At 38.5% G+C, this 264,302-nt stretch overlaps 3 protein-coding genes, 1 long non-coding RNA gene and 1 pseudogene across 9 annotated transcripts; 3 read left to right on the top strand and 2 right to left on the bottom strand.

Annotated features, from left to right (window-relative positions):
• Positions 1 to 30,424: 30,424 nt before the first annotated feature.
• ALPK1 (alpha kinase 1) lies at positions 30,425 to 173,397 on the bottom strand. Of its 3 annotated transcripts, none has more exons than XM_030313240.1 (15): positions 173,318 to 173,397; positions 129,591 to 129,628; positions 100,348 to 100,579; positions 95,181 to 95,335; positions 64,340 to 64,538; positions 55,213 to 55,272; positions 53,442 to 53,528; positions 52,060 to 52,136; positions 50,851 to 50,946; positions 48,452 to 48,556; positions 45,401 to 47,516; positions 42,892 to 43,045; positions 38,620 to 38,782; positions 37,213 to 37,399; positions 30,425 to 31,250 (listed from the first exon to the last, which is right to left on the bottom strand). In XM_030313240.1, exons 3-15 carry the CDS (start codon positions 100,466 to 100,468, stop codon positions 31,201 to 31,203), a joined length of 3,570 nt encoding a protein of 1,189 aa, XP_030169100.1. In that variant the 5' UTR covers positions 100,469 to 100,579; positions 129,591 to 129,628; positions 173,318 to 173,397; the 3' UTR covers positions 30,425 to 31,200. The 3 variants fall into 3 exon arrangements, with proteins under 3 accessions (XP_030169100.1, XP_030169097.1, XP_030169101.1); XM_030313237.1 differs by lacking the exon at positions 30,425 to 31,250 and adding an exon at positions 33,888 to 34,445; XM_030313241.1 differs by lacking the exons at positions 30,425 to 31,250; positions 55,213 to 55,272; positions 64,340 to 64,538; ... (2 more) ...; positions 129,591 to 129,628; positions 173,318 to 173,397 and adding exons at positions 33,888 to 34,445; positions 54,060 to 55,156.
• A 701-nt stretch (positions 173,398 to 174,098) lies between these two features.
• TIFA (TRAF interacting protein with forkhead associated domain) lies at positions 174,099 to 182,471 on the top strand. Of its 3 annotated transcripts, none has more exons than XM_030313246.1 (2): positions 174,099 to 174,164; positions 181,244 to 182,471. In XM_030313246.1, exon 2 carries the CDS (start codon positions 181,268 to 181,270, stop codon positions 181,823 to 181,825), a length of 558 nt encoding a protein of 185 aa, XP_030169106.1. In that variant the 5' UTR covers positions 174,099 to 174,164; positions 181,244 to 181,267; the 3' UTR covers positions 181,826 to 182,471. The 3 variants fall into 3 exon arrangements, with proteins under 3 accessions (XP_030169106.1, XP_030169105.1, XP_030169107.1); XM_030313245.1 differs by lacking the exon at positions 174,099 to 174,164 and adding an exon at positions 174,489 to 174,595 and having other exon boundaries at positions 181,244 to 181,946; XM_030313247.1 differs by lacking the exon at positions 174,099 to 174,164 and adding an exon at positions 176,499 to 177,017.
• On the top strand, positions 178,853 to 187,506 carry LOC115512316. Its single transcript, XR_003968363.1, has 3 exons — positions 178,853 to 179,200; positions 185,131 to 185,132; positions 187,496 to 187,506. It is a non-coding gene; the product is annotated as an uncharacterized LOC115512316 (long non-coding RNA).
• AP1AR (adaptor related protein complex 1 associated regulatory protein) lies at positions 185,115 to 225,214 on the bottom strand. Of its 2 annotated transcripts, XM_030313243.1 has the most exons (10): positions 224,783 to 225,212; positions 201,455 to 201,503; positions 199,625 to 199,651; positions 196,850 to 196,875; positions 194,110 to 194,206; positions 192,817 to 192,915; positions 190,503 to 190,561; positions 189,774 to 189,847; positions 188,396 to 188,524; positions 185,115 to 186,981 (listed from the first exon to the last, which is right to left on the bottom strand). In XM_030313243.1, the coding sequence occupies exons 1-10, from the start codon at positions 224,863 to 224,865 to the stop codon at positions 186,716 to 186,718; spliced, it is 909 nt and encodes a 302-aa protein (XP_030169103.1). In that variant the 5' UTR covers positions 224,866 to 225,212; the 3' UTR covers positions 185,115 to 186,715. The 2 variants fall into 2 exon arrangements, with proteins under 2 accessions (XP_030169103.1, XP_030169104.1); XM_030313244.1 differs by lacking the exon at positions 192,817 to 192,915 and having other exon boundaries at positions 224,783 to 225,214.
• A 33,108-nt stretch (positions 225,215 to 258,322) lies between these two features.
• Positions 258,323 to 260,586, top strand: LOC115512317 (annotated as a pseudogene).
• Positions 260,587 to 264,302: the final 3,716 nt, after the last annotated feature.

Raw genomic sequence — 264,302 nt, forward strand, 5'->3', positions numbered from 1 at the left:
CTCCCACAACTCCTCCAGTAACCCTCTGTTTGTTCAGCATATTTAAGAGTCTCTTATGTTTTGCCCCCTCCCTGTTTTTATATTATTTTTGCTTCCCTTCCCTTGTGTTCATCTGTTCTGTGTCATAAAGTCCTCATATGAGTGAAGTCATATGATTTTTCTCTTTCTCTGACTGACTAATTTCGCTTAGCATAATACCCTCTAGTTCCATCCACGTAGTTGCAAATGTCAAGATTTCATTCTTTTTGATTGCCGAGTAATACTCCATTGTATATATATATATTTGTATATATATACATACATTTGTATATATATACATATATACCACATCTTCTTTATCCATTCATCCATTGATGGACATTTGGGCTCTTTCCATACTTTGGCTATTGTTGAAGGTGCTGCTATGAACATTGGGGTGATGTGCTCCTTGGAACAGCATCCCTGTATCCCTTGGATAAATCCCTAGTAGTGCAATTTCTGGGTCATAGGGTAGTTCTATTTTTAACTTTTTGAGGAACCTCCATACTGTTTTCCAGAGTGGCTGTACCAGTTTGCATTCCCACCAGCAGTGCAAAAGAGATCTCAGATTTATTTTTAAAAGAGCCATATTGATTTCTAAAAATGGATGGAGAAACCAAATTTTAAGTTGCCTTTAATAAATGGGTCTTCAAAAATGGAAACTGGAGGTTTGAGGAAGACAATTGAAAAGTCCCTCAAGCTAGGCTATTATTTCACACTGACACGTAAGACTTGCCATGCACCTTGAATCCGATCTTTTTTTTTTTTTTTTTTTTTTTTCCATTCAACACTTGGCACTGAACAGAAGCCAATCATTTTAGGTGGGGAAGAAAAGCAAACCTTTAAAAAAGATTTCTGTCTTTTAAGCTGCGTCCAGGCAGAGGATGACTATGTCTTTTATTCAGGGACTCATATTCCTTCATCTGCCTCCTTTATTTCTCATCTTTAAAGGCGTCTCTTGATTTGGACATCATGGATCTATAAACACATCACATAAGTAATTTAAAATTGTTCTTCTTGGGGGGAAAACAGATTAAGTCTCAGGTCCTCATGAATAGCTCTGCTCTCTCCATTTTAATAAAGAAGAGTTGGACCAGTGCTGATGGCATATTTACCTTCATGAGTTAAAAAAGAAAAAGAAAAGAAAAAAAAAAGAAAGAAAGAAAAAAAAAAGTTAATTACTGCTCCGAGCAAGTTAGTCTGGCTGTCCTGAGCTGTCTTTTATTAGCTGTCCCCTTCATTAATTTCCCTCACTGGATTTGCTGCTAATAGCTGCCTGGTCCCAGTCAGCTCAAAGCCGCATCTGTGCCATTGAGCAGAAAAGTAGGAGCCTGGCCAAAGGGGGGTAGAGATGGGGTGAGGGAGACGCTATTTACAAATCAACTCTTATTAACATGACGGTCTGGTTTGCTGAAGAAGGGAGAGGGTGGGCCTCAGCGCAGAGAGTTGTAGAACAGAGAGAGGTAGTGAAATCTGAAGTAACCAGCCCCAAGCAGGTCAGTTACGGTTTTTACTTCACTCCTATGAACTAGTGTTCACCTAGCATCAACTTAGAATAATACTTTGTTTCCAAAGGTTAGATGAAGTCCTCTACTCTGTCACTGAACTTCATGAAAAGTAACAAAAGTATCCATCTTTTCCTAAGGAGGTTTGATTTTCCCTTCATGATGCAGAGACTTGGAGAGCTCCAAGTCAATAAATGACCTTTATAAACTTGTAGCTTATTTTTAGGTACTGATTCAGTTAGACAATATATGAAATACATCTATGATTTTTTGTACTCTTGTTCCAGTTACATTGTACCCTTACTTTGGAAACGCCCACCCATCGTTATTTTTCTTACGTGAATCACCAACAAGTAACTCGTTTACATTGTCTTCCCTCATTAGAATGCAAATGCCAGGAGGACCCGTGTTTGTGCGTGCCTACGTGCATGCGCGTGCTTTGTTAGGTGCTATCTCCATCACCTATAGCAGTGCCTCCCACACGGTAGGAGCTCAATAAATATTTGTTGTGTTAATGTTGATGACGAAATTTTTTTTAGTGTTTATTTATATTTGAGAGAGAGAGAAAGTGAGCACGGGTGAAGAGCGGGGGGAGGGGGGGCAGAGGATCTGAAGTGGGCTCTGGCTGACAGTAGAGATCCCAACGTGGGGCTCAAACTCAAGACCTGCGAGATAATGACCTAAACCGAGTGGGATGCTTAACTGACTGAGCCATGCAGGCGCTCCATGAAGTAATTTTTTATAGACAAAGAATAGTCAGTTCTAAGTTCCTATTTATCTATATACTCAATTAAGACACATCTCAATGTCCCTTCCCCCCATTGATTCCTTGATAAGAAGAAAGTTGTTCAAATGTTAACATTTCACCCAACCTCTGTCATAGATGTGGTCATAAGTGGGTCTGCCTAAATTCTAGTTTTTCTTCTTTACACAATAGTTCATCTTTTCAAGCTGCATCTGGAATCTTCCAGAGCTAAGAAAAGCATACTTACAATAATATTGTGAAGTAGTGAATGAGGTGGGAGTTAGGGGCTCAGATATATTCTATATAAACACAATTGTTTGAAGACATTAAGAGTCCATAGCAATGCCTTTCTACCTGCATTTTAATATACTTGAGTTTCCATTCACATTGCTATCACAACAAAATAAAGTTAAATTTGAGGGGTGCTTGGGCAGCTCAGTTGGTTAAGCATCTGACTCCTGATTTTGACTCAGGTCATGTTTTCACAGTTTTGGGATTGAGCCTCCCCCTTCCCCATGGCGGGCTCCATGTTTGGTGTGGAGCAGGCTTGGGATTCTCTCTCTCCATCTTTCTTTGCCCTCCCCCCACCTTGTGCTCTCGCTTTCTTTCTCTTAAATAAAATAAATAATTTTAATATTGTGAGTATTACATGCTTGGTTTGGGAATCAATCAGCTTGAGTTCAAATCCCACTTCTAATGTATATTGTCTTTGCGGTCTTAAGCACCTTAATTTTGAGCTTAGTTTCCTATTTCTTTTTAAAAACATTTTTTTAATGTTGATTTATTTTCGAGAGAGATACACACAGAGTGCCAGCGAGGGAGGGAGAGAGAGAGAGGGAGACACAGAATCCGAAGCAGGCTCCAGGCTTGGAACTGTCAACACAGAGCCTGATGCGAGGCTCAACCCACAAACTGAGAGATCATGCCCTAAGCCAAAGGTGGACGCTCAACCGACGGAGCCACCCAGGTGCCCCTAGTTCCCTATTTCTAATAGTTAAATGAGCTAATGCATGTCATGTGTTTGGCACATAGTAGGTCCTAATAAATGATTGCTATTCCACTATTTTCTTGAAAATTATGAGTACCAAATGTACATGGTATTTTAAGTATAAAATTATACAGGCTTTAGAATTTTAGTTGTTTCAAAAATTACATCAGGTTTATGAAAATATCAAAGAAAAATGTATACATTAAAATCTTGGATTGCAAGTAACTTGTTCTGCTAGTGTTCCTCGAGACAGGCAAGCATTTCTAATAAATTTTAACTTGATACATGAGTGACATCTTCCAGGAGTAGTATGTGACACCAAACACCACATGATCACAACTGAGCCAATGATTCTCTCTCTCTCTCTCTCTCTCTCACTGCTGGGTTGTGGTGATGGTCTCCATGCTCAGATTCCCGGTCTCAGGCCACAGTGTTTGGCAGAAATCAGTGGTTTTTCAGAACATTGGTAGGTGCCCACAACGGGCACTAGTGTATTTTTTGTCACTTCAAAGCACTATAGACAGTCCTTTGCTTTTCCATACAAGAGTAAGCATAGGAATGCTTTGCCTCATTCTAGGTCAGGCTGCCTGCAGATATAGACCCTTTCCTCTGCTGCCTAATTGCCAGTTACATTAAATACAGTCGATGACAAGAGGTTAGTCAATATCTGTGCGAGTGTATACAATGGCCCCCATGCAGAGAAAGGTTGAAAAGAAAGGCAGTGGTGAGAAGGAGATGGAGGTTAAGTTGGAAATTAAGAAGGAAATCATCAAGAATATGAATAAGGTACGGAAGTGGCCGAAATTGCAAAATTTTATAAGAAGTCTACATCTGCCTCTCATCTGCAGAGGAGAAGAAGAAAAAGGCGGAGGAACCCTTCACTTCAAATGAGATTAGGGAGATGTGTAGAATGTGGGGAACAGTGCAAAGTCTTGTAGAAAAAAATGTACTACCAGAATAAAGCTGTAGCAGTGTGAACAACGAATCTTTTAACAATGTCATATTTCGGTGAAATCCTCAGAAGGAGGCAAAAGCAAGTGTTATTGGATAGGTTCCTTGTTAAAGCTGCAGGAAAAGAAAAAGATTCCATGGAGCCAAAAGATGCAGTGATTCCATTAGTGACAGTGAAAGTTGTCCTGTACAATAAACCTCTCTCTTGTCTCCCTCACACCAGACACGAAGGTTTTCAAAGTAAGCACAGGTTAATTTGTTTACTTTTCTTTATATTTTGTATTGTCTTTGTTATTTTGTATTATATTCCAGTACTGTAATAATTTTATATGAATATTTTTGGGTTGTGGAAAGAATCATCTGAGTTTCCATGATTTCTTATGGGGAAATTCGCTTTGATATACAAGTGCTTTGGATTACAAGCATGTTTCCTGAACAAATTATGTTTGCAAACCAAGGTTTTACTGTAGTAGTAACAATTTAGAATAATTGTAACTACCACTGACTTTATATTGAGGTAATTTACAGTTAATAACTACAATGAATATAATTCTTTGGAGAGGTGAAATAAAATACTTCATCCTTTGATAATATATTATGGGACAAGATAGGAGTCTATATAATGTGGTTCTGGACGAATTGTTTCAAAAATCAAAAAGCATATACTGTTAGAACCAGAAATTCCATTTTTAGGAAGTTATCCTACAGGAACTCTCCCATTGTCCCTCTGTTCTTCACACACACACACACACACACACACACACAAATATTTATGATAGTGTTGCTAATAAAGTAAAAAAGTTTGGAAGCAATTTAAATGTTCATCAGTAGGGAATAAGTTACCTCATGCCTGGCACATTCATGTGCTGGAAGAGTATACATCATCACAAAAGAATGGAGTATTGCTAGGTGAACTGACTTGCTCGGATAATCACAAGCTCATCTCCCACTACTAACACCAGTAACATGTTCTCCAGGAAACACTGACGGTTTCATTATCTACAAACCTGGCTGATTGCCAGAATCACTTGTGTTATATTTTATATTTATATGTGTTATGTTTTATAAATTCCCAGCCCTTTCCTCAGACTTATGGGATGACTTTTTTGAAGCAAGAACCCAGAATCTGTATGGTTTTTAAAAAACTGAAATGATTTTGAGGCAACCAGTTTGGCATCAGTCTGGGATGGACATTCAGGAACTGTGAAATAAGACAATAAAGACACATATGAAGGGCTATTCCCAGATGGCTTTAGTGGAACTACAGGTATGCAATTTGGGAGGGCTCTTTTGCAAGAAAGTTGTATTAAGTTATGGTAATGCTTCCCATTTACATTATTCCTGGGAAAGTCTACCTTGGGATAAACTGGGAAGGGGTAAATTGCCCGCAATATCTTAGTAGATGAAAATACCAGGTTGTAGAATATTATGTGTGGAATCATCCAATCTTTATTTTTTTAAAGAGAACTTTTATTCACATGTATTCCATGGCATTCTAGCTAAGAGTACAGAATAGAGGCTGGACAAACAACAAAGCGAACATAGCCCAGGGGCCCTCTGCCATCCAGAAAACTAGAACAGCTTCTAAATCGCCATATAATCCCCCAGTTAAGGGAAACCACTAGAACACACTAGACCCTTAGCATTTGGGGATTTAGTATTTCCAGTTCCATCATCTGTGAATGACTCCAAGGGTTGAAGACATGTTTTTGAAACCTAAGTGCTGTAAGGCTGGAGTGTGGACAAATCACCAAGCTGATGAAGAACAGACCCACTGTCAACATGGACTTGTTATTTTCTACCTGTCTTCACATGTCAGGAGACCACATTGTCACTATATCCACGCACCTGAGAATTCACAAAGAACTAGATGATATGCTGCCCATGAATGTCACGAGCAACTGGAAATCAATTGGTTCCAGTTGGTCATGATCTCACGGTTTGTGCATTTGGACTCTGTGCTGACAGCTCAGAGCCTGGAGCCTGCTTTGGATTCTGTTTCCCTCTCTGCCCCTCCTTCGCTTGTGCGTGTTCTCTCTCTCTCTCCTCCCACCTCAAAAAAAAACCTTTTCAGATGATAAACACACTCCCATGATAATATCCTCTCTATGTGGATCCACTTGTTGTGGTCGCAAAGACCTTGACCCTATGTCAAGCATACGCTCAAGGGACATTACATACACCTTAACAAAGGGAAGACACACAAGTGGAATAAGTGTCTAGAAAGCAATGACAGAGAACTAAACTTAAAAAAATTCCAAGTTACTTTCAACAGCAGTTTCCAGAACAAGGCAATGTTTCTAATTACATTCTGTGCTTTTTCGTATCAACTCCAGACTACCACACCCTTTCCCAAAACTGTCAGGGACACACATACACATTCATGTCCTGCACTTTGGATCTGCCTATCAGGCAATTTTAGCCAGCCATTTCTCCAGGTCCTGGTTATCAGTGGAGCCAGTGTCCCTTCTTTCCACCCTCGGGCACTGCACTCCAGGAACTCTGGTTTGAGGGGCAACTGTGAGAATTCAAATTCTTTGCCTTTCTTTCCCTGCGGGGGGGGGGGGGGGACAGGGGGAGGGGTGGGGGAGAGGTGGTGGGCAGTGCAGGGAACTGTCCGGTGTGCTGGGGGCAGCGGGAACAGTAACTCAGTAGTGTTGAGTTCTTTCTTAAGCTGCGGCTGAATTAGCTTTGTGGATTTTGTCATTGTAATGTCTCGCTTAATGCAGGCATGGGATCATCCAATCTTAATAAAAATAGCCACATATTTTTATCTATATCCACTTGTTCACATGAACATAGGAAAACATATGAAAGAATATACACCAAATAGTAACAGTAGCCATTGGGGAGTGGGATTGCATTGGTGGGGTAAAGGAGGCCCGGATCCTTTGTACTATATACAATAGGGTATACAATCTTGTGAGGTTATATCACCCAGGTAATTAAAAAGAACCAATAAACACATGAAATATAGTCAAGACAAGCCTCCTAAGCTTCTGTCAGCACATATATTTGGTCCTTGCGAGATTGGGGTATAACTCTCTCTTTTTTTGTTTTTATTTACTTTGAGAGAGAAAGAGCATGTGAGGGAGGAGAGGGGCAGAGAGAGAGAATCCCAAGCAGGCTCTGCACTACCAGTGTGAGCTGGGTATGGGGCTTGAACTCACAAACTGTGAGATAATGACCTGAGACAAAATCAAGAGTTGGACACTTAACTGACTGAGCCACCCAGAAACCTGGGGTTTGACTCTCTTCTTTAAGCCAGACTTACTTTGCTTTGACAATTAATAAAGGGACAGCAATTTCAGGACACCCCGAGACCTGGAGACCAGTCAAGGGATAATCTTGCTGCCCCTTTATTTCCTGCTTTAAAATATTCAAATTAATCCAATCAGTTTTAGCCTCTTCCTTGAGAAATTTCTTTCTTTCTCATCTATCTAAGCAAATCTAGACTCTCCAGTAGGGTTTGCTCTTAACCTGGCATCTGCTTCAAAGTCACCTTAAAGTCATCCAAATGCTTTTGCTCCAGCAAATAGGATTGGCAATGAGAACATCTAGTCCAAACTTCATTGCCTCATTTGAGTCAAGGTGAATGGACAGGTAACTCTCTCTCTTCTTTGGCAGTCACATTAAGCTGTAAGTTGGTATAGTTTTTGGAGAAGAATTACTCAAAGGAACTCGACAAATATTACATTCCATTTGTTGCCATGTTGTGAATTATTTTTCTTTCTGAGGAATATGCACAGTGATCATGGTGGGATTATCCTGAAAATAGTTTACAATGTGTTATTTCATTTTTTTATGAAAAAAGGGAAAAAGTCATTACACATATTTTGAATATTAAGGGGACTTTAGGCCTATGAAGGGTTATTTGACAAAAGTTCTTCCAGGATAAGGTGAACACATATTCAAAACATCTGTTGTGCACAAGGCTTCTGATCTGATGATGATTTGAGAATAAAGCAGGTACATGTGTTGGAAGAAGGCTCTAACAATGGGTTTCTGCTGGGACAACAGGTAGAGGGGAGAGTGAGAATTCCTACAAGCTGAAAAAAGTTCTAAAGTTTTATCTCTCAAAAAATTCGATGTCTAACAAAAGACCCTTTTGCCTATACTGTACTGATGGTTAAAGTTTTGATAATCAAAAGGAGTATATTGAGAGAAAACGCACAGCATTTGTAATGAGAAGGTTGGGTTTGGGTTTGAGTTCTTTGTGTAATTCTGAATAAGTTCTTTAGCCTTTCTGAACTCTTGGTTCTACACCTGTAAGCTATATTTCCTATCACAAGGTGTTTAGACTATTTGCAGTTTTTCTCTAGTTGATACAAAGCTGTCATAAATAATAGCACTGTAGCTGAACTATGCACTCACATTAATTTTCTTACACTGAAGAGTGCACAGGAATAAGACACCATGTGTCTTTATATTCACATCGAAGTTTCTTTTCAATATATCATAAGATTAAAAGGAACAGATTACAATAATGTGTGCAAAATTGTCACACACTAGGTATAATAATATCTAAATTTCATCATGTGCTTACCACGTGTGAAGGCCATTGCTAAGTCTTTTACGTAGATAGTTGTGTAAAAAATCTCACAGTAGGCACTATTGTTATTCCTGCTTTATAGACGAAGACATTCAAACTTTATATATTCATAGTAATCTGTTTGGATTATGAATGTTTAAAAATTTATAATTTTTGTTTATTCGACATTTTCTATTTTTCAACATTGAACCCATATTACTTTTTAAACGTAAAACCTATATTGTAACCACTTTTAAGTACAATTAGCAGCATTAAAAGATTCACAATATTGTGCGACCATCACCATTATCCACTTGCAGAACTTGCCCATCATCCCAAACAGAAACTCAGTACCCACTAAACAACAGTTAAACTCTCACCCTTTTAAATTTTTAAAACATAACCAGAAAGACAGAACCTCTGTTTCCTTACAGGCTGATAGAGGAAGTACTTTGTACCAGATGAACCATAACAGAACATGGCTACATAGAACTCTCTGTATCAGCTCTATAGCCATTAAAGTGATTGAATGTGCATCTCACAACTTTCTCGCAAAAACAAACAAACAACAAAAGAAAATTCCAGGCACAGTTTTTACTCATGAGTTCTTTCAAACATTTAAGGAAGAAATAATCTCAAATCTACACAAACATATCCAGAAAATAAAAGAGATTGGGATACTTCTCAACTCATTCTGTGAGACCAGGATTGCCCTGATAATAAAACCAGACAAAGACATTACAATAAAAGAAACTTATTTCTATTAGATAATTAGTTTTTAAAATGTATTTTATTAAATACATAATTAAGTAAAGAAAATAAATGACAAATACCCCTGATGGATATTGACACAAAACAGCTTTACAAAATTTTAGTAAATTGAATCTAACTATATATATATATATATATATATATATATATATATAAAATACCTCAAGACCAAATAGGGTTTGTCCCAAGATTGCAAAGTTGGTTTGACATTTCAATATTCATCAATGTTATTCACCATATAAAGAAACTAAAAAAGAAAATCCTCACGACCATTAATAGATGCAGAAAAAGCATTTGACAAAATTCAACATCAATTCATCAGAAATGTTTCCAGAAAACTAGGAACAGAAAGAAATTATGTTGGCAACCCAATAAAGGACCTCAACAAAAACCCTACAGTAATTATAGTTAGTGATAAAAGGCTGAATGTTTTCCTTTTAAGATTGGAACAAAGCAGGGATATTTACTCTCACCACTTCTATTCACTATCAAACTGGAATTCCTAGTTAGTGCTAATGGCAAGAAATAGAAATTCAAGGCATAATGATTAGAAGGAAAGAAGTAAAATACCACTATACACTGTTGGCATGTTACCTCTCTACACAAAAGCTACTAGAACTAAGAGAATTTAGTAAGATCAGAGGACATAAGCACATTCTACAGAAGTCAGTTATATTTCTTTTTTATATTTTATATTTCCTTTTTTATCTTTATTTTACTTATTTTATATTGATAGTAATCTGTACACCCAATGTGGGGTTTGAACTCACGGCCCAAAGATCAAGAGTCTCATGCTCCACTGACTGAGCCAGACGTACGCCCCTCCTTTTCTCTTCTTGTGGTGAGAACACGAGCTTTACTCTTAGCAAATTTCAAATATACATATTGTATGATTAAGTATAGTCGCTATGCTGTATATTAGATCCTTAGAACTTATTTATCTTATAACTTCTACCCTTTTGCCAGCATTACCAACATTTCCACACTTCTTCTATCCCTCAGCTCCTGGAAAACACTATTTTACACTCTGGTTTTATGAGATTAACCTTCCCCCCCACCCCCCACATAAGTGATAACCATACAGCACTTATCTTTGCCTGGTTTATTTTACTTAATGCCCTCCAGTTTCATCCATGTTGTCCCAAACAGATGGGCTACATCAAACTAAAAACAAAAGGAAAAAAAAAAAAACAAAACAAAATTAAAAGGTAACCCATGGAATGGGAGAAAATATTTGCATACCATATATCCAATAAAAGGTTAACATCCAAAATATATAAGGGATTCATACAACTCAGTAGCAAAAAGATTCTCATTTTTTATGACTGAACAATACTGAATTTTCTGTCTATTATCTTCTTTATCCCTTCATCAGTAGATGGGCATTTAGGTGGTTTCCATATCTTAGCTATTGTGAATAATGCTGCAATGAACATGGGGGTGCAGATATCTCTTCAAGATACTGGTTTCTTTTTTTTTTATTTTTTTTTTCAACGTTTATTTATTTTTGGGACAGAGAGAGACAGAACATGAACGGGCGAGGGGCAGAGAGAGAGGGAGACACAGAATCGGAAACAGGCTCCAGGCTCTGAGCCATCAGCCCAGAGCCTGACGCGGGGCTCGAACTCACGGACCGCGAGATCGTGACCTGTCTGAAGTCGGACGCTTAACCGACTGCGCCACCCAGGCGCCCCAAGATACTGGTTTCATTTCCTTTGCATATACACCCAAAAATGGGATTGCTTGATTATATAGCAATTCCAATTTAAGTTTTTTGAGGAACTTCTATATTTTTTCTATAATGGCTGTACCAATTTACATTCCTATCAACAGTGTACAAGGGTTCCCTTTTCTTCATATCCTCACTAACACTTGATAATCTCTTTTTGATCCTAGCCCTCCTAAGGTGTGTGAAATGATATCTTATTTTGGTTTGATTTGCATTTCTCTGATGATTAGTAATGTTGAACATCTTTTCATATACCTATTAGCCATTTGTATATCTTCTCTGGAAAAATGTCTAGTTCTGCCCATTTAAAAATAGTATTATTCTTTATTTATTTGCTTGTTTTTTGCTACTGAGTTGTATGAATCCCTTATATATTTTGGATGTTAACCTTTTATTGGATATATGGTATGCAAATATTTTCTCCCATTCCGTAGTTTACCTTTTAATTTTGTTGATTTTTTTCCTTTCCTTTTTAGTTTGATGTAGCCCACTTGTTTATTTTTGCTTTTGTTACCTGTGTTTTTGGTTTCCTATCCAAAAAAAAAATCATTGCCAAGACCAGTTTCAAGGAACTTTTACTATATGTTTGTTTCTAGGAGTTTTATAGTTTCAGGTCTTATATTTAAGGCTTTTAAGATCCATTTCAAGTTAATTTGGGGAAGTAGAATAAGATAGAGGTCCAGTTTCATTCTTTTGTATGTGAATATCCAGTTTTTCCAAAACCATTAATTGAATAGACTATCCTACCTCCATGTGTGTTCTTGGTACTACTGTTAAAGATTGGTTGATTGTATTTTATTTCTGGGCTCTCTATTCTGTTCTAGTGGTCTACGTATTTGTTTTTATGGTACTAACATAAAATCATAAAATGGTAACATACCCTAGATTACTATGGTTATGTGATATAGTTTGAAATCAGGAAATGTGATGCCTCCAACTTTGTTCTTCTTTTCCAGATTGTTATAGGTACTTGGGGTCTTTTGGGGTTCCATAAATTTTTTAGGATTTTTTTCCTATTTTTATGAAAAATGCCATTGGAATTTTAATAGGGATTGCGTTGAATCTATAGGTTACTTGGGGTAATATGGACATTTTAACAATACAAATTCTTTCAATCCAAGAATGCAAGATATCTTTCCATTTATTTGAGCTTTTGATTTTTTTCATCAACGTCTTATGGTTTTCAGTGTACAGATTTTTTTACCTCCTTAGACTTATTCTTAAGTATTTTATTTTTTGATGCTATTTTAAATGAGATTATTTTCTTAATTTCTCTTTCAAATAGCTCGTATTTCTGCCGAACTTTTTATTTCATTCCTGTGTTGTTTTACTGAGTTTATTGTATTATCTATCTGTGTTGTATCTATCTGAGTTGTACTCATTGCGCTTCCTAAAATAATCATCTCATTGAATTCTTTGTCAGGCAATTCATAGATCCCATTTCTCTGGGGCCAGTTGCTAGAAAATTATTGTGTTTCTTTGGTGGTGTTGTGTTTCCTTGATTTTTCATGTTCCTTGAAGTCTCACATTGCTGTTTTTATTTTTAAAGAAGTGGTTACCTCCTTTAGGAAAACGACTGGCTTTTGGAGAGAGATACCGTCACGTATTAGTACAGCTAGGGATTCTGAGGCTGTTTCAGATCTCCTCTATGGGTGTGCCACTCCATACGTTTTGTTCCCTCCTAGGGACAAATTACTAAAATTGTATGCCTTCTCTTAGTCTTGCAAAACTGGGTTTTGGGTGCTGAGAATCTCCCATTTTTCCCTGGGACGGTGCCCTGAAATGCATGCAAGTGTACTCCTAATCTCGCACAGAGTTAGTCTGGCTTTCTGTGCTTGCTTGCTAGTCAGCTGCAAAGTCTCCTCACTGTCCACGGAAGCTGGCCATGCAGGGAGAGAAGAGTGTGGATGATGCATGAGAAACATTAGAGATGGATGTGGGGCAATTGGGGCCCACGTTTGGGGCATCCACGGTTTTTTGTGAGTAGGCTTCCTAATGGAGTTTGTGGATTGGTTAGTAGCAGAACTATGAAGCAGTTAGTAAGATCGTTTTGATGAGTTCAGAGCCCTGGCCGCTTATACTCTTAACTTCTTCCAATTCCTGAGGCTTGCAGATCACCTCAGTAATCTGGGTGAGGTAAGAAAGAAATGGGTCTCTTGGGCAGCATCCTGCATGGCTAGGGAAGGCAGGAACTCCGTTACCTATTCTCAGTTTTCCCTGTGGGAGGAATCACATCTGCAGAGGTGTCTCCTGGCACTGAGCCAGCCTGCCTTGGGGGACGAGTGTTGAGGGCAAAGTGAAACTGTTCCTCTTACCTTCTTCAATGCATCTATTCTTGGATTATTCTGCTCTAATTGTATGCAACTTCTCTGCTGGACTCCCAGACTCCCATGAATGGACTCTTGTCTATGGGTGACCGCCAAAATTGATGTATTATGGAGGGATGAAGGTAGAAAATGTTTACTCTGCCATCTTGCTGATGGCATTTGAAGTATCCTCCATGAACTATTAAAGAACAATTGAAGTTGACATAAGACAATAACACTATGTGCAATACCATAAAAAATATAAACGACTCAAAGACAAATATAACAAAATATAGGCAAGATGTGCATGCTGAAAGCTAGAAAACTAAATGTTTTATGGGAAACATTAAAGAAGAGTTAAATAGAAAGATGTGTGGTACTCATGGATCAGAAGATTTGATATTGCTACGATGTCAATTCTCCCCTATTTGTGATCAGCCTGCAGATACAAAATTTGGATGTAGAGACTGATGATGCCACACATTCACCAAGAGTGTGAAGAGACTATCACTCATATAATAAAACTTTCTGGGGGGAACAAGTCAGGCTTCCAAACGTGTCTAAAATGGCTTAAAAGAATGGGCTTAAAGTTATGTGGTGTTTAGAGGGAGGGGCTCGTTAAAAATCCTTTTAAGGGGTGCCTGGGTGGCTCAGTCGGTTAAGCGTCCGACTTTTGGTTGTGGCTCCCGTCATGATCTCACCGTTCATGGGTTCAAGCCCCGTATTGGGCTCTGCTCTGGCAGTGCAGAGCCTGCTTGGGATTCTGTCTCCCTATCTCTCTGCCCCTCCCCCTCTCACCCTCTGTCTCTTTCCAAATAAATAAATAAATTAAAAATAAAATAAAATAAAACCCCTTTTTTTTTAAAGTTGGAATTGGCATACTTTTAACTTCTTGCTGGTGCCAAAAGAGAAAGCACCTGGGCTTTCTGGTTGCCTTCTCTGGATGGGAGGCAGAAAGGTAAGAGAGTGGTGGGGCTTCAAAGTGGTCAAGTAACAGCTCAGAACCTGGAGCCTGCTTGGGATTCTGTGTCTCCTTCTCTCTCTACCCCTCCCCTGCTCATGCTCTCTCTCTCAAAAATAAATAAACATTTAAAAAAAGAAAAGGAAATCATCCTTTACATATACATTTATATTTATTTATTTCTTCTTAATTAATTAATTGATTATAAACATTTCTTCCACTCTTTGGTTTTTGTAGATTCAGCTTTCTGTCTGTATCATACTCTGCATGAGGAAATTCCTTTAACATTTCTTGCAGCGGTTTTGCTTGTGAGGAAATCCTTCAGCTATTGTTTATTTGGAAGTATCTGTCTTCATTTTTAAAAGAGATTTTTGTTGGGTATAGAATTCTGTTTAACTGTTTTCCCCCCGTACCTCAAATATATTTCTCCATTGTCTTCTGACTTGTATAGTTTCTGGCCAAAAATCTACTATAATTCTCACCTTTGTTTTTCTTTATGTAACACCCTCTCCATCCCACCCTACTCACACTTACTATCTGCTTTCAAGACTTTATCTTTTTTTTTAAGTTTATTTATTTATTTTGAGAGCGAGAGAGCAGGGGAGGGGCAGAGAGAGAGGAAGAGAGAATCCCAAGCAGGCTCTGCACTGTCAGCACAGAACCCAACGGGGGGTTCAAACCCACAAACCATGAGATCATGACCTGAGCTAAAACCAAGAGTTAGATGCTCAGCTGACTGAGCCTCCCTGGTGGCTCAAGGTTTTATCTTTATCTTTGGTTTTAGCCATTCTACTACAAGGTGTCTCGGTGTGACTTCTTTTGGTATTTATACTTTGGGGGATTCTCTGGGTGTCTGGATCTGTAGAGTTTTGTCTTTTATTAATTTTGGAAGTTTCTCAGAACTTATCTCTGCAATATTTCTTCTGCCACATTCTCTACTACTTCTTTTTCTGGAAATCTAATTACATGTATATTATTAGTTCTTTTGATATTGCAGCACAGCTTTTGGTAACCCTCTCTCTCTTTCTCTCTCTTTCTTTAACTCTTTTTACTCTTTGCATTTCAGTTTATATAATATATACTGATCGAACTTCAAATTTATTTTTTTTTTTTTTTTTTTTTTTTTGCTTAGTCTGCTGATAAACCCATCTAGGGAATTCTTCATCTCTGATAATGTGTTTCTCTTTTTCTTTACGTAAAACTTCCATTTGACTTCAAAAAATTATAGTTTCTATGCCTCTGCTGAAATTTCCTATCTGTTCCCATACGTGCTATCAACCCTTGTTGTTAAATTTTTAAAATACTAATCATAGCAATTAAAAAAATCTTCGATACTTTCAACATCTGGGTCATCCTTAATGACTACTTCTATTGATTGCTTTATACATTAACAATAGATTGTGTTTTATGCTTTTTAATATTGCATACCATTTCAACGAAGTCTTGATATCATTTATCGAAGAGTAAAGGGAGCTGAGGGAAATAATATTTAACTCTGAAAATAGACATGCCTCTTTTGTGAGGCTGTCATGTCAGAAGTTGAGTTAGTCTGGTCAGAAGCTCAGCTGGTTTTGGGTTTCGTTGTTACTCTCATTTTCTTCATTGCAGAGGTGGCTCCTGCACTTTGTGCCTGGAGCTGGGCGGGCCTGGGCTCCTGGAGGACCGTGGGTTTTCATTTTTTGTTCTTACTGCTCTTGCCCCATTTTCAGCGTCCTGTACTCCCTGCGTGCCTGTTTCTCTTTCCATGTGCTTCATCCTCCTTCTACCGTGAGCTAACATTTCTTGTTACTATGCACTAGTGTTGCAGGATTTTTTACCTCCATGCCCGGGGTTCGTTGTCTCCCCACTTTGAAGAATGGAGAGGTGGACACAAAACAAAATGAGCAGCAGGCAGAAGTTTAGTAGAGTATAAGATCAGAAGGGAAGAATAGTATGAAAGCTGTCTTTACAGAGAGGGGGTATTTGAAAGTGAATGCCTCGGCTATATGCAAGGGACTTTGCTCTATAGGATTTTGGTCAGGCCCCTCTCTTTCCCCCTTGTTCCTCCTCAGGTTTTACCCCTATTGGCCAGATAAGTCGAAGTGCCTAGTCATTCCTTTTTGATTGGCTCGTTTCCATTGTATGAGGGGTGGTCTATGGCCATATTGTTCCTTGTGGGTCATATATCTTATGGTCTACTTATTTTTAGCCAGGTCTTTTGTCAAATTCCTGAGGGAAACCTGAGGGGGATAGGCAATATCTGTCACATTCTTAAGAGGAATTTACACCTGAAGGAGTTTGCTTGAGGATGTTTCCAGAGGAAATATTTTAAAATATGTGTTTTTCACCACCCAGGGACCTTTAAGCCCTAGCCTCTCTCTTTCTGTCTACTGAATCTTATCTTTCCCTGTCATACTAGGCTTATGGTACGAAAGAAGGAATCTTTATTTTTCTGGGATTTTAGTCTTTGGCAGACTCCCTGTGCCTGATTGTCAGGAATAGGATTTTATCAGCATTTCTTACCCCTCTTGCCAAGGCCTGCTGAATTCTTACTTGTAGGTAATGGATAGAAAAGAGTTTCTTGTGTATTCCTGGAAGTAGTACACCCATCCTCACACCAGGGCAGGATCCTGAGTCCAAGAGTTTTCCTGCTTTTGTGTAGAAGCATAGGACCTTTGCTTCTATTCATTCCCTAGAAGCAATAGGTTTGCCCCTTCCTCCAGTAGGTTCAGCCTTTTTGCTTTTTATGAGAGAACGAACCAGGTTGCTGGGTGGGTTTTCACACTTTTGCCACAGTGACAGCCAAAAATTTCCTATATGTCTACACCACTGATCACCTCCTGCATGCCCGCTCTGACTCTAGCTTTTCTCATGAGACTCCAGTGGAAAAGAACTTGTGGATTAGGGCAAAGTCCTCTTGTCTTCAACTCCCAGCCATTCCACACTGATACTCTAGTCCATACTTGTCCTTTAAGACTTTATCAAACTTTTAATTTTTTCCTTACTGACTTATATAGTGGTCATGTATTTCTTTTCTGTTTTGCCAAAGGTAAAGGAGTTTGTGTTTCCTGTCTCTCCTTGGAAGGGCTTGCAATTATTTGGGATTTAACTTGTTTGATTGGCTTGTAGCCTCAGCTCTCATATGGGCTCAAGAAAAGTTTGTAGATTTTCTAGCTTTGTTTGGTTGCTAAGGTGGGAACTGTGTTTCTCTTCTGATTTTCTACCTCCTAAGTAGAAGCAAACTCTAGAAATCTAAGCTTAAAGACAGAAAGAAGTCAATCAGTGACTTTACATGAAACTACTTCCTTATCATCTCATGTGGACCCAAATTAATTATCTTTAAAGAGTGTCTGTTCTTTGCAACTGAAAATTTTAAACAATGTCATGACATCCAGCATCTCAAAATCAGGAGAACCAAACTCACATTGTGTGGTATGCAGGATTTTAGAGACAGACTCCCAAGTTTCTCATACCTTGGCTATTCAAGCCCTTATCTAGGTACTGCTCTAAAGAGATTTCACAGATATAAAATCCCAAGGCAGCTAACTTTAAGATCTGAAGATTTTCAAGGTGAGCGTGACTCAATCAGGTGACTCTTTTTCAAATAGAAAGTTTTCTGCAGCTGGTAGCAGGAGAAGTTGGAGAGATTTGAAGCATGAGAAGGATTTCAGTGTACTTTTGTGGGCTTTGAAGGTGGAGGGGGCCCTGTGCAAGGACTGGAGAGTGGCCACAAGTAGCTGAGTGCAATCCTTAGCTAACAGGCAACAAGGAAATGGGATCTCATTTCTACAGCTGCATGGAACAGAATTCTGGCAATAACAGGCATGAGATGGGAAGAGGGACTTAATCTCCAGATGAGAACTTACCTAGCTGACACATTGATGTTAACCTTGTGAGATCCTGAGTGGAGCTCCTAGCTACACCATTCTGTATTTCTGACCTATAGAGCTGTAAGATAACAAATTGCCTTGTTTTAAGATGCTAAATTTGTGGTAATTTGTTACATAGCAAAAGAAAACTATCACATGTTGATTTCAGGGGAACGGAATCCTTAGAAGCTGTGCAGTCCTGCAGCCCTGATCATAAATGACTGTGTGACCCTATATTAAACGACCCTATATTACCAGAATAAGAGGCTTTTGGAAAGACAGGTTTTCATAATCAGGATGGAAGATTCATGATGTTGAATGGGCTTACAGCAGAGACTGAATCATAGCAAACATGCAGGAAATACCATGAAACCATATGTGGATGACTGGGGAGGTAACTATGCAGAAAGCAGATTCTATCAGTAAACGAGAACTAGAGCAACTGGCCTTCATCTAGAAACTAGCCTTAGCTCTGGAGGAAAGCAAAGCTAAAGTACATAACGGTGGTTCTGCTTTGGTTTAGAGAACGAAAATATGGTGAATAAATAATGATGATGAAACAAGAGCAACCATTTATGGAATATTTACTCTGCGACAAACTCCGTTGTAATAACTTTATGTATGCTTTTTCTAATTCTTAAAATCTTTCAGCTTGATACTATTCATCTTTTAACCCTTGGGTGTAGGTAATGAAGAATGATCCTGAGATTAACCAGGAAAAAACCAGGAAACAATGGTAGCATCTTGGGACAGAAAATTTAAGTGCCTGTTGTAGTTTTATAATGTGCCCTTAATCTCAGTAATGCTTATCTCCTCTGGCTAAAGAAGGAAGTGAATTCTTTAATTCTTAAAACTGAAAAATACCCTTCTTTTTTATTATTTATTTATTTATTTATTTTTTATTTATTTTTATTTTTAAAAAATTTTTTTAACATTTATTTATTTTTGAGACAGAGAGAGACAGAGCATGAGTAGGGGAGGGACAGAGAGAAGGAGACACAGAATCTGAAACAGGCTCCAGGCTCTGAGCTGTCAGCACAGAGCCTGACGCGGGGCTCGAACTCACAGACGGCGAGATCATGACCTGAGCTAAAGTCGGACGCTTAACCGACTGAGCCACGCAGGCGCCCCTCTTTTTCACTTTTTAAGTTTTTATTCATTTATTTCGAGAGAGAGAGAGAAAGCATGAGTTGGGGAGGGGCACAGAGGGAGAGAGTATCCCAAGCAGGCTCTACACCGCCAGCACGGAGCCCAACCTGGAGCTTGAACCCACGAACTAGAGGATCATGACCTGAGCCAGAGTAGTTCATGCAACCGACTGAGCCACCCAGGCGCCCAGAAAAATACCCTTCTTAATGCACTTAAAAGCACTTGGTGTCTGAGCCAGCACCAATAAATTAGGCCTTCTTTATTTCTAAAGCAATTCATGCTTTATTGAAAGCATATCGTATAATACATATAATGTGAGTTTATAGCAACATTTATTGATCACCATTTGTTTTTTAAGAACGTAGGGCTCCCAATGTAGGGCTTGAACTCATGAGCCTGAGATCAAGAGTCACATGTTCTACTGACTGAGCCAGTCAGGTTCCCCTATTGATCATCTTTTTTTTTTTTTTTTTTTTTTTAACATTTACTTATTATTGAGGGACAGAGAGACACAGAGTGTGAGCAGGGGAGGGGCAGAGAGAGGGGGAGACACAGAATCCGAAGCAGTCTCCAGTTCTGAGCTGTCAGCACAGAGCCCGACACAGGGCTTGAACTCGCAAACTGCAAGATCATGACCTGAGCGGAAGTCGGTTGCCCAACTGACTGAACCACCCAGGCGCCCCCTTTTTTTTTTAATGTTTATTTTTGAGAGAGAGAGAGAGAGCATGAGCAGGGGAGGAGCAGAGAGAGAGGGAGACACAGGATTCAAAGCAGGCTCCAGGCTCTGGACTATCAACACAGAGCCCAATGCGGGGCTCGAATTCACGGACTGCGAGATCATGACCTGATCCGAAGTCGGGCACCAACTGACTGAGCCACCCAGGCGCCCCTCCCCTATTGATCATCTTAAAAAATTAGATCACTAACACGTTTTGTCCGCACAGTTGTAGAATACACCTAGAGATAATTACACCTTACCATTAGAGTCCAAGAACAAATCATAATAAATTCTCCAGAGTTATCAAATTTGCAGATATACAAAATAATAATAAAAATCAACATTAATAAAAGGAGCCATTGTCTTTTACCAAGTTTAATTTGTATACCGCAAATTTCGATTTTCTTAATTAAATAAGTAACTAAAATCAAAATCATAGATAATAAGAGGGGACTGAATCTCCCTAAATGATGGAGCACTCAAGCATTTTTACTTTTGCATGCAGACAAAAAATCCAAAAACAAATAACAAATAAACAAACAAAAAAAACCCCTGTCCACCCAAGAGCTAATCCATTTTCCACGCTCATTATCATTCAGATGAGTCTTTTGTAAGACAAAGATGTCGGCATAGCTTTTTCAGTGTCTGAGAACGCCTTTCTTATTTGGATTGTACAAATAAAGAGGACCCTCTGGATCTAATTAAGAGATTTTTCACCTGCCATCATTCATTCATTCAGTTCACAAACATCTATGGAACACGTGCTATGTGCACAGCACAATGTTAAATACTGTATTACACTAAGAGATATGCCACAATGGGCCAATCATAAAACTACAGTCTTAATTAATCTTGTGATTTTTAATGATTTACTTCTTTCATTCAACAAGGCCTTATTAACAACCAAGTGCTAGGCTAAGCCTTGAGGCTGACGAAATGAACTTGGTCCCTGCTTTCACGTGCTCATAATCTGATGGGGGAGGCAGATACATAAACAAGAAGTTACTGTGCAGCTGAGGTCCCACCATAGTGGTTTGTGATGGTGTAATGGAGCCTGTGTGTGTGTGTGTGTGTGTGTGTGTGTGTATTACTGGAGGGAAGTAGGAGAAGAAGGGCCAGGGAAGGGCTCCCTGAAGAAGTGACAAGACCAGGGTCTTGACTGACAAGAATTTCCAAGGGGAGGGAGGGGAAGATCTCCCAGGCACAGGAAAGGGCCTTGGGAAACATTTGTGGGAGGGCAGGTCACACGTGGGGAGCTGCAGCCAGGTGAGGCTGGAGGCTGTAGGATAATCTGGAAATGAGGTTGGAGAGAGATCAAATGAGAGGATCATGTTTGGGGATTATTTAGGTTGAATCATATGAACTTGCCAATATAAATTATTTAGGCTTAAAACAGCAATTTGATATGGTTTAAATGATATCTCAAGATGACATAATGATGAATGAGCATCAGTAAATAACTACCTGAACTCTGATTCTATTGTTGGTGGTGCTGTTATTTGCACTTCTCACTCCCCAGTCTGATCAGAAAGGGCTCGTCCCTAGGACCAAGACTGTTCTGGTGTCTGAGGGAGATTCTGAGGTTACATGGAAGGAAGTGGTCTTGGCCGCCAAAGTCAGTGAGAGTGGGACTGGGAAAATGAATTCTGCAGGACTGTACTGGAGAAAGAGCGCGCGTAATAATGGCGATAAAACCCTATTCCTTACCGAACACCAACGTGTGCTGGCTACTGTGCTAAGTCCTTCACATGCGTTATCTCTTATCCTCACAACAGCACCCCTAGGAGTGTCCTTTTATACCTATTTGACATACTGGAACTCTAAGGCTCTGAGAGACTGGGTGCCACCTTCCTAGCACTCAGCAGAGCTAGGGTGCCTTCCTGTGATTTCACTCACCTTACCCTTCGGGGGGGCCTCGCGAGAGTGACCGCACGTAGAACCAGAAGGGACTGAGCACCAGTTAATGTTTATGTATTGCCCAGAAGAGCGACGATGAGAATACGGGTGTAGCCACATGAATAACTTCGGTGTCAGAAGTCCATACTTTTTAATTTGAATTATTTTGGCCCCAGGGAGGTAGAAAGGGGCAGAGGGGAAGCAGCAAGAGATGAGGATGCGGGTGTATAGGGTGTATTTTGGTGATATGGGAAGAAAAGGGAGGCAGGCTGTTCTTTCCTCTCTAACCTCCCTGGCAAGCCACCAGCTGGCTCTATAACGTAACTCTTTGTTTACCGTGGCAAGAACAAAGCACATTCTGCTTAGTGAAGTCCTTCCTGACAACAGCTACATAACAGGGGGAGAAAACTGTGTGGACATCATTTGATGAAACCATTTCCCTCGATTTATTGCCCTAATAAATGTGCATAGAAAGGAATAGGTTGTCAGGAAAATGCAAGACCAAAACTTGAAACATGTTACTAAAGGAGTGTTCTCAGCTGGGAAATTGGAAAGTCAGATGTCATTTCCATCACTTTGGGATGGCCATCCAGTTGAGACTCTGTGGTTCCCTGTGGCCTTGTCATCTCTAAGCCACCCAGCACACTACAATGCACAGTGGGACCAATGCCTCAGGGGGCCCTTGCGACCCATGAGTACAGCATCTCATCTATTATCCAAGTGGCCTATTCGAGAAACCATCTTTTGGGTGTGTCTTTTCATTTGTTTCTTCTGTCCCACATACTGAGAGTGATGACAAGGGTCATTTCTAGTTAATGTTGTGGACAGTGCACTCAAAGTGACCTTTCCAACTGTGAAGCAGCCATTCATAGTCTGGATTTTTAAACAGTTTTCTCAAAAAAAAAAAAAAAAAGAAAGAAAGAAAGAAAAAAAAAGTGACTGTATTTTCTTAAAGTTCACGTGTTTGGATTGAGACTTAGGTGCCTGTCTGAAGCTTATCTCTTTTCATAAGAAACATATGATTTTGTGAGAGTTTGAAAGAGAAAATCACTGTAGGGTTATTTTGCAGGGGCAGAAGAGAAGCCATTTTCAGCGGAGTGAATATATAATTAATTCTCCCAATGGAAAACACTACAATAAATATGCAAACTTCTGAGTAGGGTCCTTCTCTCTTCTAGAAATTCCATGAACCAGCTATACCAAACTATAAAATGCTTTCTGAAAACAATATTTTCTTGATAACTTGAACTTCAAAATTTATAAAACATTAACTTTCCTAAGTACCTTTTCTAGTTCATTTTTTTTTTTTTTTTTAAGCACTCGAGATATACTCTGGTTGATAGATGTTCTGAGCATGGTAGTTTGGGCACGTTTTTCAAACACCGTCAAGGCAGTAGAATAGTTGACATATACCAAATGACCAAGCACTTAATTCATCTTGATCTGTATTTTAATTTAATTTTTAAGTTACTGATGACAAACCCTGGCATTCTCCTGACGTTCAGAGTGATTTGGAATTTTTTGTCTCCCAGTCAGCACATGCTGTGTAGCCATTGAACAACAAAATTGTTGTCAGCCTATGTAGGATGAATCTGTTTTTTAAAAAAATGTTTGTGTGTGTGTGTTTGTGTGTATGAGAGAGAGAGAGAGAGAGAGAGAATGTGCTAGTTGGGGGGGGGGCAGAGAGAGAGAGAGAGAGAGAGAGACAGAGGATCCAAAACAGGCTCTGCACAGCACAGAGCCCAACGTGGGGCTTGAATTCACAAATCGCCAGATCATGACCTGAGCCGAAGTCAGATGTTCAACCAACTGAGCCACCCAGGTGCCCCTATGTCGGATGAATCTTAAACAATACTCCTCTTTTTGGTTGTTTGCATTTCCCCCTCGTTTCTGGTAACCAAGAGTTGAGTATAAAAAAAAAAAAAAAAAAAGCTAGTGCTTGGCAATGCAGTTTCAGAGATGTCAAGTTTAATTCACTTTTATATGTGATCACACTGTCTCCAGATACTTAGGAATATTTTTTGTTTGTTGAGTGTATGTCCTTCTTCAGCTCAGACAATGCAGAGGCTGTGTTGCTGGGATGGAGGGACAAAAAGAGATGGGGGGGTGGGGGGAAGGGGATGAGTTTAGATCTGTTTTGCAGTAGGTTGCCATGCTGGATTGTAAAGCTTGCTCTAGTATCCAGCTCAATCTCTGGTCATCTTCCTTGGTGCCTGTTGAAAGTCCTAGGACTTGAATATTAAAAAAATTTTTTTTTCAGTGTTTATTTTTGAGAGAGAGAGGAAGAGAGACAGCATGAGTGGGGGGGGGGGGCGCAGACAGAGGGAGACACAGAATCTGAAACAGGCTCCAGGCTCTGAGCTATCAGCACAGAGCCCAACACGGGGCTTGAACTCATGAATTCGCAAGATCATGACCTGAGCTGAAGTCAGACGCTTAACCAACTGAGCCACTCAGGTGCCCCTTAGGACTTTGATATTTTAAACTGCCTTTGCCAGAACAATTTATGGCTTTGAATCCTTGCACAAGGCATGTTTTAAAGGCTCTTGGGCTCCATTGCTCTTAACCTTTATTTATACCCATTGAGGGTTCTTGCTAACTTGCCTATGGTGGGGCAAAGAGGACAGCCACCCAGATGGATGCCCGTGTGCCGATCTGGCCTGGCCTGGCTCCTGCACAAATATGCCCTGCAGGCTGGGGAAGGATACAGCTGGCCAGAGGCTCCTGTCCCTCATCTACCATCCTCTCTGATGCAGGTGGCTCAGTGACTGCTGTCCAGCCCAAGGGAACGCTGCACACGACCCAGGTGCTCAGCTCAGAGAGAATGTTCCCCATTGAAAACACATTTGGGAACACGGCCCCTCAAAGCCAGTCGCTGTGGGTCCTTCTGTTATTTGGAAAAGACCATGTCAAATGTCTAACAAAAGTGTTTAAACAGTCCTTCTCCTTTCTGGTGATTTGTGTAGAAAAAGAAGGTTAAATCTGGTGTCTGTCCTTGGCAGAGAAAACTTACATATTCCAATGCTCTCATGTATTCTTACAGAACACTTACATACCATATAGCTGGTTATGGATGCACAATGTTTGAAAATTTAGTTAAAAGTAACAAAAGAGGGCATTCTCTGATTCTAAATCCCTTTGATTAGAAAAATGGTCTGTATTTTAAGAAAGCATTTGGCAACAACAATGCTTCCTAAAATCCATCAGAACCTGAAAGAAAACACAGGTCTTTTCTCTTTAACCTGTGTCATTTACGATGTAAGGTCTAAATGGCAAAACACATATTAAACTTTAAAATTATTTTAAGTTAAAAAAATTTAATTAGAAAGAAATGGACTCTTCATACATTAATTTTTATTAATACACTTATTTAATCTAAAATTAAATAAACCTTTGATACTTATCTTTGTCTTCTCCCTTTTGAAAATCACTTTTTAAAAACAAATCTAACAGTTACGCATTCAATTATTTCAAAAATACTATTTCTGTTATATGGTAAATATCTGCCTGGGCTTGGTAAATGAAGGCAGTCCATTGTGAGCTCATTTCTGTATGAGATTCATCTAAAATTTTATTACTGTGTGGGTCACACAATGGAATAACAGTGTTAATAACTTGATTCTGTAGCTGCAACCTTCTCTTATGAAGCAAACTGCCTCAGGGCCAGCGGCTGCTCATTTATTTCACTATATTTAAATCAATTGCGGAGGCAGTCAGACAATAAATTGTGTGTGCTCTCTGGTCATAAAATTGGCATCTCAAACTGCAAAGGCTTCTACAAAGATTTAACAGCTCCCCCTTTCGGGACAGATTCTTCTTTGTACCATCATGTGCAGGGAAGGTGTGGAGATGTAAATAACATTCTTTTTCTGTCTTCTTGTTAAATTCTGTTTTACCATCGTATAGTTGGGTCCAACTTTTCAGCCTCCGTAAAGCTCCCACTTATTGCTTGAGGCGAATTCTTTTGTCTGGGCAGCGGAACAAGATAACCGACTTAATCTTCCTAGTAACACGTGAGTCGCCATGTATCATTTTAATCTGCAAAACACTAGGGCTGAGTAGTGTCACATGCTGATTTTACTTTTCTATGAGAAAGTGACTCCCTGGTTCAATGATGGATTGCTTGTTCTCTTTAAACAACAGTCAAGATGGTGAATGCCCTGGGGTGATAGACAGAGTGTGCAATGGGAATGGGGGCAAATCTGATGGGCCGGTTCAAGTTCACCTGACAAAGCTGGAGCAGTCTGCAAGCAGCATTCGAGAAAGGATTATTCACACTGGCATTATGGTTTTGAATGCATTTTTCTCCTTGTGCAGCTGCGAAGCTCCCTCACACTGAAGGTTTATACACCATAATAAAGAGATTTATTTTTTTTTTTCTCTCACTCTTGCTTCTTACACTTTACACCTAGTTTCCACTGAACCGTTCAGGCAGAGGACATCTGTATAAGCAAACCATACAGAACAAACATCCTCTCCAGACAATAGCAGTGCTAAAAGACAGTAACAAAAGCCTGATATTTCTGATGTCTGAAGGGACAAAAATTACATCTCCTGAAGTTGAACACAACTCCTGAAACTTAGCATTTTATATATTGTCATGTGATGCTACACACAAAAGATTAAACTGAAAGGTAATTATTTATTCAGAGTTAGCAACATGATAATGGAAGTTTTCTAGAATTGACTTGAAAATATCCCAGTATCCGTTTTGCTGTGGGCAATAAGCATTAAAGAATAGGAGTGGGGGAAGATATTAGAAAAGTTTAAACATAAGGAAGCAAAATAACTTTCTTTATAAATTAGAAGTACAACTGAGGAAATTCTATTTGTCTTTCTTTCCTTCCAATTTTCCATCCTTGTCCATCCGCTTATCTATCCTCATCCTACCTCGTTGTAGAATGGTTTCCTGAAGTCTGGAGAGCTCAGACATTCTTCTGTAATTAGGACATAAATCCTTATTGCCTCTTGCCTTATGTAGCAAGAAGTAGTTAGCTAATAAGCAGTTATTGGGTATATAAAATGCATAGAATTAGCATTTGCTTATTCATTTAATTTACTTATTCATTCAATTATTTAAACAGAAATGAACTGTTTAAGCACCAACTATTAAGCAGACGCTAACATAGGCAAATGCTGTGGTACAACGGGGCACAGGGCTCCGTTTAGGCTGGTCAGATAGTATACCCTCCAAGCCAGCCTCTAATGATCCCTGATCCCTGCCTCCTGGTATTCATGTGCTTTTGGTCTCTCCCACATGGTATCACAGTTGGTCTGTGTGACTAATAGAATATAGAAGTGATGGCATGTCACTTCTGAGACTACATTATAAAAGACTTGTGACTTCTGTCTCTCTCTCCTTTGGATTTTTCACTGTGATTGAAGCCAGCTGCCATGTTGTGATATGGACTGGCCCAGGTGATGAGGAACCGAGGCCTCTGACCAACAGCTAGCAAGGAAGAGGCCTCCTGACCACAGTCACATGAGAGAGCTTGGAAGTAGATCTTTTGGTCCCAGTCAAGCCTTCAGATGACTGAAGTCCCAGCTGATATTGTGACGGCAACCTTAGGGAGACTCTGAGTCAGCACTATCCAGCAAAGCCACTCCCCAATTTCTGATCTGTGGAAACTTCAAGAGAATAGCCTTTTATAATCTTTTGTATATAATACCTTTGTCATTCAAAGCCTCTGAGTTTTGGGTTAATTTGCCATGCAGCAATAGAGGAATAATATAGCCAATAATTATAATCCAGCTATAGTGTAGATAATATGACATAAATGTATATTAGCTTCCATGATAACTGTGCAGTGATAGGTGCACAATTATTGTGGTAGATCAAAGGAGGGGTACTTAGGTTGTAGAGAAAAAAAAGAATGGGAATAAAGGATATCAAGGAGGATTTTTTTGAGTTTACTTATTTATTTTCAGAGAGAGAAAGAGAGTGCATGTGCCAGCATGAGTGGGGGAGGGGCAGAGAGAGAGAGGGAAAGAGAGAGTCTCAAGCAGGTTCTGCCCTGTCAGTGCAGAGCCTGATGTGGGGCTCCATCCCATAAACCCTGAGATCATGACCTGAGCTGAAATCAAAAGTTGGACGTGTAACTGACTGAGCCACCCAGGCACCTCTCAAGGGGGAGTTTTTGAAAGAAGTGTTGGTTGAGGTGAGTCTTCAAAGATGGGAAGACATAGGGGTGACTGTCCTTGTAGGCATAAGCATGAAAACAGTCACCAAGTGACAAAAAAGACTGTAGTGGGGTGGGCAGAGGCAGGGTGCCTTTGGACTGAAACCATTAACAGTTCAGTGTTTCTACAGAGAAGACTACAAGACTAGGAGGAGTGTTGGGCTAAAAGAGAAAGCCCTATATCCTCATCTGATAATGTGGACTTTCTACTAAAAAAGAGAACCATTCGAATTTCATATTAAATACATTTTTTGGCTTAAGTAGTACCTGCTTAATCCAAAAATTATGGAAAATACAGATGACAGAGAAGAAAATATAAGTCCACTGCCAGAAATTCACTAGCCAGGGAAAACTACAATAACCAACCCATACATTTGTATATTTTTCTATTTACATATACATACATACTGATATTGGGAGCAATACTATAAATTCTGCTTTATAGATTGCTAGTTTTTACTTTAAAGTTTATATACAATTAAATATTTTTGAAAACATAAAAATTTCAATGGATGAGTAACATTTAGCCATGTGGATGCATTATAATATATAATACTATTCCCCTACTCTTTAACTTTTAAATTATTTCATTTTTTACTATCATGAGTAAAGATATGATAGACACATTTGTATTTGTTCACATTTCTGTTCTTTCCTCATTAGAGATTCATGGAGGTACTAGTGGGTCCAAGAATGGACAACATATGTTGTCAAATTCCTTTCCATAAAGGCTGCTGTAATCCATATTCCCGTTGTCAGAGTTTCTTCCAACCTTTCCAGAATTGAGTATGAACTTTTAACATATTTGCAATTTGATAAGTGAAAGTAGTATTTCCTTTTTGTGAATCCTCTGTTCACATCCTTTCTCTTTTTCCCCTTATTTGCGTTTCATAGTAGGAGTTAAAGCAAGTTAATGACATAGGAAGATTTGTATTTAAGAGAGACCACCAGTATCTCGGAGGACGATGTGGGGCAACACTGGAGTCTGAGATCATGCAGATCTCAAAGTACTGGTCATAGAGATAGAGAAAGAACTGTATTCGAGAAGAGCTAGACTGAAGAATGCAATATAGGGGCACCTCTGTGGCTCAGTCAGTTAAGCAATTGACTGTTGATTTCAGCTCAGGTCATGATCTCATGGTTTGTGAGATCAAGCCCCACCTTGAGCTTCTCATCGACAGCGTGGAGCCTGCTTAGGATTCTCTCTCTCTCTCTCTCTCTCTCTCTGCCCTTCCCCCACTCACTCACACATGCTCTCTCTCTCTCAAAATAAATAAACTTAAAAAAAATAAGAAGGACGTGATCAATTGTGTCAAATGCTGCTTATAGATAAGAAGAGTACTATGAATGAAATTATTGGCTAGTAAACTTGAGGTGAGCAGATATAGTTGAGTACTAGATGATAGACCTTCTCCATGTTTCCTCCAAATCTTATGTTCTTTCTTTTGCTTTTTCCAACCCTTTATCTTTCTTCTGCATGTTGGCTAGTTTCTTCACATTTACCTTGCATTTCAATAATTCTTTCTTGAATTATGCCTAGTTTGTTGTTTAACCTTTCTATTAAATCATAAATATCAATGACTGTATTTTTCATTTTCTCTAAAGTCAATCTGGCTCTTTTTAAACCCTTCTGGTCTTTATTGTATTTATACAAACCTTAAAAATATTTTAAAAAGTCCCTTTATTATTACTTTTATATGAACATAAATGTATAACAACATTTAATAAAAGTAAATGTGTAACAACATTAAAGGGAATGATAACCAACACTTTCTAGGTAGTGATTGCCTCTGGGCAGAAGAGGAGGTGTAGATTAGGGAAAGGTCTACTGGAGGCTTCAACATTAGTATTACATTTAATTTCTTAAGCCAGATGTTGGATATATTGGTGTTGGTGTAAATATATAACAATTTAAAGAGATTCTTAAAATGTAATTTTCTGCAAATTCCCCTCAGTAGTACAATTTGTACTTAAAAGAAAAAGTTTATTTATTTTGAGAGAAAGAAAAAGCACAAGCATAGAGGAGGGGCAGAGGGAGAGAGGGAGAGAGAGAGAGAGAGAGAGAGAGAGAGAGAGAGAGAATCCCAAGCAGATTCTGCAGTGTCAGAATAGAGCCTGACAGGGGGCTTCATCCTGTGAACCTTGAAATCATGACCTGAGCCAAAACTAAGAGTCTGACACTTAGCTGACTGAGTCCCCCCAGGAACCCCTATTTCTGCTCTTTTTGATATAGAAATATGCATTATGTCACAACCTTCCCTCCACTCAAATCCCTCATGTTGTTAGCCTCATCTCATTCAACAGATAGCCTAGACTTTTGACTTCACAAAGGAAAGGGTGATCTGATACGTGCTTTTCATCAACTTCCTTCTTTATCACCTCAAATTTCCAATTTCTTCATCCATTTGTGTTACCTGTTTTTCTTTTGTGTTGGTAGAGATACTCACATTTTCTTTGTAAATGTAAAAACCTGATCTTTATTCCTGATCTCTTCTTCTACAACAAGGGTTAACAAACCTTTCCTGTAAAGGCCCAGGTAATAAATATTTTTGATTTTGTAGGACACACAGTCTTTGACGCAACTCCTCAGCTCTGCCATTGTAACACAAGTTCAGCCACAGATAATATGTAACTGAATGAGTGTAGCTCTGTTCCAATAAAACTTGGAATGGTGGCAGGATTTGACCCAAGGGGCCATAGTTTGCTGATCTCTGTTCTACAATATCCAGAGGGTCATTCTGTCAATCAATGGCTTGTTTTAGCTGTCACCAATCTCTTCGTTATCCTCAGGCCCTCAATACATATTCTATTTCTTCTTGATTTTTCTGCAGGACTTCACACTGTTGAACACTCTTTCTTATATTCTTTCTTGATTAGCTTGTTTGACAAATCACAGTTTTCATCTCTACCAACCCATTCTTTGGTTTATCCTTGGTATTTCTTCCTTTTTATCACCTTCCAATGAAAAAAAAATGACATTTAAAAAATATATGCAAAATGAGAAAGGCTAATATAATGAATACTCATGTACCTGTATCCCTGCTTCAACATTACCAAAAAAGAACCAAGCTTTTTTCACTTCCACCTTCACTTTTTTTTTGGCTTTAGTATTGTTTTAAGATACCACTTCACTAATTTTATCTAACACTTAGTAAACATTAAAAATCCCTTATTGTCTCCAAAGTGTTATTATATCATTGATTTATTGTCCCGCTTTTAGTGATACAGTTGATTGAGGTGTAACAGCCTGATTCCTCCATTGTAAAGTTCTTCTATCAGTGATCTATCAGTGATTATTTCCCAGGTCTATTATTTCATTAAGGGGTGTATGGTGATTTCCTTTTGTTTTTTTTCTTTTTTTTTAGAGAGAGAGAGAGAGAGAGAGAGAGAGAGAGACCGTGGATGGGGGATGGGCAGAGGGCTAGAAAGAGAAAGAATCTTAAGCAGGCTCCACGCTCAGTGCAGAGTCTAATGCGGGGCTTGATTCCATGACTACAGGATCATGACCTGTGCTGAAATCAAGAGTCAGATGCTCAACAGACTGAGCCACTCAGGCACCCCCATGATATTGCTGTTTTTTAAAACAAAATTAGGGGAGCTTAGATGGCTCTTAGTTTTGGCTCAGATCATGATCTAATGGTTGGTGGGATTGAGCCCTGAGTCAGACTCTGCCTGCTTGGGATTCTCTCTCTCCCTCTCTCTCTGCCCCTCCTCTGCTAGTGTGCATTCTCTCTCTAAAAATAAATAATTAAACTTAAAAAAAAGTTAAAAAAAAACCCTTTATCAGATCCAGAAAGCTTTCCTTTGTGCTTAGTTTGCAAAGAGATTTTTACCATGAGTTGATTTTCAATAAATAACCTTTTTTTTTTGCATCTTTTGAGACTATGATTTTCCCTCTTTATTTTTTAAAAAAATTTTAATGTTTATTTCTTTTTGAGAGAGAGAGAGGTGGGGGGAGGGGCAGACACACACACACACACACACACACACACACACAGGATCCAAAACAGGCTCCAGGCTCTGAGCTGTCAGCACAGAGCCCGACGCAGGGCTTGAACTCATGTAGCACTGTAGCACGAGATCATGACCTGAGCTGAAGTTGGACACTTAACCGACTGAGCCACCCAGGTACCCCTCCCTCTTTATCCGTGAATAGGATGAGGTTTTTCCCATTTCTTTAATAAACTTGTGTTGGTTTGGGTTGTTTAGGAGGCAGATGCCAAAAAAGGATTAGACATATATGATATTTATTGGGAGAAATGACTGTAAAGGCTCAGCAGTGGGAACAAGAGTACACAGGTCTGACATCTGTGAAAGGAGAAGGCAGACAAAGGAGGGTTCGGCAGGAAGAGTCTTAGAGGACAGCAGTGTTAAGAAGTTTTTGATCAGGCCAGTGGGAAGACTTCATGTGCAGTTACCTGTTTAAAGTGTCCTGGCCTTGCTGAGTCAGTGGCTGAGAGCACACTGGGGAGCGTGACTTCACCATGAACTCAGCAGTGGACCCAGTGGAGTGGAAGCTGGATTCCCAGTCAACCACACTCCCACAGCAGCAGATCTGAACTGTTCTCACTTGCCCTGACGCAGTTGTGAACAGATGTGTGCAGTAACCCCTGAGAAAGCTCTATCAAGCATCCAGAAACTTCACATATGTAAGTCTGAGTCACATCACCAGGTAAACACTAAGACTTGCGGAAGTAATACTAAAGAATGAGGGAAATTTAGAATGAATTGTGGAGGAGGGAAAGGGTGAAAACTAGTTGCAGCCCCAAAGCCTAACTTCAGGAAAGGAACATCTCACCAATATCCATTTTCTAAGTTTTTTTTAGCAAGATCCTGGATGAGCTGCCCCCCCCCCCACACCTGTGTGAAGAAGCAGATCTGTGTGCTGTAAGGAGTGGACTGTTGTGGCTGTTAAAATGCACTATTCTTCATTCACACCTTTCACAAATGTAAATGCACTAGAAGAAAATATGGTGGGGGAGGGCCCTGGGTGGCTCACTTGGTTGAGCCTCTGACTCTTGATTTTGACTTAGGTCATGATCTCAGGGTTGTGAGATTGAGCCCTGCATCTGGCTCAGCAGAGCCTGCTTGGGATTCTCTCTCTCTGCCCTTCTCCCCTACTCTCATGTGCTCTTTCTCTCTCTCTCAAAAAAAAAAAAAAATATATATATATATATATATATATATAAATATAAGTATATATAAATATATATATAAGTATATATATAAGTGTATATATATAAGGGTATAAGTATATATAAGTATATATATAAATATAAATATAAATATAAGTGTGTGTATATATATATATATAGTGGGATTAAAATAAACCCATGGTCAGGAGGATCTACATATGACATGCAACCTAGGAGCCATAAAATAAAAGATTAATGAATTCAACTGTATTAAACAAATTCTGCATGGAAGAAAAAGTTTCATATGAAGTCAAATGTCAGATAACAAAGAGAAAAAAAACTGTAACTTCTATCACAATGTCCTGAATTCTTTAATATGTACAGAGAACTCCTAAATATTGCAATAAGAAAAACACTCATGGTATCAGCATTGATAGTGACAAAAAACTCCAAAATCTCAATGGCTTAAACACAAAAGTTTATTTCTCATCTGTTTTGTGTCCATGATGGGTCACTTGGGGGCCTTTCCCGTGTTGCCCTCATTGTAGTACTTACGCCGCTACGCAGCTGTCTCCTGACATATTCTTGGTAATTGTGGCAGAAGTAACTCCATAGCAAGTCACACTGGCAATTAAGTATGGGTCTGAAATGGATAGGCACTAATTCCTCTCACAAGTCATTGGCCAGAAGTAGTCCCACAGGCCTGCCTAAGTCTGAGGGGACCAGGCTTCACTATACTGTGTGTGCCTGGGGGAAGAGGAAGACCCAGCTCCCGTGAGTGGCACCAAGCCCATCCCATTACCACGCCAGATAGTCTATGACTTATTTGGTTTCTCAGCTGAAGGTCTTGTCAAAGAAAGACGATGGCATATTTCATTACATTTCAAATGCTGGTGATTAAAGAAGTAAAAAATTCCCTTCTTTCCAAAATTGGTAGTGACATCGTTCTGATCAAGAGAGTGAATCTGGGGATCTGTCAGATAGATAAGCCCTTTTCCATTACTAGTCACCCAACCTACAAGAGAAATAAATATGTATGAGAATTAAATCCTCTACAAATGTCAGTAATGTGTTTCAGAGAAATAAAATGTATATGCTTAAAGAGATATTTTAAAAACCTGGTCATAATGGTTTACTTTTAATAAATTTCTGCTAAGGGATTTGGTATTGCATACTCCAATAATTGGTTTAAAAAGGGAAACTAAATGCTGAGTAATTAAATTTGTCAGCTATGACATACCTAGATCACCAATTTTCAAGGAATTAGAGAGCAGTAAAATGCACTTAGTTTAATTACTAAGATCACAATATATTGAATATTTATTTCATGATGCATACGTTTATTTAGTGCCTAACTCATTAATTCATATATTCATCTGTTCATTTAACAAATACTTATTGAGTATACATGCTGTACAAGACACTGTTTTGAGTACTGGGGATTTAGCAATGAACGAGTGAGTCAAAAATTCCTACACTTGGGGTGCCTGGGTGGCTCAGTTTGGTGAGTGGCTGACTCTTGATTTTGGCTCAGGTCATGATCCCAGGGTTGTGTGATGGAGCCCTGAGTCAGGCTTCGCACTGAGTGTGGAGCCTCCTTAAGATTCTGTCTCTCAGGGCCCCCGGGTGTGTCAGTCGGTCGGTCCCTCGGTCGGTAGGTCGGTAGGTTAAGGGTCAGACTTCAGCTCAGGTCATGATCTCCCTGCTCATGAATTCAAGCCCCACATAGAGCTCTGTGCTGACAGCTCGGAGCCTGGAGCCTGCTTTGGATTCTGTGTCTCCCTCTCTCTCTGCCCCTCCCCTGCTCATGCTCTGTCTGTCTCTCTCTCAAAAATAAATAAACATTAAAAAAATTTTAAGATTCTCTCTCTCTCTCTCCCTTCCCCACTCATGCACATGCACTCTCTTTCTCTCTCTCAAAAAAAAAAAAAAAAAAACCAATAAAAAATATCCCTACACTCATTGAGCTAATATTCTGGTGAAGTGGGACAGATTAAGAAGCAATATAAGGGGGCGCCTGGGTGGCTCAGTCGGTTGAGCGTCCGACTTTGGCTCAGGTCATGATCTCACAGTTCATGAGTTCGAGCCTCACGTCGGGCTCTGTGCTGACAGCTCAGAGCCTGGAGCCTGTTTCAGATTCTGTGTCTCCCTCTCTCTCTCTGACCCTCCCCCGTTCATGCTCTGTCTTTCTCTATCTCAAAAAAAGTAAATAAATGTTAAAAAAAAATTTTTTTAAGAAGCAATATAAGTACGTAAAATATATAATATGGCAGAGAGTGATGATAAATGCTACAGAAGGGGAGTAGACAAAATCTTGGGGAATGGTCATAGAATCATTATTAAAAACAATTATAATAAACCTCATTTATCATTTAAATGAAGTGAAGAGTATTGGCTCTTATATCAGTATAATAGTTCTGATAAATAAAATACTAGATGAACTGAAACAAAATTAAAATATAAATGCAGAAAATTTTTAAAAAGTCAGATTTTTGTACACACAACTTTCTGTTCCATAATGATCACCATTTATGAAACCCAATATCACACTTGTAATAAGGGTAAAGGGCTGAAGAAATGAAAGAGTGGAAAGATTTTCACATATTAAAACATGCAATATTAAAAAACCTACATCACTCAAATACACTTAAGTGAAATTTTAAAAAGCTGTTGTGGATTTGCTCTAGAATTAAGCTCAACAGAATGTGAGGCAGATCTTCTCACTGATTATGTATTACTCTAGACACTTGTAGAACCTTTACACATTTTTTTTTCAGACAGCACTTGCTACATATAGTAAAATCAATTTATTAAATTTATTTATTTATTTTTAAGTTTATTTCTTTTGAGAGAGAGAGAGAGAGAGAGAGAACAAGTGGGGAAGGGACAGAGAGAGAAGGAGAGGGAGAGAATTCCAAGCAGGCTCTGCACGATCAGCACAGAGCCCGATATAGGGCTTGAACTCACGAACCATGAGATCCCGACCTGAGCCGAAATCAAGAGTCAGATGCTCTTTATCCACAGGATACAGGTGTGCTGTTTTGAAGGGACACATGCACCCCCATGTTTATGGCAGCACTATCAACAATAGCCAAAGTATGGAATGAGCCCAAATATCCATGGATGGATGAATGGATAAAGAAGATGTGGTATGTGTGTGTGTATATACACACACCACCACCCCCCCCACACACATACACATTGGAATATTACTCGGCAATCAAAAAGAATGAAATCTTGCCATTTGCAACTATGTGGATGGAACTGGAGGGTATTATGCTAAGTGAAATTAGTCAATCAGAGAAAGGCAAAAATCATATGACTTCACTCATATGAGGACTTTAAGAGACAAAACAGATGAACATAAGGGAAGGGAAACAAAAAGAATATAAAAACATGGAGGGGGACAAGACAGAGGAGACTCATAAATATGGAGAACAAACTGAGGGTTACTGGAGGGGTTGTGGGAGGGGGGATGGGCTAAATGGGTAAGGGGCACTAAGGAACCTACTCCTGAAATCATTGTTGCACTAAATGATAACTAATTTGGATGTAAATTTTAAAAAATAAAAAAATAAAATTAAAAAAACTAAGAAAAAAAGTCAGATGCTCAACCGACTGAGCCACCCAGGCACCCCATAAAATCGATTAATTTAATTACACATGGTAGTCTAGGCACTGAACAATCTATTAAATAATGACTGGAAGAGCTAGTTACAAGATCTCATATTTACATATGAATAACACTAAAAGTAAAAAAAATAATCCCCAATTTCACATACCTTGTAAATCGACCACAACATCTCTATGATTAGAAAACTCGTAGGAAAAATGGCCGTATGCCAAGCCATAGTCTGTAGCTTTGTATTCTGTTTTAACCACTTTCGCATTATTTGATAATTTTACAAATTCTCCCAGGATATAAGGTTCCACACTTATACATCCCTTTATTGTCTTGCCTTCCAAAATCTGAAAAATAGAAATGGGAGACAATATACCACAATGGCTAGGAAGGCTGCAGGCTCTGGGGTCCAGCAGACCTCACTTTGAACCCAGGCTTTGCCACTTAGGAGCTTTGTTATAGATTTTGGTTTGCCCGCTTGTAAATCAGGTATTATAATAATAGCCCCTATAGGAGTGTTAAAAGAATTATATGAGAAAAATGCATGTAGGGTGGTTAACATATTATGTGATATATAAGAGAACCTAAAATTATTATTATTCTTTAAAATGCTCACATAAAAATGAGGCCATGATGGGACCTACCCCAGGGAGTTAGCCCGTTAGGATATGTGGATAGATCATGTGCTGGGACACGGGACTGGAATGTCAGCTAAGCATTTGTGTGTATCATCTATTTTTCAGAGTTGTTTCAAAGGTTAATGTGTTAAATGTCTGGCATAGTGCTTGACATAAAGAAAGTGAAAAATGGATGATAGCTGTTATTAGTGGTAATAGAATATGGGTCTAAAAATGTCTCTGGCCAAAGTAAAACAAAATCCTTTAGGTGTGAATGAGCTAAGGATTCGATATAGTTGGGGAGGCAGAATATTCTTGATCCAAATAAGAGAAAAGTCAGTGGAGGCGGATTGTTGCCTATCTATATTTAAAGAGATATCCTAGTGAAAACACATTGGTCTCGATGGCCCCAGAAGGTAGAGCTGTAATTCACAGGTAGAATTCAGAGGAAGACAGATTTGGGCTAAATCTAAGAGCTTTCTAACAACTAGAATTATTTGAAAGTGAAAAGGTAATAATTATTTGTCCTTACTAAAGGTATTTAAGCTATGACTTAGTAATCACTTGGTCACAAGGGGTGGGGTCCAACAGATGTGAAACAGGGAATGAATGCATTGTGCTGAGGGAATAATTTGTACTACATATGATCTTCAGGGTCCTTCTTCTCTCGTTGAAAGTACAGACAGTACACAAAGAAAGGATACTACAAATGCCAACTTGACCATGTATGCAGACCAGATACCAAAATTAACAGCGTGATTTGGGAGATCCAAGATCCAAATTGTATATTCAGGGTAGAGAGGGTCTTAGTTCTGACATGTCTAAGTGGATAAAGCAGACGAAGTAGATGAAGGAGTCTGGTAACTGAGTTTACTGGATTTTACCAGAAATCTCACCTGACATATATTTATAGGCCTGTTTAAGCAAACCCTTACTCCCTTTAATCTCACCAGTAATACTGTGGACGGGATATAGAATATCTGTGTTGGGATCTTTTGTTCATAAAGCCTCTTGTTAAATTCTGTCACGTAGTGCTGTGCGGTCATTTGCCGTTCCACATCAGCGAAGTGGTGCCAGAGCCCCTTCTGCTCCTTATATTCTTTCCCAACATACCTACGACCAGAGGAAAAAAATACAAAAAGAAATGCAAAAGTGATCCTACCATAGAGTAAGACAGCAAAGACCAAAGAAGATACACAAAACTGCTTGAAAGATGTTACTCTTTCTCTACCTTAGTCAATATTATCTTGAATTCTCCTATGACTCAAATAATCTTGTGAGAGCCTCCTGAACAACAGAACATAATTCATGCTAGCTGACTGTGATGGTTAATTCTATGTGCCACCTTCACTTGGACATAAGGTGCCCAGATATTTGATCAACCGTTATTATGGGTGTTTTTGTGAGGTTGTTTGGGGACGAATTTCACATTTGAATCAACGGACTGAGTAAAGCAGATTGCTCCCCCTAATGTGGATAGGCCCAATCCAATCAGCTGAAGGACCAAATAGCAAAAGACTGACCTTCTCCCAAGATAGACATTCCTCTTGCCAAACTGTCTTTGAGCTGGACATGGGTCTTTCCTGCCTTTGGACTTGAAGGGAAACATCGGCTCTTCCTGGGTCTTCCACCTGTTGGCCTTGGCAACTACACCATTCGTTGTCCTGGGTCTCCACTTTGCCAACTACACATTTTGAGATTTTCCTGCCTCTATAATCATGCAAGCCAATTTCTGACAATAACTCTCGTCTATATATGTTTGCATCTTCTTGGCTCTGTTTTTCTGAAGAACCCTGTCTGATACACTGCTCCAGGATAATACTGATTATAGAGGAAATCTCCCCTTAACGAATCAGCTTGCCAGGCTTCCTTGGTAAGCCAAGGGAGCCAGGATGGGCACCAGAAAGTGCAGACTCTGCAACCAGATCTTTTACTACCTGCAGCGTGGTCTTAAACAGGCTAACTAAACAATCTGAAGCCTTCCTCTACCCCTTCCCCTTGAGAGTCCTTCATCTCTACAAATATTTGTTTGCATCATCACCTATTATGCATATAGCATTGTGCTAGTCAGACCTGAGTGTTTCAAAGAAAGTATGAAATATGTATATTTCAAGGACTTATGCATACTTGGAGACAAAATAAATGAGGCAGTAAATGATTAAGTGTTGAAAGGAGCAAGAAGTAACTATCACACTTTACTGTGGTTTATATTTGCTATACATTGGTGTGAATTCATGAGTAATTCACATGCGTCCAGAGCGACCTCCAAAAATCGAAGGGAACTGTTAGAGTTACAGGCCTCAACTAGAGAAAACTCTCTCCAGAAGTTTCTGCCAATAAGGTAATGAAATCCACGTTGGCTGCAGTTTTGGCCATTCAGCCTCCTGGGGATCCGAAAAGAAACCTGACAGGGGTGGCTGCAGAGGAGGAACCCACATGGCATCAGAAAGCAGGCTGCAGGGGACCAGCTGTCCTAACAGAGGTATTCCGTCAGTGCTGTGAGCATTTCTGCTATGGACGGACCTCTGGGCTGCAAGAACTTTGAACCCGTTTGGAACTTTGAGCAAACCTTGGTACAGGATCATTTCCCAAGCATTCTGTCAGAGGACCTCCAGTGCTAGGCACAGGATCAGCAATCTGGGAATGTAGACCCATTCTTTCTGGCATCTCATGCCATTTTGCTGGGGTCATTTTTCTTCAGTAAAGATTTGTTAGTAGTAAACTCTTTTTTCTTTGACTGCTTTTTAAGATTGTTTCTTTGTCCTTGGTGTTCTGAAGTTTGACTACAATGTGGCTAGAAGTGGACTTACGATTGTCTCCCTTCCTCCCTTCCTTCCTTCCTCCCCTCCTCTCTTCTAGTTTCTTCCCTCATTCCTTTTCTATCCTGCTTAGGATTCATTGTGATTCCTGTATTTGAAGATTAACGGGTTTTGGCAATTCTGGAAAATCATCAGATATTATCTATTCAAATAGATATTTGCTTTGTTATCTTTTTCTGATCAGACATATATTGGACCCTCTCACTCCATCTTCCATGTTTCTTATTCTCTTTTATTTCCCATCTCAGATCCTCCTATGATGCATCCTGGTGTATTAGCTTCTTAGGGCTGCTGCAACCAAGTGCCATAGATTGGGTGCCTTATACAACAGAAATAGATTCTCTCACAGTTCTGGAGCCTAGAAGTCCAAGATCAAGCTATCAGCAGGGTCACGTTCCCTCTGAAGGCACTAGGGAAGAATGTTTTCCGGTCCTCTCTCCTGGCTTCTGGTGGTTCCTGCCTTATGGCAACAATAACTACAATTTCATATGCATTCTCCTTGTGTGCATCTCTCTCTCTTGTTTTTTAATGTTTATTTATTTTTGAGAGATAGAGAGACAGAGTGTGAGTAGGAAGGGGCAAAGAAAGAGAGAGACACAGAATTGGAAGCAGGGTCCAGGCCCTGAGCTGTCAGCACAGAGCCCGACGTGGGGCTCCAACTTACCAACCGCAAAATCATGACCTGAGCCGAAGTTGAATGCTTACCTGACTGAGCCATCCAGGCACCCCCACGTGCATGTCTCTCTTTAAATTTCTTTTTTAGAGCGGTGCCTGGGTCCCCTCTGTCCCCCTCTCTCTCTGCCCCTCGTGTGTGCAGGTACATGCACATTCTCTCTTTCTCAAAAATAAATGAACATTAAAAAAATAAATTTCTTTTTTATAAGGATACCAATCACAGTGGACGAAGGGCCCACTCTACTCCAGTACAACCTCATCTTAACTAATTAATCTGCAATGACTCTATTTCAGTAAGATCCTAGTCTGAGTACAAGGGGTTAGGGCTTCAACGTATGAATCTGAGGCTGAGGGCACACAGCCGTTAAAAAGTCATTCAACCCATAACACACGGCTCCATCATTGGATGCAAGTTTCTTAACATCTCTGCACCTCAGTTCCCTCATCTGTAAAATGGGGATAATAATATTAACCTCATAGGGTTTTGTGATGATTGATTAGATTAGTATAAAAATGACTTAAAATGAGGCTTGGCAAGTATATACTTGGTAAATATATTTATTGTTTCTACTATTATTATCATCAACAACCTTTTCAAGAAATGTACTTCCACTTTTTAAGAATCACCCAATTTCTCTCTCTCTTACTTCCTCTCTTCCTACTTATTTCTTAAATTATTTGGATTTGGATAAAGAGCAGGGTTCACCTTAAAATTCTTGGCTGATAGGTCTTTTCCAATACACAGATGATGTAAAAGTAGGCCTCAGACTCCATGGGGAAAAATAGTAACATGGTTACAAATTTTTCAAGTAAGTTTTTGCTTAAAGTTGTTGTCAAGAACTAAGGCCAAATTAAAAATTTTCCAGGTGTTTACCTCAATGGGGTGAGTATTTTTTTAAGAAAACTTTTTCCTTGGGGCACCTGGGTGGCTCGGTCGGTTGAGCGGCCGACTTCAGCTCAGGTCATGATCTCGCGGTCCGTGAGTTCGAGCCCTGCGTCGGGTTCTGTGCTGACAGGTCAGAGCCTGGAGCCTGTTTCAGATTCTGTGTCTCCCTCTCTCTGACCCTCCCCCGTTCATGCTCTGTCTCTCTCTGTCTCAAAAATAAATAAACTTTAAGAAAAAAAAAAAAGAAAACTTTTTCCTTGAGGATGTATCCATTCCTGAATCCTTGCTCTATATGGATGGATGGTATCTAAACTCACTCCCTTCCATGTGTAATTTTTATCACTAGCTGCCGTCTCATCCTACCCCACTCAAAACTTGTACAGAGTGTCCTAGGGGCTCGGTATACATTTATATCCCTGGATATGCTTCGTATCTGTAGGCTCAAAGGATTTTCCTACCTTTTTTGCAGGCTCATTTATTACTTATAAGTGGGGCTTTTGTAGTTTAACTAGATTTTTTTGTCAGCATTTGTTAGTGGGAGCGCTTAAGGCTCTCTGTCCTGCCACATGGTCAGAAACTCCATTTTCTTATCTGTACGATGGGGATAATAATGTTTCCCTGATAGGTTTGACATCATGTATGTCTATGTAAAATGGCTGACATAATGGTGGTCAATGTGTGGTAACTGCTATTAATTAATTAATGAGTTGGAGGAAGGAGTAGACATCTGAAATATGTATTTTGGCCAAATTTTTCAGCTCTTTCAAAATTTCATAAATGATTAAGAGAAAGGCATAATTAGCCCATTTTACATTAGTGGTATAGATGTTTTAAAGAAATACCTCCCCAGAGTTTCTTCTTGATGAAGATGATGAACCCAGAAAGCGTTTCTTTGTCTGCCTTTCTTCTTCACATTCAGGTAGTTCCCCAAATACACAACAGTTTCCTGGGCTGTCCATAATTCTGATTTTTTAGAATATTTTAATAAAAGAGCATCTGGAAAAAAGGTAAGAAAAAATGGATGTTATTTGTATTTTAAAGTTTATTTTAATTTTTTAATTTTTATTTTTTTATGTTTATTTTTATTTTTGAGAGACAGAAACAGAGCATGAGCAGGGGAGGGGCATAGAGAGAGAGGGAGACACAGAACCCGAAGTAGACTCCAGGTTCTGAGCTGTCAGCACAAAGCCCAACATGGGGCTTGAACCCATGAACCGTGAGATCATGACCTGAGCTGAATTCGGACACTTAACTGACTGAGCTACCCATTTATTTTATTTTGAGAGAGAGAAAGAGAGAGAGAGACTGCACACACACAAGGGTGGGGGGCAGAGAGAGAGGGAGACAGAACTGAAGCAGTCTCCAGGCTCCAACCTGTCAGCACAGAGCCTGACGTGGGGCTTGAACTCATGAACCAGATCATAATGTGAGTGGAAGTCAGACGCTTAACCAACTGAGCCACCCAAGCGCCCCTGGATGTTATTTTCAAAGGGATGTTACAATTCATGAATAAATTTGAAGTGACACAGATCCTAATCCAGCTTGTCTGAAATCATTAGCTTCTTTAGACATTTTCTCAAATTTTAGCCTTCTCTATGAATACTACTAAAAAGTTAGTGAAGTACAATAAAGAAGTAAAGCTTTGCAAATATAATGAAGATTCACAAAACCTTTCTCTTGTGATGGAGAGGGATTAAGGCTAGAATTTCTGTATGAAAGCAGTGGAGGGGCACCTGGGTGGCTCATTCGATTGAGCATTCCACTCTTGATTTTGGCTCAGGTCATGATCTTATGGTTCATGGGACTGAGCCCTGTACCAGTCTCTTCACTGGCAGTGTGGAGCCTACTTGGGATTCTTTCTCTCTCTCCCCTGCTCCTTCTAAAAAAAAAAAAAATATATATATATATATATATATATATATATGTATGTGTGTGTGTATATATATATATACACATATATATATATACACACACACATATATGAGATACATATATATACACATATATATACATATATATACACATATACATATATATACATATACATATATATATACACATACACATATATATGTACACATACATATACATATGTACACATACATATACACATACATATATATACACATACATATATATACATATATATGTACATATATATATACACACACACATACACACATACATATACGAGAAAGCAGTGAAAAATAAAGGGCTTTTTAAACAGTAAAATGCCAGAGTTCATATTGGAACAGTGATACATGTTTGCATCTTCTAATTATCTGGGGGGCCCAGATAATGGAGGCTACTACCTGTGCCAGACCACATAGATAGAAATAAATGAAACAATTATACCTCAGAGATTCCTGGAAACTCCAGAAATCATGGTTACATATTAAAGTGCACCTTAATTTTCTCTGAGTTGTTTTGTTTAAGCTGGGAAAGTCCAGGAATTACTTGAGAAAATACAGCTACTGTACGAAGATGCTACTCAATTGAAAAAGGAAAAGATAGGAAGGAAAAGTAAAAACTGTCTCCACCAGAAGGAAAGGAGGAACAGTGCTAGCAAGAAAGCATTTCTTTGAGGGGGAAAGACATGAGCCCTAAGGAAGAAATGCAACATTTTGGGATCCAAGTTAAGATAAAGTGAACAAGGACCTTCTGCATCCAGGTCATGTTAATGGATGAATGAACAGAAGACTCAGGAGAAAAAGTACTTAAAATAAGATAAACTCATGGGTCTGGGGTTGGGGAGGGAGATGACTGGAGGCTGGGGAAGATAGTGACGAGGGCTGGGCAACTCAATCAGAGAAGCTGGGGTTGGAAACAGAAGGTGGGCCTCTTGCACACATACATAGGAAGGCTAAGTGAATTGAGGGAAGAAGAAAGGAGGAAATGTACAACTTGTTTTGTTTTTCCAACTTTGGGCTTCCTCTCTTTTTCTTATCTGTACACTGGGGATGATAATGTTTCCCTAATGGGTATGAGATCATGTACATATGGCTTTTCACCTGTAAACTGGCACATAACAATAAAGCAGTTACTTAACTCTAAGGAATGTGATTCGGAACCTTCAGAGTCCCTAAATAGGGAATAGAAAATAGGGAAACCCTATTACAGTGGAACGTTTTGCCCTTTTTTGTAACAACCTGAACTGTCTTTTTAGTCTGAATTCAAGGCAGCAGGCAAAACACGGGAATACCCTGAAGCAAAGGTTATTGACATTGGCTTTATACAAAGCCACTGGAGGGCTCTTAAAAAATACTCATGCCTGGATCCAAACCCCAGAGCTATTCGATCAGAATCATAGATACTTCCTGAGGCTGTACCTACTGGAAAGGTTGTACTTACTGTATGCTTGGTGCAGTTGATTGGGCTTAAAAACTCCTGTATTCTCCAGTCTCTGTAGGAGCCAATCATGTCTCACCCCTGCCAAAAGTTTTTCAAAGTCATCAGGGAGCAGGGTTCGAGCCTCTAGGATCTCTTGCCTTGTCATTCCCGGCAATGAAACAAAAGAACTTCCACTGGAATTCAGAAAGGACTGCGGGTTTTCCCCCTCAGAAGAACCGCTGGAAAATGCTGGTGATTTCAACCACCCTGCCGAGGACGAGGTGGAGTTCTGGCTGCAGTTTAGCATGTTTCCTAGTTTGTTTCCCTCCTCCGTGGTAGTGCAGTCCTTGCTAAAATCAGAGGAGGGAATGTTACTGCTTACAGAGGAGTTGGGGGTTTCAGGCCATTGACCACACGACTGTCTCAGAGCACATAGGCTGTAAGAGCCACGTCTGCTTGTGGGGTGAATATCTGTGCTCTCGAGCCATTGGCCCTCCTCATCCACTGTGGAGGCATCAGGGTCGATGCCCTGCTCTTTGACTGAGCCACTGCTCTTTCCTGAGTCAGGATTTTGAACAGGCCAATGAAGAGTGGAAAAGCTACGTGCTGTCCTGGAACGTTGGCCCAGGGGATCCTCCATGACTATGTCAGAGTCTAAGGGCATATCCTCTTCTTTTTCTGCTGTTTCTCCTTCCGGGTCAACCCAGGCGGAACTTTCTTTAAATGTAAGGCCTGTGCCTCTTTTGATTTCCTCTCCATGCCTGTCTTCGGCATCATAGTTGATTTCTGGAAATTCATCAATTAGTTCAAAGGTTTCTTCTTCTTGGACCAAAGGGTATGTGGCCGTGTTCTTGGGCCAACCAGCATCAAAAGAGGACAAAGAAGCAGAACCAAACGAGGGTCTGGAATGAGCAGAAGTATTTCTGGATCCCCTATTTCTGGCTTTCTGCACATCTTCTGGAATTCCTTCTAACAGCCCCGCCCCAGACGCTGAGAACATGCCTGTTGTGTTATGAGGATGGGAGGTTTTCAAGGGCACGTGGCTGTGTCGTTGACTTTGCAAAGACTCTAAATTGTCATCCTTGGACATTTGGAGAGAGAGACCGTGAAGCTCTGAAGATAGTGGATGTACAGGTCTGGTTTCCTCATTGATGTCTTCAGACGGGGCAGCGGAACACTCAGTATCCACAAGGTGCACTTCTTTGCAAGGCTCTTTTCTGGTTGACCTATCGTCCACATAATTCACTTCCTCCCAGCTGGTAGAAGAGCTAACCACCGATAATTTGCTCCAAGAACTGGAGCACTGGCTGTCACTCAGAGACTTGTTCAAAACAGCTCCTTCACCATGGCTGTGATCTGATGACTCAACCTCAGTTCCCCCATCTTGATCCAAGGAGACTCGAAAGGCATCAGAACGGGTCCAGTTTTTCCTTGCTATCCTCCTGAGTTTCTCCTGACCATTCTTAGCCTTGTGGGAGGAAGATATTACGGTGCTTTTTTGAAAATGTGGTTTGTCTTCAGTGGTACACACAGTATCTATGTTTTTTGTCTCTGTTTCTAGAGTAGTGATACAGACTCCCGTTTTCATATCTTTCTGTTTATCTTTGTTGTTCCCACAAGAGCCCTCAAAAACTTCACACACTGAAGTGTGGTGCTGTGAATAGGTTTCAAGGATTTTTTGGAAATCTACTTGTCCATGCAAGATGGGTTTATCCAACCCGTGCTTGAAACTCTCTGGAACATAAGACTTGTCATCTAAGTTTGAGAAGCTTTGAATTTGTAAATGATCTTTTACCTGGGTGATAACTGACATGATCTCCTGAGAGAGAATTTCTCTCTCCTGACTTTCAGAGGAAGTACTGAAACTGTACAGCTTTCCCATAGCTTCATGACAGAGCTGACTTGCTGTACGGACCACCTCTGTCTCCCCATACAGTCTTTGGTGCACAGTGGTGAGGCCAAAAGCAGCTTTGAGAAGACTGTGAAGCTCTTGTTTTCCACTAACTCGTTCATCATATCTCTTGGTGAGGAGGCCAATTTCAAAGGCCTCTTTGGCTTCACACAGATATGAATTTTTCATTTCCACAGGACAGTCATTAGAGCTAGTATAGGACAACAAGCACGTGCCACGGATATTCTGAGGAAAATACCAAGCACATAATCAGACACTGAAATAGAAACTGGAAGTGAATCAGGAAACACTTCATTCCTGGAGGACAGTGATTAGAAATATTATAGGAAAATAAACACGTGGCACAGATATTCTAAGAAAAATACACAATCACATATTGAGTCAAGGACCTAAAGTCTCTTTGGTGAATCAGGGAAAGGGACTGGGATGGATGTGATTGGCTGGCATGAAGGTGTAAGAGATTAGTTTTAACTACCATCTTACTATAGGCCTGATACTTTTTTTAAAAAGTTTATTTATTTTTTTAGTAATCTCTGCACCCAAAGTGGGGTTCGAACTCATGACTCTGAGATCGAGAGTCACATACTCTTCTGACTGAGCCAGCCCAGGTCTGATACTTTTTGATCAAAGATGATAAACTTGTTGTTGTTGTTGTTACTGCTGTTGTTAGTTTCAGCAAACAGTCTATACATGGGACAGGGACACAGTAAGTTTCTCTATGCAAAAGAGAAATAAGACTGCTATATATAAACACATCATTTATTTAACAATAATCAAAACAACAGAGTAGTGGCTTCCAAACCCCTCTGTGCACCTGGGCAGTATTTCAGAATAAAAGATTTCCGAGTACTAATCCCAGACATTTGCATTTAGTGGGTCTAGGGTGGATCAGGAATGTGCATTTTGAGAAGACTCCTTGTGTGATTCTGCTGTGCTTGGGAACCATTGGCCTCAGGCAGACAACATCAGACCCGCAGGCTGAATTAATTTAGCTTCCACCAGGATGTCACTACCCTGACTGATAAAACCTTTCCATACATGAGGTCTGATTACAATTCTCTAATGAAGTGCACAAAGCCTACTTTAGGTTAGCCCTTTTCCTCTCACTGGTAGCTTCCATCACTGGGGAGAGGTAGAGTGTGGGGCTGTACCCTGCTTACCACAGCCGTGAGCACGAAGAGGGGTGTGTAGGGACTGAAGGCAGCTGCCAGTTTGCAGGCTTCTGCAGCTGAGAGCAAATGGTGGTCAAACTCCTTCAGCAAACCCTGTGAGAAAACAGGCCAAGTGTTGTGTTGACAATTATTTATCCATTAGCAAAAGTCAGGCTATGAAATTCCTTTACTTTTCTTTCAGGATTCTGAGGGACACCCTGCCCTTTACCACAACAACACCCGAACAGTGCCAAGAAAGAGTTAAGCGTCTCAAAGGACCCTAGGGAATTGAGTGTCCTATCCCCCAACACCCATACACAGTCCATCCCCCTCCCTCCCCAGAGTGGGCCTAACGTGTGCAAAATAATTCACACAAGTTTCTCTGCAGGATCATGCAACTCTTTGTTCACAGAAATCCCCCACATTTTGCAGCCAAATTAGCTGCTGATTTCTGCACTGTTCTTGGCAAAGAGCCTTTTAATGTATGATTTCACAGCAATTAAGATTCATTCATTCATCCTAGAAATATGCATTGAGAACCTCCATGTGCCAGGCACTGTTCTAAACAGGAAGGAGATAGCAGACAGTTGAGCCTGCAGTAAATAAGCTTGCTTCCTATTGAGCGGAGGGGATCAGTCAATACGCAAAATGAGTAAAATGCATATTATCTGACACGGTGACAAATAGTCAAGAGAAAAATAAAGCAGGAAAAGGTCAAGGAGCTCCACGGTGGGGAGGCAGTTAGCAATTTTTTAAAAATTTTCTCTTTCTTTCTTCCTTTCTTCCTCTTCCTTCCTTCTGTCCATCCTTCCTTCCTTTCTTTTTTAAGGTAAGCTCTATATCTAACGTGGGGCTTGAACTCATGACCCTGAGTTCAAGAGTCACATGCTCTACCGACTGAGCCAACCAGGTGCCCTGGCAGTTTACAGTTTTAAACAGTCATCAGAGACAACTGAACTAGAGATATAACCCTTTTCTTGTGTTGGTCTGACAGCACAAGCAACATTTTGTTAAAACTCAGATTGTTAGCAGCAAGCTGCAAGCCTTCTTACGCCACACTCATTACTATTAAGTACGGTTACTATTGTCACTTTAGTATTTAACAAAAAATGCCAATCTTTGTGATACTATTAAAAATCTCAATATCGGGGTGCCAGGTGGCTCATTCTGTTAGGCATCTGACTCTTGATTTTAGCTCCAGTCATGATCTCACCATTTGTGAGTTTGAGCCCCGCATTGGGCTCTGTCCTGCCAGCGTGGAGCCTACTTGGGATTCTCCCTCTCTCCCTCTCTCTGCCCCTCCCCCATTTGTGCTGTATCTCTCTCAAAATAAATAAACTTAAAAAAATAATTTCAGTATCAGTGCAGTGCAGGAGAGCAGCTCAATGTCTATGTTGATGTTCCAAACTGGACAGAGACCTGAGTTCTGCTCCTAGTTTCCTTCCTACCTAGTGTGCAAACTATAGAGGTCACTTAATTTGTCTAGACCTCAGTTTATTTTTCTCTAAAATCGGAATGATATATTTTGCTCTACCTACTTCATAGGGTTTTGTGGAGCTCATATACATATATACATGTGTGTATATATATATATATATATATATGTATATATACACACACACACACACACACATACACTCACATACTTTTTGAATTATAAAGGAATATATAAAAATTAGTAATCATTATTTAAATTTTTTTAAATGTTTGCTTTTTGAGAGAGAGAGAGAGAGCGTGAGTGTTGGGGGGGGTGGGGGGGAGGAGCAGAGAGAGGGAGACACAGAATCTGAAGCAAGCTCCAGGCTCTGCTCTATCAGCACAGAGCCCAACGCAGGGCTCAAACCCACAAACTGTGAATTCATAACCTGAGCTGAAGTTGGACGCTTAACCCACTGAGCCACCCAGGCGCCCCAGTAACCCTCATTATTAAGAATAAGAATCTAGACAAGTGACAGATGCTCTGATTTGAACAGAGGGTAATTAAAGTTTTATAATTGTTATCCCTTTACTTTATCACTGAGATGGGCCAAGTGTGGAAACTGAATTGTGTGATAATCTGAATTAGAGGTCACTTAATTTGTCCGGACCTCAGTTTATTTTTCTGATTTCTTTCTGAAAGAAATTAGTGGGGTTCAAAGCATTTATCACTTTGATGATATTTATTCATTCTTTTACTTGTCATTTTTAATTTTTTTAGTACCCTCTGTATGTGTGGTACTGTGCTAGGTGCTAAGATAATCAAGCCAAATAGGACACCATAGAAATTGTCCCCAGGACTGTTCATGTTACTTGAAGAGGGGAGACACTGTGCTCCCTGACTCCCAGAAAGAGAATGAGATTGATAAACCAAGCACCAAGAACGTTGGCAGTTTTGTAGGTGATGCCATTCTGGACCAAGTGATAATTACCAAGTTAATTTGTGGATTGTTTTTAAACTTCTCATAATCATTTTTGCTCATGGAAACGAAGATGTCTGCCAGTATACCTAGTGATGTGGAAATACCCTGTAAGAAAAATACAAACAGAACACAGATTAGGAATTCAAGGTCCATTACTGGTCTCATCTCAAGGCCTGAAGGCCATGACTAGTCCTCCATATGAAATATTGTTGCTGCTGTTGCTGCTTCTGCTTCTCCTCTCTTCCCCCTCCTCCTGCTCCTCTCCCTCCTCCTCCCCTTTCCCCTCCTCCTCCTTCTTGTTATTCTGACAGCGGAAATACTTCTAAACTGGATGCCACAGGCTTGAAAGATCATCAGATCCTGAGTGTAAACACAGCTATTTCTTAGTTGGGCTTTACTGGACTGTCAACACTAACTTCTTCATACTGCTAGAGGCTTAAAGGATTGGCCCAAGCATGCGTCCTCGCATCCCATTCTGTCTGTGTGGGAAAAGGGTTGTAGGCGGTGGCATTGCTGATACAGGTGATAACACCGTGCTCCAGTTAACGAGGAGAATACTCTTACAGAGGTACAGAGAATGAAAACATTAAGTAGGGAAGCAAATGGTGCCTCTCAAATTTTTTGGATTGGAGTCTGCTCACTCAACGGAGGGAAAATGATTTTACATATAAGCAGCTTGGTTATCTCAACTTTGCTGTGAAATCAGGCAAAGGCTAAATATATAATAAAAGAAATGGATAAGTGAATAATAGAAATAAAAATATAAATAGATTTGGCTCAGTCGGTTGAGCGTCCGACTTCGGCTTGGGTCATGATCTCACTCTCCGTGAGTTTGAGCCCCGCTTCGGGCTCTGTGCTGACAGCTCAGAGCCTGGAGCCCGCTTCAGATTCTGTTTCTCTATCTCTCTGCCCCTCCCCCACTCTGCTCTGTCTCCCTCTGTCTCAAAAATAAATAAAAACATTTAAAAAAATTAAAAAAAAAGATAGTTAGAAATAAACGTGAAAACACTACATACATGCCAGGAGTCTGGCTGTGAATGGGGATGGAGCAAGACACAAGAGGAAATTACCAAGTGTTCGTGGTCCTATGCCCATGTAGAATCAATAAAAATAGGACCAATAAAATTGATAAACAATACATTGCATTATGCCACAAGGAGATAATCATCCAAAGACAAATGTAGGATAGGAGAGGAAAAAAAGCACTAGATAAACCACCTTTCTATCTGGCTGAGGAAGGGTCAAATACCCTATGATTGAGGCCCATATTACCTCTGCTGCTTCGTACCACATCCCTGAAAAAAAAAGGGAGAGAGATGAGACAAACTGCTAGTATCTGTGCATTGTGCTAGAAAATACTTTTGAAAACTAATACAGAAAGAAGATTCACTGGCTCCCGTTAGGAAAATTTAGGGCTGGATTAGATTGAGAGCAATCAGCAAATGCCAATCTGCTGGAAAAACAGCAACATATTTTTCCAGCTGATTTAATACGGATAATGCTTCCCTTTCACAGGAAAACAGTAAAAAATATTACATATCATATATAATACTACATTAACATAAAAATAATTAAATACAGTATTTACAAGAATAATTACCATTCTATGCTAACATTTTCAAACACCTTAGTTTGCATTTTATTTAATTAAGTAATTTATTTGAGCACCTACAGCTCCTTTTTATTTTTCCTTTTTGTTGTTTTTTAAAGTCTTCTACGTTCAGGTGAGCAAAGGGCTTGGGGACAGTCTAAGAAGCCCACAGGGCCCCCAGCGGCTCCCCAGTAGTTCCCTCTTCCCTCCAGCTAACAGCATAGCCGCTGCCCTGTGTCCCTCCTCAGGACCCCTCCTTAGAACCTCTGATGTCCAGGTTGCCCTGTCTGTGGGGACAGTGCCAGAGACCCTTTCGTGGGCTGTTGGCAAGCCACTCAGGCTTGATGGACCATAAACAACAGGGTAGGGCCATGCATTTTAAAGCACAACTAGCATTCTACGCATTTCAGGTGTACTTGCCTCGTGGCCCATCTGAACCTGAGGTCTAACAGTTCTGAGCCTATTACCGCAGAGCTCTTGGTAATTGCTGGCCGTATTATCTTTTTTCCTTGTTTGTTTTCCCTCCTTTTAACCATCCTTTGGGAGCTTTAAGGGCATTTTTTTTAAGGTATACCCTTAACATTAAAAGAGAGAAAAAAAAATAAAGCACAACTAGCATTCTATAAATTTTGCCTTACAACCTGAGGAATGCCCTCTGAGGAGTGAATGGGTAAGGTGTCAGGGTGGTTTAGAATAAGGTGTCCCTCTTATCACATAGAGTCCTGTAGAACTGAAAGTCAGATGCCAGAATTATTACCAAGAATCCTACGGTTAATACCACAGTGTACAACTGTACATTTCTTTAACACAATTCAACAGAAAATATTTTGTTTTATTAATGTTCATAACACTCCTGGGATCCCAAATGTCATTTTCTTTTCGATGAGGAAACTAAGAAAAGTGAGGATTAGCAATTTGAACCAGATACAATGAGAAAATTCCACAGTAATATCTCGTAGCCAGACTTTGTAAATGAGCCCTGAGAGCAGCGAATGTTTGATGACCGTACCTAGCTTTTGCAGAATTTGCCCTCTGATCTGTATGCAGACTGACTGCACCAGGATCTTGTCACTTTCGTTTCGGTACAGCCAGGTACCTACAACAAAAGAGGGAAAAAAGAAAAGTAGTTTCAGCTCCTAGTTATCAAGTAAAGAGCCTGGTAAAACGAAACTAATTTCACCGAAGCCTTCATGAGCACATGTGATACAGGTTTGAGAGACGATCTCTTCTCTACATTGAGAAAGGTCCAAACTCCTTGCTATAACATACAAGCCTTCACAGAACTTGTATGTGAATACCGAGAATCCTAGTTCTCACTTGAACTCCTGTCTGGTCTCCAAGTCTCCCAACTGACTGTGCTCTGCCATGGCATGGTTCCTGAGGAGACCAGCTCCTTCTACTTCAGGTCTCAGCCTCAATGCTATTGCCTCCAAGCCCCCCAGATTGATTTACCATAGTACTACCCCACTGTCTTGTGGTTGCCTAATGGAGGGTGGGATCCTTCCTATCCACCCAAAATTTAGTTTGTAGGTTGAGACTGATGGTTGTGCGTGCTCACACACACACACACACACACACACACACACACATACACACACCCCAAGATATGAAAAGATTTAGTACTCACATAATGAGTCTTTCTGAGGAGAGGAGACAGGCACCCAAGCTGGTTCATTTGACTTGTGTGAAGAGAGTGGTGAGTGGCTTTGGTTTTTATTGTGATTAGGGTGTGGGCTGGGGTAAAGTCTCCCACAAGCTATGCCTGGTTTACTGCTGAGTAGGTTTAAAACAAACCAAAAGACAACCCTCCCCCCCTGCCCCAGCCTGTCCAGTTGTGGAACAAAGTGGGTCGCAGAAGGCTGGGGTCTGAAAACTGTCAGTGGGCAAACACCAAAAACAGAGTCAAACTCATTACTATACCCCCTTGATTCTCTATCACATCACCCTTTCTGTTTTCTCCCCAGCTTTTAATCTGTGTGTGTGTGTGTGTGTGTGTGTGTGTCTGCATATGTGGTGTAGAAGATGGAAGTGTGTATATCATAGGTTAGTGATGGTGGACACAAATGATGGGTATGTGGTCAATATCGATATTCCAAACCGCCTCTCCACTGGAATGTCTACAAGTTTCAAGGTGCTTGGGACCTTATATCCAAGCAGACTGAGCTTAAAAGTCTACTGGAGGTTGTGTTCAACTTACTGGGAAACTTGTTGTCTTTAACGCCCAGAATTTCAGACAAGATATCTGAAGGAATAAATGATTTGTTGCCCAACTATTAGTACTTGCTTCCTTTCATGTATGCTTAAATATTGAAAGAAATCCATTTCAAAATAAGTTTTTCTGAAAGTACATACATAGCAAAATCAAATTTACTTTCCAAACCATTTAAATACATAAAGCCATAAATATATTTTTCTCAACTTACAGACTTTATCTCCATTTACAATTCTCCTAAAGGCTGCTACTGAGCCCCTCCTGAGGCCCACAGAGTTACCTGCTTTAACAGCATATTGTCCTTAGATAGTACACTCTACAATAAGCCCAGAAGTTTAGGAGCTTTGGTTGTTCTGTTTTGCTTTCATTTTTAATTACAGAAAATGAAGACACAGAGAAATAAGCTCCTTGACCAAAGCCACTTCATTCACTAACGGCAAAGTCAGTCCTAGCTAGTTCTGGAGACATCTGGTCTACAGCAACTATTAGGTCATTCAGGTGCTTGTAAACTAGAACTCCAGAAGGGACTGCAGGTGAAGGTCGTTGTGAAGATAGGAAAGCACCTTACCTGTTGCTCCGTTGTTGCTTATTAGACTGCTCAGGATATATTCTGCTTTTAAAAGTTTCCCTGAAAAGAAGCAACCAAATGCCACACAATTAGTACCTGAACATGTGCCTTCAATACTACTAGTAGTTTAAGCTCTAAGGTTAACACACTGTTACCTCTCTTGGAAACATTCTATTTAAAAAAAATTTTTTTTTCAACGTTTATTTATTTTTGGGACAGAGAGAGACAGAGCATGAACGGGGGAGGGGCAGAGAGAGAGGGAGACACAGAATCGGAAACAGGCTCCAGGCTCTGAGCCATCAGCCCAGAGCCCGACGCGGGGCTCGAACTCCCGGACCGCGAGATCGTGACCTGGCTGAAGTCGGACGCTTAACCGACTGCGCCACCCAGGCGCCCCGAAAACATTCTATTTTAAAATTTAACAGCAATAACGACATCATATACCAAAGTGAAGAGAAAGATGACATTTCCAGGAATCGGTGAGATGGGAAGTTGCACAGTATCTGAAATGGCAATTAGATTTACACACACACAAGCACACACACACACATTCATATAGAATGAGGCTTGAAAAGTAAAGATAAACCATTGTAAAACATTGTGTCTTCTTTCTGTGAACAAGACTATTGAAAAGGAAGGAAGGAAGGAAGGAAGGAAGGAAGGAAGGAAGGAGGGAAGGAAGGAAATAAAGACGGAAGGAAGGAAAGAAGGGGAAAACCACTTTCTGAAATCATGAGTTAGGTCCTGATTAAAATTTATTCATTCCAATGTTTGGAAAGAGAGCAATAACTTGAAATACCTATGTAAATAAATTTTACCAAAGGTATCTTTCTTCTTAAAAGTTATATTTTCTAATTAGGTTTTGCTGATATATAAGGATGGGTAGTTTTAAAACATATTGATTTGTATTCGCCACATTTGCTGAATGTCTTAATTCTAATAATCTGTGTATTTCTTGAAGTTTTCTATGTGGGCAATCACACTGTGCACAAATCCTGCTAATCGTGTTTATTCATTTCTAATCTTTATACCTCTTATTTCTTTTTCTGTTTTCATTGCATTGGGAGGACTTCCAGTTTACGATCAAACAGAAGTGATAACAAGATGCATTTTTTTCTTGACTTGATTTTAAAAGGAATATTCCTAATTTTCCATCAGTAGTTTTGCCAAAGGTTTCCAGTTGCTTCCTTTTTATCAGGTTAAGAGGTTCCCTCTTGTGCAGCCATCAGCTTATTGCCTTTCAGCTTCAAATTCATCCTTTATTGCCTGCTTTGCAATAATGGGAATGGACCTTGTAAGTATTTCTCCTTTGCCAGCTTTGTCATTAGATGGTGTGGAGAGAGGGGGCTCCTGGGTGGCTCAGTCGGTTAAGCGTCCGGCTTCGGCTCAGGTCATGATCTCACAGTTTGTGAGTTCGAGCCCTGCGTCGGGCTCTGTGCTGACAGCTCAGAGCCTGGAGCCCACTTCTGATTCTGTGTCTCCCTCTCTGCCCCTCCCCTGCTCACACTCTGTCTGTCTGTCTGTCTCTCTCTCAAAAATAAATAAACGTTAAAAAAAATAAAAGATGGCATGGAGAGACACTGCAAGGGGAAGATGCTTCTCTTCCTCATGTAGTGTGCCATTCTTGCCAGGCTTCTGACGTGCATACAGCTTCTCCAATGCCTGCCTCCTGCAGCGATCCTGGCTTCTCCTGTGCCTTCTTCCTACAACACAGGTGGCTTCTCCAGCACCTGGCTCCTCAAAGGTCAGCGGCACCCAGCAGCCAGCAGGTTCCTGCAGCATCCTCTCAGGTGACTTCACAGTGGAGTGAGTGCTGCCTGCCAGTGAGGCACGGCTCCATGAATGTTTCCCCCTGGTGTTCCATAAGAGCTGCTTTGTGGTGGCACCTCTCTGTGGATGGCGTCCCTCGGCACCCCAGAGGGTGGATTTCCAGTGAGTTCTGCTGGCATGGAAACTCCTTGACCTCTCTACCATCCAGTGAGTCATGGCGGTGCCTTCTCCAACAAGGTCTTGATCACGGCCCTGGTGTGACTGGCTGTGCGCTTGTGAACTTTTTCTCATATGCTTTCAGTATAAGGGATAGTGGCTGCTCCTTATAACTGCTTATCCTGTATTCTTCAGAGTCTTCTTTACTATTTACTAGCCAATCCCTCATTAATCTCCTGATATAGTTAATAACTCTTTTATACTGAACTTTCCTTTTTCAAATTATTGTGTTGTTTCTGACTCCTGACTGGAAGCTGACCAATAACATCTCTAACTCTAGTTTGTATTTTCAATCTAAATGGGTTAACATTTTATAAAACACTTCTCACATCAATTTAGGTGAACACATAGTTTTCTTGTTTATTCTGTCCATTAGGTGAATTGAATGAGTCAATTATTATTATTATCATTTGTAGTAAGCCCTACACCCAATGTGGGGCTTGAACTCATGACCCCAAGATCAAGAGTCACATGCTTTACCAACTGAGCCAGCCAGGCAACCCTGAATGAATCAATTTTTATTTTTTTTTTAAAGAAATTTTTTGTTTATGTATTTTTGAGAGAGAGAGAAAGAGAATGAGTAGGAGAGGGGAAGAGAAAGAGGGAGACACGGAATCCAAAGCAGGCTCCAGGCTGTGAGTTGTGAGCACAGAGTCCAAGGTGGGGTTTGAACTCACAGACTGCGAGATCCCAATGAGCTGAAGTATGATGCTTAACCAACTGAGCCACCCAGGAGCCCGTGAATGGATCAACTTTTAAACATTAACCATCCTTATGTTTCTGGAATAAACAGATAATAGCCTTCCTTTACTGTAATGTATTATTATTAATTTAATACAATACTGGTCAATTTGATATTATTTTAAGATTTTTGCACCTGATAAATTATGTAAATGATACTACCATATAATTTCCTTTTATTTTGCTTTTAGTTAGTTTGACCTATGCATTTACCAATTCTTTCTTTACCATTGCTTTTTGAATCTCCTACTCAATCTGTATAGATTCAACTTCCTCCTTAACAACACACGTTCTTTAATGTGTGTGTGCATGAGAGAGATGTCTTGAGAATAATAATTATTTTTAGTCTTTGTCTGAAAATGTGAATTTTGTCCTCACTTTTGAATGATGATTTTTGCTGAGTATAAAATTCTAGGCTGAAAAGCTATTTCCTCTCAAAAAAAATTTTTTTTTGGTAGATTTCATTGCTTTCTGGACTCTTATTCCTGATAAGATGCTTTTTTCAGTCTAAATATAGTTCCCATATAAATAATCTGTCTTTTCTTGTTTCCTTTAAGATTTCCTCATTGTTTGATTTTCTGTAGTTTTGTGTCTGGGTGATTTTTTATTAAAAATTTTTTTTGCTCAAGGTTGGGTCCACCTTTTCTGCTCAAAGACACATTTTTTCCTTCGATTCCAGTCAATTCTCCCAGAAGTCCCATTATGTTTTTTACATTCTATTTCTCCAAGTTTTTAAAATGCCGCTTTCATATTTGCATCCACCTAACTCTATATGCTTCATTCTCAGGATTTTCCTTAAATATAACACCCAGGTACATCATTTTCTCTCCCACCGTTTGACCTGCTGCAGGAACACATTTGAGGTAGGTCAGTTAGGGGGATGGAACACCTGAGAAACTGGCCTAGGAAATTGATCTTTACTGGGTGGTTGTTACCACTCACCGGGAGCAGGTGGGCGCATATTTAGAGTCTTTGGATAGTCCTTTGCTGGTCAAGTGAGGTTCGGGGAACAGCAGCATCAGTGTTGTCTGGGGGCTGGTTGGAAACGCAGACTCTGAGACCTTGACACAGACCTACTCAATCAGGATGTGCATTTTCAGGAAGCTCTCCAGGTGCCTCATCAAAGTTTAGGAAGCACCGCCATTTGTGAGTTTTTATCATTGGTCTGAGATGAGATTAAGTGAAAAATGGAGAGTGAACATTTAGAAATTTTTTTTTTTATCTTTTGCCAAAGTAATGTTGTGACTCTTCAACCTAATAATAAATACTTTGGACTTAAAGTTTTAGGTCTCTTTTTTTTTTTCCTTTCATTTTTCTAATAATCTATTTTATTGAATTCACCTCAGTTTAAGCAGCTTGTTTGGCAGGTGGTGTCCTTATCAGCACTTGAAATTCGGAAAAGCATCACCACCAACTGGGAGAGCTGCTGGGTTTTTGGCTCTTTCTAGCCATCACTGTATGGTTGCACTCTTGTAGCCTGTAGCTATAAAAAAAGAAACTTATATGCTGTGCCTGCCTTGTAGGCAATTTCCTACCAATTACTAAACTTTCTGACAACCACACTGATTTTTAATTTTAATTGCTGTATTTTTTTTCCTGAAAGCTCTCTTAAGTTCTTTTTAAAAACAGTGAATCATTTTCTTTTCCTGTTGTGTTCTTTTTATTATTATTTTTTTGTTTATTTACTTTTTGAGAGAGAGTATGAGAGAGAGAGAGAGAGAGAGAGAGAGAGAGGGAGAGAGGCAGAGTGAGAGTGGGCTAGGTGCAGAGAGAAAGGGAGACACAGAATCTGAAGCAAGCTCCAGGCTCTGAGCTGTCAGCACAGAGCCTGACACAGGGCTCGAACCCATTAACCATGAGATCATGACCTGAGCCGAAGTCAGACACTTAACTGACTGAGCCACCCAGGCACCCCTGTGTTCTATTCTTTAAACATATGATTTTTTAAAGTCATATGAGTCTTGGGGCACAGGGGTGACTTGGTTAAGCATCCAACTCTTGATTTGGGCTCAGATCACGATCTCATGGTTTGTGTGTTCAAGCCTGATCCACGTTGGGCCATGCTGCCAGCACAGAGCCTGCTTGGAATTCTTTCACCCTTTCTGCCACTCCCCCACTCACACACTCTATCTCAAGATGGATAGAGAAATAAATAAATAAATACATACATACATAAATAAACTTAAAAAAAAAAAAGAAAGCCATACGAGGGGCTTTGGGCTCTGTGCTGACAGCTCAGAGCCTGGAGCCTGCTTCAAATTTTGTGTCTCCCTCTCTCTCTGCCCCTCCCCTGCTTGTGCTCTCTCTCCAAAATAAATAAATAAATAAACATTAAAAAAAAAAAAAAGCCATATGAGTCTTTTAAGTTGTTCTACTTTTATATTTTGTTCTGGAGTGCCACGTTTCCTGTGTATGGTACACAATGTTCTTCTCTCCCATGTTTCATTTCCTTCGTTGCTTATACAGTTTAATCCGAGGGCATCTTCAGCAAGTAATATTCTCCTGTGGAATTCCTACGCTCCTGGACTGTGGATGTTTCTCTAGAGCATAGTTTTGTACTTGATATTCTGCTGGGCCCCCAAAATGTAAGTACTAAACTGTTTTTTTCTGTTAATTACTTGGGGGGATTCCCTCTCTTATGGGTAGGGTAAATTGAGACTCCATACTCATGTTTGGCACACTCACGTCTTGGGGTTTTCATTTGTTTGGGGAGATTTTTTTTGGCATCTACCCAGAGCTTGGGCAGAGAGCAAGCTTCCTTGCCACTTCCGTGGGAGAGCTGGTGGAGCTGTTCAGTCCCCACACAGAGCTGTGCACACCTTTAAGAATTCCAGCTTTATGTAAATGTTTCACTCCTCACATAGGCCCAAGGTGCTGTCTCTTGTCCTTGCATGAGGATTAAAATGACAGTCCCTTCCCTTAGGACCACATCCAAGTGTGAACCCCTCCAGCTATAATGTCATGAGCAGTAGTCTACTGTTATAACTTTGAACACTTTCTGTATTTCCAGCGCTTAAAAAAAAAAATTATTCACAATATTTATGTAATGGGAGAAGATTCTATGCTTGCTTACTGCTCCATGTTGATGGAACTGGAAATTTTAACCTTTATCTCTAATTATGGCTTAAAAGGTTTGGCCTCCTAATTTTAGGCAAGGGTGAGCTGAGCAGGCTCACGATGCCATCCATTGCCTCTGAAACCCCGCATGTTGAAATGCCCCCAACCTTGGAATGTGTTTTGGGTGGATATCAGGAAGGGTAACAGTAGGGCTGTGCCGTCCCCTCATATTACCTTTATTCCTCTTCCTTACTCCTTATAATATCATATAGGCATCTTACTCTTCTGACCCAAGAGTCCCAGGTGCTGAGGATGGAGACCCCTTTCCATGGCACCTTCTTTACCAGGACACCACCCCTGCTCTAAGTCTCTCTCTCTCTTTAAGACATCTGGTGTAGGGCGAGGCTCAAGAGTTGTTTGAGGGCAGAAATTCACAAATACAGTAAAACCTTGGATTGCATATAACTTGCTCTGCGAGTGTTCCCCAAGACAAACAAACATTTCTAATAAAATTTAACTTGATAAATGAGCAATGTCTTGCAATACAAGTAGAATGTCACATTATCACAACTGAGCCAATGGTTCTTCTCTCTCTCTGCGGAACTGTGGGTGATCTTCTCCTATGGTCGGATGCTGGGTCTCAGACCGCAGTGTTTGGCAGAAATCAGTGATTTTTTAGAACGTTGGAAGGTGCCCACACCTGGCGATAGTGTATTATTTGTCACTTCAAAGCACCTATGGACAGTCCTTTGCTTTTCCATACAAGAGTAAGCTTAGGAATGCTTTGCTTCATTCTAGGTCAGGCTGCCTGCAGATACAGACTCTTTCCTCTGCTGCCTTATTGCCAGTTACATTAAATACAGTATATGACAAGAGTTTATTAATGCTGTGCTGTAGTCAACATCCATGTGAGCATATACAATGGCTCCCATGCAGAAAAAGTTTGAAAAGAAAGGTGGTAAGAAGAAGGAGATGATTATGGTGGAAGTTGAGAAGGAAATCATGGAGAAGGTCAAATGAGGTATGCGAGTGGCCAAAACTTCAAATTTTATAAGAAGTCTGTGTCTTGTCTCATCTGCAGAGGAGGAGGAAAAAAAGGCAGAGGAATCCCTCACCTCAAATGAGATTAGGGAGATGTGTAAAATATGGAAAGCAGTGCAAAATTTTACAGAAAAGCACCACCCGAATAAGGCTGTAGCCATGTGAACGATGAATCTGTTTAACAACAATGGGATGTCACATTTCAGCGAAATCCTCAAAAGGAGGCAAAAGCAAGTGTCCTTGGATAGGTTCCTTATTAAAGTTGCATGAAAAGAAAAAGATTCCATGGAGCCACTAGATAGCAGTGATTCTGTTACTGATAGTGAAAGTCATCCTACACAGTAACCCTCCTCTAGTCTCCCTCACATCAGCCATGAAGGTTTTCAAAGTAAGTACAGGTTAATTTGTTTTTCTTTATATTTTGTATTTTCTTTACTATTTTGTATTCTATTCCAGTATTGTAATCATTTTTATATGAATATGTTTGGGTTGGGGAACGAATCATCTGAGTTTCCATTATTTCTTATGGGGTAGTTCGCTTGGATATACAAGTGCTTTGGATTACAAGCATATTTCCAGAACAAATTATGCTCACAAACCAAGGTTTTACTGTCTTCACTTAACCAAGGCTGTGTTTGTGTTCTTGTGGCTCTTTTGGTAGCTTCTTTGAGGAAAAGACAACCCAACTGTTGGGGAGTAAGATCTAGGATTTTATCTAAGGTGTACGATATGTGAACAGAGGAGCATACTGCTCATGACGATATCTAGGCTTAGTTGTTATCATAGTTGGAAGCCTGAGAGAAACAACAAAATGAACCAGCGAAAAGTTCAGTTTGGCTGTGTAAAGCAAAGCTATCAACAGGCCTGCTTACCACTTGACCTCAATTTCTATGTCCCACCATAGCAATTCCGTATACCAGAAACGAGGTCACATTAACTCTTCCAAGTTCCAACTGAGAAGAACCAATATGGAAGTCTGCCTGTGCACGCCCAGCCTTCATCATTCTGTCCTCCCCGCAGAGTGCTACACACACACATCATCGCCATCTGATGCCATCAGAAGGAACATTAGTTGCTAGGTTTTCCTCATCCCCCAAACATTATAAACTCAAAACACTGTAAAATGTCCAAGATCAGGGATTTTGGAAGGAAGGAAGTTTTCCTAAGTTCCACTCCGTCCCTGCAGTTACTCTAGAAGAGTATCCAACATGGACACAATTTACGCACAGCTGCAAGAACTTGAAAGTGAATGAACTTGGGCTTTTGAAAAGTTAACCTCCACAAGCCCATTTCTCTCATGTCCTTTTATCTCTGTGCCTCTCTGCATCCAACAATTGTCCCATTTAGTATAGTCAGTACAGTTCCTTTTCAAAGGAAGTGAAGTAAAGATATTTTAACTCCTTGCAGGCCAGGCTTATTAAAAACAGCAACAATAGCTAAAATCAGTTTTAAAAAGGGAGTGAAGTAAAGATATTTTAACTCCTTGCAGGCCAGGCTTATTAAAAACAGCAACAATAGCTAAAATCAATTTAAAAAACTGAGCCAGTCCGGGAAGGGCAACTTGCTTTCTACTTCTGTCCTTTATTCTTTCACTCTTAGAAGTGAGAATAGCAGGCTACACAGTTCTAAACCTCATGGTTATCAGTAACTTAAATAATTCAAAAATGCTATAGAAGTAAACTTCACTGTAATGCATAGCAGGTCTCTTTCCCCTCCAATCCCCCTCTACATTACATCCTAAGTTAGAATGTCAGCCTCATTTTTCATTTCATTCAAAGTGACAGAAGGAAAAAAAAAAAAAGATACTTTAAGGCCTAATCAGGTACTGTACCGGTGTTCCCAGGGATGGAAAAAACCCTCAAATTACTTCAGTGGGTTTGTCAGCTCTATTGTTAGCATAGTCAAGTGGCCCTGCAGAAAGGAGACAGGAGAACTAAGAGAAAATAGTAGAATTTTAATCTGCTTTTTAAAGGCTCTTGGTCAGAAGTATAGCAATTCAGATACCCCTGTTTGAAAGCAGCAGGACAGATTTGTTAGAAGACAAAAGCTCCAATTAGTATTTTCCACACCCTTTCACAATTTTCTCTACCGCTTTTGGCTCTGAAACCCTTTATGCCAGGGCCTTTGTGCTGGCAAGAGGCGGGTGGAAGGGCATCGCGGGCCGGGGGCGGGGAGAGCCCGCAGCTTGAAAAGATGGCCCGCGGGCCCGGGTGCCCGCCGCACTCCCCCGCGGAAGTCAAGTAGCCCCGGAGGGAAGGCGAGCCCGCGGCTGGACGCCCCGGGCCGGCGGGAGGAGGCCTACCTGCGTTGACAGAGAGTCGGGCTTGGCGAATGACCACCTGCGGGGCAATTGGCGTTCCGGGCTGCAACTTGTGGAGCCTTTTGGCGACCTGCAGGAGCTTGCCCGACACGTCGAGCCCGTACAGGAACCGGTCGCTTAAGAACACAATGGCAGCAGCCGTGGCGCAGTCGCGGGCGAGGATGGAGGCTTTCAAGGACGCCTGGAGGGACATCCACGGGACGTCATGAACCAGACAGAAGCCGCGCCCGGCGCAAAAAGAAGGCAGCCGTGACACCAAGCTTAATCTCTAGGTGTTTTTGTTGAAACAAGAGAAAGCAAACCTAGAACTAGGGGAGCCGAACTAAAAGAAAAAAAATAATTTTTTTGGAAATGGAATAATGGAAAAAAGGAAAAATCCAATTCAACTGGGACAGAAAATATTTCTTTCATTTCCCCCACTACGGTTCTAAAATTATACAAGTGCTAAATGCATATTTCCTGTTATTAGAAAATTCAAACACAAGGTAAAAATGAAAAGTGCCCTTTAGTTAGTCGACTCTTTACATTAGTTTTTACCCTCCTTGCCCCCAAGCTCATTCTCATTCTTCCTCATAATGGTGTCAGAGCGATCCTTCTAGAAACTTCTACCCTTTTATGTGTGTTTAGGCATTAATTGATTCCTTGTCTTGCCTTGCTTTCCCCCCCCCCCCTCTTCTCCCTCCTTTTCTCTCTCATAAATGAGATTACACTACACGTATTGTTATGCTAGCTGGTTCTTTCAGTCATGGTAACATCTAGAAGAGGGTTCCACATCAATTCACCACACTCTGCTTCATTTAATGCCTACATTGTAATTAAGAGGAAATACAAAATTTTAGGTAACATTTTAAACATTTGATTTATATGTAGTTAACGAATACAACAAGAAAAAGAAGAAAACAGGCAGGAAATGAAAGTGTAACATAAAGAATGAGATAAATGAGGCAGAATTATGGGAAACATCATCTTTTGGTCTTGTGAGGTGTTACATTAAAGACACTCAAAGCCTTGTAGCTACTAGCATAAATGAGTTTCCCACCCAGCAGTACTTTCTCCGTTTACTAAACTAAATCAAGCTGTGTTTTCTGAGCATGTGAACTCACATATAAAGCCCTGAAAGCCTTGCTTATTTTCCTAGCACGATGTTACTACATGAAGCACTGCTACATAATCTGAAGTACTAACATTTCTTGGATAAAAACTAGGTACTGGGCACAGTGCGAAGTGCATGCCATGTACTAATTCACTCACTCTTTACAACAATCCTAACAGGCAGGAAACCTGAGACTCACAGGGGTTAAGTAACATGCCCAAGGTCGCATGACCTCTGACTAAGAGGGAGGATTTGAACACAGGAAGTCCAGGTCCAAATCCCACATGCTCAAGTCCCATGTTGCACTGACTTTATTTTAAGAAAACAGGAGTTGAACATCAATTATCTGATACTTGCAGTGATGCCATACATACCAAATATGTAATCAATGTTGTTAGAGTTGTGGTCTGAAGCATGATTTACTTTAACAAATTTAAATTTTTTAAAAATGTTTATTTATTCTTAAGGGAGAGAGAGACAGAGTGTAAGTGGGGGAGGGGCAGAGAGAGAGGGAGACACAGAATCCAAAGCAGGCTCCAGGCTCTGAGCTGTCAGCACAGAGCCTGACACGGGCGTGAACTCACCAGCCATGGGATCATGACCTGAGCCGATACCGACTGAGCCACCCAGGCACCCCTACTTTAACAAATTTAAGGTAAGAGAGGATACATTCAAACTGGGAGAGAATAATCTCTGCTTTTCAAAATCTGCTTGGAACAGTGCTTTCAGAGTTGTAATTTGATACTTGTGTATCTGTGAGTAACACTGTTCTAAACTTTTATATCTGGCCCATTCCAGAATTCTATCTATGGTGCTTACTCATGTGATTTGGCTTTCGGCATATATGGTTTTGTGTGCTTATCTATAGCATATAGAAAATAACATTTGTATTTATAGGTATTCATCCATCAGGTAAAGCCTACCAATAACCAGTACAATAAGCCCTCTATTTTCTTACTGATGCTCTCAACTCATTAAAGCTTTTAAGCTATCGCTGTGTTTATGAAGTCTGGAAAGTGATAATTTGCATTTATATTTATCCTTTTGTTAAAATTGATCACTGCTCTCATTGTGGTATTGATGCCATATTTTAGGGGGGACGATGTCTTCTTTTGATGTTTTTTTTTTCCACGTGAAGGGAGCTTACTTACTGTAGCACACCTGGCCTCTTTCTTTACCCACTCTGCCCCAGGGGAGGTGGAATGACTAATCTGGTAAATTTGGGAAGAAGAAACTGGGCATGTCTGGTTTACCTCCTCTCTCTCTCTCTCTCTCTCTTTTGTTTCCTTGGGAACAGGTGTCTAAGGGAAACAGGATTCTCTGCTCTTTCATACCATAAGTCTAATCTAGAAAGCCACCCTTTATGTGGTGTTCTGCTTGCCTCAGTAATTTCTGTGATTGAATGAAGATGTCTACATAATTTAGGGGTTCAGCTAGCAGACCCCTTGTACTCTAATATGAAGCTATATCTTTCTTTCTTTTTTTTTTTAAGTTTATTTGTTTATTTTGAGAGAGATAGCCCGAGTCGGGGAGGGGCAGAGAGATGGGGTGGGGGTGGGGTGAGAGAGAAAGAGAAAGAGAGAGAGAGAGAGAGAGAGAGAGAGAGAGGAAGAGAGAGAATCCCAAGCAGGCTCTGTGCTGGCAGCACATGGGGCTCAAACTCACAAAACCATGAGATCGTGACCTGTGCCGAAACCAAGAGTCAGAGGCTTAACTGACTGAGCCACCCAGGTGCCCCTGAGGCTATGTCTTTCAATTTAGTCTTTATCAGAATTAAAAGTAATGTTTAACCTGATTCTGCCTACCTTTTTTTTTTTTTTTTCTCTCAGCTTGCTCAGAATCCGGAGGGAAGGAATCCTGGATCCTCTCAAAGATCCCAACATTAATTATTGCCTGATATATCATAACCCTTTCTGAGGAAAACTGCTTTGCCCAGGGTCCCTGCCTTTGAAATAGCTATGCATTTTGCTACTTGCCCTTGACTCCATTTCCCCACCCACGCACCAGCTCAAAGTTAACCCAAGAGTACCTGGCCCCACGACTCTGTGGCCTGGCTTGAAAAAATGAACTTTCAAATCTGAACTAAGAAATATAGAAGGGTAGAAAGAAGCAGAAAATAGAATATAGCTAAGTCATATTTATGGGCAATGGCAGAGTGAAGATTGAAGAATGATGGCTCTGAATCCAAATTTACCTTTTCATGAGGGCCATTTTTAGAGTTACGGGACTCCTTTATTGTTCCATTATGTTTTCATAATAATGTACACCCCATTTTGTGAATATGTTTGAGTGAACCTCTGTTCTTTTCAACAAAAAAAAAAAAAAAAAAAAAAAACCCGAACTAAAACTGCAATGCTCAAAACTTCTATTGAGAATTGTCAAGTAAATCATCAATCTGAAAAACACAAATCTTGAAGCAAGAACAAGTCAGCCATTTGACATGCAGAAACCGTAAATCAAATGGAAAGGAAAATGTATGGTGTTATGTATGCCTTACTCTCTTCAGTAAGGCCTGTCCCTGATCAAGAGTCCTTCCTATGCGAGGTGTACGTGATACAGTCCGTGAGTTTGCAACCTCAGCTGTTCCCTGCACAACTGGCAGCCTGTTCCACTTCCAGGCTTCCTTACAGGTCTGCTTGGAAAGTGCAGCACTCTTCCTGCAACCCTGCTCATGACTATGTATCCTGCAGGGTACTCAGCAAGCTACAGTGGGTTCCCTCTCTTTGACGTTGCACTTCGGTGTATGCTCAATGTTTAGTTCTGTTCTCCCTTCTCGTAGGTGCCCCACTTCAGCGTTAGGGTGATTGTTTACCTACATGGGATGCAATGTTTAGTGACAGGCTATTTTCCAAGGGTGATTCTCAATCCTTACCTCTCTGATAAAAATGGTTTCCATCATTGTAGCACCATCCAGTTTATGAAAAACATTCACGTGCATTAGCCCAGTTAAACTTAGAGTAACTATAAAATCTAAGTAAGGTAAGGAAACTGAAGTTGAGAGGTTAAGTGACTTTCCAAATTTATAAAGTCAGAGGGTCAGGGTCAGGCAAGAACCCAAATCTGCATCTTTAAAAATATTTTTTTTTATTGTGGTAAACAATATGTAACATGAGATTTACCATCTTCATCATTTTTAAGTGTACAGTTCATTAGTGTTAATCCACATTGTTGTGGAATAGATCTCCAGAACTTTTCCATCTTGTGAATATGAAAGTCTATACTGATTAAACAACTCCTCTTCCCGGTAACAACCCAGTCCCTATAACCACCATTTTACTTTTTTTTTTTTTAAGTTTATTCACTTTTGAGAGAGAGAGGCAGGCAGAGGAGGGGCAGAGAAAGGGGGACAGATGATCTGAATCAAGGTCCATGCTGACAGCAGGGAGCCTGATGCGGGGCTTAAACTCACGAACCTGTCAGATCATGACCTGAACCAAAGTCAGAAGTTCAACTGACTGAGCCACCCAGGTTCCGCTTACTTTCTATATCTATGAATTTGATTATTCTAGGTACTTCAAATAATTGGAATCATACAGTATTTGTCCTTTAGTGGCTGGCTGGCTTCATTTAGCATAATGTCCTCAAGGTTCATCCATGTTATAGTATGTGACAAGATTTCCTTCCTTTTAAGGAAGAATTTTTCCACTGTATATATGTACCAGACCTTGTTTATCCATTCATCTGTTGATGGACATTTGGGTTGCTTCAAACTGTTGGCTATTGTGAACAGTGCTGCTAATGACATGGGCATACACATATCTCTTCAAAACCATGCTTTCAATTACTGTGGCTATATATCCAGGAGTGGGATTTATGGGTCATATGGTAACTCTATTTTTAATTTTTTGAGAAAGCTCCAGGCTGGGTTTCCTTAGAGATTCCACCATCTTACAATCCCACCAACAGTGAACAGAGTTCCAATTTCTCCATATCCTTGGCCAACACTTGAGGAATTCAAATGTCTAAAATGTCAGTTTTTCTTCTGTTTTCTCCTTATAGTCTGATCAAGGTGATTTTGCTCAGTGCTTGATCTGGGCATAGGATACTGGGTCTTTGGAGCTAGGGCTACACTCATCACTCACTGAACCCAAACAGTAGCTCTAAGGAAACCATATCCTTTATTATGATGAGAAAATTCTAAGGGGGGGGGGGAGGAGGGACAAAAAAAACCCACAACAATTGAAAAGAGTGTTTTTGTTATGTATTTAAAAAAAGAAAGAAAAGAAACTTTATGGGAGATGGCCTTCACTGTCACTGTTTTGAAATTCTCTAGTTAAAGTTGGTGCCATGAGAGCAAATGATGATTTGGTGATTAGCTAGAAATTATTCCAGCTGGACATTCTTCACACTGAGCTGCAAAGACACTTTGCAATTCCAGTAGTAACTTCTGTGAGGTGGTCTTCCTGTGTTGGAAAGATGGAGTTTCTAGGAGTCTGGGTAGGTCAAGGTGGCCAGAGTTCACAGAGAAAGGAGCACAAAGCAAGAAGTCCAGAGATCTGAAAAGGTCCTTCAAGTTTTCAGGAGACCTCATTCATGGAAAGGCACCACACCAAGCTGGAGAAAGAACTACCTAAAAGGACTAGAGGAAACAGTCCCCAGGCTTCATGTAGGTCTTATATTTCCACCAATCAGAAATGAAAACCTTGTTGTCCACAGGGCATGGAGTATTCAGAAGGGCATCACTTCAATAGTGAGTTAAAATTAGAGTAAAGTGGCTCTTGGTCTACTCTGAAAGTTTAGAAGCAAGCTTGAAAAAGAGCAATTTCCTAACTTGACTGAGTCCCAAAACAAACCTCGAAAATATTTACAGGCGGGACGCCTGGGTGGCTCAGCGGGTCAAGTGTCCAACTCTTGATTTTGGCTCAGGTCATGATCTCAGGGTTCCTGAGTTTGAGCCCCACACCAGGCTCTGCACTGACCACATGGAGCCTGCTTAGAATTCTCTCTCCCCCACCCTCTGTCCCTCCCCTGATTGTGTGTGTGCTCTCTCTCTCTCTTTCCCTCCCTGTCAAAGCAAATAAATAAAACTTAAAAAATTAAGAAAAAAAGTGTTTATGGACTTGCAAAATACCCACCATCCAATGTGGTAAAATTTACAATGTCTGGCATCCAGCCAAAAATTGCCAGGCATGAAAAAAAAGCCCAAACTGCAAAGAAAAATCAATCAATAGAAACCGACCTCAAAATGACAGTTACTATAACTGTATTTCGTAAGTTTCAGAAGGTAGAGTAAAAATTAGGTAGAGTTAAAAATATACAAGGGAGATGTGAAAGTTGATCCAAATCAAACTTCTAGAGATTAAAAAATATATAATGTCTGAAATGAAACCACAGATATCTGAATTTGTTTCTTAGCTGGCATTTATTTGTCAATGGCAAATTACTTAACCTCTCGGAGTCTCAAAGACTTCATCTGTGAAATGTGGATAATGTTTATTTTCAGTGCTGTATCAGGATTAGAGGAAATGTGAGTCAAATGCTCAGCACAGGGCCTGGCACATGGTGGGTGCTTAATAAATGACAGGGAATACTGTGTGTGTGTGGGGGGGGGGGGATAGGAAAAAGAAGTCAGTTCATGCACTCCTTTTCTCCTTATGGCAAAATAACAAGAAAAGACAGGCTCTGAAAATAACCGTCAGCAGAACTTTCAATAGAGTGAAAAGGAAATAATCGATCATGTGTATAACATCTATAAGGCTCATCTCAGAATACGACTAAGCCTCTAATTTCTTTTAATCTCTTTCTTCTCTTCGCCAACTCTAAGGAGGGATGTTGCTAGAAACTGAGAAAAAAAAAAAAAGGAAAATGAGCACGCTTTATGGCAGTTGGTGAAGGAAAGCGGGTTCCTGAAAGGGAGCCTTCCCAGCACGTGCGAGTTGCTTTTGGCTGTCGCCAATGGAGGAATCCCTCCCCAAGCACCTGTAAACTGATGCTGCAAACACCCCATTCTGCATCCCGCATGAACACGCCATATATTTGAGCAGAGAACATTGCCTAATCTATTTTTCCCCCTTCTACTCTTAATAGATTGGAGCACAAAAGCCTGAGAGAGGGTGACCTGCCAGACAAAGGCCCTTTGAGTTCCTTGGAAAAGTAGACTTGGAGGAGGATGGAAGGAATCCAAGTGGCCCTATTATTTCCACTTGCACTAATTAGACATTTTTCTGTCAGCTATTGAGCACTGCTGAGAGGCCAAACTCACTGAATTCATTTCTAAAGTGTTTACAGAAGTTTGCATCTGTTTGTGTCTCTTCAGGAGGAAAATAAGCACTTCAATAGCATTGTGGAAAATCTAAACGAAGCATCCTATTCTGGAGGACCTGGCATCCCCACAGCTGCATAATTTAACTCCGTTTGGGGCTGAGCTTCTCGCATCTCTCTCCAAAACCTAACGATGCAAAATGCAGAGAAGTCAACTCAGGAGAATCTTTTCTTTCTTGCCATTGTCTTTTCTCTCCCTCTTTTGAAACCTCAGCATGCTGTGCACTACATACAGATTTAGGTGGGTATCATTCTTGTCGCCCCTCTCTCGCATTTCTACCAGCACTCTGAGAAATTAATACCCACTTTCATTTGCTGCCAAGTGAAGGGATAGTAAATTCCTCAGCGGCAACGCCGAATACATCACCATCCTGGGAATCTCCCCCAAATGTACGCCCCGGGAGCACTCTGACTTCAGGAGGAGGGTAATGAAAGGAGGCCAGAGTGTGTGGCAAGGAAGGACACTAAAAGAGAAAGTTTCCCTACATGGTAAAATGTGCCTGGGTTATGCACAATTAGATTAACATGAAAGAGAGTCCCTCCCCCACCCCCACTCCCCAAAAAAGAAAGAAAAAGAAAACAACACAAAAACCCTAACCCACTGCCTACATGGGCAGTGCCTTTGAAATGCATATTGGTCTACATGGAATTTGATTCAGGGTTCTTTTGTTTGGGTTTGTAGGCCTATGACTGACCTGCCATCACAGAGCACTCAAAAATATGATCTTTTTAGACAATTTCACAGTAGCAGAATTTTAGTTGTTGGAATCAACATAGGATAACTCAAGGAAAAAAAAAAAGGAACAGGAATTCTATTCCTTTATATTTCTTCAGAGCCTGACTTAAGGGCTGTCAGATTGTTCAAATAGCCACCAACTTGTGTTTTTCTTGTTGAGTGATCATGTTCAAATAAAAATATGTGGATGTAGATAAGAGAGTGCTGGATTTCTAGAGACAGGCTTACAAATGAGTGTGTGCGTGTGTGCGTGCGTGTGTGCAACAGCCCCACAGTTGTTTTTTCACATCTGTTTTCAGAATGGAAAATATGGGGTTCTAATTGAGTTTATGGCACAAAGGGAACTTCACGGCTAGAAAGCTGAGTCAGGTGGTAAAGGAATTAAACTCCACAATGAGATTTCAATACACAGATGATTGAAAAAATGCTAAAGAGCCTTTTCTAAGGGCTTTTGCTGAACAGCAGCAAGGAAAAGTGTGTGCCGTTTTCATGGTTCCTTGCATTAGTGCTAGCCCCTCCCGGCGCTGAGCATCAAGTTTGGGTCCCAACTATGGGTTCAAAGCCATGATGCGTTTGCAGCAATGACAATGGCAGCTGTTCTCTAGGGGGGCTGGGTGAGGGGACTCAGAACTGAAGCCATCTGGCATTGCAATTGGCAGGAATAGTGGAAAGGGAAATTATTGCTGCATAGCAAATTGGGAGATTGGAAAAAGGCAGGGGAAAGTGGGGGAAGATGTCCTGAGGTGAGGAATTAGCAGAATAAACAAATGAAAAATGATGATGCCTGCATAGTTATACATCAATAAGGAAAGCAGAGTAAGAGTAGAACCTGTCCAATTGGACTACTCAAGGTCAACGGAGGACCAAGCATGTCATGCTCTAAATTTGTCCACCCGCTGAAATGTGAGGAAAAGAACCGAACTTTCCTAAGGTTTATGCCCAAGGCTAGTTAACATTTCACTGATCTTCTTTCATTTTACCAGTAGAACATGCAAGTCCTTTTTGGAAAATAGTTGCATATCTTTTTCTCTATATACCTAAAGACAGCATTTGCAATCATCTCTCCCTGCTTTTCATCCTCTCTCCCTCATATCTACCATAGATGGAGTTGGCTGTCTTTTAGAAGAAAAAGAAAGCAGTTTCAAAACAGATGACCACTTGCCCAGGATCCTAGTGAATCTCATGGTCCCTGAGAACCAGGGACCTGCATGCCTTAGTCTCTTCCAGGTTATGATGGCCACTATCACTCCAGTCACCACTGGTCATTTCAAAATCCACATCGATGATTCACTTAGCACACTGATCTCTCTTGCCACAGCCTCTTTATCTCCAGTGATCTTGCTCTACACCAAGCCTTAGTCCCTATGACTATGATACTCATGACTCCCATGGTCAGTCATAGCCTAGAACTTAAAATTTTGATAACAGCCCAGTTGGAATCTCAACTTAACCATCTGATTCTCTGATCTTTATCTACTATTCTAACTGCCTTTCTCAGTAGCTCAACTCCAACAATTCTGCAACCCTTCAGGGACATCCACACAATCCACTGACCCCTACTATTGTTGTGTAACCAATCCCCTCATGTTCTCGCTTGACTCTTTAAATTCCTGAGGTGCATTGGGGCACCTGGGTGGCTCAATCATTTAAGCCACCAACTTTGGCTCAGGTCGTGATCTCACAGTTTGCGAGTTCAAGCCCTGCATCGGGCTCTGTGGTGACAGCTCAAAGCCTGGAGCCTGCTTCAGATTTTGTGTCTCCCTCTTTCTCTGCCCCTCCCCTGTTTGCACTCTCTCTCTCTCTCTCTAAAATAAATAATAAACATTAAAAAAATTTAAATTCCCACAGTGCATCCAAGTAATGACTTAAAAAAAACCCATTCTTGATGCCTTTGTCACTTTCTGCTTCTGTCACATAAATCTGGCAATTCCAACTATATTTATTGTTAAGGAAAAATGTTGGCCTCACACTAAAATCACTTAAGGGAGGGGCTCCTGAGTAGCTCAGTCGGTTGAGCCTTCGACTTCGGCTCAGGTCATGATCTTGGGATTCGTGAGTTTGGTCCCCACATCAGGCTTACTGCTGTTAGTGTGGAGCTCCCTCTCTCTCTGCCCCTCTCCTCTTGCACTCTCTCTCAAAAACAAAATCTCTTAGGGGAACTTTAAAAAGTTCAGATGTCTAGATGGCACCCCAGACCAGTTAAATTGAACTCTCTGGGAATTGTATGCAGGCATTGATTTCTTTTAATATCCCCAGGTGATTCAATGTGCAGGCAGAGCTGCGAATCCCTGGGGTAGCCTGACTGTTAGCCACTTTCCTCATCCCTCAATTCCTTCTGCTAAAGGTGGAATGAGTTATCTGATGGGAGGGGGCATACCTGGCTCAGACCTTTCCTCTCCCCTTTCTTCAAAACTTCCTCCCTGTTCGGGGTGCCTGGGTGGCTCAGTCGGTTGAATGTTTGAGTGTCTGACTTCAGCTCAGGTCATGAACTCGTGGTTCGTGAGTTCAAGCCCCACATCAGGCTCTGTGCACAGAGCCTGGAGCCTCGTTCAGATTCAATGTCACCCTCTCTCTCTCTGTTCCTCCCCTACTTGTACTCTCTCTCTCTCTCAAAAATAAATAAAGATTAAAACAAAATTTTAAAAAAAGGGGGGAGGGCGCCTGGGTGGCTCAGTCAGTCGGGCGTCTGACTTCGGCTCAGGTCATGATCCCACAGCTTGTGAGTTCAAGCCCCGTGTTGGGCTCTGTGCTGACAGCTCAGAGCCTGGAGCCTGCTTCAGATTCTATGCCTCCCTCTCTCTGTGTCCCTCCCCTCTCTGTCTCTCTGCCTTTGTCAAAAATAAATAAAGATTAAAAAAAAATTAAAAAAAAATCTTCTCCCTGTTCTACAATAAGGGAAGGAACTTGCCAGCAACAAAATCAGTTTGGGGTAGAGAATTTACCAACACACTTGTCTGAATACCTAAAGCTACATTCTCCTATCCATTTTAGAATAATGAAGGCTGCTCTTTTGTATCTATCTTTCAGTTGGCTCTGAACACAGGAGGTGACAATGAGTGTTATTTGTTGCTACTTACAGTCCCCAAATTATATCTACTTTTCTGCCTAACCTGAGCTTCTACCCAAGTAATTGCATGTGGCTGGAGAAAAACACACAACCATGACACTTTGAATTTATGACCTTAACATGAAGTTGGCCCTCAGCACATCCTGACAGTCCAGCTACACTCACACCTTCTGCTCTCTTCTCAAGGTGCCACGCTTTCTGTGGACAACCTGGCTTCTTCTTTCACTGAGAAAACAGTCAATGAGAAGAGACCTTTCTTATTGTCTTACCCGGATTTATCAACCCTCTTGCAGTGGAACCCATGTTTCTGCCTACTGTCCCTTTGCCACGGTTAAGGCCAACCTCCCATTTATATACTCAGTTCTATCCCTCCCTCTTTGCTCTAGGACACGATTCCTGTAAACACCCTTTTTCTCTTCCACATCATTAATTTCCTCGTCTCTACCGGATCATTCTCATCAGCATACAGACATAGTGTCTTCCATCTTAAAAAATTTTCCCTTAATCATATGTCTTTGTACATCTTTGTCTTAGTTCAGGCTGCTATAACATAAAATGCCATAAACTGGGTGGTATAAACCTTGTTTTAAACATCAGACATTTATTTCTCACAATTCTGGGGAAGTCAAAGAGCAAGGCGCCAGCAGATTCAGTGTCTGGTAAGACCCTACTTCCTAGTTCACAGACGCCATGTTTTTCCTGTGTCTCCCTGGGGCCTCTTTCATAAGGGCATGAATCCCATTCATAAGGGCTCTGCCTTCATGGCTTAGTCACCTCTCATAGGCCTCACCTCATAAAAACTTCACCTTGAGGGTTAGGAATTCAACATATGAATTTGGGGTAGGTGAGGGGATACAAGTACTCAGTCCACGGCAATCTCTCCCCAGCTCCTCTGCCATGGTCTCTGTCTCTGTTTACAGTCAATCTCAAGAGTTGTCTAAACTCACTGTCTTTACTTCCTCATTTCTCATTATTTCTTAAAGCTGTATCTTTCATCCCCAACACTCCACTGAACCCATCCTTTTCAAGGTTGCCAACAGCCTCCAAATCCAACGACCATTTATTAATCTTCATTCAAACGCCTAGAAGCATTTGGTTGAGTCAGTTAATCCCTCCTTTTTATTCAAGTGACTTCTGGCATTTCGTTCTCCTGGTTTTCATTCTACTTCAATTGCTTCTTTTCTTCACTCTACTTTGCTGGAGTATCCTTCTCCAGCCTCTGAATGTTGAATGCCCTAAAAGTTCTAAAGCTGCTTCTCTTCTCTAGCTGCACTCACTTAGACTCTCCCATAGCCTCAAATATCATTTCTGTTGGTGAATCCCAAATTTGAATACCATCCTTGGTCTCTTTCCTGAAATGCAGCCTTGTATATGAGATTGCCTAGATAACAGCCAACTTGTCAATTAGGTATATCAAACTTAACATATTTATTTTCTTTTTTAATTTTTTAATGTTTATTTATTTATTTATTTTGAGAGAGAGAGAGAGCGAACAGGGGAGGAGTAGAGAGAGAGAAGGAGAGAGAGAATCCCAGGAGAGAGAGGGAGAGAGAGAATCCCAAGCAGGCTCCACACTCAGCACAGAGCCCAACATGGGGCTCTATTCTACAACCTTAATATCATGACCTGAGCCGAAATCAAGAGCCAGACACTTAACCAACTAGGCAACCCATGCACCCCTATTTTATTTCTTAAGTAGGCCCCACACCTAATGTGGGGCTCAAACTCATGACCCTCAGATCAACAGTTGCATGTTCTACCAACTGAGCCAGCTAGGTTCCCCTCAAACTTAACATATTTAAAACAGAGCTTTTTATTTTCTATACTTGCTTGCTTCTCTCTTGGTGTCTCTATCTCAGTAAAACAAATCATCCATTCATTTGTTTAGGACAAAATTTTAGAGCTTTGACTCCAAGTTTGTGACTCTTCTCCTTCTCTTTTCCAATATATCAGCAAATCCTATTGGCTCTACCTTTATGTACAAATGTCTACAATATTTATTATTGATACCAATGTCATGGTTACATGTAATGACAAAGAAATGTCAGAGAAGCCTGAGAAATTAGAATTCTTATTCCTTCTTTTTTAACTATGAAAATATCTCTAAAATCATAGCAAAACTATTTTCTTGGAGAGTGCTTAACCTGGAAATAAACGAAATGAAAAGAAAAATCAAAAGTCTATATTAGTTGATGTGACACTTGACTGTGGACAGAACTCAACTGATTTGGGGCCCATGAGCTTAATCTCAAAAATGAAGGGGAACTCATTATTGCAATACACTCCATTTATAGGGGAAAATTTTGCACGTGAAGCTTTATAATGTAGCAAATGATTCTTGGCATATGATTTACTGAGAATTTATTCATTCACCCAACAAAATATTTAAGATATAAGATGTATCTTATAGGCATTGGATATACAATACTAACAAAGACAGACATGGTGTTATCTGATCTTCAAACATTTTGAAGATGAAATTTCCCAGCTCAGTGTATTGGGTGGTTTTTAGAAAATACAGAAGAGATGAATGTCAGAGTTAAAAACAAAAATTTGGGCTGCCTGGGTGGCTCAGTCGGTTAAGCGTCTGACTTCAGCTCAGGTCACGATCTCACGGTCCGTGAGTTCGAGCCCCGCGTCGGGCTCTGGGCTGATGGCTCAGAGCCTGGAGCCTGCTTCCGATTCTGTGTCTCCCTCTCTCTCTGCCCCTCCCCAGTTCATGCTCTGTCTCTCTCTGTCCCCAAAATAAATAAACGTTAAAAAAAATTAAAAACAAAACAAAAAATTAATATTTAGGGGTGACTGGGTGGCTCCGTCAGTTAAGCATCTGACATTAGCTCAGGTCATGATCTCAGAATTCATGAGTTCGATTCCCATGTTGGGCTCTGTGCTGACAGTTCAGGGGCTGGAGCCTGCTTTGGATTCTGTGTCTCCCTCTCGCTCTCTCTGACCCTCCCCCATTCACTCTCTCTCTCTCTGTCTCTCTCCCTCTCTCTCAAAAATAAACATTAACTGGGGCGCCTGGGTGGCGCAGTCGGTTAAGCGTCCGACTTCAGCCAGGTCACGATCTCGCGGTCCGTGAGTTCGAGCCCCGCGTCAGGCTCTGGGCTGATGGCTCAGAGCCTGGAGCCTGTTTCCGATTCTGTGTCTCCCTCTCTCTCTGCCCCTCCCCCATTCATGCTCTGTCTCTCTCTGTCCCAAAAATAAATAAACGTTGAAAAAAAAAAAAAAATTTAAAAAAAAAAAATAAACATTAACAAATTAAAAAAAATTAATATTTAGACCAAACATTTAGCATTATAATCTGAGTCAACACATTGAGTTCAAGTCCAAAAATAGGTCCCCAGAAGAAGAGCTATTTGATGAAGAAGATGCATTCTTCTCCCTTGTCCTAACCACCATGGTTCCTGAGGAGATGTCTCCCTTCTCAAAGAGTACCAAGTCAGGTCAAAAGCAAAAGTTCTTATCTAACATGGAACTGGAAGACCTTTGTAACTGATGTTCTTTTGTTTCCTGGGAACCGTGTTCACCTCATGTGGATATTACTCCTCTTAACAGCTAATGGGTTCCGTGAGTGGTAATAGCAAAGGAGTCTCAGGTTTTGCCCTTAAGGCACTCCAGGGAAGAATCCAGAATATCGGTTCATCACCGCTTATGATTCTTCTATCTCAGTGGCTGTCATCAATGGTTGCAGAGGAAGAGGCCAGCTTGACAATCAGTTTTGTAGTCTGGGGTTCTTCCACAGGTACATTATTTTCTCTCCTTTTTTTTTTTTTTTTTTTTTTTTAATAGTGGTAGTGTGTGACTGCTGGTACTGGGAGAGGGACTCATGAAGAAGTTCAACTGTCAGATTCACTAACATACTGTTTGGAATGTTAAGTTCTTTGCATTGTCTGAAAGGTTGCCTATATACATTAATAGATAAATCTGAAAAAATTTCAGTCACTTTTGATATCTTGATAGCAAAATTCAGCTAGAGTCTTGATTACTCTATTTGATCTTAGCTTCTGTCTTTTTTTAAAAAAAAATTTTTTTTTCAACGTTTATTTATTTTTGGGACAGAGAGAGACAGAGCATGAATGGGGGAGGGGCAGAGAGAGAGGGAGACACAGAATCGGAAACAGGCTCCAGGCTCCGAGCCATCAGCCCAGAGCCTGACGCGGGGCTCGAACTCACGGACCGCGAGATCGTGACCTGGCTGAAGTCGGACGCTTAACCGACTGCGCCACCCAGGCGCCCCAACTTCTGTCTTTTTTTTAAAAAATTACATTTCATTTATTTTTTTGTGGAGGTAGTATATTCACATAGTTCAAAATGCACTTGGGGATATAGTGAAAAGTCCGACACCCTGGGCCCAGGCTCCTTCCTCCCCTCTGAGAAGGTGATTGACATTATCTATTTCATATATGTCCTTCCAGAGAATTTTTTTGAATGATAATTTAGTTTCTTAACAGCTAAGTGGTATTTTTAAAAATATAAATTAATACTAAAGGTAATACTGTAATGTCAAAAGGTTTAAAAATTCATAAAATATTTTATATTTGCTTCCTTTTATGTTGTGACTTTTATTCTTGTGACTTATTCATTCCGTAACTGAAAGCCTATATCTCCCTCTCTCCTTCACCCATTTTTCCCATCCCCACACTCCTCTTCCCCTCTGGCAACCAACTGTTCTCTGTATTTATAGGTGTGATTCTGCCTTTTTTTGGTTTATTTTTTCTTAAAGATTCTACATATGAGTAAAACCATATGATATTTATCTTTCTCAGTTAGCATTACACCCTCTAGGCCCATCTAAGTTGTTGCAAATAGCACAACCTCATCCTTTTTATGGCTGAATAATATTCCATTATATATAAATATAAATAAACACATACACACACACACACACACACACACCCTGCATCTTCTTTATCCATTGGTCTATTGACAGACATTTAGGTTGCTTCCATATCTCGGGTATTGTAAATAATGCTGCAATAAACATAGGGGTGCAAATATCTTTTTGAATTAGTGTTTTAATTTCTTTGGATAAATACTCAGTAGTTGAATTATTCGATCACATGGTATTTCTATTTTTAACTTTTTGAGAAACTTCCATACTGTGGTTGTACCAATTTACATTCCCACCAACAGTGTGAGAGTTCCTTTTTTCTGCATATCCTTGCCAACACTTGTTATTTCTTGTCTTTTTTATTTTAGCCATTCTGACAAATGTAAGTGGATATCTCATTATGGTTTTGGTTTGCATTTCCATGATGATTAGTGATGTTGAGAATATTTTCATGTGTCTATTGGCTGTTAGTATATCTTCTTTGGAAAAAAATGTCTATTCAGGTCCCCTGCCCATTTATTTTTCCATTTTTAATCAGACTACTTTTTCTTCTGGTGTTGCACTGTATAAGTTCTTTGTATATTTTGTATATTAACCCTTGCAAATATCTTTTCTCATTGAGTAGGTTGTCTTTATGTTTTGTTGATGGTTTCCTTTGCTGTGCAAAATCTTTTCATTTTGATGTAGTCTCAATTGTTTATGTTTGCTTTTGTTTCTCTTGAGTTTCTGTCTTGCCTCATAACTATAAAAATCTCATATCTGGCCCTAAGCCATGTCCTTTTGTCAATTAGCTTATAGTATAATAATAGCTACCATTTATTGAATGCTAGGCACAATTCTAAACATTCCATGTTATCCACTCACTTAATCCTCCAAACAATCTATGAAGTAGGTACTGTTATTACTATCATTGTAGATGCTGTTTACATAGGTTGCCCATGATGACAAAGCTAATAAGGGGCAGCTCTTGGATTCAAACCCACGCAGTCTAGCTAGCAAGTCAGCTTCCTTACCCCCTACCTATACTGTCTTAATTTTATCAAGATTGTCATTGTCATTGTTACCAAAAACATATGCTAGAAGAGTAGCGGTGTATAGCACAAAAAGAACAGTTTGGACCTCATTTCCCTTAGGGCTTTCTACTGGTTCTTAAACTATTAATTATCAGTGAAAGGATTAAGAGTTTACTTGTCCTGTTGTAATTTTAACAGCTATGCATACTTAGAGAAACAAATGGACTCACCTGTCACTTTAGAGTCCTATAGTCCAAGGGAATCACATTCACATAAGCACAGCAGAAATAAATGTCCAATCAGTATGGGTTAGCCTTGCTTTAATAAAACCTCATTAAGGAAAAAAATCTCAGATTACTATACTAGGAAATGTCAACCTAAGGAATGGTTATGCATTACACGAGGTAGTCTTCATGATTCACTATAATATTCTTAAATAATGAACGTCTATAATCTATTTAAAATATGATTCAATTACAGAAAATGTTATTAATGACAAATAAGATACTTAAAAAGGGGAGTAAAATAGTGGTACTTCAACCAGGTTGTACATTAGAATCAATAGTGATGTTTTATTAATACAAGTTCTTGGGTCTCAATAGAGATCTAAATCAGGATCTCCAGGTTAGAGGTGCCTGGGTGGCTCAGTTGGTTAAGCGTCCGACTTCAGCTCAGCTCATGATCTCACGGTTTGTGAGTTTGAGCCCTGCATTGGGCTCTGCGCTCACAGCTCAGAGCCTGGAGCCTGCTTTGGATTCTCTCTCTCTCTCTCTCTCTCTCTCTCCCCCCCTCTCTCTGCCCCTCCCCTGCTCAGGCTCCGTCTCTCTCTCTCTCAAAAATAAATAAACATTAAAAAAAATAAAGAATCTCCTGTTATATTTTAAAGAAGCTGCCCTTCTTTCCATCCCCCAACCCAAACTCACCCAGATAATCTTGATTCAGTCAGCTCATTAAACAATGTTTGTAATCTCTGGCATAAGCCATTAAAGTCTTAAACGGGTATAAGTAAGGTGCATTTTAAGCATATTAGGCAAAGATATGGCCTTATACAAAGAGTGAAGGGAAGCTGTCCACAGTCTTATGCTCAAAGTAATAAAATGAGAGAGCTATTGAGAAAGAATGTTAAGAGTATGACCTCTAAGCAAGCCCTTTTAAGGTTCTACCTGACAATGATTCCCGAAAGCCCAGAGATTTCTAATTCTTATACAGTGCCAGTGGGAGTAATTTAAGCCTACTATGATGTTTTCAATGTCCATGAAAGAAACATATTTTGCTTCTAGTCTTTAATGGTGAATAAATATACAAAGTTCCATGACTGAGTTGGTAATACTTCCAAAATGTGACAGATTGTACACATATAGAGAAAAAGGAGCCAACTTGTTGAGGCTATTCTCATGAGGAAGCTAGTCATAGCAGTTGCTACAGGGAGACACTGCAGGACAGTGCAAAAAAAAGGGGGCTTTGATTGTACTGAGGCACTACCCCTTTGGGGTAACTTTTTTTAACTTTTTAGTTTCAACTTCTTATATATTAAGATAATAATACTGTACAGATTACTGAGAAAATTAAAGAGAACATATGTAAAATGCTCCATAATAGATGCTCAGTAAATAGGAACTCATTATTTTGAGAGTGGATTGGGAGTAGATCTGTGGAATCACTGTCTCAGTTCTCCCATCCAAGTACTAACCAGCCCCGACACTGCTTAGCTTCCGAGATCAGATGAGATCAGGCACGTTCAGGGTGGTATGGCCGTACACAGTCTCTCTGTTCTCAAAACAGAAAGACAATTCAAAAAGACTCCTCTGAAGTTTACCAGTAAGAAAGAAATTAAGCTTTACTGACATTTTAAAAAGTAGATGGACACCAGCTCCTTACTTTGCCTGTGTGTCAGATGGCTACTTAGTACAGATGTTACCTGAGGAAGCCCTCATCTTGGAGGGGCCAACAATGAGAACTCTGAACTCAATTTTCAGTTGCTTGTATTGCAGTTTCTACATATCTGGTTAAGTAGATTGACAGATGATAGTATTATAAATCATGGCTGCTTTGAAATAACTCATAATAAGAGGGAGAAAGACTATAAACATCTCAAGACAAAGTTCTTTAAAGAATTGTCAACTTTACAGGGTTTAGATTTTTTATAAACAGACAAGTTCTCCAAAATTTCCTTTCCTGTGATAAGTGGCTGACAACAGTATGCTATCCAAAAGGTATTTTGAAAATGTTTTTCAGATCATGAGGGCTGGAAATGTTTTCATCATTGTGATCTTCATACCAAATAAAGCATCACGTAAAGATAACTCACACAAATGGGAAATTTTTAACCTGTTTAACAATCTTCTGCATGAAGAGCTTTTACATCCTTCGTGAAAAAAAAATAGTATCTTCTGATTAACTTGCAAAATGTGGAAATTTGCAGCTGAATTTCAGCACATGATGTTTCAGGATTCATGGATGGATTGAAATATGGGTAGTATGGATTAGCTGACCTCTTTTATTTGGATCTGCTTATGTTGGAAGCATAAGGTTTTTCAACTATGACAGCCATTAAAAAAACTAAGTGTTAAAAAAACCCTATCCTACCCATATCTTCAAGGCACAGTGCTAAGATGTTCAACATAACATCTAATTAAACATATTCGATTATAATTTTAAATTGAACAAGAAGTTCTCATGCCAATAATGTAATTTAAAAAATTATTCTAAAGTGGTCATTTAATCTTTGTGTTGTTCTTAAGTATCCATTCTATAGAAATATATATACATATGCATAGTACGTGCATATAACTTATTAAATGAAAAATTAAACGGGGACGCCTGGGTGGCTCAGTCGGTTAAGAGTCCGACTTCGGCTCAGGTCATGATCTCACGGTTCGTGGGTTCCAGCCCCGCGTTGGCCTCTGTGCTGAAAGCTCGGAGCCTGGAGCCTGTTTCGGGTTCTGTATCTCCCTCTCTCTCTGCCCCTCCCCCGCTCACACTCTGTCTCTGTCAAAAATATATAAACATTAAAAAATATATAAAAAAAGAAAGAAAAATTACATGTATATCAGGGTGCCTGCTAAAATGTTTTTCCTGATGGGGTGGGCAACAACAACAACAACAATCAAAGGCAACTGATGCAGAATATATTCATCAGCGGGATAACGTAAGTTTTTCTTCGGTGCTGTACCAATATAGCCTAAAAAAGAAAGGGCTAATCCCAAATATCTGCGAAATTTGTTGAGCTTAAAAATTTTTGGTGTCTGCCCTTGAGAGTGAGGCAAGTTGGTTTAATAAGCTGGGTAGATGATTTCACATCATGATAGGATGATGGCAGGCAGAGGGAGGCGGCACGTGGGGAGGTCTGGATTATATCTCAGCCTAGCCACACTCGGTAATATAGTTTAGGAGAGTCTCTTGAGCTCCCTGAACCAATCACCTCATCTGCAAAATGGGCATAATCAAATCTACTTTTGAGGGTTTTTCTCAAGATTGTATGTTGTGAACATATCAGATTGAATCCTATGAAACTGCCACGGTTTGATGTTTGTTGACATACAAAGACGATATTTTCATATTGTTTGAGCTAATAGAATCCGTGTCAGATATAGGGAGATGTATTTTTAGAGATGATATTTGTAAGCTCCTTAGTTTTTTCACCTATAAGATTTAGGAGGTGATGTTATTCTTACTTGCTGACAGGACTGAATAAACACCCTCCTAGGATTTATCCTTTTCTGAAGGTCACTGCTTTCTTCTGTCTGCCCGGGGACTGCAACGTGTTAATTTCCTGCATTTTGAACTTGGCTCCTCTGTCTGCTCATCTTATTCGGATCAACTCTTCCAAGACTTGGCTCAGCCTTGGGGTTTCATTATGGGGAGACATGAAGCTCATGCCATAGGGTTAGCCCTCATCAAAGGGATAACTCGCATGCCCGATTCTGTGGCAGCTGAAGTTTCGTTGGTAGAATTTTAAAAACAAGTCATCGTTTTAATTTAAAACTTGAAAGTACAGTATTAAAAGGGGCGGTTTTTGGCACAGTTTTAGAGCAGGGTTTAAATCCTTGGTGATTTTAATCAGACTCTATCTTAAAGTCTGAAACTTCATAGGCCTTGGGGCTAATATTTGTCTTTTAAGGACTCCATTCTCTGGGTGCCTAATTTTCACTTATTGAATGAAATTTATTTTTGATGAATCTGAACATTTTGTCTGGTTGCTTTTCCAAAGAAGAACTATGAGGTTCAGCAGATGAAGCTAAGGTTTTAAGTGTTGATAATAGGAAATTATAAAATTTCTGTCTTAATTAATTCTGCTCTGAGTAAAAAAGTCCCATGATGTTAGCAGAGGGAGCTCAAGGCAGATTATAGGGCAGCAGAAGGGATAGGAAGGCGGCAAGGAAAGGCTGGTCCAGTTCTACCACAGGCCCGTGTGAAGTATGGGGGTGTGCAGATTCAGGGAGATTCAGGGACCTGGGTGTCATATCCTGTGGCTCTTGCTGATGGGGTCTGTGACTTACGGTGAGCCACCTCTTTCTCTCTCTGGGTTTAAGTTCCCCACTGACCAAATGATGAGCTTGAAAGAAATGATCTCTAAATTTCCCTCCAGCTTCAATGTTCTATCATTTGATAAAGAAAGAACTTGTATTGGGGCGCCTGGGTGGCTCAGTAGGTTGAACGGTTGACTCTTGATTTCAGCTCAGGTCAAGATCTCATGGTTGGTTGTGAGATCCAGCCCTGCTTTGGGCCCCATGTCGAGCCTGCTTAAGATTTTCTCTCTCCCTCTCCCCCTGCCCCTTCTGCACTCACACATGTACTCTCTTGAAAAAAAAAAAGAAAGAAAGAAATTGTATTCATGCATACCAATTATGTAGATATATACACATATATTTTCCATATGTGTGTATGTGTGGGTACACAGCTGTGTGCTAAAATAATCTCCAAAAACATAACAGGAGAAGAATGATACTTAGCTTATGGCAGGCCATTAAATGGGAAGAGAAGATTCAGAAATAAGAACGTTGCAATTTCAAATCCTTCCTTTATCGGCAAAAGATGCTTTGTCCGAGTCACTTAATTAATCACCTTAGCTTGTTCATTGTTAAGATAGAAGCAATTCCGTATCTGTACTTGGTGTGAGAGAAGTGGTGCAGCATAACCTTACTACCCTTACTTAAGTTTTTCTGAACATTTGACCTGATCTGGATTTAACCGACTGAGCCACCCAGGCGCCCTTGACCTGATCTGGATCTAAAGGGGACTGATCAACAGATACTCTTCTCTCTCTCTCTCCTGCCTTTTTCATAATGGTAAGAGATGTTTATGGTGAAGAATAAAAAAATGTATAAAGAATAAAAGTCAAGTAAATAAAAGTAAAATCCCACCACTTTCATGGAAATGCTCATCCAAATTTATGTAGATTTTGTTGTTCAGGATTAGTATTAGGTTCTTTTGTAAGATGTACAGTTTAAAAGAGTTCTTGTTTTCAAATTAACTGAGATTTCCCCCAGAGATTTAAGCCAGAAGAAGTAGCGGATTGCCATCTTAGAAAGATGGTTTTGGTTGCAGTGTAGAGTAAAGCTGGTGGGTCATGGTGATAATGAGTACTACCTGCCAATCTATTTCTGTGTCTTCCCCTCCTGAGCACATGGTAGAATGGTGTTTTCCAGCCTTCTTGATGTCAGTTGTGACTGCATCGCTTACTGTGACCTATGGTCATTTCTGTATGCATGTATGTAGAGCCACTGTGCAATTCATCATTTCCTTTTCCTCCTGCCATGGCAACTAGCAATATTCTAAATGGTAGGTATTCCATCAAGCTGGGTCCCTGAGGGGAGTGACATGAAGCAGAGCTCTCTTTCCCCCCTCAGATGGACATATAGAGACATGAAAAATCAAACCTTTATTGCTTTAAGTTTTGGCATTGCTTTTTCTGCAGCCTAACCTTACTATTCTTGTTTATACAGGGGACATGACTAGAGGTAGGGGAAGGGTTGGATATAATCTGGGAAGGAGGCGTCATGGTCTGAACCAGCACAGTTGCAGTAGGGTTGGAGAAAGGAAGATGTATTTGAGAGATATTTATGAGGAAACGGTGGGACTTGATAATTAATACGACATGAGGGTTGATGGGAAGATAGAATTAAAGATGATTCCTAGGTCTTGACTTGGGTAACTGGGAGGTTCATGATACCATTTACTGATATTGTGATCACTGGAGGAAGAGACAATGGGGTGGACGGAGCGAGCAAAAGTGGGGAGATGATGAGCCAGTTTGGGCCCTAGGGGACTTGAGATATATGGGACATCCAAATAGAGATGGTTAGTGGACTGTTGACTGCTCGATAGCCCCGAAACTGAATGAAATAGAAAGAGTGATTGGCTTTTTCCAATCTGTTTTCTCCAGCCACGTTTAAGGATGAAATAATATAGTAAATACCCTACCCTACTTTTTTTTTTCTTTTAGAAACCATTTTTTTTGAAATGTCCTTTTGAACAAATTCTGTTCTTGATTGTGGACTGTGGTATATTTTGCCTTCTTCTCTATAGAGGCATAGGACCACATACTAAGAATCTTGAGGTCATTTGAGAGTTTTTTTATTGCATTATCTTCCACATGTACATTAGCCAGCTTTCCTTTAGTGTATTAGTTTCCGGTGGCCGCCATAACAAAGCACCACAAACTGTGTGGTTTAAAGCAACGAAGATGTATTGTTTCAAAGTTCTCAAGGCTAGAAGTCCAAAATCAGGTTGTCAGCAGGACACACTCTCTCTAAGGTTGCACGCCTCTCTCTCGGCTTCTGGTGTTGCCAGAAGCCCTGGGCATTCCTTGGCCGATGGCTGCAAAACCCAACCTCTGCTGCTGTCCTCACATGGCATTCTCTCTGTATCTCTGTGTCTTCCCATGGCCTTCCTCTTCTAAGGACACTAGTCAGATTGGACTGAGGGCTCACTCTACTGCAGTATAACCTCATCTTAACTAATTACATCTGCAATGGCCCTATTTTCAAATAAAATCATACTTGGAGGCACTGAGGGTTAGGACTTCAATGCGTCTGGTGGGGGACAAATCAACCTATATCACTTGATAAGACTGTGATAACCCGAAAATTTCAGTACCTTTAACAACAAAGTTACTTGGTTGTTGTTCATATTTAGAATTGGCTGCAGTTTGGCTCTAACTCTGAGACTCTGCTCCATGTATTTTGCCCTTTTCAGAAGCCAGGCTGAGGGAGTAGCCATGATCCTGTTCATGAGGCAAAGGAAGACTTCCAGTGGTAGAACTACACAATGGCTTATAAAGCTTCTGCTTGGAACTGGCATATGTTACTTCTAATCACATTTCATTGGCTAAGACAGGTCATATGGCCGAGCCTGTAAGAATTAGAAGAATATGTATCGAGCACCTGCCACATATTAAGTGATCGATAAATGGGAGGAACTGTTCCAACCAGCAGGGCTTTTGACAAAGGTTGGTTGACCCATCTCCTCATTCTGGTGGTTTTTCCAGGACGTAAACTAGGTCTTCCACTTCCTTTGCCTTTCTTTCAGTGTTCAATATATCAAATGTGTGGCACATGTTAATACTCAATAAAGTTTTCCTGAGTAAATGAATGAATATGCAGCTTGCATTCATTTTGCCTTTTGCATCTTAATGAAAAAGATCTCCACTGGGTGCCTGGGTGGCGCAGTCGGTTAAGCGTCTGACTTCAGCCAGGTCACGATCTCGCGGTCCGTGAGTTCGAGCCCCGCGTCAGGCTCTGGGCTGATGGCTCAGAGCCTGGAGCCTGTTTCCGATTCTGTGTCTCCCTCTCTCTCTGCCCCTCCCCCCATTCATGCTCTGTCTCTCTCTGTCCCAAAAAAATAAATAAACGTTGAAAAAAAAATTTAAAAAAAAAAGAAAAAGATCTCCACTATTAAAACCCCAAGGCACATAGTTGAAGATGAAACTTCATTTGAAAAAATCACTTGCTGAAAGAATCATAATCCAAAAATTACCTATTACTGCTTTTGAATTCTCTATTTTTTTAAAAATATTTTTTAAACATTGATTCATTTTTGAGAGACAGAGAGAGACAGGGCATGAGCAGGGGAGGAGCAGAGAGAGAGAGGAGACACAGAACCCAAAGCAGGCTCCAGGCTCTGGGCTGTCAGCACAGAGCCTGATGTGGGGCTCGAACCCATGAACTGTGAGATCATGACCTGAATCATGATCTAAGCCAAGAATTCTCTATTATTAATATGAAAACTGACACCTGAAATAAATGTTTTAAAATTAGTTTTAAGAACTTCTTAAACCCAGAGCTTATTCATGGAGAAGAATTTTATTGCTTCCAGGGATAGCATCTCACCTTACCTAGTCCTCACACAATGTATCTTTCTTGAACTTGACTTTTCATTTCCTAATACATTTATAGTCATCTTTTGCTAAATACTATTCCTGTCCTCTCTGCTCTTAGGTTAATCACACTAGCCATTTTAAAAACCTTTCCCCATAATATTGTAATGAACAACTCTTATCTTTACTCATTTTCATTTATGTTTTAATTTTTTTATATATTTTCTAAATGCTTATTTATTTTTGTGATAAAGAACGCCAGCAGGGGAGTGGCAGAGAGAGAGGGTGACAGGATCCAAAGTGGGCTCTGTGCTGACAGCAGCTTACCTGATGCAGGGCTAGAATTCATGAACTGTGAGATCATGACCTGAGCTGAAGTCAGATGCTCAACCAACTGAACCACTCAGGAGCTCCTATTTATGTTTTAATTTTTGACCTCTTAGTACTTTAAGTAGTTTAAAAATAACAATATCAGGGTGCCTGGGTGGCTCAGTTGGTTAAGCAGTCGACTTCGGCTCAGGTCATGATCTCGCGGTCCGTGAGTTCGAGCCCCACGTCGGGCTCTGTGCTGACTGCTCAGAGCCTGGAGCCTGTTTCAGATTCTGTGTCTCCCTCTCTCTCTGACCATCCCCCGTTCATGCTCTGTCTCTCTCTGTCTCAAAAATAAATAAACGTTAAAAAAAATTAAAAAAAAACAATAACAAGTTAAAGGCAACAAGATTATCTGCAGACATATAAATATTCTGGAAGTTAAATCTATCAAACTTTGTTCATCCACAAAGCTTTTTCACCCAAGATCACATAAGAAAACAACTACTTATTTATGTAGTCTCTCTTCAAATTACTGGTAGCACAGATATTTCCAAAAAAATTGTGGAATAAAAGTTATCATATTATCCATTTTCATGGTTATACAGTTAAAGAGAAAATGGGGAAAAAATCCTCATTTTGAGACTGCTTTATCTCCTTGCACCTTACTCTAGCCAACCTCTAAAAATTACCCCATATCTCTTTGCAGAGACACCCCACTAAACTTAAGTTCCCTTTCTCCACAGAAACAGGGCTGAGGAGAGGCCAGATCCTTGCCAAGATCAGGATGCCCAAATCTGCAGGAAGGCTCCAAAGCAGGGCCTGGCCAGCAACTTCTCTCAGCCCGGCAACCCAGCCTGCTCTCAACTGCGACAGACATGCGAATCCAAACATGTCCTTAATCTCCTTTTTAAAAGTTTTGTTTTCATATTTTCTTTATTTGTGCAGAAAGCATCCTTTTTAGAAGTGTAAAAGTTACTGGAAAAGTTACAAAAGGTGGCATCTACACAGAGGCCGGTGCCTTCATTCCCTGGCATCTCAGAAGCAAGGAGAGTTTTACTAGTAAGAACGCTACTGTGCCCGCCCAAAACCAAGCTAAACAGAAGCTAATGGTAAATGCCTTCAATACTTTTTGGAAAAAAAAAAAATCCATCAAAGGTTTTGCTGAATGATATTTATAAGGGCCTTACTGTTCTCTTTCAAAAACTGAAATGCCCTTCTCCGACACTTGAAAAAAATTGCTTGTGCTTTTCATCTTTTCCTCTTAGAGTGTAAACATTGTTTTGAGTGAAAAGAGCTGAAGGAGCGCTCACTTTCCCTTGAAATTTTATTTTTAAATAAGAGAGGGAGAAAATCCTTTTTCTGACTAATACTAATAATACAGGTCAAAGTGTCAGGCGATATACAATTAAATGGAAAACAAAAAAGGTTCCCCCTCTTTTTCCCACAGCACAATGGCACTGGAATATAAATTACCAATGGAGATGAAATAATACTTCAAAGCCTGTAGGGCAGGGCAGTGCAGTGTTTACAAAGTATTTTCTATGGCATGATGAGACATTAAAGATGATGGTAACCCATGGACTTGAGGGTGTTATTGAATAGTCTAAAACTAGCATGAGGTAGGATTTTAGGTCCCTATAGCCTGTGACCCCGTGATAGGCTTTGTTTCACAAGGGCAGCTGCAGTTATCAACAGATGTTTCAGCAATAAATAATTGGTATCATCTCGGAAAAGACCCATCTACCTGGGGAGAGGGCATAATACCAAAAACACTGCCCAGCTATTACAGCCACATTAATCTCCCATCTCTCCAGGTTTCTTGGGGAGCGTGCTGCAGGTGTTTTTTCTGGGAGAGAGCGAACAAACTCTCTCAAGTCAGAGAGCTTTGTGTGGAGTGTAAAGGAGGTTGGCCCCTGCCATAAATTTCTGTCTGTGGCCACACACCAAAGGAGAAAAGGTTGGGGGTGGGGAAGGAGGAGGCGGGGTGGGGGGGAGCATGTGGGGAGGGAGGAAATGGGAGAGGCTGTGGAGAACAGAAAGCAAAGCATAAAACACATATAATTTTTCTTGATTAAGTTTAGCCTAAGAGAGTAACATTATAAATGACCCTTAATTTCACTAACTCAGGCACTCAACATAATTCTGTGCTTAACTTTGATATGTTATTTGTGGAATTAACTTAAATTAAATTAAACTTAACAGTGGCTAGACTCTAAGTGTAATGCTAATTTTAAAAAATGGAGGGGAAACTTTTTATGGGAAGGATTCATTGCAAGGCAAAGAAAATCATGGCAAGTTTAGATTTGTGGAAAAAAGCATAAGAAGACATAACTCGGCTGAACAGAAAACTCAGCAGCCTTTAACCAATTTTTTATGTAAAGAAGAGAATCTCGTAATGAATTGATTATTAAAACATGGCCAGCCCGCTTCAGTAAAGAATAATATTGAAACCAACAGATAATGGGACAAAAACAAATCATGGAATTCACTCGGGATACTTTTGGCAAGCTAAGATATCGAAAGTAGCATGAGTTCACAGAGTGCTATAGTGCTCTATATTTACAAAACAGAGTGGTTTAGTAATTGTGCACTTGGGGTCTGACACAATAGGAAAGCATCCTAAGAGTCTTTAGGAGGTGTGGTTACTTAATTTATAGCTTGCTGGGGAAGCGAAAGAAAATGATGCTCAGAGTTCAAAAAGCTCCCAGGTTAAATACATCAGGGACTAAAGAAGCCTAATGGACTGATTCTCAGAGCTGCCACTAGTGATCTCGTGAGCCGGACACAAATGTCTTAAATTCTGTATGTCTCTATTTTCCCAACTGTGACATCCGTGCAGTATGTAGAGGGAAAGTAGAAAGAATAAATACAGTCTAACAACTATGAACAGCTTGTCTGCCAACTCACATTAGCCCCCAAATGCAGCAAGACCCAGTTTTTAAAATACCATCTTGAGTTTTTCATCTAGAGTCACTAACAGCTTTGCATGCGGTGAGGGGGATCTGGTGATTGCGGGATGCACCAAGAGGAGTAAAACCCTGGTTGTCGTGGTGTGATGTGTCTCCTTCTCTCAGCCTATGTTTGGAATTCAGAGGAACTTTCTAAGCCCCAAAGGTCAAAGAAGAGGTCCTGTCCTCACCTTCCTTGGAAGCCTTGAACGTTCTATGCCACCAGCGGCCGAATCACACAAGGCTTTCCAAGCAGGTGAAGCAACTATGGCTTTTCAGGAACTGGCCCAAGTTTAAACAAGTTCCTGGAATTAATGGGAAGGAGATTGCTTTTACGGTTGGTCTCCTGGAAACTTCACATTGGAGTCTCCTTTTACCCCTTACCTTGTTCCTTCTCCCCTCACATCCCTGGTCAGGCTCTCTGACTTTCCTCCTCTTTTCTTTAGAACGTTGGTTCTCAAGCTCTAGCATGCGTGAGAATCTTCTGGAGGGCTTGTCTATGCTTATTGCCAGGCCCAGAGTTTTCGACTTGGTAAGTCTTGGGTGGGGCCCAAGAATCTGAATATCCCACAAGTTTCTAGTGCTGCTGCTGTGAGGTCTCATTTTACGTATCACTTCTCCAGAGCTGCCCTGTGCCATAAAACCGTAGGCCTAGCACCATGTGGCTATTTATATAAAAAATGATTTTTAAACATTAAATAACACGAAAAAGTTCAGTTCTCATGCTTGCCACATTTCAAGTGCTGGAGAGCCAAAGTGGCCAGGGCCTAACGCACTGGGCAGCAGAGCTATGGAACATTTCCTGCGTCGCAGGAAGTTCTACTGGATAGCCTACATCTTGCTTGAGAGTAAACAAGGCTTGGGGATTCTACCTGTGCTTTCAAGTTCCTCACATGGGGCTTTCTGAACGAGAATCGGTAGCTAGATGGAGGAAGGGGTAGCTCCACCACTCACCGGTCTATTCCCCTGGGCACGTTAATCTCCCTGCACCTTAATTCCCTCATCTGTAAAATGGGGATGATAATGGTGGTAATTACAGGAGGGCCATTTTGAGAAGTAAAGGAGATGATATATGTGTGAGCACTTTGTAAAATCTGCAGTGATACGCAAACCATAGTTATTATTCCATTCCCCTTTTCCACATATACCAAGCCTGGTCATTTAAAATCGCTGGTTCACCACTGCATTCTTTCCAAATACCCACTTTCCTTTTCCTGCAGTCTCCAGTCTGCTTAACCTCAGTCTGTTTGTTCATATTTTTGGCGGGGGTAGGTCATGGGAAAAGTGGGGGTTTGCTATTTATACTAAGTCTCCAAAGATGCCATTATATGTACATAGATCAGGGAACCTTTCCCAGATTTCTGTTTCGGTAGGCAAACACAATACCTGTACACTTGTTTTGGGGGTGACCCCAAAACACATTCTCATGTAAACTGATGCAATAAAAATGTTAGGATATTATCGTTGCTTGTAATGCCTGGTGTCCAGACAAACATATATTTTTACATGAGAAAAAATACATATAAGCTAATAGACTCTCTTCCTTGACAATCATCTGAGAGAATGTAAGTAAAAAAACAATGCTATTAAAAAGAACAATGACACTCTGTGTAGCATCCCTAGAACCTAAGGCTGAAATCTGAGCTCAGATCTGAGTTCATGTGCTGTTCCTGAGGTCCTCTTCTATCCAAGGAAGAGATAGCAGTTTGATCAATTTCCAAGAAGTGATTTGAGGAATAAGCAGGTCAATGACTTTGATTTAATGCTTCCTGAACAGCCCGCATTGTGAGGAGACAAGGGAATGAGGAGGATCCCAGGTTTGGGAAGGGACATGGTGGACAGCATGTCATATTGATGAAATAATGGTGAATGATTTTTTTTTCAAGCTACTCAACCCTTAAAAAGGAGCATTTCAAAATAAAAATGCTAAGAGACATGGCAGAACCAAAACCAGTGCTTCTGGACTACCAGGGATATAATAAACATTTCAGGATGACAGTTTTCTCAATAGACCCACTGACCACTCTTCTTCACTTTTACTTGCTTTGGCTTCCAACAGAAGGTCTTACAGGCAGGCAACGCTTTCTAAAAGCTATTTCCCCCACATTAGTCAATCTGGCAGAGCTGACCATAAGGGTAGGGGCTGTCTTATGCTTCAAAGAAATTTAATCTATTAGACCACTTAGAGGCTAAATGCCTCACTTCAGGGTGTCAGAGGAACAGGTGGTGTGGCTCTTCCTACCAGTAACTGCTGCAACCCGGCGCCAATCACATCCTGCAGGTTTGTTTTGTCCTCTGGGCTCACAGCTTGTTTGTACTGCCACTTTTCAGGCACGAAGGGCCACTTCATTTCCTTTGCCTCCTGGATCAGGGTCCTTAATTCACTGGGGAGTGAAGCTGAAAAGGTCAGAGTTCAGGTAAGGAAATTGCAGTCAAAGAAAAGGCTGTTGAGTTACCAATGTTATGATGAAGCACCTCCGTGGCAAAAAAAAATTTTCCTACCTCTTGCTGGCTGGTCTGAGCTGGTGGTTCTGACTCAAAGAATAATAGCGCAAAGCTATCTGTCAGGGGTGGCCCTGGTCTACTTTGCCCTTCAGGTAAATTGGGGTAGTCAGGCATTAAGAAAGGTTTTTAGCAGGAAGTAAAGCACTTCAGTGACTATCTTTGCATGAAGAATCAGAGAAAGGAATGAAGGAAATATTATTTTCCCTGTAAAATGAGAAAGGGACTGAGATGGAATGACATCTGGGGTTTGTGGCAGCTGGGTAATGCAGAGAGTCAATTTGTACAACCTCTTTTTACCTCTCCAAGACCTCGCCTCACCTCATACTTTCACTATGGACTACATCTGAATATTGACGATGGCTACCAAAAAATGAAATTTGAAATGGTATCGACTTATTGTGAGACGGCTTTGTATTACATTAGTAGACATATTCGATCTCTTCCTGGGCACCAAACCTCATTATAAGAGGTCCACAATATCCTGTCCAAACTTGGAAAACCCAAAAAGTTCTGGAAACTAGAAGGTTTTTTTCTTAAGTTTGGCACCCAAACCAGACTTGAACCGACTAGAGGGTACTTATGGTCTTGTTTATCTTACTTAGTGAGAATCCAAAAGTTTTGTTGTAAAAATTATGTTTGACTATAGGTGCTGTCCAGCTTCCACCGGAGTATGAATGTAGTAGATGGTACATGTTCCATACTACCTTCCTAACTTGAAAAATTCTGAATTCTGAAGCACATGTGAACCCCAAATGGTCTGAATAAGGGATTATGGACCTGATTATATGACTGCCAGCTATAAATCTCTATCTTACAGACATTTCATACTCAAAAATATCTAAAACTGAACTCACTGTCTTTTTTCTAAATCTGTTTCTTTATTTTGATGAATGCTACCGCCATTCACTGAGTCACCAAGTCTGAAACTTAAAAGTCAGTCTAGATTCTTTGCTCTCTCTTCCTTCTTGAATCTAACTGGCTATTGAAATCTGTAGATCCTAAAAAATCCATTTCCTTCTTTTCATTATCAGTAATTCTTGCCTGAACCCCTGCTTCCTATCTTGCCTCATCCACTCCAACTTCCACACTGTTGATCCCCATTTTGCTTAAAAAAAAAAAAAAAAAAAAAGATGGAGCAGGCCATTGCCCTGCATACAGTTCTTTAATGACTTTGTATACTCTGTCCTCATTTTTGCATTGCCTTCTCCCAGTCCTTTCATGATCAAGTTCAGGCCCACTGGCTTTAGCACTCAGTGCAAACTTGGGTACTTCTCATCAGCCTGCCATGAGATGTCCATCCCACAGAATTGAGATGTCCCTCCTGAGTGCTCCCAGGTCCCCAAATGCAGATGCCCTTTCAGTGTTCATCCCACTGCTCTGAAACTATACTGTCCTCTCATTGGACTGTGAGCTCCCTGAAGACAGACATCGTGTGTTATCGCTGTTGTAATTCACACCCTGATGGTTAAAAGGATTTGTCTTATATCTACATAAGACATGCTAAATAGGACCAAAGTGATATGACAGAGAGAGTAAAACACAAAAAGAAGAGAAGGAAGAAAACCTAACTCTGCCTTGGTCCATGATGCCTTTCTGTGTCCTTGCCAAGTGGGCAAATGTATGGATGACTGCTGGTGAGGAGACACTGCTTGGCATTGAGAGGGTATCAGATGGGCCACACCAGTGAGTAATCCATACTGACTATTGAGGATGATTTATAAATATTACACTGAAATCATTGCTTCCTGATTCATCAACCCAGAACTACGGAGCACTGACTGTGTGATAGCACTCCTCTAAAGAAAGCAGAGCCATGGCATTAGGGACCTATGTGGTCATAATCTGCTGGAAAGCTTGGCCCTCTGATTGCCAGAAATGCTCCAGTATGTATGTAAAGAAAGTTTCTTTTTTTTTTTTTTTTTTAATTTTTTTTTTCAACGTTTTTTATTTTATTTTTTTGGGACAGAGAGAGACAGAGCATGAACGGGGGAGGGGCAGAGAGAGAGGGAGACACAGAATCGGAAACAGGCTCCAGGCTCCGAGCCATCAGCCCAGAGCCTGACGCGGGGCTCGAACCCACGGACCGCGAGATCGTGACCTGGCTGAAGTCAGACGCTTAACCGACTGCGCCACCCAGGCGCCCCGTAAAGAAAGTTTCTTAAATGATATTTCTAAATAGTTGGGAACAGGATGACTATTCAGTCCTGTTCACTTAGGACAGTTCTCTGTGGTCCTCCTGTACTTATTAATAGTGCTCCTTCTTGTTCTCAAGTGTCCCAGTTTGACCAATAAATTTGGACACTCTGCCCACGAGTATCAAGCTCTGGAGTCAAATGAGTAGTCAAATGACAACAAGAATCTGATATCTGGATTCAAAGAATTTCACCTTATATTGGCACTGAATGGTCTCAATATTTTCAATTTTTTTCATGATGATGGAGAAAATCTGATTCTGTACAACTCATTTTGCCTCCTCCACACTACCCTTTCCTTACAGATCATGCCAGAACATGGATAGTCCAGTGTGGCACACTGAAATAAATGATGCTTCTGAAATACATTTATTTTTTGAGAGAGGGAGGGAAGCAAACGATAAGAGACTCTTAAATACAGAGAACAAACTGAGGGTGATGGGAGGATGGGAAGAGGGGAAATATGGGTGATGGGCATTGAGGAGGGCACTTGTTGGGATGAGCACTGGGTGTTATATGTAAGTGATGAACCATGGGAATCTACCCCAAAAACCAAGAGCATACTTTACACACTGTATGTTAGCCAATTTGATAGTAAATTATATTATATAAAATATACCATATGATGTAATAAAATATACCATATACATATGGTATATATATACACATATATACGTATATATGTGTATATATATATGCATATATATGTATATATATACATATATATGCGTGTGTGTGTGTGTGTGTGTGTGTATATATATGTGTATATATATATATATATATATATATATATCTGTTTAGATTTCAGTTCCTTCTCTATTTCTGAGGAAGTTGCTAGAAGTAGTCACCCATGTTGGCAAGGACAATTTCTGAGGGAAGAGAACAGGGTTGTGAAGAGGAGGGAAAGAACAAAAACCACAGTAATCATGTTTAGAGTTCTCTGGCTTGCCCTGTCACCATAAGTTGCCCTGTACTAATACCTTTCTCTTGGAGCACATGTGAGTGACCACTTAAGTCACTAGTATGGCTCAGAAACCACCTGCTAAGGGAGGGACTCTGCACTCACACTGCATTCAGTTGTACTGATGGTGCTTGGGGTGGATCACGAAGCCTGCCTCCATGCGGATGGGTTAATGCTGAGATTATCAATGGCTCAGCACAAATTTCCTCCCGCACTGGCTTATCAGATTCAGCCAACCCCAGCAGTCAGCCCCTGACGGAGCAGTATCCTCTTCTGCCTCTCTGATCACTTACTTCCCCAAGCAGCGTACCTGAAGGGCCGCTGCTAATCGAATGATTTTGTAGCCCTGATTTGCCTTATCTGGAACTAAACTGATTATTTCTCCTCTTCTGTGGCACTTGGGAAGAAAAGAGAAGAAAATGCTACCCAAGTTGGGGCTCTGAGTTTTCACTAGGGAGAACACAAAGCTTGAAGGAATTTGGGCTAAAGAGACAAAGGATGCCATGTAGTAAAAGGACAAGAGAAAAACTTCAGTAGAGAGAACACAATACGCTGGCCCTGAGGGAACGAGAACCAGCCCTGCAGTGTGTTCTGGAGGCGCCAAGTACCCGCCGTTCCCTGACGAGGGGCTAAAACCTGCCAGGGTGTGCCCAGGCTGATGGGCACGTATAACTAGCAAGCAAAATCACGCAGTGGTGTATCTGGCTAATAAAGAAGGAAAACACATAAACTAAGGTGTTGTGAAACAATGGGACATGGGGCATTTTACTTTGAAAGGGGCACAAATAATGGATTACAAAAATTTAAGACGCCTCTAGGTACCTGAAGTGCCTCTGTGTGTGTGTGCCAGTATACAAGAATGTGGGAGAGACTCCTCCAGAACCTTTCCCATTACATAATCATCCACAACAAAAGAAATGGGGAGTGTGCATTTTATGTAATCTTATCTCTGCAAGGAATAGCCAGTCACTAAAAATACAAAAAAAACCAAAAAAATTAAAAGCACATAAAAGGGATACACTTATAGAAACGCAGGAAAAATTATTCAAATGCTGAAAGGAAAGAAAATTCCCTCTCCAAAACTGGCTATGGAAGAAATAAATGTTTTAACTTTCTAGACTTTGTGATCAAAACTTCTCAAACAATGACTCATCTAAAACTATGAATGGCATAAACTATGAAATGAGCAAAAGGCCAAATTCTTAAACCCTGATAATGATGCAATCAGTATTCATCGGTATGAAAGGATTTATTTTACAAATGGCATGTGAATGCAGCATGAGAAATGTATTGATAATAAAAAAAAAGAAAGATTGGACCAATGAGATGACATATTTATGGAAACCGTAGAAGCCTATGGAAACTGATGAGGCACAAAAGCTTAGTTTGAAAAAAGTATATGCCACCATTCAGAAGTTGCTTCAATTTTTTAATAATTGAAATTTACGAGCACCAGCCTACTTGCACCCTTTGTTCTTCTTGAACTAAACTGTTTTCTTGTAGCCTCATGTTTACTGAAGCCTAAAATTAGAACTGACAGCAATTCACTGCAACAAAGTGGGCTTCCTCCCCTGCCCGTCCGCCTGTAGCCCATGTCCCATTCATGCCCTAGAAATCCACTCATCTCTCGGTGGTCATCTGCCAAGAGAAGAAAAATAGGGCAGAGATGAAAACATGTCGTTCAGGCAGGGGAGTTGAGAGCAAACCTGCTGGCTTCTCCCTCCCCCCAGCGCCTCTCCTCAGGACCTCACCTCTGCACTGCTGGTCCTTGCTCTTGTCCTCCTCCGACACATCTGACGCCTCCAACAAGAGCCGGTCCAGCACTTGCTTGCACTCTTGCAGTAGTGTAGCTACGGCTTTTTGATTATTCATGATGATTACTCTTCCTCAACGATGAGTCAAGTGTCCCTGGGTCTATGGTGATCAATTACCCAGAAGAAGACATCGATTCTCAATAAAAGAGCCCCTTCAAGGCGAAGGTACCTGGTGAACAAAAGCGAGAGAAAGATGATTAACTGAAGCATCATCAATTATCTGTAAGACTCAAGCAGGGAGGGATAATAGGGCAAACACATGAAAATACATGACAGCCCTGGAGGACTTTATTAGGGGAGTGTGTGAAATTACTGCAGGGCCTGGTCTAGATGGGCAGCACCTCGAAGGCGTCAGAGAGCAGAAGGGAGAGGGTCTTGGTGCAGACCTTGGTTACCCGCAGTGATGTCAGTGGAATCCCATGAAGCCAAATGAAATGAATATACTCTGTGATTTATGTATCTTCTGCATACTTCCCATCAGTGCCTCTGGATCCCAGTGGCACCGCACTTTCTGTCTCTCTGGAAGTCTACAGGAAGCATCTGGCTAACAGTTCTAATATTCAGATACAAGCACATGGTGATATGAAGTTTACCATTCTCATAACCCACTACTGATTTCCCCTGTGAAGTATTCTTCATGGTATTTAGCATCATATAATTTGGACCAAGATAGGCAATGACAGATGCCAAATTTAAAGCTCTTCACCGCTAGGCGTATTGCCAAATAAAATAGAGAAATGATATCCCAGAAAGCCCAATTTCCTAGATCTAGTGTATGGATGAATTTTTGGATGACAGATTGCATATGTAAATATGAATATACTATAATGATCTATTGCAGTCAAGGTAATTTCACGAACAAAATAAATTACTAACAGTACAAAAGTACCTGGCAAATAAATACCATAAAATTACTGAATTAACACATCTTTATTATCTTACAGATCATAAACAAATAAATAAATAAGAATACTATCTTATTATCTATAAATCTTCCCTTTATTAAGGAATGTACACTGTAAACAAAACAAACTTCCTTTGTTTACAATGAACAAATGAAACAAAGAAACTCTTCCTGAGTTTGCCAGAATAGAGTGGAGCTGCTATAGGGCTTAGACATTCTTATAGAGCACATAGAATTAAAAAAAATTTTTTTTAATCTTTATTTATTTTTGAGAGAGAGACAGAGTGTGAGCAGGGGAGGAGCAGAGAAAGAGGGAGACACAGAATCTGAAGTAGGCTCCAGGCTCCCAGCTGTGAGCACAGAGCCCAACACGGGGCTCGAACTCACAAACCCCGAGATCATGACCTGAGCCCAAGTGGGACGCTTAACCGACTGAGACACCCAGGCGCCCCTAGGGCACATAGAATTTTATTACTAAAGCAAGAGAGTCTGAAAGGGAAGGAAGTAACAAATGTATGGATGGCTCATGTAGCTTCATCTCCTGGCTTATACATGCAGGGAAGTAATCATTAAAAATATTAAAGTCATGAATTATTGCGTAGGTGTTGGGATAAAAAGTCTCATTTTAAGAAGCTACTCTTGAATTTTAAATAGTAAGAAAATATTTTTCTTTCTTTCTTTTTTTTCCCTTAACGGGAACAGAAAATGAAAGATGAACTAACTGTGTAATATAAACTTTTCACTTTTTCATTCTAACCTGGCTGGTATACTTTATATACTTTGGGTTTGAAAACACACACACGTTCTTTAGACAGAAAACTGCCAAAGCAAAGTTTCAGGATGTTACAGGCTTGTTTCCTTAAAATAATGGTGTATTGTTGGTGAAGAACACAAGTACAGTACTTGGATACAAAATTCCTGTTTCTTGAAAGAGAATTCACAGAAGTGAGATTGTGATGAATTAGTTACTGGATGCATTTAAGCATAAGTAAAATTAAATCTCTCTTCTGTTTAAGATGTTTCAGAAAGTATTCCTGCCTGGATTGGGTTGTGGTACTAAATGGTTTCCAATGTCCCTTTTAGCTCAAGTATTTTTAAGTGAATGTTGTGTGGTAAGAGCTGGCCATTAGCTTGCCTTTCTACGAAAGGAACCAAGAAGTAAGGGCTGGTCAGAGAGCTAATTAGTGGAATAGCACGAGCAAGAAGCCATGTAGCAATGGAATGGCCCACCATTCCTGAAAAAGGGAGCTGTGCTCTAATGGAGGGTTAGCATGGAGATTGAGAAATGCAGTTGGTAATTGAGAAACTTAACAAACCTTGCTTGAAATTAACTGAAGGTGAGTAGGACACACTCTTCTTTCTTCAGAATGAAAGGAAGAAGGGGGTTCTCTTTTTAGGATCTTTTTTAGGACCTCATATAGAAAGAGGAGTATAATAAGAAAATATGAAGAACTCATGCACAAAGAAATAATCCTGTACTGTGATGTAATGTTAATAGCATACCATTCCTTTGTCTAAAGGCTTAGAATAATGTTTTGTTGCTGCCATATCATCCTCTTAAGGTAGGAGGTAGTCTTTTGTTATACTGACAAATTAAAATAAACTTTAATTGCTCTGTTTCTATAAATGTTTAAACAGAAAGAGCATGTAGTAATGAATAGTGGACTTGGATATAGGAAAACTGTTACACATAATAGTGTTCAACAGATATTTGTGACTAATTCCACTTCATTCTCTATCGTCAACTATTTGTGAGACCTCTGAGGTTCACTGTGGAGACTCATTTTTCTTATCTCTATTTTAAGGAGGTTAAGTGGGAACAATTGCTAATATCTTTCGAGGTCTTAAATTACATACTCAGCAGATTGTCTATTTTGCCTAAGAATATCTGATACTTATTTATTGCATAATTCTTGGCTCTTTTGAGAACACTTAGGTATAATATTCTTATGCATACTTTTCTCTGTGGTTTAGAAATGTTGGCTTGAATCTTAGAGGTTGATTACTAAATAAATATAACTCTGCTTTTGTTCCCTCACTTGAAACCCTAATGTCTACAGGATCATAAATCTCTTCCTTTTGTCTAAGTGCTGTGAAAGAGAGATAAGAAATGTGGTTCTGTGAGGGCAAACAACAGGACTTGTCCTAATAATTTGGGTGAAACTAGAGCAGGTTAATGGGAGATTCTTTGAGGATATGATGCTTGAATTAAACTCTGTAAGAAGAACGGGGCTTAATGAAATTAAAATGGTAGGGAACAGCCGTAATGCAGATAGAAATATAGAGGAAATGAAAGAAGGCCAAATTAGTTTAACTAGAGATAAAAGGAGAAAGTTGATGAGGTGAGTTTGGAGAAGTAGGTAGGGGCTGTTCAGGGCCCTGTGTGCCAGGTAAGGAATCTTGTGTTTAACCCAAGAGTCATAGGAAACTACTGGTAGCAGGAGGAACATGACCAGATTTGCATTTGGAAAAGTTCATTCTGTTTTGGCTATAGGGTGTTTTGGGGGCAGAGAGGAAAAAGGTGATTGCAGGTAGATTAGTTAGGCATTTATTGTAATAATCTAGATGAGAAATATCAGAACTTTGGGCCAGAGTCATAGAGACAGAAAGTTGGACAAATTTGAGGGCTGTTTAGGGAATAAATGCAGTGTTGCTGTTGGATAGATATGGTCTTAAAATGAGTCCCAAGATTGTGGCTCACCATAGCTCAAAGTTGAATGGACAGTTACCATACTCTGAGACAGGGAACATAAAAGAGACCTAGGAAAAGGCATAAATGCATCTTATATTTTATATTTCTAGCAATAAAGATAGAAAGATAAGTCATACTGTCCAGAATAAACAATTGGATTCTAACCAAGAAAGCATTTCTAAGAAAAGAAGATTTCCAGGATAATTAATGTTTAGTACTTGGGACTTCCCAAAATATATTGAAAATATTCTTTATACTTTTTGAAAGTTATAGCATTTTCTCATTTCCCTGCAGAATTCAGGAGAGACAATAGGAAGAAAATACTGTAACATGAGAAACACTTTGGAATCCAACCATCTGTCCAGACTTGTATGGTTCATTGTTAAGCATAACAGAGGCTGGAGCCTAGAAAATTTTCCTTCAGGCAATGATCCTGCTGGAAATTTTGGTCAGCTTCCTTTATAAAAGAATCATTTTCAATTTCAACACATATCAATTTTTGCTCCCTGAACTGTGGCATTCTGTGAGCTGTACCTATTCCTAAATTGAATAATGTTAATTTCCCCATATTTTTTGTAATCTAAGAATTATTTTTTCTATTTTGACATCCCCTATATACATTTTTTCAAAAAATTAAATAGAAAGAGGCCATCAAGAGCAAGAGAACATACAAACAGATACTTCCCGGATAATATTAGATATCCAACAAAGTTAGAATCTATGGCACACATGCACGCACATAGCCAAATGGTCATGTGTTCATATATTCCATGTTTGGAATTTTGATATTTGTGTATTTTATTTCTGTTGGTGACCTAGAATACAGCTGAGTGGATGAGTTGTGAGATAATTGAGAAATCAGCCATCATTAAGAGAAGGCAAATCAGTGTATTATTCAAAACCCCATTTCTTTTGGCATTTGTGAGTCTTTTTCTTGGACAATTAGTACTCCTTTGGGGGTAAATCAAAGAAAATAAAAGAATTCCAAAGGCATTCCATGGTCTACTAGCTGCCACTTCTGTAATAATCCACCAGCCAGCTAGTCATAATCCTTAAGCCAAATGATGTGGGGAAGCATAAAGAAGTAGAGGCATAAAGAAGCCTACACTGTCAAGGAGTTATAATATAATTATGGGAATAAGACATAAGTACATTAAAATATTAAACAGGATTATAGTCCAAAGTCTCAGTTTAAAATATCTTTGTTGGAATTCAATTAATGTTTGGTTAGACTCACAAGCGAACATACAGAGCTCATTTGATTCACATATAAATGAATAATTATACTCAAATTACTTTTTCATCTACATTCAAAATCGTTTATCATATTGTTCTATTCTGGTATCTAACGAAGAACAACAAGAATACATTTCTCTGATCAGTCACCAGCAATGACAATGCAGCTTTTTCCACCTTTTCACCTTCCCCTGAGCAACCCCACACACAAATTCTGTCCATAGTGCCTCTGGTACTGGTCCGTGCAAGTGGGGACACAAAAGTAGAAAGAGAACTGATTGGAGAGTAAGACAACTGTAGGGCTTGGATAGATATTTTTGGATAACAGCCATTGTTAGCATTTTAAAACTGAATAAAAAGAGAAGGAGAAGGCAACTTCTAAGTCACCAAAACCCAAAAGGGTAGACTTCTATTCTAGTGGTATGGAAGACTATACATTCTGAACAACATTCCCACTAAAAACAAGTAAAAATGCTGCAAACGCCCTTTATCACATCTACAATGTATCAGTAAAAATGACAAGAAAAGGGGGTGCCTGGGTGGCTCAGTTGGTTAAGCGTCCGACTTCGGCTCAGGTCATGATCTCACAGTTCATGAGTTCGAGCCCCGCGTCGGGCTCTGTGCTGACAGCTCAGAGCCTGGAGCCTGCTTCACATTCTGTGTCTCCCTCTCTCTCTGCCCCTTCCCTGCTCATGCTGTGTCTCTCTCTGTCTCAAAAATAAATAAACATTAAAAAAAAATGATAAGAAAGGAAGGACTACTCAGAAAACAAACCAAGAAAAAGCTGGAACCCAGAAGGTTAGCCAGTACAGAAGTTAGCTTTTGCCTTGAGTGTATTTGCAAACACTGTAAGCTGAAACTTTGGTTTTCACGATCTTGGAGTGTGGGAAGATAGGAAATAAAACCGAAGGTCTACCCAAATTGGAATGTATAAGAAGACACTGTTCCCTTGCATAAAACTGATGTCCCAGTAAAGGTTGATCCTTTAGTGTAAGGGCAAGCTAAAAGTGAATCCTCATCCTCTCCTGCCACCTCTCAGGAAATTTGCCTGTGGCAAAACATGCTGCCTCTTGAGGGAGACCAGATTTTTTTCTCTTGAGAATTTCCACAGATCTACAAAACTTCTGGCTAATAATTACTTTAAAACAAGTTATTTAAAAATGATCCTAAAGCTTCAGGAGAACATACCTTGTAAAGTCCACTTATAACATAATGACATCCCGACCCAGGCAACATGCAGAGCTCATGTGAATTTTTTAATTAACTGTTTATTGGAAACATGTCAAATACCAAATCGTTTTTTAATTCATTCTTTAGCTTTTATACGATGTTTTTCAAGATCACATGTGTTTATTGAAAACATGTCAAATACCTAATCATTTTTTTTCATTCATTCCTTAGCTTTTTATATGATATTTTTCAACATCATGAGAGATAAATAATATTCTAACCCTGTGCTTGTTATTTAAAATAGCTACAGCATGGTGCCTGGGTGGCTTGTTGTTTAAGCATCTGACTCAGGTCATGATTATCATGGTTCATGAGTTCGAGTCTGACAATGGGTGAGTGAGCCCCGTATCATATGAGCATGAGCCTTGCTTCAGGTGAACATGAGCTCTGCCTCTCTCTCTCTCTCTCTCTCTCTCTCTCTGACCCTCGTGGGATTCTTTCTCTTTTTCTCTCTGCCTCTCGATCACTTGTGCCCTCAATCTCTCTCTCTCTCTCAAAAAAAAAAAAAAAATGGCTAGAGCAAATAAAAGGTAGTTTTACATACGCGAATTTCATGAAAAAAAAAAAAAAAAAAGAAAGGTCCTAGGTTGGTGGTTTTCTCAGGCAACTGGTGGAATGAAACATAATCTTCTCTAAAGGAATCTGACTTCAAACTAGGCTTCAAAGAATCTCCACCTATAAAATACCAAGAAATATGAGTCCCTGGCCAACTCACAAAATGCATGAGGTAAAAGGAAACAATGGATGAAAGAAGAAACAACAGATAGTAAAATCAGACCCACAAAGAATTTAGTTAATGGAATTATCAGATACAGACTACAAAATATACATGCTTAAAGATGTGAAAGAATATATTGAGTATATGAGTTAAGAACAGGAAACTATACAAAGGTATAGGCAGATTGAAAAAGAATCAAATAGAATTTCTATAAATGAAAAAATAATAGTTAAAAAATTTTTAAATCTATGAATTAAATAGATTTAGTCAAATATTAGTTCTGGCTGAAGATAGAATTTTTAAACTGTTGATAAATCAGAACATATCTAAACTGCAACAACAACAAAAAAGGCAGAGAGAGAAAATACAAAAGAGAGGTTCAGAAACAGGGAAAATTGATGGAAAAGCTCTAACATATGCCTCATAAGAATCCTTGATGGGAAGAAGAGGGAGAAGCAAAAGAAATGTTTGGACAGATAATGACTAAGAACTTTAAGAACAGGAGAAAGACATTAATTAAAATACCCATAATATTCAAGCAGATTAAATAAATAAATAAAAATCCATATTTAGAAATATCATAGCAAAACTAGGGAATACCAAGGGCACAGAGAAGATCTTTAAAGTCACTGGAGAGAAAACACAGCACCTTCAAAGAAACAACAGTGGATTTATAGCTACCTACCTAAAAGCAACAATGGAAACTAGAAGACAGTGAAAGGATATCTTCAATATATTGGGGGGAAACCTTGAAAAATAAAAATATTTAAAAATAAACATCAACAGATTCTTACTAAAGAAATCCCTAAAGTACATAGTTTACATAGAAGGAAAGTGATCACAGATGAAGGGCCTGAGACTGAAGGGAAAATAATAAACAAAAATAGTGGTGAAATGTTGGCTAAATATAAATACTGATTGTATAAAGCTACAACAATAACAATGTCTTATGAGATTAAGAAATAGGAAAAAAAACACATATAAATACAAACAACATATATATGAGGAGGAGAGTGATTGATGTCAAAGTGTTTTTAGATCTTGGAATTGACAGGAGGTAGGGAGATTTTAACTTTAGACTGTGATAAAAACTTCTAAGATAATCTTTTAAAAATAAAACATGTAAGTTTCAAACTGGTAGAAGGTAAAACATGAAAAGAAACAAAACAATCCAAAGGAAGGCAAGAAAAGAAAAGGGGAAAAAAAACAAGGAAAAGTCAGTATAAATTTAAGATACAAAATATGATGACAGAAATAAATTTAACTATATCAGTATTTCCAATAAATATAAATGAACTAAATGCTATAGTTAAAAGATAAAGGTAGAGTTGATTTTAAAAATAGTCACATGGATTTACTTAAAGCATAAGAATAAGGAAAGTTTAAAGGTAATAAGAAAAAGATATATTAGAAAAATACTAACTAAAAGAAAGTTAGTATATTGGGGCGCCTGGATGGCTCAGTTGGTTGAGTTTCCGACTCTTGATGTTGGCTTAGGTCATAATCCCAAGGTCACAGGATCTAGCCCAGCATTAGGTTCTGCCCTGAGCATAGAGCCTGCTTAAGCTTCTCTCTCTCTTCTTTCCTCTGCCTCTCTCCCCTACTAGCGTGCTCTCTTTAAAATTAAAAAATTGGGGCCCTTGGGTGGCTCAGTTGGTTAAGCGTTTGACTTGGGCTCAGGTCATGATCTCACTGTTTGTGAATTCAAGCCCCACACTGGGCTTGCACTTGACAGTGCAGAGCCTGCTTGGGGTTTTCTCTCTCTCTCTCTCCCTCTCTCTCTGCCCCTCCCCTACCTATGCTTTCTCTCTCTCTCAAAATAAATGAATAAACTTTAAAAAAATAAAAATAAAATTTAAAAGTTAAAAAAATTATAAAAATTATAAAAATAAATAAATAAAAGAAAGTATATTAATATCAGGCAAAACAGACTTTAAGGCAAAAAGCATTAATAAAGATAAAAAAGCTACTTTACAATGATACATGGTTCAGTTCACCAGGAAGGTATACCAATTCTAAATGTACATGCATCTAGGAGTATAGCTTTTAATATATATGAAACAAAAAGTGAAAGAACAATAGGGGCACCTGGGTGGCTCAGTCGGTTAAATGTCCAACTTCAGCTCAGGCCATGGATCTCATGGTTCTTGGGTTCGAGCCCTGCATTGGGCTCTGTGCTGACAGCTCACAGCTAGGAGCCTGCTTCGGATTCTGTGTCTCGCTACCTCTCTCTCAGCCCCTCCCCTGCTACCACTCTGTCTCTCTCTCTCAAAAAAATAAACATTAAAAAAAATTTTTTAAAAGGTTGCTTAATGTTTCTAAAAAAAAAAAAGAACCATAAAGAAAAATATGCAAATACATAATCATAGTGGGAAAATTTAACACACCTCTTTTAGAAACTAATACATTAAGCAGACAAAAAAAAAAGTGGTAATGATATCACTGATTTGATCAACACAATTAACAAACTTGATTGAATAGATATTTATGAAACAACATATCAATGGCAGTCTATACATTACTTTCAAGCATGCCTGGAAGGAACATTTGTAAGAATTTAAGGTTTACTGTGCTATGAGACAAATCTCAACAAATCAGAAAACAGATTAATGTTTTGAATATGACATTGTATGACTGAAAGGCAATTAAGGTAATCAATAACAAAAAGATTACTAGAAAAATATTCAAATAGATGGAAATTAAGAAATACAGTTCTAAATAATTTGCAGGTCAAAGAAGGAATCATTATGAAAATTAGAGAGTATTACAATGGAATGATAAATACTGCATGTCAAAATATGTGGAATTCGGGGCGCCTGGGTGGCGCAGTCGGTTAAGCGTCCGACTTCAGCCAGGTCACGATCTCGCGGTCCGGGAGTTCGAGCCCCGCGTCAGGCTCTGGGCTGATGGCTCAGAGCCTGGAGCCTGTTTCTGATTCTGTGTCTCCCTCTCTCTCTGCCCCTCCCCCGTTCATGCTCTGTCTCTCTCTGTCCCAAAAATAAATAAACGTTGAAAAAAAAAATATGTGGAATTCAAAGTGGAACATAAAAGGAAATTAATAGCCAAAATACTTACAATAGAAATAAAGAATGAGGGAAATTTAATGAGTTAAACTTAAATAACCAAAAGTAAGGAAATGAATAGAAAAAATAAATGGTAGAAAAAGTGAAATAAAAAAAAGAATAGAAATTAATGGAATGAAACAGAAATTAATGGAAAAAACAAATATTCCATAGGAAGCTCAATAAAATAAAGTTCTTTCAAAAGACCACCGAAATTGACAAACTGCTGGTAAAAGCGATCAAGAGATAGAGAACAAACAAATAAAAGTAGGACTAAAAATCTTAGGAGGGGACATTAACAGATACTACAGAGATTTTTAAAAAGCTAACAAGTGAATAATGAAATATTATATACCAATACATTTGAAAACAATAAAATGGCAATTCATATAAAAGCATAACTTACTTAAAAGAAACCAAGGAGAAACAGAAAACCTGTACGGTCCCATAATCTTAAAGAAATGTAATCAGTAGTTGAAAAACCTTCCTACAAAGAAAACACCAGGAACATACAGTTTTACCAGTAAAATTTTATCAAACATCCAACAAGCCAATAAATTCAGTCTTATGCAAAATATCCTTAACTCTACAAGTAGCTAAAAACATGTAACAATAAAAATACACCATTTACAATGGCATAAAATATGTAAAGTATAATTAAAACTTATATGTGTGTATATATGAAGTAACCTATGAATAATTCTAATAATAACTATGTAAGACTTTTGGAAAGAAATTATAAAACTTACTTCATTGAAAGACATTAATGAAAATCTAAATACATGAGGAAATATTCTATGGTAGTGGCCTGGAAAGCACAATATTATTAAGATAGCAATTTTTCCCAAATTTATTTCCATCTTTATGCAATTCCAATAAAAATTGCTACAGCTGAACATGTGTTTGTGTGCCAACCTGACCAGATGATTCTAAAATTTATGTGAAAGGATGAAGTTCAAGAATAATCAAGATACTTCTAATGAAAAATAACAAGGGAGGAGCGGGGAGTATCATAACAGATGTCAATAATTAATAATAAAATCATATTAAATCATGCAAAAAATTACTGGCACTAGGATAGGCAAATTGCCTTTCTAAATATAGTTCTGCAAGAGACACATGTATATATGGGAATTTGGTTTAATACACTAGCTCAATACATGACCTTGAGCTAATTGGTTATTTTTTTAATCAATACTAGTTAAAGACTTAGATGTGAAAGACAAAAGTATGCAACTTTTAGAGGAGAATATCTAAGACAGAATATCCTTTTGACCATTGGTTGGGGAAGAATTTCTCAAACACTTATAAAAAGAGCAAATCACAAAAGATTGATATTTAATTAGTGAGAGATGAACTTCTGATTAGTAAAATGACACCATAAAGAAAGTGAAAAGACAAGTCATAAACTGGGAGAAAGTATTTGCAATGTATGTAACTGTCAAAGGATTTCTATTGAGAATATACAAAGAATTCCTATAAATCCTTGAGAAAAGGACCAATCTCATAGTAGAAAAAGAATGAACAAGAGTTGAACAGACACTTCACACAAGAGAAAATATTAATGGCCAATGAACACGTGAAATGTGTCCAAGCTCATTGGTAATCAGGAAATACAAATTCAAACCATGACCATTCACAACTTTTTGATTAGAAAAAATTTAAGTTGGATAACAGTTGTCAAGAATAGTCACTGTTACTTCCATTCACTATTGTTGGAAACTGGAAACTGTAGTTTGACATTACACAGTAAAGTAAAAAAAAAATGCACCTAGTGGGTGCACTATGACCCAGTGTCCACTCTTAGATATTCTAGTTTGGAGAAAATCTTGGGACCTGTGTCTAGGAAATATGAGCATGTTCACAGTGACACAGTTTGTAATAGCAAACAAAAGGAACAATCCATTACCCATCAAGAGGAGAATGGATTAAAAAACCGAAGTGTAGAGGTGCCTGGGTGGCTCAGTTGGTTAAGTGTCTGACCCCTGATTTTGGCTCAGGTCATGGTCTCATGGTTCATGGCTTCAAGCCCTGCATCAAGCTCTGCGCTGACAGCATGGGGCCTGCTTGGGATTGTCTCTCTCCCCCTCCCTCACTTTCTCTCTCTCCCTCTCTCTCAAAATAAACTTAAAAAAAAAATAAGTTAATTAAAAACTGAAGTGTAGTCATACACTGGGATAGAATAAGCAAGTAAGTGAATGAATTACAGTTACATATAGCAATATGGATGAATCTTAGAAATATAAAAAAGCACGTCACAGACGAATATGTGCATAAAAATGTTTATAGCTAAACAATATATTATTATAGGATACAAATATATATGGTAATATTACAAAGAAAAGTAAGGGAATGATAAACTAAAAATTAACAACAGTGGATTTATTGAGGGGAGAGTGAAGAAGATGAGGGGGAAGCATATGAACACAGGAAATGTCAAAGAAAGTGGTACGTTTTTTACTCAGACTATTTGATTTATGAGCATTCATCATGTTCTCGGTATACTACACCTATTTTATAATTTTGTTAAGTTTACTTTGAGAGAGAAAGAAAAAGCGTGAGTGGGGGAGGGGTGGAGAGAGAGAGAGAGAGAGAGAGAGAGAGAGAGAGAATCCCAAGCAGGATCCACACTGTCAGTTCAGAGCCTGATGAAAGGTTTGAACCCACAAACCGTGAGATCATAACCTAAACCAAAGTCCGACGCTTAACCAACTGAATCACCCAAGTGCCCCTATTTTATAGTTTTTTGATACCTATTTGACATTTAATGAAAAAATTAAAAAGCGGAAAATAGAAACTCAAGCCTAGGAGTATTGCACAGGTAATAAATATCATTTCCTGCCCTTAGGATTGGAGTCAGTGATTCCATTGAGAGAGAAAGAACCTTTCAGAGTAGGAAGGGGCACTTGCACTGGGACTTTTCAAGGAGGTAGGATCTGAAATAGTTGGGGAGAGAAGTGAGGAAAAGAAATCTAGTTGGGGAGTGGCATGACAAGAGACTCCAAGGAGGAGATCCTCATCTTGTATTAAGGATCCATGAGTTAGCAGTGACTAGTGAAATAATAAGACAGGCAGTTTGAACCATTAATTTCACAAACACTAGATGGCCAAGAAATTCAATTCACCTTTTCTTTCCATTTACAAAGAAAATGAAGGAGTGTATGTAATTAAAAAAAGAAAAGATTTTCGGGAATTCTATAAATGAAAGAGTTTTTTCCTGTGGCTCTTTTATATCAAGACTTCCAGCCTAAAGGCCACACCTTGTTAGAACAGGAGACTGGAGACCAAAGTTGTCCCTTCTCTCAAAGTTGTCTCTGTCTCTCTTGCCCTTGTGCCCCACCCTCTTCAGTTGCTGACTGCTGAATGTGTTTATCCAACTTGACTGCACAGGAAAGTGCAATGAGAGTGTTCCGGGTCATGAATGGGTTACCTGTTGGCCTCAGGAAGAAAGAGGAGGGGAAAAAAAAGGTCATCATCGTGGGGGTTGTTGCTCACACTCTGCAGCTACAGTTACCCACTCCATCAGCCATGGTGACATCCGATGAATTAGAAGCCCGGCCCCCATGGCTAGAAGAGTAACATCTCAGGTCAAGGTGAGCCAAACCTGCCATCTGGTCTGGCTCAAGGATCCTGTACTTCCAAGTGGTGCTTCCAGGAAGAGTTTTCTTTGTAGTTTTGCACCCGAAATAAGAGAAGAGCTGCCACATTTACTAACTCCATACGTCCCCAAATCCAGAGCTTCCATGACACTGGGGGCATTCACAGAGCAAGAAAAAATTATTTTACAAACTTTGAAGGGCCTTCAAAGTGACAACTATACTCTAGGAGGCAGATATTGCCCACCCAAACTCTAGGTGACGTATCAGAAGGAGGAGGAGGTTGAGTAACTTGCCCAAAGTCCCAAGCAATGATCAGGATAGGAATTCTGGACAAGTAGGATAGGAATATAACAAGTTTTAAGGACTTGTCCTTCAAACACACCTTCTCATTAAATGGATACCAGAGTTCCAGAGAAAAACACAGCAAGAATAACTTCACTGGAAGAGAAATCTTTAAAAGAAAAAATGGAGCTGACTTGACCATTAATGTAGTCTGTGTTTTGTTGATGAGGCAACTGAGATGCTCTGTGTGACAGACCCAGAATGGCAAACCTGCTGGATGTCCCCGGGGTGGACTAGGAGGAAAGGCCAGGCGATGGTGCCGTATGCAAATGGAAATGGCATGACGTATACTATGATATAAAATTGCCAGGGCTATGAAACATTACAGACTTTTGATGAGGCCAGCTGATGTGGGGATTAAAGTTATTTTTGCAACAAAATATTTCAAATTTGTATTTGTAATTCTCACAGCCAGGAGAGTTGTTTTGATGTAGATTCGGATTGAGATAGCCTACGAAAGAACACTGTGTCTTGGAGGAAAGGGATGAGGGGGCTCTGAAATTATAGAAGCAGAAAAATGAAGAGAGTAAAATGAGGAATTGCCCTTTCAGTGTCTAAGCCATCACTGGGTAGCCAAGCACTTTGCAGTCAGGGTTCTCAGCTTTAAATTTCAGTACTGCTGCTTGTTAGCTGAGCCGCCTGAGATAAATCATGTCTCAGTTTCCTTGTCTGTAAAAAAGAGTAATCATAGAACCAATCTCACAGAGTTTTATAAGGATCGATTGGATTATATTATGATATTAGATAACTATAATAATGTAAATATAATATATTATATATAGAACACAAGGAACATTGCCTAGCATATGCAATAAGTGCTCCATAGTGGTCAGTTATTGTTATTAATAAAATTTTCAAGAAATAAAATTTCATTTTTTAAAGGGTCACCTAATTTCTCTTCACCTTATTTGGATTTGATTTCCTTATTGACTTAATTAGCATTTATGTTCTTAAGAGAGAAAATTGCTTGGTGATGCAAAGTTTTCAGATTCTTGATATGTTGCTATTTTCCCCAGTATAAAGTCCTGTAGTAATGGGACTATTCCCTAAATAGTTCTCCAGATTCACATTCATTAATGAATAAAAATATGTTAGAGAATTGAAATATTATAACCAGTTAGATATTTTCAGGAAGAAAAATGTGAGTTTTACTTGCTTAAAGAAAAGCCCTTAAAACCCAGCCAACTTGGTTTAATCAGCCTTTGCCTCCAGTACTCAGCCTTTCCCCTATCTGAGGTGGCAGGAAAGTGAGCCCTGACGTGGCTAAGGGAAAGAACGTCTATCGGATTACAGATCAGACAGAAACACCCCCAACCCCACATCTTCTTCTTCACTCTGAGATACACACAAAGCTCTTTATTTATTTTTTACTTAAAATGTCAAAGGCGCCAGGGGGTGGGCTTCTGGATTGGGGTTTGGCAGACCACACTCCCAGGCCGACATAATAAAAGTCCACCATGTGGCCATGTGATTCACACAGCGTGTGCATGTCACCAGCAGCCGATGGGTCTTGGCAGGGAGCCTCCTACTGGCCTGGGAACAAATACGACTTGAATTTTCTCTAGTGGCAAGAGACTGTTGAGGGAGAACCGCCGGGATATCCACACACTTGGATATCCACACACTTGGAGGGCACAAAGGCAAAAATATCGCTCGATGAGGCAAATATTCACACACCAAACTAATTGAACATAGTGACAACCACGTACAGCCCCGGGGTGAGGGGCCCTATAGGAGAGTTTACAGCAGGATTTTACCACTCCTGTGTGGTCTTAAGGTGGGGGGAAAGGTGTCTATAAAGAAAAGGTAGCACGTTTAATTTTTTGTTTACTTACTTGTTGACAGCTTATATGCATCCTAAGGTATATACAAGTGCACAGAGTCCTTAACGGGAGTCATTTTAGGAGCCAGAAAGACTCTATTAGAAAACCAAACCTGCTTCTGCTCTCTCTGTAACCTATAGAGAGCTTCCAGGCCCTCCTTTCATCAGGCTGACTTGGAAAATGAGTACAGTTTTACAATTTCAGGATTCTTCACTTTCAGTAAGAGTTGTTACTGGATAAAATGTTGCTCCGTCACAGAGCAAATGTGCTCAGAACATCAATCACCTGATTTGGGGATATAATTTTATTGCTTTTGAACTACTCCACTCACTTTCTTTGGTAGCTCCTCAAGCAGAAGAACTCACATTTTCTCTTTCCCCTAATGAGAAGGATGGAGATCTGAGACTTAGTGTTAATTCTATTCTTTGCTTTTAGCTAATGAAGGAATATTTGCCAGTGTAGAACAGAAAATTTTTTTAAAATAAGTAAATCAAAGTAAGCAACTGAAATACATTAGTTTTTATACAATCTTTTCCTGGCAAAAATTAATGATCTGTTTCTTACTATTTCCTTAAGGTTTAGCTTTGATAGCTAACTTACAGGCTTAAAATATAAAATAATATGTACTGCATTTGCAAACTTCTGAATGGTAGTTAAGCATATGTTGAGTATCCATTATATATTGTACTTGATACTTCTAAAGGTTGCCAAGAAACAGAATAGACAACCCTCAAAGACAGCCTCATTGGGAAAGTAAAATAAGTACATAATTTAGCTTATGAAAAAAACTCCAAAGCAATATTCTGACCCACCAGGATGAGATTACTTACGTTTAGACAAGTTGGAGGCAAAGACATTCATATTAAAACTGGACAAAGGAAATCGGAGAATTAGCTTACTTTTATAAGATTACAGTGAGGAAGATAGCTAGTAATATGGCCCCCATTTGAAGATAAAGTCAGAAATTCAGTGGTTGTCCAAGTTCAAATGGCAACTCACTGGGATTATCTGCAGGTGTTAGACACAGGCTTTTAAACATACAATCCACTGTGGTTTTATGTGAGACAACTCTGTGTCCCTGGATTTTGTGGGAAAGAAACTAATAAACACACTGAAAAACAGAATGCATTACTTTGGTAGAATATTGATTCTGTGACAGAAATGTATACTCCAGGCTGTTCAAAGAAGTAACTCTTGGGTTGATTGTCAAATTTTAAAGCACTGAAATAACAATGGCTGTGTTTTTCCTGGGGAAAAAGTATCCTAATTTTGACCTTACTCAAGCTGTAATATAATTCCAGAGGGACCAATGAAGGGGAAGGAAAGAACTGATGAGGTCTAAGTGGTGATTGCATTTATAGATTAATCCTGACAGGGAGCAAATACATCTCCTCCCAGGAGGCCCCAGTATAGTCAACTAAGAAGTGGGGCCATTATTTATGAACACAGTAGATTTTTCCCATTACAATAAACATTTTAATTACTTTAAGTGAAACATTCTTTTTAGTGGTAGTAGGCTTAAAAATTAAGTATGTTGTCATTTTCTTGTCGTTTCAGCTATGTATGCAATCCTCTCTTATTCTTTACATTGTTTCACATAGCAATTTGTCTTGCCAGAAAATCAGAATGGGAAAATGGTATACATTTATAAAAAAGCATTTCACTTACCAAAACCCCACATGGGGAAAGAATGGGACAAATGAGAGGTCGGCAACATGGCCCCAGAGCAATTTCATTTCCATCCGTTTTATATAGTGGCTTTCCATGCATAATTTCATTTGAAGCTAATAAGTTTGGAAAACACTTACCCAAATGAATCAATGAAGGTAGGTAGGAGTAGAATAATGATACAATTTTTATTTTCCAATAAAATGACAAATTTTCATTCTAGGAAGATACTACCACATATCACAAAACACACCGACCACATAAATCAACATTAAAAGTTGTTACAAAAGGGTATTCATGAAACTCTTGTGTTGTGGGAGCAAAATAACTAATTTGTAACATGAAAGCCAAATAATCCACCAAATAATAATCTTTCAAATAATAGAGGGGGGCCTTCCATTTTCTCACTAATAATATTAAGTTGCAATAAATGATATTAAGGAATTAGTGTTAATTTTTAAGGTGAGATAATAGTACTGTGCTTTTCAAAAAGGAGTTCATTTAAGAAAGGAAAAAAAGAAAAGAAAGAGTTCATATATTTTAGGGAAACACTCTGAAATATTTATACATGAAATTGCACGCAGTTTGAAATTTGGTTCAAAAATCATCTGGGACATGGAGGCGGGGAGAAAGTAAGGGTATAAATTAGGCAAGATTGGCTACAGATTGTTAGACGTTGAGACTGAATAAAATATATCAGATTTCTTATATTGCCCCCTCTAATTTTGTACGTTTGAAATTGTGTATAATGAAAAATTTTTAAAGATTCTGTTTTAAAGACTGTAAGCAAAAAAGAAATGATAAACTCTGAGAAGCGGTAAAAAACTATTTTGAAATTATTTTAAATCTGCCTAGTACAAAGTTTGGATAGCCAACAAAACTGTGCTTTGCCCTCGTGAATGTGAGCCCTACTCTCTAAAGTGAAGCCACTGCTTCATCTGATTCTGTAATTAAGTCCAGACTATGACTATGTGTATTTGAAGTGTCTGCTTAATGAGTTACCAACAACACATAATTTTAATTACGGCCCATTCCACCTCCATCCTCATCATATAATCTGGGCTTTTTTGCTGCACTTCCCTTTTAACAGTACGTGCTTAGAAAGCACAAGGCAATTTGAATATTATCCTAACAAAGATATAAACAAAAAGTTAAATGTGTGCAAAAATAATCATACCAATATTTCAAAGCCATTAGCATGGGTAAATGAGCACTGTCTACAAAAACAAGAGAAGCACGCCCCCTATTAACACTGTCTTGGGAAATCACAGGCTAGGACTGAATGAGTAGAGAAGCCAAGCCTGCTTTTAACAAAACTATGTAACACACTTCTATTATTCTACTTTCTACAGGATTCAAAAGTTAAACAACTCAAAACAAAAATTGCAAACTGGAAAGAAAATCTCCAACTTCATGTCTGTTTAACCTTTTTAAAAAATATGAAAAAGTAATCTGATGATTTGAATGCTTAGAGTTTTTAAACCAAGTTAACTAACAGTTTTAGTCTACAGTTTGCTGTCACAGACACTGCCAAAAGGCAGGATGGAGAAGGAAATTATCACAGGTTGAATATTTTCTATCTTAGGTCCTATGCAAGATACTTAAGACACAAAACCTTATAATATAGGCTTTATTATCCCCACTTTAGGGATGAGAAAGTTGAGGTCATGGAGGTTAAAGTAACTTGCCCATGGTCATATACTTCATAAAAAGCATATTCAGGCTTTCCAGAAGATTTTGACCTGATGGGTGTTTTTTAAAACTATTTGCCTTCCAGCTTACTGATACCGTCCTGAATATTTGAAAATGTATGGAAAGATAGGATGAATGGAAGTCCTTTTAAGCACTCGTAGGCTCCCAATAATTTTATAAATACATAAGTATGTATCACGTATGTACTCTTCCACTTTACTGATGAATCAATTTCTACCCAGCCTGGTCCAAAGAAAGTTAATCGAATGCCATAATTTCCTCTAAACATACGAGAAAGAGACAACTGAAAAGTCAGAGACTAATTCAACTGGTCACCACTACTATTTTCACATTGGAAAGACAATTGCTTACAACTGAATTCTCCCTAGACTTCAGGCCAGAACACGCTCTCCTGTCACACTCTATCTTCTGCAAGTGCAGGGGAGTTTTGTCTCATAGCAGATAATTAAAGACATGGCAGTGCCACTTGCTAGGATTTCTCTCTCTTTTACATCTTATAAAAGAAGAAACTTTAGTTTAAAGATTAGATTTTTTTTTTTCCTTTTTCTAAAGCTGGGTATACCAACTGGCATCGGCTGTATTAAAATCAGGAGAAACCTCAATCAAAAAGCCCCTCTCGGAAGGCAGGCTTTCTTGTTAATATGCACCAACATGAAAGGCTTTCTTTTCATCCTATACAACTACAGTGTGTGTAAATTGCAGGGGGCTCATTGGCATAAATCTCGGCTGCGACCTCTGAGGTAAACTGGATTTACATTACTTTCTGACAAGAATTAAATGAAGGCCTTGTGGATATATGAACAGCCTTCTAGGCTGCAACAGATGGGCATGAATGTGCTCCCTAGGAAAACTATCAGTGACATCTGTGTCCTCCAAATTCTGGTGGTCTCAGCCAATTAACAGGGGGGGAAGAAAAGGTGGGGGTTGGGAGGCCACTGCACAGCCCCCAGCCAAAACCGAGGCAGAAGTGTTTGTGTTTGGAGATGGGATCAGGCTGGCCCTGGCCCGGCAGCAGTGAGGTTAGCACTTTATTGTTATCATTCAAATGGAGAATGTGGCTTACAAGCTATTTGTATACCACAGTGAGGATAATATGATTTTTCTCATTTGACCAGAGGAGATGGCCCTCTCTTGCAGCTGATATCATATTTCAGCACAATCTCTTTGAAACGGGTGTTTACTTTTGTCTCCTCGGAGGCAGGCTGGTGGTGTTGCTGCCTGCCAGTTTCTGTGGTGCATTCACGTGTTACAGAGCAGGTGAACTCTAAGACAAAACAGAGATCTTTCTCCAAAACAAAACATTCTTGCTCAAAAAGTACTTCTTTCCTCCTCCAAAGTGGCACTTACTGATTTCACAAGGAAGTTAAAATAAGGTTTCCTGGTTAAAACGAAGTCAAGACAAATCACATCAGAGGTCTATAATGAAGGGGTGGAAGGTTCCTTGAAAAGACAGCACAATGAACCATGAACCCACTGTCTGAATTTATCAGATTTTGGCATGTCAGCACCCCTGCGTCTGACACACGGGCAGAAGGAAACCTGGATCAGCCCCCTTCGCATTATTGTTTCCTACTCTCTCTTCCCATTTTCTTGGACTCTGTGGAACAAGGGCCCAGGACTGGGGAGCTGAAGGATGGGAGGAAGAAGAAAGCTAACATTTACTTGTTCAGTACCAGGAGATATTCCAGATCCTACGTCTTCTAGGACCTACCATTAACAACATAAGCTTTGCATCCAAGTACTCAAGTCTGGGTCTACCACTTACTGAATATGAGATAATGGCCAACTTACATAACTTCTCTGCACCTCAGTTTCTTTCTGTAAAATCGAGTTAATAATAGTATCCACCTCTTGATAAGGATGAAATAACTAACACATGGAAAATGCTTCTGACATTTTGTTTTGAGGGCTGTTTTTAATCCTGACTTTATGGACAGGAGTATTAAGGGCCTAAAGATAGAGTCCCAAACCTCTAAGTGAGTTTTTCAGAATGAAAGACATGTTCTACTGGTCTTTGGAAATTCAGAAAACTGACTTTTTAAAAGAAACAATTTTTATTGCCTTTAGGAACCTAAGGTCATGCTTTTAAATTACATATTTCTTTTAATGTGTAAGATTTTAAAATGATGCTTCGCTAAAATGAAATAATTATCAAAACCATCTGGATATCTCTAAATTTTAAAATAGCCTGACAAAAGGCTAATAAAATAACACATTGAGACAAAAAAAAAGAAAAAAGAAATGAAGCCATTTGTTTTAACCCCCTTTTTCCAGCTGCAGAAGTGGGAGTGGCTTGCTCTGTCCTAAATTGAAGTTATTATAGGTGAAGCATTAGAAGACAATGGTTAATCGTGATAGTTTAGATGTAAACTATTTACTTCTTTGTCCTAGGTGTTGTTTAAAACACAATAATTCCGCATAACATCTGTTTAGAACAACAACAACAACAGCAAAAGGAAGGTGAAAAGGCTAAGTAGACCTTCTAAATAAGAGAACCTAGTATGGAAGCTGTAAATGCTCATCTTGCTCGGCTTTTCAAGTAAATTTTCACATATGGATTCATCATCTCTTATTTTCTGCTCTCGGTGGCAGTCTAATGATCCAATTTTAAGAATTTTGGCAAGCTGAGCCTCAGTACAATGTAATATTGCTTCTAGAGGAAGCCAAATTATTGGTCCTCAAAGAAGTCACTTGCTCTTTCTCTATTACTCTTACACAGGCTTTTGAAACTCAAGTAGTCAATGGTGAGAATGAAAACAATTGCAGGCATAATTTTTACACAAATTGCGGGGTTTTTGCTTTACTAGGTTATAATATCAAATATAACTTTGTCTTATCCTGTTGGTACTGATATCTTTATGTTGAGTGATAAACAGCAGAGGGGCCTTTGTCTGCATGGGGATTCAGAAGAGAATCGACACTAAACAAAAGCACCTGTTGTTTCATTCTTGTAATGGCCTTAGAAGTGACCAGTTGGCTGCATTTTCCCCACACTCCTCCTTAGGCTTTTCCCAACACTACCATCTCACACATCATTACTGGACGTAAAAGGAGAATAATTGAGGAGAAGATCAATAAATTTAAAAGCTCTTTAAGGAAAGACATAATGAATTTGGTACAGCACATATTTTTAGATCAAAGATGCCTTTGAAGTGACAAAACCCTAATCCATAAACTACTGAAGCACTTCCTTTCTCTCCCAAACTGCTTGTTGTCAAATAAAATGGAAGTTAAGGAAATTATCTTTATCTGAAAATGGCCAAAAGAAGCCATCACCTAATGACAGCCTTGTCACAAGCGACAATTGGGGAAATTGTCAGGAAGGCAAGGCCTAACAAGCAGAGGAGTGGGCTTGCTGTTTGCACTAATCTGGCCATGCAGCCCTCACACACAATCCCAGTCAGCTTGCTGTGTGAAACAGCTAAGGCTTTGTCAGAGGTAGCAGGGCCTGGAAAGAGTACTCTTTCATGAATATGTATTACCATTCCTCCTCAGTGTCTACAGAGACAAACCCTTCAAAAACTGAGGTATAAAATACACACACACACACATACACACACACACCACTGACCAACAAAATGCAGAGAACCTAAACTACTCGGTTGAGCATAGTGAAAATGCTAGTAACTAATGAAAGATCACACAAGCACCCGGTTCCATGTGCTTCCTGGGATCTTTATTTCCCAGCAATTGAGAAGAAATTCTTTAAGGGCTTTTTAATCTTTGGGAACCATGTGTGTGGAGTCCAAGATGCTATACACAGTTACATGGATTGCCAGTCACATACCTCATATAATGAATTCACCTTCCCAATGTCAGATGTGTTCTAAAACTCTAATACGTGAAAATGGCCTTAATTTAATTAAGTACATATGTAGCTTTAAGAGATGAATCAAATCTCATACTGGCTTCCTAGTAGTAAAAGAACTAGATGGAAAATTATGATAGAGACACAGTATTTTTCATTATTGAACAGAAGGACATGATGTAGAAAAAAAAAGGAAAAATTACAAATAAAAATTTTAAGGTGAAATGGGGGGAAACCTTGTGAAGCCCTTTGTAGACTTAATATAGTGTTTAAAAATAGTGTTGAAAACAGTGTTTAAAAAATCCATATTATGCATATATCCTTTTCTACAAATATGGATTATTTCACATCCATCTCTGGGCACAGATCTATCAAGATATTTTTGAATGACTTTGCTTTCCCCACTGACTTTAAAATTTAATTTAGTTTAAATATAAATATACATGTGTATATATATTTAAATTCACTTTTTACAGATGCAGATACATAGGGCAGAAACATATTAGGGTTGTTTCTTTTCTACTTTTTCTTCTGACATGATAAAGTTTGGTTTCCCACTGTGCAAGAGACAAAGCTCAGTTTTGAGGGGTTTCGATATTACGCAATGTTTGCCATAGACATTTACATTTCATTAGCATATTCCACTCTACATGAAATCCAGCTTTGAATGCTCCCAGCCGCGAAAGCTAATCCTCTTTAAAGAGCTACAGGCTATATTACATGTGGCCACAGCAGCGGCCGTGCCATCGCTGCATCACTTTGAAGAAGATGAACAGAGTTCTCTTGTACGTCTGTCTTGTACCCAGCCTCATAAACCACTGCTTTCTGTGCTGTGAAATCCTTCTGTTTTCATCAAGGACAATTATGAAGAGGCTGAAATCCAAGTTACCACTCTGAAAGCTGGACTGCACTTGAAGAGGAGATATTATGCTGATTTCACTTTCTCCTAAGTGTCTATCCACAATCTTTTCAACTAAGATTAAAATGAACTATATCCACGTATTTTTGGGTCCTTTGATTAGGATCAAATGCTAACCACATCTTCTGTCTAGGGAATCTGATCCTGGATAATCAGGGGAAAGAGACCTGGTGATGTCACAGGTTTTTTTCCTTTACCTTATTTTTACAGAAAAACATTCAGATGTTGCAGGATAACATTTAGATGCAGTAATTTGTAGGTAGCTCTTACAGACAAAGATGATTCAGCTGATGATACCCAACTAAAGAGCAGACAGATAATCCAGTACCCAATTTCAATAAAATATAATAAACAATAAAAATTGTACAACATTGCAGAAAATGTATGTAATTTTTTATTTAAAACAAAGGAAAACAAGTAAAGTCCATTGTTCTATTGATGATATTCCCTTACTAACGCTAGGATTTTTTTTAAAGGAAAGCTCTATGCTATAAATGAAACTGATTTTGTTTTCCTTATTTTATGATAATTAGTTATAAAAATATAATTGGTTTATAAATTGTAATTTTAAAAATAATGTTTTGTAAAAATTGCCATTGAAGATGTTTACTATGCTGCTTAGAGTTATTTTTACTTAAAGTCCCACATAATAAATTCTTCTATGGTTAAAGCAGGAGACATTCTGATTTTCATACAAAATGGACACATTTCTTTTTATTAGATTGTTAGGATCTAAACCTTATCTTATTGTTCCTTTTTGCCTTTACTCCCAGGAAACTCAGAGCCAGATTTGGTAATTAGTTCATGGGTGTCCTTTACTTAGATACTCTTATACCATTCTTCAACCCAGATCCTTCATTTTTTGGTCCACATTATTTGCCCTAAGTTTAATAGTTCTAGACACATCTATGTGTCTCATTATAGGTAATTTCAAATAATTTTGAATATGTGTACAAGTTAAAATACATTTCACAATAGTATTATTTATTTATTTTGGCCATTTTCTTTATAAGCATATGCTAGAAAGGCTTTATGGCAAATGGAAAGAACTCAGGGTTTGGAGTTAAGTAGGCCTGGATTTGTCATATACCTACTATGTGGCAGGTATTATCTGCCAGTTATTCTGAGGTGACTAAGCTATGAGACAGGTGACCAATTATTTATCTTGCTGTGAGCCACTTGGGCACTTTCAGACACTAAAAAGAAACTTTGCTATGAGTTGTCATGCTGTATTCTCTTCAATCCTGGCACCAAAGTCTCATTTATAATTAGTATCATTCTCTACTTAATTTTATATCCCAATCATTTCCAAAGTAAAACATACTCTGAAAGATTTTATTTCCATCATCTAGACCTTAGCAAATGTCCTTCCTAGGTAGTGTGTCTCCTCCATGTTTGTAGCACTTTAAAAGTTACTAAAGCATCTCTGTCATGTGATTCTTATTCCTTCTTCTACCTCCTCCTGATTGTTTATTATCACCTTCTTCCCACACTTCTAATTTAAACAAGGTAGGGAAATAAGTACAGGGTTAGGTACATTTAAAGTTGTTTATGATATTTTACTCAAAACAACTGTCTCCTCTGCCCTAGCCCCCCTAAGTATAATTATACTTAAGAATAAAAATTAATATAAAATAGTTCATTAATCAAAATGATTTTATAAATGCACCCTTCATCTCTTATCCAAAATAAATATATATTTAAGTGTGCATTACTGTTGAACATTTATAAAGATGAATAATGTAGTAGGATCAAAAGAAACTTCACAAACCCTCAAAAGGAAAAACTCTTTGACAATGCATAACAGTTCTAATTATTAACAACAACAAAAAGAATTGTAATCGGCCTGCTTGGAAATTCCAATAGCACTTACAAGTCATCTTACTGTGTTTTTCCAAAACATTTCCAGACATAAGGATGCAACCAAAATTATACCTGGAAAAAATTCATAGTTTGATAACTTTTTATAATAAAAATGAAGAAGTATAAACTGCTTTCATATTGAGGAAATGGAAAGGGAGTAACAGACTAAGTCATAGGGAAGTAGGAGGAGTGAATAAACATAAAAAATTTAAAAACAGTGATTTATGAAATAGCAGATACATCAAAATGGTAGCTATTTGAAAATACCAATTAATTGGCTTTCAGAAAAATGCAATGGAAAAAAAGAAGAGAGAATCATTTCAGAATGGGAAAAGTGGTATAAACACCATTATGATTAAGATTTTAGAAGTATAAGAGACTATCATGTACAAATCCATCTAAAAAATGTAAATATTTGGGGTGCCTGGGTGGCTCAGTCGAGTAAGCATCTGACTTCAGCTCAGGTCATGATCTCACAGTTCATGAGTTTGAGCCCCACACAGGGCTCTGTGCTGATCGCTTGGAGCCTGGAGCCTGCTTCAGATTCTGTCACTGTCTCTCTGCCCCTCCCCTGTTTATGCTCGCTCACGCTCTCTCTCTCGAATACAAAATAAAAATTTTTTTAAAATGTGAATATTTGCTTATAGTGTATATTTTCTAGGACAATTTTGATACACCATTAAAAGTGAAGAAAAAGGAGTGCTGGGTGGCTTTGTCGGTTAAGTATCTGACTTCGGCTCAGCTCATGATCTCAGGTCTCAGTTCAAGCCTCACATTGGGCTCTGTGCTGACAGTTTGGAGCCTGGAGCCCGCTTTGAATTCTGTGTCTCCCTCTCTCTGCCCCTCCACGACTCGCATGCGTGCACTCTCTCTCTCTCTCAAAAATAAACATTAAATTTTTTTTTAAGTGAAGAAAAATCTAAGATATAATTAATACTAAGAATGGGTAAAAAAATATCTATTATTTAAGAAAAGTGCCAGTTTCAGATGATGTCATAGTCAATTTTGATTAATTCTTTTAGAAATATGTATATTATTTCTAGGAAATTTTTATTATTACAGAGGGTAGAAAAATATGAAAGACATTCTCAGTTCATTTTATAAGACTGACATAACACTATAACTAATACCTGACCAAGACAATGAAGAAAAAATAACTAGAGTAGACATAGTTTTTTCCCACCGATATCTCCAAAATATAAATTGCCAAGTATAAAATTAATAAGAAGTGGATTCAGGCTATTAGTGGAAAGAAAATTTTACTGAGGTAATAGACAAACAGCAAAGAACCAAATAATATTTTAATGGTATGATTCTCTCCAAAATCATCTACACCTTTTTTTTTTTTAAATTTTTTTTTCCAACGTTTATTTATTTTTGGGACAGAGAGAGACAGAGCATGAACGGGGGAGGGGCAGAGAGAGAGGGAGACACAGAATCGGAAACAGGCTCCAGGCTCTGAGCCATCAGCCCAGAGCCGGACGCGGGGCTCGAACTCACGGACTGCGAGATCGTGACCTGGCTGAAGTCGGACGCTTAACCGACTGCGCCACCCAGGCGCCCCCATCTACACCTTTAATAAACTTAATTAAAAAATACCAACAGGATAAATTTAGACCTGGTAAATATTTAACAACCACTTCTCTAGGAGGGAAAAAAAAGTACTGGTTTGTAGCATTTGCCAACTTCTGTGGTGTAAATATTCCTACCATGGGTGATTTCAAGCTATCACTGTGGGATCACCGAAAATAGCGTTGGGAAGAGATGTGCAGTATCACACCATTATGTAATGTGTCCATGATGCAAATGTAGTAGACATAGGAAATCTCAACACCATAGATAGTCAAATGCTGCAAAATAAGTAAGAAATAAGATCTGTGTTTGTCTTTAAGTAACTTATTAGCTTTAAGTTATATATTTAATTTTTAGTGATGGTTGTGTTTGACAAATGGCTCACAAAATTCCTGAAAATTTAATAATTGGTTCTCATAAGGCCCAGTAGGAGACAACTCCAGGAGACTACTGAGAGAGTCATGAAGAGTTTCTAATAGAAGAGGGAAAAAAATCTAGAAAAAAGTAGAGCTTGAAGAAGATTACCAGGATGGCAGAGAGTTTTTGCTTCTTTTCAAGTTTTATAAATTCCATTCCAAATATTTTAAATGATCCCAATCCTATCTTAGCTGTCATTATTTCACTAGCAATACAGCTGGCATAAGGAAACACAGGTGGCTGCTTTTTCCTCATAAAATTATATTCACTATTGTCAAGAAGGCAGAAAATAACAGAAGTTGGCAAGGATGTGGAGTTTGTATACTGTGTTAGTGGAAATATAAAATGTATAGCCACTTTGGAAAAACAGTGTGACAGTTTCTTAGAAAGTGAATCAGCTATTTACCATAAAAACCCCAAAATTCCACTCCTAGGTATTTATCCAAAAGACATGAAAACACATGTCCACCCAAAGACTTGCCCACAAATGTTCACAGCAGCATCATTCATAATAGCCCCAAAGTAGAAACAACCCAATGTCCATCAGCTGGTGAATGGATAAAGAAAATGTAATATCTATTAAATGAAATATTTGGCAATAACAAGGAACTTGCTACAACATGGATGAATCTCAAAAAGATGCTAGGTGAAAGAAGCCAGACACAAAAGACCAAGTATTTTGTGATTTAAGTTCTTAGAAATTTTAAGAAAAGGCAAATCCAAAGAGATAGAAAGTAGATTTAATAGGGTGGGAATGAGGGTTGGGATGAGAAGAATAGTTAAATGTAAATGAGCATAAGGGACAGTATTTGGGTGATTAAAATGTGCTAACACTGGATTCTGATATTTGCACAACTTGGTAAATTTATTTTTAAAAATTCAATTGTACACTTAAAATTATTATGTTTTATTAGTATAAAAATTATATCTCAATAAAGATGTAATAAATTTAGCTAAATTTCATTCATTTATTTTTGGGTATCCCTATTTACAAAGGATACTCACTCAGGGAGAATAAGTAACTTGCTTGCAGTTAAAGCTTTTTATTTTTTTACACATTCGAATTTATACCTCTAAATGTAGTTTCTGTCTGCCTGCCCTCCCCTGGCTCAATATTGAAAGACATCTATCTGAATCTCATCTTACTCTCTGTGTCAGTGAATCTACTTTAATTAATCTACTTTCATCTACTCTAATTCCTTTACTATCCTTACTGTATGTGGCTGTTCATTTGATTATTTTTCTGCTGGGGAAACTATACCTAAAAGGAAAAAGGGAAAGCCTAGACTTTTGATTCATTCACCTATTTACTCAGTCTTTCATTTAGACAGTAAGCAAATATTTATTGAGCACCTACTATGTGTCTGACACTATTCTAGGCATTAGGGATACAGCAGTAAACAAAATAAACCTTAATAGTTTTGAAAGACAGACTCAAGTCAAGGGCCTAGATTTGTTGGTTGGTTGTTTTTGTTTTTATTTATTTTTCCAAAATGCAAAGGCACATGAAAAATTCATAGCAAAGGACTATAAACAATAAACATTTTCCTTACCCATTCAGGTTAGATAAAAATCCTAAAAGCTCATGCGATGAATCAAAGATGTTCGACTTACCCTCTATGAAATCTTCCTCAGAAGAAGTCCAAGAAAACCTGAAATTGTTAGAGAAGAACCTTTGTTACTGGAATCTGCTGGGACTTAATTAGTTCATGCTTCCCCTTATCCAGATGAAATAGCATAATAAGATTGAAATTACATTAAGTCATTGAAAAATACAAAATTATATTTTTACCTCTTGATTATGTGGGTTTAATATGTTATATCCACTATGCAGGTCTCCCAAAGTTGAAATTCTGAGACTCATCTCATACTGATATTAGTCCCTGTCCTGCCTCAACTAGAAACCCAATGAGTTCATTTGTTTCTATTCAAGATGGCACCAGTTTCCACTCCTGTTAAAAGCATTCAATATGCCAGGAGGCCAGGACCCCAAACATCCCAATCACCACAAAGGTATTAGTATCCACCTTTTGAAGAATGAAAAGAAACTTAACCATCTGGCTTATCTTTTCCTTTCAGACAAGACTACATCTCAGTGATTAGAGTCACAACAATAAACCACCAAAAGCAAATGGCCTTTTTTTTTCTGATTCTTACTATCACTACTATGAAGCCTTCCCCATCTCCTCCTGGAATGTTACAGGACTGGCAAAAAGAAATGCAAAGATCTTCATCCAGTCTGCTTCCCTGGTTCTATCAGGAACTGTATACAAGCAACAAAGATTTATAAAACAAATTATCCCAAGAATTTTTTTCATCCAACTTATAGCAGAGTAATCAGATTCAAGGGAGCCTGTAGCACAAGGATCTGGGTAACTTAGAAAAGCCTCAGAATTATCTGGTTTAAAATAAAAGAAATATTCACCCTTATCCTGACTTTCCACTCTGAGATATATATTTCCTGCTAATATTCTAAAATTTCTATATATCCACAACCAAACTGATCACTTTTTTTTCTTTTAATTTTTTTTTTTAACGTTTATTTATTTTTGAGACAGAGAGAGACAGAGCATGAACAGGGGAGGGTCGGAGAGAGAGGGAAACACAGAACCCGAAACAGACTCCAGGCTCTGAGCTGTCAGCACAGAGCCCGACGCGGGGCTCGAACTCACGGACCATGAGATCATGACCTGAGCCGAAGTCTGACGCTTAACCGACTGAGCCACCCAGGCGCCCCTAAACTGATCACTTTCTAAAACTTTATATATTCAAAGCTTATGCTACCTGAATAACTGTTTAAATACTTACTAGTTTTGACAATGGTCTTAACAAGGGGAAACAGTGTTTCCCCTCGGGACTGTGGCATGCAGCTAAAGCAGCGCTTAGAGGGAAATTCGTTCCATATCCTAATTGTGGTGTTGGTTATTACACAGATCTATACATGTGTTAAAATTATAAAATAAAGACCAAACAAATGGTCAATTTTACTGTGTATCAAGTTAAAGAAATAAAATAAATAAAAATAAAGCCAATATATGCTGTTTACCCAGAAAAGGAAAGAAGGAAGGAAGGTAGGAAGGAGGGAAGGAAGGAAGGAAGGAAGGAAGGAAGGAAGGAAATAAAAAAGAAAGAAAAGAAAAAGAAGAAGAAAAAAAAACAATCAAGGGGCTTCAATGTCTTACTTCTTGGAACTTTAGGGCTGAGGTATCTAAATATCAGGAGAGTCAGACCAGATCATACCCAGAGAAGAGAGCTTATATATCAAAAGAGTTGTATGACTTTTTTCTAATTTATACAGCAGAAGCCAGGGGAATATTTGTGAAAATGAATTCTAAAATGCTAGACTAAGGAGGAAAAAAGGAACATAGCTCCTTTGGGTCAAAATTATTAACATGACTACAATTACCAGAGATTCTGGGTTCTTTGTGCTAGTTCCAGTATGTGGGATTGGTTATTACAATTAGGTCAGAAAGTAGCAAATACATAAGACACCTTGGTAAGACACTTATCTGATTGAAGATAAGAGATGAATTCTATGAAAGTTCAGAGATCTACTAATTCACTGATTTTTCTGGGAGTCTAGAGATCTGTGATATATAAAGGTATCCCCTCCAAGTTAAAGACAATTTGCTTCACCTTGTATCCAGTTCCATAGAGAAAGAGGCATACACATATGGTGGGCTTTTAGTATGAGAGAAGCAAAATAATGTTACGTTGGTGTTGTTCCTTCTTACTTATTGAATAAACCATAAGGCTCTATATTTAAGGAAGCCCCAAAGCAAAAGAATATTCTTCAGCCAGTTCAGTTTAAAGAAAAAGCCACGCTTGCTACTTAGATCTTGTGATCCAAGAAATCTAATGTGCACAAAGTGTCTGCAACAAACCATTGAGCCTCTGAAACTCCCTAATAAGAGAATCATAGTATAGCCCCATAACTGAGAGCAAAGCCCTACGTCTTTGACAAATAACTACTTTCATTGAGAAACAGCTCTTGATTTTTGCTGTTAGGTCCTAACAGAGACTGAATATCTGGCCCTAGGAAATGGACTCTTTGTTAGACCTGAGCTGCCTTCCAAATTAAGCGCTATTTGATTGACCTGTTCTCAAATTTGGATGTACAAAGCAGCTCTCCATCCTCAACTTGAAGTTGCATATACAAGATCAGACTTGAGCAAGTTCTAAAGGCACAAGGAAGTTTCATGAGAAAATGGCTCCAACTCTCATGGCACTTAATCCTGCTCAAATGCCACCACTCCTATACCCACTCATATAGCCTCATGGGATTTCCTGTAGGCAGGGAAGAAAAGATTCAAGACTGATTCACTAATCATTGCACATGTAATATACTGGCACCAGCCATAAATAAGTTGATCCCAGAGCTCTTCTCACTGTTGGTCATGAGGGACAAGTAGGAAGATAAATCTTCAAACTAAGAACTTGGATAAGTCAATCAAATTGCACAATTGACCTAGAAATAAAGATTCTTTTTTTTTTTTTAATTTTTTTTTTTAATTTTTTTTTTCAACGTTTATTTATTTTTGGGACAGAGAGAGACAGAGCATGAACAGGGGAGGGGCAGAGAGAGAGGGAGACACAGAATCGGAAACAGGCTCCAGGCTCCGAGCCATCAGCCCAGAGCCTGACGCGGGGCTCGAACTCACGGACCACGAGATCGTGACCTGGCTGAAGTCGGACGCTTAACCGACTGCGCCACCCAGGCGCCCCAAGATTCTTATAGTGAAGATTTATACATAGAACCTGAAGGTTTGGCTTGATGAGAAGTTAAAAGGAACAATATTGGATTCTAAGAAGGTTTAGGGTAGAGGTGCACTCATGGGGGTCTTAAAATAGGTTGATGGTATGAGAATGCTTGTGCCTCATGTTAAAGCTCATCAGTGGGCTCTCTCTGCAGAGAAGACCCTCCAGAATCAGGTGGGCAAGAAGACCAGGACTGCACATGTCAGCTGTCTTCTTTCCCCAGCATCACCAGGATTACTCAGTAGGTTCAGGAACAGAGTGGCCATAGTGACAGAGGCGGAGGTTATTCATGAGTTCAACCTCACAAGGCAGATCTGGCTACTGCCACTATTGAATGCCTAAGCAGCAGCAGAGACTTCTGCATTCGGTTCAATACGTGAGCCATGTAGATAGCATGACCAGCCTCCTATTGACTGATTATACTGAACCCTTTTCATTATGGACTTGGTAGCAATTTTTCTCAATAAAATGGATATTTGTTCTGGATAGAGATTTGACTTCCCTGCTATGTTTCTATTAGCAATATATTCTGTGGACTTCCTGAAGGCTTAATTCACCAACAGTAATCCACATAACATTGCTTCTGGTCAGGATGTTATAGGTAATTTCCCACAGGACTCACTGGTCTTACCATAGCCCAGGAGCAGCTGGCTTTTTATAGCAAAGCAATAGTCTATTGAAGACTAAGTTACAGAGCCAGCTGGAGGATATCTTATGAGGTAGGGGTACTGGTCTAGTGAAAATGGTATATGTTCCAAATCAATAACCAATATATGGTGTTGTTTCACCCAAGGGCAGATTACAGGGGCTCAGAAACTATAGGGAAGAAGAGTCTTCCTCCTGTTTACTGAAAGTGTAGTAAGGAACTTACAAATGTAGTCTCATAACTAGTTGCAAACATGGGGACTGTGGTCAATATTTGTATTTCCTTGCTTGAGCGGCAGGTGTGTATGTTCATACACATTCCCCCTCTCTGTCATCTATTATTTTACATAGGGTATGTTGGTGGTGGTTACCTTTAAGTTTAGTCAATGAATAAGATGTATGTAGCTGATGAAAAACTTATTAAATGTCTTCTTCCTCTTATTTAAGTGTCCATGCAGTAAACTCTTTCTAGAATTAAGTTCCAAGAATAACTCTCCATTTCCAGATGAATTTACAAACTCCCCTTTACTGGCTGATGAGAATGTATGATCTAGCATGTTTCCCTTTTGAACTGGTTGTCAGGAAGCTCAGGGCTTCCTATAAGCTCCATTGTAATGATTCTCTCACCTCAGGTTTCCAGGCCATTGCTTTCTTCCTTTCTTCTAAATGGTTTCTGCTTTAACTTTTCCTACCCTGTTTTATGTACACTTTAATAGTGCATGTCACTTTGATTCCTTTTTACATGTACCTAAGTAAATATATAAGTAAATAAATAAACCCTGCCTTTAACAAAGCAGTTCATGACTTCCCTTAACAGCAGCTCGGGCACACAATGGCTTACTCATTCAACCAGCATTTATTGAGTGTTCACCATGTGTAGACATGACAGTCCTATACTTTCCATCACTAGGCATGGTCCTCATGTCTTTGGCCATCCCTATTATTTCATGTCAGATGTCCCATTGTCAACTCTATGAGTAAAACTTTGGGGTAATGTGTAGCTCCTCTTATTTGAACTGTCTTTCAGAGTCTGTTTCTGATTGTTCCTCGTTCCTACCTTCTAGTGTATGGCTTTTACCAGTGGGTATCTTTAAATCTAAATCTACAATTTCTGAACATTCTGATAACTTCTCTACCTACCATATCTTAGAGTAACTGCAACTTTTTAGAAGCTTTTGGAAGATACCTGAAAACCAGAACTGCCCCATCCTGAAAGTTAGGGACTTTCTTCATTTTGAAATGAATGAAGACACGGAGTCAGTGGAATTGGTTAAGGGCAATGCTGTAACCTGGACACAAAACTTGTAATCTCTGAAGAGATGTTCTCTACAGGAAATGGGGAACTAGCACATTAGTTTATAAGTCAACCTCTCAAGAATTTGGTTAGTAAAAATAAATGTATTTGGCTGGACACAATCCACTGCTGTTCTCTCTTTTTCTATACTTTTGGAATGAAATTTGTCTAATATAGGCACAATTCCTTATAGGTGGTTAGCTTATCTTCCTCTTTTTGTTTTTCCTAAATTGATACTTCCTCCTTGCTGCCTTCTCTTGTTCTTCCAAAGCACATATATTATTGTTTAATCCACTCAACATTTTCATAAGTAACTACCATGTGCCAGATACAATCTGTTTAAGGATAAACAGATAAATATAGTATAGTTTCTGGACTCCATAAGTACATGGTTGTGGGGAGGCCAATGTTTAGGCAATAATTACAGCCTTGTGATAACTGACAGGGCAGAGGCACCACAAAAGTTTAGAGATGTTCCTTTACCTGATCCACAAGCTGAGAGGCGCTTTGGGGACAGTGACCCTTTTATAATGCAGCAAAAGGTCATCCGTCTATCATGTTGGGTGAATTACTAGGCTTTTTCACAACTGAAAGAACCAACAAAACATCTAAGCCACTGCACGAGCAGACACAGTTTTGGAAAGTCACACAAATTTTACTACAAATTCACATATTATATGTAGTTGTGATCTGGTAAAACTAGTAAATATGCTAAAAATAGTACCTCATGGTAGAATTTTAAGGAAGAAAATGTTTCTCAAGCAGGGCATATAGATCATATAAAGTACCACAGAGCTCCCTTAGGAGTCCTGAATGCCCAGTGTGGAACTCTAGAAATCTCCATCAGCCAGTGAGATGATGTCAATAAAGGATGATAATTGGTCCCTAAAGGATTGCCTTGGGAAGTGTACAGAACAAATACTCAACAGGGGCAATAAGCGAGCAAGGGAGGATATAATTATTTATACAGATCAAAAGATGGGGATACTTTGGACATGTAAGATGTGTTCAGATAATTAAATAGTGTTACATATGGATATTCTGAGAGGGTAACATTTCTGTACGCCTCAAGAGACTTGTAAGAAATCTATTTATATTCCCTACTTGATACTGTTCTCCTGTATCAGTGACTAGCAGCCCGTATGAATTCTGAACCAAAACATTTCTTTCAGAAACTAATGCAGGCTTGTCCCTCAACAGCACATATGACTGAGGGTAGACTCACTTCGACAGGCAGATGGACGGTCCCTTTAGAGGAAGACATCCAGTGTGTCAGCAAAGTATTGTCTTGGGTTGGTAGAGTGTACAGCCTTTATCAATGTAGCAATCTAACTTAGTCCTTCCTTTAACGAAACAAAAACCATTGCTTTCTTCTCTAGGTAGTCATTGCTTAGTATTCACCCTATCCAAGTTCGCCATCTAGAGGTCATACAGTTTGCAAGTGTATAAGGTCAGAAGACTGCATGTGAGAATTCACACGTGCCTCCTATTTAGGGAATTTCTCCTTCTCCTTCTTCTAAGGAAGTTTATACTTCTGTTGAGTGATACCACAATTAATGGCGGTTTGCTGTATAGCTACCATCTTGCTAGATATTTACTGGTCTCTTCTTTTACATTTCTCGATCACATAGGGATTTATATTGTAAAAGTAACAGTGAAGAAGAGCTGTTAAATATATGTTTTAGTACAATATTTCTTCAGTTAAAAAAAAAAAAAGTTTTCAATCTCCCTTTTGGTCAACCTAAAAGTAACACATTCTTCATTATTGCTTAAATTACTAAGCACTAACAATCCTAATCATCCCTACCATTTACTGAGCACTTAGCATGGTACCACTGGCCAGGAAACTTGAGACATCTAAGGTTATGAGTTTAAGCAGCTTAGCCCAAGACACAGAGCTAATCAGTAAGTTGGTGAATTGGTTTTGGAGATCTGTCTCACTGCCTGTGTTCTTGCCAAACCTGCCATATTGCCTCCAGGTATTTTGTTTTTCTGTTTTTCAAACCTAGAATGTTTACCTCTGGCTTTTTCAACCACCTCCCTCCTTCTATAGCGGAGTTTATATGTGCTACTTTAGTGAGCAGGAAAGACTAACCTTTCTCCTCCACATGCTGCGTGATAATCAAGAAGACAACCAGAAACTGCACAGAAATTTCCTGCGTCACCAAGTTTAGTTCAACTGCATTTCAGAAGTTGAGGTGAAGCCATGACCTACTCCCCCTCGTCCTGGAGCTTAGGTTGGCAAGTGTCTCTTGATCATGCCTGATCTACCCTGTGGACCCTAAATAAAGTCACGTTCAATCAACAATGCATAAGACCTGGCCCTCTCTACAAAAGGATCCTCAAGTTGGAGTTTCTGGAGTTTTTCTTCAGAGGTTGCTTTTTTTTTTAAAGTGTATTTATTTATTTTTTTAGTAGTCTCTACACCCACTGTGGGACTCGAACCCACAACTCCAAGATCAAAAGCCATGTGCTCCTCTAACTGAGCCAGCCAGGTGTCCTGAGATGTTGCTTTAATTTTTTATTTTGTTAATGTTTATTTATTTGTGAGAGAGAGAGTGAGGGAGTGGGGGGTGGGTAGCAGAGAGAGAGGGAGAGAAAGAAAATCCCAAGCAGGCTCCCTGCTATCACCCCAGGAACTGCAAGACTATGAACTGAGCTGGAGTCGATGCTCAACTGATTGAGACACCCAGGTGCCCCAAGAGGTAACTTTTTAAGAAGACCATCAAACTTTATTTTTGGAGGTAATTCTTTTATTTTCAGTTGAATTTGCGTTTCTACTCTTTTCCCTGTCCCAACAATGTGAGGTTCACATCAAGCAAAGTGGAGGCATGCCTACTTCTGGAATTCAGTGACTTCTGCACAAGTCATCAAGATTTCTGGCTTGCGTGAGGAACTGTAGCTCCCTGGGGACACAGAGACGTTAAGTTCTAATGATTGGAACCCTTATATTAAGAGATTCTTAGGTTTAATGTAGCTGTAAGGAACATAATACACCCAAACTAGCTTTAGCATAAAGGGAGATTTATTGGATGGACACAAGGATCTCTCCTGGACATAGGACAGGAAATGCAGTAGTCCTCATGAGGGATTAGAGTCAGGAACCGAAAGCTGTTGGAAGCAAAAGTAATCTCTCTCTCTCTCTCTCCCCCTTTAAAAGTCTGTTTTATTTATTCCACCAAAACTTACTGATAGCCTACTATGTATCAGGTACCATGCTAGATGGTAAGAGTACAGAGGCAAACAGAACATACAAGGTCTGCCTTATTCTTCTCTGTAGACCATCCTTATCTGATCCATTTATCATGGCTTTACATGACCTCCTGATTCAAATCCTCAGCAGAAACTAATTCAGTCTCAGCATCCTTAGTTCAAAGACAAAGTCTTAGCACTACATACGGCTTGTTACCTCTGGCATCAGCTATCTACTCCTGGTCCTTTCGGGCACAGCAACAATGACGCTGATGGCTGGGGGAAGGGGACCTGTTGTGACCTGTTGCGTGGGACAATCTCAGCAATCAGGGAAGAATAGAGCAAATGGTATGAAAATGGGATGTTGGTAAAGAGGATAAGACCAATGAAGGAAATGATGATCATCTCTATTGTAAAGATTTTCCAAGACAAAAGGATGATGAAGCTTTCTACAAACTTGAGGAAAGAAAAGGAAAGAGCCTCAGGAAAGCTGAGAACTTGCCTTGGGGTAGGGAAGGGTTCCAACTATATGACATATCTGGGGATACCAGTTTGAGTCTGAGTGAAGCACAGGTTACTCAAAAGCCCTCTCTAACCCTGCTTCCTTAGAGGAACCTGGGTAACATTCCTTGGGAGAGGAGAGAGGAACTCTAGATCTTAAAAACAAAACCTTCCTGTAGTAGCAATTTAAAAATTCGAAGTATATAAGGTTGCTAGAAACACTGTGAATCCTGGAGGCAATCAATCTCCAATTGTGAGAGCAGCAGATGGAGAACAGCGACACTGCAACAGTAGTTTGAAAAGACTGGAAAGCATACAGGAAAAAAAGGAAAGTAGAGAGGCTAAACATTGAGATATGCAATCACAAAATTTTGTGACTGTAGCCTAAGTATTTTAGTCACTTGGACTAATGCGGTCTTGAGAAACAAGAGTTAAAATCATCAGTGTAAAAGCAAACTTCCCTCACAAATCTGCACTTCCAACCTACACGTCTCAAGTACCTCATTGTTACACTCTGACAAGATATTTCAGGTTAATTCCTTTCCTTCAAGAGAATCTTGACCCACTAGATTGCCTTTTTGTTTTATTGATGGTTTTCTAAAGCAACCTAGTGAATGGGAAAAGATATCTGCAAATAATATATTTGATAAGGGGTTAATATTCAAAATATATAAAGAACTTATACAACTGAACACCAAAACAAACAAACAAACAATGAACAATTTGATTAAAAAATGGGCAGAGATCCTAAATAGACATTTTCCAAAGAAGACATCCAGATGGCCAACAGACACATGAAAAGATACTCAACATCACTAATCATCAGGGAAATGCAAATCAAAACCACAATGAGATATCACCTCCTACCAGTCAGAATAGATAGTATTAAAAAGACAAGAAATAACAAGTATTGATGAGGATGTGGAGTAAAGGGAACCCTCATGCACTGTTGGTGGGATTGTAAATTGGTGCAGTGTGGAGGTTTTTCAAAAAAATTAATAATAGAAACACCATGCAATCCAATAATTCACTGCTGGATATTTACCCAAAGAAAATGAAACTACTAATTCATAAAGATATATGCACCCCTATGTTTATTGGCAGCAATTTTTACAATAGTCAAGATACAGAAGCAATCCAAGTGTCCAACAATAGATGAATGGATAAAGAAGTTGTGGTATGGAGCATATGATGGAATATCACTGAGCTAAAAAAAAAAAAAGGGGGATCTTTCCATGTGCAACAACATAGATGAACCTAGAAGGTATTAGGCTAAGTGAAATAAGTCAGATAAAACAAGAAAAATACCCTATGATTTCACTTGTATGTGGAATCTAAAACATAACAAAACAAAATAAATGAAAAAACAAACAAAAACCAAACTCTTAAATACAGAGAAAAAAACTGGTGGTGGCCAGAGGGGCAGTAGGGTGGGGGGTTGGGTGAAATAGATAAAAGGGATGAAGAAGTACAAACTTCTAGTTACAAAATAAATAAGTCATGGAGATGAAAAGTACAGAGTAGGGAATATAATCAGTAATGTTGTAATAACTTTGTATGGTGACAGATGGTGACTACACTTATTGTGGTGATCACTGAGTAATGTATAGAATTGTAGAATCACTATATTGTACACCTGAAACTAATACAGTGTTTTATGTTAATCATACTTTAATTTTAAAGCAAGAGAGAATCTTTTAGAGGGTAAGGTATTTCATTTGTTTGACTGCAACTTTTGAAGCAAGTATTTAATTCTGATCAAATTCATTAGAATAATATATGTTGATTTGTAGTTCAAGTCACCATTTTAAGGAAGTAAAACTCATGTGTGGTAGAAGTTCCCAAATGAGCATAATGTCTAAACTTTCAATGAAATTTAGTGTGTGACAAAAACACTGCAGATGGAAAGAACTATAGTTACTGTGATACTAATTCAGCAAGCTACGGGCATTGCCTTAGGTTGTTTGGACTTAATCAGTGATTATTTTGTATATGAGTCCTTCTCACTTTCCATGAGGTAAAGTTTTTGGAAATTTTATTTGTTATAAGGCTAAGTGGTCTACAAAGTCTTAGTTCTCATAACCCTTTTGACTTTTTCTTCTGAAAAAGATCTGAAATCTGGAACTGTTCCCACAGGGATTCACTCTATTTGCCTTTTTAAATTCCTCAGTGGTTCCCCTTCTTCTCATTAATTAATTAATTTCATTCAACAAGTATTTATTGAGTCCCTCTGTTGCACCAGGATAATCATCAATCATTACTCTCACAGAATGTTTTTGGGAAAGGCAATCCACCATGGGCTGTGGGCATGCATCTCTGCAAGCTCTTGCTGAGCGTGTCAAGAATGTCAACCCAATTTCCCTTGCTTGGCCTATTTATCAGGTTTGTATTTGCAGCAACCTTGAGAAATGAGGTCATAGAACAATTTTGTTATAAAAGCAGTGGCTTCCTCAAGATCAATGTTCCTTGACTGCAACACAAACCCACCTGCATCCACCTTGACTGGTCAGTATCACTCCTTTGGGACTTAGAGGACATAAGAAACAGATGTCTACATGATGCTCATGCTTGCTATGCTCTTGAATAATAAAGTCCCCTGTCTTTGACCCAAGAGGCTCATCTCATGTCTTTTGCCAGCATCCATGAAACAGTAGCAGGCCAACTTACTAACTTTATTTTTATTATTTAAATGTTTATTTAGTTTTGAGAGAAAGAGACAGAGCATCAGCAGGGGAGAGGCAGAGAGAGGGGGACACAGAATCTGAAGCAGGCTCCAGGCTCTAAGCTGTCAGCACAGAGCGCAACGTGAGGCTCGAACTCGAGAACTGTGAGATCATGACATGAGCACAAGTTGGATGTTCAACTGACTGAGTCACCCAGTCGTTCCCAACTTAGTAACTTTAAGGAAAGTAAAATAAAATCCCAGTCCCTGAAATTTAAATCTTAATTTCCAAGAATTAAATTACCCCTAAATAAAGGCCCTTACCGAGTGAAATTTTATGTAATCCTCTAAAAATCTGCCTCAACTGAAATAGGAAAAATGTCAACTATATTTGATGTAAATTTGATTTTTTAGATCCTATATTCTCCTAGATTTGTAGCCTGCATATTATAAATTCCATTTTCTTCTCAATTCTTAAAAATTAAGGTTTGTGGGGTGCCTGGGTGGCTCAATAGGTTAAGCATTGACTCTTGGTTTGGGCTCAGGTCATGATCTCAGTTTGTGAGTTCAAGCCCTGCATCGAGCTCTGTGCTGACAGTGCAGAGTCTGTTTACGATTCTCTCTCCCCCTTTCTCTGTCCTTCCCCCATTCATTTTCTCTGTCCCTCTCTCAAAATAAATAAATAAACTTTAAAAAAATGAAGGTACTTTTCTTCCAGCAATGCAAATTAACCATAATTTCTAGGTTTTCTGCTATGTGTCAGGTTCTGCAGGGGATCTAAAGAAGAATAAGACATAGTCCCAGCATTTTTAGGCCTCAGGGTTTAATAGAGATGACAAACACAAATCTGTATCTCAAACACAAGACTGAGGGGGATCAGATATAGTTGAATTCCAAGCAAAGAATGGGTGAAGAGTGGGGAAGGGGAGATTTAGTTAAGTAATTGCTTGTTAAGAAGGACAAATATAAGCTAAACACTGAAGGATGGGTAGGACTCCAACAACTGGAGAAAATGGAGAGGCAGGGACTGGGGAACAAGGAAAGTGGTACAAAGAGATGCATTTCAGACAGATGGGGTGGGATGGAGACACAGCAAGAGCAAATGCAGATCATGATTAGAATTAGCAGGAAATCCAGGGTGTGTGGAACACTGAGAGATGATGAGTTCAGACCAGTTCTGTTTGAAGTGCCCATGGAATCTTGTAGATAAATGAAGCTCTCTACAAAAGGTGGGAAATGTGAGTCGGATTCAGGAGAGAGATTAGGGCTGGAGAGGAATTTGGGGATCATCCACGTCGGGGGCAATAATAGAAGCCACTGTATGAGATTAAAGGAGGCAAAGGTAAAATATGAAGAAGACCGGACTTCTACAAAATGCCTCTACTCGGGAGCCAAACAGTAAAATTATGGCCTCCAATGAAACAGCCAGAACTGTGAGAACCAAGAACAGCAGAGACATGATACTGAGCAACAAGTTCCACAGGAAACCCCAGAGTAACTGCTGGGAAGAGGCAACTAGATTAGGTGATTGTAAAGTTCTGGTTGATCTTGTAAATAGACATCATCATCAGAAGAGGGCAGATCAGAAGTAGATGCATGAGTGCTAATCAAGGAAGTGAAAGGGATAAATATAGACTACTATTTTGAGAAGCACTGCTGTTAAGGGAAGGAGAAAGATGGATTGAAGTCTCAGGGGAAATGAATATTTCATAAAAATCATTAGATTTGAACACGTGTGTAGGCTAAGGAGCTATTAGAAGGCAAAGGAAAAATAAGGAAAGCAAAGAAAAAAAATGAAAGAGAAAGAATATGAATGAGAAAAATCACAAAAGAGGTTTAAGAAGTCAGAAGGAGTAGGCTTAATCCATGGTAGACTACCATTTCTCTGAGGCATAAGGGAAGGAGAAAAAAATGGCTAATGACTGACAGAAAATCTGAGAGTTCACCATAGATAACCCAGTATCCTAAGTCAAACAGATGGAAATCTGGGAGGTAGGGTGGCAGCAGTGAGTTCAGCTTGAAAAGGGGGGATCCTGGATTGAAACAGGGGCTGTAGAGAATTGGAAAGACAATTAAGTAAGGATAAATAAAAGATTCAGTGGGGCCCAGCTACAGTTCATCAATAATGGATGCCATCAGTCAGCTGAGGGGCTACCCCACCTCTACTCTAGACAGCTGAGTCAATCCACATCTGGAAAGTGTATACAGCAGAGGGCAAAGGAACATATCAAAAGTCTAAAGTGCCTGTGAACCAAGGGGTCCAGACTCAGAGAGGCTAGAGGACCTAGAAGTGGGCTCATAGCCTGGGCAAACTGAGAATCTGGGATGTTGGAGATGCTGAGACGAATGAACAAAAAAGAGGAGGTAGGGGATTATATTTACACAAGTGTTTTTCAGGTTTGGGACCTGGGGTTTTGAGTGGATCAAGTGAGGACAGATTCTCAGTTGAAGCCGCAGCCAGTCTGATGACTGACATGGTTGTTTAATCAAGTTCAGGCAGTCAGAGAAGTCTTGGGGTATTTTACTACACTTCAAATCGGTGGTGTTTTATTGCTGTATATCAACTACCCAAATACTCTTGTGCATTGCTATTTTTACTATTATGTAGATTTTCCCTTATCCATTTTATTTATTGTTAAAAGAAATACGTAATGTAAATAGGTATTAAGTACTTCAAATAAGTTGTTCTTACGTCCTATTTTCAGTTTTATCTAATTTCCAATTTGGGGAATGAACCTAAACTAGTTTACTTGTAGCCCTGTGGTAGACTGCTTTCCATTCTTTTCTCAGTTGTAACTATGAATTAATTTTAGTGGTTTTGTTAATGTCTATCTTCCCCACTATAATATATGCTCCAATAGGACAGGGTATGCATCTGTTCTGTTCTTCTCTATAGCCGGGAATGTTTAGCACATAGGATAATTCCTAGCATATATGATGTACTCAAAAAGTATTTGTTTTCATGAATTGTTTATAAAAGGAGATATCTACTGAATCTGGACATCCTCTCTCAGTTGCTTAATCCTACACTTTGCTTACCATATATTTGATAAATTGGAAGTATTTCTTTTTATTTCAGGAATATCTGTAATATTCAAAGAAAATAGGATTCCTTTTGTTGTCTCTATAAGCTATTAAATTCTCTGCCTACGCTCTTTAACAAGAAACAATATGTTTATTCTTAATTCATCCTCTAATTGTTTTCCTTTCAGACTGATGTAAAATGTTGAGACTACTTCTTAGTGTTACTTTTTGCATTATAAGGACATCATCAGATGTTCTGAAAATTCTGTGACAATGTTTATGTCATAGTCTCTGGCTCAGAAAATGAGTCAGTTAACGAGTTGTCAGTCCCAACAAATGTTTGTGTCATTTACATGATGATCTTAACTGCCTTTCTGCAATTTTAAGGGTCTGTTCATGCTTTCTAGTGCCTCACTGCCGCCCTCTTCTGGTTACATATAACAGCACAGGCATAAAAGATTCCACTTCTTAAACTAGATGTGTATCTTTACTTAATGAAAACAAATGTGGCTCTACAGAACAAAAAAGAGCCAAATAAATTACAAGACTTAGAAATGACCTAATAAAATGGAAAACTTTTATGAAACATTAAAATAGTGATGCATATTATTTATCTACCAATAACCTTTTTTGAACCCCATTTCAGAAAAAAAAATACATTACTCTTTTTGAATTTTATCATAGAAAAACATCACTAGTCCATTGTCTCAAAATCTATGATGCTCCAATATAACAGCAATAAAAATTTCACTTGTACTATCTATGTAGAAAGAGTTTGCTAACAGAATTAATAGTGTACATAGTATTGCAGGCCATGGGCAAACTGGGAGAAAAAAATCTATTCAACTATTAAGGGTATTTTAGCATGGCTAAATATATGAAATAAACACTGATAATCCAAAGAGCATTCATTACCTACTTATGAAGTGCTGAATGAGTCCTTCACTTGCAAATAATGCAGTGGTTCTGAACATATATATGACCTGAAGCCTTTGTTTACACTGTTCTCTTGACTCCTATTCACACTACACATCCTATATTGGATGAATTCTGCCATCTTCTCCTTGCAAATATGGTCTCTGCTCTCACAATCTCTTCTGTTATTGTCTTTCCCAGGTCCCCTCCATCTCTAGTTGGGACCATTAGCCTCCAAACTGGTTTTCCTGCCACCTGTCTCTTTCCATATCCCCATAACTCTATACTTCACACATTGCCAGGTAGCCTCTTAAAAGCAGAATTAACCTTGTTACTCCCCTCCTTAAAAATGTCTGCTGGGGGCCATCTGGGTGGCTCAGTCGGTTGACCATCTGACTCTTGCTTTCAGCTGGGGTCATGATCCCAGGGTCCTGGGATTGAATCCTGCATCAGGCTCTGTGCTGAGTATGGAGCCTGCTTGAGATTTTCTCTCTCTGTGTTCCTTCCCTGCTTATGCTCTTTCTCTCTCTAAAACAAAACAAAACAAAAATTTTAAAAAAATGTCTGCTGTCTTGCTGTTGCCTATACGATGAAGTCGTCCAAGCACCTGAACTTGGAATCCAGTGTGTGGTACCCAGCATAACTGCAATGCAGCACAGCTTCTGTCACTGTGCACTTGCCCTTAGTACCCTGTAATAGTGTCCCCCGGCACTCGGTTTTCTCCTCTGTGGCAGAGCTTGGCACAAGGCTCTATCATATATCAGTTACTTAACTGTCTCCCAAGAGACTGACTCCTGAGAGTGGGCAGAGCCTCACTCATTCTCTTTCAAATCTCCAGTGCACAGCTGGTACCAGCCGTGTGACTAGCACACAATAGAAGCTCAGTGCGGATTTGTGAAATAGAAGCTCAGTGCGGGTTTGTGAACGGATGAATGATAGAACGCTGCTCTTTCCATTTTTATCTAATGAAATTCTCAGTTTCCAAGTTTTAAATTATAGTGGCATTTCTCTAAAGCCTTTTTTTACTCTTTTCTGGCAGAATTCATAGCTATACGAGTTTTTGTTCACATTACACTTAGCTATATGTACTCCTGTCTCTTGTGCTATGTCATTAGTCCCTAAAGGCAACTTGGGAGAGTGAAAAGGGCATGAGCTTTGGAAGCAGACAACCCTGAACTGTATCCCAGCCCTGCTATCCACTCTCCATGTCACCTTAGACACGTTTCTGAAATGAATGTTTTTTACCCTCATCTGTAAATGGGTCTAACACCACTTCTCCATAAGACGAATACAAACACTAAAAAAGAAAGTGAAAACCCATGACACATACTACACTTTCACTAAATTTTAGTATTTGTTCCCTTTCCCTGAGGGTGAAGATCATATCTAATTTATATCTAGGTTCCCAGTGTATTATAAACTATAGAGACTCAGTAATATTTGCTGAGGAAATAAATGAATTCCAGAGTTGTAGTTGGTCAAAAATAATATAAGAATTACAATCTTGAATCATATGTTTCTCATTTTTATGATTATAATATCTAAAGTATATTCTAGTCACATAGTTTGAGGCACAAATATTTTCTAGTCTTTCAGTTATACTTCCATTTGTTCATTTTCCTTTATGTAGTCATTGTGAGATATGTTTATGAAGTGTTTAAATAAAAAGACCTAATGTTTATTTTTAACAAGATAAATATAATGTTAAGGAGGAAAAAACAGAATATACCAGTGTTCACAGTGTGACAGCTACTATGTTTTTAAAAAGATGAAGATGAATGATGTTTTTTTCCAGAAATAGAAAAAAAATCCATCCTAAAATTCATTTATAATCTCAAAAAATCCAAATAGCCAAAGCAATCTTGAAAAAGAAGAACAAAGTTGGAGGTCTTGTACTTTCTGATTCTAAAACTTGCTACAAAGCTACTCTAATCAAAACAGTGTGATACTGGCATAAAGACAGACATATAAACCAATGAAATAGAATAGAGAGCCCAGAAATAACCCTTCACATCAAGTGATTTTTGATAAGGGTGCCATGACCATTCGATGGGGAAAGGACAATCTTTTCAATAAATGGTGTTGGGAAAACTGGACGTCCATGTGCAAAAGAATAAAGTTGGACTTTTACCTTATACCAAAGCCAAAAACTAACTGAAAAGTGTAAAGCCTAAAATAAAATAAAATAAAGCCTAAAACTATAAAAGTCTTAGAAGATAACAGGAGAAAATCTTTATGATACTGAATTTTGCAGTGATTTCTTAGGTATGATATCAAAAGCACAGATAACAAACAAAAAAAAAACCCAAATAAATTGGACTACATAAAATTTAAAAACTTCTGCTCATCAAAGGTCATATTAAACAGAGTGCAAAAGGAAGCCCTGGAATGGGAAAAATATTTGCAAATCGTACAGCTGATAAGGAATTAATATCCGGAATATGTAAAGCACTCCTACAACTCAAGGGTAAAAATACAAATGACCTAATTTAAAAAAATAGCAAAGGACTTGAATTGACACTTCTCCAAAGAAGATATACAAATGGTCAATAAGCACATGAAAAGATGCTCAACATCACTAATAATTAGGGAATGCAAACAAAAATCACAATGAGATACCACTTCACACCCATTAAGATGGCTACTAAGAAAAAAAAAAGGAAAAAAGAATAGAGTACTGGCCAGGATGTGGATAAATTATAATCTTAGCACACTGTTAGTGGGAATATAAAATGGTACAGCTGCTATGGAAGAAGATATTATGGTGTTTCCTCAGAAATTAAAAATCGAATTATCATATGATGCAGCAATTCCACTTTTGAATACATATCCAAAATAATGGTAAGCATGGACTTGAGTTATTTGTACACCATGTTCATAAACATGATGTAAACAATGTAAACAGATAAACAAATGTGGTATATACATACATTTCCTTAAAAAAGGAAATTTTGACAAATGCTATAACACAGGTAAATTTTGAGGACATTATATAACATGAAATAAGTGTTACAAAAAGACAAAATTGCATGATTCTACTTACTGCCTGAGGTGCCTCGAGTAGTCAAATGCATGCAGACAGAAAGTAGAATGGTGGTTTCCAAGGGGCTGGGTGGGGTGGGGGGAGTGGAGTGGGGTATGAGAAGCTATTGTTTGATGGTGAAAACAGAGTTTCAGTTTTGCAAGATGAAAAGCATTCTGTGGATAGATGGGAGTGATGGTGGCACAAGAATGTGAATGTAAATTAATACCACTATACTCTACACTTAAAATGATTATGATGGCACATTTTATGTGTATTTTACCACAATTATCAAGAATGACTACAAAAATAGCAGGAAATACACCAAAATATTTAGCATCTTTGGCTCTCAGTAATACTCTTTGACTATTTTCCCCTTCTTTTTATGATTTCTACAATGACTATTATAGTTCTATAATTAGGAGAAAATAATTAATTCAAAACTTCATGTGAAAACTTACCCAAAATTGGTGTTCATAGATTTTGATCCAGTTCTAATTTAGAACTTTCTAGGTTAAAAAAATATTAAACACAGAGGACTTTATTATAATAAGAGAATGGATAGAATAAGGAATAATCTATATTTATTTCCTGCATTATGTCAGAGGCATTGTTGCATGATTTCTACTTGAAACATCCCAGGTAAGAGAACAGAGGAAACTCACCGACCATCCTGAGTCCCAAATGAGAGTAGAGAAGTTACAATTGGTCATCACCAACCATCACGTTAGAAACACATGGAGGGGCACCTGGGTGGCTCAGTCGGTTAAGTGTCTGACTTCAGCTTAGGTCGTGATCTCATGGTTCATGAGTTTGAGCCTCGCGACGCGCTCTCTGCTCTCAACGCAGAGCCTGCTTCAGATCCTCTGTTCCCTTCTCTTTCTCTGCCCTTTCTCCACTTGCACTCCCTGTTTCTGTCTCAAAGATAAATAAACCTTAACAATAAATGAATAGGGGCACCTGGGTGGCTCAGTTGGTTGAGCAACCGACCTCGGTTCAAGTCATGATCTCAAAGTTCATGAATTCAAGCCCCACATCAGCCTGGCTGCTGTCAGCCCAGAGCCCGCTTCGATCCTCTATCCCTTCTCCCACTAGCACCCTCTCAAAAATAAATAAACATTAAAAAATAAAAAGTAAAATAAAATAAATAAACATTAAAAAAAGAAACACATAAAGGAAAAATGTCAATCACAGAAGACCAGATCCTGTCCAAAGTGGTTAACAGGGGACAAACATCTCTCTCCATCCTCTTAAACAGAGGTAGGGGTTTCAAATCTCTCTTTAGACTTTTTAGAAACTTTACTATCAGAGGTCTAAATTATCAGGGTTGGTACTCTCTGACAGTTTCATTATGAGAAAATAAAGAGACTTTGCTGAAAAAACCTTTCTGAATGATCTCTTGTCTCAGTGACTTTAAAAGAAGTCTATTTATTACTTTTGGGGATTGCCAGGGGAGGAAGTCCTCCTGGTTATTTATGTAAATATTTTGCTGAAAGAATTTGCAATAATAGTACTATTTTTTCATACACTAGAAATAGCAATACATGACATTTCATAGTGCTTTACATTTTCTTTCTTTTTTTAACGTTTATTTTTGAGAGACAGAGACAGAGCATGAGCGGGGTAGGGAGGGGCAAAGAGAGAGGGAGACACAGAATCTGAAGCAGGTTCCAGGCTCTGAGCTGTCAGCACAGAGCCCGATGCAGGGTTTGAACTCACGAACTGTGAGATCATGACCTGAGCCAAAGTCAGATACTTAACCAACTGAGCCACCCAGGTGACCCCATAGTGCTTTACATTTTCAACCACCTTGAAAAATCTTTCAGGGGGCAGCTTATGCCCTTAAGTCCCTGAACCACTAGCTCTAAATGAGCAGCCTCCTGGCCACTTTTTAGACCTTGCTTTTGCCTTCCTTGTTTATTTTTTTTTTAATTTTTTTTTCAACGTTTATTTATTTTTGGGACAGAGAGAGACAGAGCATGAACGGGGGAGGGGCAGAGAGAGAGGGAGACACAGAATCGGAAACTGGCTCCAGGCTCCGAGCCATCAGCCCAGAGCCTGACGCGGGGCTCAAACTCCCGGACCGCGAGATCGTGACCTGGCTGAAGTCGGACGCTTAACCGACTGCGCCACCCAGGTGCCCCATTGCCTTCCTTGTTTAATCTGCATATGCCTTCCCCAATCTTGGAATCTTACATCATGACCCACTGCCCGTCATTATTAATGTCAACAGCCTGCTCCTAGGGCATTTTAGCTCCCACATCATTGTTACTCCAATGACCCCCATTCTTGGAGATTTCAATAATTATTAGGGATCAGGGACTCTTGGTTTCTTGAATCCTTTCTTCCAAAGATCTTGCCCTTCACCCAACCTCGGGCATTCACTTTTAAGGCAACTCTTTCATACTTTCAAATTGTATCTCACTTTCTATCCACTACCATTCATCTTGTCCCCTTTTATTCTCCCAAATCCAATAATCCCCAAATCTCACTGGGACCTAGAATCCATTGATCCTACCACCCCCCTTGAGGCCCTTTCTCCTCGCTCTACCCAATTTAATTTCCATGGTCAATCATGATCATCACCACATGCATACACCTTTGACTCCCTTATTTTTAACATGTGCATGTCAAAATCACAACTCTAGTTAAACCCAAACTTTACACAGCTGAATGATGCTGGGGGAAAAAATATCCCTGCCCCCTGATTCCACTTTAAATTTCTGCCTCTGAAACTCAGTGATGCCATTAATGCTGCCAGGCAATCGCATTGTGATTCTCAGGTCCATCCACCTTTCACTCTGTCAGGGGCCGATTTCACACTTTGTCTCCTTTCCTCCTCTACCCTCATTCTCAGCAATCAGAAGAGGACTTTCACCTCTAACAGTGGCTGCAACCCATATTCTGCCCTCCCATTTGCTTTCAGAGATGAGTCACCCATTCTCTTATCTGGAAGCAATTACTCCATTCAAACAATAATTGCACCCTTCTCCTTACTCAAACTCAGTGCTGAATTTTTTTTCTTCTCTGAGTTTTTGCTCTCCATTGGTTCATTCCTATCCATTTACAAACATGCCATTATTTCTCCCATCTTAGAAGAAAAATCTCTTGACTTCACTTTCATCAATAGCTATTGCCCTTTGCAGCACAATTCCTTGAAAGAATTGCTCCTACTTAAGCTTTCAATCTGTCTCTTCTCATTTTCTCTTAAATGCACTTCAATCAGACTTCTGCTCCATCACACCACTGAAACTGCCATTGTCAAAGTCACTGGTGAACTCCACCTTGCTACATCCAAAGACCAATTCTCATTCCTCTTCTTTTTAACCTACTAAAATATGTGATAGATAGCATGTGACACACACCTTCCCTTCTCCATTGCCTTCTAGGATACCACATGCTCTTGGTTTTCCTCCTACCTCACTGATCTCTCCTTCTCAGCCTTTTTGGCTGGTTCATCCTCCTCTCCTAGACCCCTTAATGTTGAAACGTGCAAAGCCTCAGTCTCTGGCCTCCTTCCTTTCTCCATCTAAATCCACTCCTTGGCTTGGGGTGCCTGGGTGGCTTAGGAGGTTAAACGTCCGACTCTTAGTTTTGGCTCAGGTCATGATCTCACAGCTGTGAGAGTGTGGAACCTGCTTAAGATTCTCTCTCTCCCTCTCTCTGGGTCCCATCCCTTCTTGCATGTTCTCTCTCTCTCAACAATCAATCAATCCACTCCTTGGTGATGTCATTCAGTTCATAATTTTAAATATCATGTATTGGCTGACAATCACCAACTTTGTATCTCCAGTCCAAACTTCTGCCTTGAAATTTTCCGATGGATATTTTCAACTGTTCATTGGGTATCTGACTTGTATATCCAGTCAGCATCATATTCTCAACATGTCCACTTTGAACTCCAAATCTGCCTCAGCTAATGACTCAGCTAATGACCTGTCCAGGAAAGTGAAATGAAAGGCCAGCTCTTAGATGAGCTGTGCATTCAGAAGAGGCTGAATGGGAGCAGATAGGGGTATTTGAAGGGAAAACTTGCCCAGAGGGAACCCCCTGGTTCCCTCGTGTCACTTAGACTTTCACTTTGTGCATATGCAGTTGTGGTCTAAAAAGCTTTCCCTTAACAACTGTGATTTGGGGAATAACTGTGTTGAGATACTGTGAGACTTCTAAGATCTATGTTTCATAATAAGTAGTGCTTTTCTTTTCTTTCACTATAACTTACTTTTTCATACACGGTGGTTTCTGGCTTATGAGTGAGAGGTATTACTAGCCTACTGGGTGTTTTCCAGTATGTTCTATCAAGAAGTATTTAAGTCATGCAAAACTTTTTAAAAAAATTTTTTTAACATTTATTTATTAAAAAAATTTTTAATGTTCTTATTTATTTTTGAGAGAGCAAGAGAGAGAAACAGAGCAGAGTGGAGGAGGGGTAGAGAGAGGGGGAGGCATGGAATCTGAAGCAGGTTCCAGCCTCTGAACTGTCAGCGCAGAGCTCATCATGGGGCTTGAACTCATGAACTGTGAGTTCATGACCTGAGCTGAAGTCGGATGCGTAACCAACTGAGCCACCCATATGTGCCCATAACATTTATTTATTTTTGAGAGAGAGAGAGTGACAGAGTATGAGCAAGGGGGTGGCAGAGAGAGAGGGAGACACAGAATACTAAGCAACTCTAGGCTCTGAGCCGTCAGCACAGAGCCCAGCGCAGGGCTTGTACCCACGAACCACGAGATCATGACCTGTGATGAAGTCAGACGCTTAACTGACTGAGCCACCCAGGCGCCCTGACTCATGAAAATCTTGAAGATTGTACCATAGTGATTTCTGATGTATTTTTATTTAAAAAAAATTTTTTTTTTTCAACGTTTATTTATTTTTGGGACAGAGAGAGACAGAGCATGAACGGGGGAGGGGCAGAGAGAGAGGGAGACACAGAATCAGAAACAGGCTCCAGGCTCTGAGCCATCAGCCCAGAGCCTGACACGGGGCTCGAACTCACAGACCGTGAGATCGTGACCTGGCTAAAGTCGGACGCTTAACCGACTGCGCCACCCAGGCGCCCCTGATGTATTTTTAAATAATTTAAATTTTTGAAACATTTTATTTTATAATGAGAGCAAAATGGTGATTTTATTTAAAATTTTGGAGAAAAAATACAGCAAAAAAGAAAATAAGAATTACCTATGGTCCCACTAAGAAATAAGCACTATAAACCTTTTGATATCATTGTTTCTGTGTACAGTTATAATGTTTATATATATATATATGTATATACATATATATTTCTATATGCACATATATATTTATAATGAAGCTTTTGAAAGTGTAAGTTTCAAAATTTAAGTAAGTATTCTTGGACTATAATTGAGCAGTCTGATTTTTGTCTCTCAACTGAGGTGCCTAGGTGTAGTCAGAAGTAGTTTAACAAAACACTGTGACACTATATATATATTTTAGTGGCACTTCCTTTCCCTCATGACTTATTTTTTTTTTATATATGAAATTTATTGACAAATTGGTTTCCATTCAACACCCAGTGCTCATCCCAAAAGGTGCCCTCCTCAACACCCATCACCCACCCTCCCCTCCCTCCCACCCCCCCATCAACCCTCAGTTTGTTCTCAGTTTTTAACAGTCTCTTATGCTTTGGCTCTCTCCCACTCTAACGTCCTTTTTTTTTTTTTTTTTTTTTTTTTTCCTTCTCCTCCCCCATGGGTTCCTGTTAAGTTTCTCAGGATCCACATAAGAGTGAAACCATATGGTATCTGTCTTTCTCTGTATGGCTTATTTCACTTAGCATCACACTCTCCAGTTCCATCCACGTTGCTACAAAAGGCCATATTTCATTTTTTCTCATTGCCACGTAGTATTCCATTGTGTATATAAACCACAATTTCTTTATCCATTCATCAGTTGATGGACATTTAGGCTCTTTCCATAATTTGGCTATTGTTGAGAGTGCTGCTATGAACATTGGGGTACAAGTGCCCCTATGCATCAGTACTCCTGCATCCCTTGGGTAAATTCCTAGCAGTGCTATTGCTGGGTCATAGGGTAGGTCTATTTTTAATTTTCTGAGGAACCTCCACACTGTTTTCCAGAGCGGCTGCACCAATTTGCATTCCCACCAACAGTGCAAGAGGGTTCCCGTTTCTCCACATCCTCTCCAGCATCTATAGTCTCCTGATTTGTTCATTTTGGCCACTCTGACTGGCGTGAGGTGATACCTGAGTGTGGTTTTGATTTGTATTTCCCTGATAAGGAGCGACGCTGAACATCTTTTCATGTGCCTGTTGGCCATCTGGATGTCTTCTTTAGAGAAGTGTCTATTCATGTTTTCTGCCCATTTCTTCACTGGGTTATTTGTTTTTCGGGTGTGGAGTTTGGTGAGCTCTTTATAGATTTTAGATACTAGCCCTTTGTCCGATATGTCATTTGCAAATATCTTTTCCCATTCTGTTGGTTGCCTTTTAGTTTTGTTGGTTGTTTCCTTTGCTGTGCAGAAGCTTTTTATCTTCATAAGGTCCCAGTAATTCACTTTTGCTTTTAATTCCCTTGCCTTTGGGGATGTGTCGAGTAAGAGATTGCTACGGCTGAGGTCAGAGAGGTCTTTTCCTGCTTTCTCCTCTAAGGTTCTGAGGGTTTCCTGTCTCACATTTAGGTCCTTTATCCATTTTGAGTTTATTTTTGTAAATGGTGTGAGAAAGTGGTCTAGTTTCAACCTTCTGCATGTTGCTGTCCAGTTCTCCCAGCACCATTTGTTAAAGAGGCTGTCTTTTTTCCATTGGATGTTCTTTCCTGCTTTGTCAAAGATGAGTTGGCCATACGTTTGTGGGTCTAGTTCTGGGGTTTCTATTCTATTCCATTGGTCTGTGTGTCTGTTTTTGTGCCAATACCATGCTGTCTTGATGATGACAGCTTTGTGGTAGAGGCTAAAGTCTGGGATTGTGATGCCTCCTGCTTTGGTCTTCTTCTTCAAAATTCCTTTGGCTATTCGGGGCCTTTTGTGGTTCCATATGAATTTTAGGATTGCTTGTTCTAGTTTCGAGAAGAATGCTGGTGCAATTTTGATTGGGATTGCATTGAATGTGTAGATAGCTTTGGGTAGTATTGACATTTTGACAATATTTATTTTTCCAATCCATGAGCAGGGAATGTCTTTCCATTTCTTTAAATCTTCTTCAATTACCTTCATAAGCTTTCTATAGTTTTCAGCATACAGATCCTTTACATCTTTGGTTAGATTTATTCCTAGGTATTTTATGCTTCTTGGTGCAATTGTGAATGGGATCAGTTTCTTTATTTGTCTTTCTGTTGCTTCATTGTTAGTGTATAAGAATGCAACTGATTTCTGGACATTGATTTTGTATCCTGCAACTTTGCTGAATTCATGTATCAGTTCTAGCAGACTTTTGGTGGAGTCTATCGGATTTTCCATGTATAATATCATGTCATCTGCAAAAAGCGAAAGCTTGACTTCATCTTTGCCAATTTTGATGCCTTTGATTTCCTTTTGTTGTCTGATTGCTGATGCTAGAACTTCCAGCACTATGTTAAACAACAACGGTGAGAGTGGGCATCCCTGTCGTGTTCCTGATCTCAGGGAAAAAGCTCTCAGTTTTTCCCCGTTGAGGATGATGTTAGCTGTGGGCTTTTCATAAATGGCTTTTATGATCTTTAAGTATGTTCCTTCTATCCCGACTTTCTCAAGGGTTTTTATTAAGAAAGGGTGCTGGATTTTGTCAAAGGCCTTTTCTGCATCGATTGACAGGATCATATGGTTCTTCTCTTTTTTTTTGTTAATGTGATGTATCACGTTGATTGATTTGCGAATGTTGAACCAGCCCTGCATCCCAGGAATGAATCCCACTTGATCATGGTGAATAATTCTTTTTATATGCTGTTGAATTCGATTTGCTAGTATCTTATTGAGAATTTTTGCATCCATATTCATCAGGGATATTGGCCTGTAGTTCTCTTTTTTTACTGGGTCTCTGTCTGGTTTAGGAATCAAAGTAATACTGGCTTCATAGAAGGAGTCTGGAAGTTTTCCTTCCCTTTCTATTTCTTGGAATAGCTTGAGAAGGATAGGTATTATCTCTGCTTTAAACGTCTGGTAGAACTCCCCTGGGAAGCCATCTGGTCCTGGACTCTTATTTGTTGGGAGATTTTTGATAACCGATTCAATTTCTTCGCTGGTTATGGGTCTGTTCAAGCTTTCTCTTTCCTCCTGATTGAGTTTTGGAAGAGTTGGGTGTTCAGGAATTTGTCCATTTCTTCCAGGTTGTCCAATTTGTTGGCATATAATTTTTCATAGTATTCCCTGATAATTGTTTGTATCTCTGAGGGATTGGTTGTAATAATTCCATTTTCATTCATGATTTCATCTATTTGGGTCATCTCCCTTTTCTTTTTGAGAAGCCTGGCTAGAGGTTTGTCAATTTTGTTTATTTTTTCAAAAAACCAACTCTTGGTTTCATTGATCTGCTCTACAGTTTTTTTAGATTCTATATTGTTTATTTCTGCTCTGATCTTTATTATTTCTCTTCTTCTGCTGGGTTTAGGCTGCCTTTGCTGTTCTGCTTCTATTTCCTTTAGGTGTGCTGTTAGATTTTGTATTTGGGATTTTTCTTGTTTCTTGAGATAGGCCTGGATTGCAATGTATTTTCCTCTCAGGACTGCCTTCGCTGCGTCCCAAAGCGTTTGGATTGTTGTATTTTCATTTTCGTTTGTTTCCATATATTTTTTGATTTCTTCTCTAATTGCCTGGTTGACCCACTCATTCGTTAGTAGGGTGTTCTTTAACCTCCATGCTTTTGGAGGTTTTCCAGACTTTTTCCTGTGGTTGATGTCAAGCTTCATAGCATTGTGGTCTGAAAGTATGCATGGTATAATTTCAATTCTTGTAAACTTATGAAGGGCTGTTTTGTGACCCAGTATATGATCTATCTTGGAGAATGTTCCATGTGCACTCGAGAAGAAAGTATATTCTGTTGCTTTGGGATGCAGAGTTCTAAATATATCTGTCAAGTCCATCTGATCCAGTGTCTCATTCAGGGCCCTTGTTTCTTTATTGACCGTGTGTCTAGATGATCTATCCATTTCTGTAAGTGGGGTGTTAAAGTCCCCAGCAATTACCACATTCTTATCAATAAGGTTGCTTCTGTTTATGAGTAATTGTTTTATATATTTGGGGGCTCCCGTATTCGGCGCATAGACATTTATAATTGTTAGCTCTTCCTGATGGATAGACCCTGTAACTATTATATAATGTCCTTCTTCATCTCTTGTTACAGCCTTTAATTTAAAGTCTAGTTTGTCTGACATAAGTATGGCTACTCCAGCTTTCTTTTGGCTTCCAGTAGCATGATAAATAGTTCTCCATCCCCTCACTCTGAATCTAAAGGTGTCCTCAGGTCTAAAATGAGTCTCTTGTAGACAGCAAATAGATGGGTCTTGTTTTTTTATCCATTCTGATACCCTATGTCTTTTGGTTGGCGCGTTTAATCCGTTTACATTCAGTGTTATTATAGAAAGATACGGGTTTAGAGTCATTGTGATGTCTGTATGTGTTATGCTTGTAGTGATGTCTCTGGTACTTTGTCTCACAGGGTCCCCCTTAGGATCTCTTGTAGGGCTGGTTTAGTGGTGACAAATTCCTTCAGTTTTTGTTTGTTTGGGAAGACCTTTATCTCTCCTTCTATTCTAAATGACAGACTTGCTGGATAAAGGATTCTCGGCTGCATATTTTTTCTGTCTAGCACACTGAAAATCTCGTGCCAATTCTTTCTGGCCTGCCAAGTTTCAAAAGAGAGATCAGTCACAAGTCTTATAGGTCTCCCTTTATATGTGAGGGCACGTTTACCCCTTGCTGCTTTCAGAATTTTCTCTTTATCCTTGTATTTTGCCAGTTTCACTATGATATGTCGTGCAGAAGATCGATTCAAGTTACGTCTGAAGGCAGTTCTCTGTGCCTCTTGGATTTCAATGCCTTTTTCCTTCCCCAGTTCAGGGAAGTTCTCAGCTATGATTTCTTCAAGTACCCCTTCAGCACCTTTCCCTCTCTCTTCCTCCTCTGGGATACCAATTATGCGTATATTATTTCTTTTTAGTGTATCACTTAGTTCTCTAATTTTCCCCTCATACTCCTGGATTTTTTTATCTCTCTTTTTCTCAGCTTCCTCTTTTTCCATAACTTTATCTTCTAGTTCACCTATTCTCTCCTCTGCCTCTTCCATCCGAGCCGTGGTGGTTTGCATTTTGTTTTGCATTTCCTTTAAAGCGTTTTTCAGCTCCTCGTGACTGTTCCTTAGTCCCTTGATCTCTGTAGCAAGAGATTCTCTGCTGTCCTGTATGCTGTTTTCCAGCCCAGCGATTAATTTTATGACTATTATTCTAAATTCACTTTCTGTTATATTATTTAAGTCCTTTTTGATCAGCTCATTAGCTGTTGTTATTTCCTGGAGATTCTTCTGAGGGGAATTCTTCCGCTTGGTCATTTTGGATAGTCCCTGGTGTGGTGAGGGCCTGCAGGGCACTTCCCCTGTGCTGTGGTGTATAACTGGAGTTGGTGGGCGGGGCCGCAGTCCGACCTGATGTCTGCCCCCAGCCCACCGCTGGGGCCACAGTCAGACTGGTGTGTGCCTTCTCTTCCCCTCTCCTAGGGGCGGGATTCACTGTGGGGTGGCGTGGCCCGTCTGGGCTACTTGCACACTGCCAGGCTTGTGATGCTGGTGATCTGGCGTATTAGCTGGGGTGGGAAGGCAAGGTGCACGGCGGCAGGGGGGCAGGCTTAGCTCGCTTCTCCTTAGGTGATCCACTTCAGGAGGGGCCCTGTGGCAGCCGGAGGGAGTCAGATCCGCTGCCGGAGGTTTGGCTCCGCAGAAGCCCAGAGTTGGGTGTTGGCGAGGAGCGAGCAATTTCCCTGGCCGGAACCGGTTCCCTTTGGGATTTTGGCTGGGGGATGGGCGGGGGAGATGGCGCTGGCGAGCGCCTTTGTTCCCCGCCAAACTGAGCTCTGTCGTCCGGGGGCTCCGCAGCTCACCCTCCCTTTGTCCTCCGGCCTTCCCGCTTTCCGAGCAGAGCTGTTAACTTATGACCTCCCAGACGCTAAGTCGCGCTTGCTGTCGGAACACAGTCCGTCAGGCCCCTCCGCTTTTGCAAGCCGAACTCAGGGGCTCTGCTTGGCTGACGAGCCGCCCCGGCTCCCTCCCGCCAGTCCGTGGAGCGCGCACCGCCTCACCGCCCTTCCTACCCTCTTCCGTGGGCCTCTCGTCTGCACTTGGGTCTGGTGACTCCGTTCTGCTAATCCTCTGGCGGTTTTCTGGGTTATTTAGGCAGGTGTAGGTGGAATCTAAGTGATCAGCAGGACGCGCGGTGAGCCCAGCGTCCTCCTACGCCGCCATCTTCCCAGAATCTCCCTCATGACTTATGGTTAACTTAGGGATGCTTTCTGCATTTATTGTCTTCTGTTTTTCTTTCAGCCTTGCTTTGGAACTAGACATTCTCACCACTCTGCCTGCCCCTCCACATCCCAGCTAACACAAATGACAAATCCCAGTAGCCAACCCTCATCAGTGAGTGTTAATCTTTATCAAAACTTCTCCTAGGATGGGGCACCTGGGTGGCTCAGTCAGTTGAGTGTGAAGCTCTTGATTTTGGTTCAAGTCATGATCTCATAGTTCATGGGATCAAGCCCCGCATTAGACTCTGCACTGACAGTGAGGAACCTGCTTGGGATCCTCTGTCTCTCTCCACCTCCCCCCTCAAAAAAGATAAACTTAAAATAAAGTCTTTTCCAACTCTATAATCCTGTAATACTATTCTACCTTCTCAAAATTCGGCAGCAAATAACTGAAGATAGTGCCCACCTGGTGTGCTACCATAGGATCTACATAGACTCCACGGGACTTAAAAACAGCTAGCATTTGTTTTTTTCAAATATTGTTTTAAGGGCCCTAATGTACTAACACATTTGATTCTCATAAAAACTGTAAGAGATAATTAACATAATTATCTTTATGTTAGGGTGGAGAAAATTGAGGCCCATAGTGACTAGGTAACTTGTTCATGGTCACACAGCAAAGGGACAAAGCTGACTCTAACAGGGGCAGTCAATTGACAAGATCAAAAGCATCCTGTACCATAGGATAGCACTTAGACTTGATAAAAGCCTAGAAGAAATTTTTTTTCTTTTTGAATAGACAGTAAAATCTTTTTAAAAAAATAACCTAATAGCACAAAAGCAAAAACTTGGCCATGCTATGGACAAGCTGCTTTAAAATGTGAACCGGTTCTCTCTCTCTCTCTCTCTCTGACCTTTCTCTGCTCTCTCTCAAAATAAATAAATAAATAAACATTTTTTTTCTTAAAGGGGGTGCCTGGGTGGCTCAGTTGGTTAAGTGTCTGACTCTTGCTTTCATCACAGGTCATGATCTGAAGGTTCATGGGTTGGAGACCTGTGTCAGGCTCTGTGCTGACAGCGTAGAACCTGCTTGGGGTTCTCTCTCTTTCCCTCTCTTTCTGCCCCTTCTTTGCTCTGTCTCTCATAATAAATAAACATTTAAAAATATGAGCCTTTTAATACAGAATATATGGTATTCCTTCTGGGAATCTTTAAATATATTTAAATGGAGCAAAGATTCAAGATTTTTAAAAAACAATACCATGTCAGAAGGAGCATTTGCCAGGGTCCAAGACCTCTCAAATGTCACAACCTTCTACAGTCTCTAGTTGAGAAGATATCATTATACATGTGTGAAAAAGTAGATGTAATTATTCAAATGTTGAATTGATGGATTTTTTTTTATTAAATTCTGGGGAAAAAATTATGCCCTTTGTGAGCTAGGGAGCTTTAAGTAGTGGTAAATCTCACTTAAACAAAAGAAATAGGGCAGAAAAGTAGGGACTCATGAAATTTTATTTATTTAGGAAATCCATATTGGATACATACAATGTCTCATGCATTGGGTTAGGTACTGGGAATTCAGAGATAGAAGATACAGTCTTAGTTTTCAAAAGTGGTTATTGCAAAAAAGTTCTGGGAAAGAAGAATACTCTGGGTTCTAGGAAATGTCTAGTCCAACAGGACAACGTGGCCACCTGCTTTGGTAGAGAGCAGTAAAGTCAGTCAAATCTTCCCAGAGGAATATGCTTGAGGTGTACCTTTCAGAAAGTAAGCCACCAAAGAAAGGAATGGTCTTTCAGGCAGAGCAAGCAGTAGTTGGGATAAAGAATGGAGGAGCATATTGGGAATGAATGGGTACCGAGGTATCACTGGAACTTAGATTCATCTAGGGTATTGATTGGTAAGGGCTGAAAGATGGGGCTGGAAAATGATGCAGATCACGGATCATTAGGGCTATTAAAATACATGCTAGGAAAATGGGAAGTCTCTGAACAACATGACCCAAAATAACTGTTAAAATGTTGCCTGCAGGCAGACTAGAGGCTGAGGAGATGAGGATATGGTGTGAGATGTTGAGGGCTTGAACCAAGAATAGACATACAGGTAGTTTCCAAAGATATTTAAGAAACGGAATCAATGTCACTTCAAAACTGATTAGATGCTGTTGATAAATAAGGGGTCTAGGAGAGCCCCAAGTGTTTCGCTTGAGCAAGTCCATGGCTTTTAGTGCCAGATATCAATATAAAAAATACTGATGGAGGTGAGAAATGATGAGTCCAGGGTTGAAAATTTTAGATGTGAGATGCCTGTGGAATGCAGAATAAAGATATTTAGTAGCAGATTTACACTTGGATGTAAGAGTCCAGAACTCTGGAAGAGGAACCACAGGGCCTTCGGTATATGAGTGTAAACCGATATAAACGTAGCAATGGGCATCACCCAATGTGAAAATACAGCAGGAGCGAGAGGAGGCAGAGAGCAGAGAACGGGAATATAAAAGGGGAGTGCAGCCAGAGAACTAGAAGAGTCAGAAATGCATGGTGATATGGAAACCAAAAAAGAAAATTTGGAGAAGTCAATAGTGTCAAAATTGCAAAGAAATGCAGAGAGAAAGATGAAGTCTAGAAAGCATCCTTTGGATTTGAACAAAGTAATAAGAGGTCATTTTATTAAGTGGAAATATATTCAAAGAATATGCCCCCAAGAAATCCGCCAGGAGAGCTACAAAGATGAAGTGCTTTGCCTCATCTACATTAAGAGGTTGGAGCCTGCAGCCCAGAATTAACGGGATAAGGGTGTTTCTGTCTGCTTCTCAGCTGCCTGGCAAGCTGTGCCTTAAGAAGCTCTTCCTAGTCCCTGGTGTCTGCCTACCAGTCTCTCTTGCCCACTGGAGAGGAGCGGAGGTACAGGGTGGGAGGGAATCTGGGCTCAAAAGGCTTCAAATATTTCTTGCAACGTTAGGAAACGAGCATCAGACCTGACCGATTAATATCTCACAATAGATGCTATTCACTTACATGTTACTATCCCTCACAATAACTTGGGCATGATTTAGGGAAGCAAATTTCTGGGTAGGAATACAGTTATCTTGGAGAATGATACCTGCAGCATCCAGACTTTAATCAGAGATTAAGTTACTGTGAAGAAGTCGTCAAGCAAAAGGACATGTGATGAGGATCTAAGCACTTTTCTTACAGAAAAGAAAAACAATTATGAATGGATGAGGCTTTTGTTGAAAATTGTGCATATTTTTTAGTGCTTATAATGCATTAATGGGGAATGCATCACAGTAACTATATATTCTAGGGTTAAGATTCTAAGCAAAGCTTCCTGAGCAAGCTGATGACACAATATACTTTGAGGTACAATAGGAGTATATGCAATAATATGGAAAAAATAGATGTAATTACAATATGTACAGATATAAATTTATGAATCCAGGTTATAGGAATCCAAAAGGATGAGAAACAAATCAAGAAACTAACAGCATACATATCATGTGAAGTTCCCATTCCTCTTTCCTGCCTTTTTTCCTCTCTTCAAAATAAAAGAATAAGTTGACTTCAGTAAAAGCCATGGCTGACATTGAAGGCAACCAATGTAAGAAAAATCAACTAGTAGTAACTATTTCAACTGGTATTTCCCCCTCTGTTCTTTGATTCTGTCATGCCCGTTCACTCTAGCACTGAGACTCAATCCTCCCTTTTTTTCAAATAGCAAGTTATTTGTATGTCAAACAAAGAAAAGGTAAGATTTATCTCCCAAAGACTGAACAATTATATTTACTATACAGCAGCATAGTTTATTTAACATATTTAACATATTGATTTGACAGAGTTTTGTCAAAAAGCCCCACGCATCGGGCTCTGTGCTGATGGCATGGATCCTGCTTGTGATTCTGTCTTCCTCTCCCTCTCTCTGCCTCTCTCCCTGCTCTCTCTCTGTCTCTCTCTGAAATAAATAAACTTAAAAAAAAGTAATATAAATATGTTATATAATAATATAAAAAGTCAATCTAAAAATATATTATATATACAAAAGTAGAGAAAGGAAAAGGAATAATTAATCTACCACTGTAAGACAATAACCACTTTCAGAATATTTGTGAATTTATATCTATATCATTTTATGTACGTGTTACATAATTGTAAGTACGATTGTTAATCAGCCTTGAATCCATTTTTCACTCAGCATTTTCTGTGCTGGTACTATTCTTCATCTTGTTTTACAGATATACGGTAGTCCCCCCCGCCCACCATCCTTGTGGGATACATTCCAAGACCATGAATGCCTGAAACCATATTGAACCCCATATATATCACCTTTTTCCCATGCATACATACATACATAAAGTTTAATTTATAAATTAGGCACAGGAAGAGATTAACAACAATAATAAAATAAAACAGTTATAATAACAACAGTTAGAATAACAACAATAATAAAATAAAACAGTTATAATAATATACTGTATAAAAACATATGTGAATGTGGTCTCTCTCTCTGAAAATATCTTATTGTAGAAGCATATTGTGAAGGTATTTCAGGTTCAGTTTCCAGACTGCTGCAATAGAGCAAATACTGCAATAAAGCGAGTCAAATGAACTTTTTGGTTTCCCAGTGCATATAGAAGTTATGTTTATACTATACTTTAGTCTACTAAGTGTGCAATAGCATTATGCCTAAAAACATGTACACACCAAAATGAAAAAAATACTTTATTGCTAGAAAATGCTAACCATCATCTGAGCTTTCGGTAAGTTGTAATCACTAATCACAGATCACCATGACAACATCACAATAATGACAAGGTTTGAAACTTTCAAGAGAATTACCAAAACATGACACACCAAAATGAAAAAAATACCTTATTGCTAGAAAATGCTAACCATCATCTGAGCTTTCGGTAAGTTGTAATCACTAATCACAGATCACCATGACAATATCACAATAATGACAAGGTTTGAAACTTTCAAGAGAATTACCAAAACATGACAGACAAAATTGTGAACAAATGCTGTTGGAAAAACAGCGCTGACAGACTTGTTTGAACCAGGGTTGCTACAAACCTTCAGTTTGTAAAAAACTCAGTATCTGAAAAGCGCAATAAACCAAAGCATAATAAAATGAGATATGCCTATATACTACTCACTGTTCTTCTTGTGATGATGTGAGACAGTAAAACGTCTATGTGATGAGATGAAGTGAGGTGAATGACTCAGGCGTGTGAGGAAGCGTCATAAAGAAGATCATCTGCTTCTGGCAGTGGTTGATTGTAAGTAACTAAAATTGTGGAAAGCAAAACCATGGATAAGGGAGGGACTGTTATACCATAATTTGTTAATCTTTCCCTTTTTTTAGAATGCTTGTAATTCCTTGTATCATAAATACCTTTATGATAAACATCTTGTGTGGATTTTCTCCATATTTAGAATTACATCCTCCCTAGAATGGATTCCCTGAAAGAAACGAACAACATGACCATTTTTTTTTTAATTTTTTTTTTTTCAATGTTTATTTATTTTTGGGACAGAGAGAGACAGAGCATGAATGGGGGAGGGGCAGAGAGAGAGGGAGACACAGAATCGGAAACAGGCTCCAGGCTCTGAGCCATCAGCCCAAAGCCTGACGCGGGGCTCGAACTCACGGACCGCGAGATCGTGACCTGGCTGAAGTCGGACGCTTAACCGACTGCGCCACCCAGGCGCCCCAACATGACCATTTTTAATGGCCATTGACACACTACATGATACACTGATGGTCCTTGACCTAGATGATGTTTATGTCCCCTCCCCCTCTCTCACCCTTTAGTGCACAGCACCCCTCCCTGCCCTTCTAAGATATCAGTGTCTTGGTGAAACAGGCACAACAGAAGTATAATGCTGACTCTGGGATGATTCATCCTCTCTATGATTCTGATTTCAAAAAATATGGGCTAATTTCTGCATCCCTTCAATGTTATGACAATTCATGAGGACTGTAGGTCTGATAAACGTTTGATAAGGCATTTTTTATCCAATATTTTGTACATCTATAATTAAGAAATTTTAACAGATTGTATTACTAATTGAGCAGTGTAACCAAGGACCAGTGAGGCTCACATTTCTGCAGCGGTTCAGAAAATATTCACTTAGCAAACACATTAGTTCAATATTTCTAAAACTTTAGCCATTTACATGCCACCTTCACAATTGTTACCTTGTTTACTCATTTCCTTAAAATCAGTAGTGAACAGTTTACTTCCATTTTACTTAACATCTTCCTGAGCAATAATATCTATGAAGTCATAAATTTTATGAGCTAGTTATATTTTTAATTCACATTAAAATAAGCATCTAACTCAAATTTTCAAAGACACATGCTACCTAAAATCAGTAGTTTGTACACCATACTTTGAGAAAATTGTATTAACATATAACTGATGTTAAAGCTATGATCATCTCTTTCCTTTCTTTAGACATAGAAGAATAATAGCCCCAGACAATATTCTTATTTTTAAATTTGTCTATCTCACAGAACTCTATAAACAGAGCAAATCACAACATCCTGCAAAAAGATGTCACTGTCAATAACAAGAAACAAAGACTTCTCCATATAGAGAGGCAACAAATAAAAATAACAAAAATATAGAATGAATTTACACCAAAGGTTTGAATGCACATTCCTATTAAAGTTCTTCAAACCATAGATGCTTAACATTTCAGGAAAACAGGGGAGGCTGGGTGGTTCAGTCTGTTAAGTGGCCTACTTCGGCTCAGGTCATGATCTCGCGGTTCATGAGTTCGAGTCTCGCATCAGGCTCTGTGCTGTCAGTTCAGAGCCTACTTTAGATCGTCTGTCCCCCTCTCTGTACCTCCCCCATGTGTGCACACACATGCTCTCTCACTCTCTCTCTCTCAAAAATAAATAAACATTAAAAAAAATTCAGGAAAGCATTTCCAAAGAGCATTTTATGCTAAAAAGCCATCATCATCTGAAATAGATTAAGGGACAGTAACAGTAGTATGTGTATTGTGTTCAGGGAAAGGGGTTACTGAAATTCTTTTGCAATGGGAGGAACCATGGAGTTTCAGAAATATTTTGAAATGAATACATTTATTCTTAAGGAAAATTCTGGGTTCTAAACTCAAACTTAGATCACATAGGACCTAAGGGGAGACTGTTACAGCTTAGTATGTCAAGTGTGCTCATTACAAGTATTATTTTATGTGAGATTTTATAACATTCATCATGATTTACATATGGCTTTAATATATAATATTAATATATAATATTAATATTAATTAATATTAATTAATATATTATAATTAATTAATATTAATATAATATATAATATTATATAATATGTAATATATTATATAATATATATGTACATATGTGTATATATTTTAAAGTTTAAAGTAATTATTGGCTCCTTATTTGACAGGAATCTGTTCACAGCCCCTTCCCTTGCCAAGTTTACAGACAAAACTCACTAGTATTTATACCTGGCACTCTTTGTTTTTCCAGATCATGGTACCTTGCATTCTCAGCAAATAGACCCCAACTACAAAACATATTCTTCTCTAGCCTGACCACAACTCACATCCCAGGTGAGCCCTGGACAGAGAAACCTGTCACCTCCTGCTCTAACATGCCAACAGTACATTCTGTCCTGCTTGATGTTCTACTCTTTGTGCAAGTCTTTGCCACCTGCATCACCGGTCACCCTAACATCACTCATGCCCATGGAGGATACTATAAAATTCTGGTGTCTTGTTGGAAAAGAACTTGGAGAATTGATTCAGCTCAGATTCAAAAGATATTTAAAGTGGAGAGTAAATTATTGCCAGCATAATTTTAAGTATTTTATTTCTTTTGAGGTTGTAGGTTGACAGAGTTCAGAAGGAGGAGGTGGAAAAAAGAGAAGTAAATTATTTTAGTCAATTGGTATAAAGGCTTGACTTAGCATTTGTTCAGGTCTGGTATGTCTCTTAGGTGGTAAGTTAATCTATACACACCCCTATCCAAAACTGTGCTCAATGTACAGATTTGTAATCTGCTGACTTGTAATCTGCCGACGCACCATCTAGACAGGGCCGCATGGCTCTATGGTGCGATCACACTAATGCACCATGTCGTTCAATTGTATTTGAGGTCACGGAGGAAAGAGGAAAAACAAAAGAATGTGGAGACTATGCTGAAGCATCATGTATAGGCTTGAACAGCAACAGTGATTATGTGTAAGGAATTTAAAATGTTCTTAACAAGGAGGTATCAGCCAACCAAAAGCAGATATTGTTTCTCATAAGAGTACTAGCTACACTTACCAAAAAGAAAAGGCAGAGGGAGATAGCAAATATTAGAAATGTCAGTATGTTGTGACACAAATACCCTCCTTTCTGACCCTGCCTCTGTACTCTCACCCACCTGGAAGTCCCAAACTGTTCTTTTTTTTTTTTTTTTTTAATGTTTATTTATTTATTTGAGAGAGAGAGAGAGAGCACACCTGCACATGAGTGTGAAAGTGGGGGAAGGGAAGAGACAGAGGAAGATAGAATCCCAAACAGGCTCCACACCATCAGCACAGAGCCCAGTTTGCAGCCTGAACCCACAAACCTGTGAGATCATAACCTGAGCCCAAGTCAGATGCTTAACCACCTGAGCCACACAGATGCCCCAGTCCCAAACTATTCTAAAGGTCGTAATTTGTGGCTTTCCAAAGTAGTTTATAGCCCTAATTTCAAATGATAAAATTTGTTAATGAAAGGACTCTTTTGAATAAAATATGAAGGAATTTAATTTTTTAAAAATTATTTTTTAATATTTATTTATTTTTGAGAGAGAGAGAGAGAATGGGGTAGGGTCAGAGAGAGAGACAGAGGATCTGAAGCGGGGCTTAAACCCATGGATCATAAGATCATGACCTGAGCCAAGATCAAGAGTTGACCGCTTGACTGACTGATTCACTCAAGTGCCCCAGAATTTAATTTTTCTAGATGCTTTCTGTCTACATAATGCTTCACCACACCCGGAATTCCTGTCAGTTGTTCCCATATGAAAAGAGTAATTCTCCACTCTTATCTATTTTCCTGGCAAAATCACTGAGGCCATCCTGCAAGTGATGGTTTCTGTTATGACTAATGTACTCCAGGCAAAAGTCCTAGGGTCAATTTTTCACATAAGTAATCCCACTTCGTTAATGCTTTAATCAAACATCTCCATTCAGTGACAAAGCCAGATGTTCAGTAGCCAGGTTCCTGACATATGGACTTTGTTATTAAAACCTGCTAAAAACAAACAAACAAACAAAAAAACAAAACAAAACAAAACAAAAAAAACAGGTTCCTTTTCTCCTTTCCCTTGTAATCTAAATTTACTGTTCCCTCCCCTTCCCAACCCTTATTCCCTTTGTATAGCACTTTTAGAATTGCAAATATTCTTAAAGCTCTCAAGTTATTTAAATGCAGACAATACTAGGAAGTAGAAACAAGGTCAGAGTCTAAAATAATACCTCCTTATATATAATGCCATCTTTTGTACCCACATCTACTGTTTTGTCATTTAAAAGCTTATACTCACCTTTGTCTCGAAGATAAACACTTTTAAGGCCAGCAAATCTCTGAAAAAGGTTAATTTTAGCACAATTTCCCTGAAATACACTGTTTATCATAAAGAGCCTTGGTTTCAGGAAGTAGAAATTTGAAGGAAAACAAAGTCTGTCACTGCCTCAGAATCTGATTGTGTAATTCACCTCTGGGACTTTCAGCAGTTTTGCACCAGAAGCCACACCCCTTTAGGAATTGCTTTGGTGAAAGGTATTCTGGGAGTTGTATTACTACAGGGAAGTTACTTCTTTTAAACAACGTGCAAGGAAACCGCTTATGTGGACCAAGTCAAAATAGAGAGTCAGTCCTCTGAGAGCCAAGGAAAGAGAATGTCACTAAGAAATAACATGACGTTTTTCATCTATTATAAACAGACAAACTCATGTTAGGGCTCCGTATTTCAAGGCGGGAGTAGTCAACAGTACTAAACGATGCAGAGAAATGATGAAAGATAAGGTTAGAAAAGTGTCCACTGACTTGGCAAATAGGTCAAAGATAGCTTTAAAATTTTTTGAAATTTATTTTAAAAATTAATGAAGAAACACAAATGAAATGTAAAAATAAAATATTAAAGGAGAGGGAAGGTTTCTGGGTTTTGTTTTCTTTTTTACTAAAAATTACACCAGTGAGGAGTACTAGATGACACAGTTTAGATTCAACAAGGGCAAGATGAAGTTACCTGGTTTGGAGGTTATGTGACCGGTAGAAATAATGCACCCCCCCAAAAAAAACTGGCCCTTCTTTTCCTGCTTACATAGTCTATAGCTCTCATATTGGGTTATTAGGATCAGGATTACTGGGGACTTTCATAATCCACAGGGATCCTCTAACAAAAAAACCTATATTATTGTTCTATTTTGCATAAAAAATTACCACAAATTTAGCAGTTTAAAAGAACACCCATTGGGGCGCCTGGGTGGCGCAGTCGGTTAAGCGTCCGACTTCAGCCAGGTCACGATCTCGCGGTCCGTGAGTTCGAGCCCCGCGTCAGGCTCTGGGCTGATGGCTCAGAGCCTGGAGCCTGTTTCTGATTCTGTGTCTCCCTCTCTCTCTGCCCCTCCCCCGTTCATGCTCTGTCTCTCTCTGTCCCAAAAATAAATAAACGTTGAAAAAAAAAAAAAAAAAGAACACCCATTAAATTATCTGTTCTATAGACCAAATGTAAAATATTTGTAAATGAAGATGCATTTTAAATGTATATAAATGGTGGGGTGCCTGGGCTTAGTTAATTGAGTGTCCGACTCTTGATTTTAGCTCAGATCACAATCCCAGGGTCATGGGATGGAGCCCTGTGTCAGGCTCTTTGTGGAGCCTGCTTAAGATTCTCTCTCTCTCTCTCTCTCTCTCTCTCTCTCTCTCTCTCTCTCTCTCATCTCTCTCTCTCTCTCCCTCTGCCCCTCTCCCGGGCTCACACACTCACTCTCTTTCTTGAAATGAAATGAAATGAAATGAAATGAAATGAAATGAAATGAAATGAAATGAAATGAAATGAAATAAACAAATGTCTAGGGGCACCTGGGTCAGTTAAGTGCCTGACTTCGGCTCAGGTCATGATCTCACAGTCTGTGGGTTTAAGCCCCATGTTGGGCTCTGTGCTGACAGCTCAGAGCCTGGAGTCTGCTTTGGATTCTGTGTCTCCTTCTCTCTCTGCCCCTCCCCTGCTTGTAGTCTGTCTCTCTCTCTCTCTCAAAAATAAATAAACATTAAAAAAAAACAATAAACATTAAAAACTGTCTATAAATGGTATCATACTTAGAACATGGATGTTATATAAGACTTAAGAATTGAGGGGGAAAAATAATAAAGGTTCTATGATATACAGAAACAAAAAACCCAGCACCCATTTATTATTTCTATGTTTCTGTCAGTCAGAAGTCTGGGCACATTATCATTGAGAATGCTGCAGATCTAATCTGATGCTTGGGGTCTCCTTCAAGGCTCAGATTGTTGGTAGAATTCTAGTTGTAGGACTGAGATCCCATTTTCTTGCTAGCTGTTGGCTGGGGACCACTCTGACCTCCTAGATACCACCTGTAGTTCCTTGCCATGTGGTCTCCATAGGCAGCTCCTGGCTTGGATATTTGCTTCCAGGCCAACAGGGGTATGTGTCTCTGTGCTCCTTAAAAGTGATCCATCCCTTTTAAGGATTCATGTGATTAGGTCCAGCCCAGCTAGATAACTTTCCTTTGGATTAACTTGAAGACAACTGATTAGAAACCTAGTCATAGGGGTGACAGCCCATCATATTCACAGGTTCTGCCCACACTCAAGGGGAGGAGGTTATATAAATTGTGTACGCCAGTGAGTGGGAATCTTGGGGGCCATCTTAGAATTCTGCTTTACCACAGAACTACCCACAACTGCCTCCAGGGAGGGGCAGAGCAGATGGCCCTAACCAGGCCCACTCCTCCCCTTCCTCCACCCTCAGGTACCCTGCCTTTGTGGGCTCTAATTTTTACCTCACCATCTGACCACTCTCTTGGGAGCCTGAATTCTATTGCAGTCCTCCACCTTATGAGAAATACTGAGGCATTAGAGCATTGAATCTGTCTCTCGGGAGACTTCTCTTACTTGGCCCTTCTTTAAAAAGCTGGGGTTTTTTTTTTTTGGTGTGTAACCACAATGCATGCAAATGAGACAAAATCCAAACAGTATGAAAAAGTGCACAATAAAAAATATCTCCCCATGTGGACCTTCTGCCTTCTCTCTCCCAATTTCTTTTTCTCAGGTTAATCAGTATTATCAGTTCTATTTCTCGGATTTCTTTGCAGAAAGTTCATGCATTTACAGACAGGGTTTGTTTTTTTTTTTCCCACAAACGGCAACATTTTTGTTTAGCACTTGGTTTTTCCATTAGTAATGTGTCTGGCAGATCTCTCCACATAAATCTAAGTGGCTCATTTTAATTGTAGTCACTTGACTCCAAGAATAGGGAGGAGGAAGAGAAGTCCACGCTAGCTTTCCTTTGTTCCAGTCCCAACTCTTTGGGTTTCTGCTTGTCTTCCATTCAGAGAATAATGAAAAAAGAGTTGAGTGAGGTATCTCAGGTAATTCGGAGTATTTTCAAAGGTTGGTAGAAAGCATCAGCCATGAGGTGGGGCACTCCCGAACTGAGTTACAACTGAGTTACCCCAAATCTGAGCATCTGAGCTTGGGAGTGGAGAGTTAGATGAGTGTGTATCCAAGGGGTTTAGAGTGCACCAGACAGAAGGTGCGTATCATATAACCCAATTCCCAGCAAGCAACACAAACGAGCAACACTTTCTTTTTTCTATAAGGGGTGATCGTATTACCATAAATTAGCTTCCTCTAGTTTTAAATGAAATACAATAGGCTCAGGTACATCTGCTTAATTAGGGGGTAGTGAAAGTATCTAAAACCTATTTTTAATATTCTATTCATGGAAAAATAGATTGTGGGCATTTTATGTTATTTTCACATTAAATGATTCATCAGTGATAATTCAAACAGTAAATCCCTCTTTTTAAAATATCAATAACATACCTGCCTACTGTTTTCTTCCATTTTGCTTTGATAAACAATTCCAGCCGGACTTTTGGGGTATCCATTTCTCTGAAGGGTTTCTCTCTCTCTCTTTTTGTTTATGTATTCTTGAGAGAGAGACAGAGCATGAGCAGGGGAGGGGCAGTGAGGGAGGGAGACACAGAATCTGAAGCAGGCTCCAGGCTCCCAAGCTGTCAGCATAGAGCCCAACGCGGGGCTTGAACCCACAAACTGTGAGATCATGACCTAAGCCGAAGTCAGGCACCCAACCGACTGAGCCACCCAGGCGCCCCTGAATGGTTCCTCTTAATCTCTTCCTCAACTGGTAGCCTAGGAATACTTAAAGGGAACAGAAAAACGAAATAATATTCAGCATCATAAATTTTAGCAGTTGTTGCATTTTCTTTACTAGTGTTAATAACATCTACTACACTAGTCCTTTGCAGCTTACACAGAATTTTCAAATCTTGCTTAACTTTAAAGAGTGAATATCAGAAACTCTGATAAAATATTTTACTGTGTATGTTTATTGGTATAGTCAGATTGCATATCTTACCGTCCACGTGGTCTAATGTTCTTCACCTGAAAGAAGATACTCTGGCTATCTCCACTTCAGAGAAGAAATAATAAATGTTGATGATTAACGAACAAAATTGCAGCCTTACAGGAATCTGCCACATTTGTAGTTGTACTTTTCCTTCCCTGTGTTTATGGTTCCTTATTATACGTAAGTGACTCGCAGACGTCAAAACTTAACCCCTCTCACAGAACTTTTATCAGATGGAGAAGCTCCAAGTATCAGCGTCATTTTATTGCCAGTGAAACTGACCTGCGAAGGAACAACTCTCCTGCAAGCCCAGGACAGAATCCAGAGGAGCGTCTTCCATCTGACACCTACCCGAGTTGGTGGGTAGATTCCCAAGCTCTGAAGTAAGTGGGCCAGTTTGACCTCCCCAGTCACTGCAAGCTTGGTCTTCCCTCCTTTCTTCTCAGTCTTTTACTCCTTATTTAGAGTCTCACTCCTACCCCGCTCTAGACACCTGTTGTCTTCAGGTTCTCCCCACTTTTTTCCCTTCCAAACCTTTTTCCCTGACGCAGGAAAAAACTATTATCTTATTCATCCAAGGCTATAAAGGACTCGTGGGAGGTTAAGTGTTTTTCCTTGCATCATGTACCAGCTTTTAGTCGTGGAACCCCAGAGCCTGGATGTTGAGTGAGGGATCCCTTTTGGTGGATCCCCGGGTGGGAGAGGAAGCTCCTGGACTGGTCTCGTGTAAGGTCAGGGCATCACAGGTAGCCGCAGGTTGATTATGGGCTCTGTGGCAGGTTCAAATCCTGTCTCTGCTCTTGCTCAACGTGACCCTTAACCACTGGCAGGGGCGCAGTTTATCCGTCTGTAAGGGGGTCCTAGTCTCCCGACTGTGAGGATTAAATGAGATAATACAAGCCGTTCACCTGTCTTGTTTAGTAAATTAGAGCAACTCTCCTCCTATCCCTACCCCGTCCGAGGCCAACTCTTGGAGAGAGTGGCCCTTTAATGGGGAAGTGATTCTTTTCCCTTTTCAAAATCTAGCTCACTTAGCCACATCCTCTTTGGAGGGGCCAACGCGTTTCGGGAGGTGCGGTCCGCACCAGTGCACGGAGCCTCAAACCGGCCCTGGGAACTCCGAAAAGGGGTGAGGGGGCTGGCCTTCTGGTCTGGATGTAGCGTCAGCAGCCGCAGTCGTCCGGCGGAGACAGGAGGAGGCGGGCGCGGGCGGGGCCAAGGCTGGGAACCTGCTCCTGCTGTCGAGACTCCGTAAAGGCTTCGGGGAGGTGGGTAGCTGGCGCACTTCGCGGGGAGCGGGAGCAGAGGAGGCGCGCGCGGGAGGATCCGGGGCCGTCCGCGTGTGCGGCCCTCCTCCCCCCGGCTCGGCCCCGCCTCCTCCCTCCCCGAGCAGCTGCGGCGAGGCTGGCTGGCGCCCTCTCCCAGTGTGGTTACGGGCAGTGGGCGGTGGGCGGTGACCGTCCCCCAACTCGAACCTCCGCGGGGTGGCCTCCGTTAGTCTTCGGCAGAGCCGGGAAAGCGAAGCCGCTCTGGGACGGTTTCCGACTCTCGGGCCCGAAGGTACTTGGCGGGCTGTAGCCTGGGGGTGAGGTGGGGACTGTGTCTTGTCTGTTTATCGCCCCAAGAGGGAGGCTTTGTCACGGAGTCTTTCGGGGTGCCCTGTCGAAAGTCACACCCGCTGCTCCCAGCTCAGCGTACGGGCACGCTCAATTAATTATATACAGCATGGTCCCAGCTTTATGACACAGGGATGTCTGTAAATGCGAGGAGGAATACTGAAAAGGAAATACTGGAGATGGGATTTTTTTTTTTTAAATACACTTTTCTGTGCTTTGCAAGGTCCCCTCCCCCCCCATCAGAAAACAAAAAAGAATTTATCAAGTGTAGCTCATAGAGAAATTATGCGTGAACCCCTCCCCTCTCGTTGGCGGAGACGTTTCTGCGGGGTCCCGGGCTCCCCGGGGCTCTGAGTTCTCTGCTGAGGGTTCTTCGGGACCTGCCTTACTTGCTTCAGTGGTTCATTAGGAAAACAGAGTAATCGGCTGTTTTCTGGGACTTTCCCTAGCTTTCAGGTTGAAAGGAGGAATTTCCCCAATCCTCCGGAAGCCAGAACCGACGCTGTACCTCGTAGCGGCTGTCCACAGCCACCAAATTTGGAGGTGGAGTCTGCAAATTTGATTGGGTACAGATTAGTGAGGCTGAGTGGGAGAAAGAAGACAAGGTCTCTGAAAACAAAGTGTTTTTCCTTAAGGTTTTTCTCTTGCTCTTTTTGCTATTCACGACTCCTTTGCCAAACCTATTACTTTAGTAGAAATTGATTCTGCTGAACACTGTTCACAGATGTCTTCAAAGCCACACTGCGGGGGTGATGACCCGTGAGGGAGGTTTGGCGGCAGGATTACTGTGCCTTTTGCAGTGCTTCAAGTTTCTCTTCCCTCCTTATTAACAAGCTCAGTGTTGGGTGTTGGTCAGGGAGAAAGCCTTTGAACAAAGGCTACTTGCAACAAGGCAGAGACATACTTTGTTTTGAGATTATTAATAATCCTATTGAGTTGAGGAGGGATGAAAGTAAAAATTTTAGAAGGATACCTTCCTTAACACATTGCCCGGAACAAATTCCATTATTTCAGTAAATCTTACTCTAAAAAACAAACTCTTAAAGCATGAGAATCCTCTTGGCATGCATGACCACCCAGGGTCACCAAACTTTCTGTTAAACTGTTTGGACACCTGGCTCCTCCTTTAAGCAAAAATATCTGTGCATCTTTTTGTTCTTAACAGTTGAGGTCCAAACAGCCTTTTGCAAGGTTGAGGGTCATATGTCTCTTTACTGGCTTTGCCCAGCTTTTGGAGGGGTAGTTGGTGTGGTGTGGTGGGGTGTATGTGTGTGTGAAAGAGAGAGAGAGAGAAGGGTAGAGGGGGTGGGAGTGTGAGCAGGGGTGGAGAGCATGTTTTTTGCACATAACACCTCTCCACATATCTGCCCTATTTCCTCTGAGAGGAGCAGAAGCCAACCTCAGTCTAACCTTTCTCTTGCCATCTCTGAGTCCCCGTAAGTGTGTACTTCCTGGTGCCTAGGAAAGGAGAGGTTTACTTTTCTTCTGACAATGGAGCACCCATGCCTTCTGTATTATGCTTTCTGTGATAAAGTTCTTGATGGCAGGGCTCATTTTCATTTCTATTTATTCATTTATTGTAGTTCATTTGTGAATACAGATATTACTGTGTTTCAGACATCATCACAGTGTTTTACAAACTTTTTTTTTTTTTTTAAGTAAGTTCTACACCCAACTTGGGGCTTGAACTCATGACCCTGAGATCAGGAATCAAGACTCTACCAACTGAACTAGCCAGGCAAACTCTTTTTTTTTTTTTTTTTACAACTTTTTGATGTCAGATATCACAATTTACCACTGAATACTTAGGTAATCTCCACTTCCATTTAATTCCACAAAAATTTGATGGTTTGTAAATTTGTAAAGAAAATATTTGTTAAATGTTTGGTTAGATATTAAGTGCACATGGTATACAATTTCAAAGGCACAGAGTGTGCAATGAAGTCTTTTTTCTATCCCCAACCCATTTCCCTCTCCAAAGGTAACCACTGTTATACTATATAAGCTCATTGTTCTTCTGTCTTTGATAATTTATCTCAAGCAGATTTCAATGGCTAGCAGTGTAACTGGCATGTGAAGGTCATAAACAGTAAGTAGTAACCCTGTTAACTGTCAGGGTTTGTAGTCAGTCACTTCTTACCTTCATTAGATAGGTGAATGCATGTCAGCCCAGGTGATGTTAGAATTCAAGAACAAATGTCTTAAAGAAGGTTTGATTTCTTGCTCATATTCTGTGTCCTTTTGGGCTCTATCTTTGGCCTTTGCCTCTGGAATGGAGGCTGAGCTGCTTTTGGGGACTGCTGATGTGGCAGAGGCAAAGAAGACTGGTGGAACCCCACAGTGCCTTTTAAAGCTTCTGCTTGGAAGTAAGCTTCTATGTTACTTCCATTCGTGTTTCATTACATGGCTGTCAGTGGAGTGGGAAGTCTCATCTTTCTAAAGGAGCAGAACCAGTAGGGATTGTCCTGATAGGGAGGAGCAACAAGTATTTGACATTAGACAGTCTATCTCAGTGTTTGTTGAAGGGTCACGATTGTGATCCCTGAGAATTGATCTACACCAAGATACTTGTAGCCACTGATTTGATAAACCAGAATGCCAATATTTTTTCCCTTGCAGTGAATAATCTACCCTGAGTACTAGGAATAAGAGCTTGTATGAGGCAAACTTTTCTTGGTGGCAAATTTGCTCAAAAGAATGAATTCTAAGTTCACAGGTTATATAAAGAACACAAAACAGGGGCACCTGGGTGGCTCAGTCAGTTGAGCATCTGACTCTTGATTTCAGCTCAGGTCATGATCTCAGGGTCATGGGATCAAGCCCTGCATCAGGCTCCACACTGAGAGTGGAGCCTGCCTAAGATTTTCGCTCTCTCTGCCCCTCTCTCCAACTTGTTCATGCATACTCTCTAAAATAAACACACACACACACACACACACACACACACACACACACCAAAATTTGGGTGTAATTTGGGTGTTACCAAAAGATTATATCAATGGTTTTGAATCCAGTTCTCCTTTTGGAACTGTTATTGTCCAAAGTCCGAGAATGAACTAGAATGAGGGCAATGTATCCTAGACAAGACTGAGATCATGGACAGATTCTTGCTTTTCCTTTTATCTTTTTTGCTTGTTAACAGCTAATTGTTTTCTTGTCAACAACTAATTGCATCATCTAATGATTTGTTATAATTATTCTTTTTAATGCTGTCTGCTTCTTGAATAATGAGAATTTATTATCATAATTAAAGTATCTTCAAATCACAGTGTAGGATCTGTTAACCAATTCTGCCCATTGTTGGTTAGTTGTCGCTACACTGGTTTCATAGTAATTTTTACTATCTTTGACCCATGATTTTGAGGGTTCAGGTCACTTTTTCTGCTTATAGCTAGGCATCTCTTGTCTACTTGGGTAATACAATATGATGTAATAATGTCCAAAAACAATCTATTACAAAAAGTAAATTTAAAATTAAAGAGGGGTGCCTGGGTGGCTTAGTTGGTTAGGTGACTGACTTTGGCTCAGGTCATGATCTCGCAATTTGTGAGTTCGAGCCTCACATCAGGCTCTATGCTGACAGCTTGGAGCCTGGAGCCTGCTTTGGATTCTGTGTCTCCCCCTCTCTCTGCCCCTCCCCTGCTCATGCTCTGTGTCTCTCTCTTTCAATAATAAATAAATGTTAAAAAAAATTAAAAAAATAATAAAATAAAGATATATTTCCAAATCAATAAAAAAGAAATTTTGCTTAGCTATACTATATCGTTTGTTGAAAAATGGAATAAATTGAGAGTTTTGATTTGTAGCATCATAACTTTGCAAAATAGGAGGAAAGATTGTACTTTAAAAGTAAATAGCAGCAAGCATAGAAAGAAAAGGAAAGCATTTTTTTTAAATCAGCATAATTCTGATACCAACATTTAATATAGATGGCAAACAAAACTACACACCAACTTCACTCAAGCTTATTGATTCCCAAACTCTAAACAGTTTTTAAGGAATGCAGGAAGTGCTCAGGATCACTCTCTCGGTATTTTTTTTTTTTTTTTTTTTTTAATTTTGAGAGAGAGAGAGCGTGCGAGCAAGTGCTGGGGAGGGGCAGAGAGAGAGGGAGACACAGAATCCAAAGCAGGCTCCAGGCTCTAAGCTGTCAGCACAGAGCCCGACACGGGGCTTGAACTCACAGACCATGAGATCATGACCTGAGCTGAATTCGGATGCTTAACTGACTGAGCCACCCAGGCACCCCTCTATTGGTATAATTTATCGCCACACTAGTTTAAAGGAATTCTGTGTAGCTGTTCAAATGTAAGATATATTTACATGTGTGGGTATAGAAACAAATCACCCATTTGTATTATTAATTTAAGAATGTAAGGTTTAGAACTAGATACAGTATGTTCCTGTTTGTGTAAGAAAATGTTTTCTCTTATGTGTAGAAACATAGGTGTTTGTGTCTGAGCATACACATAGTTAAGCTGCTTGTGTAAAGAACATTTCTGTAAGGATAAAAGCAACTTTTACAGTGGTTGGCTCTAGAAAAGGAAAGGTGGAGGGAAGATACTCTCTTTAAAGTATTCTTTTTTACTGTGTCAATTTTTTAATCATGTGCATGCAATCCTCTTAAAATAAATTAGCTTTAAAATGGCAGTTCTGTGTGAGAATAATCTCTCAAAGATTTTGGCAATTAGTTCTCCTATTCTGTTATGCTACTTTATTGTACTGATTATTAAAGGCAAATGTAGGTGGAGGGCACTGTGGGGCCAAGAGCTCTCGAGGGACACCCTTAACTCTTAATGGCAGTTATATTGTGGTTAATGTCAGTTTGTCCAGTCATTAGGAACCATTGACAGAAATAAATAATTCCAGGAGGAGTACAGACTATGATATTTAGAACTAACTTGTGGAGATTTTTTTAAAGTATGTAATGTCTAATTTTAAAATTATAAAATAAAATAAACTTTTAAAGGATTCAGTTTTTTTAATGTTTATTTATTTTTGAGAGAGAGAGAGAGAGAGAGAGAGAGAAAAAGCATGAGCGGGGGAGGGGCAGAGAGAGAGGGAGACACAGAATCTGAAACCGACTCCAGGCTCTGAGCTATCAGCACAGAGCCTGACACGAGGCTTGAACTTACAAATTGTGAGATCAAGACCTGAGCCAAAGTCAGAGGCTTAACTCACTGAGCCACCCAGGTGCCCCTGAGTATAGTTGACCTATAACATTACATTAGTTTCAGGTGTACAACATGGTGATTCAGCTTCTCTGTACTTAATGCTTACCACATAGCTACCATCTGTCACAATACTATTACAGTATCATTGACTATATTCTCTATGCTGTGCCTTTTATCCCTGTGACTTACTCATTTTGTAACTGGAAGCTTATATCTCCCTCTCTCCTTCATTCATTTTGCCCATCCCCCTACTTTCTTTCCTCTGGAAACCATCAGTTTGTTCTCTGTATTTGCAGGTCTTATTCTACTTTTTGTTTGTTCATTCATTGGTTTTTAGATTCACATATGAGTGTAATCATATGGCATTTGTCTTTCTCAGTCTGACTTATTTAATTTAGTATAATACCTTTTGGGTTCATTCTAGTTGTCACAGATGGCATGATCTCATCCATTTTTATGGCTGCATAATATTCTTCTGTGTGTGTGTGTGTGTGTGTGTGTGTGTGTGTGTGTGTGTATACCACATCTTCTTTACCCATTCATCTATTGATGGATACTTAGATTGCTTACATATCTTTGCTAAGCATTTATTATATTTAACCCTTTTCCTACTAGAAATCTAAGTGACGATGTTAAGGGATAAATGTTGGAATTATTTGTTCATAACTTTTAAATTTCTTTAATCAGGTTTTACAATTCATAATACATCTAATTATAATTTCATTAATAAACTGTAGGTTTTATGTGTATATTCTCCGAAGGCATTTAAAGCAAAGGGATTATTTATTCCCGATTTTAATGTACAGCTGTCATATTTTCTCTGAGCCCAAGTCATTCTATTTAAATGAGAAAGGAACTGAAGTTTCTCTTTGCTCCTGCCAAATCACTTTATTATCAGCAGGCATTCCTTGTTATTGTCTAGACTGTATGTATGGTCTTGTTGTCAAACTAGAAATGAAAAATAGAGATAGAAAAAGTAATACACCAGATCTCATGGGGCTTGGTGAAAATTTTCACATTTGTGCTAGATAATTGAAAGTATTCTATGTATTCATCTTCTTTTGTTTTTGTTTTTTTTGGTTTATTTATTTATTTTGAGAGAGAGAGAGAGAGAGAGAGAGAGAGAGATAGTGCACAGAAGGGGCAGAGAGAGAGGAAGAGAGAGAGAGAATCCCAAGCAGTTTCTGAACCATCAGTGTGGAGCCTGATGTGGGCTCCAACTCACGTGCCTTGAGATAGAGACCTGAGCCAAAGTCAGATGCTTAACTGACTAAGCCACCCAGGTGCCCCTGTATTGTCTTCTTAATTTAAAGTCTAAATAAATGACCTATCAGAAGATTTTCATCAAAATATTAGAATTAAAGATATCAATGCCTGAAGTATAGGAGTGAACTAACATGCTGTTTTGATTGTTGCAGGCAGGTCAGATTTTGAGACACATCATGTCCAATTTTGAAGATGCTGACACGGAAGAGACAATAACTTGTCTCCAGATAACTGTTTACCATCCTGTCCAGCTGCAAAGTGGAATATTCCAATCCATAAGGTTTTATAACCGAGAAAAACTTCCCTCCAGTGAAGTGGTGAAATTTGGCCGAAATTCCAATATCTGTCATTATACCTTTCAGGACAAACAAGTTTCCCGAGTTCAGTTTTCTCTGCAGCTGTTTAAAAAGTTTGATAGTTCAGTTCTCTCTTTTGAAATAAAAAATATGAGTAAGAAGACCAGTCTGCTTGTGGACAACAAGGAGCTGTGCTACTTAAATAAAATAGACCTGCCTGACAAGTGCATGGTCAGATTTGGTGACTATCAACTCCTGATAGAGAAGGAAGATGGAGAGTCATTAGAATTTTTTGAGACTCAATTTATTTTGTCTCCAACATCACTCTTGCAAGAAAACAACTGGCCACTACAGAAGCCCATACCTGAGGATGGCTGTTACTCATCCTATTCTACCCAAAACACTTTTCCTACAGAAATGGATGAAAATGAATTGTGAACACAGAGGGCTAAGAGGAGAATCGTGAAGGATGAAGAAATCTGTAGACATTTTATAGATATTTCACAGTTTATTAGTATATTACTGTTATCTGTTATTAAATTTGGGATCTCTTATCATTTTGAAGTCTGTAAATTATATTAGTCATTGATTTAGTCGTCTGTTGCATTCCTAGATGTGTGAAGAATTCTTAAGTGTATTTAAGTGTACCTCTGTGAGCATTAATGAACAAAAAGCATCCTTGGTGATGAAGAAATAGTATTCTCAAAATAGTTATATTATTTTCTTTTTATGCTTGATTTTAGCCCTATGTTTTGCAAGGAACCACTTTTAGTTTGGTCATATTATTTCACAAGCGGCTCTTTGTTTTCAATGTCAAGGCCATGGTTGAGTTGCTCCTGGTGGTGTAGCCTGTTGGTACTTGCAGTGCTAGAGTACTGCAACACAGCATGATGTGTTTTGGAGCAGTGTCTATGTGTCATTGTGGTTTTATTATAGGAAGCCTTATTTGAGCAATAATACCTTTTCTATGATTTCCTTTTTGTAGAATTGTGGTGTTTATTTCCAAAAGTAGTTCTCCGTATCTATATTCAGTATCTAAAACCAGTATTTTAGACATTTTAATAAACCATTGCTACATTTAGAATTTTTTTGTTTTCTTACCAAATATTACATTGATTTTTATGTACTACACACTTAAAAAAATTTTTTTTTTAACATTTATTCATTATTGAGAGAGAGAGACTGAGCATGAGCCGGGGAGGGGCAGGGAGAGAGGGAGACACAGAATCTGAAGCAGGCTCCAGGCTCTGAGCTGTCAGCACAGAGCCCGAAGTGGGGCTCGAACTCACAAACCGCGAGATCATGACCTGAGCCGAAGTCGGACGCTCAACCGACTGAGCCACCCAGGCGCCTCTACTACACACTTTTAAATTGCATGAATTCAAAATTTTAACAGCATCCATGCACTTCATAAAGTTGAAGTTTAGGGGCACCTAACCGATTCCTCGGTTAAGCATCTGATCTTAATTTCAAGGTCAAGATTATCACGGCCATGAGGTTGAGCCCCGTGTCGGGCTCTGCACTGAGTGTGGAGCCTGTTTAAAATTCTCTCACCCTCTGCCCCTCCTCCATTCTCTTTTTCTCTCTCTCTCCAAAAAACAAGGTCTAAGTTTAATTCTAAACATTTTTTTGAAACGTTTGAAATTTTTTTGAAATTCTTTCTGAAGACAGAACTGTTCTTAGACTGCTTGCTGTAAGGGAGGGGTGCTGTAGGCCTCAGGCAGAGGAGGCTGTGGCTGGGGATTAAGTCACCACCATCTGCCCCTCAGTGCCTATTGGCTCCAATTCTCGTCTTCCTCACTTCACATGGTGGCACATGGCCTGTGACACCACATTCTTTGGTTTCCTGTATTCTTGTGTTTGCTTCTGATGGCTGTTTTTCTACCCCTGTTCTCTAAATATCAGTAGTTGGACTTCTCTGCCTATATGCTTCCCCAGGGTGATCTTACCTAGTGTAATGACTTCAAATACCATTTACCTACTAATGACTCCTAAACTTGTACCTTGACCTCTTCTTCTCTGAGCTGCAGACATATATCCCATCTCCTTCTTGAGACCTTCATTCAGATTTCTCATAAACATCTCAAATTTAATTTTGCAAAACAGAACTCTTAATTTCCTCCACCTTCCTAAATCTGTTCCTGCCACTGCATTCATTAAGTTAGAAACCAAAAAACTATTGACAAGCATAGTTGCCACTCTTAGGTTGGCTGTCACACTTCCATAGATTTAGCCAGCAGGGAGACAATGAGCTCAAATAGACTTAGTCTATTACTTACACAGATAGCAAAAGGAAGATCAGCATGGAGTCAGTGTCCCACATCCCTGGTCCCTACGGATGTCCGTAGGACACTGGACCCCAGAGGCTAAATGACACATAAATGGAGGGTAGCTCTGTTGTTGAAAAAGCTGTCTCTAATGAACTCCAGCCAAACAGTTTTATTAGCCTACATCTGTAGTGAATGGGGGTGAGGTGGAAATCCCATGCTTCACTAGAACCAAGGAGTTGGGTGAGAAATTGCCTCATCGCGGCCTTCTGCAAGACAGGGAAGCAGATGATAAATGGCTTTGTCACAGCTCCTCTAAGACTGCCTATCTTGCCATGTTCCAGGAAGGATCATAGGGCTTTGTCAAGACAGGCTGGACTGGGGTTGAGTGTTGCTAGGTAGATATGCAGTGAGCAAGGTCACCAGGTCACCGTGCTGGAAGCATTATCCTACAGTTATCTTGGATTCCACTCCTTTTTTGGCCCCCATATCTAACCCATTAGAAAATCTTGTTAATTCTTCCTCTAAAGTTTATCAGCTCTGCATTGGTATCATCATTATCAACCCAAGTCACACCATGTCCCATTGCAAGTATCACGCGTACACTCTTGCCTTCTTATAACCCATTCTCTACACAGCAGCTAGAGGAATTTTTCAAAAATGCAACTCTGATCACTCTACACTCTAGCTTACAAAAAGTCAGTGGCTTTATACATCAAATAAAATGAATTCTTAACCATAGTCTATAAGGCCTTACATGATCTGGCCCTAAATACCCCTCAGATATTATCTCGTATTACTCTACCTCACAATGCTTCAGTCCCAGTGGTCTTTTCATTCTCAGAACATACCAAACATTCTCCTTCACCTCAGGAACTTTATATTTGCTGTTCCTTTTGCTTATAACCTGTGTCACCAGGCTTTTTACATGGGCTGGTTCCTGCTCAGCAATTAGGTCTCAGCTCAAATGTCCTCTCTTTAGAGAAGGCTCGCTTGACCTACCAAAAGTAATCCGCTCGTCTCCAGCTATCCTGCATCCTCTCGTCTTGTATGTTTCCTAATTGTGATCTGTGGTTTTCTTGTTTAGATGTTTACTTGTTACTGTCTTGTCTCTCTCATCAGAATGTAGGCAAAAGAGCTTGGACATTTTATGTCTTTTTACCACGATATCCCAAATACCCTATCAGACCCAGATTCTCTAATATCTGCTGAATAAATAAATGCTATTTCTAGTGTTTTTTATAAATATATAAAACAAGAAAATTTATATCCTCTTCTTACCAGTTAAAACAAACATTTTAAAATTTAGTTCCACCCTGCTTTCCTAATTCACTCCTTTTTGTCTTCACAGCAGATTTAGTAAAATAATTATGCCCTAGGAGTCGGAATTATTGCATTTTTATAGAGTAAAACTAGTAATAATCAAATAATTTATTATTTTTAAATGTAAAAATGTGTTTATTCACAATCCTTGAGAAGTTACCATTCCTTCAAAAAATTTTTTATGAACAAAATGCCAAGAAAAATTACAATAGTAGCTTATGCCAAACCAAAAATATACATCTGATGTATACAAACTTTAAAAAGCGTAACACAGGCAATGTGAATATAGATTACTTTTAAAATACTTCCAGTGACAAAGCTACAACTTAAATTATGTTCAGACAATCATAAATAACAGCATTACCTAATATATTTACATATTTAAAGTATCATATTTATTTCTATGAGATTAAAAAAGATGAAACTATAGATGTCATTGCCTAGCAGTTCAAATATTGAAAGGGCCACATGATTTTGTTTTAAGTACAGCGAGAACTTTAAGTTACTATTTATATCTGGACCTTCCTATATTTTTGAGAACATGCACTGTCATTGCTGCAAGGAAAAAAAAAAAAAAAACACACCAAGGAAAAATCAGAAAACAGTCTGCTTACTAAAATAATACTCAATCCTCAGCAAAATTAAGACAAGCAATTAGGGAGTGCTTATATCCTTGGCCTTTCAAGTTGATACATAAACTTTGGGGAAAAGAAGAGCTCAATGCATAAAACAAAATGCATTTTTATATGCTGATATGCTTAGTTCCATCCCATTAAAGCACCTTGTATTACAAGGCAAAGGAAAGCTTAATAAAATCAATGGATCCTTTCACACCAGAAAGGATTTTACTTTGAAATACCCGTATTGCCTTTTTAGGTTTTCCTTTCTTAATAAATCATGCACAGAGAATATGTCCTGTGTAAAATCTTTCTAAGACCATTCATTGGAAATATAGAATTTTTAAAAAATGACACTTAGAAATTTAATATATCAATTAACTTAAAGTCAATATTCATTTATACTGGCAGCATGTAAAAGGAAGAGAAAAACCTAAATATATATTTTTTCTTCAATATTATTTTTGATTACCAGCTTCAAGTGTCCAAACTCTGAGAGTTTATTGTAACATATTATCCTTTGTTCAGACTGAATCAACATTATTATACTAGGATATGCAGTAAGTGTAGAAAGAAACGGATACTTCAGCATTTCCTTAGGGTCATCTACTCAATTGTGCTTACTATTAGATAATAAAATTTAAGTAAGTCATAGGAGTAAATAATGCTGGAAATGGGAACACTATTATATATCTGATCTGGCAGTCCCTCCTCATGCTCCCTTCACATCTGCTGAGAATTAACACAAAATGCCCTAATATTTTCACAGAGACCTACTGAAATAGGTTTGAGAAGCATTCAAAGTAAAATTAATGAAACTATTTTTAAAAGTGAAAATCTACAAATAGTAAACAGGAATGCTATAAAGATGAGTTAAAATAAATCTAATAACATGACAGAACCATTAAATTGTTTTTGAAAAGCAGAAGGCAGATGATGAAATTGCACTTAATTCTGAAGCAACTCAGATATAGCCTATCATTTCTATTCCTTTCTAATAAGCATTTACAACATGGTTTCTTATCTCCCTCTTACAAAACGGCTCAGCACAACCATGTATACATTCTAGTTGGTTTTTAAAATTTGGTCACAACTGATAAACCGGGTCACACGATTTTACCCTATCGTTTCTGTTGATCTGCATCAGATTGCTTTATGCCAGAATCAGACAGTTCTAATACAGGATTTACAAATCCAGAATACTCAGAATTGCCATTGCCGTCCATTTCGGCACTAACAAAATCATTCTCCCACTCCAGCCCGTTGGAATCCTCAGAGGCTGATGTAGGGTTACTTCCAGTCTTCTTGCTGCTGTACTTAAGTGCTGCTCGGAGAATGTCTTCCTCTGTTTTGGAACGCTCTCTCATCGGAAGCATGCGATTCATTCCTATTATTTGGAGAGTTGTTACAAATCTCAGTGAAAATTTAAGAAGCTGTGTCAAAAGACTTACCAGTTAGTAATACAGTTTTTATTTAACAATCAGACTTGGTTTGTTAATTAACTTCAAGAGTCAGTCCTATGGAGGCCTTGTTAAGGAAAGGTTTCTAGTTGGCTCTCTCTCCTACCTGGTCTAGTTTAGTAACTAACTGTGTTAATGACTAGAATAATAACCTCAAAAGTCATATTATCTACAAATCTGATTAGCATACAGTATGGATGACAGACTCTGGAATTGAAAGACCTCACAGGCTTTAAATCAAACTTAAAAAGATGCTACAATAAAAATAAATTTAAAGTCTGCTGCTTGGGACCCAGATACAAAATAACAGAAGTACAGGACTGTGGAAAGTGTTTAGCTGAGAAGACGACTTAATTAAGTAAGTTAATGCAATCTTTGGTAAAGTTATTCAAGTCCCTTGTATCTTTGTTTGTTGCTTGATAAAAGAAATGGCTTGACTAGAGGACTAAGGTCCATTGCATCTCAAAATTCTATAAAATACTTAATGCTTACTATTCTTCTAAAGTCCTACATTCTATAATTGGTTCTTCCTTTTTGTGGATTACCTAGTTCCTAAAATGAAAATGAAAATGAAAACTTGAGCCTTATTCAGTGAAATAGCCTTTAAAAACCTCCCATGTTTTAGCTACAATTTTGAGTACTTACTATGTGCTATACTCTGTAGTGGGTATTTTATATACATTTTATTTCATCCTCACAACATTCATATGTTCATTTGTTCAAATATTTATGGACTGCTCATTGTGTGCCTCATTTCATTTCATTTCGTTTCACTTCATTTCATTTCATTTCATTTCATTTCATTTCATTTATTTATTTTGTGCCAGGCATTTTAGACACTGTGTATACAATGGTGAATAGTCATCCTTTAAAGTAGGTTTATTATTCCCTTTTTATGATGAACAAACTGAAGCTCTAAAGAGATTAAGAAATCTCCTGAAAGTACTAGAGCTAGGAAAACATACCCGCTAAAATTCAAACCCATGTCCATGTTACTTACAGCTTTTGAACTACACAAAAAAACCCCTACCATTTATAATGAACCAAAAGATAATAAAATTTTGGCTTTACGTAGACCACAAGGGGGCAGTAATTCTTCTTATTAAGTACTATAGGTTCATTAACATTTATTTTCTAAAGCGCAAGAAACACTAAGAATTAAGTAACTTTCTAAACCATTTATCAACAGATGATAATCACTAATATAGTAAGAGACTAAGAAATTTTTATACTGATTTTTCATGGTCTTGCACTCATTTCAGTTTAAAGTAAAATACCAAGTAGATTTCTATAAATTAACACAGATTAAAATTTTCAGGTATAATTGTGAATATAAAATACCTTCTTCATCTTCCCACTCTAGATCTAGGGAAGTGCTGTCATCATTTCCACTGGTTGATTTAGTTTTGGTCATTAAATCACAACTGCTTTCTGTATTTGGTGTCAAAACTGTGGCATCTGATGAGAGTCCTAGAATATACATTAAATATAATGTGGTCATTTATATTCTTTTATCACAACCATTTATTTTGTAATATTACCTTTCTCCAAGTATTATTACTTTTAACATCATAAGAAACAATTATTGAAATCATCACATTGGTTAAGTTTCTATTGGGAACAATATAAGGCTTTTCCCCTTTCTTTCTTTTTATTTATTTTTTTACCATGTAGCGTGATAAACATGCAAATTTAAATGAATTATATAGGGGCGCCTGGGTGGCTCAGTCGGTTGAGCGGCGGACTTCAGCTCAGGTCATGATCTCGCGGTCCGTGAGTTCGAGCCCTACGTCAGGCTCTGTGCTGACAGCTCAGAGCCTGGAGCCTGTTTCAGATTCTGTGTCTCCTTCTCTCTGACCCTCCCCCGTTCATGCTCTGTCTCTCTCTGTCTCAAAAATAAATAAACGTTAAATAAATAAATGAATTATATAAACTTTTCCAATACAATAAACTCTAGGCAATATTTTTAATAGCCAATTATAAAGAGGGACAAAAAAATAAATGAACAAATAAAAATGAAAATCAGTCCATGTTTTCAAGAGGAACTGCTTTTGGGGTTCCAACTTTTGAAACTTAGAGAAAAACATTTTAATCTTAATCTTTTTAATGTTTAAAACATTTAGTCTTGGGGCGCCTGGGTGGCGCAGTCGGTTAAGCGTCCGACTTCAGCCAGGTCACGATCTCGCGGTCCGTGAGTTCGAGCCCCGCGTCGGGCTCTGGGCTGATGGCTCAGAGCCTGGAGCCTGTTTCCGATTCTGTGTCTCCCTCTCTCTCTGCCCCTCCCCCGTTCATGCTCTGTCTCTCTCTGTCCCAAAAATAAATAAACATTCAAAAAAAAAAAAAACAAAAAAAAAACAAAAAAAAAACATTTAGTCTTTAATCAATTTGTAACAACTAAAATGAGTATACTTTTGTAACTACTTCTTCCCATCTTCCCTTCTTCTGGGAGATGGAGAGGTAGGACCAGAGTAGAAATAGAAAAACGTGCTTGACTCTCCATCCAGATCTACAGTAATACCCTGAGATTTTTCTTTGCTCCAATTCCCTTTTGAAAAGGAAAGATACAATTGTATAATACAGAACTAGTTAATTGATATATCTGGGAAATACAATTTTAAAGGTCAGGAAGTTCTTCTATAGAATGAGAGTCAGGATCTCCATTTATCTGTTGTGGCATTAAGTAAAATTAAAATGTATGCATATATTTTAAAAGACTTACTACTACTTCGAAAAACTTCATACTGTGACTTTACATTTCTTAAACAAGATTCAAAGTCATCTTCTGGTCCTGAACTGTAATAAAAGTAAAAGAATTTTTTAATATATTCATAGTAGATGCAACAAAATGCATGCTTATGCTAATGATGGCATTTTAGTTTGAAAGTCTATCCCACACAAATTTATAATTACTATACAATTAGAATTACCTAATGAAAATAGGTCCTAATTTTCTTAATGCTAGCAATAAATTGAAAATAATAAGATTTTGGTTAATCTTGAAGTCAAAGTTTAGTCATAAGCCCATTTTTATAATTTATAATAATGAAGCACAAACAAGGTTCTTTGAATGAGTGGAAAATACAACTTTGGAATGTGTGTTCTAAAAAACAATCATACATAAACTTTGTTATAAGAAAAAGAGGGGTGCTAAGGAAAACACAAACTAGCAAGGCATAAGCAATTTATCCAAAGGCATTTGGTCTGTTACTGCATTATTTTCTATATGGAAGATATGACCACTCTTAAAAACACAATGAAATTAATTTAAATAAATGAGCACTTTCCAATGTAAAGAAACAAATGTTCTCAGTCTTTTTACAAAGTAGTGTCTCTATTTTTTAGGGAACACATAAACATAGTATGTATACAAACATCCAGAGCTGAACCGTGTTCTCTTTGGAAATAACATTTTCTACTACAAAGGGAAGTATTATGTTTCACTGTTTACCTTTGATATTCTCCATTGTTCGAAGGATGGTATCGCTGCACAACTCTCTGCCTTTCTTGCTTTGGAAACATAATGCAATACAAAATCACTCTGTTGTAAAGTTATATTTAAAAAAAATCTTTCATGTAACACCAAAAGGTAATTTTTTCCTAGTTCCTAAAAAAAAAAAACAAACTTAAAAAGTTATTCCATTGAAGTTTTTTTTTAAAAAAATGTATCACTGTTCATTTCTATATCCTCTTATTTATGGATAGAATCTCTATCCTTGTATAATCCTTGAGGGCTCAGAATATTTACAGTGTTATTAAAAATAACTTTTAAAACAGGTATATATTGGTGTACTCAACATTCTTATTATACCCAAGAACTTATAATAACTGGAAGGATGAGGGGTAAGAAAAAAATAGTTAAAACAGTGGATGAAGTTCTATTTTGGCTGAAATAAATAGCAATAAAACAAAAGATCTAGAAGACCTGGCTGAGCTGACTCAGAAATAATAAAAACAAAGGATTTAGAAAACCTGTCAAGAGTTAGGGCTTTGATAAACTTAAAAAAAAAAAAAAAAAGTGGTGCTTGGGCGGCTCAGTTAACCATCTGACTCCTGATTTTGGCTCAGGTCATGATGTCAGGGTTTGTGAGATCGAGCTCTGCATTGGACTTTGCACTGACAGTGCGGAGCCTGCTTGGGATTTTCTCTCTCTCTCTCTCTCAAAAATAGATAAACTTTGGAGGAAAAAAGAGTTAGGGTTCTGACGCTTATTAGCTGTGTATCCCTGGCATGTTCTCTACTTTCTGTTTATCTGTAAATTACAGATGGCTATAATACTGCCCTAACACACTCATAATGCTATTGTGAAAATCGAATGGATTTGCATATATCTGTGTATGTTTGTGTGCCAGTGTATGTTGTACAGACTATTATGTGTTTCTGGAAAACTCAGAGAACCCAAATAGATGCTGCATATGGAATGCTTTTGTCTTTAAAAGGTGAGCAGTAGAGATTTTATTATAGTAAGAAGAGTTATCTAAAGTATAGCCAGAAAAATATTTTTATTTCCTAGTAGGTGAGTTAATTTTTAACCTTTTTCACAAGTTAGAATATATTGAAAAACAAAAACAAAACCAAAAAACCCCATTCTCCCACATAATCTAATTAATCTGCTGAAACAATTTAATAAAAACGGGAGGGGAGCGGGAAGAGAAAGAGATAGAGACAAAGAAAGAGAGAAAGGGCACTGGTCACATATAAACTCATGGCAATATGACACATGATTTTTCAGTTTCTCTGTTACAATAATTCTTATGTGACATGATCTTTGTACTACTTCAGTTAATATTACAGCACAGAGTTCACACAGGCAAAATATGGAGGAAGATGCTAAGTAGGATAACTGACCAAGCACTGCTGGGCTTTGAACTGCGGCTCTACCATTTATTAACTGCAGGATCTCAAGCAAGTTACTTAACATCTCTGTCCCCTGGTTTCCTCATCTATAAAATGAGGACTGAAAATGCTACCTATCTCCTAGGATTGTTGTCAGTATTAAACAAGGTAAAACATGTAAACTAATTAAAACACTTCCTGACACTTAGCCAGGGCTCCATAAATGCCTGTTATTAATAGTGGTCTGGCAATTACAGTAATGCCATATTAGCATACAGCATGGTGAGATATAATAAATCTGTTGCCTTCTCTGATAATATGCCAAAGATTTCTCAAGACTCAAACTCCCAGTCTCCCAAAGACACAAGAGTAAAGATGAGAAATATACAATATCTGAAGATGAGGCAAACTGCCTAGCTTACCAGATTCAAAGAAGTAGAAGAAATTCTAGCATTTCAACGAATTGGTCTAAAAAATACTCACAAAAGTAAACTAAAAAGTGCTGTAGAAATTATTTGATGCTATTCCTAGTTGTTAAAGGCGAACTAATTTGCCTTTAAAATTCCTAAGAATGGGGGCGCCTGGGTGGCTCGGTTAAGCATCCGACTGTTGATTTCAGCTCAGGTCAAGATCTCACAGTTTGTGGGATGAAGCCCTGCATGGGGCTTCTGTGCTGACAGCGCAGAGCCTGCTTGGGATTCTGTCTCTCTGTCTCTCTCTGCCCCTCCCCTGCTTGTGCGCTCTCTCTCTCTCAAAATAAATAAACTAGAAAATAAAAATGAAAATTCCTAAGAATATATGCATAAATACATTTGCTGTTAAACAAGAAGCCCTTGATTCTGGGGGGTGGAAGAAGTCTCAACTGAGATTTGTCAGAGAAAATCAGGAGATGAGCAGCCCTGACATATGTTGGGGTCTTTTCCCCTCACCTCCAAGAGCTTTCGCTGCTTTGCTGCCCTGGCTGCTTCACGCTGTGCAGCGTATAAAGCTTCTTCTTCTAGTCTTAACTTCTCTTCTTGTAAGGCTAACTGTACATGAACAAAACAATAAGGATTAACAAAAACCAGAACCTGTCTGACTGCTCTAAAAATAAAATGTTTGTTTGTAAAATTAAAAATAAATTATTAAAAAAATAAATGACCTCTATAAAGCATAACAGAATTGAAATTTTTGTGATTTCTCATTTCAATTTCTCCTCTTACAAAATAATTCAAATGATATCAAAGATATTATAGAACTCTTTAGAAACTGAATTATGAAGTAGTAGCATTTAATTTGCAGAAATACAAAATTGTTTCTTTAGAATATATAGTGATCTTCATGCTCAACAATTGTTCCAATGCCTATCACTCTGACTAGTTTAATGGTTTTGGCTCTCCTGAGTCCAAGGTCTTTAAACTAAGGCCAATCATACCACCATCTATCAAAGTGAAGTAAGCTTTCACAAAGTTCATGTCTCATTGATGCACATGTGTCCTGAATTTTATTACCACCAAGCTATTCAGCAATTAGTTTCAAATTTAAATTCTTGCTATTCCTAATAGCATCCAAACGGCTTTAGTGATAATTCATTGCATGTCAAACCAAATTTAAAAATCAAATTTCAATGATTTTTTCTTTAGCCTAATATTAACATCTATTTGCATTGCTTAAATTAATGCTGTTGAAATCAGTAATTGGTACTAAACAAACTGTTCTTAAATGTATAACAGAATATGACTAATTCCACTTACTGATTAGCAAAACTATAATTATAGGCCATTTCCATCAACACATTAAAATAAATATAACATTTAGGATTATAGTTTATGGTTCACTTACTAAGAATAAATAAATCCAAGACAAACAAAAAGACTTAAAAAATACTTATTGTGAAACAGAGTAGTTTTTAAAAGTTGATTTTAAACACAAAAATACATGTATCTTGCCAGAGTCTCTACTTGTGAATTAAGATGTTATTTTTTAGAAGAATGTATTATCTTCATTTTTGGCAGCATATGATTTCTGATCAATTAAATCAAAATAAAAGAAACTATAATAGACTGGAACATTATTCCTTTACTTTTTGTTCTTCTCTTACTTTTAAATAATTTTCATCTGTATAATATCTAAATATAGGTTCAGTGACTGTTCATATGCCCTATACTAATGACAACTTTCTCCATACTATAAACTGAAGCTTTATGAGAACACATACTTAAGCAACATAAAAGACTATTTACCTCTTTTTGAATTTTCATATCAAGATCTTTCTGTTTTTCAGCAATAGAATCATAATGCCTCTCTCTTAGGTTAACAATTTCTTCCTCAGTAAGAGGTCTACAGAGAAAAATGAGGGAGAAAAAGAAAGAAAAGAAAAAATACTTCTGATGAGTTCAAGTCCAAATAAAAAACTCACAAACCAGAGAAATACTAAAATTTTACTGTCCAAAACGTATTAAAGCAATTTGATGGTATAATTTCAATTGTTAAGAGTAAAAAGGCATACATTCTAACACTTGCTATAATTTGGTATATATGTTGAATAGGATGATATATTCTCAGATTATTTTTTAGCACTACAACCACTTCTAAGATATGTGGACTCCATTTATCTTCACTTTGGCTCTGCTTCAGCCATCTGACCATATCCCAAAATATTCACCATAAAGCATAAAGCTATGCTTTGATAGCCCTCTTACCATTCATTCTAGGACTCTTAACTCTCATACCCGATACCCTCCCGATTTATCCTGGCCAATCAGTCAGTCTGGTCACCATAGGCCCTTGATCCTTCCCTTTTCTCCTCGTCAACCTATGCTGATTACCTGGCCATACTTCACATACAACCAATGTGGACACCATGGCAAATTTGAAGTACTTTCTTACCAACATACACACCTTCTTGCATTCCTATCATAATACCATATTCACCCAGCTTACTTTCTGACCTTGGATCACTTCCATGATTAGCCCTTTCTCCTGAGAGCTGCTAAAGAAAATCTAACACCTATCTGGTTTTCAGTCCCTAGCAATAACCCTTTTCTTAGACATGATCAACTACCTCTCACATCTTAAGCTATACTTCAAATCTTCAAGTACTCCTTAAGTTCCGCATTTAAACTCTTTTCTCTCAGAAGTTAACTTCACCCCACTCTGAGATATGAGGATATCAACCAGCAATTCCTTCAACTTCTTGCCACCTCACCTCTTAAGTCTATCCTCTCTATACTCCCCTCAATCCTCTGAAGAGCTGGCATTCCTTAACTTGTTCAAGGTCATCTGCTATACTTCTACTCTTGATTCATTCGACATGGATGCCACCCTCCCTCCCCCACTCCAGGGCATTCCCTGGGACATTGCCTATTAATTAGCACCTCTCTTTCAGCTTCACCCTACTTTTTATCTGTCTTTACCTTTCTTCCATGTGAAGGGAAGAGGGAAGGAAGAAAAAAAAAGAAGGAAAAATCTTCACTTTACCTATATTTATTTCTAGTTACTGCTCCCCCTCCTTCCCATTTCAGCCAAAATTCATGAAACTAAATGTACACTGATAGCACATCTAGCACTTAATTTGTATCAGGTTCTCTTCAATGTGCTTTATGTATATTAATTAATCTCAATCCTCACATCAACATTAGCAGGTAGAGACAGAGATGACACACACAAGGGAAATGAGATAAAGACAGATTATGTTTACCATGTTCTTTTAATTGTTTTTGCCCACTGAGTCTTGGTTGTCTTCAGAATCCTCTTCTAGTGTTTGCCTATTCAGTTCTCAGACCGTTGCTCTCTCTCCACACACTCCAACCAACCCACTTCCTCCTGGTCCCAATCTCGGGTTGGTGATCTTGATAATGATCACGGTTTTAACCATCAGTATAAGGTAATGTCTCCTACTTCTGTTCCTCTAGCCCTAACTTCTGCCTGGGGCTTTTTTTTTTTTTTTTTTTAAGTTTTCTTTTTGAGGTCTCACATAAAATACAAATTTCAAGTGTTATTTCACTTAAGAGTTTTGACAACTGTATACACTCATATAACTTCAACACAAAGGAAGATACAAACATATCCATCCCTCCACAAAATTCTCTTGTAACTCTTTCCTGTCAACCCCCTTTGTTCGTGCAATTTCTTCTGTCTGGAATGCTCTCCTCCTCTGGATAGTCATCAGTAGCCAACACTCCCAGGATTGACCTAAGTGTCATCTTAAAGAAGTCTACCACAACACACCTCTTCTCACACATTTTGGGCAAAGGGTCTCTCCTGCATTTTCCCTGCGTGTTTTATAACTGCTAATTAATCTCTTTCCCCATCTTATGTTGAAATTAGTCATCTACACAAACTACCTCCTAGACCAGGATATTCTTTCTTCTAATGGAGAGAACCATGTTTGATTTTTTAATCCCAGTGCCTCGTATAGTGCCACATGATAGTTGCCTAATGTTTGCTAAACTAAAAAAGATAAAGAACATTCATTCAAAATATGAAACAGTATATGAAAATATTCTCTTGATATTAAGAACTCTTGAGTTAAAGACAGATGGTTCTTTTTCAAGTAGCTCAGGAAGAATCTAAAGAGGCTGTTTAAACAAATTGAAGTATCAAGGTTCTAGTTAACCTTATTAGTAAAACGAACTTTAGAATGTCATGAGGAAGAAAAAGGCGATCACATTTTAAAAATTCAAGGAAATGTAATTATTAATATTAAACAGTTTATTAAAAACTACAATATACATGACTTAGGTTCAATAGGAGAGCACTAGGCAATCATGTACATTCAATTCCTTAATGTTCAAAACAACAGTTTGAGACATTATTATTTGTCTCAATCTGACAGAAAGAGAAAACTAAGGTCCTAAAATGTAAACTGTTCAATCCCTCAAAGCAAGCAAATGACAGAGCCTTGCTTCTTAGGGAGCTTCTTATGGTTCACACAGACATTATATTAAAAAAAAAAAAAAAAAAAAAAAAAGCTTTACTTACCTATGACTGCTTCCTGGACTTTCCCCCTGTATAAAAATTAAACAATTAAAGAAATTTCACTAGGTGAATTCTATGCGAGGCAATTCAACAAATTTTTTATTTAATCAAAATATTTTCTGCTTATCTATTTTTATCATGTAAACAAATTTTATTATTAAGAGTGTTTTAAACAAAAAGCTTTAAAATTTTACTATTTCTCAAAAGCAAAATTAAATATTTAGCTTAATTTATATTAACTAATTATTGGACATTTCTTAACTTTTTTTTTTTTAATGTTTATTTATTTTTGAGACAGGGAGAGACAGCATGAACGGGGGAGGGTCAGAGAGAGAGGGAGACACAGAATCCGAAACAGGCTCCAGGCTCTGAGCTGTCAGCACAGAGCCCGACGCTGGGCTCGAACTCATGAACCGCGAGATCATGACCTGAGCCGAAGTCGGACGCCCAACGACTGAGCCACCCAGGCGCCCCTCTTAACTTTTTCTAACAAATATATATTCTATACCAAATGAACTTCTGTGGTCAGGATGGTACTAGACAATATACTTTCTATGCCCTCTTCATTTACAGTTGATCTTCATACTTTGTAGATTCCATATTTGCAAATTTACCTATAAGGCTAAAATGTATTTTAACAAAAAAACTAATAACCCCTGCACTTTTGTCATCATGAACAGACTTTCACAGAGCAGCAAAAAACTTCGAGTTGCTCGATATGCACCTTCCCAGTTGAGGTAGAACATAGCGATGCTCTGCCTTCTTGTTTCAATTCTCCTACTGTCCTCTTTACAGTCTACTGAGTGCCATGTTTTTTGCCTGTTTGTGTATTGTTGGTGATTTCACTGTATGGTGCTGAAGTGCTGTCTAATATTCCTAGTCACATGAAGACTGTGGCAAGCCTTATGGAAAAAATGTGTGTGTTGGATAGGCTTCTGTTCAGACATGACTTACAATGCTGTTGGCCATGAGTTCAATGTTAATGAATCAGTAATATATATTAAAATAAGGTGTAAAACAGAAATCTAAAACAAGGTAATTTACTGATTGGGTGATGAAAATGTTGTGGCTAGAAGCTTACAGGAATCTAACTCTCCATTTTTCCTAAGAGTAATTTCCAGTTGGTATTCAATAATTCAGCATTTACGGCAACTTTATAGGACATAACTACCACAAATGATGAGAATGAATTGTTTTTGTTTTTTTCTTCACACGGTTATGAAATTACCTATAGTTTTTTTTTTCCTCCAAAGTAAACCAGAACTACTTACAAAACTGATTTGAATTTATGCATCTTTCTTATACACTTAAGCTATTCACATGTGATAGTTAACATATATGGGCAAATAACAACAGGAAACAGGTGCTGATAAGAAACAGCACCACAAAACAGGGTGATGTTCAACTAAACCAAACACAAAACATGACACAGAAGGGGAGAAGACCAGTTAGGAAAAACAAAAGCAAACAAAAAACTCAACCAAACAAAAAGCATCTTAGGAAAACACATGGAACCACATTCTTTTGAAAAGCAGTATGATGCAATAAAGGTTGAAAGGACTCTTACATTTAGCACTTCTAGAGTTTAGAAACTTTAAAAATATTATGTAAAGTGTTTGCTTACACTTATCTTAAAAAATAACATGGAATTAAAATGACTTGAAATGGGAAAGAAACTGGGTTCTATGAAACATAAATGTATTTGGGAGAAATTTTACTGGGAAACAAAGGCTATGCTAGTTTCCCAAATGTGTTCTATCAGAGGATAATAAATATGTATTATTATCTGAAAAAAGGAATCATACCCAAATTAATTTGGGAAATGCTGAGTTGAATAGGTTTAAATAATTTTCTTAACAGTTCTCTTAACAGTTCTTCTCAGAACCTTTACCATGTTAATTTACATTCTGAAATAGTATTCCATACACACTGGGAAATGTTGGGCTAAAGGATAATTTAAATTTAGTTTGATACATTTTCCTTTTTCCTTAGCAACAAAAAGTGATAAAAGGTCAGAGCTCTCAGTGTTCTTATAGAACTCATTTTAGAGTTGTATAAAGTTTGCCCAAGGGAGGTTTAGTAACTTGCACAAACTCATATAATTAGTTTAGTGAAACTGAAGTTTAGCTCACGATCTAAAGCTCTTCTAACTATAACCAGTGCGTAAGAAGTATACACCACAGTTCATTAATTCTACACTGTACTTTTTTCATATTTTCACACTTCTGTACTTCAAATGCATCTTAAATTTAAGTTTTAGATGAGATGAAATGCAAAAAGTCAACAAAAAGAATAACTGATAAAAAAGAGAATGGCTAAAGTCAGAAAGTGATTATAGAATGGGCATGCATAAATTCTACCCTCAGAAATCTATGAAAACTATGGTTAAAGAATGGATCTACCTTGGGTTGTTGAAGAATTTTACCTACCTAATGGCAAGAGGTTAGAAATATCCTTTTTAAAGTTCCTTGAGTTCTATAGCATGCTTTAAAATACGATCTATATTTATATATATAAAATACATGAAACCAACATATAAAACTATATGTAATATACCATATATATAGTATTATATATGTTATACATGAGAAAATTCTGAATGATATGCTAATATAAATTGGTAAAAGGACATAGTTAGGGACTAAGAAGTAAAAATAAAAACCAAAAAATAATAATCCTGAAAGACAATAAAATAAAAATTTTTTAAATAAAACCTAGGATTAATGCGATGATTCATGAGAACAAATATGGGTTTTGCACTACTGTGGAAATACTTACTTCATCACTTTCTACTAGATTCTCAAACTGAAAGAACAAGAAAGCAAGTGTTAGGGGGGATATTTTTCTAAGGTACATACCTCATAAAAAATTGTCACTTTTTCACTTCAAAAATAATATACCTTTATACTTTTAAGATATTTGAGTCATGTGTCCCTTTATACACTAGTTCATTTGATATATTCAACAGTCCTATAAGATAGCCAAGATAAGTATATACTGTTATTTATGATTTATATGAAAAAGAAAAAGGAGAATTAAAGCAATTTTCTTCATAAATCAGAAACTTTTTAAAACTTATAAACTATTTCACCTGAATTATTTCATATGGGTGTTTTAAACCCATACTACCAGAATTTTCCACTTGAATTAAAAAAAATTTACTGTCATAAGAAGGAGAATTTACTCAAGAAACAGGGCCTTAAAAGATACCCAAATAAGAATTTATCTTATAATGTTTATATTTATTCATCTATTCATTAACTGTTTACTGAAAATCTACCAAATGGTAGTCACTGCTCTCAAATATAGTGTCTGTCTTTCTACAGACAGGAAAGTAAACAATTTGTTGATGATGTGATGAACAGTATTATATCCAATGACTAAATGAAAGTCATTACTACTAAATTGTATTACTAAAATATTTGTATTTAAACTATAAATAATTTGATAACCACCAAAAGAAAAAAGTTTTATTGTTAACATTATCTACTATTAAATATTAACATGATTAAAATCAAGAAAACAATGCATTTAAAAGGTTTAGAATGACAAGAATTTAAAGAAGTGGCTTGGGGCACCTGGATGGCTCAGTCGGTTAAGTGTCCGACTTCGGCTTAGGTCATGATCTCGCGGTTTGTGAGTTTGAGCCCCACTCTGTGCTAACAGCTCAGAGCCTGGAGCCCACTTTGGATTCTGTGTCTTCTCCTCTCTCTGCCCCTTCCATGCTCATGCTCTGTTTCTCTCTGTCTCTCAATAATAAACGTTCAAAAAAAAAATTTTTTTTTTCAAAAAAAATTTTTTTAAAGAAGTGACTTAAAATTGTTTAAAATTATTATCTTGAACTTTTTGTTTGTTTTTTGGTTTGTGATTTTTTTTAAAAAAACTAATTTCTGGTTTACTTGCTTCCTTATTTAATATAGAAGGCAGTGATGTACAGTGTTCAACTTTTGAAGCCAGGCAGTTTTGGACTGGATTTAGGTTTTGCCATTTATGGGCTGTAACAAAGCCCAACTTCTTCACCTGTCTAAGCCTCTCATTCTCATCCATAAAATGGGATGACTGCCACCCATTCAGCAGAACTACATTAAGAATTATGTGTGATGACGTTTATAAACTATGGTGGAGTAGGTGGGACATAGCAGGGACTGAATAGATTCTATTATTATATTTTACACACAAAGAATAAGAAACTCAGTGATTCATCCTGTGGAGTTGCTTAAAGTCAGCTTTCTGCTTTGATCCTGCTGTACTTCTTTACTGGGGCAGGCCAACCATCTATGTCTAGAATCACTGCCTACTGAGCCATTGTAACTGTACAAGAGTACCCTCTCTTTGAATTGTGCACTGTGAAAAAAAAAGACAAAAAACAAAAACACCACTTCTTAGTAGAAATAGCAATTCTATTAGAAGAACAGGACTGTAATCTTCTGCAAACTTCGCCCTATTCACCCCTCCCCTCCCCACCCCAATTCTTTTCCTTTTCATTGGCATCAATAATATTGAAATATAACAAGTCCATACTAAATCTAGGGCCCTTAATGAAAAGAAAAATGTCCCTTCTGCCTTCCTGAAGGGACTTTTATCCAATCAGATTCAAGACTTACTTACCTCTATAGTTAAGTGCTCACCTCTTGAGCATGTTCTAAAATACTTGGATCTGGGAAGAAAAGCAGAAAAACTTTAAAAATCACAATTAATACTAAAACTGAGCCAATGTAGTGACATAAACACATTTCTATAAAAACATTTCCCAGATTTTCAAACTTAGTTATGAGTTTAAAAGTGTTCAACCAACATTTACCTACCGACACCACTATTTACTCAACCTGTAATAACAAATTAATTTATTGTATTTACTACGTAGAATACAATTAAATTTTAACACTCATTATTGTTATTGTATCAAGGAAAGTATGTTAAAATATTGATGTGTTAAACAATGTATAAGAGTATGTCTCCAATTTTCGAAAACATATGCAAAACAACATAAATCTGGAAAGATATATGCCAATATGCTAAGAGTGGTTGTCTCTGGATTATGGGATCCATGTTTATACAAAGTTAGGCACTTTTTATTCTTTCCATGCCCATATAAATTTTAATCATTCTCTTCTGCTCCTATTAGTGAAATTTACAGGTTATCAAACAAGAAACTCCTTTGTTATATCTGCTCTAAGAACATGTCCACACTCTATTAACTATGTTTCTGTCCTCTATTATAGTATGAAAGTTGGTATAGGGCAGAGACACACAAACTTCTTTACTACTGGAAATGCCAGGAGATTATAAGACTTTCACTTATAATGTGGTTCGTGTTATAGCTGCTTAAATTAATGGAGGAGTGGACTTCATGCCCCCACAGAGACCAAAAGTCACACTGAGGGTTTTTAATGGATCCTTGGACAGAAAGGATCCTTTAAAAGATGAGAAGAATCCTGGGGTTAGGATAGGTCAGAATGCTTTGTGAATATTATGTGTTTATGTATGTGTGAAAGGGAGACAGGTTTAGTGAAAGGGAATGAATGCTATATTATCATGATAAAATTTTTACTATTATAAAGAATAAAAAACAGTGAAATCATAGGTCCCATTTTTCTTAGTACAATCTTTATTTGCTAACAGATGCAAAGCAGTTTTATTGCCCATTAAGAGATAATTAATAAAAAACAGAGGACTTGGAATTGTCATTTTACAGATCTAATAATTTATGGAACATACCCAGAACAAACAAAATACCCTTAATTCTCTAAGCATGTAGTGTCCCCATTCTTCTATTTTCCCCATTTCTCAAACAAAAACAGAAATGAGTTGAGCCTTTGAATAGCGCTGTGTTCTGGTATTAGGATACGTACTTCAAGTACTGTATGCTCTCTCCCTGCAACCATCACTCTCTTCCCTGAATGAAGAATCTATCTCTGATTAATCTACTTCTCCTTCCAGGCTTACTGCGATGGTGTAACTGAATAATAAAGTAAGGTTCAGTAATACTAAGTATCTCATTATAGACTATCAATGTGACTTCATTGCTGAAGCAAAACCTAAAGCTAAGTGGTATACTGTCCAAACCAAGGGAAGTCATTGTACTATGCTTGTATTAAATAGCAGAACACTGTGTTTTATTCCAATTATATACAGATACACCCCTAACTTTAGGAGAAGCCCAACGTGCTGACTGTTGTAAATGTCTCACTTTTCTGTGCTTTCTGTCCACATTTAACTTTAGTGAGGATGATTGTGCCTTTGCATGACTCTAAATCCCCGATTTTCTGACCAAACTAGACCATAGTCAAACCCCAGACTCATGTGATTGGTTCAGGGTCATATGGAAACTGAGCAGAGAGATATAATATCTTCCTGAGAGCTCTAGGGAGATGCTAGGAGTTATGCTTCTGAAAATCTTCAAAGAGGAATGAAACCAATCAAAAGAATGTTCTGACAGTGTTGAAGTCATCCCTAAGGATCAGGGGCATCCCTGCTCTGCCCATGGTTTTGCTAGTACTTGATAAATCTAGTATCCTTATAAGAAATTCTACCTTTTGCCTAAGATAGTTTGATCTGGATTTCTGTCCCCACAAAGTCCTGACTAATAAATAAACATAAGTCTATATGATAGAATGGCAAAAGAGCAAGTTAATAGAAAAAAAAAAAAAACACCCTAAAACCAAAATAAACACAACAATTAAAATGAAAGGTATAAAGAAAAGCAAAACAAGTGAAAAAAAACATTTAAGTTTTCTTTTTAAAAACAGATTAGATTGAGACCTTCAATCTAATCTGTTTTTAAAAAGAAAACTTAGATTAAAGGTCTCAATCTAATCTGTTTTTAAAAAGAAAACTTAGATTAAAGGTCTCAATCTAATCTGTTTTTAAAAAGAAAACTTAGATTAAAGGTCTCAATCTAGGGCGCCTGGGTGGCGCAGTCGGTTAAGCGTCCGACTTCAGCCAGGTCACGATCTCGCGGTCCGTGAGTTCGAGCCCCGCGTCGGGCTCTGGGCTGATGGCTCAGAGCCTGGAGCCTGTTTCCGGTTCTGTGTCTCCCTCTCTCTCTGCCCCTCCCCCATTCATGCTCTGTCTCTCTCTGTCCCAAAAATAAATAAACGTTGAAAAAAAAAAAAAAAAAGGTCTCAATCTAATCTGTTTTTAAAAAGAAAACTTAAATGTTTTTATTCACAAAAGGCATATATTGATTCCTACTATCATAAATGCCAAGATTATACTAATAGATTAAATACTCAATTTGGCAAACTCAGGGGCAACATTTTTTATTAGAAGAGTTTTATCCTGGGATTTATCCAAAAGGAAGTCGAGAAATATTGTAATACACATTTTAAAGTAATTAGAAAGCCGACTGCTTGAAAGTAGCATCTCAGATTTGAGAGAGCTCTCCATTACTTAAGTGGTACATGAAAGAAATTTAAATTAAAATCTTTACATATTATTGGATGCCTAAAAGTCTAATACATCTGGAATATAACTTTTTCAGGGTTTCCTGTAATAAAGTGCCCTGATTTTCTACCTTGAAGTGTTATTTTATTTATTTATTTAAAATATTTTAATGTTTATTCATTTTGGAGAGAGAGAGAGAGAGAGAGAGCAAGCAAGCGGGGAAGGGACAGAGAGAGAGGGAGACATGGAATCTGAAGCAGGCTCCAGGCTCTGAGCTGTCAGCACAGAACCTGTCCCAGGGCTCGAACCCACAAACTGTGAGATCATGACCTGAGCCAAAGTCAGATGCTTAACCGACTGAGCCGCCCAGGCGTCCCTTGAAGTGCTGTGTTAGAATAAGGAGTGAGGTTCTTCACAATTCTCTACTACCTACTTCTAGGTAAAGATGATAATACAAGTGAGGGGGTCTGAGTGGCTCAGTTGATTAAGCCTCCGACTTCAGCTCAGGTCATGATCTTGCTGTTCATGAGTTCAAGCCCGGCGTTGGGCTCTGTGCTGACAGCTCGGAGCCTGGAGCCTGCTTCAGATTCTGTGTCTCCCTCCCTCTCTGCCCCTCCCCTGCTCATGCTCTATGTCTCTCTCCCAAACTAAATAAATAAACATTAAAAAAAAAAAAAGATGATAATACAAGTGAAAGGTAAGTAGAACAATTGCAGAGAGGAAAATCATACCTGTTTTATTAAATGTGACCTCAAGTGTTTATTGTTTTATTTCATAAATATTTATTGAGTATGTAACTAAGTGCTTGGCATGGTTCTAAAGTGCTGGCAATACAACTGTCAATAAAACTGATAAAGACCCTACCACCTTGCAGCTAACATTCTTGGGAATGAATGACAATAAGCAAATGGTGGGAAATGCTAAGAAAAAGTAAATACTTCAGAGCAAGCAAAGATAGTGACCAGGAGAGGGAGGTTATTTTATGTAGGGTGGTCAGGGTAGGACTTTCAGTTAAAGCAAAATTGGAACAAAGTTCCCCCAAGAAAGCCAGCCAGCTAGATAACTGGAGGAAAAGAATTCTAAGCAGAAGAAAGACAAATACAAACAAGCTCTGAGGCAAATCGTTCTTTGCATATTCTACGTAAGTGGGGGACCTGAATGAATGGCTGGAATGGGGAGAAAAAGATATGAGGTCTGAGAAACAGCCAGGGTCAGACCACAGGCCTTTGTAGGCCATGGGAAGGGTTCTGGAGTTTATTCTCAATAGTTAAGAATTTACAAAAAAAGATTTCTGTCTTTGGCATTCCCCCCCCCCTTTTTTTTTTAGCTTTTATCATGACAATTTTCAAATATGCACAAAAGTAGGGAGAACATATACACCTCCTTGTACCCATTACCCTACTTAAAAAAGTTACCATTTTCCCAAGCAGGCTGTGTATTGTCAGTGCAGGAGCCCGGCCTGGGTTCAGGCTCATGAGCTGTGAGATCATGACCTGAGCAGAAATCAAGAGTTGGACACTAACCAACTGAGTCATCCAGGCGCACCCCAAGTTGCAACCCCCCTACTTCCTCTGTAGTCCTCTTTTAGTCTGTAACAGCCCTCCTTGCTGTACCATCACCTCTTCCCATGCCACTCATGTGTTGGAGAAATTGTGTCATTTGTCCTGTAGAATTTCTCAATTTCTAGGTTTGGCTGATTGTTCTTCTCTTGGTGCTGCTTGCTTCCTCTATCCTCTGTATTTCCTGTGTACTGATAATTTGATTTAAATTGAGTGCAATTTTTTAAGGCAAGAACTCTTCAAATATGGCACTTGCTGTTGAACTAAATTATGAGGAACTTTATTTTTGTCTGCCTCACTTTTACTGATGCTAAGATGATCTGTAGGTTCAGGTATTGTCAGCCTAATTCATTATAAAGTTTCAAACCAACCTAGAAAAGGGGTGACTGGTGTTTTTAGATGCCTTACGCTTAACATCCATACATAGTTAAGAGTCTGGATGAGAATTCTCTATTCAAATTCCAAGTCTAGCACATTAAGATAAATACCAGTCCCCAAACCCCTTATACTTTTTCTATAATTAACCCTGGGCCTACTTCTCAATTCCAGATCACTAAGAACACCATTCTTTTCTTCCTGGCTTCAAACCCAGGAAATTAATCTTTGTTTTCTTTTCCTATCCTAAGGAAGGTTTGCTGTGAACAAAGATACAATGCCAGTGATTTTTCCTCCCATATATATGCTTCATGCTATTACTAATACATACACAAGCCTATTGTGTTTAAGGAGTTTACTACCAATCACTGTGGAGAAATAGAAGTATAGCTTATTCCTGGGGAAAAAGGAAGAATGAGCTATTTCTCAAAAAGTTGGAAATACAGAAAACAAAAATTAAAACTATAAAAGCAACACACAATGTATCTGTCACCTTGACAAGCTAAATTACCTTAAAGAAAAAGAATAGCTCCTGGTAAAGGAAAGAGAAGTAGTTAATATCTAAAACAAGAATGTGTTAAAGTGGAGGAAATGGAAGGGCAGAAAACAGGGAAGTAAATGTTGGCAGAGTTCATCCAAAGCCCATCTGCAGAACAGTCCCTGGTTCAAGGAACTGAGCTATCTGGACCCAGTGGTAGATAGTGCTCCATGGTGATGGGTTATTTGAATTGTATAACTTTTTCTGAATTTATGCTAAGAACCTCCACCCTATTATTTACTCATAGTGAAAGAATGTGCTTAACTGAAGCTACAAGTACTATACATTTTCTGGACAGTTATATTTTACATTTTTAATCACCAAATACGCCTTCCGTTTTTCTATATTTGACCCAATAAAGCTGAGGGCAAGAGCCTGGGACAAAGGTAAATCACTGATGTGACTGTTCAAACAAAACTACTAGGTGTTAGGGGCTCCTGGATGGCTCAGTCAGCTAAGTGTCTGGCTGTTGGTTTTAGCTCAGGTTGTGATCTCACAGTGAGTTGGAGCCCCACTTTGGGCTCTGCACTGATGGTGCGGAGCCTGCTTGGAATTCTCTCTCTCTCCCTCTCTCTCTCCTCTCTGCCCCTCCCACGTCTCTCTTGCTCAAAATAAACTTAAAAAAAAATTACTATGTGTTAATGGAAAAACAAAACTAGCCACAGAAAAATCACAGGACTTGTCATCTTCAGGTCTCCCAAGTCCTGTGCAGGAATATTTCATTACAGTACATAGGTCCTAGTTGAGAATATTTTCTTCAAGAATGAAGTTCTAGTTGCATATAAGAGGCACCATTAAAAAAAAAAAAAAACAGTGGAAAATGAGATACAAAGAAACAGGATCAGTCTAAAACCAGAAATTTGATACCAACCAATTAAACTACATTTCCAACAACCTTAGATGAAAATTAAATCTTAGAAAGAAAAATAAGAAACAAAATGATTGAAAGTAGCAATGTCTATTGCAAAGGCCTGGCTCTTTTTTTTTAAGTTTATTTTTATTTATTTTTGAGAAAGATAGAGAGAGCAAGCGGGGGAGGGGCACAGAGAGGAGACAGAATCCCAAGCAGGCTCCACACTGATGGTGCAGAGCCTGATGTGAGGCTTGAACTCATGAACTATGATATCATGACCTGAGCCAAAATCAAGAGTTGGATGCTTAACCAACTGAGCCACCCAAACGTCCCACAAAGGCCTGGCTCTTGATTACTATCACTTGGCTTAAAGAAATAACGTTTTGCTTTCTTCAATTTGAAAAAAAAAAAAATTGACTTGAAAATTCCTAGTATGCATAATGTTACAAAAAAACAAAGCATAACAAACTATTACCATAATGGAGAGCAAAGAGAGACATTTATTGTCTATAATGGGCCAGGTATTATTATGCATGTATGGACTTGGTTGTTGTTTTTTTATGAACTTAGTTTTTATATGTATTTTTATATACATTTCCTTTCCACAATAATCCTATGAAGTACTGTAATCTTAGAGACAGGCACTGTTCAACACGATAGCCACTAGCCTACATGTGGCTATCAAGCACTTAACATGTGGCTAGTCTGAAGTGAGAACTCAGTCTGAATATTTCAAATAGACACTGGATTTTGAAGACTGAATACCAAACAACAACAACAAAATAAAATGATCTAACTCCAATAACTAAGCTCTTTCAACATATATTCATGATCAAACATAGATAAATATCTTTTAGATCTTCCTCAATTCCTCTTCCTTCCAAGTTAAACTAATTACAGTTCTGCAGTTGAAAACACTGATGTGCATATTCCAATACTCTGTGTATGGCTTAGAATCTAAAAGTATGCTGATTTTATATGTAATGCTGCTTTGCAATATAGGCTTTCAGTACACTTTTAGAAGAAACAAATGTTTGTATTATTCATAAAGCATTTGTTTTATTATTCATAAAAAGTTCACTAAATATTAGGGGTTATTTAAAATTAAAAGACATTTAAATCTGACATTTAAAATGAAAAGAAAATGTGGTCACTTTCATTAACTTCTTAAGAATCTAAAAATAAAGAAGAGCCATCCTACTTTTATAGACCTATTGTTAGTATATAAGTGGGTCATGTACAAAGTTCCCTAGATTTCACTAAAATTTTTTTAAGCAAATCAGAACAATTTAAGATTTTTCATTATGCAAACATAACTGCTTAAAAATAAAAACAGGAAGCTAAAAACCATATTCTCTGCTTTCATATTTGTAACATTTGACTAAAGTTTTGAATCTCAAATTCATTTCATTGACAATGATAACAAAACTCTAAGAGAAAACTCCCAAGCTCGTAAGACCAGAGATTCTCAAAGTAGTGAACGTTGGAAGTTATCAGAGAAACCAACATGCAAAAATGGCAACAGTAAATCTAGGAAGGCATCCATTCCCCACCCTAGGGCAACAATCAATTAATAAGTTATTATTACTGACAGGAAACTGATGTACACCTCTGATAGCTGAAATAAGAAAGAGAAAAAAGTATGTGTCTATGATCTAGACGCAATACATAAAAACATCTCTAATAATACATATTTAATGCTAACAGCTCTGTTTTAGTAAATCTGTCATTCTCTACTTCGGCATGTAACAATCACCTTGTTAAAAAGTGGAGATTATTGGGGCACCTGGGTAGCTCAGTCGGTTGAGCATCCAACTTCGGCTCAGGTCATGACCTCACGGTCTGTGAGTTCGTGCCCCGCGTCAGGCTCTGTGCTGACAGCTCAGAGCCTGGAGCCTGTTTCAGATTCTGTGTCTCCCTCTCTCTCTGACCCTCCCCTGTTCATGCTCTGTCTCTCTCTGTCTCAAAAAAATAAATAAACGTTAAAAAATTTTTTTAAAAAAAGTGGAGATTACTGAGCTCTGTCTCTGATTTACAGAGCTGGATATTATATTCTGTTCTACTCATCTATTTGTCTAGCCTTATACCAGTATAGCAGGGTTTTGATTATTAGAACATAAGGCAAGTCAGCTTCCTCAAAATTTGTAGGCCAGATTTGGTTTCTTGTGCTTTCATAAAAATTATTGGAATCAGCTTGTGAAGTTCAGTGCAACTGGTGGACCTGCATTCAATTCACATCTTTCTATCCATAAACATGGCACTATCCTTCATTTATTTCAGGCTTTTGTTTTTAAATGTTTTGTTCTTACACATCTATTATTGATTTATTTCTAATTTCTTATACTTTTCATTGCTAACATGGAAAGTAATTTTTAAAAAAATGTGTATTTGTTTATTTTGAGAGAGAGAGAGAGAGAGAGAGAGAGAGGATGAGTGGGGGAGGGGCAGAAAGAGAGGGAGAGAGAGAGAATCCCAAGCAGACTCTGCACTGTCAGCAAAGAGCCTGACATGAGGCTTGATCTCATGAACCGTGAGATCATGGCCTAAGCTGAAACCAAGAGTCAGACACTTAACCAACTGAGCCATCCAGGTGCTCCAGAAAGTAATTTTTAAAACACGCATTATCTGTTTGTTTCTGGAATACAGGAATACAATAAAGTCTTAGTATAAACATTAGACAGCATTTCACATTAATACACTGGGAAAAATATCTGACAATACCAAATGTTAGGAAGTGGAACAATGAAAATCTACTGTTGGTACAAGTATAACCTGGTAAAATTACTTTGAAAAGTCTGACATTGTGTAATAAATGTGAAGATGTGCATGAGCTATATCACCCATTCCATTCCTAGGTATATGTACCTAAAGAATCTCTTATACACATGCACAAAGAGTTATTTGTAAGAATGTTAACTGAAGTAGTTTGTAATACCAAAAAAACCTCAAAATAATCTAAATGCTCACCTACAGGAGAATGGATAAATTAATTATAGCCTACTGATACAATGACACACCACTACACAGGAGCCTGAATGAATGAACCAGAGCCACATGTATGAAAATGGATATTTTGAATAAATATTCCAGGTAAGAACAATACCCTAAAGCAAAGAATTAATCAATCAATGTTTACTGTATTCAGAGTGACAACAGGGGAATAAAAACATCACTCTTTCTTTCAAGTGGGAGGAGTAAACTTAGACCCATATAAGAAGTTGCTCCTGCAAGTTCCAGGAACCATGTGATTACTAGAGAAATGAGTGGAGATAAATGCATAGAGAATAAGTGCATGCATGAATAACGTTTGCAATTAAAGTTGGATCTAGGTAAGAAATGATGACAGATTGTACTAAAGTGGAGTCAGTGAGTGAAATGGATAGGTTAAAGAGGTATTTAGAAAATAAAACTGGAAAATGAGATGATGGGGAGGAGAGTCAGAGAATCCCAATGGGGTTGTAATGCAAAGAAACAGGAGTCAAGAATGAAGTGTACAAGGGGAGAAAAATAAATGTGGCCAATCCAAGTCCTAAGACTTAAATGCCAGAGGTGACAAGGATAAAAAACTAAGTGATGTGAGAAGCTGAAAGAAACCTATAGGAATACACCAGTATCACATAATACAAAGCTGAGCTGTAAAGAAAATGGTTAAAGTCATATCATGTGTGCACTTAACTTTCATGAATTCAGCCATATGCCCTGGAGGGAAAGGGGAGATTAGAAATAATGTAGGCAACAATTCCACTATTCTATTCAAGAGCATATATATTCAAGTGTATTATGGTGAAAGCTGAGCTGCTGAAACAAAGAGTCTCCAAAAACAATGAGTTAAAGAAAATAGAAGTCTATTTTCCCTTTGTTAACAGTCTAGAGCTCCCCAAAGTCATCCAAGGACATTCCTTTATACATAAGCCTTATGTCCCTATGTTTCTAAACAAAGTAAAGTTTCTGTATGTCCATTCTACTACTGCTGAAGATGTGAAAGTGGACTCAAACATATAAATGATATTAAAGAAGTAGAAAAAATAGGCTATCGTATTCTAAATGAAGGTGAAGTAAAAATTTTTGGAAGAGTTTAAAAGTAATGTTACACAAGTGAAAATTCTTGCATATATATATTCTTGCATATTTATCAATTTTATCAAGGCAGATATCAAGATAATTTTTTATTAAGGATAAAATCGGTCTCATCAAGAATAGGCTGAAAATGCAGTTTTTTATGCTTCTGCATGTTATTTTGCACAGCAAATACCCTTTTCACCAAAGTGACTTAAGTAAAAGATAACTGAAAATTTTTCATAAGTCCTACATTTGTACTGTTCCTTTTCTTCATATCCTGATGTCTAACATCTGTTAAAATAAAATAGGAAAGTCTTTCCCTAGATCTTCTGTTTGACATTATAAATAATGAAGAACCATGGTAAATTGTTACAAAGTCTATTAAAAATTAAAAGCTTCCCAAGACTTTTTTTTTAATGAACAAAAGACTGGAAAGGTTACAAATCAGATGCCCCACAAAAGCTGTTACAATCAAGATGATAGACACATCATTTTTCAATTATTATCAAGTATTTCAATGGAAGTTTAATAATTCAAATCTCAAAGCATGATCCATCAGTAGACTTTCCAGGTTGGGATAGCATCGACATAGATGATAATAATAAATAATAATAACACTTATTGTTTAATAAGCCCCTCCTGAATGAAGGCAAATTTAGGAAAAATGAATGTGTAGAAAATTTATTTCTCAAAGAGAAAGACAACTCTTTCTGCTAAACATGGGTTAAAAAGAGTCATTGCCTTAAAAAATTTTTCATTCCAATATAGTTAACATACAGTGTTATATTAGTTTCGGGTGTACCATATAATGACTCAAACAGTTCCATACATCACCTAGTGCTCATCAGGACAAGTACACTCCTGAATCCCCATCACCTATTTCACCCATCCCCCTCATCCACCTCCCCTCTTGTAACCACAAGCTCATTCTCTGTAGTGGAGTCTAGACGCTTCTTGCTTTATCTTTTCTTTTTTTTTCCTGTGCTCATTTGTTTCCTAAATTCCACATATGAGTGAAATCCTATTTGTCTTTCTGACTGACTTGTTGCACTTCACATTATACTAACTCCATACATGTTTTTGCAAATAGAAATATTTCATTCCTTCATATAGTTGAATAATATTGCATTGTGTATATACACCACATCTTCTTTACCTATTCATCTATCAATGGACAGTGGGTTGCTTCCACGATTTGGCTATTGTAAATGAAAATAGGGATCCATGTATCCCTTTGAATTAGTGTTTTTGTATTTTTTGAGTAGATACCTAGTAGTGTGATTACTGGATTGTAGGGCAGTTCTATTTTTTAACTTTTTGAGGAACCTCCAAACTGTTTTCCATAGTGGCTGCACCAGTTTGCATTCCCACCAGCAGTGCACAAGTGTTCCTTTTCTCTATATTCTCACCAACACCTGTTGTTTCTTGTGTTGTTGATTTTAGCCATTCTAACAGGTGTGAGGTGATATCTCATTGTAGTTTTGATTTGCATTTCCCTCATGATGAGTGATGATGAGCATCATTTCATGTTGTCTGTTGGCCATCTGGATGTTTTCTTTGGCAAAACGCCTGTTCATATCTTCTGCCCGTTTTTAACTGGATTATATTTTTCGGTGTTGAGTCGTATAAGTTCCTCATTTATTTTGGATATAGCCCTTTTTTGGATATATCAGTTGTAAATATCTTCTCCCATTTTGTAGGTTGCCATTTAGTTTTGATGATTGTTTCCTTTGTTGTGCAGAAGCCTTTTATTTTTATGTAGTCCCAATGGTTTATTTTTGTTTTTATTTTCCTTGCTTTCGGAGACATACCTAGAAAGAAGTTGCAATGGCAGATGCCAGAGAAATTACTGCCTGTGATCTCTACTAGGATTTTTGACTTCAGGTTTCACATTTAGGTCTTTAATCCATTTTGAATTTATCTTTTGTGTATGGTGCAAGAAAGTGGTCCAGTTTTCCCAACACCATTTGCTGAAAAGATTGTCTTTTTCCCTTCAGATATTCTTTCCTGCTTTGTTGAAGATTAATTAACCATATACTTGTGGGTTCATATCTGGGTTTTCTATTCTGTTCCAGTGATCTATGTGTCTATTTTTGTGTTAGTACCATACTGTTTTGATTACTACAGCTTTGTAACCTGAAGCCTGGAATTGTGATACAGTTTTGCTTTTCTTTTTCAAGATTGTTTTGGCTATTTGGGGTCTTTTGTGGTTCCATACAAATTTTAGGATGGTTTGTTCTAGTTCTTTGAAAAATGCTGTTGGTATTTTGATAGGAATTGCATGAAATGTGCACATTGCTTCTGACATTTTAACAATAGACATTTCAACAATATTTGTTAACAATATTTGTTCTTCTAATCCATAAACATGAAATGTCTTTCCATTTTTTAAAGTCTTCTTGAATTTCTTTCATAAATGTTTTGTAGTTTTCAGAGTGTAGGTCTTTCACCTCTTTGGTTAAGTTTATTCCTAGGTATTTTATTATTTTTGGTGCAATTGTAAATGGGATTGTTTCTTTAATTTCTCTTTCTACTGCTTCATTAGTATATAGAAATGCAATCAATTTCTGTATATTGATTTCATATCCTAACACTTTACTGAATTCATTTATTAGTCCTAGTATTTTTTTTTTTTTTGGTGGAGTCTTTTAGAGTTTTCTATATACAGTGTCATGTCATCTGCAAATAGTGAAAGTTTTACTTTTTCCTTACTAATTTGGATGCCTTTTATTTCTTTTTGTTTTCTGATTGCTGTGGCTAGGACTTCCAGTACTATGTTGAACAAAAATGGTGAGAGCGGACATCCTTGTTTTGTTCTCGGTATTAGGGGGAAAAGCTCTCAGTTTTTCCCCATTGAGTATGATGCTCGCTGTGGGTTTTTCATATAAGGCCTTTATGAGGTATATTCCTTCTAAATCTACTTTGATAAGGGTTTTTATCATGAATATGTTGGACTTTGTCAAATGCATTTCTGCTTCTATTGAAAAGACCATACAGTTTTTATCCTTTCTCTTATTGATGTGATATATCACATTGATTTGTGAATGCTGAACCACCCTTGTAACCCATGAATAAATCCCACTTAATCATGGTGAATAATTTTTTAAAATTTATTGTTGAATTCAGTTTTCTAGCATTTTTTAAAGGGTTTTGTGTCTATGTTCATCAAGGAAATTGGCCCGTAGTTCTCTTTTTTTTAGTGGTGTCTTTATCTGGTTTTACTATCAGGTTAATGCTGTCCTCATAGAATGAATCTGGAAGTTTTCCTTCCTCTTCTATATTTTGAACTAGTTGGGAGAACAGGGATTAACTCTTCTTTAAATGTTTGGTAGGGGGTGCCTGGGTGGCTCAGTGGGTTAAGCATTTAACTCTTGATTTTGGTTCAGGTTTGTGAGATCCAGCCCTGAGTTGGGCTCTGCACTGAGAGTGTGAAAACTGCTTGGGATTCTCTGCCTCTCTCTCTATCAAAAATAAACATTAAAAAAAAAAGGTAGAATTCCCATGTGAAGCCATCTCATCCTGGGCTTTTGTTTGTTGGGAGGTTTTTTGTTTTTAATCACTGATTAATTTCTTTACTGGTAATCACTCTGTTCAAATTTTCTATTTCTTCCCGCTTCAGTTTTGATAGGTTATAGGTTTCTAGAAATTTATCTATTTCTTCTAATTGTCCAATTTGTTGGCATACAATTTTTCACAATAGTCTCTTACAATAGTATTTCTGTGGTGTTTGTTAGGTGTTATATCCTCTCTCATTTGTGATTTTGAGTCCTTTCTCTTTTTTTCTTCATGAGTCTTGCTAGAGGTCTATCAATTTTGTTGATTCTTTTCAAACAGCCCCTGGTTTCACTGATCTGTTCTATTGTTTTGTTTAGTGTCCATATCATTTATTTCCTCTCGAATCTTTATTTTTTTTCTTGTGCTGGCTTTGTGTATTGTGTATTGTTCTTTTTCTAATTCCTTTAAGTGTAAGGTTGAGATTTTTCTTGCTTCTTGAGGTGAGCCTCTATTGCTATAACTTTCCTTCTTAGAACCACTTTTGTTGGGGTGCCTGGGTGGCTCAGTGAATTGATCGTCCAACTCTGGATTTTGGCTCAGGTCATGATCCCAGGATTGTGGGATCAAGACCCAAGTTGGGCTCCACATTGAGTGTGGAGCTTGCTTGGGATTCTCTCTCTCCCCTGCACAAGCTCTCTCTTAAAAATAAAAATAAATAAAAATAAAAATAAAATTAAAAATAAAAATAAAATAAAATGAAATAAACCGCTTTGGTGCATCCCAGAGATTTTGGACTGTTGTGTTTTCATTTTCATTTGTTTCCAGGTAACTTTTTATTTCTTTGATTTTTTGCTTCACTCATTCACTGTTTAGTAGCATGTTATTTCACCTGTATGCATTTGTGGTCTTTCCAGATTTTTTTTCTTGTGGTTGATTTCTAGCTTCATAGCATTGTGGTAAAAAAAGATGCATTATATGAGGGTCACTGCCCTTTAAGAGGGGCCTGAGGAAACTAATAACTAGAAGGAACATTATTGGTCTTTTGGTTCTTTCTCATTCATCCTCTGCAATCTGTATACAGCATGTGAAATTGCTGACCACCTTCTTCTTCAGTAACTGTTGCTACTTATGTATCTATGATATTGAATTTTCTAATTATAATTGAACCTCCCTGGGTTACTGAATGATAGACATAGCTTTGTAGTTAAAACACAAAAGTGAGGGGCGCCTGGGTGGCGCAGTCGGTTAAGCGTCCGACTTCAGCCAGGTCACGATCTCGCGTTCCGTGAGTTCGAGCCCCGCGTCAGGCTCTGGGCTGATGGCTCAGAGCCTGGAGCCTGTTTCCGATTCTGTGTCTCCCTCTCTCTCTGCCCCTCGCCCGTTCATGCTCTGTCTCTCTCTGTCCCAAAAATAAATAAAAACGTGGAAAAAAAAATAAAACACAAAAGTGAATAAAAACTTACCCATGTAGCCAAGAGGCTTAGGGTCTAACAGGGTAGATGCACAGGTAAATTAACAACTGCCATGCTTTGAGAGGGATATGTTCAGATGAGGGGCATCAAAAATTAGCTGGAGGAGGGATCAGCCAGGCCCCAAGTAGTGAAAAAGAGCGTTTCAGAGAGTAGCAGTTACCAAAGGCAAGGGGGAATGAAAGAGCAAGATATATTTAAGAAACATACTCATTAATTCTGTCAACAGGTATTTAATGCCTGTATACGTTTTATCCAAGGCATAGAACTTGGAGCTAAACAGTCAATGGTCAGCAAAAACAGACATGGACTCCTTCCTTTACACTGAAAGCAGAAAACAGGTATTAACCAAATAATCACACTATTTCAGGTATAATAAAAACCTGAAGAAGTGCTCAGAAGAAAAGGATGATGATTCCACGATGGTGTGAAGACTTATCCACTGAGGGTAGGAAGTGGTTTGGGAAGACTTCTGTGGGGAGAATCCTCGAGCTGGCGTCTAAAAGATGACTGAGTAGGAGCTACTTAAGTAAAAAGGGAAGAAATGGATGCAACAAAGTGTATGACACAGATGAGTACCACCTCCCCCCAAAAGCCTTGAAGTAATAATGCAAAGCCTTGAAATCTACATTAAAGATTTCAATGTTTATCCTAAAAGTATGATAAGCCACTGAAGAATTTTAAGCGGTGTTTATTCACAGATTTGCGTTTATCGTTACTTTGACTCCAAAATATAGGAGCTACTGAAAAGGATCAGGAATAGATGTGGGTAGACCTGCTGGCAGTCTACCCACTATTTACTGGGTGCCTAATATGTGGCAAGCACTGTTTGTATACTGGATGTATAGGAATAAACAAATCAAAGTCCCTGAGTTCATGAAATTTATACTCTGTTAAAGGGGAACGAATACTAGACAGACAGAGTTTACAAAGTCATGAAGTGGTAAGTGCTATGAAGGAATAAAGTAGTGTCAGAAAATGATGAATTAGAAAGAGTGTTGTTTTACCACATGGTACTGAAAATCTAGGCAAGAAATGATGAAACCTTGGACTAAGGTGAAAGTGGTGAAAGAAATAGGTGGGTTGAAAAACTAGGAGGTACAAAAAAATCTGGTTTGGGGGACAGACTAAGAAATGTGAGATGATGGGGGAATAGTGTCATAGATGCTCCTAGGTTAGTGACTTTAAGGAAGGTACAGTAGAAGAATCTAATTCAATTTTTAAGGACTCCAACATTTAATGACAAAGGTGAAGAAAATGAACATTCAGGGGCACCTGGGTGGCTCAGTTAAGCGTCCAACTTTTGATTTCGGCTCAGGTCACAATCTCACAGTCGTGGCATTGAACCCCACATTGGGCTCCGCACTGAGTATGGATCCTGCTTAAGATTCTCTCTCTCTCTCTCTCTCTCTCTCTCTCTCTCTGCCCTTGTCTCCCACTAGTACTCTCTCTCTCTCTCTCAAAATACATAAACATAGGAATAAACAAGAAAATGAACATTCATAGGATATAGGGAAGATAGATCAATTTAAATCCACTACCCAGGGAGGTAGATAGAAAATATGGTATGAAATTACAGGAGTTAAAGGAGGAGCAAACAGCATCAAATGCAGCTAAAAGGTGAAGTACAGCAAAGATTACTAATACCCACTGGATTATGATGGCTGTTTTCATGTTATGGGGCAGAAGGAGGCAACAAAGGCAGCAGTGGCAGGGAAAGTGAACATTTAGCTTGCCTTGAAGACTGAGTGAGAAGTGAGGAAATTGAGATACCAAGACTGGATAATTCTTTAGGTTGTTAAAGGGAAAGAACAGGAAATAGGGTAGTAGCTAGCCGGAGATGTAGGAGTCTAAGTAAGGTTTAGTGTTTCTTTCTCTTTGTTTTTCAGATTAATGAGACATAGGCTCAAAAAGTATCAGCGAGAGGGTCGAGGTACAAATATCCAGAAGACAGAATGGTCTGTTCTAAGGCAGGGAGGCTGTATTAGTTGGAAAGATGTAAGGGCAATTCAGAAGGTATCATCTACAGAACATGACAACCCATATCTGTAGGGTGATTGAAAGGGAGGAGTTCAATATGATTCTTAGATTCATGGCTTTAAGTGACGACACAGTGTTTACCACTCACGAGGTAGGGCACAAGGTAAAAGAAATGATTGGGGCTTTAAAAAATAAAAAATAGAAAATTGAGGAAAGGGCTGTGAGAAGGGAAGAAAGATGAGCTCAGCTTTACAAACTGAATTTGAAGTTATGTTTCATATCCAAGTGGAAATACTCAGTGGGTAATTACGTATTTCAGAGCTAATACTGAGATGACTGGGCTCATTAGTATGCAGGTAATAGGTAAAGCCATGTGTTTTCATGCCATCACCAAGGAAAAGTACATTAAAGAAGGAAAATATATTTAAAAAGAAGAGAGTAAGGTTCAGAGCCGTGGGGAGTCTTTAAGGTAAAATACAGAATATTCAGGAAATTCATATCCATTTAAGTCTACTGCTGTTCTCCTTCCTTACTCCTGAAATTTCAAAAGAAATGTCCTATACTTGTATATTTTTCTGACAAACATGCAGAAAACCAAACTGAATCTCTCAATGACACTATTGATTACTATTTTAGCAACATGTATTATGATAAAATATTCTCATTAGTGTTCTCTATGGTCTTTTTTTTTTAATTAATCAATGTAAAACTGGTAGGATATGTGTTCAACTCTGTGAACGAGTGACATTTTTGCCAAAGTTAGACAATTACCTAAAAGAAAAAGGATAAGAGAAAACATTGTTTTCTATATCTTACAAGTACATAAGTAATACTCCCTGGTTATTTATTCAACAAACATGGGACACTGAGAGTAGACAGAGATAAAGCATATCCTTCACCTTGAGGAGCTCTCAACCCATATCACCTTTTATGCTAGAAGTCAGACAACTATGGTCAATGGGCCAAATCTGGCCCAGTGCTGTTTCTGAAAAATGACATTTTATTAGAATACAGTCACATGCAATTTGTTTACATATTATCTATGTTTTTGTGCTAAAACAGCAATGCTGAGTAGTGGCAAAAAAGCTGCACCTATGGCCTGCAAAGTCGAAAATATTATTATCTGGACCTTTACAGAAAAAGCTCACCTTATAAAGCAGATTGAAGCCTAGAGAAAATATTATTTCCTCAGGGAGGTAACATTGTCTCAGGGGGCTGGGCAGGTTTCATAAAGATAGCAATACTTGGGGCACCTGGGTGGCTCAGTCGGTTAAGCGTCGGACTTTGACTCAGGTCACGATCTTGCGGTCCGTGAGTTCCAGCCCCATGTCGGGCTCTGGGCTGATGGCCCGGAGCCTGGAGCCTGCTTCTGATTCTGTGTCTCCCTCTCTCTCTGCCCCTCCCCCGTTCATGCTCTGTCTCTGTCTCTCTCTGTCTCAAAAATAAATAAACGTTAAAAAAAAAAATTAAAAAAAAAAAGACAGCAATACTTAAGAATAAGTAAAAGCTCACCAAGAACAGGAAAAGAAGAAATATCACACACAAAGGCAAGGATGAGAGAACACTGTAATTTATAACAGGAATGCATATAGTCCATCTAGTATCTAGGAATTTGGGGATGTGGCAAGTGAAAGAATGGCAGAGAATACTTTCATTGGTTTTCCCTGCCTATGCTGCCAAGGTCATGCATGCAGGAAGTAAAATCTACAATTTTAATGCATATTTTAAGAAAAATATAACTGGAAAACACAATTAGGCTGGTAAAATAGATTAAAATTATATTGTTGGGAGTTTAAATTTGATACTACTCTCAATGGAAGGTTATCATTTTTCAAAAAAAGTTAAGATATTAAGGCTTATGAATGAGTTGTTTTTTGAAATTAGATTTATTGTTTTCCTTTTTACATTATTCTCACTGATTTGTATTCTGATATTATCTTCTGAGTGAGAGAACAAATACTGAGATTACACTCTTTACGCAAATGCAGAGACTACATATAATGTTGAGCAGACGTTATGTTGCACATTTGAGCTGTTGCCATGCATCTCATCATCTCTCAGAGAAGGGGAAAAAGGCTGAGCAATTTAGCTGTAGGAAATAGGACACACAGGAAGTGGTTAAGTAAAGGCCTAGTATGATCCAGTATGAATTTTAGAAAGCCTAACTCCAATGACAAAAGGCAAGATGGACTGAAGTATGACGGATACATACAACAGGGAGAACCATCAAGAAGCCAGTGACCTGGCGATAAAAAAGACAAAGTTTAAGGCAAAGTACCAACAAAGGAAATGGATTCAATATGTATAAAGAAGAGACTGACTTAGCTGATGAGACAGAGGTAGAAGACTGTGAAGTTTAGTCTGTGGCTTGGAAAACTGTGAATGCAGCTGTTAAAGGAATTAATTCATAAAGCAGTGAAAGAAGAAACCTTGGGGGAAAGAAATTATACTATTTTAGATATTTCCTGCAATATTAGATATTTTAGATAGGTTGATTTGAGGAGACTTCACATATCCAAGTGTATCTGTTCACTTAGCAACTGAAAATACAGTGCTGAACCTTTGAAAAGAGGTCTGTTCAGAAGACACGAGATTTGGAAGTGCTGGTGGTTGGGAAATCATAGGAATGGATGAAATTTCTTCAGGGGTGGGTTTATGTGTAAAGAGAACTAAATAAAGCATGGAAAACAAGGAGAAAAATCCCATACTTAATAGGCAGAGTAAGAACAGCCAGCAGAGAAGCAGGAAAATAAAAGTGATGTTGCAGAGGTCAAGTGCATAGTTTCAAGAACAGTTTATCATACAGAATAAAGAGTCAAGTTGTTAAGATATATGCATACATTACCTACAAAATAAAAAGCCGTGAGCTATTAGTGATTAAGAGTAAAGGCTCTGAATTCATAGGGACCTGGGCTCAATCCCAGTTTAGCTATCTTGAGTAAGATAAACTTGCCACACTTCAGTTCTCAATCTGTAATGTATGTAATAGTACTTACCTTTGTCACAAGACTGTGGTAAGGAATAAATGAGATAATGTAAAGTTATTAGAACAGAGCCTGCACACATAGGAAGTAATCAGATGTTGGCAGCTATTATTAAAATATTTTTTACCAGGAAAGAAAACAGCTGATCATTGTAAACTATTGCCTGAATTGAGGCAACTTTGTTGCTGAAGCCAAAAGGCCAACAAATATTAAATATAAAGGATACAAAACATGATCATACCTTTATATAAAACCACAGCACATTTTGGAGCACATGGGTGGCTCAGTGGGTTAAACATCTAACTGTTGATTTCAGCTCAGGTCATAATCTCATGGTTTGATTCATGAGTCTTAGCCCTGCATCAGACTCTATGGTGACAGTGCAGAGCCTGCCTGGGATTCTCTCTCTCTGCCTCTCTCCCCTCCCCTGCTTGTGCGTGCACTCTCTCTCATGCTCTCTCAAAATAAATAAATACACTTTAAAAAATAGTTAAAAAAAAACCTATTGTACATCTTAACTGGAACCACTGTGCAGAAATATATGGCAAGATAAAAATGATAATTAAAATATAACACAACAAAACATAACTGGATCTTCAGTTTTAGAAAGAAACTAACACTAAAAGTACATACAAAAAAGATTTCCAGTACTGCCCAAGAATTGACCAGCAGGTGGAGCCCTCTGGAATGTGTTGGTGGGCAAAACTTCCTATAGTGAAAAAGGGTGACTCATTAAGACGTCTAAATTTTATTCCTTAAAGATATTTTACTCCCTCTGCTTTAATCACCAAATAATTTTATTAGTAGCAATAGTTATGACATATCTTAACGCTGATATTAATATTTTGACTAGTTGACAGATATCTTAGAATATAAAATACTAGAATTCCCTAATATTTTATAAACAAAATCAGTGGTATTCTGGTTTTGAAACTGGGTAATGAATACTGAGTGATCTGACTTTGAGATACCCTTGGGGAATCTACGAGGCTAAGGCCCTAGGTCATAAAGCATCCTTGTGATGTCCAGCTTAAAACAGTCTAAGAAAGCCCAGTTTTTTCCTACCTATGACAACTACAGTGACAAATATAAATTAAATCAAGTTTTTGCGATCACTCTCTAAATTTTTCATCTTCAGATGAACTACTAGTTAACGATCTAACCCTATACCAAAAAGAAAATCATAATTACCAGGGGATTAAAAACAAGCAACTAAAACGAGAGGCAAAGTGCAACTTTATTCTGTAAATAACAATTAGCTACATCCACTTGTCTCTGCATGCTTACTAGAAGCTTCTAAAACAATGTGAAAATTAATGCAAAACAATAAGTTATCAGTATATTCAAATAAGGGAACTGTCTTGTCCAAATCTACATTTATGGATTGATAGAAAAAGTATTGATATCACCATTATATGGTTTTAGACGACAGTGTCCACACCCACAGAAGTTCATTCCTTCAATAGGACTTGCTTGTTCAAGGAGTTTTGCCCATAACAGAGGAAAACAGATCAAATCATTATGTTTTTATGGCATATCAACCGACAATTAACACACTGATTTCACTGATTTCCCCCAGCCCCTTCCCTATGCTGCCAAGCTTAGGTGCTTGGGGAGTAAAATCTACAATTTTAATGCTACACTCTAAGGAAAACATAATTAGTTTGTAAAATCATAATGAAAGATCAAAACAAAAACTCCAGACACCACAGTGTAGTCCAAAATCAAATACAAATGATTTCTGCTTACCCAATTAGATCATAAGACCCTATTTCTACAATTAGACTTTAACACACCACAACACAAATACAAACAGAATATTAACAAAGCCAGAGATTTTGTGGCTTCCAGTCCTTACTCAAACCTAGTTAAGTATATTTAACTATATTGGTGCACTTGCACACAAAAATTAGGAGTAAATTACAGGATTATGTCTGACATGATAAAAACAGCTGTCATGTTCCCCTTTGACAGTAATAGCCCTTAAGTCAGGGAAACCAAGATACTAAACTAGGCACAAAATCTTTAAATCCTAACCTTTCCATTCAGACTACTTAGTGCACAACCTTGGCTACTATGTATCAGTGAGGTGATGCAATGAACACAAAGAATATGCACCTGACGAACCAATGAGTGAATCATATATAAATAAGATCTCCATCACCAAAAGATCCAAATTATAAATCATGTGGCTTCCCGTTCGTGTATTCAGAACACCCTATTACCTAATAATGTTGGTTCAATGAGACAGAGACTGAAAATTTAGCAATCTGTTCCATAAAGTGCAAAAAGTCTTATTCCTTACATAAAGCGTCTTGGTTCATATTTTCTATTCTAAGTTTGAATTTCTGGGAAACATTTAACAACAACAAAGCCAAGTTCAAAGGAGTTTGTTCTAATTTTTTTCCAACACCGTAAGAAATAAAAACACAAAAATGGAATAATGAAATTCTAGTATTCTATGGATGGTGTGAGTAGAAAAACCTATGCATATGCCAGTTTTAATCAAGAGACGTGAGGTTCAGAAGGACTGTGATTTCCTCAGTATTCCAGAGTTCATAGGTAGCAATCAGGGTCTAGCATTCCTCTGGAAATAACCGAAAGAATTAATACGGAAAAGCCACACACTGCTCCTCTTGTTATCAGTACCAAGAATCCGAATGCCTATTGGGAACCCAGCAATTCGGCAAGTCTTTGTACATGTCAAAGAGTTACTCAACGTCTGGAACCTTATTTTACTACCTACAGCACCCAAATGACTTCTACTAACAATCCCTCTGAGATATCAACTTTCTGGAGCCAGATTCTCAGCGGCTCTGTCACAGCCAAAGGGAGGATCAAATACACAGCTATTACCCTTGGCATCAGCCCAAACTCAACGTAGGGTGTGTCCGGGTTGTTGTGAAGCCTGTTCTACTGCCCATTCGTAGAGAGTACCCCATAGCTTCCCAGAGAAGACGCCTACCACGACTCCTTCCCCGCGTGACATCGCGCCCGGAGGGAGTCTTGCTGGAGGCGGCAAGAGCGACACCCGCCCCCTTCTCTAGCTTTTTCCCTGGGGGACACCTCTCGACCAGGGCCTCCACCACGACAGCCCGCTCGACGCCGGGCTGAGGGGCTCCCGGCCTACTTCAAGACATAGGGGGAGGGAGGAAACGGAGACAGTGAAGGGGGTTCGCCGCAAGGAGCAGAATGGGAGGAGCCAGTGGGAGCTCGGCCCTTCCCCCAGCGGGCTTACCCTCCACCGCCTCCTACACGTTGCAGCCGCCCCGCTTCCTTGCGGAGGAGCCCGAAGCACTGCGTCCAGCAGCAGTTCCCCATCGCATGCCGCCCAGGCGCCGCCGCTCCTCCTCCTCCCGCTCAAAGCCCACACTCAGGCCCGGCAGCCGCATCCGCGCGGCACGAGCCGAATGAGGCTTCGGGGACCAAGGGCGGGCCGGCCGGCGCGCAACGGCGTGAGAGACTGGGACAGGCGCTCGGAACAAAGGCAGCGGTTACTCCAGCAGCCACCGAGTCGCTGCCGCTCGAGGGAAGAGTGCCGGGCTGCGCGATCTGGACTCCCTCGCTGTCCGCATGGCCCCTCGCTCGCCTCAGGACCTCAGCCTAGCACAAGTGACCGCCTCCAGCCGCTGAAGGAAGCCAGTCCCCGCGAGTCGCGCACCCAGACCCCGCCCTCCCGAGCACCCAGGCCAGCGCCTCGCCGCCGACGCTGCCACACCCCCGCCCTCTCCCGGGCCCCAATAGGGTGCCCTCCCTCTGCGGCCCCGCCTCCTCCGGCCACCGGTTCTTACGTCACTTCCACAAGCTCCCGCGTCCGCAGCCTCTGCCTTGGAGCTAGTTCAATTCCTGGGTGTGGATGTTTGTTTTGTTGGACCTTGACCTAACTAGAAGTCTCCTTTTCTCCTTGCGTTTCCCGCGTCTGGGTCCCGAGCGTCTCCGCGCGTCGCAACCGTCAAGGCTCAGCCTTTGAACTTTGTACCAAAGCCTTGTGAGCGGCTTACCTAGAGCCCAAGGCCAGAAGTCATCGGGTATGAGAAGGGGCACTTCTCTGTGTGTTGTGTGCTTAGGTTTAGTTAATATTGCACCATAAGTGGCAAATAGAGTCAGGGGACTGAGTGAAATAGTTTTGAATGCACCAGGAATTTTTTTCTTTTCTGGTCTCTAGTTTGCGTTTCTGTCTCCGTACTGTCAATATTGTAGAGAAACTTTTTAATGGTGCCCTACCGGCCTCTTTTTGTTTTGTTTAAAATCAGAATTTCAGATCGTTTCGGAGAGGTGGTAGTGGTCCAGAGGAAATCAGTTCGAGGGCTATGGTTTTTCAGGGACATCAATCCACGCCTTGCCAATCCAAGCGTGCTGCTGGGTTCTGTAGTAGATGCGAAGAGATAGCTACTCTGACGCGACTTGGTCTGCATTCTCAAGTGTTCCTGTACAACTTGGTTTTTGATTTGGGCCTTAAAATCGCATCTGAGGCGTGGATTAGTAAACTCCCAGTCCATTGCATAAAGTGCTTTTTTAAAACTATGTCCATTTTTAGCCTGTTGTAATTTAATCTAGGAAAATTGTTACGTTTTGGAAAATTGTTACTAATGAAAAAATCGTTTCTGAGCTATTCGTTTTCTTGTTTCCTGAAATCTAGACCGACCTAGGTTTCAGTTTTAGAACTGCCTCTTAAATAATTTTGACCTTATTTGGGTCTTGGTCGTTTTTTGTAACCAAGTGCATAAAGGATATGTTTGGCCTATTAGTTTGCAATCAGTGAATACTGGTGGAATGACTGAATGACTTATTGAATAGCAACCATACTTTCTATCCCTCTTTCAGTCCCCACAATCAAGCAAATTTATTAGTGAGATAATCTTTAAAATTCAACTATAAATGTTTAAAGAAAGCTATGGACTACTACTCAGCAACAAAAAGGAACATACTATTGACACACACATATTAAGTGAATCTGCAGAAGATTATTCTGAATTGAAATGCCAGTATCAAAAGCTACATATTGTATAATTCTAGAAATGACAAAATTAAAGAAACAGAACAGATTGCATGGTTGCCAGGAATCAGGGAGTAGAGAATGGATTCTTGTGGTGATGGAAAACCTGTATCTTGGTTGTGTCAATGTGAGTATCCTGTTTGTGACATTGTGTTATAGTTTTGCAGGATATTACCATTGAGGAAAACTGGTAAAGGATACATGTAGTGATTTCTCTATATTATTTTTTTACAACTGCATGTGACACCACAATTAATGCAACTATAGACATTTTATAAACCTCTATTAAAAGTAGATCTGGACTCAGTTAAGGATATGAACGATCCTCAGAGTCAGTGCAAATGATTAAAACATTAAAAAATGGGCTTCACATGGGGCGCCTGGGTGGCGCAGTCGGTTAAGCGTCCGACTTCAGCCAGGTCACTATCTCGCGGTGTGTGAGTTCGAGCCCCGCGTCGGGCTCTGGGCTGATGGCTCAGAGCCTGGAGCCTGTTTCCGATTCTGTGTCTCCCTCTCTCTCTGCCCCTCCCCCGTTCATGCTCTGTCTCTCTGTCCCAAAAATAAATAAACGTTGAAAAAAAAAATTAAAATTAAAAAATGGGCTTCACTAATCTAAAAAAATACAAATTAAAACACAAAGGAAAGTCACTGTTCACTTGTCAGGTTGACAAAAATTTCCTAATAAAAATGTTCAGTTTTTGAAAGGGTACAGTGAAGTAGTATTGTCCTGAATGGGGAACGGTGAAATTCGTTCTGAAAAATCATTTGGAAATATTTGTCAAGAGCCAGAAAGAAAGTAAATGCTCAACAATTGAAGGATGGTTAAATTTGCTGGTATGGTCTTATTCCATAACCATGTGAAATACTTTTTGAAAAAGCTTTAATAGCATGGCAAAATGCTGATGTATGAAAAAAATCAGGATAGAAAACTATATATATAGTGTGTTCCAAATCATATTTAAAACAAAGCACATATGTTTTCAAATACATATATACATTCTTTCTTACATATATTCCTAGGGGAAAATAAAAATTGGTAAATAAAAATATTAGCAAGATTGTGGATTTGGGAGATTTTTTTCCTTGTATTTTTTTCAGTTTTTTTAAATGATAATTTGAAACATCTGTAATTGGAGAAAAAAATTTTTTTAATCTGGCCTATCAGCAGGAAGGATTAATTAATAGCCAATTTGGTTAAGTTTGATAACAAGTGCAGACATTTAGAAAGTGATGAGGATTTTAATGTAGGTGGATTCCAATAAAATGAGTTGAGCACAAGTCTTGTGTTTCCGCCATGGCACAATATTGCATCTCCAAACCTGCATTTGAGAATGGTTATGGAATCAATAAAGACAATAGTCAAGTATATTCTGGTAGGATTTTTATGCTTAATTATCACAGCTAGAGAAATCATTTAAATGGCAGTTTGCCCAGCAGACTAGTCAATGTACCAGTAAGAGACACACAAATTATCTACAGTGATGGCCACTTAATATCAGCTTGCTAGAGACGCCATCTACCCACCTTCCCGCTAGCAGGACTTTTCTCCTTTCTCATCCCTTGCAAAGTTCCTTTCTCTCTAGTGGTTTATTCTGAAGTCAAAGGAAGAAGTTTTTCTCATGGAAACTGCAGTCAATCAGGATACAATCTGTACCTCTAGTTGTCGTCTGGATTGTGAAGTTTCAAATATGAATCTCTTTGCTCAGAATTCCTCTATTGGCTATTAATTGCTTTTTGCTTTTTTGAGATCAGCTGCTGCAATCATGTTTCTCTGGGGGTTAGGGGAGCATTCTGTGCTCTCTGTTACCATAGTGGTCCAAACATGGACGTAAATCCATTCTTTCAATTCACTGGAACAGAGTTTAGATTACCAAAATTTACACAGGATACCAGATAAGATGGCTATAAAATGTAGATAATGAGACAATTAAGTTTACCTCATGGGTTTGTTGTCAGTATAAATTATTTAAGCGTTTAAAAAAATACTTATTTTGAGAGAGAGAGAGCACAAGTGGTAGGGGGGCAGGCAGAGAGGGAGAGGGAAACAGAGAATCCCAGGCAGGCTCCATGCTGCCAGCGCATACCTAACACGGAGCTTGATCTCGAGAACTGTGAGATCATGACCTGAGCCGAAATCAAGAATCAGACATGTAAGTGACTGAGCCACCCAGGTGCCCCTAAGTGATTAAGCATTTAATCGAGTGCTTAGTAGAATATTAAAGGCAAGTGCTTAGTATAATGTTAAGAGCTTAGTATAATATGATTACACTATACTTTTTGCAATGTACATTATATGCCATACTATAACTATAATACCCTAAATATAATATAAATATTAGCTGTTATTATTATACAGATTGAAGGAGATTTTCTTCAACAAGTTTTTCCTTTGTATCTATATCCCTGGCATCTTGTGAAAAACACTAGGGTTTTCAAAATTCTGCCTCTTAGACCTGCACTTAAATGTACTCCACACCATTGCTTGAAGTAAGGCTCCAGGATATTGTGGCCTACATAGAGGAACGTTTTTTCCATCTCCTAGGCCTTTCTGTCCCATGATCTGCATCTTTTCAGGATGACTGAAAATAAGGCCATTCACTGGCTTATGGGGAGAACTTACTCCCTACCAATTAGGAGTATTTGCCTTAGGAACATAAATAGAACGGTCTCATAATACAATAATCTGGTATCATTATGGGTCCTAAAGTCCTATATATTCGATTTTAAATAATAATATGTGAAAGAATAGTCCAGTCCAGGTTTAACTTGATCCAGCATTGCCTAGTTCTTTTGTACACTATTTCTGTACATTATGAAGTGAAAATGTAGGTGTACTAAATCTGGTTACAGCTCCTTAGTGCTCAATAATGGCTCAACAAAGAGCATATTTCCATAATGATAAGTAACACTTTGTAGGCACATCACAGCTTAATTTCATACTTAAAAAACAAACATTCCTATAAAAAAACAGTCCAAGTGAACCAACTCTGCCTATAATACAAACAACCTTTGCATTGTTATACAGAGTGAATTAGCTCCTTAAAAATCACTGCTCTCAAATGCTTTTATTTCTGTAATGGTCTTTTACTTTACATTTGTATAACTAAATTGAACATTTAAGTGATTTTCCAAGAATGAAGGTGTGCAAGGGTACACTTGAAGATAAAAGGGAAAGTCAAGGGGAAATTACTTAACTTATGGCTCAATCACCAGTGTCCCATTCCTTCTGACTTTTGGATGTGTGATGAGCTTCATTAGTTGGTCAGTGTCACTGACTACAGTATACACCAAGTAATTTGCTTCCTTTTTTGCTCACCCTACATTTACATTTCACAAAGAGAGGAACTAATAAGAACGGTTATATAATTAATATGGAGTGTTTCCAATTGGCAGAATTTGTTTCAGATCTCTCTTGCCTCGTCAGAAACCGAACTAGTAACTTGAACAGGGAACATGAGAAATTATTAAACAGATAAATGGTGGTTAATGCTAGAAGGAAACCAAGTTCTAACAGATGTAGGTACTGCTGGGAGCAGCCATCACCCCTGGAACCGAGGGAAAATGAACAGAAGAGGAATTTAGCCATTTAGAGGACAGCCCTACAAAGTGCACATTCAGACCTCGGAGAAGACTGTGGATGCCATAGAAACCTGCCCTGCTCCTCTGGTAATGGAGAAGCTAGATGGAAGGTGTCTGCCTGTGAGTGAACCCACCTCTATGGACTGGGGGGCACTTACCACTGGAGTAGGAGGGCTGTGCCACTGTGGTAACCACTGCCAGGACTCCTTCCTGCTGACCCACTTGCCATTACATGGAGAACAAAATAGCAAAAAAAGAATTAAGTTGCCTTTTTGAGTCTTGCACTGTCTCCTCAGCACCCTTATTGGAAGATCTCAACATAGAACCTGCCAACAAAAGAGAAAGGTATTCTGCCGAGTCCAGTTCTACCATCAGAAAGTAGGGCTAGGAAGGGTAGGAGATAAAAAGCAAGTTTGTTAATATTGATGGAAGCTGGGTTAGGAAAAAAAATGGCTCTTTTTCTATTAAGAAATTGGGATTTACAGTAACCTCAGTCTTGGAACCCCAGGCTAAGAAATTAACATAAAAAGTGGTTTTGAGGCATTGATACTCTTGATATTTCTTGCAAAGCAAAAACATTCACTAGGGGAAGGAGAAAGACATACATACTTTCCATGTAAGTTTCACAGGATTTCCATAGATATAAAACCACATTGAAAATGAGCTTGCAATCACAAATTACAAATGAACTACTATGGTACAAAGCAGACACACGGAATAGCAGAGAAAAACAAAACCATGAATTTAATACATTAAATATAAAAAGCAATCATGCTATAAGCATGTTAAAATTTTTATTTTAATGTTTATTCATTTTTGAGAGAAAGAAGTGCAAGCAGGGGAGAGGCTGAGAGAGAGGGAGACACAGAATCTGAAGCAGGCTCCAGGCTCTGAGCTATTAGCACAGAGTCCGAAGCGGGGCTCAAACCCACAAACTGTCAGATCATGACCTGAGCCCAAGTCAACGCTTAACTGACTGAGTCACCTAGCCACCCCTAGCGTGTTCAAAATAGTTAATGTCATAAAAAAGAAAACAAGGAAATATGAAAGGATAGTTGATTAAAACAACTAATTGAAATGAAAAATAAAGACATTGAAATTAAACGTGAATGAAGAGATTTCTGCTTCTAGTTAAAATATAGGACACGAAAGGCATGTGGTAACAAAGACTTCAACAAAATTAAACTCATTTTTTTATGAAGTCAGCAAGGAACAATAAATAGAAGAAAGCCTAGATGAACTAATTTTCAGAGAAATGAGATGTTCATACATGAACAAAAAGCTTCAGCAGCTTCCTACTTGGGAGTAGATACCTGGGCTAAATATGGACAGTTAAAGAATTGGTCCAGCAAAGATGGTAATGAGGAGAAACCAACTAAGGTTTAGGCAGCAGTGTGGGTTTGTGAGAGATACCAGAATCTGGAAGAAATCTGACGCATCTGATGACATTCTCCCATCAAGTGGTAGTGTCCATGATCCCTCTTGAATTTCATCAAGTTTGCAACAATAGTGGAAATAATATGTGAGTTTTGAGACTAAGTCATAAAAGTGATACAGTTCTGTCTGGTCCTTTTAGGACCCATGATTTTGCAGCTGCGAGTGCAGTGTATGGAGTCCATATATGACATGGTGTGTGGAGATGGTCTGGGTCATCCCAAGTGATACCAACGGTTAATATCAACCAATAGGCCTGTGATTGCAAACACCTCAAGATAATTCTTGAGGTTACTTCCAGCCAGATCCACATAATAAAATATTTTTTGTTTCAAATATTGTGGGGCACCTGGGTGGCTCAGTTTGTTAAGTGTCTGCCTCTTGACTTTAGCTCAGGTCATAATCTCATGGTTGTGGAATTAAGCCCCACGTTGGGCTCTGTGCTGAGCATGGTGCCTGCTTGGTCTCTTTCCCTCTCTCTGCCCCTCCCCACCCCAAACAAACAAATATTACTGTTTTGTTTCAATTCAAATATCTTCATTTCAAATGTTTAAACTGTTAAATTTGGGGTAATGTGTGATGAAGCAATAGATAACCAGAATAAGCTCCAGATCTGAAAATAAATTACCTTTGCAGCCCTCTCTCCACATGCCACTTACACCCAAATATTGCCAAGAAAGCAGCAATGGAAGAAAGACTAGAAAACTGTGACAAACTGTGTATTTCTCTGCATCCTTGCAGTGCTTGGACTCTGGGTCCTATTAAAATTGAATCTGAAGATGAGCCAAAATTTTCTGAAAGTAACCTAACTCCCTTCCAGCTCAAATACTTTTTAAAAAAATCAAAGGCTGGGGCGCCTGGGTGGCTCAGTCGGTTGAGCGTCCGACTTCGGCTCAGGTCATGATCTCACGGTCCGTGAGTTCAAGCCCCGCGTCGGGCTCTGTGCTGACAGCTCAGAGCCTGGAGCCCATTTCAGATTCTGTGTCTCCCTCTCTCTCTGCCCCTCCCCTGTTCATACTCTGTCTCTCTCTGTCTCAAAAATAAAATAAAACGTTAAAAATTTTTTTTTTTTTAAATCAAAGGCTAATTACCGGTGAGTTAAAACTTTATATACAGTATATACATGGCTTGACTGTGTTCAACATGACTCTTGGAAGAATCTGAATAATCACTCTCACCGTAGCTGAGGAAAAGCCTTGTACTCTGGGAATAATCAAAATGGAACAAAAATTATACATTAGTTTTCACTGTTGTTTTACACACATTTAATATAAATTAATTTTTTAAAACAGACATGAAAATAAGCAGAAAAATGGGAGCCATAATCAAGGAAAGGACAGTTAATAATAAAAGACCTGGAGAAGACCCATTTATTAGACCTTGTTGAGAACATGAATACAACTACTATAAACATGTGAAAACATATACAAGAAAATATGGACATAATTGGTATAGATACATGGCATTTCAGGAGATAAATAGAAACATCAAGAAGAAGCAAATACATTTTGGAACTTAAAATTGTATTGAAAAATACAATATCAGAAATTTCAAAAATGTATCAATTGGGCTTAACAGCAGGTTTGATAGAAGAAAGGATTAGCACATTTGAAAACAGTTCAGTTGAAATTAATCCAGAGAGAAAAAGGATTGAGAAAAAATACCAGTGTCATCTTCTTATGAAATAATATCAAGTGGTCCAACATATTTGTGCTTGAGTTCCAAAAGTGGTAGAAAGAATTGGGTAGAAAAAGCATTTGAAGAACAAATAATGGCAAAAATTATTTACATTTGACAAGAAATTCAAACATGGATCCAAAAATTTCAACAAATCCTAAAAAGGATAAATAAGAATTTACACCTAGGCATATCATACTTATATTGTGGAAAATTAAAGAGAAAAATCTCTAAAAAAAAATCCGAGGTAAAAAAAATATAGGGGAACAATAACTCCATCTGATCTCTCAGGACAAATGCAAGCCACAGTGGAATGATATTTTTAAAGAGAAAGAAAAAGGAAAAGAAAGAGGAAGGATGAAAAGAAAGGAAGAAAAGGGAAGGAAGAAAGAAGGGAGGGAGGAAGTAAGGAAACAACTGTCAACCTAGAATTCTACATTTAGGGTGAATAATTTTCAGAAATGAAAAATGAAATGAAAGCAAAATAGGGGCACCTGGGTGGTTCAGTTGGTTAAGTGTCTGACTTCAGCTCCGGTCATGATCTCAAGGTCTGTGAGTTTGAGCCCCACATCGGGCTTTGTGCTGACAGCTCAAAGCCTGGAGCCTGCTTTGGATTCTGTGTATCCCTCTCTCTGCCCCTCCCTTCTCATGCCACTGTGTCTCTCTTTATCTCAAAAGTAAATAAACATTAAAAAATTTTTTTTAAAAAATAAAAAGAAATGAAAGCAAAATAAAGACATTTTCTGATAAACACTGAGAGATTTCATTGCAACAGATTTTTACTACAAAAAAGGCCAATGGAAGCTCATCAGGTGCATGAAAATGAAACCAAATGGATACTCAGATTTACAAAGAATAAAGAGCAGTAGAAATGTAGATAAATATACTTTTTTGTTGTTTTGTTTTTAAAAGGACAGCTAGGGCACCTGGGTGGCTCAATCTGTTAAAGCGTCCAACTCGTGGCTTTGGCTCAGCTCATGATCTCGTGGTTCATGGGATTGATCTCCACATTGGGCTCTATGGGGGCAGCGTGGAGCCTGCTTGGGATCCTCTCTCTTCTCTCTCTCAAAATAAATAAACTTAAAAAAATATAACAAACATTAAAAAAATAAAAGGACAGTTGACCTTATAAAGCAAAAATTAAACATAACAATGTATTTTAGGAGTTGTAGCTGAGAAGTGAAATAAAGGTAACACAAAGGAAAGGAGAAGTTAGTGGAAATACACGGTTGTAACATTCTTCTACTAATAGAGAAGTGTTTTAATATAATTTCAAGGTAGTCTGTGGTTAATGAAGAATGCATACAATAATACCTAAAGCAGGATTTCTTAACCTCAGCATATTGGGCCAGATCCTCTTTTTCATGGAGGCCTGGCTTGTGCATTGTAAGATGTTTAACAGCATCCTTAGCCTCTACTCACTAGATGCCATTTGCACTCACCTTTCCCAATGTGACAACCAAAAATTTATTCTGACACTGTCAAATGTCCCCCTGGGAGTCAATATTTTTCCCTGTTGAGAACCACTGCCCTAGAGCAATTACTAGAAGACACAATAAATAGGGCACACACACACACACACACACACACCCCAAATACATACAGCTATCCAGTTAAAGAAGAGGTAAAAGGGAATATTAAAAACAAGGAAATAGACAACTCAATCCAAGAGTGCAGTAAGAGAGAAAAGGAAGAAAGAACTGATAGGACAAATGAAAAACAAATTACAAGATGGTAGACTTAAACCAACCAGATAAATAATTACTTTAAATGGGCTAAACACAACAATTAAAAGTTAGGGATTATTTTCTCAGACTATTAATTAAAAAAAGAAAAAAAAAGGCTTCACCATATGTCATTCCCAAGTGATGCACTTTTAATATGAAAACAGATTAAAAGTAGGGATGAGGGGCACCTGGGTGACTCAGTAGGCCAAGCATCCAACTTTGGCTCAGGTCATGATCACACGGGTAGTGAGTTCAAGCCCGGCATCCAGCTCTGTGCTGACAGCTCAGAGCCTGGAGCCTGTTTCAGATTCTGTGCCTTCCTCTATCTCTCCGCCCCTTCCCCACTCACACTCTGTCTCTATCTTTCTCAAAAGTAAGTAAACATCAAAAAACTATATTAAAACAAAAGTAAGGATGAAAAGGAGCACCTGGGTGACTCAGTCAGTTGAGCATCTGACTCTTGATTTCAGCTCAGGTCATGATCAAGCTCTATGTGAGTGTGGAGCCTGCTTAAGATATTCTCATTCTCTCTCTCTCCCTCTGCCTCTCTCCCCCATTAACACTTTCTCAATAAAATAAAAATAAAATAAAATAATAAAATAAAATAAGGATGAGAAATGATATAACCATGCAAATACTAACCATAGAGCTTGTGTGATTATATTAATATCTGACAAATTAGACTTCAATATAAGGAGCATTACTAGGGATAAGAAGGTGTTGGGAGGAAAAATTTTTCTTCTACCCTGCTAGGTTCTGTGACTGGTCTAACAATTAAAATGATATAACACAGGTTAACAAGAGAAAAACAAATTTAATAACATATGTATGGGAGCCTTTAAAAGATATTAAATTCAAAAGGCAGCCAGGAAATTGAGGTTTCTGTAACATCTTGAGTTAAGGAAAGGTGTAGCGGTCTGGGGCTACAAAGGGAAGGAAGACCATTCATAGGAAAGTGAGAGTAGGAGATGTTTGGGAAACAAATCTTGCCCTGTTATGCACATAAATTTCTTATGTAAAAAATTATCTCTGGTAATAGATCTCTTTCTGGTACAGGCCCCCTTTCCAATATAAGTTTCCTTTATAATTGCAGAATTTCCCCACAAATGGGGACATTTTTACTTCTTTTTTATAGATAAGGCAGTGGTAAAGAGCTTTTCGTGAGGCCACTGGGACTTGATTGCCTTTAGGTCAACATGATCTCCATGTCACAGTAGCATAATTTGGGGAGACTTTTTCTGAGCCTCTTCAGAGGGATGTTTCATAATGATATATATAATTATATATATATATATATATATAATATTATATGTGTGTATTATATATATAATTATATATATAATATATATAATACACACATATATATTATATATTATTTATATAAATAAAATTAATTAAGAAGGCATAACAGTCCTAATATATATATATGTGTGTGTGTGTATTATATATATAATTATATATATAATACACACATATATATTATATATTATTTATATAAATAAAAATATATTTTATATATTATTTATATATAATATATTACTATATATATTATATTTATAATATACATAAATAATTATATATACATATAATTGACTCTGAGAATCCAGCTGCCATAGAGAGACCATGTGGAAGAGAGCTAAAATGTTCTGGCTGACAACGTCAGCTAAACTTCCAGCTGGCAGTCAGGACAAACTTCCAGCTATGTGAGTGACATTATTTAAGGCCCTCTGGTTGTCCAGGATCTTAACTGATACAAAGCAGAAGAACCATCCTATTGCCTCACAGTATATTGAGAAATAACAAATTGTTTGAAGACACTAGGTTTTGGTGTGGTTTTAGATAGGAATAGATAACAGAAATACTACCCACATCTGAGAAATCAAGAACTAGCAGTAAAACCATACTATTTAGTGATGAGGAAGTCATAACTAAAGGAATCAGTAAAAAAATTAAAGCGGTTGCCTCTTTGATACTTTAAACTATTTGCATATATGAACTTGATACAAATGAGTATTTTTTAAGACAAAAAAGAGAACTTATGAACTAGTAAAAAATTTCTGAGAAAGTGACCCAAGATGTAGTATAAAGATGAAAATATGAGAGGTTAACAGACAAATATGGAATGAGCAAGTATAATAGGAGTTCCAGAAGGAAAAGCAAGAGAGAATAATTTTGGAAATATTCAAAGAAATAATACCTGAAGTAGTAGCATTACTTGATGAGATATGAATCTTCAGATCTGGAAAATGTAATTCCTCAAGAGAATAAAAAAATTTATATCTAGACACATCATATCAAAACTGAAAAACATCAATCCAAGTCATAAAGACTTTAAAAAAGAACCCAAGAGAAGAAACATATTACATTATGGTAATGATGACCCTCAGCAGACTACTCAACAGCAGTAATGAAATCCAGAAGACCATGGAATAATATATTCCAAGTGTTGAGAGAAAATAAACCAATACCCAGCTAAAATATTGTGAGAGCAAAGTAAAGGTATCTGCTATATCTACTATCTAGAAAGTCACACAACTATGGCATTTACTATTGTTAAGATACTGGAATGTTTTCATACTGGTTGGTAAATAGCTGTTGTCCCTTAGGACTTTGACTCAGAAGCCATGGAGAAACAGAAATCAGTTAATAGCCGGTAATAAAGGCCACCTTTGGCCCTGGCCAGGTGCTACAAGTTTTTCCAGCATAGAAGACATTCTATAACGGATATGAGGCCATGCAGAATGAGCAGACTTCAATGGGTGTTTTGGAGCTAGAGGGTGCCCTTTTTATTACCATATTGATTTTCGGTTTTATTTAATTGTACGGTTTTGTTAAAACCTGTTTTAGACCCTCCCTCACAGGTGACATTTTTTTTTTTATAATAAAACTTCTCATTCTCCATGAGTTATGTTAGATTACCAGATGAGAAAGCTGCAGTTAAAAGAATTAGGTGTCATCCAAGTTCACAAAGCCAACATGTGACAAGATTATGACTTCGGCCCAAATAGGATTTCTTTTTTTTTTTTTCTCTTCAAATATTTATTTAAATTCCAGTTAGTTAACATACAGTGTAATATTAGTTTCATGTGCAGAATTTAGTGATTCATCACATACAACACCTAGTGCTCATCACAAGTGACCCCCTTAATAACTATCACCTATTTACCCACCCTCCCCCCCATCTCCCCTCCAGTAACCCTCAGTTTCTTCTCTATAATTAAGAGTCTGTTTCCCGGTTTGCCTCTCTTTTATTCCCCCCATATTCATTTGTTTTGTTTCTTAAATTCCACATATGAGTGAAATCATATGGTATTTGTCTTTCTTTGACTTACTTATTTCGCTTAGCATAGTATTCTCAGGCTCCATCCACATAGTTGCAAATGTTAAGATTTTACTCTTTTATGACTGAGTAATATTCCATTACACACACACACACACACACACACACACACACACACCATACCACTTCTTCTTTATCCATTCATCAGTCAATGGATATTTGGGCTCTTTCTATTATCGGGGTGCATGTATCCCTTCAAATCAGTATTTTTGTATCCTTTCAGTAAATACCTAATAGTGCAGTTGCTGGATCATAAGGTAGTTTTAGTTTTAACTTTCTGAGGAACCTCCATGCTGTTTTCCAGAGTGGCTGCACTAGTTTACATTCCTGCCAACAGTGTAAGAGAGTTCCCCTTTCGTCATCCTCGTCAACACCTGTTTTTTCCTGTGTTGTTAATTTTAGTCATTCTGACTGGTGTGAGATGATTTCTCATTGTAGTTTTGATTTGTATTTGTCTGATAATGAGTGATGTTGAGCATCTTTTCATGTGTCTGTTAGCCATCTGTATGCTTTCTTTGGAAAAATGTCTATTCATGTCTTCTCATTTTTTTAACTGGATGATTTGTTTTGGGTGTTCAGTTTTATAAGTTCTTTATATATTTTAGATACTAGCCTTTATCAGATGTGTCATTTTCAAATATCTTCTCCCAATCCATAGGATGCCTTTTAGTTTTCTTGATTGCTTCCTTCAGTGTGCAGAAGCTTTTTATTTTGATAAAGTCCCAAAATTCCATGTTCATGGATTGGAAGAACAAATATTGTTGAAATGTCTATATTACCCAAAGCAATCTACACATTTAATGCAATCCCTATCAAAATACCACAAGCATTTTTTACAGAGATAGAACAAACAATCCTAAAATTTATATAGAACCACAAAAGACCCCAAACAGGCAAAACAATCTTGATAAAGCAAAGCAAAGCTGGAGGCATCATAATTTCCGACTTCAAGTTATATTATGAAGCAATAGTGATCAAGACAGTGTGTTACTGCACAAAAACAGACACAAAGATCAATGGAACGGATAGAAAACCCAGAAATGAGCCCACAACTATATGGCCAATTAATCTTTGACAAAGTAGGAAAGAATATCCAGTGGGAAAAAGTCAGTCTCATCAACAAATGGTTTTGGGAAAACTGGACAGCAACATGTGAAAGAATGAAATTGGGAGAGGGTCTCTTATATTGCTTCCTCTTACACTATACACAGAGATAAATTCAAAGTGGATGAAAAATCTAAATATGAGACAGAAAACCATCAACGTCCTCAAGGAGAACACAGGCAGTAATCTCTTTGACATCAGCCATAGCAACTTCTTATTAGATATGTCTCCTGAGACAAGGGAAATAAAAGCAAAAATAAACTATTGGGACCTCACCAAATAGGATTTCAAAGACATTTTTTTCTTTATGTAGAGTTCTATGAGGGTAACATCAAGTTGGACATAGGAACTAAAGAACAAGTCTAAAATAGCACTTTTTGTGACCTTAGGAGGTTGTTTGGTTTGTTTGGTTTTTCAATGATTCTTAGGCTTTGGATTTGTTATTTTTAGTTCAGAGTACTTAGTGAGTTCTAAAATTGTGTTGAGGCTTTAGGCCAAGGCTAGATTTCTATATACACGTACAGTGTCTGTCACATAGCCTGCACTTTCTATGAACAAGTGTTACTCCATAGTGGACTTCTTTCCAGTCTGTAAACTCTTGATGGTTAGATCTATGCTGCTAGGGCTGGTTCCAACATAATGGTTCAGTGATTACAGGGAGCATCAGCTCATGTTTGCCAGTTTATATAATGTATTTTCCTTAGCTGAATAAATTCTCACTGTTGTGGATATTTAGCTGTATATAATATAGAATATTTTATTTACTGTTTGTAATGATGTAATAGACATGAAAAGTACTATTCTAAAACAAGTCATGACATGGAAATATACATTTATCCATGGATCTACAAAACAATTTTATTATTCTAAAGGGAGTAATAGATAAGGAAATAAATTGAGTTAATCTTCAATGATGTTGTATTTGAAATTTACACAATGTAAAATAGGAAAGTGGGGACTTGTTCGGATTTTCGTTAGTAGAGAGGAAAATATTTTCAAATGCAGATTTTAAACTATCACTGACTGTCTAAGGAATACTGAATTTTTCCATGATTCTTCTTTCAGAGCTTGAGAACCATGTTGAGTACCTGTTAGCTATTGGAACAAAAGATAGTGTTTATTCCAAAGTCAAATTGTTTGGTTTACTTCTGCTTTCTTTTTCAGATTAAAAGACTTTTAGAACTATTCAGACTAGAAATTAACAGCCAATCACCTCATTTCATGGCAAGGAAACCACAACCCAAGAAGCTAGGAAGTAGAATTAAAACTAAATTCAGAAACCCAAATTAAGAGAGTTAACCTGGATTTCCCTAAATATTTCAGTTGCTAACTCCTATTGAAAATTATTTTGAAATTTTGGATTGTCTAATTCTTTCCAAGTCCACTGTTAATTTCTCAATCCAAGCTTTTAATACCCCTAGATATCTACTGTGTTTTATTTTATTTTATTTGTTTATTTATTTATTTATTTATTTATTTATTTATTTATTTTTTGAGAGAGAGAGAGCATGCGTGAACATGTGGGCAAGCAGGGGGTGGGAGAGGGAAAGAGGAAGAGAGAGAAAATCCCAAACAGGCTCCATGCTCAGCACAGAGCCCAACCCAGAACTCCATCCCACAACCCTGGGATCATGGCCTGAGCCAAAATCAAGAGTTGGTTGCTCAACTGACTGAGCCACCTAGATGCCTCAATATCTACACTGTTTTTAATTGGACTTTGTGCTTCTAGTTTCTTTTTACTCCAATTCATCTTGTTTTTGTTTTTGAATTTATTCTCTACTAAGTACCCTAAGTAGTCTTTAACAATTTTTAAATGATCATGAAATATTTTCTCTTTATAATATAATATTATCTTAGATCAGGAAACACACTCTGGGAGAGAGATTTATGCTTAGGGAGTTTACTGGGACATGTTCTTGGAGTCAACACCTGTAAGGGAAGGGAAGAAAGTTAAGTTTAGGGACAGGGTCTCTTATGTTGCTTCCATATCTTGGCTATTGTAAATAATGGTGCAGTAAATATAGAGGTCCATATATCTTTTCAAATTAATGTGTTTTTTTCTATTGGTAAATACACAGTAGTGGAATTACTGAATCATCTGGTATTTTTATTTTTAATTTTTTGAAGAAGACCCATGCTTTTCTCCACAATGCTTGCACCAATTTACATTCCCACCAATAGTGCACAAAAGTTCCCTTTTCTCCACATTCTTGCCAACACTTCTTATTTCTTGTCGTATTGATTTTAGCCATTCTGACAAGTGTAAGGTGATGTCTCCTTGTGGTTTTAACTTACATTTTCCTGATGATGAGTGATGTTAAGCATCTTTTCATGTGTCTGTTGGCCATCTGGATGTCTTCTTTGGAACAATGTCTAATCAGGTCCTCTAGCATTTTTAAAATCAAGTTGTTTGTTTTTTGTGTGTATGTTGAGTTGAATAAGTTCTTTACATATTTTGGATATTAACCCCTTATCAGATAGATCATTTGCAAATATTTTCTATTCAGTAGGTTGCCTTTTTTTGTTTTTAATTGATGGTTTATTTTACTGTATGAAAGCTTTTTATTTTTTTAAGGCTTTATTTTTAACTAATCTCTACACCCATTGTGGGGCTTGAACTCACAACCCTGAGATCAAGAGTCTCATGCGTTACTTACTGAGCCAGCCAGGTGTCCCAATCCCAATAGTTTATATTTGCTTTTGTTTCCCTTGCCTTAGGAGACATATCTAGAAAAATGTTGCTATGGCTGATATCAGAGAAATCACTGCCTGTGTTCTTTTCTAGGGTTTTTATGGTTTCAGGTCTCACATTTAGTTCTTCAATCCATTTTGAATTCATTTTTGTCTATGGTATTAGAAAGTGGTCCACTTTCATTCTTTTACATGTAGCTGTCCTGTTTTCCCAGCACCATTTATTGAAAAGACTGTCTTTTCCCTGTTACATATTCTTGCTTCCTTTGTCATAGATTACTTGACAGTATAATTTTGGGTTTATTTCTGGGTTTTCTATTCTGTTACATTTATTTCTGTGTCTATTTTTATGCCAGTATTATACTGTTTTGAGTACTACTACAGCTTTGAATGGATAGGGAAGATATGGTGTATACAATGGAATATTAAGCAAGCAGTCATAAAAAGGATGAGATCATGCCATTTGTGATAATGTGGATAGACCTAGAGGGTAGATGCTAAATGAAATAAGTCAGACTGAGAAAGACAAATACCATATGATTTAACTTATATGTGGAATCTAAAAAAAAAATTAATAAACAAACAAAAAGCAGAATCACACCTGTAAACATAGAGAACAAACTAATTGTTACCGTGGTGGGGGGATGATGGGTGAAGGGGAGTGAGAGGTACAGGTTTCCAGTTATGAAATGAATAAACCACAGGAATAAAAGGTACAGCATGAGGGGTGTAGTCAATGAGATAATAGCATTGTATGGTGACATGCGGTAGCTACTCTTACGGTGCACATAACATAATGTTTAAACTTGTTGAATCACTATGTTGTACACCTGCAACTAATGCAATATGTGTTAACTACACTGAAATTAAAAAAAAAAAAAAGTAAAAGAATCTTAGAAACTTTACCAAAGGGAAAAAAGAAGACTGGGGAGACGGAAGAGTTGAGTAACTCTGGAGACCAGGCCTTATACTCCTATATACCAGTCATGGGATGCAGACTTAGTCTGGGGAAGGAGCAAGGCCTTGTGTGAGGTGACTCTCTTTGGATAAGGGCAATTCCTGGAGTGAACTCAACAGGGAATTGTCAACTGCCTGTTTTCCCAAAAGCCAGGGAAATGAATGCTCGAGGTCTGAACAGAGATCTGGGTGGCATACCACAGCATCCACTGCAAATATGTATATATAACATATACATGAGACCTACAGAATAAAGCAAACACACAGTATATTGGAAAGAATAATGTATCCACCAAAATGTCTATGTCCTAATCCCTGGAATATGTGAATATCTTACCTTACATGGCAAAAGGGACTTTGCAGGTAGGATTAAGTTAAAGATTTTGAGATGGGGATATTCTTCTGGACGATATGTGTGCGCCTAATGTAATTATGAGGGAAAGTCAGAATCAGAGGAGATGTGATGATGGAAGCAGGGGGTGGAGCAATGTAGCAGAAATCAAGGAACGCAGCAGACTCTAGATGATGGAAAAGCCAAAAAAACATACTCTACCCTAGATCCTAGAAAGATCTCAGCTTTGACAACATTTTAATTTTTGTCCCATAAGACCCATTTCAGATTTCTGAACTTGAAATTTGCAAGATAGTAAATTGGTGTTGTTTTAAACTACTAAATTTGTGGTAATCTGTTATAGCGACAATAAGAACTAATATACCCAGATATCAGAACCCCAGGTTAAGCAACAGAACATAAACCATGCCTCTGAGATGCCTTTGTCCAGTCACAGCCCTCTCCCTTTCTGCCAAAGGTCACAGCTATTCTGAATATTAATTTTATCATTTCTTCACTTTTCATCATAGTTTTACTGCATATAATATACCATTAATATTTACATATTAATACATTATTAACAAGTATGTATTATTATAAATATTAATATATAACCTATATTGTGTATTAATATATACTCAACATCATGTTTTTTGAGATTCATCAATACGAATGTGTGAAGTTATGGTTTACTTATTTACTGCTGTTAATACCTAGTTTTATGAGTATGTGGTAGTTTAATTATCCTCCTATTGGACATTAATTTACCTTCTCACACTTGATTTAATCTAGCACAACTTCTGCAGATTGTCTTCCAAACTGGTAAGGGAAAAGTCAGAGGAAAAGCACTTCAGGGTGATCAGTGTAGTATCACAACCTTTCCCTTTCTATTGACCTTGGTTTCTTTCCTGGCCGAAGAATAAATATCTTTCTTATTTTGATGACCTAACTTGAATGGTAAGTTCCTAGGTGATAGAAATTGTGATGCTAAACATATGTTTTATATTGTACAATACCTTTTACAATGTTTTGCTGGTGCTGAATAATTGTTAAATAATAATAGCAATAAATGTTGTGTACTACCTGCATGTTAGGGTCAGGACCTTTTGGTTGCAAACAACAAACTCAACTTACACATGCGGAAGTAGAAAATGAGTTGTTTTGGCTCACTTCTGGAAATCTCTCACACATCTGTGGGAGGAGCTAGAGCTTTAAGTCACATCCGGGGGGTTGAAATAATGTCTTAGGACTCTGTGTCTGTCTATTGCTCAGATTGCCCATCTCTGCCTTATGTCATTTTCAGAAAGAGAGTATCATAATGGAAAGACACCTATTGTTAGCTTCAGAGCTGCTTCATTTTACAAGTCATTTTTTTTTTCAGAAAAAGAGAACATTGCACTTCATCCTAGTGATCAGATATGAAATCTCTGATGATTCAGAGATATTTTGATTGGTCTTGCTTTATAACCAATCAAACCTACCTGCTTTATAAGAATTGAACATATTAGTATGGATTGGATGAGCGTCTTCCAGAGGAAAGGATGCTGAGTAGAAAAGAGATGTCCTCTACCACACATATCAGGAAGCTTTCTAGGCTTAATGCATTTAACACTTTGCTTAATGTGCAGATGCTGAGATCCTAATCTAAACAAAAATAATCTTTGTAAGTATGGATTCGCATAATTAATCTTAAAGCTGCAAATAAAGTTTACATTTAGAGCTTATTAATATTATATAGGTTTTATTTCCTCTTTGATAGCTAGAATGTTATTAAAGTAAATGGAAAAACCTATGCGGCACATGTCATTTTTTTTAATTTGAACCACAAAAGTTTTAAGCTTCAAATACCGATTTTCATAGTATCCATGCTGTGAAAAATACATGTGACAAGATTTATTTCACTTTTATTTCAGTGCTTCTCTAATTTGGAATATAGATGTATCTTTTTTTAGTCTGACGCTGATTTTGTGTGTGTGTGCATGTGTGTGTGTGTGTGTGTGTGAGTTTGTGTGTTGGGCCATATGAATAGACAAAATGATTGACTAGAAAGAGCAGAGGACTGTGAATAACAAGGCCTGCATTCCCACAAAATTTTATTAATAATGCTTTATAATACTTATGGTGTTGCATTTATCCCCCATGTTGCAATTTATTCTTTTACTTATTCTATTTAATCATCCAGTAGGATGTAAACACCTGAAGCTCAAAACAAGGATTGTGTTTTAGTCATTTTAATATCCCAAGCCGGGGCGCCTGGGTGGCTCAGTCGGTTAAGCGTCCGACTTCGGCTCAGGTCACGATCTCGCGGTCCGTGAGTTCGAGCCCCGCGTCAGGCTCTGGGCTGATGGCTCAGAGCCTGGAGCCTGCTTCTGATTCTGTGTCTCCCTCTCTCTTTGCCCCTTCCCCGTTCATGCTCTGTCTCTCTCTGTCTCAAAAATAAATAAAATGTTAAAAAAAATTAAAAAAAAAATATCCCAAGCCAAGACCAACATCTGGCATATAAAACTCACTGAATAAAGGTATACCTAATTGTTAACATAATAGCATTTACCAAAAATAGCAATATTAGTCATACTTCTAATAAATACCACCTTTTGAGTGACTGATGGGTGCTATGTTCTGCTAGGTACTTTTCAAGTTATTTTATTGTTCATTAAGGAATTTATTAACTTCACCGTTTGCATTAGGTTTTTTCATTTGTGAAAAAGAACATGGTTAGATAATATCTAATACCTCTTCCAAATTGAATGTATATAGGACTTTATTTTCCTGTTTACTTTCATGCTAAGGTTGGAGATGAGTTCTTATGGAAAAGATTTAGACCAAGTACATAATAAAATTTCAACTGGTACACATTGAAATAAATAAATTCCCTATTTATTCACTAGGGACTGTATTCCATATTCTTCTAGCATTTCTCTGTGGAAGAAAGCTGTCTGCTGTTCTGCAGTGGTAGACTATTTTTAAAATTCCAATTGGGGTGAGAAGGACACTCTAGCACTGCTCTCCACACTTTCCTGCTACCTGCCATTTTTGGGGTTTTATACCCTGAGAACTTCAGGGCAGATCCATGCCTTGCCAGTCTGCTGCTAATTGTAACAGAGTTTAGAAAAACATTTCTGAGTTAGGCAGTAAGACATTCTATTTCTAATTTGTCTTGCTTTTATCATTTCTGTATCCTATTTGGTATCCAAGGTGATTGTTAAAAAAAATATTTATTTATTTATTTTGAGAGAGAGAGAGAAAGTGCACACGTGAGCGGGGGAGGTGCAGAGAGAAAGGGAGAGAGAATCCCAAGCAGGCTTCGTGCTGACAGCAGGGAGGTTGGGCTTGATCCAATGAACTGTGAGATCATAACCTGAGCTGAAATCAAGAATTGAATGCTTAACCAACTGAGCCACCCAGGTGCCCCAGTATGCAAGGTGACTTTTATCATAGCTGTAATGTAATAGACTTTGATGTTATTGTAACAGGTGTTCTAGTTGCGAATTTTCTTATCAATAATAATACAGTTGCTTCAAATAAAATTTCACAACATCGTTGGATTATTTGCCTGAGAGTGCTTGTGTTACCTTATACTCAGCAGTTTTTAAAATATTTGATGTCTCATGATGAACCATCTTCATTATGCAAGGTTTTGATGGTAAATATGTATGTATTCGTATCCTTCTGCTCTTTCCCCTACTACACGTAATATTCCTCAACAACTAACTGCTTTCTTAGACTTTACTTTCAGGTCCTAATGAAGGAATAGGTCTAACTTCTCTTATTTCAATTATAACAATTATGTTGTGAATTTTTTTATCCTTTATGTGTTCACTTTAAGTTATAATAAGTAGTAGGACTATAATATCATATTTGTCAAATTTCTTCTTGAACATATTTTATTTCCATTTGTAAGTTCTCATTAGTTTTTCATATGTGTAAGTACTTTAAAGTTATAATTGGGCAGAGAGAGTGAAGGAAGGCCATTCTGGTCAAAGGAATGGCATGTAAGATATAGCAAAGCTCAGAGAACAGAACATATTATGGTAGCATTTTTCATTTCTTTCAAGAGTTGTAGTGCTTCTTGTTTTTTATCCTTCTGGAATGACCTTGGTTTTTATCCATTTTTCAAGTCTGGTCTTATAATCTAATGTCCATTCTGTAATGTCCTTTTACTTTTACTCTGGTTGTTTTTCTTAAGCTAGTATAGATGCTGCCCCAGTGCCCTATATTGCATCTTCTCGATCCATCTCTGATTTCAGCTATAGCTGACATAAACATTTCTGTGCAAGGTCATACTCTCCTCACTCTGACAACATCCCTCAAGCAGGAGCCACTTGTCTTACAACTTTCTGCCCAAGGGCCTTCTCTGATGCTGCTGGAGTCCATTTACTCTCACATAGCATAGCTCAGAAGTGTATGGTTAATGCTCCTGGCGGGTAATCCTCAGCCAATGAGGAAAATAGCAGATGGATAAATCTGCTTCTTCTTGACCTTTAGGCAGATAATGTGGGGAGGTTTTCTATACATTTCTTAGGATGTCTTGGTGGTGAGCATTATTCCATGATAGAGACCTGATAACATGCCTTTAAATTGCCTTTTCATCTTTCCCATCACACTGTCTCCGCTCCATCAATCCTGCTTTCTGGTATCAACTCCCAGATAAATGATATCCAAATCAACTCCCAAATAAATGGTACCCAAGTCCTTATCTCAAGTTCTGCTTTCAGGGAAAGCCAAACTAACACACATAGCTAAAATTGGTTTCAGTTGCTTATGCTGATACACACCATGCCTGGTTACCCTTCCAGTGTCCCCTTTCACAATTAATGGTACCACCATTAATTTAGTGCACAGAAACTTAGGAGCCATCCGTGAATCCCTTCTTCTTCATCCCCATATTCAATTACTTCACCAAGTCCTGTTGATTTTGTCTCTCGAATATTTCTTGAATACATCCATTTACCCCCATCTTCACTGCCACTACTTTAGTTCAATTATGAACATATCTCATGTGTATCACTGCAATTATTCACATCCACTCTATCCCTCAATCCAATCTCTTTTTCATATCAAAACCAGAATAATATTTCAAAAGTTCTTCAACATCTTCAAAATTTCTATTATCCCCTACTTAAAATACTTAAATGGCATTCTATCACTCTACAATCTAGTTTAGAAGGTTCTGTTTGTTTAGCCACAGGGAGGGGCTGTGTCACTTCTGGTTAAAGGCCCAGGTCTTAGCTTCAAGGCAGAGGAATTCAATTTTTCAGTTATCTGGGACTTGGGTTTCAAGTGTATTTCCTCCCAATAATAAAAACCACTTGGTATACTTAAAAGCAAAAGTGTCTAGGTGAGCCTGTGGAAAGTCGTCATCAAACTAGAATAGCTTCTTACTATAAAGACATAGTAAGTCTGACCCAGATATTTGAACTGACCAATCAGCATACCTTCTGCTGTGGATAAAGTGGATAAATATTGAGAAATCATGGCTCTTTGTCTCTCTTATTGTAGACTCTATAATGATCACCACTCTTCAGTTAGTTGCTTAGCATGACACCATTATAGACAACAATAAAAAATACCAAAAGCTTACCTTTATATTTATTCTCCTTCATTTTAAAATTAAGAGTTATGGTCTTTCTGATGGAATTTGGGGGACCACTCTAACACTGTAAAAGTTAACTCAGAGAATGTTTTTTATTAATTTCTTCTTCCAAATTCGGTGGAATTCATCCTTTTTATGAATTTAGTTTTCATATGTTCAACTTATTGTGAATGCTTAATATCTTTTGTGACAGTTTTTTAGCTGCATTTTATTTTCTTCTTAGCATGTCAATAACATAGGTAAGGAATATCAAATCATTAAAAATACAATTTTATAGGGCTTGAGGTATATAGAATTTTTTCAATATTTAGAATGACTTGAAATATTCTGTAAAATTTCCTGTGGTAATTTTTTACCACATATTTTCTGGTGCGGTATAAAATGGCAGCTGGAATGGCATAAATAGTATGCTTCCTATGTCAGACATATTAAGCTTGAGGCACAAGCGAGGACAACATGAAAAATAACCCCAGAAATCTATTGGAAATGCAGCCTTCAACCCGTGGACAAAGGTCAGACCTAGAGACACTAGAATTTAGAATCAGAACAGAGCAGCAGATAACGTCAATAAGAAACAGAACAAGAGGCTATGTGGTGTGAAGGTAATATTTATAAAAGTTTCTACCATGGTGCCTGGCACATACTGTGCACGTTACAAATGGTTAACCCAATGAATGGGCATTTGGAGAACATTAGTTATGCAAAGAAAAAGAACCCGTCTTAAGAAATAGGGGAGTCTTGGGGCGCCTGGGTGGCGCAGTCGGTTAAGCGTCCGACTTCAGCCAGGTCACGATCTCGCGGTCCGTGAGTTCGAGCCCCGCGACGGGCTCTGGGCTGATGGCTCAGAGCCTGGAGCCTGTTTCCGATTCTGTGTCTCCTTCTCTCTCTGCCCCTCCCCCGTTCATGCTCTGTCTCTCTCTCTGTCCCAAAAATAAATAAACGTTGAAAAAAAAAATTAAAAAAAAAAAAAAAAGAAATAGGGGAGTCTTTTATTAACAACTGGATATTTCATAACATTTCTTCATAATTGGGGTCCTTCCTTCCAAGACTGAAATCTATACAAGTATTTGCAATAGCTGGTAAAAAAGAAAGAAGAAAGACAGAAAGACAGAAAGACAGAAAGAAAGAAAGAAAGAAAGAAAGAAAAAACATTCCAAGTTTATTTGACAAGAAAATTAATTTCTGTACACTGAGTGAAGTTAACAACATCAGCAAACAAGATTACTAAATGCAGAGGTCATGGAGTAGTTATATACAAACTTAAGGGTAACCATATATCAAACACCACTAATAAATATGCAAAGAATAAAGAGAAAGAAATATATTACTAAAGAAAATCAGCAAAACATGAAAGGGAAAAGACAAGAAAAAAAATCAGAGAAAATCTTCAGAAACAACCATAGAGCAAGTAATAAAGTGGCAGCAAATACATATCTATCAATAAAGTGGCAGCAAATACAATCTATGTAAATGGACTAAATGCTGCACTCAAAAGACATAAGATGACAGAATGGATTAAAAAAAAACCCCACAAGACCTATCCATATGGTCTCAATGCTCCATTAGCCTATTTTAGACCTAAAGACACCTGTAGATTGAAAGTGAGGTGATGGAGAAACGTCTATCATGCAAATGGATGTCAAAAGAAAGCCAGAGTAGCAATACTTATATTGGACAAAATAGATTTTAAAATAAATACTGTAATAAGATACAAAGAAGGACACCATATAATAATAAAGAGGACAATCCAACAAGAAGATATAACAATTGTAAATATTTATGCACCCGACATAGGAGACCCAAATACATAAAACAGTCAATAACAAACATAAAGGGACTAATTGATAATAATGCAACAATAGTAGGGGACTTTAACACCCTACTTACGTCAATGGACAGATCATCTAAACAGAACATCAATAAGGAAACGATGGCTTTGAATGACACACTGGAACAGATGGATTTAACATATATAGTCAGAACATTCCACTATAAAACAGCAGAATATATATTCTTTTCAAATACACACAGAATATTCTCCAGAATAGATCATGTATTAGCCCACAAAACAAACCTCAACAGACTTAAGAAGATTGAAATATATCATGCATATTTTCTGACCACAACGCTATGAACTAGAAATCAACCACGAGAAAAAAAAATCTGGAAAGACCAAAAATACATAGAGGTTAAATAACATGCTACTAAACAATGAATGGATTAACTAGGAAATGAAAGAGGAAATTTAAAAAATACATGGGAACAAATGAAAAGGAAAACACTATGGTCTAAAACCTGTGGGATGCAGCAAAAGTGGTTCTAAGTGGGAAGTTTATAGCAATACAGGCCTTTCTCAAGAAGGAAGAAAAATCTCAAATAAACTACCTAACCTTGCACCTAAAGGAGCTAGAAAAAGAGCAACAAACAAAACCTAAAATTAGCAGAAGGGAAGAAATAATAAAAATTAGAGTAGAAATAAATAGTATAGAAACTAAAAAAAAAAAAAAGAACAGATCAAAGAAATGAGGAGCTCATCTTTGAAAAAAATCAGTAAAATTGATAAGCCTCTAACCAGACTTACCAAGAAAAAAAGAGAAACTGGATTCAAATAAATAAAATCACGAGAGAGGAGAAATAACAGACAAAACCAGAGAAATACAAACAACTATAAGAGAATATTATGAAAAGCTATATGCCAAAAAATTAGGCAACCTACAAGAAATTTATAAATTCTTAGAAACATAAAAACTGCCAAAACTGATACAGAGAGGAAATAGAAAATTTGAACAGACCAATAATCAGCAAAGAAATTGAGCCAGTAATCAAAAAATTCCCAAAACAAAAGTCCAGGACTAGATGCCTTCACAAATGAATTCTACCAAACATTTAAAGAAGAGTTAATATATATTCTTCTCAGACTATTTCAAAAAATAGAAAAGGAAGGAAAACTTTCAAATTCATTCTATGAGGCCAGCAATACCCTGATACCAAAACCAGATAAGAACACCACTAAAAAAGAGAACTACAGGCCAATTTCCTTGGTAAGCAGAGATGTGAAAGTTGTCAATAAAATACTAGCAAACCAAATTCAACAATACATTACAAAAAAATCATTCACCATAATCAAATCGGATTTAATCCCACGTTGCAAGTGTGGTTCTATATTTGCAAATCAATCAATGTGATGCATCATATCAATAAGAGAAAGGATAAAAACCATATGGTCATTTCAATAGATGCAGAAAAAGTGTTTGACAAAGTACAACATCCATTCATGATAAAAACCCCCAACAAAATAGGATTAGAGGGAACATACCTCAATATAATAAAGGCCATCTATGAAAAACCCATAGCCAACATCATCCTTAATGGGAAAAAACTGAGAGCTCTTCCCCTAAGGTCAGGAACAAGACAAAGATGTCTACTCTCACCACTTTTATTCAACATAGTACAAGAAGTCCTAGCCACAGCAATCAGACAATGAAAAGAAATAAAAAGACTCCAAATCAGTTAGAAAGAGATAAAACTTCCACTATTTGTAGATGACATGATACTATATACAGACCCTACAAAAAAACTGCTAGACCTGATAAACCAACTCAGTAAAGTAATAGGATACAAAATCAATGTACAGAAATTTGTTGCATTTCTATATACTAATAATGAAGCAGCAGAAAGAGAAATTAAGAAAACAATCCCATTTACAAATGAAACCAAAATAAGATACCTAGGAATAAACCTAACCAAATAGGTGGAAGACATGCACTGTAAAAACTATAAAACATTGATGAAAGAAATTCAAGAAGACCCAAAGAAATGGAAAGATATTCCATACTTATGGATTGGAAGAACAAATATTGTTAAAATATTGATACTGCCCAAAGAAATCTACACATTTGACTCAATCCCTGTCAAAATGCCAACAGCATTTTTCACAGAACTGGAACAAATAATTCTAAAATTTGTATGGAACCACAAAAGACCCCAAATAGCCAAAACAATCTTGAAAAAGAAAAGCAAAGCTGGAGGCATCACAATTATAGACTTCAAGTTCTATTACAAACCTGCAGTGATCAAAACAATATGGTACTGGCACCAAAACAGACACAAAGATCAATGGTACAGAATAGAAAATCCAGAAATAAACTCAGAATTATATGGCCAATTAATCTTCAACAAAGCAGAAAAGAATATACAATGGGAAAAAGACAGTCTGTCCAGCAAACATTGTTGGGAAAACTGAATGGCAACATGCAAAAGGATGAAACTTGGACCACTTTCCTACCCCCATACACAAAAACAAACTCAAAATGGATGAAAGACCTAAATGGATGACATAAAACCGTAAGAATCCTAGACGAGAACACAGGCAGTAACTTCCTTGACATTGGCCATAACAACTTCTTTCTAGATATGTCTCCTGAGGTAAGGGAAACAAAGGCAAAAATAAACTACTGGGGTTACATCAAAATAAAAAAAACTTCTGCATAGTGAAGGAAATAACAAAACTTAAAGACAACCTATGGAATAAGAGAAGATATTTGCAAATGACATATCTGATAAAGTCTAGTATCCAAAATATTTAAAGAATTTATAAAACTCAATATCCTCCAAACAAATAATCCAATTAAAAAAATGGGCATAAGACATGAACAGACATTTTCCCAAAGAAGACATCCAGATGGCCAACAGACAAGCAAAGATGCTCATTGTAACTCATCATGAGGGAAATGCAAGTCAAAACTACAATGAGATAACACCTCACACCTGTCAGAATAGCTAAAATTAACAACACAAGAAACAGCAGGTGTTGGTGGGGATGTGGAGAAAAAGGAACACTTAGGCACAGGTGGTGGGAATGCAAACTGGTGCAGCCATCGTGGAAAATAGTATGGAAGTTTCTCAACAAGTTAAAAATAGGACTACCTTACCATCCAGGAATTGTACTACTGGTATTTACCGCCCCCCCACCAAAGTACAAAAATACTAATTGAAAGGGATATGTGCACCCTTATGTTTACAGCAGCATTATTTACAATAGCCAAAATACAGAAGCAGCCTAAGTGTCCATCAATAGATTAATGGATAAAGAAGATGTGACGTTTATATACAATAGAATATTATTCGGCCATAAAAAAAGAAAGAAATCTTGCCATTTGCAACAACATGAATGAAGCTAGAAAGTATAATGCTAAGTGAAATAAGTCAGTAAAAGACAACACCATATGCTTTCACTTATATGTGGAATTTAAGAAACAAAACAAACAAGCAAAGGGAAAAATGAGGGGAGAGAGGCAAAGCAAGAAACAGGCTCTTAATTATAGAGAACAATCTGATCGTTACCAGAGGGGAGGTGGGTAGAGAGATGGGTTAAATAGGTGATGAGGATTAAGAAGTGCACTTGTTATGATGAGCACAGGGTGATGTATCAAACTGTGGAGCTATATTGTACACCTGAAATTAATATAACACTGTGAACTAACTGGAATTAAGATAAAAACTTAAAAATAAAATTAAAAAAAAAATTAAAAATCCAAAAAAAAATTCAGAGGTCATGTGATAGAAATGCAATAATCACAGCTTAGGAGTTAATTGTTGGGGCAAATTTCTCACCCTGTTTCTAAGCTTCTACTCTCGGAGGTGAAATCCTTTAGTTTATAAATACAGGTTATCAAAGACTATTCTGTTTTAGAATAAATATTAATTATAAAGCAATTTATAGAATATGAAACCTAATCTCTAAAATGTTTCAAGGGGTGCTGGGTGGCTCAGTTGGTTAAGCATCTGACTTTTGATTTCGGCTCAGGTCATGATCTCACAGTTCCTGAGATAGAGCCATGCATAGTGTTCTGCACTGATGCCATAGAGCCTCCTTGGGATTCTCTCTCTCCCTCTTTCTGTCCCTCCCAGACACTCTCTCTCTCTTCCTCTCTCTTTCAAAATAAATTTAAAAAAATGTTTCAATATTCAGTTAATTGCTGCAAAACTTATTATGGACAACTTCAAACATATACAAGAGTAGAAACAAAAAAGAATATTAATCTCCATTTGCCATCACTCAGATTTAACAATTATCAACATTATGCCAGTCTCATTCATCTATCTCCCTGCGTATTGCCCACCACAAAAACAATGTTGCTCCTACCCTAACAATGAGAAAAAGCCAGGTAATCTATGGAATCATAAATCTTATTGAGTCCATCAGAGAGTTGAGGTTGCAAAGCAAGCAGAGACAATCTACAGGGTGACAAGTCCCTCCAAGGAGAAATGAGACATATAATTGTTTCACCTCTGGCAGAGCACAAAAGGAAGAGGTTGCTGCTATTAATCAAGAAAAGAAAAAAAACTAGGTTTTAACAAATCTTAAAGGCTGGGCTAGTATGACAAGTTAGGATCTTTGGGAGTGCTAGAGTCCTCATTCATTCGTCAGTGTTTTCCATTGCCTCTTCATCATGTTTACAAGAAAGGTTGAGTGTGTGCTTGCTTCGGCAGCACATATACTAAAGAAAGATTGAGTGCAAGTAGGGAGATCCGAGAGCATGTCCTTTGGTGGCACACAGACATGAAAATCTGTCTACTTTCCAGACTTTTCTCATATGCAAAACAGAAGCTGTAAACCTCTGGGGGAGGGCCAGGAAACCATTCTACTCCTAGGACCCAGTGTGTGTATGTGTGTGGGGGTGGGGTGGGGTGGGGTGGTGTTAGATGCAAAAACCATCTGCTGTTCTAAGAGAAGAGGAAACTCCTTACCCTAGACCTGGGCAAAGATATGGTTCTACTGAGGGAGGGGTAGAAGCAAAAGCCACTTGCCACAGAGATAGGGACAGGAAATCCATCTGCCCCTACCATGAGCCTTGCATTCAGTAAATAGGAAAAGGGGGCTAGAGGAGGGCCAGAAAACTCTCCCCAGCCCAAGACTACCTAGAGTTTGATTCCTGGGCCAGGGAAGACCAGAAATAAAAAGCCCACACCAAGGTCCTGGGCACTCACAGCCTGCATTGGGCTGAAAATGGACAAGGAGAAATGACAACCCTCTCCATTGCACTTTGAGCTGCCCATCAAGTAATAAGCAATGAAGTCTAGTGCTGGGAAAAAGGGAAACAAAGGGCAAGGTGATAGATGTAAATTCAATTATATAAATAATTACATTAAAAATAAATGTTTCCACCACCCCAGTCAGATGGCAGACTTTGCTAGACTGAATATAAAAACAAGACCCAACTATATTTTGCCTAAAATAAGGGTACTTTAAATTTGAAGACATAGACTGGATAAAAGAAAGAGGGTTGCACAAAAATAAACCATGTATTAGCTAATTAAAGGTAAACTTGAGTGTCTATATTCCTATCAGAGAAAGTAGACTTTAGAGCAAGAAATTTTACCAGGGATAAAGAGATGAATGTATCAAAAAGGTATGACAATCATAAATATCTATATACCTAATAACACAATTTGAGAAAACTGAAACAAACTGATAGAACTGAAAGAAGTAGGCAAATTCACAATATTATTGGCATTTCAATATTTCTACCTCAGTAATTGATAGAAAAAGTAGATCAAAAATCACCAAGGATCTACAAAACCTAAATAATCAATTTGATCTAACTGAAATTTATAGAGTGCTCCATTCAATAACAGCAAAATATGCATTCTTTTTTTCTTTTTTTTAAAGGTTTATTTATTTTTGAGACAGAAAGCATGCAAGCAGAGGAGGGACAGATGGAGGGGGAGGGACAGAGAGAGAAGGGGACAGAGAATCCTAAGTGAGCTCTGCACTGACAGCATCGAGCCTGATGTGGGGCTCGAACTTACCAACCGTGAGTCATGATGTAAGCCGAAGTCGCAGGCTCAACTGACTGAGCCACCCAGGTATCCCTTAAGTACCGATAGAATATTCATCGTAGACTGTATATAGAAATCTCTACAAATTTAAAATGATTGCAGTCATAAAAAATATACATTCTTTGATCACAAAAGAATTAAACTAGAAACTACATATTGCCTGTGTGTGTGCTTTAGGCCTTACTGGAGGAGAAAAGTGTCCCAGATCTTTTAGGACTCTTGGTATTTTAGGCATGACACAAATTGAGTGTGGGAAGAGGTAGGAAAATCCCCTGGATCCCTGCAGGATTAATTTATTCAAAAGAAATAACAGAAAAATACTTAACATGTAAAAGTCGTGAAGATAATGAAGGAAAACCACAGAACATACCAAAGGCCAAGGCAGACCGCCCTTTGGAAAATGTACCATAGAAGGCAGAAGGAAATCCTCAACCTTCCAAAGAAGGTGTAAGCCGGGAAGCAGACGGAAATCTTAGAGGAGGGCTGCTGACCCAGCCTGGCCAGGGGTTTAAAGAAGAAACTCCTGTGAGGCATTAGGTCCTTGAAGAAATGATAAGAAGAGTAGACAAATTGGAAAGGCTTAGGGAAGAGATAAGAAGAGTAAGAAACAAGTTCGTGATGATGCATTGGAAGCAAACATTCACACAGGCATCCTTACCTTGTGTGTGTGCTTTAGGCCTTGAATTCCCTTTTTGTCTGATATTAAAATCTGGCCCCTGCTTTCTTTCTGTTAGTGTTTTCTGATGTATCTTTGACCTTCTTTTTACCTTTAATCATCTGGTGGAATTTTGTTTTAGGTAGTTTCCTTGTTACCACCATCTCACCGTATTTTGTATTTTCGACTCATTCTCCAGGTCTGTTTTCCAATTGGAAAGTTTGACACATCTGCATGAAAATATATTCATTCTATATTGTAAAGTAAAACATAAGTGATTACAAAGCAGTATATTTAGTATCAGCTCACATATGTAGGATTAAATATGTGTGTGTGCGTATACATACATACATATATCAAAAAGTTAACTGCTTATTTCTCTGTGGCATGAGCTTTTTTCTGTTTGCTTGTATGTATTTTTTCATGAACACATGTCATGCACACAAAAAGAGTGAATGTTTTATTTAAAAAAAAGAAACTTGAAATCAGTAGCAGAAAAGTGTCTAGAAAGATCCCGCAATATTGGGAAATGAAACAACCCAATTCTAAATTTCTAAAGGAAATTATAAAGGAAATTGTGGAGTATTTTGAATTGAATAAAGGTAAAAGCACAACATATAAAACTTGGGACATCTAAAGCAGTTGTTAAGAGAAAAATGTATAGCATTAAATGTCTGTATCGAAAAAGAAAATTCACAAATAATGACCTCAGTTTTTACCGTAAGAAACTAGAAAATAAGAGCAAAGTAAGCTTAAGGAAGGAAATAATGAAAACAACAGAAATTGGTGAAATAGGAAACAGAGAGATATAAAGAAAGTCAATAAAATTAAAAGCTGTTGCTCATTCAACGCGGCGTTAGCTCTCCAGGTAGCTGTTTCTTTGGCAAGTGGGGCCGGGCCCATACTGAAGCAACTATGTCTAAGGGACCTGCAGTTAGCATTGATCTTGGCACCACCTACTCCTGTGTGGGTGTTTTCTAGCACAGGAAAGTGGAAATAATTGCCAACGATCAGGGAAACCGAACCACCCCAAGTTATGTCGCCTTTACTGACACCGAACGATTGATTGGTGATGCTGCAAAGAATCAAGTTGCAATGAACCCCACCAACACAGTTTTTGATGCCAAACGCCTGATTGGACGTAGATTCGGCGATGCTGTTGTCCAATCTGATATGAAGCATTGGCCCTTCATGGTGGTGAATGATGCTGGCAGGCCCAAGGTCCAAGTAGAATACAAGGGAGAGACCAAAAGTTTCTATCCAGAGGAGGTATCTTCTATGGTTTTGACAAAGATGAAGGAAATCACAGAGGCTTACCTTGGGAAGACTGTTACCAATGCTGTAGTCACAGTACCTGCCTATTTTAACAATTCTCAGCGTCAGGCTACCAAAGATGCTGGAACTATTGCTGGTCTTAATGTACTTCGAATCATCAATGAGCCAACCGCTGCTGCTATCGCTTAGGGCTGAGACAAAAAGGTTGGAGCCAAAAGGAATGTGCTGATCTTTGACTTGGGAGGTGGCACTTTTGATGTGTCAATCCTCACTATTGAAGACGGGATCTTTGAGGTCAAATCTACTGCTGGAGACACCCACTTAGGTGGAGAAGACTTTGACAACCGAATGGTAAACCATTTTATTGGGGAGTTCAAGCGCAAACACAAGAAGGACATCAGCGAGAACAAGAGGGCGGTCCGTCGCCTCCGTCCCGCTTGCGAGCGCTCCAAGCGAACACTTTCTTCCAGCACCCAGGCCAGTATTGAGGTTGATTCTCTATACGAAGGAATCGACTTCTATACCTCTATTACTCGTGCCCGGTTTGAAGAATTAAATGCTGACCTGTTCCGTGGCACCCTGGACCCTGTAGAGAAAGCCCTTCGGGATGCCAAGCTAGACAAGTCTCAGATCCACGATATTGTCTTGGTGGGTGGCTCTACACGTATCCCCAAGATTCAGAAACTTCTACAAGAATTTTTCAATGTGAAGGAACTGAATAAGAGCATCAACCCTGCTGAGGCTGTCGCTTATGGTGCAGCTGTGCAGGCAGCCATCCTTTCTGGAGACAAATCTGAAAAGGTTCAAGATTTGCTGCTGTTGGATGCCACTCCCCTTTCTCTTGGCATTGAAACCGCTGGTGGAGTCATGACTGTTCTCATTAAAGTCAATACTACCATTCCTACCAAACAGACCCAAACCTTCACTACCTACTCTGACAACCAGCCTGGTGTGCTCATTCAGGTTTATGAAGGTGAGCGTGCCATGATGAAGGGTAACAACCTACTGGGCAAGTTTGAACTCACAGGCATACCTCCTGCCCCCCATGGCGTTCCTCAGATAGAGGTCACCTTTGATATTGATGCTAATGGCATTCTCAATGTCTCTGCTGTGGATAAGAGCACAGGAAAAGAGAACAAGATCACCATCACAAACGACAAAGGTCGCTTGAGCAAGGAAGACATTGAGCGCATGGTCCAGGAAGCTGAGAAGTACAAAGCTGAAGATGAGAAGCAGCGAGACAAGGTGTCCTCCAAGAATTTCCTTGAATCTTACGCATTCAACATGAAAGCAACTGTTGAAGATGATAAGCTTCAGGGTAAAATCAACGATGAGGACAAACAGAAGATTCTGGACAAGTGTAATGAGATCATCAACTGGCTGGATAAGAACCAGACTGCAGAAAAACATGAATTTGAACATCAGCAGAAAGAGCTGGAGAAGGTCTGCAATCCCATCATCACGAAGCTGTACCACAGTGCAGAAGACATGCCTGGAGGAATGCCTGGAGGCTTCCCTGGTGGTGGAGCTCCCCCCTCTGGTGGTGCCTCCTCTGGGCCCACCATTGAAGAGGTTGATTAAGCCAACCTGAGAATAGGTCTAGCATTGTTCCACACAAAACATTTGAAGGACCCAAATTTGTAGCAAATTCCATGGCAGTGAAGTTGAGCTGCTATAGTTAATATACTTGATACTTGATAATAATATACTTGATACTTGAATATGGAATATGTGCACAAGGAAAGGAAATACAACATTGCACTTTATAAGCACTGTATTGTTAAGTGGAAAATGCAATGTCTTAAATAAAACTGTATTTAAAATTGGCACCATAAAAAAAATTAAAAGCTGTTTCCTTGAAAAGATAAATAAAATTGTTAAGCTACTAGCTAGCATGATAAAAAAAAATAGAGAAGACAAATTACAAACATTTTAAGTGAAATAAACACTATCACTACAGACCTCACAAACCTTAAAAGGAAAACAAGCTAATGTGTGAACAACTTTATGCCAATCAATTTGATAATTTGAGTGAATGGAAATATTCCTTGAAATACCCAAACTACCAAAGTTCACTCCAGGAGAGATAGATCAATTAATCCTGTATCTATTAAGGAAACTGAATTAGTAGCTAAAAACTTTCTTCCCACAAGGAAAACTCCAGGCTTAGATGGCTTCACTTGTGAATTCAACCAAACATTTCAGGAAGAAATATACCAATTCTATTTGAATGCATATGAAAAATAGAAAAGAACACTTCCCAACTCATTTTATGAGACCAGCATTATTGTGATTCCAATACTAGACAAAGCATTTCAAGAAAAGACAAGACCAAAATATCATGTAAACATAGATGTAAATATCTTCAGCAAAATATTAGCTAATCAAATTTAGTAATATAAACAAAGGATAATACATTATAACCTAGTTGGATTATCCCAGGAATGTAGGCTTGGTTCAGGCTCAATAATTAATCAGTGTAACTCACCATATCAATAGACTAAAAAGGAAAATACATATGATCTTTTCACCAGATGCAGAAAAAATGACATTTAAACATCCATAAATGATAAAAATTTCCAGCAAACTAGGAATGCAAGGGAACTTTAACCTGAAAAGTAGAGTCTATAAAATACCTAGAGCTATTATCATATCTAATGATGAAAGAGTAAGTAGTTTCTTGCTAAGATCAAGAACCAGGCAAGGATATCCGCTCTAATCCATTTCTATTAACTAGCAAGTTCTAGACAATGAAATAAGTCAAGAAAAAGAAATAATAGTAATGCAGACTGTCAACAGACATTCTTTGTCTTTACTCATAAATGACACGATCACTTAACCTAGAAAATCCCAATGAATTTACACAAAAAAACACAAAAACAAAAACAAAAAACAAAAAAAGTAGTAATGCCAATAAGTGAATTTAGCAAAATTGCAGGATATAAGATCAATATATAAAAATAAACTACATTTCTTATATATTAAAAGCAAACAATTGGAAATTGAAATAAAAAAACATGCCATTTATCAAAGCAACAAAACCATGAAATACTTAGGGATAAATCTGAATGTATTTAATTTTCCCCTTTCATTTTCTAGCCTCAGTCCTATTCCCTCTCCTCCAAAGACACAAGTATTAGCACGTACAATATATGCCCTTCCAATACAGTCTTCTGATACTTATTTAGAAATGTGTGTATCCTTGACAAAATAAACAGTGATCTTTGTGTATATATACCATTTTTTATTGTAATTAGTATACTGTTATGTCCTAACCACCCAATCCTGGCATTTCATGATCTGAGCTAGAATAAAACAGTGAGCTCTGACAATTCAAAATTTACAAAAACAACAAAAGAGGACCTAATCCCAGAAGGTTTAAGAAATAACAGAATTGTTACATTAGAAGAAATGTACATATATTATTTTGTTTCTAATATACCCTGGAAGGTATTTGTTTTATATTGAGCTATTTTGAAAAATTATTACTTTTAGTATTATATGAGAAGTGATTGATATACAATTTTGGCAACCCCCCCACCCCCTTTTAAAGTGAGAGCCTAACTTGGAGACAGTATAGAAATAATTCAGAAACATTTCCATTATATATTTAGCAGGAGCTGCCACCTGCTGGCAAAAAATAAAATAACAAATCATCTGTCTTTTTTTTTTCTTTTAATTATCAGTACTGGCTCCCTCTTTCTTCCTCTGATTTATTGGTCTTTCCTGCTTTTCCTTTGTTGCTGGTTTTCTTAATTCCCAATTCTTTCACTTGTGCTTTTGAACAACATCATCCTCTTCACCTCCTTAATCTATCTTCTAGTACTCCAATTTAAGATTTAAGAATTTTATTTTATATTATTTAGAATGTAAATAGCCCTAAGTTTTGTGACATGTAAAACATTATTTATCTTAGATTTTAGTCTCTAAAGATTAGGAATATGCTTATTTAACTTGTTTTTTCTTTCATCTGTTAATTATTTTTTAAGTCTTAGTTTTAGCTTTAAAAAGTATTCGAGTGAATTCAACATAAAATCATGAACTTTTACCATTTCTCTTAATGGCTATGTTTTGCTGAGATTGAATTGCCATCATTAATTCTTCCTCAAAGTTTCTTTGTACTTGAGGCTTTTTTTTTTTTTTTAATGTCTATAATTGGATCGTAGTTAACTGGAAATCAGTATGAGGCTCCCTTGACTGGATTTAAATATTCTAGTTTCAGTTGCTTTTATTTATTCTTGAAAGGGAATATCTTAATTTTCAAAAAGGATAAACACATTTGTTTAGGACATAAGAGAATTGTATTTTTAAATATTTAAAGTGTTGGCAGTATGAATTAGTCACTTTATGCTACGCTGGATAAAAAATTAAACCCCACATTTTAGTGGCTTAACACAATAAATGATTACTTTTCACTTACAACATGGTCCAATAGCAATTGAGACATCTTCCTTCTGGTAGATCCACCACCTGGAACCTCTACTATTCAAGGGTGCCACGGGAGGGAAAAAGAGGGCTAGAAAAAGGCAACTCAGCCTTATCTGTCTTAACATGGATGTGACATTCATCAGTTCTACTTACATTTTATTGTTGAGAACTTGTTATATGATGCCACCCAAACTGTAAGCAAGGCTCTGAAATATGCAGAAGCATAGGCATAATTTGATGAGAATTAATAGTCTCTGTCTCATTGCTTTTATTGTTAATCTTTGATTTTTTCTTTCAGAAAATCGTGATATATGAAATAGAGGAAAAAATTTCCAAACAAAAGAATTAGAGTCCTATCATAGAACTTCCAAAATTAGTCAAGTGAAATTTGGAACCAAATTAATGTATACATGAGGTTTATTTTTAATGTGTTAACTATACTCGTGCTGATCAATTGATTTTAAAGGCCTTATGGAAATTTAAAATTATGTCCACAAATTCTCTGCCATTCCTCTTTTCTAAAGGTGAAGACTAATTCATCTCTCTGAGTGTGGGCTGGACTCACTTCTTATTAACAAAATATGGTGGAAATGATGATATGTGACTTTCAAGACTAGATCATAAAAAGCATCATGGCTTCTTCCTTGCTCTCTCTCTTGGGTCACTGGCTCTGGGGGAAGCCAGTTGACAGGTTTTGAGGATGCATTAAACAGCTCTATGTGCAGTGAGGAATTGAGGATTCCTGCCAATAGCCATATAGGTGAGCTATTGTGGAAGTGGATCTTCTAGTCTCAGTTAAGCCTTTGGATGACTGTAGCTCCAACAATTTATGGGAGCTTCTGAACCAAAGTCACCCAGGTAAGCTGCCCTGAAATTCCAAACCCACAAAACCTGTGAGATAATAGGTGTTTTTGTTTTAAGTCACTATGATTTGGGGTAATTTGTTAGGCAGCAGTAAATAGCTAATTCAGCATGATGAGATAAAGTCTACTTTATTGGCTTATTAAACATTTCCTAATGGAATGCTAAGTAAGAATGTTTTAATTAACACTTTAACACTTTTAGGTAAAACTTTGAGTACTCCATATGTATAGGTGAGGAAGAGGGAAATGGGAGTTGAGAACTGTTA

The sequence above is a fragment of the Lynx canadensis genome, chromosome B1 (genome assembly GCF_007474595.2).
Source record: "Lynx canadensis isolate LIC74 chromosome B1, mLynCan4.pri.v2, whole genome shotgun sequence".
Lineage (NCBI taxonomy): Eukaryota > Metazoa > Chordata > Mammalia > Carnivora > Felidae > Lynx > Lynx canadensis.

Excerpts from the sequence above, each read along its gene's own strand:
- ALPK1 (XM_030313237.1), bottom strand. The coding sequence starts at position 100,468 with ATGAATAATCAAAAAGCCGTAGCTACACTACTGCAAGAGTGCAAGCAA. Across the intron at positions 95,336-100,347 it reads CAAGGACCAGCAGTGCAGAG|CTTCACTCCCCAGTGAATTA; the intron begins GTGAGGTCCTGA and ends TGACCTTTTCAG. Across the intron at positions 50,947-52,059 it reads TTCCTCAGCCAGATAGAAAG|GGTATTTCCACATCACTAGG; the intron begins GTGGTTTATCTA and ends TTTTTCTTACAG.
- TIFA (XM_030313246.1), top strand. The coding sequence starts at position 181,268 with ATGTCCAATTTTGAAGATGCTGACACGGAAGAGACAATAACTTGTCTC.
- AP1AR (XM_030313243.1), bottom strand. The coding sequence starts at position 224,865 with ATGGGGAACTGCTGCTGGACGCAGTGCTTCGGGCTCCTCCGCAAGGAA. Across the intron at positions 199,652-201,454 it reads GTGAGCACTTAACTATAGAG|TTTGAGAATCTAGTAGAAAG; the intron begins GTAAGTAAGTCT and ends TTGTTCTTTCAG. Across the intron at positions 188,525-189,773 it reads TGAAGTTTTTCGAAGTAGTA|GACTCTCATCAGATGCCACA; the intron begins GTAAGTCTTTTA and ends TGTATATTCTAG.